This window comes from Aphelocoma coerulescens, chromosome 15 (genome assembly GCF_041296385.1).
Source record: "Aphelocoma coerulescens isolate FSJ_1873_10779 chromosome 15, UR_Acoe_1.0, whole genome shotgun sequence".
In the NCBI taxonomy this organism is placed as follows: domain Eukaryota; kingdom Metazoa; phylum Chordata; class Aves; order Passeriformes; family Corvidae; genus Aphelocoma; species Aphelocoma coerulescens.
Window position 1 is genome coordinate 12,047,626 of NC_091029.1, and position 279,417 is coordinate 12,327,042.

Here is a 279,417-nt window from a genome sequence, read left to right on the forward strand (position 1 = left end):
TTAAGCATCCAGTTGTTATTGTCTCCTAGCAACACTTACTGGGAAAATTCTTTAAGAGAAAAAAACAAAAGGAGAACTCCTAAAACTCCAGCAGCTGGTCACCTAAACCAGGTGCGCCTCCAGCTCCTCTTGCCTTGTGCCAGCTCAAGACCATGGAAGGACCCCAGATGAATCCCCTGTCCTGTATGGAGAATCATGCTATGAGAAGCCAGTATCCATAAAGGATACAGAGGAGTCCTGCAACTTTATTAGAATAAAGGGAGAGAGTCCACTGGGGCATATGCCTGGGGGGTTTTCTCTCGAGGTTTTGGAGGACGCAGCCTCCTTTTATCCTAAACTCCTGGCTGCACGTTGCCCTCTTTCTTTCCCTGTTGGCTGAAGTACTAGGAAGGTACAACCTTCCCCAACTGCCTGTTACCCCCCCCCCCTTCCCCCTTGAAACTGTCATTTTCCCCCAAAGTTCAGAAACTCAGAGTTGTGTGGACCCATTTGTCTATTTCAGGAGTCAAACCTAACCCTAACCCAGCTCTGGGTTCTGTAACAAACCTGCAGCTTGAAGTTGATAGAGACATTTAGACCCATTTCAAAGACATTAACGCTCATACCTTGGGCGTTTGAATTGTTTGTAAAGACATTAGCACACATCCTTCCTACCACCTTCACTGCTTCCCTTGTCACCTGGTGGTCAGCTCTGTGTCTTCTGTGTTCCCATTTTCCTCCTTTTAATAATACATCCTGGTTGTACTGATGATCCTCAACCCTTTCAGGTGCAGAGACACACTCATAGTCTGTTTCCACAATGTTGTGGTGTAGGAATGGTATTCCTCAATTTAGTGCCCCCAGTGAAACACTCCAAATTATGCACCACCCTGCGGGTGGCTGGAGAGGAGAATTGGAGGCACAAAAGGTAAAAATCATGGGCTGAGATGAGAATAATTTACTGGAAACAACAATGAAGTAAGAAACAGAACAGTAACAGAAACAGTATTAATAACAGAGTGTACAAGATGGAAGCAATTCACATGAGTGCTTACCATGTGGACGATGTTACCCTGATCACAGGCTTCACGTTACACCACCAGAAGGGACCTCTTCCTCCGCCCTGTGCATGATGTGAGGTGGTACAGAATGACCCCAGGTCCTGGCCATGCCCCTCCTGGTTACTGCAAAAGCTAACCCTATCATGGCTGGAACTAGGACATGCAGCAATGTGCTCTCCATGTGTTTCAGAGAATAAATAAATAAAACATAATTCCTGAGCCAGAGGCCTCATTTCAACCCACAAATCCCCAGAGAGGTGAGAGGCATGTCACCACTTCCCAGAAGCTCCTTTGAGTTTCCCAAAGTTGCCATCTCCACCTAAGAAAGTCTGAATTATATCTGAGCTTGACCCAAAAAATCTCTGTAGATCCTGGCTGCCAGAGCAGACTGTCCTGCCCTGACTGGCATGTCCAGCAGCAGGAGATTTGGAGCAGTGATGGCATTCAAACGGTCCAAAAAGGAACTGACTTTATGGATATGAAAAATGGGATTTAAAAATAGCCTTCTGATTTTCTTCTGAATGGGCAACAGATGCTATTGAGTCAGACTTTCCTTGAAGATACAGGGACCTGTGTCTCTGCTATTTTTTGTGGCTCTGTCACCTGGCTCCTGTGGAGTCAGGTTGCTTGTTTACTCTTCCAGTGAATTTTGTTCATTTTGGGTAAATAGGCTGGAGGGAAATGAGGGCAAGGTTTGATATTGGGTTCATGTCAACATCTGCAGTTTGCTGTGGCTTGTGCATGAGAACAGGCCTTTTCAGAGGCAGCCTCTGGAGCAGCAGAGGCTCTGTCAGGCAGGCAGACAGGTCTGAGGCATCACCACTGGATTGTGAACCAAGGTCTCTTCTTCCTGTAACTTCTCACCATGTGTGACACTGGTTGTCCACTGCTTGCATTTGAGTCAGCCAAGCAGGGCAGGGCTGAGACTGGATGGTTCAGAGGGCTGCTCTGCACTGTGGATTTTGCATTAAAAGGTCAGGATTTGGGTGCTGGTGAACCTGGCTGCCCTGCACTGTGGATTTTGCATTAAAAGGTCAGGATTTGGGTGCTGGTGAACCTGGCTGCCCTTCAGTAATGGGAAATCACAGAATTACAGAATGGTTCGGGTTGGAAGGGACTTTTAAAGGTCATCTAGTCCACACTGCTGCCATCAGCAGGGACATCTTCCACTAGACCAGGTTGCTCCAAGTCCCGTCCAACCTGGCCTTTGGCACTTCCAGGGATGGGGCAGACACAGCTTATCTGGGCAACCTGTGCCAGGGCCTCTGTCTATTTCCACTGAGTTATCACCTGGGATCAGGTAGAGGTAAAGGGCTGGATTTGCACTGCCAAGGAGCTCATACAGAGTGAATTTAAGGTTGAACATAACCTTCTCCAAAGCACTCCAGGGAGTGAGAAGGTGGATTCTCCAGGACAGCAAAGCAAGCTGTCAGTTGGGGCAGTTTCTCCAGGGTCATCTTTCCAGATTTAAAGTGGTCAGTGGAATACGGGCTGGTGTTTATCTTTTGCGAGATAAACAGGGAACAAGGTTCTTATAAGTTGTCCTGGCACCCTATCAGGCTGCCCCTTCTCTTTGAGGCTTTAGCAGCAGAAAGAGAACATGTCCACACACAATGAGATGTTCTGCTTTAGGTCCCATGTGTGTCCCGGGCTTTGGGGTTCAGAGGGCATTGCAGGCCTTTGGCAGCCTCCCTGAGAGCTCAGAAACCGGCAGATCTGAAGGTGGCAACATGGGATCATGAAAATTGCCAGACTGCACCGTGCAGTGTCCTGCATGCAAGGGTCACACACCACATACCAGGAAGCAGCTGAGTACTGTGTGAGTCACCCTGGTGTTCGATCACATCCCGAGATGACATCCCTAGGGATGACTGGGTCAGAGAGCTCTGCTGATGACCAGTCACCTGGGTTATATCTGGAGCACACTTTGCTATTAACCTGGCAGGCTAATATAATCAGATAGAACAGGCCAGCTCTGACCTCTTGCATCCCACCCTGGAGTGGTTCAGGTGGTGGGTGGGCCCAGCTGGCCAGCTCCTGTCGTGGTGGAGCAGAGCAGGGACAGCCATTGCCATCCACAGCTGTCAGAGGTGTAAAGGGCTGGAAACTTTCCCAGGGAACCTGGGTCTGACCTGGTGGACTGTGGTAGTGCCCAGGGGTCACCATAGTAGCTGGGAGGAGTGTGCAGGCACGGAGAGGCTGGTGGTGTGGAGCTTCAGCTTGAGAAGTGAGAGAAGGAAGAAGGATGCTAAAGAAAAGCAGAGGAACACAGGGGAGAGCAGGGGACTTTGGAGGGAAGGAAGAATTTGGCCATGTCTGGAGAGAGGTGTCCAAGAAGCTGGAGAGGTCCTGGGCAAGTGGCAGGCTGAGGGATGGTGGATTGGGACTCCTTGGTTTCTGACTTTCGGTGGGGGAAGACACGCAGACAATCAATGTGATTGATAAAGCGAGCTTCGTTTATTAGCAATACAGAGGCACTTATATAATGTGAAAGTACAAGCTTATCAGTTCTTTAATTAAACTTACGAAAGCGCATTCTTACTTCTACATAATTGGGTTAGATAAAAGACTACATTTGGCAAGCTTCTATTATTTATGTTTTGACTTGAGAGATCAAAGATCTTCCTCCCTTCTCATGGTCAGCACATCTTTATCAGAACAGCACTGTACCTCCTAAAAACTCCCTTTTGGTTCTCAGGCCTGTTTCTCACGCAGGCATTTTCTCATTGAGGCTTTTTCTCATGCGGGCTTTTGCTTGTACAGTTCTGTTATTGATTTGTACCCTTTATCAATAATCCATGTCCCTGATCCTCTAACCATTCTCCAACACTTGGTCCCTATGGCTACTGTACCTGTGAGGTGGATGAAGTGGGGGAGATGCACCATCTGCACGACCCTGGGCTGCACTTCCAAGTGGAAGAGGGACCTGGTGGCCACCTGGTCAGCCTTGCTCAGGTGCCTGTTTCAGGTGTATCTGTAGATACTGGTCCTTGCTGACTTCTGCCCAAAGCTAAGGCCTGTGATGGAGCACTGAAGGTCACCTTCACCAGGGAGGTGGCTCTGCAGGTGGGAGGGATGATTGGCTTCTGGAAGGGGCTCCTGCTTGGACTGACAGCTCTTACCAGGTGAGGTACCTCAGAAAGTGTTAGGTTATCTCTGGAAGATGTACTTCCGTAAGATTGTGCAACACACATATGGCCAGTTTGGGTCTGAACGGGGTGTTTTGCACTGGGTGCTGCTTGCAGGGGTGTGCTGGGATTTACAGGGAAGCACTACACAGCTTGGCATGGAGGATCAGAGCCTTGCAAGCATCACTGTCATCAGTGAAAAAATCATTGACTGGCACTTCCTATACCCTGGGACCTGAAACAAGCACTGGCCATGCCTGAGGCTCACAGTCTCTTTCATACAGATCTCCGTGTGCAGGCATATGTAAGAGACAGTCCGAAGATCCCTCATCTGCCTCACGATCATCACCAAGGACAGAGACTGAGCACAGCAGTCCTGGCCTTGGCTGAGGTGGGATGTCTGCCAAGTGTTGCCTGCAGGTGTGCCCGCTGGGAACTGGTACGCATTCCTGAGGACACCTGTCCTGTACACCTGTTCTGTACCTGTTTTCCCAAAGCAACAGGCCCCATAACAATGGCTGTAGATTTCCCCACCTCTTGGCCAGTTGCCCCTTGCTTCTGAAAAGGGCTATAAATGGACTTTCTGAAATAACTGAGATGAGATCTCCCCACGGAAAGAAGACGGATCTACTGGCAGAAGACCACGAGGACTTTGTCTCATCCGTTGGTAGCTACTCCCCCCTCTTTCTTCCTCTCTACCCTTTTACTTTGTTTTCTTTATCTCTCTCTCTCTCCCCTCTATCGCATTACTGTGTTGTGGGCATTTAATAAAGGTGCACTGTTTCGATTAAGACTGAAATCCCTTGTGTCCTTTTGCACTCTGCGATCTATAAATGAACCATCAGGACCCTCGCTTGTATTAGTGGATCGTGACATTAAACTGGCATCACGGACAGGATCTGGCAGACAGAAGGGGTTGCAAGGTTGTGTGTAGTCTGTAATAGGGGAAGGACGTTTCACTCCAGCCACACCTAGCCTGACACCCCGAAAAGGGTGAGCGGTGTCTAGAACGCAAGGGGGGTGACTCGAATTTCCCGCAAACTGCACACGCCTAGGTGAAAAGCATCCCATACTCAGCTGAGGGCTCTGTCTTCAGATTTTTCACAAAAAGATCTCTTAGTGTAAAAGGGGGAACTGTTTTGGTGTGTGTGTGAATTTGGACTGCTTGGTGTAGTGAAGAGACAACCATAAATAACTGAAGGAGGACCTCCCAAGCAGATTTGGTCTCTTCACCCACCCAGGGAAGCGAAGGGAGACATGGAGAAGCTGTTTGTGTCGCAGTGTGTAATTAACTTTTACCTCCCTGTGGTGGTTTGGATCCCTTCATAAAATGACTGAAAACCGTAGTGCAAAAGTTAAAGCTGCATTTTATGCTCTGCTAGCAAAACATAATGCCCGGCCCTCTCCGGGAGGGGAAGAATGGGCTCAAAATAACTGGTTTAATTTGGAGAGTGTGACTGATAGAATATGTTCATTACAACATGAGACAAAATTTAAATTTGACCAAAATAAAGCCATAATCTGCTCTGTTTTAGGAGCATGCCTTACAGCAGCTATAGATCACCACTTTAAACGATGCAGTGAAGAGAAAGCAATCATAGCTTCCCTTCAAAACCTAGTGGAGATTTTACAGAAACAATTAGATGAAGAAAGGAATGAAAATCATTTGCTGTGGGCTGCTTTAAAAGAGGAATATTTTAAGAATTCAAAGAATGCTGACCCACCAAAAGAGACAGAGGAAAAGAAAACTCCTCACATTAACCAAATATACCCCCAGAAAGAACTAGTGCTAGTGAAAAATTGTGGGGAAAACTGCTGCTCTCGTATGAGACCTCTAATTAAAACAGAATATAATTATATCAATGATGAAAATTTTGAACTGCACCACTAAACAAATACCATACACTGCTACTGAATTGGCTAAGTTAAAAAAGGAGTACAGGTGGCTCCCCCACGAATCTGAGATGGAATATGTTTTCCAAGTGTCCCTCACTGGAGGAGACCAAATTCTGTTAACTGAACAGGAGGCCAGTGGATATTGGGGACGTGGAGTTTTCTTAACAACAGGAAACAAACATGGCACATGGTCTCTGACTCAGCGTGCAGCTTTCTGGGCTGGGGGACTCAATCCTTTAGAAAGGGGAGACCCTTTCGCTATAGTTGGTACCCCTGATCAACTTCTAGAAAGCATCCACAAAGCCGCGGGTCTGCAAATGATCCATGAAAGGAAATTAACTCCTGGATATGAATCCCCGATGCAATTGCCTGTGAAGCCTGAACTGATGACCCCTTTAATTCGAGGCCTTCCAGAATCACTCAAACCTACAGCAATTGTCCTTCAAAAAACCATAGTAGCTGTAGGTCCTGTAGAGAGGCTGGATAGATTCCTTGGAAACCCGAGCGACCAAACTGCATCTACCGATCCTGGGTTTACTCCATATTCAACCCCCTCTCAGCCGCCAGGTTCACAATCAAATTCACCTGCTGGTGATTGCAAAGTTTGGACATGGAGTGAGGTTGCAGAAGATCTGATTAATTACAGTAGGAAATATGGACTTATAAAAATCCCAGAGGAAAAATCAGAAAAAACAAAAGGTGTCAGGTACATTAGGGCTCCTCATAGTGAAAAACCAGAGAATGTAAAACAGATCCCTAACCGTCAGCATTGGTGGTTATTAGGTATCAAAAAGGGGGTGCCCAGAAATGTGATGGATGGCTTGCCCCTTGATAAATTGAGTAAGGGAGTGTCTAACTGGCACTGCCGAAAACCCATTCTACCAACTCTGTCAGTTCAACCCAGTGCACCCCTCCTCCCTCAGAATCTGGGCAGTGAGCCAAAGCAACCTCTCCCTCAAAGTCCGTGCAGTGAGCCAAAGAACTTCTTCCTCAAAACCAGGGAAACTAGACCCTCTGTCTCTTGTCAGTGGGCAAAGAAACGGAGCATAGGTATACCTGAGAATGCTCACTAAAAATAAAACAGGAGCTATAATGATCACAGCTATTACAAGTCCTAAATGGGCACCTGTAACTTTTCTGATTGACACTGGGGCACAAATTTCTGCGCTGACAAAGAAAGATGCGCAGAGGTGTGGAATTGTTCCAACAAAGAACCCATATGGTGTTTTAAATGCCTTGGGAATGACAGAATCTATGAATGTGGCCTTAGTCAAGCTCACTTTGCCTGGAGAAGAAAATCAACTCTCTATTAATATGGTGATTGGAGATATTCCAACCAATTTATTAGGGATGAATGCCCTCGTTGGGAGGCGGTGGGAGGACTCAGAGGGTCTTCTGTGGTCTTTTGGCACACCACGTTTTAACGTCAGACTGCTCCAAGCCGCACCCTCCCTACCATTCAGCAAAGTAACTGATGTGAAACAATTACCCCCCCCCCCCCCCCCCGGGTGCCAAAGAGGCTATCAAGCCAGTGATACAGGAGCTACAAGAACAAGGAACTTAATACCCATTCTCCTTTCAATTCTCCAGTGTGGCCAGTGCGAAAGCCTAATGGGAAGTGGAGGCTGACAATAGATTTTCCCAGGCTAAATGCCAACACAGACCCTCTTACAGCAGCAGTCCCAAATCTGGCAGAATTAATAACATTGATTCAAGAAAAGGCTCATTCAATCATGCCACCTATAGATGTCAAAGATGTTTTTTATGATACCTTTACAGCCAGAAGATATGGACAGTTTTGCTTTCACATGGGAAGGACAGCAACACACTTTCACTAGGCTTCCCCAAGGGTACAAACATTGTCCTACCCTGGCTCATCACACTTTAGCCCAAAAGTTAGAAAAAATACCCAAAGTGACAATGTGGCTGTTTATCAATACATTGATGATATCCTTGTGGGAGGAGATGAAATAGAAGAAGTGAGAGATACGCAACAGAAAATAATCTCCCACTTAGAAAGCCTTGATTTGAAAATTCCCCCAGAAGAAATCCAAAACCCTTCACATGAAGTGAGGTATTTGGGAATTTGGTGGAAAGGAGGTATGACATGTATCCCACCTGATACCCTAACCTCTTTAGATCAGATTAAAATGCCTGAATCCAAAAAAGATCTACCTGTTGTAGGAGAAGTACCACTAGTGCTAAAAACCCCTCTGAATAAATATGCATGGGTAGCCTCTGATGCCCTCGGGAGAGAGCATCGGATACATACACGCTGCATAATTCCATCATTCCAATTTTCTGCCTTTTGGTGGCAGACTCTGTTGTGTTTACTTTTCACAGAAGAACTCCAAGGGACCTGAAGAAGACCACATAAACCATGATAAGACTAGTGATACTTTTCTGCATCCTACCACAACACCAGGGCCAAAAACCAGCTGAGTGGTAGTGGTCTGAAGCTACCATTAGGTACACTAGTGCTCTAGGATCCTATCCCAGAGATCATTGCCCGAACCTAGAGACTATACTACTGCACAACTCTGAGGTATACCGCCCAAGTGAATGGGGATGCAACTTGAAGGATCAGACTAGAATCCTAAAAGGAACAATTGGTGAAAAAATTAAGGTAGGATGCAGAAAAGTAGATGGATCTCTTTACGAGAAAGCTTCCACCATTGCAATCGCCGGAAATTTTCCCTATCATTGTGTTAGGACTGAACCATGATGGAGCTGTTCTCTATCCTTTCGAGCATAGAGAATGGGCCCGTCAAATTGGTAAGAAGTGGCAAACTGTTAATTTGGAAACTTGTATTGTCTGGGAACAACAAGGGTTTATCTGTGAAAGTAATGCAATTGGAGCTCAAGACATTTGTTTAGACATAGAACAAAATATCTGTCATTTTGAAATTCACCCTAACAAGATTCCTGAAACAGTGCTTGTGTATATAGGCAATGGATGTGCATGCTTAAGAACTGCTTGTGATAAGGTATTGATAGAAAATTTAGTAGTAGATACTAAAAATCATTCAAATTTTTGTGTTTGTAACTTTACTAAAATCATAGGATGTGATTTTTCCTATTTAGCCCCACTTACTTCTTACCACCTTTTACAGTCCAATTACACACTGATCCACCAATTATTGCCTACCCCCATTGGGATGTACCTTACTTTGGTAAAGCAATTGTTGCTTCACCAAGAGTTATTTGAAATTTTGGAAAAGATCAAGAAAAACGGACAGAAAACCTTGGTAACTGTTCATCATGATGTGAAAGAAATACATTGTGTTCTAGAAAGAGTAAAGAAAGATGCTGAACAGGGGTGATGGGATACTCTTTTTGGGTGGTCACCTACTGCTACAGGTGTCCTGAACAAATTGTGTCATCCCATCATTGTTCTCTTGATTTTAGTTTTGATTGGTTTTGTTTTATCAGCAATCTTATACATCATGAATTGGAGAATGTTGAAACGGTTAACACAATTGACATCTATAATAGATGTGCACAATTTGGACAATATCCCATCCACTGTGGACACACCTAAGGTTATTGACACGAGATGAACTACACGAGTATTAAAATAAGATGTGATAAGAAATTAGAAAAAATTACTTATTCCTTCTTTTGTTTCCTTCTTTTTTCTTTTCTTTTTCTTCCTTTCTTATTTTTTCTACCCTTTTCCGAGATATGCTACCAACATTGACGAGTCCTGAAGACTTCACAACAACACTATGAAATCGTGCTGATGGAGCTCTCCTGACGACAATCGTGAGTCACGGGGTGGTGTAAGAGACGGTCCGAAGATCCCTCATCTGCCTCACGATCATCGCCAAGGACAGAGACTGAGCACAGGAGTCCTGGCCTGGCTGAGGTGGGGTGTCTGCCAAGTGTTGCCTGCAGGTGTGCCCGCTGGGAACTGGTACGCATTCCTGAGAACACCTGTCCTGTACACCTGTTCTGTACCTGTTTTCCCAAAGCAACGGGCCCCATAACAATGGCTGTAGATTTCCCCACCTCTTGGCCAGTTGCCCCTCGCTTCTGAAAAGAACTATAAAGGGACTTTCTAAAATAACTGAGATGAGATCTCCCCACGGAAAGATCTATTGGCAGAAGACCACGAGGACTTTGTCTCATCCGTTGGTAGCTACTCCCCCCTCTTTCTTCCTCTCTACCCTTTTACTTTGTTTTCTTTATCTCTCTCTCTCTCCCCTCTATCGCATTACTGTGTTGTGGGCACTTAATAAAGGTACACTGTTTTGATTAAGACTGAAATCCCTTATGTCCTTTTGCACTCTGCAATCTATAAACGAACTATCACAACCCTCGCTTGTATTAGTGGATCGTGACAACATATCACCCACTCGGGCCAATGCCACTAGAGGGAAGGCATTGGTTCATCCCTGCACCCCCTGGACAGGAGAGGCACTGGGGTGGCCACGCAGAGCAGTTCCTGGAGCTCCAAGCTGTGTTTCACCCACTGATTTTTAGGTTATATTTCACAATTGGAAGTTCCAGATGAGAAAGTTTCTGTTTCCCAAGAGAGAAAATGTTGTTGGCTGCTCACTTTTTTTTGAGTAAAGCCTGGGTTGATCTGCCTGAGCCTGGGTGTAGCAGCAGGGAGGAAAGTGACCACAGGCAGCTGAAATGTTTAGCGAGAACAAATTAGGGATACAAGCAAATGGAATTCGCCTTCTCAGGAACTTAAAAACTGGTGCAATATGTGCTGAGTTAGTGCAGTGAAAACAATGAGACTCATCTGGAGGAAGAAGAATTGCTGTGAGTAACAGGTTCTTAAGGCACATCTGACCCTTCTTGTGACAGCCAGAATCGATCCTGGTTTCCCTGCTCTGTGTGTGACAGTGCCTTGCCAGAACCAGCAAAAACCTGACCTGCTGGAGACAGGAGGAGAAGTCTGAGAACATGAGCAGCATCCCCAGCATCAAGTCTGGTTCTGACCCTGTTCCTTGCTCCTGCGGAATGGAATCAGGCTGGCATAGGCGCTGAGCCTGCCTGGCCCACCGTCAGGGTCTGTCCCTCTCCTAGGATTGAGGGCAGCTCCTGCCACCTGATGTGGTGCTGCTGTGACAATGTGTAGCGCTGGATCCCCATCCACAGGGCTGGCTGTGACCCATGCACTGCAGCCCTGCCTTCCCTCAGCCCCACAGTGCTCCTTCCTCAGGCACCTCAGCCTCAGGTGAGACTTCCCCTCCGTGCTCCTTGAGGAGCATCTGTCAGAAGTGTGTGAGAGCCAGTCACCAGCTCCTCAGTCTGTGTCTGGAACAACAGGAAGACATCGTCCTTTATGCCTCATATTTTTGAGAAGAAGCCATTCTCCAGCAATCTTCACCCAGCCTTCCTGAACCCATTAGCCTCACAAGTCCCCTCGGGTGCCACAGTATACTCCTGCATGTGCTGTGACTTCCACATCCTCCCCCGTGACCCTGCAGCTCCAGCAGCCCTGCTCACCAGGCTGTCAGTGAGGACCAGGGCATGACCTGACCTGATGATTCCTTGTCTTCTCACACCTCCCTGGTACACACACAGCCACAGCCACTTGGCTCCTTCCCTCCTGCCATGATGATTTTTTGCCTTTTCTACCCCTTTTATATACCTTTTTACAGCTTTTTGTATTCTTAGTGTTTTTTAGCCTACATTCTTAGACTTATTTTGTTAAGCTAGGAGACTAAACATCTTAGAAGCCTGGTAGTTAGGGATCAGAAAACCCCAGACACCAAGGTCCTCTCCAGAATACATTTTGTAAACTAAGATAGAACCATCCAGGGGAAGGTTCCTTGGGGAGGGGGGCTCACTTGAGCCTCTCATTGGGGAATCTTTGATAGATATGCTAATTAGTAAGACCTATAATGATATACCCGGTCTATTGTGCGTGTGCATTGCGTATGCATTTAGGTGCATTTGTCCTGGGTTACATTGTAAGATGTGCCCACAAGCATATATTCTATCACCATCTTCATGAGCTGTTAAAACCAGGTGGGGCAGTGCTCTCTGCCTCCTCCCTCAAGATTATGTCCTGTTAATGGCCCATCAGTGCCTTGTCCCATGACTCATTATCCCATTGGGAGATGCTCCACCCAGAGGGAGAAACCAAGCATCCCATCCTGGATATAAACTGCGATTTTTGAAGACCACAGGCAGCTTTCCCCACTGGATTTCCAGAGGACAAGAGCTACATTCCTACCACTGGACCTTCTGAGGAAGACCAGATCTTTCTACACAGGATCACCGCTTCAACAGAACCACATCCATTCACTTCAGGAGGACTGCAGCCACCAACTTATCGGACTGCTACAGGGTCAGGTTGTATCTGACGCTGTCAGTTTAAATCAGTTTTTTCCCCTGCCTTGTTTTGTATATCTCTGTGTGTGTGCGTGTATCTCATCTCTCTGTGTGTATATATCTATATGTGTGTGTATATATCTATATCTGTAAAGAACTGTTATTCCAGTTTCCCATATCTTTGCCTGAAAGCCCCTTGATTTCAAAATTATAATAGTTTGGAGGGAAGGGGGGGTTGCATCTTCCATTCCAAGGGAGGCTCCTGCCTTCCTTAGCAGGCACCTGTCTTTCAAAGCAAGACAGCATTCCATCTGGACATGGTGCACCTAAGGATGCTTAAAATAAATACTGAGGTAAAACCCCTTTTTCACTTCTAACCATATTTGATTCTTGATTTTAAGACCAGGAAAAGGCATCACCTGCACTCCTGGCCAGCATCCTTCTCCAGGGAACAACCCCAACACTCCCCCTCCCCCCCTCCAGCCAAATCTTCACACACCTCCCTCAGCCCACCCTGCACTTACATGTTGATATACTGCACAGAAAGCAGCTGGAGGTGATTTTGCAGTGCTGCAGGGTCAGGCTGTTCTCCATTTGCCTGCCATTGTAGTGCAGTGTTCCCGTTTAGGGGGCCTGGGAGGAGCCCAGTGCCTGGAGCTCCTGCATGGAGACACCAGCACTGCAGACATTCTGCTCCACAAAGTCCTGATGAAAACACAAAACTGGCTGGGGCTGTCAGCCGTGGGCTGCTGCTGTGCCGTGGCATCTGTCCCAGCCATCCCAGAAAATCCAAGGCTCTGCCTCTGTCACTTCCCAAGAAACTGAAAGTGCCAGGTGACATCAGGGCTGATCTTCTGTCAAAGTGCCTTCATGTCCCAGCTGAGCACTCCTTCTCCTGTCCATGGCCCTGCCTGCACCTGCTGTCTCCCCATGGCTGCTCAATTCACACAGCCTCTCTCCCTTATTACCTTCCCTTTCTGCTTCTCCCCCACCCAACTCCTCTTCCAGAACTTTCTTCCCAGGGGAAGGCAGGGCAGGGCTGTGCAGGCAAGGGCAGAGTTTTTTTCCAAGGTGTACTAGTTTGAAAACAAACCAGTGGGAGATCACAAGTCAGAATTATAATTTAAAAGGAAAATTAAAATAAATGCAATAGTACAAGAACACTGACAGAGTCAGGATACAACCTGACACCATATTAGTCAGGGTGGTGATAGCAGCCCAGATGAAGTGGTTCTGTTAAAGCAGTGATCCTGTAGAAGGGTCTGGTCTTCACCTGAAGGTCCAGTGGTAGCTCTTGTCCTGTGGGAATCCAGTCGGTAGGGCTGAGCATGGTGTTCCGAACCCCAGATTATATCTAGGTGGGAATGCTTGGCTCCTCCCCCTGGGTGGAGCATCTCATAATGGGATGATGTAATTCTATGAGTCATGCAGTGAGCTTTGATGGCCCATTAGCAGAAAAATATCTCTCTGGAGGGAGTTATCAAGGATGTGTCATGGAAGAGACAAAGAACACTGCCCCTCCTGGTTTAAACAGATGGTGATAGAATACATACTTTTGGTTACATCTTACATTGTAACCTAAGACACAAGGAAACAGTGAAGCAGAGGCTTCAATCCATCCTGGAAAGCACATCTGGGGATGCCAGAGGCTCCACGACTGGGTTATGGGGTCACCCCGGCACCTGTCCTTCACCTTGTTCCCTCATCTCCCTGGCCTCCCAGCGTGTGCCTGGGCTGGGCAGTCTCTGCCTGCCCCCGACTGCGTGGGACACTCCCTGTCCCTGCTGCAGTGGCACAGTGTGGTGTTAATTTTGGGGTGGTGGGAGGTGAAGGGCTGCAGGCTGTCATCTCCTTGAGACCTGCAGAGAAGGCAGAGAACTGAGGGTTTGCAGCACAATAGGCAGCTGCCTGGCACTGCTGGCCCACTTAGGGCAGACCCGCAAGCTGGGCCCCACAGCACCCGTTGCCACCACCAGCACCGTGGCTGAGCACCCCGCCAAGCACCATGGGGGTGACTGGGTCAGCTCAGGAGCTGGGCAGGACCTACTGCGGCAGGACCTACTGGTGACATTTCAGTGACCAACACTGCAGTGCAGGCAGTGCTCAGTGTGGGAGTGATGTCAGGGTGATGGAGCCAGTGCCAGGAGCCCAAGAAACGACGATGATGGTGGCACACACTACCCAGCAGCTCTGTAAGGTTACTGGGGAAGGAAGGACCCCCAGCTATCCATCCCTCTGTGTTCCTGCCCAGTCATGTCACTGCAGGCAGAGCTGCATCTTCCCCTTTTCCTGGGGCAGCACAGCCCCACAATGCTGCTCGTCTCGTAGTCCCATCCCTGGAGTGATGTGCTCGGACCCGTAAGGTGCAGTGAAACAACCCCAAATTTTGTCCACTTGTGGTGCCAGCTAAGCATAGAATTACAGTCTGGTTTGGGTTGGAAGGGATTTTTAAAGGTCATCTAGTCCACCCTGCTGCCATGGGCAGGGACACCTTCCACTATCCCAGGCTGCTCCAATCCCCGTCCAACCTGGCCTTGGACCCTGCCAGGGATCCAGGGGCAGCCACAGCTGCTCTGGGAACCCTGTGCCCGGGCCTCCCCACCCTCACAGGGAAGAATTTCTTTCCAATATCCAATTTAAATCTACCCTCCTTCATCTTAAAGCATGGCCACCCACAGCTTGTGACAGAGCTTGCTGTCAGGATAATGCCCTGCAAAGCCCTTTACTGTCTCTTTCCAAGGCTCAATCCTTGTTGTTTGCTTGCCAGCTGCATAGGAGCAGTTTTTCACACCACAGGTCAAAAATCTTGCATGCCAGGTAGGGAAATGGAGGTGATGGGTCTGCTAGGGGTTCCCCTTGCCAGCAATACCACATGGGGTGAGCTCTGCACCATGCCCCAGGCAGGCAAAGCACCACATGCTCCTTCTCAGCTGCCTGCAGACACTGGACATGAGATCATTTCTCCTGCCTTAAAATTGAGGCAGCTCCATGAGGACCCACAGTCCATTTCCCAAGGTTGTGGAGGCACGTGGCTCCCTGGAGCTTCTATGCTGGAATACTTTATCCTTGGGTAGTTATTTTTTAACAGCAGTAAGAACTGCAGATGACCAGTCCAGTTAAGCCTCTCATCCCATTTGGAGCAGGGAACTGAAGCTGAATATTTAGGAGTAGTCATCTGCCTGGAAAGACTCAGGGGGTTGTATATTTGGGGTGTAAAAGAGCAGCGACCTGAGATAAACTATCCGGGGGAGAAAAAACCTTCCTCTGTACCCAGGGTGGTCTCAAAAGTCATCGACTGAAAATAAAGAACAGATTTGGGGCATGCGATAGGAAAAGGTGCAGAGAGATGCTGACACTGCCAGATGGCATGATGGGGAGGGAAAGAGTTTTCTGGGGAGAAGAGAAACGTGCCAGGCGGGAGGAAGCGGAGGGTGGCGCTGATCCTTGTCTTCAAGGGGAGAGCAGAGACGCAGACCCTTGTCTTCAAGGGGAGAGCAGAGACGTGAATCCAGAAGGAAAATGTAAAGCGAGTGACCTGGGAAGGGCCGGGCTGGGGTATTTCAGGCGGGCAGGAATAGTCCCCGCAGCGGCAGCCCCGTGGGGCCAAGCAGAACCAACTGTCCCGGAATGCCCGGGGCCAGCGCGGACCCCGCGCCACGCGTGTACTGGGAGCGGGCAGGGCCGGCATGGACCTCCCGCTCCGCACCCGCGGCGGGGGCGTGTCCCACGCCCCGCCCCGCCCCGGGACCGGCCGCGCTCCGCCCACCGCGCCGGCACCGCCGCTGCTGCCCAGGTAAGCGCGGGGGGCAGCGGGGACCCTTCCCGGGGAGGATATGAAAGTAGGAAAGCTCCCAGTGCAAGGCCGCTGTCCAGGACGGCACCGCACCTCCGGCCGGGGGGAGCGGTCGGTGGGGGCCGCCGCTGCCCCCAGGAGCGGGGGCACCGGGGGTATCGGGAGTACCGGGGCACGCGGCGGGCCCGGGGGCTCCTCTGCAGCCGGAGCTGCCGGCGGGGCCGGGGTCGGAGCCAGGGGCAGGTGGTGCGAGAGCGCCGCGTGTCTCCGCATCTCTCCTGAGATGCAGCAAATGTCCAGGAAATCAAGGCGGCATAAAAGTGGGTCGCGGGGAAAAGTCGGGTTTGTCCTGAACGAGGTTTAGGTCCCTGTGTCATGTCCCCCAGCGTGTTCTCCAAGTTTTTTTGTCCCTGTTTCGGTGGACCATGATTTCACCTCGACAGGGATGAATGTCTTTAAGCTGAAGAAAGGTAGGTAAGATTAGATACTAGGAAGAAATTTTCCACTGTGAGGGTGGTGAGGCAATGGGAGAGGTTGCCCAGAGAAGCTGTGGCTGCTCCATCCCTGGAAGCATCCAAGGCCAGGCTGGACAGGGCTTGGAGCAACCTGGGATAGTGGAAGGTGTCCCTGCCCATGGCAGGGGGGTGGAAAGAGATGAGCTTTAAGGTCCCTTCCAGTCCAAGCCACTCCATGATCCTTGTGTGTTCCTTCCAACTCATGACATTCTATGGTTCTATGAACTGCATGGTCTCCTTTGAGAGGGAACCTCTGAATGTGATGGATGGAGCTGGACTGTGGTGTTGTACTGTAGCTGTTAGTCTTGGAAAACATTGCCGGGATAAATTTCTTTTGCCCTGCTCCAGCTCTTGTGGGGAACGCAGATTGCTTTTGTGCAATGGGGACCTAGCAGTGGCAGCACGGCAGGAGCTTGGCAAATGTGAAGCAAATGTGTTGTGAAATGATTTGATTTTTGCATTGAGCACTCTGCATCCAGGGAGAATTTCCAACATATATTATTTTTATTGGCAAATCCTTTATGATCTGAACCAAATCCCATGATTAATGATTTTCAGTCCAGCTCACAGAGGTGTGTGGAGGGGTGGCAGTGGCAATGCTGCCGAATGAGCCTTTAACCTGGAGCCGGTAAATTGCTGAAGCAGCAGCCGGGAAAACAATCCTGTCTGATTGTGCTCTGACATGGCGTTCCCGCTGCACTTCTTCGGGAGCCAGCGGGGTACATTAAACGGCAGTTTTGTAGCTCTCTGTGCTGCCGCTGACACAAACTCCTGGTGACAAAGTGAAGTGCACTAGGGCACGTCACTCCCTGCCTGCATCCCTCCCTGCCCGCGCTGAGACGGGGCCGTGCAGCCCACCGCTGGGGCCGTGAGCTGCTCTCGCCGTTTTGCAGCGTGACTTTTGCTTCTGTTTCTTGGGACCATTTGAAAGGAAATCACCTGGCAAAGCCAAACCCGCTGCTTTCTCCAGGTGGGTGTAAAGCAAATCTTGGACCCCACCAGGAGGTGGCTGAAGAGGTAAGACTTTGGCAGGGAGGGCTATACTGAGGGGGCTGGGGGCTCCTGGGCAGGCAAGGTGGAGGACAGAACAGGAGGGGAAGGAGGGGTCCAGTGCAGCTCTGAGGGTGTCAGAGTCACTGTGTGTCAGCAGCTGGGGGATCCTGAAGCGGAAGCCAGGCAGCAGGATAGGGATGGTTATGGAAATGGCAAGAAAGTGGGAGTGGGAGGGTTGGGTGGAGGGAAGGGATAGCTGGCTGGAGAGCTATCAAGGGGGAAGAACGGGATGAAGAGCTAGAGAGGTTAAGAGGAGGTTGGGGTGCCAGGGAGACAAAATGGGGTTCCTGTGTGCCAGCCCCCTTGCTTTTGGCTCATCTGCTCCATGGGCAGGGGGTGGGCAGCAGTGCATTGCATGTCTGCACAAACAGTGTGACCATGTCCTGTGTGCAGCATCCTTGAGGTGGAGGGACAAGAAGCAGTGACATGAACACAGGAGTGGTCCCCCAGTTGGGAACCCCATTCTGGAAGGCTGATCTGCTGGTCTGGTCTGGGAACCACAGCTAGGGGTTGTGGGACTCTCTTTTCATCTGTTGTAGTGTGATTCATCACAAAAATGTTAACTTCAGGATGCAGACTGTCTGTTTTCATCCTCATATTATTTTAAATATACAAGTTCTCCCTGCCATAAAAACATCATCCCATGCCACACTCTCTTCTGTGTGACTTGATTCTCTCCCCACTGTCTCCTTTCCTCTTAGCGGGAGAGCCGTGTGCCCCTTCCCGGGGTCAGAGCAGGGCTGCTTCGGGTGGTGTTGATAACACAGAGTACACAGCATGGTCCATGGGGTGGGGGTAGAGCCTTGGGCTCCCCAGTGCTCCAGTCATGCCTGGGCTGTGTTCAGAGTCCTGTGTCCAGTGGAGAGAGCTGCTTTTTTTGGCAGCAGAGTCTGGCTTGCCCTGGAGACAGGGCAGTTTGATTTTGCTGAGCCAGACCTTGCTGGGAACTGGAAAACCTAAGCAGGGGTGGTCCTCATTGAGATCATGGGCTGTGGCACCCAAGGTGGTGCAACAGGTGGAGGATGGACCCCAGGGTGGGCAGAGAGGGGAGCTGCAGGAGGGGAGCAGCAGGACTTTGTGCCAGTGGCTGCTATGGTTTTTGGGGGAACTGATCTCTGCAGGGTGGTGAGGATGGCAGGAAGGTGCCTGTGGATTGTGGGGCACTGATAGTGTGGCTGTGCTCGGACAACAGCTGGAGCCCAAATACTGTTTCACCACCACTCTGCACCATGAGGAGTATGGTGTGTCCACTGTGAGGTCTATGCTGGCTCCTGGTCTCACAGGCTTTGTGGAGACAGAATGGGATTCCTCCACACCAGTGGAGACTGGCTGATTTTGGGGAGGGAAGGAGGTGTGCTGTGGGAGAGTGCTGGTGCACCTCTGGGTTGAAGCCTGGTCCCTGGCAGGATCACTAGGGCCAGGAGGATACTGGAGCAGAGGCAGGCATGCTGCTTGGTGAACTGCAGGACTCTTGGGATCCACCTTATATATTTTTATTAATGCCCTCTGCCCACAAAACAGCTGAAACTGGCTGAGGAGTTGGAGGTGAAAAGCATCACTGGTGGCTGGAGTTGCACTACTGAGCAGAGATGGAGGAGAAGTGGGCATGAGACGGTGCATGGTGGCAGTAAGAGTGAAACAAGAGTTGACCATCAGGGTATGATGGAGAAAGACAGTCTGGGTGTACTTATCAAGGACAGGGGGATGCGGAGTCACCACTCTAAAGTCTTTCTAATATTGGCACAGGCGTGGGGGAACCACGTGTGGTGGGGGAACCACCAGTGGTAGCCCACTGCTTAGTTCTGACAATCACTGTGGGAGTCAAACTAGAGCAGATCCCCAGAAAAGTGAGAGAAATGGGCAGCCCTTGTAAGAGCACACCTCGACTGTGAGTCTGGTGTGTGGGGGCTGGTGATGTGGCAGGGTGTGTGGTGGGTCAGGGTGGGTATGTGTCTGGCTGGGATAGAGCCACAGAGAGTGATGGTGGGGCTGAGAGATGGGGTCCACTGCTGGGTGCCATTGTGTGTGGTGAGGATGTAGGTGGGAAAGAATGCTCTGGGTCCTGGTGATGTTCAGGACCAGGTGGACCAGAATCCTTGTGTCCAGGGACCAGAGCCTGGGCTGCCCTGTGGGACAGATTATGCTTTGTGGGATGGGCTGGAGAGGCTGTGGTGGGGTCTGTGCTGCATTTTGTGTATTGGGTGTGACCAAAACAGGTCTGCTGCTGAGACTGCTCCATGGCTCCCGCTGGCCTTGTGTTAAAGAAAATATTTTGCATGTACGGAGAATTGGCAGTGCTGGAGTAGATAGGGTATGGTTTGGGATCAGGGCTTGTTTTTTCCCACAGCAGGGACCAGAATCAGAGCCAGCCCTTCCCTGCAAGCATGGATGGTGACAAGAAAGTTTTCCAGATGTTGAGCTCAGTCCTTAAACAGAGCAGAAAAGAAATTACTTGACATGGACCCTTTAGAGACATCCATGAAGGATGTCTCAAGAAGAAAGTGCTGAGCTCTTCAAATGGCTGTAACATCGTTCTGAGTCCAAGAATTATCTTCAGGAACTGATAAAGCTTCTGAAGGAAAAAGTTCTTGGGGCAGAAATAGGCAAATGTTTGCAGACAACAGAACTCAGATTTAATAAAAAGAAAATTTTATTGTACACAGGGGCACTTAAAAACCAGCAGCTCCTGTTGAGTGTGGAGCTGTTGGACATCGCCTTAGAAGACCTATGCTACAAGTGACTGAAAGCTAGAAAAACAAAGCTGCTGGGGGAAGAGAGGTGGAGAGATCACAGACACAGCTGGACTCCTGCCCCTGCCACAGCAGGGAGTCCCTGGCCAGAAAGAGCCCCAAGGAACCTGGCAAGGGGAGATGCTCAGAGCTGTAGAGGAAGGCAAAAGCCCCCTGGCACTTGTGCCAATCTCCCTGGGAGACCCTTCCTGACCCCAAACTGGCAATGAGCTGTTCCCTGAGCATGTGAGCAACACCTGTGCCCGACCCCTGGGGCTGCCATGGCTGCTGCACAGCTGCCCAACCCCTTTCCTTCCTCTACTGGAGGCACCTCAGGGGTTCTTAGCATGGCAAAAATACTCCAGAAGTGGAGTATCCTGGGAGCAAAAATTTCCAGTCCTACCAGGAGACCATCAATGCTCCAAAGTGTTGAGGAAGTGAAATCTTTCAACATCTCTTGTTCCCATTTTTAATAGGTGCTGCATCTGGCAAATGTGGTGTGGGTGAGGAGGTCTGAGATGATCTCCAGACACCAGGAATGGATTTTCTTGTTCTTTGTAGACCACTGAATCTTTCCCACTGGTACCCATCTGAAAAGGTCTGGTACCCTTGAGTACCCCCAGATGTTAGTGGGTCCTGTCATGAATAGTGTTGGGTCCATGCTCCCTGCATTAAAAGCTGCTGAGGGGTGTCATGTCTCTTTGGTTGGCCCTTTGATCCCACTGTCTTTGGGAAACAGCCACCCCAGGGCCCACACTACCCGCCTCTCCATTGTGGTTTTCATTAGTTCTCCAATACTGCGGAGTTCTCCCTTGACCTTGGGGAAGTTCTCCTCCTCATCCTGACAGAATGTCTTTGGGACATATCTCTTGCTTACCTCTGCTTTGAGATCCTGGTGTGTGTTCGAGAAGAGACCTTCCTCATCCTCACTTGTGTGGACCTTGGCTTTCCATGGACCCATAGCCCTTCTCCTTCAGACTGGTGATGTCAATGAAGAGATGGAAGTAATCTCATTGGGAACAGAGCAGGTCCCAGACGTCCCACTTGTTCACTGAATTCCACTGGTTCTTCAAAAACTTCCTCAAAGGTCTTCTAGGTGCTCTGCCAGGTTGCTGCCCAGCTTTCCTCTAGATCCTGATGCAGAGCACTGAAAAGGAAGCAGAGAGCTCACCTGTATGGAGAAGACAAAAGTCCCTGGAGTCTGGTTTGCTGGACTCATGGCAGAGATCACTCAGGTGTTTCCAGCTGTGGGAGGGAGCCAGTCCAAGTAGTAGTGCCTGGAAATCAAGAGAGGAGAAAGTCTGGCTGAGCACATGATCCTGATCTCCCTGGGAGAATGGAGGTTGGATGCTGATGGTGGCAGGATGGGAGCATCCATTGTTGTCTGGATTCCTTGGAATGATGGTCATGTTCCTGAGCCTTGGGAACCTGAACTGTGTCCCCAGCTGACCTAGGGCTCACTTGGGTCTGTCCCAAGAGGAGGACAGGGCAGCAGAGGAGATGCAGCTCTGAGAGGACCAGGGCTGTGCAAAGCCTGGAGGATCTGGGGTTGTAAGACCCAGAGATAGAGATGTTTCTTATTCTGGTAGCCACATCCAGGATCCTCAGGAGCTGGCAGCTGCTCTGGCATCTTTGTCTCCTCCATGCTTCAGCCCCAGGGCAGGGTCCCTTCTCTGGGAGCATGTGGCGAGTTGGCAACGAGTCCCTGCCTTCTCTGGCCTCACACCTATGAGCCCCTGGTGCCAGGAGATCATATCAGTCATCTTCTTGATGACACTGGGAGCTCCCACATCACCGAGGAGAGGAAATTTGGGTCCAGGGCTTGAGAGAAGTGGTTCAATGGGATGGGGAGGGGACAGAGCTGCCTTGAGAGGTGGAGAAACCCCCCTCTAGTCTGTCCAGGGGACCAGGTGTGGGGACTTGTGCTGGGCAAGTGGGAAGGGAATGAGAAGCAGTCCTCTTGCCTCTTCTTCCTCTGGTGGCACCCAGGGCTGGTGTGATCAGGGAATGGGGGTCAGGGTGATGTCCACAAAAAGGTGAGTGTGCAGCCAGAAGCTCAGTGAGGGGGTCTGGAGGAGCCTGGAAAGGCCACAGGGGCAGCTGGTGTCCATGTGCACCAGAGCCCCCTCACATAGCAGATGAATCACGGCTGAGGGGACTCCATCAACAGTGGCACAAGTGTGTCTGTGCTCAGTGCTCCACAGAGGTCTCCAGCTGGAGCTAGCTCGGCCTGCAAACTGACATCTGGGGGAGATGTCCGTGTCACAGGGCATGGCTTGGTTCTCATATCCATGCCAGATTTCCAGGCAGGCAGTGCAGGATTATTTACAGCAACAGGACAGATGCTGACAGATGCCGCAGCTGGATGGGAGGGACCTGGGTGCCAGGTGAGATGATACTGGGGCGATAAACAAAACTGATGCTCAGGGGGAAAACATTATTTATACCTACAATGTACTAATACACTTTTATAGTTACATAGTTGCCACATTAGTTCTTGGAAAGGATTTTGGAGTCACAGCAGAGCACTTGATTAAAACAGGAGCCTGGGGCACTGCAGAGAGCAGAAGCACAGTGCTAATAATAGCTCTGCCAGCATTGCACTGCTCAGAAGCGATGCAGGCTCTGGATCCTGCTCTGAGCCCAGCAGGAAGTGTGGGCTGGAGTGTCCCTGTCTTCCTGCCCTGCTCCTGCCTGCTTGTGGCCATGTCAGGGCAGTGGACACTGGGCTGAGCCAGGTGGGCTGTCTGGTCTGATATCCCTAACCTGCACTATAGCTTGACATTGCCATATTTTACATTTTTTGCTGCTGTGCAGGGGAAGTGCCCAGGGTCAGTAGAACTAAACTTTTTCCCACGTTTCTCCTGTTGGATCATTTTCCCAGTTTCTCCTGTTTGAGAGCAGGCTGGTGTCCCTGGTTGTATGCTTGGGCAGTGCTCTCTGTGGATGATGGAGTTCTGCAGACAGCCTGGTGTAGGGCCAGGGCCAGTTCCACATTCACACTAGGGTTTTTAGGGGTGGGACTAGTATGTTCCTCAGCACCACAACAATTGCCTTGTATTTTGGTAGCCCATTCCTTCTTGCCCTCTCTGAGCAGATGCTGAAGGTTCCTGTTCAGCTGTGTGCCACAGAGTGTTGTTTTGTTCAGGGAACAGATGATGAAGTGGTTTACTGAGCATGGACACCTTCTTCAGGTCAGGCCATTGCCCTTCAGGACCTAGAAAGGTTGACAGGTGATCCTGGGTTCAGCTACATTGTGCTGTATAAGAGCTTATTTCCTTCTCCTAAAGCTTATGGCTTTGGCCATGAATCCTGCAGGATCCAGCTCTGGATCGATACCTCTGGGTGCCACTAGCAGTGACATGGCTCTATTGTGTCCCCTGAGTTGGTCTGGCAGGGCAGGCTGGTGCCTTTCTGCAACCAGCTGGGTCTCAGGTGACTCTGAGGCATCTCCATGTGCTTGCTGGGACTGAGGCTGGGAGCAGCCAGATGGCTTCTCCTCTGATGGCATCAGCTGAAATCTTACCAAGAACCATTTTCGTTTTGCCTGGTGAACTCTAGGAGTGGAGAAGGGACACCTCTAATAGCAAACACTTCCCTCTGACCTGCTTTGGGAGGTGCGGATGTCTCAGTGCATTGGAAAGGCTGGAGGGACCATCAGTGGAGAAATTAGATGCGAAGTGGGCTTGAGGGGATGGCTGCAGATTGCCATCTTTAAGGTCCAAACCAAGCAAAGGTATCTCAGATGAATGGCTGACGTTCTGACATTCAGGAACTCTGACATCCCCCCAAGGCCTTGTTAAAACCAGCCAGACCAGCTAGAAACCAGTCCCACATCAGTATCTCTGGGAGGGTTGGAGAAGTTGGAGTGATTCTCTGGTGAGGCATACTTGGGAGCCACCTTTCTGCCATCCAACCCACCACCTGTCCAAGGGTCCCTGCTGTGCTCCCCCATATGTGCAGCATTCCAAGGGAATGCTGTGATGGTGCCAGAGCATTGCTTGCCTGGAGCATGATCCTGTCTTGCCTCCACAATGTCTATCCACTTCTGCTGCAGGAAATCCACTGCAAGGAGCTGATCTGGGTTAGTGGGGACTTGGTTTGCTCCTGAGGCAACAGTGACAGTATTTTATTATATGCACTAAATTTTTGTCCTGTATCACAGATACATCAGTGATTCAAGACTCAGTTTGCCTGGTACAAAGCCATTTTCCCTTTCTCTCTGGTGGTTCTGGCAAAGGGCCCTACAGCAGCTACTGCATGTGACGTCCCCACTCCATTTTCCCCCACTGCTCCCAAATCTTCCTCTGCATTTATACACCTTCTTACATGGCATTTTTGTTTTTTGCATTTGCTCTTGCATAAACATTGTCATGCTACTTTCATGGGATGCTCTTGGAAAAAGAGCTCTTGGCTCTGCTTTCTGCATTTAATAATCCCTCTGCAGAGTATCAAGTAGCACATGCCTACTTTGCACCATGGTCAAGGCACCGGGCTTGTGTTCCTCTATAGCTTGGATTGCTTATTCAGTGTGATCCAGGCTTTGCTTCTGCAACACAGCTGGGGCATGGCCGAGGTGATGCTATGCATGGAAGGGGAGTTTGAAGGTGTATTTTGGATATAGCTGAAAACAGAGGGATATATCCTGGTATTTTGAGTTGATATTTTAAGCTAAGGAGGGAAGGTGCTTCTTATCCCTTTCCTGGAACGTCTCTAATTTCTTCTCACTGTAAAGATCTTGAGGCATTTTCTAAGCTACAGAAAAGCCTACTTTGTCTGTCTTAAAATATCATTTGGAAATTGCTTTTAACTTCCTGCCCAGATCAGAGGGCTTTTTGAAAGATATATGGCAAAACCATAGTAAATTAGTTCAATTCAGGTAGGAATGAGTAAAATGGATGAAATATACGATTTTATTGCCAGTGTGTTGGATGACTTTTTGCTGTTTTCAGTCATGGAATAGAATTGGAAAAGTTTATCTGAATTCTTAGTCTGTACCAAATCTGAGAGCACCCCAAGTCAAAGCTAATAAGTGAAACACAACCTGACCTTAAAAACTTAAAAAAAAACCAAAACAAAAACTTAATAGTGTAAAAACAGGAGGTTGAGGCAAAATGGTCTGATATCAAAAACCCTTTCTCTAAATAATTAATTGTTCCTGAGCCAATAGCATTTCTGCAGGAATGAGCATAACTGGTATAGGGGAACTTGTAGGACTGTGCAATAAAGCAGACTTCTTTTTTTCCATCTTCTAATAACAACATAAAAACCCCAACTGAAATGTATTTATGGTTCAGTCATTGTATTTGGGCTGTGACCTGTGTGCTTAGAGCTTTAATTCCCAAAGGCAGGGCTTTGGGAAGATATTAAAATCTGGCCACAAACGATATGAGGGTTTTTGCAATTAACTTTGATGATTGAATTTATAAACTTCATAACTGAATTTAGCACTGTCTCTCACCACGGTGACCCCAGCAGCACGCTGTCTCCATGTCCCTCGGATCACTGGGGTGCCCACAGTGTGTGCCTGCAGTGCTGCTGGCAGCTGTGGGCACAAGCGGCAGCGCTATCACGGGTTTGCTTCCCCTCCTTGCAGCTCCCGCCTTCCGGCCGTACCAGCTCTCACGGAGCTTTTCTACCCAACGCAGGTGGGGATCGACGCCGGAGCCGGGACACGCGAGCTGGCCCCGTACCATGCGAGGATGTGCCTGTGCCCTCCCTGACCTGCCCACCCCCGCCTTCGCTGCCTGTCCCGCCCGGCGCCATGGGAGGATGCTTCTCCAAGCCCAAACCAGGTGACTGCCCTCCGACGCCGGGCCCCCATCCCACTGTTCCCGTGGGAGAAGTAGGTCAGCAGTGGACGCTGGCTGGGGGAATGTTAATGCTTGGCTCCTGCATGGAGGATTACTGGGCTCTTAATCCCCCCAAATTCCTCAGTGCTCTCACTCCCAGGCAGGGAGCTGTGGGGGGTTGCAGCAGTGCCAGGGGAGTGGTAGGGGGGTGGGAGGGGAATGGGAGGGGAGCTCAGCGTGCGCCATGAGGGACGCAGCTCTGCCGGGTCCCATGTCCTTGTTCGTCACCACCCTCCTGCTTCTACCTTTCTGCCGGATCTGGAACAGAGTTGCCTGCCTCGTGCCCCAGTGTAGGTTTGGGTGACAGCTGTGCCAGCACAGACACGTGGGGCTCCAGCACCCTCCTTCTGCCACAGCTTTGTCACTCACTTGCCAGCCCTTATTTTTTTTCCCTGTGGGAAGGGAATGGCTTGGGAAGGCACAGGCCAGGTCCTGGGGCTGCTGTGCTGTTGGGATTTTATTTTCTTGGTGAAGCTTGTCCATCTGTGCTGCTTTCGGTGGGGAAAGCAGCTGTAGACACCCGGACATCAAGGATTCTCCCCTTGCTGACACATTCCTTCAATGGCTGGGCTGGATGGGCTCCCTGCTCTGTATGGTTTTGGGGAAGGTTGGGTGATGTGGGAGGGGAGGGGCAGGGGCTGTGGTGCCACCTGTCCAGGCAAACTGTCTGGTTGATGGGGGTCTGGTGTGGAAGCGTCAGTGTTCAGCCTTGTCCTGAGCAGGCTGGGCATGAGCAGGCACTGCGTGATCACCCACACTCATCACCCCTGGCAGCACCTGCATGACCCCAGCACAGGACCCCAGGGAGTGATGGCTGGTCCTGTCAGTGTTCCCAAAGCTGCCATGGAGGAGAGGTCCCAGCTTCCATCCTGCAGCTTCTTTTGGCCACCTCAGAGGGAGCTTAGGATGACCTTGTCCTTGTTACTTGTGCCCCAGGGCAAGTGGAATCAGGTAATGGTGCTGATCTATCAGACTAGTCAGCATCCCTGTGTAGCCTTTGTGGGTGGAAAGATGTCTTTTGGGGACCTTTTCTTGGCAATTTGTCTTCACTGCCTGAGGCAGGAGGAATTTTGGGCTGAAGGACTCAACAGGTCAGAAGGGCTAAAGAAGTTGTGACTCACTGAACATCCATGGAGTGAGATCCTTGCCTTTATGCAAGGCACAGTGAGAAAATAAAGGTGGTTTTCTGCCCTTGACCTGTACTGTGATTATGTTATGGGTCATCACCAAGGTAATACGGCACTGCACACTTTGACCTGTAAGTTTTCTCTGTGAAAGCCCTATTTATATGTTTCCTTGAAATGCTTGAAGAATAAAAACACATCCAGGAATAAATGCCTTTCTTGACTAAACTTGTGACAAACACTGCTATCGGCTCCACTTTATTTTGTATCCCATCAGCAAAACTGTGTAATCTTGGAGCAGCGTTGGAACACCAGTGCTCTGTGGGCATCCGTCCTGACGTGCAGATTTTTGTGAAGAGCTGTATTTGCATAGCAGGGCCAAATGCCTGAAAATGCCACCCTGCAATGCACCTCCATCTCTCAGCTCTGGTTTGGATTAGTGTCTTCAAAGGCTTCACACAAGCCTTCTGCAGCCTCTGAGTAGCTTAGCACTGACTGTGGGGCTTCATCCCAGACTTACAAAACCTGCAAATGCACGGAGGTAAACAGAGGCATTTGAGGATACTGATTGTTCTAGCAAAGGGTTTCACTGACGTTTCATATGGAAATTGTACAGTCTTAGAGCTGAGTACTGGACTTTAGTATTTGTAGGAATTCACCTATTCCCTGTCCAAATAAGAAGCAGGGACAGAATAGAGCTATTTGCTCCATCAGTGCTGTTTCCACATAAAGGGAATATTTCGGATGCCAGCCTGAAGTGAAGAGAATTGATTCAGACACTTTTTCAAGGTCCTTAGCTGCTCCATCGCCTTCATTCCAATAGAGACCTTCAGTTGCCCAGAGCACCCTCAAGATAACCTTGGCACTGCGCACATATCACCTTTTGATGGGCGGATGAGTGATACAAGAGCTCTGGGGAGTGGAGTCCTGGATCCCTAAATAGCTGTGCTGACTGTACTGCTGGCAAGCCCTGAGGTCTCGCTACTGCTGCCGCACCCATCCCTGATTGGATATTTCAGTGTTTAATTAAGAGCTCATGTTCAAACAGTGAAGTAATCTGCTGTTATCTCCAGTGCTGCAGTCCTGTGATGCCGGATCCTCTTCTGAAGGCCCAGTTCTCAACCTCTGCATCATTTTCTCCTTGGGTTTGTCTTGGGTGTGTGATGCATCAGGGATGAGCTGCCAGCTGGCAGCCTGTGTGGTATCCCAGCACTCACTCCCACAGTGAAGCCAGGTCAGGATACTGGGTGACAGGAACCATTGTGTGCCCACTCTGTGTGAGCTGTGGTAACTCTGTCTCTGCGCCGAGTATGGGAGAGTGGCTTCAAAACCTATAATTGTGATTCTTCTTCTTCTTCTTCTGCTGGGCTCAGTGTTTGATGGTGGGGCAGAGCAGTTGTTTCCCAGTGCATGGGGTGTCTGGGCATGGGCTTTGCCTTTGCACAGAGGATGCATTTAGCAGGGACTGTGCTCCCTTCCCAGGGATGCTGCATGCTGGAGGGTGCTGGAGGGGGTGCCATTGGCTGTGTGACCTGAGCTTGGCTCTGAGCTTGGGGACCCGGCCTTGGGGTCCTACCTCCTGGTTTTGGACTGTAGCATTTGCTGACAGAGCATCTGGAGAGGGAGAGCAGAGCCAGGCACATTTGACATGGTGGTTTTGTCATTGGCTCTGTCATTTTTAATAGAATGGTAGAATCACAGAATGGTTTGGGCTGGAAGGGACTGTAAAGACCAAGTAGTTTCAACCCCATGCCATGGGCAGGGACACCTTCCACTAGATCAGGTTGCTCCAAGCCCTGTCCAGCCTGGCCTTGGAAGGAGGGGAGAAGTGGTCCACAGAAATGGTTTGGAGTCTCTTTGAGACCACCTGATGTTACTATCATTGGGGCTTGTAGTTGAGGCACACTGGGTGAGCCCAGGGGATACCTAGAGAGTGCAGTTCTGGCAGGGAACAGTGAACCCCAAACATATCCCATGGTTGTGGATTTACTCTGTGCTGGCTTTGGGAAAATAAACTCTGCTGGGGTAAACTGAGATTTCTGGCTGTGCCTGCTGGTCCCCCCAGCATCATCCCTTGATGCATTTCTGGTTCCCACTGCTCCCAAAACTGTTGGCACCATACAGCCTGCACCGGACTGTTACCTGTCCTCAGTGCTCCTCTGCCCTGTGCCTGCAGCCCCAAAGCAGCACACCTTGAGGCATCGCAGGGTTTTGGGGCTGGGGAAGGCAGACACACTGCTCTCCCCTTGCCAGCTCAGCTCCTCTATGCCCTATGGCCAGGCATCTTCATCTTATCCAGACTTCCTTTGGCTCAAGTCAGCCCTTGGCTCATGTCAATTCTCTCTTCCCATATTAACTCAGTATTTTCCTGGTTTCTATTATTTTATCTGGGATCTGGAGATACAATGGCCCGATATCCATAATTTAAATTTAGCCTCCAGAAGAGCTCTGAGCCATACTGGGAACCAATCCTGTGATAAAGAAGTCTTGGGGCATCTAATTGCCTTAATTTTTTAAAAATAATGCCTGTGACCCTGCACTGCAGCCCAGCCACCTGCCAGCACCCTGCTCTGGGATTTATGTCAACAGTTCCAACCTCATGTCTCAAGTACCTCTCCAAGAGCAAGCAGAGGCTTTAAATTGTCCCACAAGGCTGTGAATAGTGATGGAGAAGGAATAAATTTACAGGAGATGTAATGAGATATTAAGGACTGACCGCTTATGTGAATGACATTAAGGCAAAGCACAAGAACATCATAACCACAATAGGAAAACAACACCTGAGCCAAGTGTGATAAATGGGGTTGGGACATGGTTCCTGAGTGCATGTGAAGGATCCCAGCAGTGCTTGACCTAAAGGCTGAAAACCTGGGAGAAAAAAATTGTGTCAAAATTTATAGTCTTGTCAAGAGTCTGTATTTTAAATGATTCTGTGACTTTGAGGAGCTGACTCAGGATTTTTGGGTCGTGAGAGCTTGCAGTGCTGAGGTGTACATGGATGTATGATATGAGCACTTGTTAATGCTCAGCTGGTTCCTCTGCTTTTTTTCTATATCGTTATAAAATATTTCCAGCTCTGGCCTTCTGGTTCTTCATTTATGTATGTGTGTATCTATAGAGATATCTTAAATATGTGCATGACTCACACAAACACATACACACACGTGTATAAGGGATGTTGGTGGCACAGGACAAACAGGCACATCTCTGTTTCTTTCTCTCATTTATACCTATGCACATGTACCTCTCTATTTATATTTTTATCTATATCATCTATACCTATACCTTTATACCCATATTTATATATCAATATCCATATTTATATCCATGTCTCTACCTATATTCCTGAGAGGTTGTCTAGATTTGTAGTCACATGCCTAAAACTTTCCAAACAGTTTGCTTTAAGGCCCAGACCCTCTTCTAGCAGTTATAGGATATGACTGTCAAAGAGCTGGAACATGCTGGCCCCAGCCCCTTTGTAACCAATCGGATCTCAGAATTAAACTTGGGTTTATAAATATTTCATTTAACTATGATTTTCCCTGATGGCAACTGAACCAGTTTGCTGGATCAGCTCAGGTGCTACTTAGCCCTGGATTCCTGGAGGGATCATCCCTCGGGAATGCAGGTTTCTGGCCAGAGGGACATCCCATGTGGGGCTGAGAGGCATGAGAAGGAGGAGGAGATGGGGGTAAAAAGGCTTGCTGAGAGGCAGGCAGGATGTGCCCCTCACAGAGGCAAGTGGTGAAATGTGGGGCCTGAAATAGAACGGGGAAGATTTTATAACTCTTTTCTTTTCCTCTGGACATTTGTCCAGCAGTGTTGGTGGGTGTTGAGTGGGGATGGCTGAGTGCCAGAGACCTGCTGCTTCCTGCATATGTTTTTCTGACTGAGGAAGAAGGGAAAAGCTCAGAGTTACATCTCCCTCTTCATCCCTGCAGGTTCATATGCCCGTGAATCAGTGTGCACTCCATGTGCTCACCTGACCCAAATGTGCTCTGGAAAACAAAGTCCTGGGGCATCAGCCAAGTGAGAGATGGGAGCTGTTCCCTTCAGGGTGAATTCACTGATATCCATATCCCCCTCACCATTAGGGCTCAGAGACACTGGCTTTGCCCAACCTTTGTCTTATCCTGCAACATGGTCTGGTTCTGCAGTCTGGCTGCAAGGATGCACAGCCACATTTTCTGCAGATTGGCTGCGAAATCATATGACATCAGCCTCCTGTTTCTTGGGCCAAAAGTATTTTAGTGGGAGTAGCATAAATGGGTATTCATTATATTTCCTAACTCTGTCCTGAAAAATCCATGTCTGTTTCTCCCAATGCCCTAAGAAAGTAGTGCTGATGGAGAGCAGCTTCTTCACTGAGTGTCTGCAGCAGCTGGGATGCTTCTCTACAGCTCTAGGAACAGATTTGCTCCTAGCAATGTGGGTTTTTTTAATGCATAGTGCTGGCCCTATTCATTTGCCTTAACTCCTACAGCTGCTAGAGTACAGCAGAAGGTGACGTTTTCTGTTGGTTCAATGTGCATGCACAGAAAATCACTTTCCTGGATCTGTCTGTCACTGCCCCTGGTGAATCCTGCCCGGGTGAGCACAGGGATTTGGCACTTTGGCAAAAAGCCACACATCCCTTGCCTTGCTGAGCTGGCACTAACAGCAGAAACTTTCAGGACTTCTGAGACAGATGCCTGCCTCCAGGGCCTGGGTGGCCATGGCCACTTGCTTTTCTCCTTTCCAAAATGAATGACCTTCTCCCTGACTTGTTCTTCCATCATTCTCTCAATATTCTTGCAATAAAAGGTGTGGGACAATAGATGAGGCTGGGAAGACTCAGCATCCTTGTCATTCACAAGCCTCGCTGAAGGGCTTGTTTTTACCCTTCCTCTGCCTTTCCTTAATCTCTTTAGTTTGTGAACTTTAACTTTTATCTTCTGCACAGATTTTCCTGTTCATGATGGGGAAAGCTCAATGATTTCCCATGTACTCGAGACACTTCACCAGTCTCTGGCACTTTCCCCTGGCTCTCTATATAACTCCCTGGCATTTATTATTAATATTAATGGCTCTAACTTTATTAAGTCCCTAGGAGATAAAGTGATGTGTTCCACTTTGTGATGTGAGAGCTCATCAGTGGCTTCTGATGCTGCTGTGCCCAGCTTGCCCAGCCTGGGCCATGGAGTGGAGGGTGGGGATGCAGCTGGGTGGGTCAGTGGGGAGGGTGGGTAAGCGCTGCCCTTCAGGGCGCTCGGATAAACATAGAATGACAGAATTATTTGGGTTGGAGAAGGCCTTAAAGCTCATTCAGTTCCACCCCCTGATGTGGGCAGGGACACCTTCCACTATCCCAGGTTGTTTCAAGCCCTGCCTAACCTGGCCTTGGACACTTCCAGGGATGGGGCAGACACAGCTTCTCTGGGCAGCCTGTGCCAGGGCCTCCCCACCCTCACAGTAACTTTGCATGTCCTCACCCAGGTGGCCGAGGAGAGCGCCTCTGCTCCCCACTGGCCCTGCTCCCATGTGTCCCTCAGTCCTCTGGTCCCCACGACAGGGATGATTTATTGTCAGACCTGTTCACTGGTGTACACATGAGAAAAATGGACCATCCTTGCTTCTCTCTTCAACCTATTGTTGAAGAGTCACTCTACACTCAAAACTTCATGTGGAAATAATTTTGGATGTTTCTAGTTCCTTGTTAATTGGTTTCCATCTAATGAAGCAGCTTTATGCACCATGCAGTGTTGGCTTTCTCTTTCAGTTAACATTACCTACAAACAATTAAAGGGGTTTTTGAAGTCTGTCTGAGCCCCAGAGACCTTGGCATGTCTCATATGGAGCTGCCTGAAGCTGTTTTCCGCTAAGCAGGACAAGAACTGTAGCTGTGAGGTTGTTTTGCACCAATGACTCATGTCCACTTTCAACAATATGTACTTTACGAATGCAAAGTGCCTGATGCAGAAAGAACAGAGAAATAATGGACTCAGGCAATCAAGCCAAGCTTGATGTTAAATGTTTTAACTTCCAAGTCAAGCCAACAAAAAATATCTCTTTTGATGTCTGTTTCCAAGTTCAGGGAAGGAAGGAGAGATAGAACAGTGAACAGCAGCAAAACCTCTGGCTTCATTTTAACAAAGATTTTGGTTCATTCCTGCAGTTGAAGTCAAAATTGAAGTTGTGATACCTGAGAAGGAGAGAAGCAAGGAGGAGATGTCACCCAACGGGAAAGCCAGCCCTCTGATCTACAAAGTCAATGGGACTGCCCGGCACTACCATCTTGAGGAGCATCCAATTGCCAGCAACCCCTACCACAACCCAAAGGACGTGGTAGAAGCATCTGTGTGCCATGTGAAGGACCTGGAAAATGGACAGTAAGTGCCCAAACTTTTTGCAGATAAAACCTGAGAGACCTTTTAACCCAATCTGAATGCCGTCTTGTTATTTAGAGTTGTTGGAGATGATAATTTAACTTAGTAAACTTCTTTTTATCTTAAAAAATTACATCATGGACAAGTGGCAACTCTTTTTTTACCAGAAGGTCTGCTGTTCCCTGCATGATCTGCACTGGGACTTGTCTCAGAAAGAGGTGATGTTCTGTAACAGAATTTCTCAGGAGGCTCCACTCAACTTGCGTTAACCAACCTAGACATTTTCTTATAAATTTATAGCCTTAGTGGTTTTACAAAACAACAGGAGAAGCGCATGGGCGGAGTTGATGAGGCAGGTCGCACTCCATCCTGTCTGCAGTGCCTGACTCTTCCAGCTGAGCTCACCAATTTGCTCTTTCACTAAGGATGCAGCTTTTCAGATCTTTTGCAAATGAGAACACACTTCAGCTGGGCACATTCAGTGCCCTGATTTAATTTTCTGAAGTCTAAAGAGTGCCTGTCCCAGTCAATGTGCTTTAGAGGCTGGTGCCTCTTTTCTGGGGTAGAAGTACAGGTTCCATTGACATTTCGGGCGGGCTCCATCTCTATGTAAAAGAAAATAGTTTGGAATAGCTTTTGTTCCAGTGAAGGAGCAATGTAAGGTATGTGGGACAGAACAGGAGTCTGGCAGCTGTTTCCTTTAAATTGAAGTATTACCTGTGATAGTATCCAAGAACAATCCATGTGCTATGGGCTACTTTGTGCTAAACTTAAGGGGCTTCATGGGCCATAAATTCATTTTATTAGGTAAGTTCATCCAGGAATATACTGGGGTTTTTTTCATTGCAATGGGAATTTATGTATTAGACCATTCTACAAAGGGATGCACTGGACTCCGTCGGATTAAATCTTCACGTGATGTGGAGCAGTTGAGGTTGCTTGGCTTATATCCTGGTTCCAACCAGGACAGGGTTAATTTTTGCAGTAGCCAGGAGGTGCATGGCCAGAACTGGGAGGTTGTTCTGTACAACATCATCTCATTGCCACGGGTGGGGGAAGGGAGTCTCTTGTGGGGAGAAGTGGTTCCCTCTGGTCGAGTAGCTGTGGGGGACAGAATGTGGGGCACAGTACAGTGGGGTAATGCTGGTTCCAAGCCACAGGGAGTGGGGTGGTGAGCTGTGAGCTCTGAGCTCTGGGTGAGCATTTTGGCATGTGACTCGTTCTCTCTTTTGTACACTTGTGTTATTAATATTGTTGCTGTTACTGTTGGTTTTCTTATCTCATTGCTGTTTCCAGTAAATTGTTACCTCAGCCTGTGATCTTTGCCTTTTGTGCCTCCAGTTCTCCTCCAGCCACCCACAGGTGGGGTGGGGAGGGAGAGTGAGCAGCAGCATGGTTTTAGTGGGAGCGCTAAAATGGGGAATTCCATTCCTAAACCACAGCAGCTGTATTTGACACCCAATATGGAACGGGTAGGGTTGAGGTAACAACAGATCTGGCCAGAGAGGGTTGGAAACAAATTTGATCTAAGCATTTGTTGTATTAGGTACAGAGCAACTGGCCACAACATTGCTTGGTCTGTTCATGTGGGTGTGGTACCTCACCCTGTCTGTATTTTCATGTATACTCTCTGTGCCCATCACAGTGCTCCTTTTGAGAGCAGGGAGAGGGGTCAGGATCGTTCTGTGGTGCACTGTGACATATCGGTTTATGACATTATAACACTGAGGACAATCAGGGCCATTTGGGATGTGTATTCAGTGCTGATCTCCTGCCTTGTCTTGGGGTGCTGCCTCTGGGAGTCCATTAAGAATCATACCCAGTCTGTGGGGAGAACAGGGGAGGATGATTTTCCCCAGCTTTTCACCCCCTTTTCCTCCTTCAGGCCTGTTACAACAGCTTTTCAGGATTTTGAATTTCCCCTGCGTGTCAAGGAAAGCATGTTCTTGTTACTAAGTCTTCCAGGTCTCCTCAGTGTCGTCCACACCATGTTTAGAGTTACAAAAGAGATTTTTAGGAAGGTCATTCAGATGTCTGAACCAGGGCTGGATAGTCGTGAGTGGCATGGAATGTGGCAGAAAATGGGAGAGCTTTTGAAGGACTGTTCTGCTCCAGTGGATTGGAAGTTCGCCCCATAGCAACTACAGGATCCTGATAAAGTGGGGGAATATTTGAAAGACAAATGCTGTGGCAATTCCAGAGAGGTGCAAAGTTATGCAATGTGTTGGGCCCTGGCTACTATTTATCAGACAGTGCTCCATACTAGACAGCACCCTCAGGGAGACGAGGAGGAAAGCAGAGCAACAGGCACCATGGGTACTCCAACTGCAGCTGAACCAGAGGAACAGCCCATGCCAGGAGCACTTACCCCTCTATGGAAGAAGACATCCAAGGCAAAAATCAGCTCTCTTAGTGAGGGATGAAGAGGAAGCAGGGCCCTCACAACAGGAGGAAGAGGCAGGGCCAGAGACAATCTCCTGGTCCCTATCCCCATGTGAGTTGTGAGATATCCAAAAACACTTCAGCTGCCAGTCAGGAGAGCCCCATGTGATCTAGCTGCTCCAGTGCTGGGATATCATGGCCCACAGTATGGAACTAGATGGTAGCAAAACCAAGGAACTGGGATCCCTGCCCTGGGATGTGGGCGCTGACAAGGGGATTGGGAAGAGGACAGAAACTCTCACCTCTGGAGGTGGCTCCTGTCAAGTGTGAGGGAAAGGTATTCTCTCAAGGATGTCAGATTCCAATGAATGTGGCCAAAAAAATAGCAGCTTTGTCCCCACCAGCCAACAAGAAGGAGACACAGGCTTTCCTAGGAGTTGTGGGTTTTTGGAAGATTCATATTCCAGAGTACAGTCAGATTGTCAGCCCTCTCTATCATGTGACATGGGAGAAGAATGATTTAAAATGGGGTCTTGAAGAACAAGAAGCTTTGCAACAAATTAAACAGGAGATTGTTGATGCAGTAGTCCTTGGGCCAGTCAGGATGGGACAGGGTAAGAAAAATGTGCTCTACACCACAGCCAGGAAGAATGATCCTTCTGGAGCCTCTGGCAGAAGGTACCTGGGGAGACTTGAGGGCAATCCCTGGGGTTCTGGAGTCAGGTATGCAGAGGATCTGAGGCCTGTTACGCCCCGAATGAAAAAGAGATACTGGCAGCTTGTTAAGGGGTTTGATCTGCTTCAGAAGTGATTGGCACTGAAGCACAGCTCCTTCTGGCACCCCAACTATCAGTGCTGGGCTGGGTGCTCAAAGGGAAAGTTCCTGCCATACATCATGCCACTGATGTTACCTGGAGTAAGTGGATTGGTCTGATCACACAGCGGGCTCGGACAGGAAACCCCCGTTGCCCTGGGATCTTGGAAATCATCAGGAACTGGCCCTAAGGTGAAAATTTCAGACTGCCGTCAGAAGAGGACGAGGAGAAGGTGACATGTGCTGAGGAGGCCCCACCCATATAATCAGCTACCTGAAAATGAAAAGCAATGTGCTCCTTTCACTGACAGTTCCTGCCTTATTGCAGGGATACATTGAAAATGGAAAGCTGCCGTATGGGGCCCTACATAGCGAGTGGCAGAAGGTATTGAGGGACAAGTTGGATTGAGTCAGGTTGCAGAGTTGAAAGCTGTCCAGCTGGCCTTGGATATTGCTGAATGAGAGGAAATGGCCAACTCTCTACCTCTACACTGACTTGTGGATGGTGGCAGATGCTCTGTGGGGGTGGCTGGAGTGATGGAAGAAGACCAACTAGCAGCACAGAGAGAAACCCATCTGGGTTGCTGAACTGTGGCAAGACATCGCTGCCTGGGCAGAGGAGTTGGCTGTCAAAGCCTGTGGATGCATATGTCCATAAGAGTCAGGCACTGAAGAGTGTTGCAACAATGGACAGGTGGATTGAGCTGCCAAGATTAAAGTGTCTCAGGTAGGTATGGACTAGCATCATAAGGGTGAATTATTTCTATCTCAGCGGGCCCATAATACCTCAGGCCATCAAGGAAGAGATGCAACATGGCCTCATGATTGAGGGGTGGACTTAACCATGGACACTGTATCCTGGGTAATCCACATTTGTGAAAAGTGCATTGTGATCAAGAAGGCCAGGTGGGTAAAGCTCCTGTGGTCTGGGGGGTTGTGGTCTAAATATAAGTATGGGGAGGCCTGGCAGATTGACTGCACCACACTGCTTCAAACCTGCTGCCAAGGCAAGCGTTATGTCCTGACAATGGTAGAAGGCATGACTGGATGGCTGAAGATGTACCCCATGCCTTACACCACTGCCTGGAACACCATTCTAGGCCTTGAGAAACAAGTCCTGTGGCAACACGGCAGCACTGAAAGAATTGAGTCAGACAATGGAACTCATTTTAAAATGAGTTAAATGAGTTAACCATAAAAAGGTTCGGAGGAGCTGGGTTTATAAACACTGAACAAGGTATTGAGTGGGTGTACCATATTCCTTGTCATGCACCAGCCCCTGGGAAAGTGGAATGGTGCAATGCACTGTTAAAAACGACGTTGAAATCAGTGGGTGGTGGGACCTTTAGACACTGGGATCTATATTTAGTGAAAGCCACATTGTCCGTTAATGCCAGAGGCTCCACCAATTGAGCTGGCCCTGCCCAATCAAAACCTCCGTGTACTGTAGAAGGGGATAAGGCCCCCATGGTGCATGTGAAGAATGTGTTAAGGAAGTCGGTTTGGATCCATTCTGCCTCAAGAAAAGACAAAATCCCATCTGTGGGATTGTTTTTGCTCAAGGATGTGAGTGCATTTGGTAGGTGATGCAGAGGGACAGAGAAATACAACATATCCCTCAAGGAGATTTGACATGTGGAGGTGTGGGTCACCTACTGCCACCTGTGCAGGTGAGCAGTGGCATCAGGGCTGGAGAGGAGCAGGGCAGAGCACAGGCAGCAACCAGAATTGCCTTGAAGGTAGAGTGAAGCAAAAGGGGGAGACTGTCTTGGGAAATACTGGTTGCACAGGGAGGGTTCTGTTCCAGGGTCAAGATGCAGCCTCACCTGGTCTGTAGAAGATGGGGTAGAATGATAGGGTCTTTAAGGTCCTTTCCCATATAAACCACCCTGTGATTCTGTGAACTAGATTGACTGGGGAGCAGGGAGTATGATAGATGAAAAGATTTGGAGAGCTCTTCTGGCTGCAGAGAAGGTGAGGAGGAGCTGGCTGCAGCCTGTGAGAACATAATATGGCTGCAGGTGGCCACAGCAGGGAACTCCTCAGCTAAAGCCAGGGCTAGGAACTGGCATCGGTCTGGGAGCCAGTCCCATGTGCATCAGCTGCTGCAACATGCTACGAGTGTGATGGCAGACATGCCAACACCAGACATTTTAGGTTGAGAATAGCTGTTTTCCAGCAGGCTGAGTCCAGGTCAAGATAGGAGTGCTGTGACAGGGTCCCACAGCTCATGTAAGCAATGGGCCAAGCCAGAGGAGTCCCCTCGTGCTGGTACCCAGAGGGATTTTCCAAGATGATTCTCCCAAGGAGCGTGCTGGGCAGGGGTGTGTGTGGGCATGGCAGCAGTGCAGGGTTCTGGCATGAGGCTTCAGGCACCACTGCCTTGCATTAGTGGAGTCTGCAAGCACAGGGTGTGCTTTCTGCCCAACCTTTCTGTCTTTCTGCTACCAGCATGGCCTCAGCAGAACTGAGATCCAGAAAGATACTGGAGGGATAACCTGGTGCAAGTGTACGCAGCCAGCCTCCCAGCAGGCTAACTGGAGGGACAGTAAACAGCCCCCAGTGCTCCCACAACTCTCGAGCAAAGGTCCTTTGCAGGCCAGAGCTGAGATTTAGCTGGTGCTTCCCAAGTGGGGAGTGGGGTGGGACAACTGGACAAATTCCCAACTGAGTAAACAGCTTAGCAGGGTGCAGGGCAGTGTAAATCAGTCTCTGGATCACTCTGGAGTGAGTGCAGGATGGGAGCCTTGCAGGTGGCTGTGTGCTGGCTGGAAGACACCAGGTCTTGTTTTTGACTCTCTCAGCTCACACAGCTCCTTGGGTAAGCTGTAAATTCTTTAACTTATCTTATCATATCTTCCCAGGCAGTTATGGTTGCCATTGAACAGGTTTTATCAGCTGAGGAATGCAGCAGGACTTGTACTGCTCTGTTCCCCTTGTGTGGAGGGAAGAGCTCTAAGTGCTGAGTGTCCTACTCGGGGAGGGAGCAGAGCTGCATCTCTGAGGAGCAAGGTGGCCGAACTACTGGGGCAAAGGGCAGGCATGGTGAACTCTACTAGTTTTCACCCAAGGTGGAAAGGAAATTGGGAAATTAGAGCATTTGTCACTGGACAGTTGATGCAGGTGAAGCACTTGCCCGAAGTCTGGCTTGAGGTGAGTTTGAGGTTGTAACAGGAGTGCTGGTGGGCTGAGCCCCATTCTCATCTCCATGGCTTCGAAGCAGAGTGAGGCAAGTGTCAGTGTAGCCTGGGGGCAAGTAACGGGATAGAGTTGGGATGTTATCTGAGAAAGAATGAGCATGCAAAGTCTGTCCCATTCTTCTGAGACCCTGAAACCTGGTGTGCATGAATAGCATTCCGGAATCACACATGGCCATTGACTTCCTTGAGCAAGTTTGCTTGAGGGGTTTGCTGTGGCCGTGGTGATGTGCTTGGCACCACAAAGGCAATGTGCTGGGATAGCTGTAGAGATGGTCCTCTTCATACAATGGGAGCAACTAGAATTTCCAGATAAACATCAAGCTGTGTAGGGATAGGTTTTCTGGCTCCAGGGAACAGCAGCTCTGTGCTCCCTGTGCAGCTCCATGCAAAATGAGGGCTCTCTCCTCAACTCTCACTTTCCTCCATGGTTAGCTGGAAGACTGCTCTGGGGAAGTTCTGCTGGTAGTTGCATTGGAAAGAGGTTCAGTGTCTCAGGCAAGACCATGGATTGCACAGGGTATGTCAGGGCTGATCGTTGGAAAGGGAGCACCCGAGAGGTGAGAAGAGACAGGATATGCTGAGAGGAAGGTCTGGTCGACCTGGTGGAGGTACTGTGAGAGGGCAGAGAGTAAACGCATGCTCAGTGCAGAGCAATATCAGTGTCACTCAGCAATGCTCTGTAAAGCTGTGGAAATGCCTTTGGCCAAGGTCTGGGCAGGTGGAGGAGTGGAGGCCTCAGTGCTGCAGCCTTCTGCACCCCAATCTCCAGCCTGCAGAGAGGATCAATGAGCAGCCTCCTGGGAATGATGGATGGATGAAAGACTCATGTTCCAGTGGATAGTGCCACTGACAGGTGTAACACGGCTACCCACATGAGCCCAGTCTGTACACAGTCGGCAGGGCATGGGAACTCCAGCAAATATAAGCACGTGTTGAAGCTGCAATGCAGAGCCTGTGCCCAGCCAGCCTGCAGCAGGCAGAGCCAGAGTCACTGGGCACCGAGGAGGAGGCACAATATCCCTACATGCTTGGGAGATGCTGTGGGCAAATTCACCTGCATGCAACCAGTGCAGAGGTGTGAACTGCTCAGTTTATCCCTGCTGGGACAGAGGGCTATGGAGCACCCTTTGGACAACCCAAGGGTGGTAGAAAGGATTTTACAAAATGCTACTTTTCAGTGCTAGTGGCATCATCAATCACTCATTCAGCAGATGGGTGTGCTCAGTAGCTCTTTCTGGCTTGCGAACAAGGTGCATGATCAGCAATGAGATACTTTTGGCCAGGATGGGGCTGAATCTCAGCCTGGCTTAGCTGGTCAAGGAGGCATGTGTGGCCCAGTGAGCCTAAAACCTGCCAAGCTCAGTGTTGTAAACAATTCTTGCTGCGCTAATCACACTTTGATCCAAGGTGCCACACCATGGAATCATTGAATCAGAATGGTTTGGGTTGGAAGGGACTATTAAAGGCCATCTGGTCCAACCCTCTGCCATGGGCAGGGACACCTTCCACTACACAAGATTGCTCAGAAGCCCATCTGTAGAATCATAGAATATTCTGAGCTGGAAGGGACTCACAAGGATCATCCAGTCCAACTCCTAGCCCTGCGCAAGACACCCCAACAATCCCACTTTGTGCCTGGGAGCATTATCCTAACACTCCTGGAGCTCTGGCAGCCTCAGGGCCGTGCCCATTCCCTGGGGAGCCTGGGCAGTGCCCAGCACCCTCTGGGGGAAGAACCTTTCCCTGATATCCAGCCTGAGCCTCCCCTGGCATGACAGTTCATGACGTTCCCTTGGTAACTGCTCTGTACTTCCATTTACCATCAATGGGTTTGTCTGAGGCATCAGTGAACCAGAGATCCTTAACTTCAGAGTATGACATAACTGCAGGAACATCAAGTGTAGCACTAGGCTTATGTAGCTGTTGCAAAGCCAGCATATCTGGGATCATGGCTATCTGTAATTTTGCAGGTTTTGGCCCTTCAGTTATATTCATCTGACCTGTGACTCCTGAGACATGTGCACACCATTTGTGCACTGTTGGTCTCTGTGCAATTCCACCTCGTGGAGCACAGCCCTTCTTAGTACTGGCTGGCAGGTCAGTACTGGCTAGTCTTTGGATTAGCACAGATTGGTGCTGTTGAATTTTTTCTACTTGTTTAAAAGCTCAGGTCAGAGATAATAATCCCTTTTCCCAGTCAGTGTATCTCTTCTCAATATCTTTTAATACTGCAGAACTGAACCCTAATGGTTGTATAGGTCTGTGTGGGCCTTTCTGGAACATGTTACAGTAAGTCCTATGTTCAGCAAAACCCATTCAGCTATTATAGGATCATCGGAATGAACTGCCCCAAGTGATTAATAGATTTTTAACTCCTCTATTAGCATTTGTAAAGCCTTTTGTGACTACCAAGCCACTCTCCCAAGTCTGGCTTTTGCTCATTAATACATACAGTGGCCTTGCTCTGTAGAAAATCCAGGAATATGACTTCTCCAGCATCCTGAAATGGAACCATGAAGAATACATCTTTTACATCTAGAACTGCCATCCATTCATGTGTAGCTGCTTGCAGGGTGGCACTGAGACTGGCAATATTTGGGATGAGTCGTCCCATGTTGGCATTCAGCCACTGATAATCAATCATTAAGCGCCAGCTCATGTCTGGTTTCCTCACTGGCCAAACAGGAGAATTATATGGGATATGCGTCCTAAATATAATACCCCTTTGTCCTAAGTTTTAATAGATTAAATTTCTATTTTTTTCTAGAAAATCTATTATGTGGAGTTTTTGTGGGTCTGGATGAGCAAACATTCCTGTTGAGCAATTGCAATTTTAAGGATATCATAACCTAAAATGTTTTCTTCATGATCTGTGATTGCAAATGTGTGTGAGGTCATTCATTTTTCCCGCAGGTAACCATAAATGGACTTTGACAGTGTAACATGTAATACTTTGTCCTTTGAATCCTGTTAGAGGGACTCTCTTTCTTTTAAAACTTAAATTTATTTTTTCAGCATCTGTGGGGGTGATTGGAGATATTTGGGCTCCTGTAGTAATTATAAAATTCAAATGTTGTTTTTTCTAGGTCATACTGGTAAGTAGATATGGGGCCCATCTTTATCAGACCATTGATAGGTCATAATGCGCTGGGTGAGAAGGCCCAAAGTTCACCCAGAGCTTAGTATTTTTTTCCTTTTGTTTTTCTTTTAACTCAAAAGGGTGGTGTGGGGGGGCGTTTCCTGTGGAGGCTTTCTGTTACTTGTGTTCCCCCCATCCTCTGCCACTTTGACTAAGTCTGCTATCCTGCATTGGACTGTCCCCCAAGGGCATCACAGGGAACTCCTAAGGTCACTGCCATCCTCTACAGCTCCTTTTGCTCTTCCTGGAAGTGTTCAGTGTTTTGATCTTCTGTTTCTCTTGAGTGGGGTATGTTTAAAAGTCCTCACCCAGCATTCTGGAGGTATCTGCATTTAAGTTTTTAAGCTCCTCTCAATAGCCTGAGTTTGCTCTCCAGAATGGTTTTCCCAGCCAATTTTCCTTCTCTGGTTTCCAAACCATGCAAGAATTTTGCCCACTTATATATGGGGATAATTGCCTGGGGATCTTGTAAAGCTTCGTTATGCATTACATCTCTTCTAATTCCATCTCATCACCCCACTAAATAAGTTTTTATCATTGCAGGGGTTCCTCTCAATAGAAGTCTTAATATATTAGGACCCACCTCTGCGGAGGTTGGGATGTTTCCATTTTCACATCAAAGATGCCTTTGTAACAGCAGCAGAGATTTCATTAGGTGACCGTATGGGTATGGAAGCTGGTTCTCCTCTTTCCATAACTTTCATTCCTCCTGCCCAATATGCAGCCCCGCTGGTTATTGAATGGGTTTGATTGGCAGGCTCAGGTCCCAGATTTAATAAGACTCCTGGCCCCCAGTATCCCTTTGCTTGAGTTCCATTCAGTAATATTCTAGCTTCCCCAGAGAGACTCACTCTCCACAAATACTCGGTTTCTGACTCCCCTGGTTTTCTTCCATATTTTTTCCTGTAGATTTGCCAGTTGCAGGGGGTCCCAGGGCGTAGTTCTGTCTGTGTTCCTCCTCTGACCATCTTGGGGTTGTCTGGACACTGGTCTTAATTTTATGTCTCATTTTTAAATCTGGAACCTCTTTCTCTCTAGGAGGTGGAGGTTCAGTTGTTTCATCCGAGTTCCATTCTCCCTCATCAGCATTTTCATCAAGGCTTTCCCAAAAATCACCATCCCAATCTTCAGGCGATACTATTTTCACATTTTTTCAACACTGGGGGCTTTTTATAATGTCAGTTTTAATTTTTCTTCCAAGGCTTTTGTCTTTTCCTTGAATTCTTTTAACTGTTGCTTAAATTGGTAATTTTGACACTGTAAAGACAGTTGTACATGTTTTCTGTCTTTTATCTTATTTCATCTCTCAGATAATTAGTTTCTTTTATAATTTGTTCTCTGCATTGCCATACAGCATTTAAGCATAATCCGAGTACATGACAAGATACCTCTTCCTTTTTTATCTTCCTGTGATCCCCATTTTTTATTTAATTTCTCTTGTATCCTTTCCCACTCATACCAGTTGTTCACTGACCAAAGATTATCAGTGTCAATGCGTGTCCTCTGCCGCTGTAAATACTCTGTTAAGCCTTTTGTCTCTTTCTCAAAATTATTTGCCATCCTGCTGACGACGTCAATTTGTCACGGGTGGAGTGGGAGCTTCAGACAAAGTTTGTGAGAGAAGCTGTTGTTGAGTTAGGAGGTGCAGAAAGGACCCCCTGGCTTTCTAAACTCCTTCTCCAAGAGGAGCCTGGGTGTGGCTAGGGTCCTGCAGGGATAAGGATGGCAAAACAGATATATTTGTATAAAAATGAATGCTTTATTATGGTAAATGATTAGACAGAAAGATCTTAATCAGAATTATTCACTATACAGAATAAAAGCTAAAACTAATAGTAAAGTAGAGTATATTCAAGTAATTATATTAAAGCTAGAAAAACACCACAACTATGAAATAGAGATTGATGTCACTCACCCAGACCAACGACCACGGGAAAATCTCCTTTGCTCAGTCTTGAGGAGTGACCTTGAAGGGCATCCCCACACCAGGGAGGAAACTCCACGCACACTCCTAGAAGGGATATGTTAGAAGAACCTGCTGTTTGTAAGTGGGACAGGACTTTTAGAGTAAAAAGTCATTGTCAGTCAGATATCTGCAGGCCAGCTGTGCCAGCTTAGCATTTTTACATAAGGATACTTTACCATATCTGCCCCATCTTCCTCTTTCTAGCAGAATGTTTAACTTTGGGGTTGATGAGTTGACTGGATTTAGCATAATTCAAGACCAAAAGCAGCGTGACACCCCATCTCAGTTTACCACTGACAGCTTTGCAAAACTGGGTATTGTTTGAGTTGTCTTACCCCATTCAGGCAGAGCATCCTGCTACAATGCCGCTCTCATTGTAAAACTTATTTCTTACATGTAATCTAAACTGATCCTCTTTTAGTTTAAGACCATTCCCCCTTGTTCTGTGAGCAACTGGGAGATTTCAAAGAGAACCTGAACCCCTTCATAGGAATGGCTTGAGGTTTGCTGGCTCCTCTGCAGAGCAGAGCTGAATTCAGCAGAGCAGGGGCCAGGAACCTGGTGCCGGTGGAAGGTCACTGTGTGAGCTCCATTCTGCAAAAACAGCTGAGGAAAACATCAAGAAGGTCACACACAGGTGTCTGCTGTCCTGAGGGATTTATCAGGAAAAGTGACTCTGGGACATGGCCAGGACCAGAGTAAAAACCCCTGAGGTGTGGGAGGCAGAGCCCAAGGTTCAGAGTCACCTCTCCTGGTTTTCAGCTCTGGGAGATGTTGTGTTTTGTTTGAAAGACTGAACACAAGCCCAGCAGGGGCCTGCTGAGCTGCTGGGGCCAGGAGGGGAGCTGATGTCGCAGTAAAACCAGTTTGGTTTCTTGCTCCCACTACTAGCTTCCCCAGCAGCTGGGGAGGTGCTTTGAGCCACCTCTTGGCACAATGATGGATAAATTAGATGCTGCCACTCAATGGCCCGGCTTGGATGTGCCCCAGGCTGGGACAGCAGAGCCACCTCCAAAGCTGGCTTAGTGACAAGGAATGACCCACACTTGTAGTCACCTGAAGCCAGTAGTGAGCAAGTTGAAGGAGGAAGGGAGCCTGGTGGGACTAGGGCTGGATTGTAGGTTGGAGTGAAGGCATCTGCTGTGAGGTGGATTCCCTGCCATCTGTTTCCATATTCCTCCTCCCCAGGATGCGGGAAGTGGACCTGGGCTGCGGGAAGGCTCTGCTCATCAAGGAGAGTGGCGAGTTCCACGCCGTGGGACATAAGTGTCCCCACTATGGGGCTCCGCTGGTCAAAGGTCAGTCTGCATCATGTCCTGGAGAGAACCAAGGGCATGATAGGGCAAAGGACAGCCCCCTGACTATGGTGCCAAGCATGGAGCAGTGCTGTACTGCACACTCAGCATCACCTGGGCATCTTCTAGCTGGGGAAGGCATGGGCAGCAAGCTGGAGTTGCACAAAACTCCCCAGAGCACTTTGCCAGCTCTGGTTTTCAGCCATCACTGCTGATCACTTCTTCTTCAGAAGATCACTTCTTCTTTCAGAAGGCTGGAGCTTCTTCTCATGGAGGGAAAGAGGATTCTCTTTGGGCTGATGGAATCCTTTCAGTAGCAAAAAGAATGTTGCTCATGTTATTGACTGAAGTGGGATGAGGTGCAGTGGTTTCCCATCTTGGCACCTAAAAGTATGCATTCTGGCACTTTCTCAGCACAGGCTTCAGGCAGGTCTCTGCCCTGAGCCTAAACAATGGCAGTAGGCAGTGCTGGCCTGGCTGTGTATTGATGGGCCACCAAAACTGGGGTTAGGAGGGCACTTTGCTGAAGGTGGTTATACTGGGAAAGACAGGGAAGCATCCTTCTGAGTGTCCACTGGGCACTGCTGGCACTGCTGTACCATGTTCTCTGCAGGGATTTTGTCCAAAGGAAGAGTCCGCTGTCCCTGGCATGGAGCTTGCTTCAATATCAGCACAGGTGACATTGAGGACTTTCCCAGCTTGGATAGTTTGCCCAGGTTCCAGGTGAGATCCTTGTCCTTGCAGCAGCAGAGGAAACCACAGAATCATGGGATGGTCTGGGTTGGAAGGGACCTTAAAGCCCATCTCATTTGGTGCCCTGCCATGGGCAGGGACACCTTCCAGTAGATCAGGTTGCTTTAAGCCCACTCCAACCTGGCCTGGACCTCTGCCAGGGTCTCCCCACCCTCACAGGAAGAATTTCTTCCCAATAGCCCTGCCCTCTGGCAATGGGAAGCCATTCCCCCTTGTCCTGTCACTACAGGCCCTTGTCCAAAGTCATTCTCCTGCTCTCTTGGAGCCCTCTAAGGCACTGGAAGTGGCTCTGAGGTCTCCCTGGAGCCTTCTCTTCCCCTGGCTGAACAATCGCAGTCCTCCTCAGGGCTGCTCTCGATTCCTTCATCCCCCAGTCTGGACTGATAGGGTGAATTATTCCTTATCAGGATATCACCCTGGTGCAGCACCTTGCATTTGGCCTCGTTGAACCTCAAGAAGTTCCCATTGGGCCACTTCTCCAGCCTGCCCACATTCCTCTGCACGGATCCCTTCCCTCTAGAGCATCAGCCACACCACTCAGCTTAGTGTCACTCACAAGATGACTCTTTTTATTGGGATAAGCAACATTGTATGGCATGGACCAAACATTTTCCAAGGATGTGCTGGTGTGACAAGTGGACAGCAGCTCCTCATCCAGCTCCTTCCTCCCTGCAGCTCCTCCACCCGCAGGCATCAGACACCTCCTGAGAACCTGGGAGTGTCCAGTCTGGGAGGTGTCTGGAGCAGGAGTGAGGTGGGAATGAGAAACCATACGTAAGCCTGGGATAGAAATCAGGTTGTACACTGAGCGTTGGTGCATGGTTGATATGAGGCAGGAGATCCCACAGCCTCAAGCTAGGATGAGCCCTGCATGTAGGAGCTGCTCCTACAAGTGACCTGGTGCCACCCCCCCTCATTCCTTAGCTGTTGCCCAGAGGAGGCCTTGCTGCCCTGCAAACCAGCACTGTTCTGTCACCCTCAGGTGAAGATTGAGAAGGAGAAGGTATATATCCGAGCAAGCAAGCAGGTAAGGGGCCACTGACATCAAAAAATCAAGGCAAATGCTTTCAGTTTTTGCTGTATGTTCATGGGGGTGGGGGGAAATGCTTGTCTTTGATCCTGCGGCCTGGGCAGAGGGATCTGTGAGTATCCAGTTTATATAGAGGTACAAGTGGAGCAGGGCAGAGGTGTTGTGTCCCCCTCCCACACAGCCTCCCTACAGCTGCTGGACACCTGTCCTGGGCTCTTCATACTTTCAGGTCTTACAGGTGTTTGTCCTGCACTTGTCCTATGTTTCCTTAGGTGTAGAGCAACTTTTTAGTTTGGCCCATGGAAAGAGGCCTCTTCCACCAGCCTTTTCACCTTGTCTGAATGAGACATGGTGATGACAGAGGCCACCTGTGCTCCCTCTTAAGCCCACACCTCAGCTCCTCTTGGAGAGGAAACTGACGCGGGGGTAGAAAGGGCTCTTATGCCCTGATGGGTTGCAGAATGAAGCCCATTCAGGCCACTGCCATCTTTCTTTCCAGGAAAAGCCTTCTTTTGATGCATGGTTGTATGTGTGCATGTGCAAATCCAGTGGCTCAGAGCCCCAGTGGGCCCTTGTAGCACTTGGGTTAAATCCAGAAACGTCACCTGAATGGCAGCACTTCAACTTCAGCTGATCTGGGGATGTGATTAGGGGAAACTGAGTCTATTTGCTCTACCAGGAACAGATTTTGGCCTGTAATGCCCAAAAACAGGGATTCTGTGCAGCAGGGCTACACTGGCACAGCTCCATGGCTGTGCTCTGGTGGATTGGACAAGTCCATCAACTTTGGTTATCAGATGTACAAGCTCTGCTCAGGTTCAGGATAAAATTCCTGACAGAGCTTCTTCATTCTTGTCTCACCTTTGGTGCAGAATTGCACAAGGACACACCTGCTTTTTCTATTGCCCCCCCACCACCCCACCTCTGAGTAACTGGATGGCTTTGCAGAAGATGATGGATTTATTTTTCTTTTATACCTTGTAAGGGGTAGTGCACTGGACATTGGAATGGTATTTGGATGAGCAGGGGTTTGGAGTCCTTGTTCAGTACAAGGGTGTGGTTGCTCCTTTCCTATCCAAACTGGCTTATGGCACTACTGCAGTTGTCCCCATCCCTGCCTGGCTGCCCAGGGTAATGTTGAGTAAAGGCAATTACTTTTCTTCTTGGTGATGACACAGGCTCTTCAGACACAGAGGAGGACAAAGATGATGGCAAAGTGCATCTCCTTGAGCAACTACAACCTGAGCAGCACCAACGTGCTGATCATTGGTGCAGGTAAGGGTGGCACGTGCTGGGACCACCATGTGTGTCCCCTCCCAGGCAGGGATGCAGGGAGGGGGTGTCTGTGTGCCCTGCACCCTCTGCCACCTGTCCTGTGTTCCTCCCTGTGAAAAGGGTCAGACCAGAGGGTCTTCCTGAACCTTTTTGTCTTACATGCTGATGATCCAAAGGTGCCCTGTGGTCCAGTCTGTGGAGCTTTGTAGTTCCCTGCTGCCATGCTTTGGAGAGAACCTTGAACCCTCTTCCTGCTACTCCCTTCCCAGTTACATCAGCAACCCCTGATTTCCATGGATGATGAGTGCAAAGTCTTTTCAAGTCCCTGTGATGTTGATACACCTTTTTCTCTTGGACCTTGCACATCACCATCTCATCCCATTGCAGCTCCAGAGTTCTTACCTCATGGTGCTTCTCTGAAGATAACTTCTTCCACCTTCCCAGGAAATACCAGATGCCTGCCAAAAATAACAAAGCTGCCAAGCCCCTCCCCTCCCCTCCCCTCCCCTCCCCTCCCCTCCCCTCCCCTCCCCTCCCCTCCCCTCCCCTCCCTTCCCCTCCCCTTCTTGTCCCAGCTGCATTGTGTATTGACAGTTTCTGAAATGGGTTAGATGCCAAGGCTGGGCTGTGTTGCGGTGAAATGGAGGGTGGGAGGAGGACAGGAGCCTGGACTGTGCCTGGGACTGGGAGGAAACATCTGCTCCTGGCACATGGGTTGTTCTTACTTGAGTCCCAAGGTCACCAGATCCAAGTTGTGGAAATCAGGATCATCTAAGTTGAGTCTCATCGTCTGAGTAGAGGGGAAAACCAGCCTGACTGGATTTTCCCGTGCTGCTGGCTGACATTTTTCCCTTCCTTGTGCCCTTGCTGTTTGTTGACTGAATGCCAGGGTGGGACATGCTGCTCCCTGAGGTCAGCTGAAATGTCCTGGTGTGGGTCAGGTCTGGACAGTCATCACAATCCTCAGCAAGGTCACTCCACAGACAACATTAGCCACTGCTGAAGAAACTTTCTCAGGCATTACCAGATAAATTTACAGGTCTGTTAAAGACCAAAGTCTATTCTGGTGGACACCAAAGGAGATTTCAAAGCTGGAATTGTGAGGAAGAAGTGTTGGGGAAAGACTGCCCATCCAGCCCTATGGCAGGAACTGCGATCCAGCCATGCCCAGCAGAGCTGAGAGCAATTGACTGCAGCCCCTTGCTCATGTGAGGGTCATCCTAACATCAGCACAGCATCAGCTCTGGCTCGGGATGCTCCTGGCAGCATGTACAAGATGTCTCTTCTTCCACTGTCCCCCAGCTACATCATTGGGAGCGTCTTGTTGATGGACCAAACCATGATATGGTCCAGGTCCATCTTCTCTCAGTGGTGTTACAGAATCTGTGGCCCTAAAAACACTTATCATGGAGTGAGGCTTCCTTGGCTGAGAAGAGACTCCAGACTTCTCATCTGAGCTCTCCAGTCTCACCAGTTCAGCCAGGGAAAAAGGGGCGTGCCAGCCAGGCTGCCTGGCTGCAGCAGGACAGCATGTCCCAAGGCAGCTTTTTGTTCGATTTAGCCTTTTTTTTCCTGTGATTGAAACATGCGAACAAAAAACCCTTAAAGAAATAGCATGGAAAATGCTCTGCAGTGAGTCACACAACCAACACCTTGGCCATGGAAGAGGGAGGACTCCCTGTTCTCTGTGCTTGGCCATAAATTCACCAGGAGCTGGGTGTGCAGACCCTTCCCTGACTAGAGAAGTCCAAGGGTGCCCTGGAGTTTGTGAGAGGTGTGTAGGCATTAGCAGCACTCTTCAGGTGTGCTCTTTGTGGGTTTGTGACAGTTTAAGGACAGACAAAAGGATTGGTGTCACAGTCCATAGACAGAGCATCCCTTCTCCTGCCTTATGCATCTGCTCCAACCGGCTTCCCATGTGAGCTGTTTGAGTTAGGAAAGTGTCTTGATTTGAAAGACAGGTGTCTGCTAAGGAAGGCAGGAGCCTCCCTTGGAATGGCAGATGCGACCCTCTTTCCCTCCGAGTTATAATTTTGAAATCAAGGGGCTTTTAGGCAAAGATGTGGGAAATAACAGTTCTTTACTATTATATATCTATATGTGTATAACCAGTCAAACAAACAACAATAACTCTGGCAGTAACAGCAAACAATCACAAACCCAGTCCCAGCCTTCTCGGCTGTCGGGCCCTTTCCCCTCGGGTGCAGTTCCGCTCGCAGCCGGCAGGGGCGCTGGCGGCTCCCGGTGAGCAGGGCAGGTGCGATGGTTCCCCCGCGGCTGCAGGGGGCGCTCCGGAGCGAGCTCGGGGAGCACGTGGCTGCTCTGGTGCCCTGGGATCCCGGGGAAGGGATGGAACAAAGGCTTCACAAACCCCTGGGCAGCCGATCCCGATGTCCGGCCGGACCCTCAGGAACAGCAGGCTGGAACGGCAGGGATGAGCACAAATCCCAGGTGGCAGATGAGATGTATCCAAACGGGGAACTCCCCGGAGGTCTGGGCAGGCAGGGCGAGCAGGGCTACAGAGTAGCGAAGGCTCGAAGCAACGGTGGGGGCAGGATGGCCACGGCCCGGCTCCGAGCGTGGCAGAGAAGGCGGGCTTGGGATCTCGGGGTTTCTCTGGCAGAAGGAAAAGCAGCCGAAGAAAGCAGCCTCTCTCTCTGTCCAAATGCCCGGGGACCGACTGTCCGCACACTCAGGTGAAACAAAAGAGTAGCCAGATGCACCCCACCCCCATAGCCACCTCTTTTGTTTTTCTTAAATATCCAGCAATTTGTCCCCCTAGCAACAGTATAGGGAAAATTCCTTTAACAGAAAAAAAAAAAACAAACAAACCAGGAGAGCTCCTAAAACCCCAACAGAAAGGCTGTGAAGTGGGGCCAGGGCTGGTGGAGATGGTGATTTTGGTGTCGGCCCCAGTGGGTTTAGCAGTGAAGGGCACAAACCTCCCAAGGCCACATACACATGGCTGTTGCTGGTCTCCTTCTCCCTTAGGCGCAGCTGGGCTGGTCTGTGCAGAGACCTTGCGCCAGGAAGGTTTCTCTGACCGGATTGTGATGTGCACCATGGACAGACACTTGCCCTATGATAGACCAAAGCTCAGTAAGGTTTGTATCACTCTGGGTATGCCACATTCCTCCCCAGTTTTAAAATTTTCTCTAGGACCTTTCCCTGCTATTATTCATTGCTGCAGCAAGGTTCTGTTTCCTTAGTCATCCTGTCTCTCTTTCCCTTGATTTTTCTTCCCTCTTTGTGACTGAAATATGAAATATAAAAAGGACTTGTTCAAACTCTGAATTAAGAGTACTCCGGTGGAAAAACAAGGGCATTCTTCCTTGTCTGGGTGGGGAGGCTCTGGCACAGGGTGCCCAGAAATGCTGTGTCTGTCCCTGGATCCCTGGCATTGTCCAAGGCCAGGTTGGATGGGGCTTGGAGCAACCTGGGATAGTGGAAGATGTCCCAGCAAATTGGAATGAGATAAGCCTTTAGTCCCTTCCAACCCAAACCATTCCATGATTCATATGATGATTCTTCACAGACCTAATGGTAGCTGTCTTAGCCAGCTTGTACCAGGATGGATCTTCTTAATGTGTTTCTGGATCAAAATCTTTAAAGCAATGAAATGGGGCATGTAAAAAATGGTGTTGTCTACCAGATTTTTTATTAGTGCCTGTTTCTTGCTGCCCAGGGATGCTCTGTGCCGTAATTATGATGATTCTCAGCTGTCATCACAACTTGATAACTTGATGTTTGTGCAAAGGTCACTTTTTCTGACACACATCCCATTTTGCATTCCAGTTTATAGACACAGGATGATCTTTAATCAGATTTTTTGCTGCTGATTCCTGAACCTTTCTTGATGTCAGACAGCAGCTCAAGTTGGACAGCAGCATTTGACCTTGGAGCTTGGAGATAACATAAGGTGAACTATGTGTTCATCCTCATGTCAGGAATGCTTATCCATGGGGACTGGTACTCTACAGTCACAGTATCTAATTCTACTTCCAGCACCCAAGAAAGGGATTTTCAAAGACAGGCAAACATGCACATGGCTGTTTGGAAGCATTCAGGCCATTTCTGTGCTTCTGCAAGCCCTGCCTGGGGAGAGGCGCAGCTGCCTGGTACCTGCATCCAAGCATCACAGGGGTTGTGCTGGGGAGCTTGGAGAATCTGAGAGTCCCTGTCCCAGCCAGACAGCTCTTCCAAACACTTATCCCCATGTATGAGTCTTAGACTGGCTCTTCTCTCTGTTAAATACTAAGAACATTTCATATGCCAGAGTTGTTGTACATGGTTTGTTAAATCCTCCACTAAACACCTGTGACTGTAGTTGCTTTTGGAAGGTGCACAAAGCCCATGGAAGGGAAGGCAAAATTTTTGGGAAGATGGTAGGAAAAAAAATGGAATTTTTCTTTATCCTATTGTGAGTTGGACTAAATCTGTACAAGCCACTGGAGAAGGAGTGCTAACTCTGTAAGCAGCAGAGCTCTTGCTCCCTGAAACTGCAGCACTGCCCTTCCTCTGCCCTGCTGAATGCCTGTTATCAGTTTGTCCCCAGGTTCCGATGGACTGTTTCTCTTTGTCCCCTTTGGACCGTGACTTACTCCCTGTGTGTTGCCATGTCTCTGTTACTGTCCCCAGAGCACCAAGCAGCAGCAAAAGCCATGGTGGTTGTGCACTGCTCTGCTCTGCCCTCCCTGCACACTGGCACAGAGGGATCAGGTGTTTCTCTCTGTAAATGTGGAGTATTTAAAGAATTTGCAGTAAAACCTGTATGACCCTGCCCCTGCCTCGAGTCCTGTGACACCAGTCTCTCCTGAGCAAAGCATTGTCTGAATTTGGAGTAAGCAAGTGTCCTGTAGGGCTCATTCCAGCCCCTGACTGGGCGACCTCCAGGGAGAAGGATCTTGCACATCCATTCCCATGGGCGAATGGAAAAACCCTTGATTCCTGCATCACCTGTCACTCCTGGGTCAAGCCCAAACATCATTCCTGTGTGGCATGAGTAGATGCTGCTGCTGAGCACTGTGCTGATTTGTTGCAGGGCTTGACCATGGCATCCATGCCTGTTCCTGCTATGCTGCAGGCAGGGAGGGATGCGCTGCAGCAGGGAGCAGCCTGCATACCCAACAGGTCACTTGATGCTCAGCTTGTCCTCAGCCTGAGTCTGAGCTTGTGTCCACAGAGTCAGTAGGACAGATGAGTTCAGGCTCAACCCTGTTTGTAAAGAAGATGGACATCTCACCCCAGTGACCAGGGAAGGCTGGGAAAAGCAAGAACCTTTATCTTGCAGCTGAAGATGTGCAGATATGAGGCCCACCCTCTTGCTTCAGCATTCAATGGAACTTGTGCAGCATAACTTGGGTGCTTTTGAAAGTATATCCTTGTTCTTACTGCTCTTCTAGCTTCCATTTGCCCTGGTAACTGGCTGTTTTCCAAATAATCATAGAATGGTTTGAGTTGGAAGGGACTTCTAAAGGTCATCCCTAAAGTGCCACCCCCCACCCTCACCGTGGGCAGGGACTCCTTTTACTAGACCAAGTTGATCCAGTCCAGCACTTCCAGGGATGGGGCAGCCCCAGCTTTCCTGTGCAAACTGTTCCAGGGCCTTACCACCCGTGTTGTAAAATGAGGCTTTTCTCTCGCTCCTGTGAACCTGTCTGTGCTGGGAGGGGCTGCAGTTATGGCTGCTTTGCTGACACTCAGAAGCACTTGCTGTGGTCCTGCCTCAGCCCCTCAGCACCAGCCCCATGCTGAACCGGCAGAGAAGGCACCAGAGCCCAGACCAGCCTCTTGTTCAGGCAACTCCTACCTGAAGAGGCTTTCATTCCAGCCCTGTAGAGCCATTCCATACAACAAGTGCTGACTTGTGCTGGTAGCAGTCATTTCTCCACTCACCTGTTCAACCCATAGCAGCTGACAGAAAAAGATCAGAAAAATGTGACTTTTTTTGCAGTCAATGGATTCCCACCCTGAGCAGATTGCCCTGCGCCCCAAGGAGTTCTTCTGCACCTACGACATTGAAGTCCTGACTGAAATGCAGGTAAGGAGAATCCTGTGTGTGCCTGAAGGAAGGTGCCGGTATGCAAAGGCTTTATTTAGGGAATGTGGCCGCTGTCTCTGTTCTTGGCTCACTGGATGCCACTGTGTGAATGTTGTGTCTCCCCCAGCCTCCCACTTTGTGCCCCACAGTTCAGGTTGCCTGTGATTGCTCAAAACACAGCTAATGCAATTCTCCTGTGGCAGGAAGGACACCCTGGACGTGACCATGTTGTGGCCATCTGTGGTGACCATCATTTGTTATCTGCCATTCCTCATGTGGATCTGGGGAACCAGGCACCATCTGATAAGGATAATCAGCCTTCAAACAGTGCAGACAAGGATGGCTTTAATATTTCTCCCCATTATTTTATTTATATTGGGAGAGTGTCAAGGATTTGTGAAAAGGCAACTTGAAATATTTAAGGTGTGGGTTGGCCAAGCTGTGGACAGGGGGAACCAAAACTAACAGACTAACTAAAACCAGCTAGATAACTGACTAAAACTAACAGGGAGGACTAAAACCTGACAGACAAGTTGATTGGGCTGGGAGCTCAGTGAAAATCTGGGATTTCTTCCCTTAACATTATTTAGGAATGATTCTAGGTGGTGGCCGTGGATGTCAAGAGCAAGATAGCTGTGTTCAAGGATGGGTTTAAGATGGAATACAACAAGCTGCTGATAGCAACGGGAAACACGTAAGCTATGGACAACATCTTAAGGATCAAGAGAAACTGTTTTACCTGAGAATATGAGGAGCTTGTGCCTGGGGATAAGGGATGAAATGTGGCAGGTGAATTTGAACACTGAACTTGTTTGAGTATGGAAAAGTCAAGGAACACAAAAGATACTGAAATGTCTGTATGTCTCTACATCTATATATCATCATCTATCTAATTCATATATATCTACATCATATATTATAGAATCACAGGATGGTTTGTGTTGGAAGGGATCTTAAAATTCATCCAGACCCACCCCTGCTGTGGACAGGGAACACTTTCCACTAGAACAAGTTGCTCCAAGCCCCAACTAACCTGGCCTTGGACACTTCCAGGGATGATACCAGGACCTTGAACATATTTTGTTTAACAAAAGCTCCAAAGTGGAAGTATCCTAATTTTTTTTACAGGGCATTTTTGCCACATTACTCGTCCTTTAACTCCTTGATAACCCTCAAACCTGACAACCAGATAATTCATCCCTCTGAATTTCCATATTTCATTTTCTGCCGACCTTTAAGATCTTTCTCAGCAACTAAGGCTTAACACTTTGCTGTTGCAGCCTTAATTAGGGGTTGCTGTTGCCCCATTCCAACAGACCCTTTGGGAGCCTTGGCCCCAGGATAGGAATTTTCAGGACAGAACCTGGTCCAGCCACAGGGAAAGGTGGTATTGATGTGCTGGGATGCCGAGTATCACCCCAGACTGCTGTTGTCGCTTGTGCCCTGGAAGTAGTGGGTCACTTCGTTTTCAATCAGAGGTTTGTCAAAATTGGCAGTCTAAGCCTAAAATGAGGCATCCCGGCTCTCCTTCCTTGTGTTCCTTAATCAAGTCATAAAATGAAGTAGGGCAAATGCAGCCCCTGCATGATTTATCATCTGGGGAAGGGATGCTGTAGAATAGCCAAAGCAGGGACTCACACTGGAAACCAAAGCGCCACCAGTCATAGCCAGTGCCACAAGGTGTGAATGGCTGGTACTAGGGTGTACAGCACCACAGCCAAAATGCCATGTGCACCAGCCACCCAGTTAGGTTCAAAAGGGGATTAAGCCTTTGGCAATAATTTCAAAATCCTCATGCACAAGCTCCAGGTACACTGGGCAGATGTTTTTTAGGGTACTTAAATTATTTAGGATCTTCTGTCAGATGTGAGTCAGGTATGCAGGGGCCAGATATTTAAAAATATATGGGCTCCAGTAAGTGCCTGGGGAGGGCACAGGTAAGCTCTACAGCATCAGCAGTGTGCCCATGGGAATGGAGACTGGAGCCTGCATCTGCAGAGCCTTATCAAACTTTCAATATCTTGCTCCAAAGCACTGCTGGAGGACAGAGTGAGTTTTCTGTGTTCCATTAAGCTTCTGAAAATTTTATGATGTGCCAGCATTTGAGCATAGGCTTGTAAAGCAATGCCTGTCCTGTGCAGGTTGCCCCAGGAAGGAGCTCCCCTGGACCCAGGGGTCCAGGGTGGCTGCTCAGCATCCCCTACTCCACCACTGGCCAGCAGCATTTGGGTTTTTCCATGTTATGTCTCCAGCCTGGAGAAAGGTGAAAAAAGGAAAGCTGGGAATGCTCTTGGAGCCCCGGCAGGGGTATCTGCAGTCCTGACTGGGGGCTGAAGCCACATGGAGTTGAGAAAAGCAGCTGTATCACCCTCAGCGTTTTTCAGGCCCAAAACTCTCAGCTGCAAAGGCAAGGAGATGGAAAATGTTTTCAACATCCGGACACCTGAAGATGCCAATCGTGTGGTGAAGCTGGCCACGAGCAAGAATGTGGTGATTGTGGGAGCATCCTTCCTGGGTGAGTGCTTGCCTGGCCTGTGTCCCTGTCCTAGCCCTCCACCTCTGCCTGCAGATGGGTGAAGTCCCTTTCCCAGTTTGTCACTGCCCAGTTAGAGGTAATACCCCCACGAAAAAACCCCATAGATAGAAAATGTCTTGGTGGAGGTTCCCATGCAATTCCCAGCACCAAAATTCTACCATTGTGATAGGAGAAAACAGCTACTCCCAAGAGCTGTTTTCACACCACAGCTGAGGTGGTCTCAGCCATAGGAGGAAGGTTTCCCTTGGCTGAGGTCCCTTATTCCATATTCTTCCCAGGGCACTTTGGGGTTTCATGGCCAGTTCCTCCCTTTGGTCTTTAAAACCTACATCTAAGAACACCTGAACTGGTGGGATCCCTGGTGTGACCAGGTCTGGTGGCTCCCCAGTTGTCCCAGGAGTGCAGCTCCAGCCTCCCCAGTCAGAGTGGGTGAGGCTGCTCCTCAGCTGCAGCCAGGGACATAGGGCAGTGCTGGGTGGGTTAACGTGGCTGCTTGGACCTGTTTCTCTTCCCCAGGGATGGAGGTGGCCGCCTACCTCGCAGAGAGGGCCCACTCGGTGTCCCTGGTGGAGCTGGAGCATGTCCCCTTCAAGAAGTTCTTTGGGGAGAGGGTTGGCCGTGCTGTCATGAAGGTGACCTTGCTTTCCCATCTGGGGGGGCTGGTAACAGAGCAGGTTCTGCTTGTTTCACTTATTGCACTAATTAATTTACTTCACATTTATTGACAAAGCTGTGATGGCAGCGGTCAGTGAGAATGGGTTGTGTCTTCCCTATCATGGTCCACATGCTATGGAGCACCTTTTTCTAGAGCCGTGTTGGGGATGGGGGGATGCTGACCCTCTTAGCAGTGCAGATCGAGGCAAGCCTGCAGGGTGGGCAAGGCAGTGCTGGGGGCAGCAGGACATCAGGACCAGGGGTGGTTCAGGGTCCTGATGTCTCCTACTCTGTCCCTTGTCCTCCCTCCAGATGTTCGAGAACAACAGGGTGAAGTTCTACATGCAGACAGAGGTGTCGGAGCTGCGGGAGCAGGAGGGGAAGGTAAGGGGTGGGCAGGGGCTCCCTAGGGGAACTGCTGTGGCATCCCCCAGAGCTGCCATTCCCTTCTCTGGTGGGGTTTTGCTCTCCTCTATTTCCTATCCCCTGAAATTCATGTTCCTGGATTTAGGCCCCGTGAGCAAATGTGCACCAGTATGATGTGTGGGGTGGCTCCATTGCTCCCACTCACCTCCTGCTCCTTTTCTAAGGAATTATGATCAATTTGCATTTCACAAACGAGGCAAACTGCCAGCTCAGCTTCCTGCTGCTACAGAGGGATTTTGTCCCTAAAATAACTCTGATGTGCCCCCCGCCCCTGTGTCTCCTGCAGCTGAAGGAGGTTGTGCTGAAGAGCGGGAAGGTCCTGCGTGCTGACGTCTGTGTCGTGGGTGTTGGTAAGGGTTTTGTGGGTGCACAGCCAGGGCGAGAGGGCTCTGCTTGGCAGAAGAAGCTGGAGGGGACATGGTAGCAGGAGGTCCCCGGGGCTGGGTGGCCAGGGGTACTGGCAGTGGTCTGCCAGCCCTGCTGGACACATGAGTCTGCATATCTAAAAGGGGCATTTCTGGAGCCCCCACCACAAAATGCAACTGAAACTATATTTTGGAAGTAATAATGGGCTTGTGTTTTCCAGAAAACAAAAACATTTAAAGCAGTTTCATCCTCTCAAGTTGTTTTATATTAAAGCCTCCCCAAACAGAATTTTTTTAATGTGGTTTTTTTTTCTTTTTAATTGCTGCTGACAACAACCAAAAAATGTATCTCATACTATAACATAAAAGAAAATACCCCATAGAATATGATATTTTTCTCCTTTACACTTGGGGGGGGGAATTCCCTTTCCTTCCCTCTTTTCAAAATGCAGCAGAATTAGTTTAATTCTGGTTTTGTTGTTTTTATTGGCTATTCTGATTTGTGAAAAGGCTAGAGGTAAAAAAATGATGAAAAAAGGAGAAGAAAGGTGAAGGAAATGTACAGACTGGGGGGAGTCTGAGGAGCCCTGGCTGGAAACTCAAAGGTTCCCTTCTAAATATAATTTTTTTCAAAATATATATAAAGGAGAATTAAATTGAAAATTATCTCCAAGCACTAGAAAAGGAAAAGGGCGGTGGGCAGGTTACACTGGTGGCTTGGGCAGGACAGGGATCCTGGGGGGGCCAGAGGCTGATGCAGTGGGGGCTCTGTAGGATACCTGGCCCTGCTCCACACTCCCAGAGCAGCTGCTGCCTGTCCCTGGGGGCAGCCCCATTGTCCTGCTAGCTTTGGGGTCATCCCCCAGGGCTTTGCAACACTAGATACTGCAGCAGCAGCCTTTGGCTTCTCCCCCAGGCGCAGTCCCAGCAACAGGCTTCCTCAAGCAGAGTGGCATCAACATTGACTCCAAGGGCTTCATCGTGGTCAACAAGGTGAGCCCAGGGGCAGCCTCCACAGGAGGGAGAGCAGGAGGAGCAGGGGCAGCTCTTCTGATGGATGACCTTCCCTAGGGTTCCAAACTGCTGCCAGGGGCTTTTCATGGCCTTTTATCTGCCAAGATTGGCAGAATTGGAATTTTGGAATTCTTTGGGTTGGCCTGTGCAGGGCCAGGAACTGGACTTGATGACCCTTGCGGGTTCCCTTCCATCTCAGGATATTCAGTGAGATGCTAAGATTCTGGGAGCGTCACCAGGAGTGCCTGCGACCCCCCTCTGCAAGTGGGGGTGTGCAAACCTGAGACCTGGATGCTCTGGCTTGGGTCTGGCTCTGAGCAGTCCTGGAGTGCTGTGGATATTTAGAGGGAAAAAAATGAGAAAGATCCATCTTTTCAAGGATCCTAAAGGATCTCATCCTTTCTCCCTACCACCAGTGACTGTGATGGGAGCAGTGTTGGAGCTGGTGGGAGTTGGTGCAATGGGCAAAGGAGCGTGGTGGGAGGTAGGGCTCAGTGCCATGCACTCGGTGCTTATGCTCATGCCTGCAATAAGCTGCGCTCTATCTGCAAACACCAACAAATCTCAGACTTCTGAGAGGGGCTCCAGGACACCAGTCCATATCTCTTTTTACTCTATAACCCACTGGCCAAGGGATACTGTAGGTCCCTGCCTGTGTGTTCTCATTTGGAAGTGAAGAAGGCTGAATGAATCTCCCCTGGGGGTCCCACAGCCAGGCAGAGGTTTTCCCTGTGTTCTGGGGGATTGTGGCAGCACTGGACCACTCCAGCTCTGGAGTTTCTGTTCATGTAGAGTGCAAACCCCACTAATACCACCTCTGTTCCTCCCTGCAGATGATGCAGACCAACATCCCAGGGGTCTTTGCTGCTGGAGATGCTGTCACGTTTCCACTGGCCTTGAGGAATAACAAGAAGGTGAATGTCCCTCACTGGCAGATGGCCCACATGCATGGTAGGTACTTTGCAGAAAAAAGCCTTTTCCAGATTCTCAGGAAATTTCCAAACCCTCCAGGGCAAGAATGAGACAACTGCCAACAGAGAGACTTGTATTGAACATTTTGAAGTGTGTATATCTTATGCTGCCTGTTGTGCCTTCATCTGTCAGCATTCTTGCCAAGCTTTGCCTAACAATGCCTCATCACCAGCAGAGAGGAGCCCAGGGGCAGGCTTTCCCATATTCCCTCTGCTCCCTGGTATTGTGCTGTCATTTGATATTGGTTAAAATATCAGGTACTCATGAAAATCATAATGAAGGGTTCATGAGTTGAGATAAGGATTAGGAGAAAACACTCTAAGGGCAAAACAGGTTCAAACCTAAAGGTATAAAGTAAATTTATTATTAACAGAGTCAGAGGAGGATAATGAGGAATAAAAGAAGCCTTTAAAATACCTTTCCTGCCCCCAAGCCCCTCCCTCCTTCCCACCAACAGTGCAAGGAGACAGGGTGTGACGGTTTTGGTCAGTTCTTCACTCGAAACCTTTCTTCAGTTCACTTAGGGAAAGGAGTCTCTTTTTCCTGCTGTGCTGTGGGGTCCTCCCCATGGGAGACAGTTGTCTGTGAACTTCTCCAGCGTGGTTCTAATTTCATGAGTATCAGTCCCGCTCAACCTGCTGTAATGTGAGTCCCTCCCATTGGCAAAGCAGTCTTCCCAAAACTGCAGGCGTGGGTCATTAGTCCATGGGGTGTAGTCTTCTAAAGATAAGCTGCTCTAGTCTGGAAGCAAGAGTCCTCTTTATCTCTGGAAGCAAGGGCCCTCTTTCTTCGTTCAGGTCTTCCACTGGATTACAGTTTTTGTAGCATCCACCTGCTCCGGCGTGAGCACCTTTTCCCACAGTCTGGGAGTGGTTCTCTGCATCCCCCCATGGACTTCATGAATTACAGGGAGACAATTTGTTTATTATAGTCCTCACCACAGCTTGCAGAGAAATCTCAACTCTGACATTTAGAGCACCTCCTCTCCCTCTTTCTTTCCATTGACCTTGGTGTCACTATATTGTTTTTCTCCACATGTCCTCACTTCCTCCTCTTTCTCCAACTAGGAGGAAAAAATTTGCTGCTCATAAATACCACTGCCAACAAATTCCAGTTCAAAGATTTTTGCAAGATTTCGCAGCGCTGAGAAGTTGATCTCATCTAAGTTCTGTATCGGGGAATCACTCGCCATGTTTTCGTCACTGGCCACATGGTCCCCGCCACCACTGCGTGGGTAGTTGTGGCTGCCATGGCACTGGCGCCATTCAGCGCCGCTCTTCATGCGGGGTGCTGAAAAGGAGAAGCCGCTGCTGCCACCCCTGCCCTTCTGCTCGCAGCACAGCTGGCCAAGCAGGCAAAGTTCACTGCGGGCCGTGGCTGTGGCCACATGGCCCCGGCCACACGGAATGGTCCCAGCAGTGGCGCTTCGCCACCCCTTGGAAAAAAAACACTGCACGCGGTTTTGATTTCCTTCTTAAATATGTCATCACAGAGGTGTTACCAACTTCTCTAAGCAGCACGTCCATCTTCAGATCCATCAGAGATGGGCTCTGCTGGACACAGTGGAAGTTTCTAGCAGTTTCTCACAGAAACCACCTTTGTGGCTTCCCTCCCCACCCCCCACCAAAAAATCAGGCTGTGTTAAACCAACACACATTGCTGTGGGAGCCTGCTCTTCTTCTTGCCCCGGGACACTTAGGAGCTCACATCCTAATGCCAGCCTGGGCTGAGGTTCCCAGCTGGGCTTCCCACACTGCCAGGCTGGCCCAGGAGTGTTCAGCAGAGCTCTGATCCTTCTCCCATCTCATCAGTCTGAAACCCTTGGTGTGATGGGCTGCCCTCATGGCCACAGTCCCACAGGGAGGTTTCCTGTGCCCTGGGTGAGAGGTTTTGGAACCACAGCTCCAAATTCAGCCTTTGGACGCATCCTCCACGTCCAGACATGTTTCTGCAGCAGGGACCATACCCCAGCAGTCTCCATGCCCTCCAAGGATTTGTCCATTCCATCCCCATCTTGGATAGGAGCTCAGCACACCCTCAACCCTGTCACTGTTGCACAAGCTGGGGGGAAAGAGTCTCATGGGTACGTGGCTCACAACAGTGGAGGTGACAAGTAGGAGCTGCACCATGGGAAGGAGTCTGAGCCCATCCTTGCATGCTCCCTGCTTTGTATTTGTTGCTGTGTGGGTTTTCTCATAAGCAGTTCTTGGTTTCCCTGTACTCTGTGACTGTGGATGTTGATGCTGGGACCTGAGGGCAGAGCATGGAGCTTGACCTGGTGTGGCAATTCCCCTGTCCCTGTGCTCTCTTGCAGGCCGCATCACTGCGCTGAACATGCTGGCCCACGGCACAGAGATCAGCACTGTCCCGTACCTGTGGACAGCTATGTTCGGGAAGAGCATCCGATATGCAGGTAAGAGGCTCCCTGGGGCTGCTGAGAGTTTGTGCTGGTTGCAGGTGTCCTGGGATAGAGGAGCCAGGGTCACCTCCCTCGCTGTGAACCCTCCACAGGGCTGCTTCCCTGCCTGGCTTCTGAGGGAGTTCAATGTCTCCTCTGAAACCCGTCTGCCATGAAGTGCACGTCTCTAAACATGATGGAGGATTGACTTAAATTAGATATTGGGAAGAAATTCTTCCCTGTGAGGGTGATGAGGCCCTGGCACAGGTTGCCCAGAGAAGCTGTGGCTGCTCCATCCCTGGAAGAGTTTCAGGCCAAGTTGGAGTGGGCTTGGAGCAACCTGGGATAGTGGAAGGTGTCCCTGCCCATGGTAGAGGGTGGAACAAGATGTTTTTCAAGGCCTCTTCCAACCCAAAACCCTCCTGTGATTCTGTGATTTTTGGTACCTGCATCTCCTGGTGCTGGTCTCTTGGTCACTGCAGGATGTTCTCCATCTAGTACTGGAATGAAATACCCTGTTTTAGAGCTCAATCCAGAGGAATTGCTGCTGAATCCACTTCTGCTTTGCTTTCCAGGCCATGGGGAAGGATTTGATGATGTTGTCATTCAGGGAGATTTAGATGAACTGAAGTTCGTGGCATTTTATACCAAGTAAGTGTTTCTCTTGTCCATGTTCCTACACAGGCATTCATCTGAGATTACTCTGCTAGGATGGAAGATAGTTCTGCCAGAGCTTTTGTCAGTCAGTTTTGTTCACCTCTGGACACTGACCTAGTGGGACACTTATAAAAGGCCCTGGAGAAGTGATGGTCTGATTGTACAACAAGTTAAACTTGTCTTTGGACCTGGTGTCTCTGCCAAATGTAAATCCTTTGTCCTCATAATCTCTGGGAGCAGATGGTGGCTTCTACTGGCAATTACTATCAAATATTTCCTTCCCATCTCATCACCATGTTAATGATTTGTGACCAGTGCTGGACACGGTGCTCCGGCATCACTGTTTCTGCTTCTGGTTTGACAAATTGAGCTCAAAAAGCTCTTCTGTCTATCACAAGCTGTGAAGGTTTGAAGGAACTCAGGAACTTTGTTACACCTATAGTGAAACCCAGCTCCCCCCAAAGTTGGGAGCCTACCTGGGAATGCATCCTTGAGATGTGTTGGCAGCTGGGATGTGTTGCCTCAGCTGTTCTGGAGCCATGCTGGCTGTTTAGACTGGAAATACATTAATTTATCCCAAAAATATTTGCTGCTGTTTATTCTTCTGTTGCCTTTGTCCATCCCAGTTTGAAATCAGTGGCCACAGAACATCCTCATGCTGGAACCAGAGGGGTTTCTCCAAGTGCTTTCTGATATTAAGGATGAGGAGAGGGAAGCCAGGGAAGCAAAGGGCTGCCCAGCTCAGCCATCAAACCACTTGGCAGAAGCATCCAGGCAGGGAACAGGAGGGAGCTCTGGACAGGAGCCAGCTCCGGCTCTGCAGACATCACTTCACTGCCCCTCTGTCCCCTCTCCAATGTACCCCATGCCTTCTCCCTCCCTGAGGGTGTCCCACTTGCCTGTGTCGTTCCAGAATGGAGCCTGGTGGTTGGAGGTGTGCATTGGGCTTGGAGAAGCATGGGGCTCATTGTATCACCCCAGGGATCCCTGATGCTCACCCTCCTCCCCCTGGTACCTGCACACCTTGGGTAAACACCTGCTGCAGGGATGGGGCTCCAGCTGGCACCCAGGGCCCTTTGCACATTGGATACAGCTCAGAGTGTGCTGGAACCTTGGCCAAAATTGCCTAAAGGGGTGGGTTTGTGCCAAAGCACCACCTGTGCTGGGGAGAGCTGCTGTGGGGATTCTGCAGCTGCTGTTCCCCTCCTGCAGCCTTTCCATATGAGAGCATTTTATCTCTTTATCCCAACCCTAATTAGAAAGGAAAGGTCAGGTTGCTTTAATTAAACATCTGAGGAGGCCGTTCAAAGGGAATGCCCTGAGCAAGGTGCATAATTCCTGGTCCCTGCCAGGGCCCCACAATCTGTGTGCTGTGGTGGCTGCAAGGGACAGGGGCTGCCAGGGAAACTGGGCTTGGCGGGCAGCACTGCGGGTTCCTGCTGAGTGCTGTGTTGTTCTGCCACCCAGGAGGGGCTCCCGGAGATGGCGTGTGGGTACCAGGACGGCATTCCATGCTGAGAGCCGGAGGTACTGGGAAGCACTGGCTGGGGGGGTCAGCCAGTGTGTCCCTCCCCTGCTGCTTGGCTCCCTGTCTGTGAGAGGCCACTGGAGCATTTCTTCCTCCTTCTTTTTTGGTGGTAGTTCTTCTAGTTGGTGCTAATGCTTTTGGACTGAGGACAGTCCCAAGCTGACCATTTCCTGCTTCCTTCTGCTATGCCCACCCTGTGGTTTGGACTCTTCTCCTCCCTGTCCTCCTTGATTGTTGCAGGAACCACTGGTGGTTCCCACTCCTATAGCCTGTCCTCAGCATTGGATTTCACAATAAGGCTTCTTTTGCCCCAGAGTTTGAAGAGGAAAGCTGTTTTGTCAGAGCTGTGTAGAGGTCAGTACCTGTGCTGGGAGGTGTAGGGGACAGCACTCTGCAGATGTCCCCGTGGGACACTGCCTTCACAACAGACTGATGTCATCCTGCCCCTAAGACCTTGGAGACCAGGGAATTGCTGTGGCTATCTTCTTCACAGTTCCCCACCTCTGTTACGTTGAACCCTGCAAAGGAAGGGAAGACCATGTAGACACATCCACTGTGCTTCCCTCTGTCCTCAGTCTTCACAAATACTTCCGATTGCTCCAAATCTCAGGTTCAGGAAGGGAATTCTTGCTGCCTTTGAAGACCTTTTGAAAAAGAGGGATTCCTCCTGGCTTCCCCTTCTGTCTGACGAAGTGTTCAAAAGCCACTGCTGATGCAGGATGCTCCAGCTCACCAGCACCCCATAAGTTATTTTGCAAAAGGAGCAGCTACCCCATGTCCTGCTGACAGAAATGTTTGGGCTGCATCTGCCTTCCTGGCTGGCCCCTTCAGGCACTGTCTGGGCTGGAGGCTGAGCCAGTGGGCAGCTGGTGGGAGTATATCTTTTGGTTCCCTTGCACACCTTGGTTATTCATTGCTTGGAACAGCACCATCTCCCCCTGGTTTTGATGGATAGGTCTCTCCAACCACTTTGTGTTTCCCAGCTGACAGCTGGCTCTGCTCAGGAAACTGCTCTCCTTTATTTGCTGTGAGCTTGTTTAGGAATGGGAGTTTTTTGAAACAGTCTGATGGAGCTGTCCCATGGCTTTATGGACAGATGAGAGAGATGACTTTAACTCCCATGGCTGCACATGGCTGTCCTCTGAAACACAGCTTTTGCTCTCTTCATCCTGGGAATTAGGCACACATCCCTCCCCACCCCAGCTGCTCTTTGCTCTGTTGATCACAGAGGTCTTTGGCAGTGGATATAAGAGCTGATCTTGGTTTAGTGGATGCTTCTACTCTTCAGTTTATTCAACAATATCACCAGAGTTTAATATCTTATGCACACATCTTCCCTGATCTCACAGGGTGCATTCAGTTATCTCTTCATGAGTCAGGCTTTGAAAGTTTATGCTTGGATTGACCTCGGCAAACCTCAGATGAGAAGGGCCCTTCTCATTTGCCTGTGACCTTTAGCCAAAGCTCCTCCAGCAGTTTTACATCCTCTTCCTTCTGCTTCATTTGTTTTCCACTCAACCTTTGATCCCAGCTGCACTGGGATCCTGCTAGGGGAACAGTCAGCCAACCTGGACATCCCATATACATGGGGACTTCCTTGCTGGGGCTGTGGGGCCCAGGGATTGGACACCCAACTGTCCCAGTGCCTGTGGAACAGCTCAGAGTGGGCCACTCTGCCCATTTGGAGGTGGGGATCAGGAAGGAGATGTGGAGCATCCCAACTGAGTGTTCCACAGGGAAATCCTGACCACCTGCCTCTCCACTCCCTCAGCACAGGACTGCAGTGCAGGGATCACAGCTGGGCATCCTTTGTGGTGTCCAGGTTTTTATCCACCATCAGATCTACATTTGGTGGTGTTTTCCCACAGATGCCAGGGTGCCAGAGCTGTCTCCATCACCTTGGCACCCTAGTGATGCTCACCACATCAGCACATGAACATCGGTGGGACCAGTGGGGCCAGCCTGCTGTGCCACTCTGTGCCCTCTCCCGATCCTTGTTCCAGCCACTAGCACAGTCCCTGTGGTGCTCATGCCTTGGGATCGGGCCTGGCTCTAGAGTGGGTGCTCCTCTTTGCCTCCCTCTTTTCTCCATCATGGTGGGTTTTGGGTGATGGAACTGTGGCCATCCAGGCTGCCCTAACTGCTCTGCTCTGCCTGGCCCTAGGAGTGACGAGGTGGTGGCTGTGGCCAGCATGAACTATGACCCAATTGTCTCCAAGGTGGCCGAGGTCCTGGCTGCTGGCAGGACAATCCGGAAGCGCGATGTGGAGTAAGTAGACAGGCAGTGGGAAGTGGCAGTGCCAGGGCACTGGCTAAGCAGAATGCTGGGCAGAGCTGAGCCTTTCCCACTGATCCCTCTCCATACCCTTCTTGCATCTCCCTTCCTGTTCTGCTTCCTCCATCCCCCCTGTGCTGCTTCCTTGCTGCCTCCTGGTCTGGCATCCCACACACATGGGGTTTATCTTAAACACCAGGACCCAAATCCTTGCACAGACAGGATGGGATGGGGATACTCCCTGCCTTCAGGCACTGGCACATCATCAGTGAAGCAATACCTGATGCTGGGGTGTGCCTGGGCACCTAGTCAGTCAAGGAGACCTGCAGAGAGGGACTGGGTGTGTAGTCTGTGCTCAACTCCCTATGCACAACCCAGCCCAGAGAGCTGGTGGTGCCAGGATGTCGGCCTGTGGTGTCTCAGCCTCCAGTTCCTTGGAGCAGAGCTCACAGGCAAAGGGCAGTTTTCTCCCTTTGCTTCATTCTTAAGGCCGTGCAGAGGAAAGAGCATAGATTAGTGCTGAGGGTGGGTGCTGGAAAGCAAATGCCAGGGAGGTGATAACAGCTGGGAAGAAGCCTTTCGAGTGGGAATCAGAACTGCTGAGGGAATGTGGGTCCCTGTCCCATGGGTGTTTCCACATCTGGAATAAAAGCAGATCTTTTCAAAAGCTCAGGGAGAGGAGCACTCCCAACCCCCAGGCAGCTCTGAGCCAGCTCAGACTCCCTGGGCACCCCTGGGATGGGGAGCATGTCGTGGGCCCACCCAGCTGAGACAGGTTTCATAAAATGACAGAATAGTTTGGGTTGGAAGGGACCTTAAAGCCCAACCAGTTCCACCCCCTGCCATGGTCAGGGACACCTTCCACTAGCCCAGGTTGCCCCAAGCCCTGTCCAGTCTTGCCTTGGACACTTCCAGGGATCCAGGGGCAGCCACAGATTCCCTGGGCACCCTGTGCCAGGGCCTCCCCACCCTCAAAGGGAAGAATTTCTTATGCCATTACCCCAGTACATCAGGAAATGGTTGCTGGTGTCCCACTTTGTGGCTGGGAGGGAGGTGGTATCTTGTGGGCATCTCAGCAGCGGGGAGGAGCTGCTGGCCCTGTGGTGGGGCTCGGGGACTGGAGGAAGCCAGATTAAACCTGAATGTCTTTTCTCTCTCTGTCTCCTGCTGCTTTCACAACCTTAGGCTGTTTGTCCGTCATGGCAAGTATGTTCATTTTGGGGTCCTGAGTGTGCTGGGTGTGAGGGGCTGGTAGGAGGGACAGCTGGCCTCCTGACTGGGCCATGTCCCTAATTCCCATGTGGGGACACTGGTTACATGGAGGGTGTCCTTGTTTTGCATCCCCCTCGCATGGGGGGTAATGCTGGGTGGTAGGGCTGGGACTGCCAGGAGCCACATCAGGCACAGATCCATGGGGAATGGGCAGCTGCCTGTTGGCTGGGACCTTGCTTGGCTGGGGGTTTGGTGGTTTTCCATGAATTTTCAGCTGAAGGGCTGCTTTTAAGTATAAATAAAATGTTTGAGGTTAGTTTTACATAGAAGTGAGGATCTGCAGATGACTTTTTGGACAGTTTAGTGACAGGTGAGTGAGGGCAGAGGAGGGAGCAGGGTGTTGGGATGAACACCAAGTACTGGACTAGCACTGAGGCACACCAAGAGCATTTCCCTGGGCATGTTGAGAAACCCCTCACAGTGCTGTGGTTTTTCTCTCTTTTAGAACTGGAGACATGTCCTGGCTAACAGGAAAAGGCTCCTAACGCCGCTGATGGCTGAGCCCTCCTGATGCTGCACTCGCCATGGGGAGATGGGATGGCATCTCCACGGTCTGGTGGGAACCCCATGGCTCAGCCATTTTCCTTTGAGACCTGGATGAACCCACGCCTGGCGTTGTGCACTGACCTTCCCAGGAGGATCTCCCACCGCTCCTCTGCCCCTGTGCCTGCTAGGCTGGGGCTCTGCTGTTGCAATTGCTGTGGAATGCTGGAAAAGCAGCCCCCAGAGCATGGGGTTTGGCACTGGTAGCAGGCACAGGTGCCATGTGGCTCCAGATGCTGCCATCGGGCTGAGGGTCCCCAGGCGGGTCTGCCCCATGCATGCCCCTCACCCCAGCAGCACGAGTGCCTTTCGTTGCTCCTGTGCTTTCATGCATGATGCTCCTTTCCAATTTCTCTTCACTCCCAGCGGAGCTCCAATGTGCATCCCTGCAGAGCCTGACATCTGCTCCCTCCCTGCATGGCTGCAGCGTTTGCCACAGCTCTCCCTGTGCCCACCCACCCCAGGGGGCATCTGAGCGGGCCAGGAGATGGGGTCACACTGGGTGATCTCTGTGCAGCTGGTGCTTGTGTTGTCCAGGCTGGTCCTGTGCAGGCCCCCAACAGAGGTGGGTCCCTGACCATGCTGAGGGCTCTGGAGCTCATTGGTCCCCATCCCAGCATCTCCTGTCCTGGAGCAGCCAAGAGGCATTCCCTTGTCTCTGGGGGTTCAGTTTGGGCTGGGGGACTGCCAGTTCTTGGTCTGTTCCTGGGGTAGCAGGGGTACCTGAAAGCTGTGATGGCTCAGCTGCAGCCCTGGGCTGGGTGGCCACCCTTCCAGCCAGCCTTGGGATATCTCTCCTCAATACTATCATGGGATCACTGATGCTGCTGAGGTGTTATTCGAGGAAAAGTAGCTGGAGGAACATTTCTGACTGTCCATCCTCTGTCACTTGTCTGGCATAGTGACAAGGCTGCATTTCTCAGCCCACCATGCCACTGCTCTGCTGTCCTGTTCCCTGCCCCATGCTGAAGAAGAGCTGTGTCTCCAGCTCAGGAGTGGACCTGGCCAGCCACAGCCCCCTGCCATCAGCCCAGCAGAGTGGGGGTTGAGGGTCCCCCTTGGAGAGACTCCAGTGCTTTGTTCTGGGGGTGACTCCTTCCCCAGCAGTCAGTGTTTTACCCTGAGTCCAAAACAAGAGGATTTATATTTTTAATTTGATTCACCCCCTATGAATTAAAGCAACACTATTCTTGGGATCTGAGTAATTTCTGATTCCTTCCAAGACCTTGGGTGGCCTATGCAGGTTGGCCAGGTTGTTCAAGCACCTCCTCTCTGGAGACTTCCCATCTGTGTCCAGCTCACCTGTATTTATTTCCACTCTTTCAGCTCTCACCTGGGTAGAAGTGCACCAGTGTCTATCACATCTCTGGTTTCACTGCAAAGCTTTTCCCAGGTGGAATGACCAGGAGGGACAGTAGGAGGATGCACACACTCCAGCACATAGTGATGAACAGGGACCACTGCGTGTCTACTGGATCCAAAAAATGATGGGAACTTCCAAGTCTCATCTCAGGTTCCAAAAGACAAATGTCAGTGTTTCTGTCCCTCTGAGGTCCTCCTCTGAGGGCAGGGGTGGCTGGGGCTGCTCAGCTCCCAGTGCCCCAGACAGGGCTCTTCCAGAGTGGCCTGGGGCCATGGGCACTACCCAGGTGGAGGCAGCTGCCTCAGCTCTTCCCACTACCCACAAAGATCTGGCTTTTTATCCCATGTCCTGCTGGTGAGATAGTTGGACTCGGCTTTGGCAGCTCCCCAGGAGACCCAGCTGGAGTGCCAGGGGACTCTGGGGCACCACAAGGTGATATTCCCTGGAGCTCTGTGTTTTCCCCAAGCTCTCTGACTCCATGCTGGGTGAGACTGGCAGCTCCCCCAGCACAACTTGGCTACACTGGGGACACACTGGCAGAGTGCTTTGTTTTTCAGGAAGATGCTTTTTGACCTCCTTTGCCTCTGATGGTGCCTCATCCAGTACTGGGCATGAGCTGCATAAAATGGGTATCGCCCCCATGTGCACAGGGCTGAAGACCATTCGGGGCCGAGGAAGGACTTTCTGCCCCAGTTTACAGCTGCAGTGGGGGTAACAAGTCCCATTCCCTGCTTTTTACAGAGGAATTGTTTTAACCAGGGCTGGTAATATCACCTGTGACACAAGAAATTCCAGTCACGACTAGCTTTCCTTGGGACATGTGCCAGGTCATGGGGTGGGGCTGCTGGCTCAGATGGGTATTGCTCCTCTGCACAGGTGTGGGGTGGTGTTAAACCTGGGACCCCTCATCCAGTGCCTTGGCAAATGCTTCTTGGTGGTGAATCTGTCCAGGCACATGCTCAAGGCTGGGTTGTGTTCTCTGTCATGTCTCCCAGGCACATCTTGCAACCTCTCGTGCCAGGAGAGAAAGTTTCCATCTCTTCTTAAGAAACTGCCTGTTCCCACGAGGAATGAGAGCCCAGCTGTGGCACATGCAGTGACCCGCAGCTGCAGTGCCCCATCTCAGTTATCTTCACCAGACTGCCCAGTTATCATCTTGGTTGCTCACCTTGCAGACTTGATGCCCCCAGATCCTGAGCTCTCCACCAGCTCCTGCTCCTCAGATTCTGGGCTGTGCCTGTCACCCTGCCCATGTCTCGCCTGTGTGCTGGCAGGACCTGGGGGACAGCTGGGGCTTTGCCTCTGCCCCACTCAGGTGAGACCCCACTTGGAGAACTGCACCTAGCTCCAGGGTCCCAGCACAGGAAGCACCTGGAGCTGCTGGAGCAAGTCCAGAGGAGGCCACAGAGATGCTCCAAGGGCTGGAGCCCCTCTGCTCTGGAGCCAGGCTGGGAGAGCTGGGGGTGCTCACCTGGAGAGGAGAAGGCTCCAGGGAGAGCTCAGAGCCCCTTCCAGGGCCTAAAGGGGCTCCAGGAGAGCTGGAGAGGGACTGGGGACAAGGGATGGAGGGACAGGACAAGGGCAGGTTAGGACATTGGGAAGAAGATGGGATATAGTGAAGAAATTCTTCCCTGGGAGGGTGGCGTGGCCCTGGCACAGGGTGCCCAGAGAAGCTGTGGCTGCCCCTGGATCCCTGGAAGTGTCCAAGGCCAGGTTGGACGGGGCTTGGAGCAACCTGGGCTAGTGGAAGGTGTCCCTGCCCATGGCAGGGGGTGAAATGAGCTTTAAGGTCCTTTCCAACCCAAACCACTCTGTGATTCTGTGATCCTACAACTTCAGCCAGTCAGGTGTTAGTCTAACCCTGCTTTCAGCCCGAGATAGTTTGGTTTTGGCAGCATATGGCAATGAGCTCTGCAATTTCATTTTAGCTTTATCAAGGAAAAGAATAATCTCTTTCTTTGGTTTCTTGTGTTCCTTGACAATTCCTGGCCCTTAAGGATCCCATTTATAGCACCTGCTCCCACTATTTGAGGCAGCTTCTCTGATGCACCTTATGGGGTGAGTTAGAGGCTGAAGATCATGAGGTGAGACCAGATCTGTTCTACTCAACGTCAGTGTGACTGACACTTACATACCATGTCCAGGGCAGGGAACGGAGCTGGGAAGGGGCTGGAGCCCCAGGAGTGGCTGAGGGAGCTGGGAAAGGGGCTCAGCCTGGAGCAAAGGAGGCTCAGGGGGGACCTTGTGGCTCTGCACAAGTCCCTGACAGGAGGGGGCAGCCGGGGGGGTCAGGCTCTGCTCGCAGGGAACAGGGACAGGAGGAGAGGGAACGGCCTCAGGCTGGGCCAGGGGAGGTTCCGGTTGGATATTAGGGAATATTTCTTCATTGAAAGGTTTGTCCAGCTCTTACACAGACTGCCCAGAGCAGTGGTGGAGTCCCTATCCCTGGAGGTGTTCAAGAAATGTGTAGATGTGGCATCTGGGGACATGGTTTAGTGGTGGCCCTAGCAGGTGCTGAGTTAATGATTTTACCTGATGATCTTAGAGGGTTTTTCCCACCTTAATAATTCTGATTTTAAACTTGAAGTTCCTGAAGGATCATCCCCTTTTCCTGTCATTCACCTCTGGCTCAACCACCCCCTCACACATCATACCTCACTGCCCTCCCCAGCACTCCTGAGCCTGGATGGGGCTTGGGGAACTCACAGTGATGGGTAAATGCTCCATGAGCCTAGAGGCCTTGAAGAAGCATTTCAGATGAAGAGCACCATCCTCTCATGAGGCATCCTCATCTGTCAGGGGTCTTTGAGCCGTATTTGTGTTGATAGAGCCGGCTGGGAGAGGGTGCAGTTGCTGCAAGTCACAGTGACAGGTATAACCTGCTGTCACCCCCTAAAGATGCTGCAGAGGGGAGATACTCTGACTTGTGACTTCCTTGCAACTCCTCCTTGTGATTCCTGCACAGGCTTGGTGTTCCAAGGTGGGAATTCTCCTTCCTCAGATCCCCTTTCCAGCTCAGCAATCCTGTCCCCAGGGAGCCAATAGCCGAGTGGCCCTGCGCATTAGCCTGGCCTGTCATCCCATTGATTCCCTTCTGGCTAATCCCAGCTGAGCTGGGCTGGGGCGAGCAGGGCTCGGCTGCCATCCATGGCTGTGCCCACCCCGCTGCCCCCCAGCCTGCGCCGGAGCCTGGTGGCCTTCAGTGGCTCCCTCTTCATCAACAACAAGACATGGGATAGCGGCACTGCCCACACCTATCAGCCAGGTATGGGCAGGGGGCTCTGCGGAGGGGGCTTGGGGACAGGGGCTGTCCATCACTGTGACCCTGCTCAGCACATCACCAAAGCACCTGGGTGCCTCTGAGCCAGGAGCACCCAAAGGGTCCCTGAATCCACCCACCAAGGAGGGGAGCAAAAATAACATTTGCTGCAATCAGCTGTTTGTGGGACCCAGGGGCTGTTGCTCCCCTCCACAAGCTATGAGGGGGGTCCCTCTGGGCAGGGGGACTCTGGAGCTGGTGAGAAGCCTGCCCATCCCTGCCCATCCTGCCTAGCTCATGAGGTGCTGTCCAGCCTGCCCCTCCAGGTGATGCTCTACTTCAATGTCTACTACTTCCCAGTCTGGTGCCTGGCTGAGGGGATTATGCTGCACCTGAAGGTACCATCCTATGGGGCACATGGCAGTGGGGGGAGCTGCTCCTGCCAAGTCTCCCTGGGCTTGGGTGGGGGACAAAGTAGGCAGGGGACAGAGGAGCCTCTTGAGAATTAATGGATCCCCAAAATGCCCTGACCCCCATGAGACAAGACTGCTCATTTCTGTCTGCCAGAGACGGAAATCATGAACTTTCCAGGCAGGAACAGTTAAACCAGGGGGGAAGAGTAGGCAGAGCTGGGCACCAGCATGCTGAGAGCTGGCAGAGCATGGGCAGCTGGGTATGGGGAGGAGGGCACAGGGAGCTGGGCATGGAGAGCAGGGAATGGTGCACAGGGAGAGGGAAACTGGACAGCTGGACTGGGACAAGGCTGTGCCCCCATTACAGTACCACCTGCTGCCTTGGCACTACCAGCTCCTGCTGGTCACAGCCTTCCTCATCCTCTCACTGGCTGAGGGCTCCCGCCTCTACCTGGGCTACCTGGGGAACCTCCAGGAGAAGGTAAGTACTGCCTGCCCTGGCCATGAAGCCCCCTGTGCTCAGTGAGGATCAGCCCAGCTGGGAGAGCTGGATGTCCCCTCACTTGGGACCCAAGTGCCCATCACTGTCCTTCCTCTGGAGTTCTGCCTGGAGCTGTCCTAGAAGAGAATCGTGGGTGCAGGCAGGATCTGGAGAGAGGGAATGAAGGGGACCCACTTGCCCTCCTGCTGTATCCCTCCCATGTAACCCTTCAGCACTGGGGGGATTTGACAGCATCTGGCCACAGCTCTGTGTGGCAGGGACATCCCCAGTCCCCAGGTGCCAAGGCCAGCAGTGGCTGATGCAGGGAGCTCCAGGAGCACAGGAGGGTCCCCCCAGCCCACCGCTACCTCCTTGCCCTATCTCAGCAGGTTCTGCTCCTGCAGGTGCCCGAGCTGGCTGGGTTCCTGCTCCTCTCCTTCCTGATCCAGCTGCCCCTTCTGCTCTTCCTGCTGACGGATAGCCAGGTCATCCACCTGCCGCTGGAGGTGCCCATGCACAGCTTGTTCCTAGCCTTCCTCCTCATCGAGATCGTGGCTGCCTTCCTGGCGCTGAGGACCATGACCAAGCAGCTGGCAGCACAGTTCTATCTGCGGCAGTTCCAGGAGGGTGGAAGGGGCCGGCTGGAGCTGGGGGGCACAGGGGGACAGGCAGCTGAGATGGGGTGATGCTGCAGGACCCCTCCACTCCACACAGCTGGTCCTGGCTGGGAGCATTAAACGGTGCTTGAACCCACAGACACTGTTTTTGAGCCTTGTGGAGCCTCCAGAGCAGCACGCAGGCACAGCTCAGCTGATCCCTGCCCTGCACCAGCCAACACACCCTGGGAAAAGTGGGAGTGACGGGTCAGCCCCGCTGAAACGTTCTGGCTCACCCCAGGGCTGTGCCTGTCCTCACTGAGCATCAGCCCTGGCAAGAGGCAGGAACCAGGGTGCAGGAACCACTGCACACCCCTAGGAAGTACCAGCCCAGGGCTGGAACCTTAAGCTCAGCTCCTGAGCTTCCCAGGGAGGTTCTGAGAATCCAGCTGGCCCACATGAAGCCGTCCCAGCTGGAAGCATGCAGGGTGCCACGAGGTGCAAGAGCAGCACTCCACAACCTTACAGTCCCTCCAGGGCTAGAGACAGAGCAGACCCTCCTCCTGCTTCCAGAACAGCTTTATTCCATTGCATGCCTGTTTTTCAAGGGGAATCAAGGCCCATGGCCATTGGAACATGGAGAATTGCAAAATGCTTTAAGCCTCTTGTGCCAAGCAGGACCAGCTGCTCTCCAGCATGCTCTGGTTTTGGGGCACCTCCGTGGGCAGCTCTGCTCCAGCACCGGCTGTCAGTGCTGCAAGCTGCCCCTGGGATGTCTTTGTGCCCCGGGAGCCAAGAACTGCTGCTGCTGCCTGTGCTTCTCCAGGAAAGGCAGACCCTAACTGCAGCAGTGCCCACCTGCGCCAGGACTGGCCCACCTCCACCGGCGCTGCAGCCATGCCCCCATCACATCTATCTGGAGGTGGCTCTGGAGGGAAGGGTGTTTGCGGTGGAGCATTCCTGATGTCCCTAAGCTGCGGCCTCAGGCTTACCTTTAGGGGGTTTTGCCTGCAGAATGAACAAGGACATCAGTATACAACAGGCATGGAGACAGCCCAGGTGGCCCTGGGCTACTCTGCTTGGTCTCATGCAACCAGCTTCACTGTCCAGGACCCCCACTGTAGTCTGGATTTGAGATCAGGCATTAGGAACATTTTCCCCCCCATAGGATGGTGCATCCTGGGGACAGTTCACCAGGAGATGGGGGACCTCAGTCCTCAGAGGCTCCAAAGACTTGGCCAGACAAAGCTGGAGATGACCTGAGGCAGGGCTGCCAGCTCTCCTGGTCTGTAGGGGCTTCCCTGTGACTCCCTGATTCACCAGGGCAGTGAATTTCCACAATAGAATCATGCTTGGCATATAAACCTGTCAATGAACCACAGAACGGGATGTGCTCTGAAGAGCTGGCCTCTCTCTGCACAGAGTCCCAACAGATTCCATTTGGAAGAGGTTGAATAAACATAGAGCTGGGTCAGTTTTCCATGTAAGGTCTCCATGGGGACCCATTGATGTCTTAACAGTAGCTGAGGTCATGGTGCAACTTTCCCTGACTCCCAGCACCAGCTGGATCCCTCTCTCAGTTCAGACCGGCAACCAAGCCCAAAAGTTGGAGACTCAGAGCTGCTCCACCAGGTTTTTCCCTGATCTTGGGAACTGAGTTTTAACCAAAGGGCAGAAAATAATTAAATCCAAAATGATTCACTTCAAAACCTCTTCTCTCCCATGTGGCCCTATCCTTACCTCCTCAAACTTCTCCTTCCAATAAAGGTCAGCCTTTGCATCCAGGTAGAGTAGAACCAGGTCACAGACCATTGTAGCCTGAAGATAAACAAAAGTTGAAGACAGGAAACTTCCCACAGGAATGCCTGGCCTTCCATCCTAGCTCCTACTGACTCCTGCAGCCAGCTATGGACATTTGCTGGGGCAGTGAGCCAGCCCTGCCTTCAGTCAGCTCCACTGGCTCCTCTCTGACCCAGCCTGGTCTCAGGAGCTGCAGAGAAGGTCAGACAGGATCCCCAGGCTGCAGTGGATGGACAGGGAGGGCTGTTCCAGCACCCTCACAGTCACATATGGACTGGGATGAACATGTCAGGGAGGAAAGGGGGGCAGGTGGGGGACCTCCCTGTTCCTCTGCTGGAAAGGAAGAGCCACAGGAGGGCTCTATAAGGGGCTGCCCCATCATAGTGACAGAACACTGGGTCTCTTCAGAGGTGGAGGAGAAGCAGAGAGCAGCTGCTCTCTCCTGCCAGCAGCACCCCAGTGATGCTCTGTCCCAGGATCCACACAAAAACCTGACCTCCATGAGATGTGACCCAGACAGCACTCAGGATCCCGATCCAGTGGTGTCATTACTAATGGTCACAGGGAAGCCTGAGCTGACACCCTACCAGACCATCTCCCCTCTGTGCTGGCTGGCACTAAGGAAGCCTTGTGCCCAGACAAGCAGGGAAACAACTGAGAAGTGGCAAATCCCAAGCCACAGATCAAAGGAAAAGAGGGTATCTGAGGTACTCACAGCACCAAAGAAGGCGATGCTGGTGCCGAAGCTCACGGCAGTAGGAACAATGCTGAACTTCCCAGCCTGGTGAGAAACAGGGGAGGGGTAAGAGAGCAGGTCAGAGGGGTGAGAAGGGTATGGGCTGAGCCTTGCAGGGCAGTGTGCTCAAAGTCAGAAGGATCCAGGGATATTTCCCCATGCCCACTTGTAGGAGCTACTGCTGTGCCGACACCAACCTCCTTTGGCTGTCAAAGAAGGGACTGAGGTGCCTGATGACTTGGAGGCAGCAGAGGTTACTGTGACCCACCTGTTCCTGCAGGCACAGCAGGAACCTCCCTCTTGCTGCAGCTGCCACCCATGGAACTACATCCAAGCAAACATGATCCCGATATCATGTGTTCCTCCCTGCACAAATAAGTCTGGTGGTTTCTCTTCCAGCTGTTCTCTCCTGCTCCACAGCTCCTGGACGTGCTCTCTGTGCCTAGAAGTGGTGCACCGTGTCCTGCACTCTGTGCCTCCCCTTCTTTAGGTGCAAAGGGCACTACTGAGCACAAAAGACCAGCTGTAGACATCTCTCAGTGTGGGAAGTGCTCTCAGCACAGGCTTCCTCTTTGGAAAGCTAAGCACTGAGTTTGTGAGTGATGCTGCACAGAGTAGCATCAACAATCATGGAAACATGGAATGGTTTGGGTTGGAAGGGACCTTAAAGCTCATCTCATGGGCAGGGACACCTCCCACTGTCCCAGGCTGCTCCAAGCCCCAATGTCCAACCTGGCCTTGGACACTGCCAGGGATCCAGGGGCAGCCACAGCTTCTCTGGGCACCCTGTGCCAGGGCCTGCCCACCCTCCCAGGGAACAATTCCTGCCCAATCTCCCATCCAGCCCTGCCCTGGGGCAGTGGGAAGCCATTCCCTGTGTCCTGTCCCTCCATGCCTTGTTCCAAGTCCCTCTCCAGCTCTGCTGGAGCCCCTGTAGGCACTGGGAGGGGCTCTGAGCTCTCCCTGGAGCCTTCTCCTCTCCAGGTGAGCACCCCCAGCTCTCCCAGCCTGGCTTCAGAGCAGAGGGGCTCCGGCCCCTGGAACATCTCCGTGGCCTCCTCTGGGCTCACTCTAGCAGCTCCAAATCCTTCTGGTGTTGGGGACACCAGAGCTGGAGGCAGCACTGCACCTGAGCAGAGCAGAGGGGCAGAATCTCCCCTTACCCCCTGCCCACACTGCTGGGGATGAGTCCAGGACACAGGGGGTTTCTGGGCTCTCAGTGCACATGGCATGTCCAGCTGGGGCATGTCCAGCCTTGATCATGTCACACCTTTTCCCCCTGAGGTTACTTTTAATCAAGAAGGGATTAATTGTCCCAGTTCAGTAGAGTTCAGGTTGATCTTTGTCAGGGTGCTCCCACCATAAGACCCTCAGAGAGAGAGGCCCACAGGCCCAAACCATCTCACCTTGCCTACAGAACACTTCACAGCCTCCATGTCAGACCCTCAGTGAGGAAAATCTCTCTCCTCAGGGCGTGAAACCAAAAGGTTTTTCCTCAAATGAGAGAGACTGTTTTCTTCTGCTCTGCTTAGAAAACTCTGGAAAGAGGTCAAGAGCTCACCCAGGTGGGGAGAAGTGGCAGTAGCAGAAAGCCACGGGGGTAGAGTGGGAGCAGCGGTGTGAGGAGTCAGCCCTGGGGCTGAGGCGCTCATGGTACCTGGCCGTGCACGGAGACTTCGAAGCGGATCCCGTAAAGCTTCAGCAAGTTTCGGTAGAGCTGCCGCTGAGAGCCCCAGTAGTAGGAGGCAGTTCTGTGGGAAACATTGGGCACGGCTCAGAAAGGCAGCTCTGTGCAGGCAGGGAGGGAAGGGGGTGCCACTGCCAAAGGACTGCTGGGCCTGTGGGTTCCTGGGTGTCCTCCTGGGAACTGGGCACACACGTGCTGCGATGACTCACTGGCACAAACATCAGGGCATCAGCATCCCCTCAGCACCCAGTCTGGGTCATTGGGAGCACGCAGCTCCACTGGGAGTTCAGGTGGGGACAGTCGCAGGTCCTTGCCCTCGGGCAGGTAATGCCCTGCTCAGCTCCAAACACAACAGAGCTACAAAGTGTGAGAACTGCCACACCATCCCCGTACTGACAGGCCCTGCCCTGAGTTACCATTCCCTATTGTCTTGGAATTACAGAATCATTGGAAAAGGCCTCTAAGATCATTAAGTCCAACCAATAAACCCAGCACTAAACCATGTCCCCAGGTGCCACATCTACACAGCTTTTAAATCCCTCCAGGGATAGGGACTCCACCATTACTCTGGGCAGCTGCACCAGGGTTGGACAAACCTTTCAGTGAAAAGATTTTCTCTAATATCCAATCTAAACACTCCCTTAGTGCAACTTGAGGCCATTCCCTCTCCTCCTGTCCCTGTTGCCTGCGAGCAGAGCCCAAACCCCCCGGCTGCCCCCTCCTGTCAGGGACTTGTGCAGAGCCACAAGGTCCCCCCTGAGCCTCCTTTGCTCCAGGCTGAGCCCCTTTCCCAGCTCCCTCAGCTGCTCCTGGGGCTCCAGCCCCTTCCCAGCTCCGTTCCCTGCCCTGGACACGCTCCAGCCCCTCCAGGCCTCTCTTGTCATGAGGGACCCAGATCTGCCCCAGCACTGGAGGTGTCCCAGCGGTGCCAGCACAGGAGACAGGCAGTGCCCTGACCCTGCTGCCACATCAGGGCTGGCACAAATCAGGTGGCCTTGGCCTCTTGCCCATCTGGGCACACCAGGGCTCATGTTCACCTTCTGGTCCTTTTCTGCCTGCAGCTTTCCAGCCACCCTGACCCAGCCTGGAGCATTCCACAGCGTTGTTCTGACTCCAAGACAGGACCTGGCACTTGACCTTGTTGAACCTCACACCACTGGCCTCGGCCCATGGATCCAGCCTGTCCAGATCCCTCTGCAGATCTTCCTGCCCTCCAGCAGATCCACACTCCCACCCAGCTCAGTGTAATTTGTGAACTGACTGAGGCAAACTCCCTGTCCTCCCTGCTCCTTTCAGAGCATCCATCAGAGCTGAAATCTCAAACAACTGCCATGTGATCCCAACAGGCCTGTGTTGCTACTGTCCCAGCATCCTCACCTGAAATTGTACCTTGTGTCCTGCAGGCTGAAGGAGTACTGTGGCTGGCACTGGGCAGCGGCATGGTCCAGGTCACAGTTCCACTCAATAAGAACTCTGATGCTTCCCCCCTGCAAAACATATTTTATTCCAGAAGCATGGGATCAGATTGGCTGAGTTATTAACTGTTCAGACATTCCCAGATCACATATTCCCTTAGCATTTCAGGTCAGTCCTCTGCCTCTTGCTCACATCCTTGGGGAATTTCGAGTCATCTTCCATACTCATATAAAAAACAAGTACCAGTAGTGCAAGGTCTCCAAAGTTCTCTCCAGCTGCCTCCACCATGTCACGGACACGGAACACAGGGCAGGAGGGGTTGAAGATTGGATCATATGTGCAGGTCTTGAAATAGCTGGGGTCAGTAGTTTGTAAAGCGTTGCACCTGAGACAGGAGAGAGGGGGGCAGGGGTGTAGGAGGTCATAGAGCCCAGCTGTAGGACTGAAAAGGGGACCCTCTCATTGGATTTGGCCCCCCAGTGCTCCTGCATTGGTGGGAGGACAGTCAATGCCTCGCCTAAAGTCTCAGATGGAGAGAGGGTGGAGAAAAACCAGCCCAGAGGAATCACACATGGGGTTATCCTCTATAGCAAGTGCCATGGCCTTCCCTTCTGCCTCTTTGTGCTCCTTTGTTTCTTCCCAGCACCCAGCTCTAGCCAGTGCTCCAGGGGTGACAGCAGGGACAGTTCATGCCACTACTCCTGCCATAGTACAGCAGCACAGTCAGTGTGCCTGGGGCCATGGGGCCAGTGCAGCCCTTTACTTGCCTTCTGTGAAACCACTTTGCAAACACTAAAAGACAAAAATATTAGTTTCACTCCCAGATGAGAGCTTGGGAATGGCTGGCCTTGTCCTGCTCCCCACAGTGCTCTACATGGGCAGATGGACATTAGTCCCTCTCTCTGAGGTGTCCCCATCCCACTGCTCTTAGAGTGGTACACTCAGCACAGCTGAAGTGACCTGTATTCACCTCAACACCTGCCCTGCCCTAACTGCCCCCTGCCCTAACTGCCCCAGCACCACCTGCCCTGGGTGCCACTGGCTCCACAAGCCTCAGCTCCTCAGACCCATGACAGGCTCAGTGCCAAGGCTGGACCAGGCTGCATGCTCAGCCCATCTGGGAAGTGCTGTACTTACTTGGAGAAGTTAAATTTGGTGAAGTGGACAGTATTTTTTATAAAAAGAGTGAAATTCTCCGTCTCAGCCAGAAGAAGTTTCCTAGAAAACAACAACCAATGAAGTCAAGTCTTGCACATTGGCCAAGGCCCCATTTCCTGAGCTCTGCAGTCTCTCCTGCAAACCCAGGATTTTGGCTACAATGGACAGGTGCAAGAAATGCTCTTGGGTGAAGTCCTCTGAGTTTAACTGAGCAGGAGGTCAATGTCAAAGGTCTCCCTGAGCCTGGCTGCCCCTTGGGCGAGTGTGGTCAGGCTCCTGGTGATGCCTTTTCCTGGTCTTAAAATCAGGAGTCACACACGGTTAGAAGGGGAAAAGGGATTTTACCTTGGTATTTATTTTAAGGATCCTTAGGTGTACACGTCCAGGTCATATACATCGAGATGTACCCCACCGAGTCTATCTCTGTCTTCGTCTTCTGTCTCCACACCTCTCTCTCCCCCCAACATTGGGTATAGCATTATAGGTTTTACTAATTAGCATATCTATCAAAGATTCCCCAATAAGAGGCTCAAGTGAGCCCCCTTCCCCAAGGAACTCTCCCCTGGATGGTTCTATCTTGGTTTACAGAATGTGTTCTGGAGAGGACCTTGGGGTCTGGGGCACACTGATCTCTGGCTACGAAGCTTCTAAAATGTTTTGTCTCTTAGCTTAACAAACAAGTCCAAGAATGTAGGCAAAAAAGCACTAGGAATACAGAAGTTGTAAAAAGGTATAACAGGGGTATAAAGGAAAGGGCAAAAATCTTCATGGCATCACTGGTAACACAGAGGGGAAGGAGCCAAAGCTCCCAACACCTGCTGTCTCCTCATGTGTGATTACCTGGGCAGGGTGCCATTCTCCACAGGGCACCAGCCATAGATCTCACAGGTGGAACAGGTGGCGTTGAACATCAAACATTTCCCAGTTTTTATCCCTAGAAGCGAGACAATATAAGACAGGCTGAGAGAGCTGGGGCTGACCACCTGGAGAAGACTTTGGGGAGAGCTCAGAGCCCCTTCCAGGGCCTACAGGGGCTCCAGCAGAGCTGGAGAGGGACTTGGGACAAGGCATGGAGGGACAGGACACAGGGAATGGCTTCCCACTGCCCCAGGGCAGGGCTGGATGGGATATTGGGAAGGAATTGTTCCCTGGGAGGGTGGGGAGGCCCTGGCACAGGGTGCCCAGAGCAGCTGTGGCTGCCCCTGGATCCCTGGCAGTGTCCAAGGCCAGGCTGGAGTGGGCTTGGAGCAACCCAGGATAGTGGAAGGTGTCCCTGCCCATGGCAGGGGGTGGAACAGGATGAGCTTTAAGTTCCTTTTCCAACTCAAACCATTCTAGGATTTTGTTTCTTTAGCAAAACACCCAGTACCATTGCCATGAACCACAGGGTTTCCCATGGGACAATCTGCATCTTCTGTGCATATCCCGTCGAGGACAGAGGGGCTCTGGGAGGGACAGAGAGAAGCGTGGTCACTATGCTGTGCAGCTACCTGAGGCCATGCTGTCACTCCCCCCCGCATTGCTGCGCTGCTGCTCCTGCTTCTCCAAGTGCTTCCCAAACAACTAGAGAAGAACAGTCACCAGCCTCTAGCCAGTCAGAAGAGAGGCATGTCCAAGGGCCAACCCTTCCTGCCTGTCTCCATGCTCTCCAGAACATCTGCATCCTGTTTCTCAGAGGCAGAGGAAGCCTCAGGAGCTACCTCAGACCTTTCAGATGGAACTGGCAATCAGCACAGAGGGGTTCACAAGGGCCTTAATGACTGAGCCCATTAAACACCTTGTAAAGTACCATAATGAACTCCCTGGGGGAGAGCTTAGTAGACCCTAAATCCAGCATAACGCAAGTTTTACAAGAGACAGGGAAAGCTTCACCCTTACTCTGGACCTATGTGATTGTCAGGAGCAGTAAAAGCTCTTATTCGAACACAGAGAGATTATGTAGTTGGGGAAATACCACTAACACCTCCCCCAGGCCATGACAGGAGTCAGCAACTCATCAGAAACCCACCTCCCCAAGCCCTGGGGGACACAGAGGCCCAAAGGCAGGTGGCGAATCCCCAGTTATGGAGTCAGAAGTCGGGGTCTGTCCAGGCCTTCCCTGGGCTGACCCAGGGCAGCCCCAGCCCCTCATTCAGGTGTAAACCCCACCAACGTGATCTGAGGAGTAGCATCTTTGGGCTGGGTGGGCTCTGCCTAGGGGTCTGGAGTCATTATCGGATGCAGGAGAACATCTCAGGATTGCACAGGGTGTTTAGGGAATGGGTTATTTAGGGGAGGAAGAGAAGGCATGGGAAGAAGGGAACTAGGTAGTCAGAAAAGGAACACAAACACTGGAACATACGGGGATAAAAGGATGCAAAGTTTTAAGTGCATGTACAGCTGCTGAAACGGCTCGGCTCATGTTTGGTGCTGCCTCTGGCCACAGACACACTTGTCCGCCAGCACCAAATACTCTGGACATCGAGAATATTAAGACAGCTCAAACTCCCTGCAGAGCAAGTAGCTGCCACTGCTAAATATTCAAAGTTTTCCAAATATGAATGTCATCTACAGCCCCAGTGCCAGGAAATGAGGAACTCCCAGAGATCAGCATGGGGTGTAGGCTGGGACAGGCACCCACATACATCCCAGCTCTGGAACAGAATGAAATCCTCAGCTCTGTGTGTCCTTGGCTTGCACACTGCAAACCCAGCATCTAGAGGTGCCCACGGCCGCCTGTAAGAACCCCGAAATGCCCTACAGCACTTGTCTTCCCCACTGTTAGGACTTTAGGAGTTCTCAACATTTTAAAGACGGATCATTCATGCCATTTTCCCCAACCCAGACCTGGTGTTTCTCCTCCTCTGCAGCATTTGGCCACAGCAGGAGCTGAAGGGACCATTAGGACAATTGGTGCTTGGCTTGGGTACAATGTGCCAGCAGTGGCTCAGCTTAAAGGACATTTGCTCCCATCTGCTGAGCTGGGTCCAGTCTGGGAGAGCTCAGCAGAGGAGCTGGCCTGACTCCAGCCTTAAAGGGAAGATTTCTCCCAGAGAACATATACCATTTAGTGTTGGCTGGCTGGAAAACCATCTAGACCTTGTGCTCCATTCCTCCTAAAAACAGGACACTAAGATGGACATTAGTCCTGCAGCATGGAGTTATCAAGGAAACATGACACAGGTATCCATGGAGTGTGTGTCAAAGCATCCCCTTGTTCAAGGGCAGCAGAAAGCCTGAAATGGTCATAAAAATGTCACCACACAAGGAATCCAGACCTGGTGAGACCCCATGTCCCCTGTCCTGACCACCACAAACAGTTCTGGTAGCATGTGGATACACACCTTGGCTCATGCGGGTGTCACAGAGCAAAGTGCAGATGAGCTGGGGAGAGCTATGAAGCAGTGAGAACGAGGGGAATCGGGTTTCGTGGTAATATAAATCCATTTTTCCCTTTTATCTGGTTTTCCACTGGGTTCCCCTGAGCAGCAGGACCACTACCTCCATCCACCACCCCTGTGAGGCTGGGCTGGGACAGCTCCATTCACTCACCTCGGGGCAGGTGCCTTGGGCTTGCTGGATTGTGGCAATGAAATTGGTCACCAGGAAGAGCACATTTTCTCCCTGGGAAGCAAGACGAAGGCATCAACGGGAAGCTTGACACCAGGGTGGGTCCAAGGGGACACCCTGTGACACCATGGGTGGAACAGGCAATAATGCCCTTGCCAGGGCTTTGGGAGGCCAGTGGTACCCGCGGCATCCCCTTGCCAAGGTGACTGACCACATGTGTGACCTCCCTGCCCCCGCCCGGGGCCCGGCCGTACCTGCGGGGGCCAGGTGAGATCCGCAGCGTCCCAGAGCCGCCGGCCCGCGGCCTCGGCGGCCGCCGCCCCCTTCACCTTGGTGACCATGGCGACACGCGGGGCCGCATCGCGCTCCTGGTACCCTTTCCGCAGCAGCAGCACCCACCTGCGGAGGGGCGGGGGGCTCTGAGGGACTCCAGGCCGGGCCCTAGAGCTGGGGGTGTGTCCCCACCCCAGCAGGGACCGGCCACCCCCGAGGGCAGGGTCCCTACCCCAGCAAGTAGCCAAGTGCGCTCAGCTGCAGCAGCCGGTGCAGCAGCCCCACCCGCCGGTTCCGCGTCAGCGAGAACTTGGCAGTCTTGTAGTCGAGCGGGGACCCGCAGGGTGGGCCTGGCATGACGGCACCGGGGGGCAAAAGCAGACACAGGGCGGGTAGCGGCACCAAGGGGTGTCGGCACTAAGGGGAAAGGCGCACACCGTGGGGATAGCAGCACCGGGAGGGAAAGGCAAGCACACTGGGAAAGGCGGACCGCGGAGGGAAGGGCGGGCACGGGGGGCTGGCGGCCCCGGGAGGGAAAGGAGGACCGGGGAGGGAAAAGCAGGTACGGGGAGATGACGGCCCCAAGGCCGTTGGCCGCGGTCACTGCACCCCCGGCACTACCGCGCTCCCCGCCACAGCCCAGCCCGCCCCGCCCCGCCCCGCCCCGCCCCGCCCCGCCCCGCCCCGCCCCGCCCCGCCCCGCCCCGCCCCGCCCCGCCCCGCCCCGCCCCGCCCCGCCCCGCCCCGCCCCGCCCCGCCCCGCCCCGCCCCGCCCCGCCCCGCCCCGCCCCGCCCCGCCCCGTTGCCATGGCGGCGGCCGCGGCAGGGGGAGCCTCGGGCCGGGCCGGGCCGGGGCCGAAGCCTCGACACTGCGGCGGGTGCGGGTCACAGCGGCTGCGGGGTCTTTCAGACAGCCCGGTGAGCCTCTGCCGCCCCGAGCCGCGGGCCCTCCCCACAACGAGAATCACAGAATGGTTTGGGTTAGAAGGGTTAGAAGGGACCTTAAAGTTCACCCAGTGCCACCCCTGCCATGGGCAGGGACACCTCCCACTGTCCCAGGCTGCTCCAAGCCCCAATGTCCAACCTGGCCTTGGACACTGCCAGGGATCCAGGGGCAGCCACAGCTTCTCTGGGCACCCTGTGCCAGGGCCTGCCCACCCTGCCAGGGAACAATTCCTTCCCAAGATCCCATCCAGCCCTGCTCTCTGGCACTGGGAAGCCATTCCCTGTGTCCTGTCCCTCCATGCCTTGTCCCAAGTCCCTCTCCAGCTCTGCTAGAGCCCCTGTAGGCACTGGGAGGGGCTCTGAGCTCTCCCTGGAGCCTTCTCCAGGTGAATACCCCCAGCCTGTGCTAAACCAGCACAGACCCCCTGACCAAGGGGTGGGAAATTTGTCTTTCCCACTAATGAAAATGATGTCACTCCTCTGGGTGTTGGAGCAGCCCAAGTTTTACATCAATGATACATCAAGGGCCCTTTCCAGCCTGCCTTGTTGGAGGTTTGAGGACCAACCACAGCCCAGGGTTCACCACATTGATGTGGTGATGTGATGTGATGTGATATGTGATGTGATGTGATGTGATGTGATATGTGATGTGATGTGATGTGATGTGATGTGATGTGATGTGATGTGATGTGATGTGATGTGATGTTGGCCAGCAGTGGGGATTTGCCAGCAGACTGCTTTGAAGTGCTCAGGTATTGGAATCATCTCCTTCCCTGGATGCAGGTGGGAGGATGGGATGTGTAAATGGGTCAGTACACCTCTTGCCCCTTGAGTTGAGATTTTTTCCTTTGTGTCATCTCCCCTGAATACTCCACATTTTTACATTAATATTTTTAGGAAGAAATTATAAACCTTCTGTATATTCATGTCAGATAGTCCCACCTGAAGCTGCTTTCAGCAGGCACAGCATCCTAGAAATGTGTAGTTTGGACCATAAAAGAGTACAGTCTTTCCTACTCATTTTTGATGATAAACCTTTTTGTTTTGTGAAGTTTATTTTGTCTGGAATAGGTCTCTGAGCTCCCTTCCAGTTAATTTTCCTGTCTCTGATATCCGTGGATGGAGTAAATAATTTGATTTTGTAGTATCTGTTGTATAATCACAAGGTCAGGGCCATGCTTCTGTTTAACTGTAAATATTTTTGAAACTAGAATTGCCTCTGACAGAGGAGGATACTTGGGGCAATGCAGGCTTAAATGTTGAATTCAGGATTCAGAGCACCTGTGAGTAAACTAAAGGGGCACTCACTCCAGGTGTAGTCACAGGCTGCAGGCAGAAGTGGTGCCCAGGGAGGTACATTGTACAGTGTTTTCCTCTACATCGTGAATAGTGACAGCAGAAGTGTTTTTCATCATTTTAATGGAAAGATAAATTAATCCTTTAAAAACATAATGAATTATGTTCAACTGTATCCAGTTTTTGCTTTCCTGGCAAAGGTTGAAATGATTTTTGAAGGGGAATCTTGTACTTATGTACACCCATGTCAGCCTGTGTTTGGGGACTCCCTTTGCTGGCCTTGTTGGTGTCAGCCTTTTTACTGCTCTTTTCTTTTGGCTCCTGACTTTGAGCAGCTGTTATTTAATTGCACATCTGTGCATTCACAACACTCCTGTGATGCCACCCAGTTACTGTTCCCTGGGCCTTCATCTGCACTGGTATCACCAGGCTCACTTGTGCTGGGCTCAAGCCCTCCATCCTTTCCTTGGACTCTCCACTTGTGCACAACATTTCTTCTGACATCAACACTCATTCCTAACCTTCCAACCTTTAGGTTTCTTTTTGCATGTTCCTGGCACAGGCTTCACCTTCTCCATCTACAGCTGTCCTTGAGCACCCCAGCCGTGTGTATCTCCAGGATGAATATTCACAGATCTCTCTACTCCTGGTCTCACCCTGCAGCTGTACTCCAAATCCCTCTGCTTCCAGCACTGCTTTGATGGGTACACACTCAGAAAGGCAGATACTGAATTTTTCTCTACCATGCCACATCCCATGCTGCGTACCAGATCCATGTTCTCCCTGGGTGGTGTCTTTCACGCAAAATTCAACATCCACTCCATCCACTGCTTTACAACCCTCAATCTTCACGCATCTCACCTGCTATAGCCTCCTCCTTGAACATCCTTCATGTCTTCAGTGGGCTTCTCTGGCTCACAGGAGAGAAAATAACCTTAATCCTCACCATTTCTGGCCACCAGGGACACCACAGCTATCCACCTGGCTCCTTCCCAGTTCCGTGCTGCTTCTTTTTCTTGTGTTTACCTTTGAAGGCTGCAGTGGCTGCTTGTCACCACCCCCGTCCTCCTCACCTCCTGTTCCTTTTACAGTCCAACAGTTCTCCTCAGCTGTCTGGTCTTCAGACCTGGGCACGGTTTCCTTTTCATTTGCACTGGTTGACACCCTCATTTTTTTCCTGGCCCATTGGAAACTCACAGAACACTTGCTGACCAAACCTATTCTGATTCCCAGCGGATCTGGGAGGGGTTCCAGGCCCGGGAGGCTGTGGGAGCTCCCTGGCTGCTTGGTCTCGGCTTTCAGGCTCCACCAGCTGGAGAACGATCGGGGCAGTCACAGCTACACTGTGAGCACCAGCCCCTGGCTTTGTCATGGTGATTGGATTTTCAGTCCCTCTTTGCTGTCTTGGCAACCTGAGGTCAAAGAACACAGATGCTTCACTGTGCAGACAGCTTCTGCTTTGGGCTTGTGGTAAATTAGGTAGAAAATGAAATTATATGCTGTAGTTTTAATTACCTAGAGGTAATACAGACAGTTGCAGAGAAGTACATGAACTAACCCAAGCTTCCTTTTAACTCTTGAACTCTTTGGTTTCATGTATTTTTTCTTAGGGGAGATTTTTGGAATGGCTATAGCCAAAAACATTGGATTAAACTTACAATCAGCTGGAACCATTTCCATAGCCAAGGGCAGCTGCCTTGGCCAAAGGCTTGGAGCTTGAATTGTTTTCACTCCTGTTCTTAAACTGTGAGAGCTCACATGAAGCTGATACGCTGTTGGCCTTGTGCCTGTCCAAGAGTCATCTATGACCCAGGGTCACACAGACCTTGGAACTAAGAGAGACAAATCATCCAGTATCTATGCACATATCACATATGTTTTCATTTCTCTGTTTCTGGTTTTTCCCTTTTTAGAATCAAAATTACTATAATCAATGTTTTGAATAGTTTAATTTCTGATTGATAAATCAATACAAATATTTGTTTTGTAGTCTGTATATTGTTTTTATTCTACTAAAATTTTACTCATCAAAATAAAAAACAGTTCTTCCAGCCTCTGAGGCTGAAAGGGACCACACGTAGCTGGTGAGTGCTGAGTTGGCAGTGCTGGGTTAATGGTCTTAGATGTCTTTTCCAACCTGAATGATTCTGTGATTCTATAAAGTTTATCTTCTTTATTTGAAAGTAGTTCTATGATTCACCTAGTGGGGTCTGTCCTATAAATGTACAAATAATTTTACAGTTACATCTCTAATAAATCAAGCCTGTGCTTTGGTCTCAGGACTGTCTGTCCAAACTATTTGCATGTGGTAAATATGGGCTGCAGTCTTTAAATCTGGGCTGTCTCTAAAAACATCAGAACCCTCCTGACACCCCCTCAATCTCCAGATGAAAACTTTGTGTATTGAACACAGAAGCTTTATGGGGCTTGATTTAAATCAGTGTAAATACTTATATTTTAAAATATATTTCACCATTTATTGCTTCTGTTGTGTCCTTTGCCCCTAGTCCTTCCTGTGCTCTCCAAAGAAGAGATGCAAATTAAAGTCCTATGAAACAATAAACCCCTGGCACAGGCTTCGCCTTCTCCATCATAAGTCTGTCCTTATTCACCAGCTGGAAAAGATCCACTTGCCCGTGTTTTGACACACACATAGATTTGTTTGTCACTGGAATCCGAGCTGCGTGGTTTTAGGCTCAATAAACCTATCAACAAACCATTTGGGAACCTAAACACACCAGGTGAGCCAGCAGTGTTATACCAGGCAATGTCACTGGGATAGGGCATCCCATTGTCCTGTGGGTTTGATGAGGTGGCTGAGGGACACGGAGCAAAAGCCTGCCCTGTGCCCAGGTGGGATCTGCCTTCCTGGAGGGCTGCTGGGAGAAGTGGGAGCAGGCAGCCAGACCTGGCCTCGAGGTTTGTGTGGGAAGTTGGAGGGATTTGCTGCTTCGGCAGCTGCTGCCAAAGGTTGTGAGGAATTAACATGTAGGGAGTTACTCTAAGAACTGTAGTTCTGTTATACTGAAATACCAGTTATTCCTGGTTTACCTGCTGACTTCCCCAGCTGGAATCACTGTTCCTCTTTCCTCAAACTCAGTTGTGTTCTCTCTCTGTTGGGAACCAATCTTGGAATAACTCAGCAGAAGACTTGTTGAATCCCTGTTCACAAGGGATTCAATGGTTCTAGTACTGAGGCTTTTTTTTGTGTCCAGTGCCAATTCCATATTGTTCCTTTTTGTTGTCTTTGCAAAAGTGCCAGATAGCAGTTGGATGCATCATGAAGGCGTTACAGCACACCAGCACTGCTGCCTCTTTCCAGGTCCTGTCCCCATCAGAGCACAGAGGTTACACAAATCCACATTGATTACCAATAATAGTATTTTCCCACAGTTCTTGAGTGGCCTTTGCTCAGTGGCCTTTTGAAGCCTTGACTGTCCTTGTCCCCCGTCACCTTTCAGAAGGATCTGCCAGCTTGTTTTGCTGCAGCGCTCTGGGACTGCTCCAGCTGCCTGTTTCTAGAAAATGAGCACTACTACTCCAGGGAAGCTCACTGCCTGATTCCATGTGGAACTTCTCTGGTGTAAGTTACACAGGTGATCCCAAAGTTCTAGCTGTAGCAGCTACTAACTTTGGAGGTAGGGCTGGGCAGTGGAGCCTCTAGCATGGCTCCAGCTGCTCCCCACTCACAGAAAAGGGGTTTTTTTTTGTGTTTTCCAAGTCTTTTTCTTCAGCATTTTTATCTCCTTTAGGATATCGAGTATGCTGCCATGCCCAGAGGTGCGTTGGCTCTTACCCAGCAAGTATTGGAGCCCCCAGTGCTGCCCTAGAATGCTTCCAGCCTAGCAAGAAAAGTGTGGGAGCATGAGAACTCACCCATCCTGGCTGCAGAGGAGCCACTTGCTGCAGCTCCTCCCTGCCAGCATCTGACAGACATTTCACAACCTCAGGCCGAGCTGTCACTGCCTCAGGAAGCATTTCTGGTCTGCCTAAATCTCCCTCATGGCAGTTTCAATCCACTGCTTCACTCCATGTCTCCTGTGCATGTGGGCAAGATTTATTCTCCTTTTATGGAATCTGTAAGGTAGGAAAAAACCTCTAAGATCATTGAGGCTGGTAGCTGCAGTTTTGTGTCTGTGTGGTGTGTTACACGGGGCATTGGCCGTTTCCTCCCTTGCCCCCAAAGCAGATGCAGCAGATGCATCTGGTGTTGCAATGAAGCCTCTGCCACAGGGACGGGGCCTGTTTGTGCCCTCGCTTGCACAGCCCCTTGGAAAGTGCTGAGACAAGGAAGAGCTGTGGCTGCAGGGACTGCTGAGACACAGCACAAACATTCCTGGAATGACCTGGGGATCTGTGTGCCTGACCGCCAGCACATCGTGCAGGGATGAGGAGACAACAAGACCACCTTGCTCTGTGCCATCTTTTAATGCCCTGCCATTCCCCGGCCGGTGGTAGGAGCAGGTATAGCACTGCTGGCATCCTGGAATGCTGCGTGCTGCTTACCTCATCCTTGGGCTGTGTCTGCAGGAGGAGGAGGGGAGCATGGCAGGATAATGAGAGGATTACTTACAGCCAGCGCTCCCCTCCCCCCCCCCCGCCCCGAGCCCTGCAGCTCATCTGTGCTGTTCTCAGAGCCGGGCGGGGGCGGGGAGTGAGGCAGGATAATTTAGGAACATGAGGTTGGGAAGTGATTTAATTAGGACATGGAGCTGCTCTCTCCTGGGTGCAACCCACCACCCTCTTCCAAGGCTTGGGGCCCCCCTTTTCCTCTCTGCAGCATGGGCTCAGCTATGCAAGCAGCTGCTTATTCCAGTTATTAAACTGTGCGCCTGTGACTCCTGCTCCCCTGTGCTTCCCCAAGCAGGAGCCCAGCAATCCCTGTGGGTTCCACAGCCCAGTGATCCCTGTAAGAGCTCCCCCAGCCCAGAGACCTCTGCAGCTCTCACAGCTCCCATCCCTGGGGCTGCATGGGCAGCAGCAGTAATCCTGTGCCCTGAAGCCTCCAAAATCATCACGGGCTCAGTCCTTGTGTCCATCCCTGAGCTCCACCTGGGGCTAAGGTCCACAGGCTCAGTTACTCACTGCCATTTAAACGCGGTGGGTGGCAGCCCCAGCACTGATTTTCTCTCTAGTACAAATCCCATGTTATTCCCCTCTGGATTTGCATTTCTCCTTGTCCTGCTGCACCTGCCTTATGGGAACTGTCACAACAAACCAGCACTGCCCTGCCAGCTGCTCTTCCAGTCCTCCCAGTCCAGCAGCATCACTGGAGAGGCTCAGCCAGCCCTTCCTGCTGCCTGCCCACTCCCACACTGTCTGTGGGGATTATCACCCAGGACTCAACGTTAACCCTCTTAGCCCAGCCCGGATGGAGCACGTGTGCCAGAGCTGCTCCTGCCCCATGGCCCGTAAAGCCCTTCCCAGTTCCTGGAGCCCCAGCACTTACCACTGCAGCACTGACCCACATACCTCCCTGCAGCTCTGGAAATAGATTGATTTCCTGCAGCCTGATTACACCATTGCCATGGCTCCCAGAAAATAGAGGACTTTATTTATATTTTTAAGCTAATTTGGAGAAGAATACTGCTCTGGAAAACAGGCATATGATCAGCCACAGGAAAGCAGCAAGCAGCTGCTCCTGGAGCTCCATGAAACAGGGTTCTGGGAGCTGCACATGGGAATGGTTTAGTTTTACATCTCTTTCAAATCGGGGGTATGGATGAGGCAGCCAGTGTTTTCTCTTACAATTACAGGCTGCCATCTTGAAGCCCTGCTGATGCTGTTTAGTTTGGATTTTTTTTTTCTCTCTGCTGATACAGTTTTCAAAAACAAATTCCTGTAGAAGGGCTGTCTGGGTGCCAGTGGCTGCTGCCATCTCCCTTTTTTTTTCTGTGTGCATTAATGAGTAGTCAATTAAAAATCAATTAATACATGTTCTGTGCAGAGCATGTTACTGCTGTAGGATGGTGTATGACACAGGAACAGATGAATTTTGTAATCCTATTTTAAAAAAAAACCCCACAAGTGTGCTCGAGAGGCCCCACTGGCCTCCCAGGCGCCCAGGAATTACATTTCAATCCTTTAATACCCTGCTGGCTGCATCCCTGGCACCCCCTGCTCTGCTGGGGAGGACCCTGTGCTTTGTGTGCCACAGCCTAACAGGGATTCTGTGCATTTTTAGAAATGAATGTTTTAAAATATATTAAATATCAACGATTACGAGGCTCATTCAATAACTCTTTGGTCTTTTGCAGCTTAAAAGGCTGATTGAGACCCCTGCTAGGAGAGCTGAGAGATGTGACTGCCATCAACTTTCCTCCACAGGGGAACATAAATGTCACCCTCAGCCCATCCCACTCTGATGGAAAGGCAGGAAAATGAGGACTTTCCTGCCCTTCCTCAGCCCTGCGCTGGGCTCCCTTCTCTTCCTGTGTCCCTGTGGATCTTTTTGCTTACCTTTGTCCTGCTGACAATGGATTTATTACCAAGATTAAAGCTGAGTCGCTAAGGAGGGTTCAGCCTCTGCCTCCCCAGGTGCCTGTTGAACACTTGCTTTTTAATGAAGAAGGACTCTTATCTCAGGAATGACATTTCTCTAGAAAACAGCAGTGTGGGGATGGGGGTATCCGTGGGTTATCCTTTAGTTCCCATTAATGGCACAAGTTCTCCCACCCTTTGGCTCATAACCTTGGGCAGCTTTAGTGACCTTGCCCTGGTGCTGCTCAGCACCATCCTCACTGCTCACAGTGGGGTTCAGTCCCATCTGGGTCAGTATCGGGGTATTTATGTACTGTAAGGCTCAAGTCCTAGCCTACCCCAGCCCTGTGGGGTCCTGGTTTCTGTGGGTCTGGCTGGAGCTTGTCCTTGTGACTGGAACGCTGGTAGCAGCAGGGTGGCAGTGGGCAGCACGACCCTCCCTTTCCCCACTTTCTGGGGGTGCTTTCCTGAGCATCGACTGGAGAGCAGCTTCCCACCTTGAGTCTTGGGGACACAGAGATCACAACGAGCCAGAGCCATTGCAGAAACAGTGTTTATGAGGATGACCAAATCAGCCCGTTGCTCACAAGCCACGACACAGAGGTGCCAAGCGGGGCCACAGCTCCGGTGGCGGCAGTGCAGGGACGAGGCAGGATACGGAGCAGTGCTGGCAGACAGAGGGGTTCACCAGAGCCAGCGTATCCTACTGGGGGTCCCAACAGCCTCTCTAGGGCCCCCCAGGGACTGGCCAGTGAGAAGTAATGGAACAGCTTGCCCACAGTCCCCAGCTCCTTGCAGCATGCAAAGGATGAGATGAAGCAGTGTCCATGCTGCAAGGCCTGTCAGGTTGGCAACCTCATGCTTGACTGACTTCCAAAACATGCTGAAACCCTCTTCCATTCCACTTTAGGCTGCCTGTGGGCAAAACAGCCAGGGGTGGCTGCAGCAGTGCTGCTGGGGAGCCCCCCATGACACCCTTGCAGCTGGGGTGACCCCAGAGCATGGGGATGATTGCTGGGGAGGGGGCAATACTGAAAAGCACCTGCTGAGCCTGTCCCAAGCCCCAGACAACCTGGAAGGGGCATCACACAGGGCTGAGCTCCCCGTGGTGGGGCAGGTGGTGCTGCTGGGGTGCAGGAGAAGTAGGGAGCTGGCTCCAGGCAGACCAGCCCAGGGATGCCACTGGGGACCTCCAGGGACAAGGCAACATACCTGGGGTCCTGAGCACCCATACCCCACTCAGGGCTGGGGCAGGAGCCTGGCCATAGCATTATCTTCCAGTAGGCATGGCCCCCAGCCCACCCTCAGACAGCCAATTCCAGCAGCTGGGAAGATGCAGCTGGGCTGCTGCTGTGCCAGCCTCCACTGGCTTTTTTGGGGTACCTGCCCAGCCACTCACTCTGGCCATAGTCCTTCTCCATGTCATGTGTCCAGCTGCCCCTCAGCCCCCTCAGCCCCAGCCTTTGAGGAGAGCAGCCCTGGGGATAGGGATGGCAGGGGTGCCTGTGGGGATGCATGATTGGCCCCTGCCTCCTTCCGAAGGGGACTGCAGGAGGCAGGGGGGCTGCAGTCAGGATGAGTCAGGATGCACAGCACTGGGCTGCCTGTCCCAGTCCCTGGGGAACCTCTGCATACCTGGCTGCACGGATGTGCTGGCAGACAAGAGATGTGCTGGACAGTGCCAGGGTGTGCTCTGGGAGAGGTGACCAGGACATGGCTCCTCATGAGCAGGGCAGGCACTGGGCTGAGACCCAGCTCCCGAGCGCAGGGGACGGGGAGGGAGGCAGCCAGCCCCTCCACATTCTGTCAGAAGCGTGTGGGGAAGGGTGATCATCCTCATCCTCTCCAGATGGAGCCCCACACCCAGGGCAGCCCCAGTGGCTCTGCTGTCGGAGGGACCAGGAGGAGGGGGGTGGGTCTCTGGCCTCACTGCGGAAGGGGATTCCGATGCTCCCATCTCCAGGTGCCCCCGTTCCCAGAGGTGTCATCTCTTGCAGTCATCGATGTCGGTGTCTGGCAGCCCAGTGGCAGGCTGGGAGCTGGGCTGCACTGCCTGCACCCTCTCCTCCAGGCTGCCGCCCGGGAACACCACATAGCGGGTGCTGACACGCTGGGGCTGCGACTCCCGCAGGTTCTCCTTGCTGTGCCAGATGCCGTAGCCGAAGTAGACGATCAGGCCTGCAGGACAGGGGACAGGGACAGCAGAGGCTCCAGCACAGCCTGGCTGCTGGCACCATCATGGCTGGTATCACAGCGGAATGTGGCACGGATGCGGCTGGCAACTTGGTGGAGCAACAAGCCAGACCACCATGGGGGCTTAACTGAGCTGCTTGCAGGAGGAAAAAGGTCCTGCAGCATGTTAAGAGCAAGGGGAGCACCCTCAGTCCCTGGAAAAGGGAAGGACTTCCTGAGGAGAAGGGGGTGATTCTGGCCCAGGGCTTGAAGGAGGATCTGAACTATAACAGGGACAAGCTGAAACACTCCGGGACACAGAGAGGCTCAGGAGATGCTGGGAGACCTCGGCTTGCATCTCCCAAGGGGAACCGGAGGCAGAAAGGGGCAGGATACACCTTATAGACCTGTGAGTGGAGAAGAGGAGCCGCCAAAGCAGCTGGAGGGTGCCAAGACAAGCCTTGTTCCCCCTCCATGGAGCAGCCATGGGAGCACTCACCTAAGAGGAGCCAGATGGCGAAGCGGAGCCACGTCATGTAACTGAGCTTCAGCATCAGGTAGATGTTGAGGATGATGCTCAGTGCTGGGGATAGGGGTACCAGGGGGATCTGCAGGAGAAAAGGAGCTGGCGGGGGTGAGACCTGCAGGACCACATTCCCCATCTTTAAAATGATAGGGACAAAAAGCAGCACTGGCAAATGTGTGGGACAAAGGGACTGTCACCTTGGGATTTCTAAAAATGGCACTTTTTTTTAAGGAAAAGGAACAATGGAGTCAGTAGCTGGGAGACAGGCTGGCAGGGTGGGCACAGGCATCATCATGAGGACCAAACAAGCTCCTGGCGGGATCCTGAGCCAACGTGGTCCTTGCTGGAGGAGCCAGGGCAGGGGCATGGCAGGGAAGTGGTGTCACCACTGGTGTTATGAAGCTGCACTGACTGCATCAGGGCTCAGGTGGGCTGAAAACAGGAGAGGGGGAGCACAGGAGGCATGGAAGTGGTTTGGAGGCAGAAAATGAGCTCCATCACATAGCTGAAGGGCAGCCAAAGTAAGGAGCTGGGGCAGGAGAGGAGCAGAGGAGTTGTGGGGATGCAGAGAAGGGAGCCCAAGGTGGACAGAAGCCATTTCCCCTATCCCATGGGATGGACACAGAACTGCTGGGGATGTCCCCTGCTGGGGACCAGTGGCCACACAGAGTAACAGGCAGAGGCACCAACATTCCCCACACTCAGTGTCCCCAAACACCCTCTACCTTCTTTCCTCCCTCCTCCTCTTTCAGCAGTTGTGGTGCTTTCAACAAAGTGCTGTGCCTGGGAGCCCTGCGGGCCCATCAGAGCTGCTCCCACCTCCCCTCACCCCTGCAGTGGATTCCCTGCCTGGGCCTTGGGCATACCTGGAAGGTCTGGGTGCTGTGCTGTTGCTCGTGGGCCCAGATGAGGAGGAGGCTGAGCAGGAAGCCCAGACTGAAGAGGACCAGTAGCAGGGAGTAGCTCCAGGTGGGCAGGTGGAGGTGGGTGTTGCCAAACACCAAGATGGAGCAGAGGCAGATGGCAGACACCATCAGGGTCACCACGGCCACCGTGACCACCTCACCCGGGTAAAAGTCGCTGAGGAACTCCAAGTAGGGCTCAAATGCTGCCTTCAGCTGCCCTGGCTCCCGCTGCTCTTTGCTCTTGTCCCTGTCCACCAGCTGCAGCTTGTCAGAGAAGGACTCATACTCCTTCAGCTCGCTGCAGGACGGGCCCTCATGGGGCTCAGGGTTGGGCCGGCCGCCGGCCACCGGCACGGGGACATCCCCCTTCTGCTGCTGGAAGCGCAGGACGATGATGCTTGCAGCCACGAAGGTGTAGGCCAGCAGTGTGCCGATGGACAGGAACTGCACCAGGGCCTCAAGGTCAAAGATGAGGGCCAGCAGGGCCATGAGCAGCCCGAAGACCACGATGCCGATGACGGGCACCTGCGTGCGGGGGTGCACTCGGGAGAAGACCTGAAAGAAGAGACCATCCTCGGCCATGGCGTAGACGATGCGTGGCAGGGAGAAGAGGTTGCTCAACAGAACTGTGTTCATTGCTGAGGGACGGGCAGAAGAAGGGAGACCCCATCAGACCCAAACCCAAACTGGGGGCTGTTCCCAGCCCCCAAGGCAGGGGGAGGCAGGCAGCTCCCTCCCGCTGCTGCCTGTACTCACCACAAATGGAGCCAGCAGCCACCAGAAACCCTGCCCAGGCGTAGCCCCTCCTGTAGAACGCATCAGCCAGGGCAGAGTCAGGGTCCAGTGTGTGCCAGGGCACCATCAGCGTCAGCACAACTGACACCAGGATGTAGGCGCCGGTGGCCAGCCCCAAGGAGAAAGCGATGGCCCTGGGGACAGCCCTCTGCGGGTTCCTGGCCTCTTCACTGGAGGCTGCGATGACGTCAAAGCCCACAAAGGCATAGAAACAGGTGGCTGTGCCAGCCATGATGCCCGACAGCCCATATGGGGCAAAGCCACCCTCCTGGGTGCTCCAGTTCTTGGGCTGTGCGAGGACAAAGCCCATAATGAGGATGAAGAGGATAACACCCATGCTGATGGCCGAGAAGACGTGGTTGAGCCAGGAGGACACTTTGGCCCCAAAGGAGATGAAGGCGGTGGCTACCAGCAGGATGGCGGCTGCCAGGAAGTCTGGATAGCGGGCCAGGAACGGCACCTGCCAGGCACCCACATGGGTCTCGGTGAAGTTCTTGATCTTGTGGTTAAAGATGGAGTCCAGATAGCCACTCCAGGCCCTGGCCACTGCGGCCCCCCCAATCATGTACTCCAGCAGCACGTTCCAGCCAATGAGGAAAGCCCAGATTTCACCCACGGACACGTAGGTGAACATGTAGGCAGAGCCTGTCTTGGGCACGCGGGCTCCAAATTCGGCGTAGCAGAGAGCAGCGAGGAGAGAGGCAAAGCCGGCGATAATGAAGGAAACAATGACGGCAGGGCCAGCAATCTCCTTGGCCACAGTGCCTGTGAGGACGTACAGCCCAGAGCCCACCATGCCCCCAATGCCCAGCAGCGTCAAGTCAATGGTGGAAAGGCATCTGTTGAAGGATGTCTCCATCATGTCATCCTCCAGGGTCTTCACCCGGTTGAGTTTCTGGCAGAAGCGGGTCAGGTCGGTGGAGCGGGGCAGCCATCTCGCCATCCTGGAGGCAGTGGGCCCTGCCCTCAGCAGAGTGAAGGGTCCTTGGCAGCAAGACCCTGCCTGGAGACCTGGTAGAGGGGCAGGAAGGGGTGAGCATTCCCTTTGCAGTGAGGTATCAGGTGCTGGCAACAGGGTGGAAAAACCACCAGGACACATTCCAGGTGTCCTTGGCTCCTCAGCCAGCATGGAGCCAGCACAGAGCGTGTCCTCCTCCAGGGGTGGCACAGGACAGGGACATGTGCCTGTGTGCCAGGTAAACCACAGCGCTCCCAGGGCAGCATCTCCGTGTTAAAGCCCAAACCAATCTGCTCTGGCCCTGATGAACGTTTCCTTGCTGCTTCCTCTCCACCTTATCCATCATCTACCTGAACTTCACCCTGCTGTGCTGGGACCCCCCCCAGGGGCATGCAGCATCTCCCTGCTCCCAGGATCCTGCTGCTTCCCCAGGGAAAGCTCAGGCATGATGCAGAGGCTGCAGCAGAAGCAGCTCCTGCGAGGACATGGGAGTCCCCAGCTAGACCAAGAAACAGCCAATGCTAGGGACCAGCCACGGTGGCAGCTGCCACCGTGACAGTGGGAGGGCACAGTGCTGGGGACCTTCAGATGCCGCTTCCTAGCTGCTCCATGGGGTGATTGGTGAATTTGGGGACACTCTCCCCTCCCAGCTGCCCTCTTTCCTGTGCCAGAAACCCCACACCTACATAAACAACGTGTCCTGCTTGGAGGGCTGGTGCAGCCCCGCTCCAGGGTCCACCTCTCAGAGGCCAAAAGGTCCTGGAAAGGCCACTGGGAGATGATGGAATGACAGGGCCAATGATGGCCCATGACGACAAGGGGCACAATCCGTGCTGGCTGAGAGCCCCATCCCAGCACACCCGGGTCCCCGCGACTGGAGGGGTTGGCAGTACTGGGGTCCCCAATCCTAACACACGCAACAGGCGCAGCTGGGAGGATGCGGAGCTCGGTGCCCGCTAGACACGGAGCATCCCCGGAGTTCGGGGGGCGACCGAGGGTGGGGACCCCTGTACCGAGGAGGGTGTGTGGGGGTTTCGGATTCATCCTGGGCGGGGAGAGGCGATAGTTTCGCTCCTGCTCAGCCCCGGCACGATGCCGGTTCCGGGCGGCGCCCAGCCCCGGCCCCGATCCCGGCCGCGCTCCCCCGAGACACTCCCCACAGTGCCGGTCTCAGGCCGGCTCCCGGTCCCAGGGGTTGTCGCTCACCTGCGAGGGTGGCCGAGGGCCCCGCACCGACCCGGGCCTCACCCGCTCTGCTCCGCGCCGCCGCCGCCGCCGCCCGGCTCCGCCTTCTCGGGCTCGGCGGAAGGGCGGGGGCCGGGCGGGGGCCGGGCCCCATCCCCAGGGGTGTCTACCCGGGACGGGGAGCAGAGGTTGGGGGGTACCCGGGCTGCACCCCTAGCCCCAGGGAGGAGCAGACACGTGGGGGATACCCACGGCCCCAGAATGGGCATCCCCCCGGGAGTGTGTGCGCAGCTGGAGCTGCACGGAAACGGGATACGGGGTGGTCATGGAGATGTTCCAAAGGCTGGAGCCCTGGGCTGCCCTAGAGCCAGCCTGGGAGAGCTGGGGGTGTTCACATGGAGAGAAGAAGGATCCAGGGAGACCTCAGAGCCCCTTCCCATGCCTAAAGGGGTTCCAAGAGAAGGGAGAGGGACTTGGGACAAGGGATGGAGGGACAGGACACACGGAATGGCTTCCCACTGCCAGAGGGCAGGGCTGGATGGGATCTTGGGAAGGAATTGTTCCCTGGCAGGGTGGGCAGGCCCTGGCACAGGGTGCCCAGAGCAGCTGGGGCTGCCCCTGGATCCCTGGCAGTGTCCCAGGCCAGGTTGGACAGTGGGGCTTGGAGCGACCTGGGACAGTGGAAGGTGTTCCTGCTCATGAGCTTCTAATCCAAGGCCCTTCTAACCCAAACGACTCTGTGATTCTATGAAGGAGCAGTTATCCCAAATCTCATCCACTGGATGCAGTTCTGGATGGAGCAAAGGGCTGAGACCCTGCTCCTCTGCCTCTACTCATTCTGCTCTGGAGCTGCTGTCTGAAGGACAGGCATCTCTGTGCTCAGGTGTTGTCATGGAGAAACTGAGGTGTGGGGAAAGCTGCTGGAGGGGGGGCTCCTGAACAGGCCCCTCCAGCTCACAGTCCTCCTGCGTGGCCAGGGCCTGGGCAAGAGCACAAAACTTGAGTAAAAGCCTATGGTGCTTCCACCTGGCTCTGCAGGGCAGTGAAGCAGAATCACCTCTGTCCATCCCTAAGTCAAAAGGTGTTTCTTTTCCAGAAGTGCTTCACCTCCTCTTGAACCAACACAAACTTTCTGCTTCTCCTGCCCCCTGGGGCAGGAGTTTCCCAAGCAGTCACCTGTCCCACCCAAACCTGCCTGTTACAGGTACCCTGCAATGCTCCTGCTCCTGTGAGAGTGGAGTCCCCCTCCATGCCACTCATAGTTTTATCTCCACCCTGCCCCCTGTTGCGCCCTTTGTCAAAGATAAAGGAGTTCAGCTCAGCTGGAAGATGTTCCAGATCCCTGGTGTCCCTGGGGCCTTTGCAGAGCTTGTTCCATCCCTACCGTGCCTTTGTCAAGGTGAAGGGATTTGCATATATGCTTCATGGCAGCAACATGTTTTTCATTTTCTTCTCTGATCCCCCTCTCATGACTCATCTAATTTTCTGATGGCACCGAGCACTTAAGCTGACATTTTCATGGACCCACCAGTCATTACCCCAAATGTCACCCTTAAGTTGCACCCACAACTCAGAGCCCACTGTGCAACACTTGAGGGCTCCCACCTGAACACATTCACCTTTATCCACACTGAATCGACCTCCTTATGTGGAGGGGACCTCGCTCTCCTCCTCAACAGCCCAAAATATAGGAAAAGGAAGGAGAAAACAGGACTTGTCCCTTCCTGCCACCCATCACTCGCCTTTCACCAGCTCCTGGGTGAACATGGGGCTGGCATGGAACCATAGCTCTCACGTCAGTCACCTTGCACCTGAACAGGGAACTTGATCCTTGGGTTGCATCCCCTCTCCATGTCACTTCTGGCACATATGGAGCTCTGGGCAGTCCAGCTCTTTCAGTCCAGCTCTGTGGATGGCTGAAGCCAAACACATGTTCCTGGGACACTGGTTCAGAGTTTGGGGGCTGCACAGGTCACTGAACCAAGGAGCTGAGACAGCCAAAGCCCAGCAGAATTTCTAGCCCCTGCTCTCACCAGGTCTGCCCCATGTTACCGCCAGTACCACAGCTGCAGTGGCTGGGGCAAGGCTGTGGGATGGTGGCACCCTCTGCTGACACAATGACACTTGCTTGGAAAAAATAGCAGTATCCTCCATGTTGTACTGTCCAGTTTTTGGGGGCTGAGCAAGTGCTCCTCTGGTGAAATCCTGCTGACCTGATCGCAAACCATCCCAGGGGCTTTGCTCCCTTAGGGTAACCTTTCCCACCAGCTACCCACATCTGACCCCCTGCAGCTCTCTCTTGGCCTTTCTGAAACGCAAAAAAGACAACAGGCATGGAAAACTTCAGCTTGGATCTGATCAGCTGCCTGGCAGAGCCATCTGCAAACAGATGGTGGAAGCAGGAAGCCCAAGAGCTGCTGTTGTCATGGCAGTGCCAGAACAGCCCCCATGATCCCCGGCACCAGCTCTCCTTGGACACACAGCAGCAATTCTGGATCACGCAGGGCTCTGCACCAAGGTGGGCTCCATTCCTCGCCCCACAGGGCAGCGCAGTGAGGCTGAACCACCGGCAGTAACCTCAATCCCAGTTCCTCCAGCCACACCCTCACTCTGCTGCTGCTCCAGCCATTCCAGAGCTCTTGTGCAGAGGAAAGGGGAGCTTCTGGGAGGCAGTGTGACCCCCAACATCTGGTCATCCTTTCCTGCCACAGAACCCATTGTTCACCCCTGCCTTCCTCATCCTCACCTCAGGAAGCAATTTCCTTGCCAATAGCTCTGGTCGTCACAAACCCCAACACAGGTGCTGACTTCACCCAGTCTGCACCAGTGACTACCCTGTGTCCTCCCAGGAGAATGAAGGTGTCTCCAGAGGGGAATGTTGCTCCCCTTGCCCATCACCATTTGTCAGCAGTGTAGCACAGAGCTCCCATGTGAGGGTCCAGGGGCAACACAGTTCCAGGAGGTCTGTGGGGACACTGCAGTGGTGCAGGTCCCACACCAGCCCGCCTTCCAGACAGGGATTTTCATCCAGGAGGTGAAGACCCCACACAAGCAGTAGGTCTTGTCTCCAGCTGCTGAACCTCAACAGTGCCACCCTCATGGGGAGGGAACACCCACACATGATGGAAACAGGAGGAGGCCTCAGCCCTGAATTTCCAAAAGCCTCATTGGTCCTTGTAGCTCTGATCTTGTTTGTCTCCTCCAGGACCAGCTCTCTGCACCATAAGGCCACCCACAAGTTCTTCCAACACCCTGAAAGGTGTCAGAAACACTCCAAGTTCCTCCCCAGCTTCCATCTAATGCACCACAAGCCCCACACTCAGCAACTGAGGACAGGACAAACACAACCACTGGCATTCAGAAAGCTGCAGCCTCAGAAGGGAGAGCAGAGTGTTTTATTTCTCTTAATTTGGAAACTGGTTTAAAAAAACAAAACAAAAGCTCTGCTTTCTGAGTCAGTGGGAACACTGAAAACACCAGTCCAGTAACTCTGGGCTGAGCTCTGAAATCCTCCTTTAATACAGACAATGCTGGCAAGCATACAGATAAACTAATACAGCTAATGCTGGTACCAGCCTGGAGGAGACTCTGGGAAGGGTCTGCCTAAGAGGTTGTTTCTGCCTCAACTACACACAGAAATATCCTTGGAATTTTTGCCCCCCCACCCCCAGTTATGTAATCTAAACACAAGGTCACCCTCACACAGCAGAGCTCAGTGTGCTGCCTCAGTGCTCAGCCCAGCCTTGGCTCAGTGACGGCTTCAGCACAGCTGCAGGACATTCCTGGCAGGTGACCACGCTCCATCAGCTCCCAGCTGAGCCAGAGAGCCATCCCCAGGCTCCCAAGCACCCCCTGGCTGCACTGCGCTCTGCCTGCCCCAGCTCTAATCTAAGTGCCTCAGCAATTTCTTCTACTCCTGTAGCTTCTTCCTGACACAAAAAAAAGCAAATGCATGGACAGTCTGTTGTTTAGAGGAAAGTCTGAGGAAAAACTCTGGGAAGCGAACAGCAGATTTGCTCTTTCAGGAAAAAGTCTTCTCAGCCTCAGCTTCCTTCTGCTGCAGCTTCCGAATCAGCTCCAGCAAATTCATCTGTAGAGTCAGCTCCTGTAAAGGGAGAGAGACATTTGTGCAAGGAGATGATCCCATTTCCTGCTGCAGGAATGACTGGCCTGTACCACCTCCTCAAGAGCTTCTTGCTCTTAGGGAATTAAAAAAAAAAAAATCAACCAGGCAACTAAAAACCAAAGGCTTCATTGTGTTGAAGTGTTTCTCTAAAACACAGAGCAGTAGTATCTTAGCAGACCTGCTGCAAACTGTGGCTGTCTTAGGAATCCCAGCGCTTGAGGATTCCTTAAGGATCCAGAGACGCTCTTTCTTGACCATAATAAACGTGGTAGGGGCTATGAGGGCTGGCCAGTTCTGCAGGCTGAGGAGGGGCAGCAGCCCCAGAGGAGGTTCTCCAGGCCCCTCCCCACATCCTCCATAGCATCTCCAACTCTCCGACCCCTTCCCAGCACAGAAAGGCAGGAAGAGGAGGGATTGCTTTGGGAACCCTCTAAGTGGGATCCAAGGCAGGTGCAACACATGGCTGTGCTGGTGCATCAAATTCCCTGCAGGCATTTCATTCCTCATTCCTGGAAAACTCCCTTTTCCAGGACCACAACCAAGTGGAGACACCAACATCAGCTCATGGTTGCTTTGCCATCTGCTCGTTCTTTAGTTATGTTTAGCTCAGAGACAACATGGTGGAGCCACTAATTTGCAAGTGTAGGTCTGTGACTCAGCCCTGCAGACATAGAGCTATGGAAATAAAAATCTGTTTCTGTAAAAATATATCCCCTGCACAAGGAGGCATTTCATACAGACTGGGGGAAAACACATCAGCTGATAGGAACTGCATGAACAGATTCCAGCAGGGATTTCTTGGTGGCACTCACAGGCACAAGCCAAGATCCGGGTCAGGCTTGGCACCTGTCCTGAAGGCAAACATACACAAACCCAGCAAACAGGAACCCTGGTAAGGGTTATTACTTACAAAAACAACATAAAGGGCAGGGCAGGAGGGAGAGAAGGGGCTCTCCGCATTATACAGCCGGAATAGCAGCACTGAAAAAATGAGAGGCTTGTTCAAGGCTCCACAACTGGGAATCGTGTGGGTGGGTGTTAGAAAATGCCTGTTTAACTTCATTTAAGCCGCCTTTTCTCAGCAGTAGGTCTTTATCAAAGTGACATTTAATCAGCTGAAAAAACAGAGTTAAGAACAGCCTGTCTCTGTGTTCCCTGCAAACTTGTATGGCTTTGGAACAGGACTCGGGAATTTTCAGTTTTTTCATTCCTGTGGTGGCATAAGGACAACGTGGACAAACCCAGGTGACTCCTCAGATGTTTTGAGAGCAAATGCACTGGGGAAACTAGGAACAATTCTTTAATCACAACCTGAGATCATCAGCTCCAGCAAGTCACATGCAAGAATGAACAAGGTGCCTAATAAACAGTCTTGAAGGCAGTTTTTACAGCTAAGCTGAATACAAAAGCAATAAATTAATTATTTTAGTGCTTTTCAGACCCATTTGAGAGTCACAAGACTGCAGGCTCTTGGCACAGTGTTTCTTCCCTCCACAATGGAAAAAAATACTGCAGGAAGTTGGGAATGCTGCCAAGTGGTACCTGGGTTATGAACTGAGTACAAGGTCTGTCCAGTGCACACCACCCACCAGCTGGGAGGCAAAGGACGGATTGTTCTGTCTGACACAGCCATCCCCAATTTATCTACAGTGATATTTTTAAAAATATTAAAGATACTAACCCAAGAGTACTGTCAAACAATCATGGAATGGTTTGGGTTGGAAGGGATTTTTAAAGGTCATCCATTCCCACCCCTGCCATGGCAGGCCTTGGACACTGCCAGGGATCCAGGGGCAGCCACAGCTTCTCTGGGCAACCTGTACCAGGGCCTCAGCACCCTCACAGGGAACAATTCCTTCCCAGTATCCTGGTATCCCATCTATCCCTGCCCTCTAGCAGTGGGAAGCCATTCCCTTGTCCTGTCACTCCAAGCTCTTGTCAAAACACCTCGCCTGCTGTGCCCAAACACCAACCTGAGGGTTGGTGGTAATGTAGAAGCCAGACACCCCAGCCTTCTCCAGGGTGCTCTGCTGGTCGATTACTTTTTGGTCCAATTCCAAGACTATCTTCTCATCCATCATTCGCTGTTCCTCTCGGATCTGTTGCTCCATGGCCTGGAAAACAGAACAGCCAATGTGAAAGTGAAATACCTGCCTTCTTCCTGGTTTTTTCTCATCTCTACAACTTTTACTGGAACCCAAGAGCAACCAGGCTCTGAATCTCTCCTGATGAGTCCAAGGATAGCAGTGGGCAACCAGCACAGCCCCAGGTCTTAACACCTCCACCTGCAAAGCTATCACTCAAGAAAATGCAGGGAAGTCATGGGAACAGCCTGCTCTCCAAGTGTTTGGAGGCCAGAAAAGACCATGAAGAACTGATCAGTGTCTGAATCACTTTCTCAGATGAGTTACCACCTGAGCTATGGCTGTGCTCGGCCCAAGAACTACGTGCCCCTCTCAGGTGAGGCTGAAGGAAGCCTTGGAGGAATAACACAGGCCACTGAAGCTCATCAAGATGCCTCCCTGGACACTAATATGGAACTGCAGCTGTAAACCCCACACAGATCCTATTTATTTGTGAAAGGATCTGAATGCTGGGGCTCTATTTTTGACAGACTGAGAACATTATGAAAGAAGGACCTTGCCAGAATAGCCTCAACCAGGAGGACATGGCCACTCCTGCCTCACCAACATCTGCCCAACCTTCAGCAGATAAGTCTCTGTGCTGCCTCCAGAGAAGAAATGGAGCCCAGCAAACTTATGGGTGCCAAAGGCACGCTGGAAATCAAGAGCGGGAGCAGAGAGCAGGATTGCAGGGCACAAGCAGAGTACAGCTGAAGTAAAGAGCTCCATGTGTGCAGAGGTGATACACCCCCACCAGGCTGCACTGAGCAGCAGACTTCCTCTGCAAGCCACAGGGAACACCAGGAATCATCAAATCCCATCAAAACACAATGACAGGCTCATTTTTCTAGGGTGGGCAGCAGAGTGAGGGGGTAGATTCTGCCCCTCTGCTCAGGTGTGACCCCACCTGCAGAGCTGGCTCCAGCTCTGGCAGCCCAGCACAGGAAGGACATGAAGCTGCTGGAGCCAGTCCAGAGGAGGTCACAGAGATGCTCCAAGGGCTGAAGCCCCTGTGCGACCTTAGAACCCCTTCCAGTGCTTAAAGGGGCTCCAAGAGAGCAAGAAAGGGACTTGGGACAAGGGATAGAGTGACAGGACAAGCAGGAATGCCTTCAAATGGAGAGGGCAGGATTAGATTAGATGTTAAGAGGGAATTCGTCCCTGTGAGGATGGTGACACACTGACAAAGATTGTCCAGAGAAGCTGAGGCTGTCCCATCCCTGGGAGTGTCTAAGGCCAGGCTGGATGAGGCTTGGAGCAACCTGGGATAGTGGCAGGTGTCCCCACCTATGGCAGGGTGTGGGACTGGATGAATTTTAAGGTCCCTTCCAACCCAAACCATTCCATGATTCTCTGCTTCTCCTGCAAGAAATAAGAAACAAATAAACCATTAGAGAGCATCCAAAGGAGGGCGATGAACATGGTGAAGGGCTTTGAGGGGAAGCCATATGAGGAACATATGAGGAACAGCTGAGGACAGCTGGTCTGTTCAGCTGGAGAAAACGAGACTGAGGGGAGACTTACTGAAATTACAACTTCCTTGGAAGGGGAAAGGAAGGGCAGACATTGATCTGTTCTCTGTGGTGACCAGTGACAGGACCCATGGGAATGGCTCAAAGTTGTGTCAGGGAAGGTTAGGCTGGAGATCAGGGAAAGGTCCTTCCCCCAGAGGATGCTGGGCACTGTCCAGGCTCCCCAGGGAATGGGCACGGCCCCGAGGCTGCCAGAGCTCCAGGAGCGTTTGGACAGCACTGCCAGGGATGCCCAGGGTTGGGTTGTTGGGGTGTCTGCACAGGGCCGGGAGCTGGGCTGGATGATGCTTGTAGGTTTCTTCCAACTCAGCTTATTCTGTGATTCTCTGGAAAGCCACAAGTTTCAGTGTTTCATTCGGGCAAAGCTGTCCCTTTGTAACAGAGAACACAGGCACATGTTCAGCTGGAAACATCCATGTGGTTAAACTATCCCCACTGCACAGAAAGGCAGAAGTCACAAACCCCAGGATTCCCTACAGCAGTGGCTGGTGGTTAAAAAGCCCTTGGGGGGAGCTGAAGGCCTCCACCCTGCCACAATTCCTGGTGAAAATTCAGAATTTGTGTGACAGATCTCTTGGCCATGAACAGTCTGGGCAAGGGCTGAGGTCTGTCTGCAGCAAGGGTATCCACGGCTCTCTGCAAAATGTGTGACCTAACAAAGAGCAGTTATCACTCACATGGGGCAGGAGCTACCTCCTGGAACCTCTCCTGGATGTAGAGCCCACAATTAGCATGTCACAGTGAGAAACCTTCACAGAACCACCTGCAATTAAGGAGGATGCAGAACTTGGATCCACTAGAAGGTGACCATACAAAAGCTGCTCCAGAGAAAACATTCAGGGCAGGATCTTATGGCAATAAGTGGGAAGAAAGTCAACTCCAGCCCCAAGAGAAGGCAAGGCAGAGGGATGACTGCTCCTTCACCACAGGATGCTGAGGAATGAACCTACACAAGCTCTGTCCTCACACTTTGTTCAGTCCGGGGGTTCATGCTCTTTGTGGGAGATATAACAGATTAAAATCCCCATTCCGCAGATTTGCCTTCCTCCCACCCACCTCAGTGTGCCATTGTCTCCTTCACTTACTGTGCTGGAGGAATGACTTTCTTTGGGCTTGAAAAAACCCCCCAAATTGAAGTGCCTCACATTGTTTAGTGTCGGCATCTAATTCCAGGTTAGAGAAAAGTGCTGTATCTTGGACAGATCTGAGGCTTAAACACAGGTTTTGCTTCAGCCCTGGTGGTCATGGACCCTGTATGATGGGCTAAGCTTTTCTAAATGCCATGGGTTCCACAGAGAAGCCAAACATCCAAAACCTACACCTTGTATTACCTGTCCTGGGAGCCCAATCCCAAGCTGTCTTGAGGGAGCTGGTCATGGAAACCTTTAACCACAGAGTGCAGCTCCAATTAGACACATATCAGATATAACTGAGATGATCAATCTGTTCCCAAAGTGCTCTATGGCAGAATTGTCAGAGGATAAAGAAGGGAAAAAGTGACTCTATTAACACCTGGGAGAGGAAAACAGAAGAAAGGCAGAGGGCAGGTAGGAGGAAGTGGGAGGAAGTTGCACAGCATATAAGACAAAGAGAAGTGAGACATATTTGAGCAATTTAATGAAATACTGGAAGCATTTAAGAGAGGCAGTAGATATTACTGCTGCAAGTCTAAATTACTCAGAGACAAAAGTAACAGGGACAGGTACCAGAGGTCCTGGCTTTAGTCACCTTGACGGACATGAGGAATGTGGAAACACCAAAGGATCCAACAGTGAGCTTGTGATCACGTGGTGCTTGTCATGAGCCAAGGCAGGAAACAGTTCTCGTTAGCCTAATGTGGACCAAAGTAACTTCCCCCCACATTTCAACTCCACTGATTATGTTATTCTGCTACTTGCCATTTTCTTACATTACAGAACAGCCTCTATCTATCACCAACAGGTGACAGAAAAGTCCTTTGGGACTGAATCTTCTCGAAACGCCTTGGGATGCTCTCAGAAACGATTACTATAATTATGAAACTCGAGGTGTTTCCTCCTTATCAGTGCTACTCAGTAAAATGTGACTCTTTTGAGTATTGTCTGCTTTCGACTTGTTACAATATTATGGCAGATCTCAGGTGCCTTCTGCACGTTTTCTATCACTTGCTTCCTATCCTATACAGGCTTCAGCCCACCATAATGATGGATCATTAAAGTACTGTGGACAGCATTGCCTTTAGAGAAGGCTCCTGAGCTTCCAAAATTCACAGATCACACCTGGGGTGGCAAGAGCCTGGGCCCCTACCTCGGGGGGACAAAAAGTAGAGCAGGAGGAGAAGGCCTCAAGATTGGGGTGGGGAACCTAGGTCTGTGCTAGCAAGGCCAGCCAGGACAGCTGGTGTCTCCTGAGGCTGCAGGGCAGGAATAGCCAAACCCTTCAGAGATGCTGCAATGCTCCTGCAGCAATGGGGCTGTGAGAGCCCTGGGAAGAGACACAGCTCTGCACCCGACCCTCCCCCTCACCTCCATCTCGCGCTGCTGGGCTGCACGGAGCAGTGGGAGGTTGTGGGGCCTGCAGCACTGCTGGGCCTCCTTGTGCCGGTGGAACAGCTCCTGCTTCAGCCCTGCCATGGGCACGGGGGGCGCTCAGGAGGGCACGCTACTGCCAGGTGCTCCCAGTGCCATCAGTTCCACCCCTCCCTCCCCCCAGTGCCCTTCCCACAGCTCCCTTGTGCCCTCACAACCCACCCCCAGGGCCCCCCAAACCTGCCTTTTCAGTGCCACCCCCAAAGCCCCCCAATCTGCCCCTCTCAGCGTCATCCCCAGCCCCCCAGTGTCCCCACGGCAGACCCCCAGTGCCCTCTAGTGTCACTCCCAGTGTCCTCCACTGTCTCACAATCTGCCCCCTCAATGTCACCTCCCACCCCCTCACTGTCCCCCCCAGTCCCCACACAACTCACCCCCCTCGTCCCCCAGTGCCACCCCCAAGCCCCCACTGCCCCCCCAACCTGTCTCCCTGGTGTCCCCCCACCGCCCCCACAACGCCCCACCCTCAGTACCCCCCGAATCTCCTCCCCACCACAGAGATACCCCAGGCCCGTCTCCCCCCGCAGCGTCCCCATCACTTCCCTGCAGTGCTACCCCCATCTCTCCTGAGCTGTCCACTCCCTGTGTCCCCCCAGTGCTCCAGAACGGCCACTCTTGTGCCCCTCGCCCCAGTGCTCCCCTCTCCGGTCCCCCCAGTGGCCTGGGACTATCCCCCCGGTGCCTCCGGTACCGCGGTGCTCGCTGTGCAGCTGCCGCCGCTGGCTGTACAGGTTCTTCTCGGTGAGGTGCTGGATCTCCAGCAGTCCCTGCACGATCTCGAACACGGTCCCGTCCAGCAGCGCTAGCGCCAGCTCGGACAACGTCGTGTACGAGAGGCGCTGTTGGCAGGCGCTGCGGGCACACACCGACCGGGTCAGCGCCGGCATCGGCAGCGGTCTGTGGCCCCCCTCGGGCTCCACTCACCTGGGCAGCGCCTTGACAAGCGCCTGGAGCTCGGCCAGCAGCCGGTAATGCCGCTCCTGCTGCCGGGACAGCACCTGCTGCTGCTGCTCGGCCGCCTCGAACCCGCCGGGCCGCGCCATGACTCCCGCGCCGCTCCCTCACCGCCCTCCTCCGATCTGCGCCTGCGCAGGGCCGCGGGCGGTGTCACCCGCCTGCCGGAACTCGCGCACGCGCGGGCCCGCCCCACGCCCCCGAGCCCCTTCACCGCCCCGCCCCGCCCCCGAACCGCGCAGGCCTCGCCCCTCCAGCCTTCGCCACCCCGCCCCCAGGAGCTGCCAATCCCGGCCCAGACCCCTCCCCGTGACCCCGCCCGTTCCCCGCCCCGCTGCCGCGCCCCCTCGCTGACCCCGCCCCTTTCCCGCCGCGTCCCGGCGCTCCCGCTCGCCGTTCCCGCACATCCCCGGTCCCTGCCGCTCCCGGCAGCGCGGCGGCAGCACCGGCCACCGCCCCCGCCTGCCCCGCGACCCCTACGCCCGTTCCCCCGAGCCCCGGCCGGAGATTTCCAGGCGGTTCCACCCCAGCCCATCCCATGGGATGCACGGGCAGGAATCTCGGAGTGTCCCGCTGCTCCGGCTTGGAAGCAGCTACAGATGTTTTAAATTACTTTATCAGAAGCGTTTCAGACGTAATTTGTCCTCTGTGGAGTGGATGAGTCAAAAGTGGGTGACAGGATAACTTCAACCACGGCCAAAAATGTGGTGCGTCACCGGCACTGGTGGGATTGCACTGTCTGAAGTAATTCCAGCCTGTGAAGTGGTGAACATTGCCTATGAACACTGCTCCAGAGTCATGCTGGGCAATGTTTGTGGGTGCCCTGGGAAGGACGAGGCCGCACGGCTGCCCAGATCCCTTCCAACTCCTGAATACACATTGTTGTGTGCTGAGATGGTCATGGGTGCTTCCCGTGGGTGCTGGGGTGTGGCTGATGAGAACTGGAGCAGGATGAGCTGTGCAGTCATGGCAGCAGAGCACAGGAAAAGGTTCCTGTCTTGCATTAGGAAAGATTCATTGAAATGGGTTAAAAATACCTTTAAAATACTGGATATAATAGGACTTCAAAGCCTACAGAAGCTGCGCTGCTGCTTGAGGGGACAGGAAATGGCCATGTGAGAGAACACAGAGTATCTCCAGCAAAATGGGGTATCCTGAAAACATCCCTCAATAGATATTACTTTTTCCCCCCCCAGTTTAATGCCTCAAATTTCCATTAAAGGATCCCCAAATCCCAAGTGCTGGAGAGGCTTTGAGTGGGCTGACTGCAGATCTCCCTACCTCTGGGCTGCTTAGACCTTATTTCCCTGTCGTGTCCATCTGTCCAGCCTGTCCCCTGCCCGTCCTTCCCCCAGCCTGGTAGCAACACCTCCATGGAACGATTTTCTCAGGAACCACCACGAGGTTTTGCTGTGCTGGAGCAGCCAGAGGCTGAGTGCTGCAGCCTCTGCTGAGCTGCTGGGTAATGGGAAAAGAGGATCCTTTAATGCAGAGCTATGAGCTTTCCTGCCCAGCTCCGGCTGAGGCAATAACCTGGATCAGGATGAAAGCATCCCCAACACTTTGCCATGCTCCTCCATGAAGATTTGATGGCAGCTTTTGCTAAATATCCCCCTCTGTGTGCCACCTGCTGTCACAGATTTTTGCTGTCCCAGGGAATTCCCCCAGCAGCACAATCCAAAATCCCATACCTACCTGCCATTCACACCTTTGATAAGCTCTGTTGGCAACCAGTGACACTCAGGTATGGTTGCCAAGGCTTCACCTGAAACACGACCAGACCAGCTGCCTCCCCTGACATGGCTGCCTGCACTGGTGAGGACATAAATGCCACCTGCCTTGTCCTCTCCAAGTGTCACAGCCTCATGGGCATGGCACAGTGCAGTCCCTGCCTTGACTTCGCTGCTCTCATGGCTCCACTGGGCTTCTGCTCCCTTCCCAAGGCTGTTTTGAGGGGCTTTCAAGCCTGGGGGTGTCTGCTGTGGGAACCCTGCGCAGCAGCAGGCTGGAGGGAGGAGGCCATGCAGGAGGCTCTGGCAGTGCACGGCCACGGCTGCAGACAGTGGCCGTGGGGTACCCGTGCATCCCTGTGGGTGGAAAGGGGGGCAGCCGGACAGCTGAGAGGCTCAGCCCAGGGAAGAGGAGGGCACATGCCCAGGGACACTCTCCAGCGGCGCCGGCAAAGGAGCAAGCACGATCTGGTGCCTGTGCACGCCTGTGAAGGTGGAGGGAGGGGGCAGCCAGGGCCTCTGCTCTGCCACGGACATTCCTCTCCCTTCCTTTGTGCTGCAGGAAATCTGCACTTCCTCCCTCCCCAATGCTCCTCCCGGCTCAATCGCTACCAGATGTGAGTCCCATGCACTTCTCATTAGCCCGGCAGCTCTGGGTGCTGCCTCTGCAGCCTGCAGGGCTGGCGATGCCAAACCTGGGATTTTGGGGGTCCTGGGGCAGGAATCTGAGCTGGTGTGTGCTCCATGAGGTACCTGGCTGTGCTTTGCACTGGGATCTTTGCTGGGCCAGGATGCTGGTGGGGATGCAGGGTGAGCTCCCTGTGGGGATAGAGCTGGGACAGGGTGCTCTGCTGGGACCTGCATGAGTGCCATAGGGACAGAGGGACACGGGGTTTGGGTTGGAGGAAGGAGCTCAGTGAGCTGGATTGCATATGGGTCACCTGTTGGGGACAATCTGCAGCCCTAGGCTGGGTCTGGGAGTGTAGGGGAGGTGGGGGGGGTGGCACACATGGGGACTGGGGCTGCAGTGTATGGTGACCTGGGGTGTCCCATGCTCTGTATGTCCAGGCAGGGAGCACATCAGGATATGTTGGGATGTGCAGGAGGCTCCTGGGGGGTGGGTTCTGGTTAAGGTGGGGTAGTCCCTGACCAGCTAACAGTGTTTGCAGTGGTGCCACAAGCAGCTCAGGTGACACAGCATGGATGGAGGAAGTACAGGTCCTTCCTGAGCTCCCCAGAACATGCCAGCAGCCAGGATGAAACAACAGCAGCTGGACCCAGGGGCCTGAGAGCAGAAACAATCCTGCAGTTGGGTTGTGATGCCCAGGAAGAGCCTTAACTGAGCCTGGATTGAACTATGGAGGGACAGACAGCTGAGAAAGCTCCTCTGTCCTTCCTCACCCTGACACCCCCACCATGGAGTGAGAGAGAGGCTGGGGAAGAGCTCAATGGGACTCTTCCTGCTGGGCACGATGAGGCTATATTTGGGTGCGTATGGCCATGGGACCTCTGCACTGGGAGAGTGGGATGTTCCTTACCTTGGCACAGAGGAATCTGTGGCTGATCTTGTCCTGCTGCTGCTTCTTGAGACCCCAAACTAACTGCAGGGCTTTCCTCATGCTGCTGGTGCAGAGGAGGCTGGGAAGAAGCAGGGGGACAAGAAATACAGCGGGAGTGGGGTGTCTGTGGAGCATGGTGCATGGGGGCATATTGCCATGGGGAATAGTCCTGCAGAGAACCCTGAGCACACACCCTCTGCAGGAGGTACCTGTCCAAGCCTGGAGTCCCTGGGAGAGCTGCCACATCACCATGGCTCTGAGTCACCACTTCAGAGCCCCCCCAACCTTTGGTGAGTGTGGTGTCACCAGGCAGCCAGCTGTCACTGGAAGAGGCCAATGCACCACCAGTTCTGCACCAAACATGGCTTTACTGCCTTTACTGTGGAGTCAGGGACAGGTCAGCATCATCTGGTTCTTGAGCATCCCAGCAGTGGCTCTGCTCTCCATGGCATTGGTGTGGACTGAGATGGCCAGAGCCGGTGACTGGATGGCAGCTCAGCCCAAGCCATGGTGCTCGCAGTTAGTCCCTGGCTGGCACTTGAACCAGGACTGGAGCCAGGGTGCTCCTGGAGCAGCAACACCCCTGCAGGGCCAGGTCTGGGAGGGTCCTCTCCTCAAGGCTGGATCTGTCTCTCAGCCAGCTTGGCTTGGATGTTTTCCTCAAGTCTCCTCCAACTCCTCTTAGGACCCTTCTGCACCAGCCCTCTGGAGCAGGGGCTTCAGCAGCAGGCCTCTGACTGCACCCTGCACTGGCTGAGTGGTCACCCACCACAGTGGCTTTGCCACCTGTCCCCAGCCTTGCCCCCTCCTTTTTCACACTTTAACCTTGTGTGGGCCCTCACCTCATCCCCCAGGCGAGGGGAGGGCATTGCTGGGACTGCCAGAGCATCAGCCTCAGGCTCACCGGATTTATTCCAATTTAAACACTGCAGAGTAAAAGTGTTTCCCCTGCTCTGGCCTCTGGAACTGAATATCTGAACGGGAATTTCACCCCTGAGCTGCAGCTAAAATAAGACCTGGATCAAGGTGGTCACTGGCTCTTGGTGGTGCCGGATGAAGCCTCCACGCTCCCTTCCCAGTTGGCTGCTGGTGTAGCCAGGAGACCAAGGGCTACTGAGCTGGAAGGGCAGTGGACATCATTGGGAACATGTTGGAAAACATGTCCAGGCTTTGGTTGTCTGGGCCAAGTTCCATGGGGACACACAGGAGATGCTGCACCCATGTGTCCTGACTGCACGTCATACCTGGGATAGGACATGGAAGCTCAGCCAGGGCAAATTCATGTGGGTTGTGGCTCAGCAGCCCAGGAGCATCTCATGTCTTTGCCACCTGCAGAGAGAAGGGTGTCAGGTCTGTTTGAGGTGCGGTGGCAGGTCTATATCACCCCATGGACAACACCCTGCCTGGGGAGCCTGGACAAGAGGCAGGAGCTGCTTCCCCTGGACCTGCTGCAGAGGCTCCCGGCTGGCTGGTGCAAGTGCTCCCAGGTCACTGCACAGGGCTTCATAACCAAGAATGAGCTGGGATGAGACAGAAATGTGTGGGCTTGGCTGGGAGTTGTGCGCAGGGGCCACAGGCAGCAAGGAGTGAGTGCAAAGGGTGTACGGGATGCAAGCGATACAGCAGGCTGCAGGGGACACAAAGTTGGCAGCGGGATATAAGGGATTCAATGAGCTGAAAAGGATGCAAGGGATGTAAGGGATATAAAGGATGCAGGAAGGGCTGCAGCAGACTATAAAGAATGTGTGTGCAAGGAGGCTGCAAAGGATTCAGAGAGTGCAACGGGGTGTAAGGGTTGCAATGGGATGTAAAGGATCCATGGGATGCAAGAGATTAAAAGATATGACTGTATGCAGGGGTTGCAGCAGCCTGGAGCCAGCCCCTTCTATCCCTTGGCTGGGGCTGCCCAGGTGGCATCCATGCCCCTCTGTGCCAGCAGCCTGACTTTGGGCAGGGACAAGGACCCCAGCTCGTGGGTCCTGGGGTCCCCCTTGCTGTGCCCATGCAGTCACCAACTGAGCAGGGGACAGCTGCAGGCTGCACTCCCTTCCCCTCAGGATATTTTCGGGGTCTCCAAGCCCCTCAGGGAGACCAAACCCCCGCCCCAATGAGGCGGCTGCGGCTCCTCTGCTGCAAACAAGGGGCCCATTCAGCCCCGCGTCCCGACCCCCGCTCCACATCCTGCGCAGTTCCTCCGGGGGAGCGTGGCCAGCCTCCGGCAGCAGCCAGGGCCGATCATGTGGCTCCTAATGAAATCCAGATCCGGGCAGAGCGATGACATTGCGCAGTGATTTGTGCTTCCACACAGACTAAACACAGGCGGGCGAGATGCGGCTGGGAGCACAGGCTGCGGATGAATCAGGTACCCGGAGCCTCTGCCTGACTTCCGCCTCGTTATTCCTCTTCTCCTGCTCAAAATACTTGGATAGAGTGCCCTCGTGCTTTCCCTGCAAAAATAGGGATTTTTCCCAAATGATGCTTGCAGAGGCTGAAATAAAGGCTCAGGCTCTTGGGTCTGCCCAGCGATGGCTCCGCGTGTTAGAAGTCCTTTTGCTCTGTGCAGCTCGTTGCGGCCAGGGGTTTATTGGTGTCCTGGATCACATGGAAGCACTTCCACTATTCCGTGGGGTGAGGGAGAGTCTTAAAATGGAGCCAAGGTGGGTTTGCTGGTTCTGCAGTCGGGGAGGTGCTGCATGCCCACCTGATGCCTGCGAGCGGGGGTCTGGCTGCAGCCCCTACCCTGCGCAGTGCTCAGGGCACTGCCCTGTGCCCCACTAAAGGCACGTTCATGTGCACCTCATCCTTCAGGCTGGAGGGCTGGGGGCTGCAGAGGCACCCCTGGAGGTCTCGATAAGCTGAAGGTGCATCCCCAGTTTGAAGCCCACGCAACGCATCGCAGCGCAGGACAGGGCAGAGGAGGTGACCGTGGCTTTGTCCAGCCCTGAGTGCCCATCAGTGGGGAAAAATGGCTTTAAAAGGGCGCCAGGTCCTGCTTGCAGAGCCTGGAGCTGCTGCTGGGATGGTGCTGGGAGGTGAAGTTCCTGCCAGACATGCTGTTGCCCTGTTTCCCTGCAAGTCCGTGCTGGAGCCCCCTGAAGCCCAGATCCTCAGGAAGTACCCAGCACAGCACTTGCTGGATTCAGTGTCACAAAACTGTGGGCACGGTGTTGGGAGGTGCCTGGGTGGCACTGCCATGAGGCCAGCAGGGATGGGGCTGGCACCTGGATGCTGTGGGCAGGCTCAGCCTGACCTTGATGTCCTCACCTTCGGTTCCTGGAGCTTAGAAAGATAGGTAGGTACATAAGTGTTTGTGTTTGTATATATATTACTGTATACATAAAACTATAGAAGTTTATATATCTATGTTATATATTTGTAAGTATATGTACCATGTACTGTGGGAGTATATAGGAGAGTGTAGTTGTCTATATATGAAAAGAAATATAGAAATAGAAAAACATTTACTCCTGGAGTGTACAGGAGTGCATACAAATATATATATATATAAAATATACACTCCTCTACATTCCAGGAATAAATTTTATATATATATACAATGTATATTGACATATAAAAATATATATAATATATACACACACATATTTTTGTGTGGGTGCATATACTCCTGGAGTATATATTTTTATCAGTATCCTGTGTCTTGTGGCATCTTGGGCACTGGGTGCAGAGACAAACCACCCTCTACCCCCCTGCTCCATTTCCTCATGAGGGAAAGGCTGCAAATACCCATCCAGAGGCTTCACCATCCCAAGGGAAAGCTGTGGGTGCTGTATCAAGGTGTCCATGCCATGACAGGGCTGGTGGTGCAGGGTCCCAGAGCCATCACCCATACTCACAGGGACCCCTGGGGCACAGCTTTCTCCTTCCTGCTGGGGGGTGATGCTGGAGCTGCCATCCCGCAGGAGCACAGTGCCCATCCTTGGCTCTGCAGGTTCAGTGCTACCTGCATGGAGTGGAGCTGGTGGGCACAGGGAGAGCACACAAGCAGCAGCTGATGGCCTGCAAAAGGCTTCTATTTCTTGCCACTCAAACACCACCAGAGCCTTCCTCAAACACCAGCTATCCTCAAGAGATGCTGATGAGGTCACCGATGGCTGTGGTGAGGAATGGTAACTGATTCTGGTGGCGTTGCAGTGGCTGCACCTCTTTGGGGTCCCAGCTGGGGTGATCCACGCAGCCTGGCAGCGGGGAGCCCAGTGCCAGCTGGATGGTGGCTGCACGAGGACATCACCCATATGGCGTGGGGACATCCTGGTGTCCCCAGCCTGGCCATCCCTGGAGCCAAGCGTCCTTGGGGAAGGCAGTCAGGACCCTGCATACACTTTGTGAGGCAAAGAAGGAAATGGCCATTTCCCCAAATGTAACGTAGCCACAGGAAATGTCAGCTGAATATATATTTATATCCCTGTAATCCTGATACAGCTGCCCAAACCCCTTCACAATCCCCCCATCCAGCACGAAATTCCCTCTGACACTGCCGTTCCCCTTCCCAGCAAATGCTGAGAGAGAAATTTCCTATATAGTTTTGAGAGCCCTGAGTTGTCTTCTGCATTTCATTCTCATTGGAGTTTCCCTTCCAAGTTTATTTTTGGTAGGCCCTGAAATAGGAAATGAATTGTTGGCAGCAGGCTGGCTTTTATTGCTACTTGCTGGCCAAGCCAAAAAAATGCACCGTTGTCCAACCCAACAGCTCTTTCTTTGCTTTGGGAAATCAGGGGGAAATGGGAGGAAGATCAATGTTGCAGTGTTGGCGGAGGAGAGGATGAGCCATAAGTGTCACTGTGCTCCACTGATCCCACGGATGAGGTGCTGGTAGAGCAGAGGGATGGTGGTTCCATCACAGCCACTCCTACAACTTCTCCTCAGCCATGGCCACCACGTTGTCACCAAAAGCCCTACCTGTCTATCGGGGAAGGTGGATCTTGCTCTGTCTCAGAGGAGTAGAACACCTGATTTCTCCACATTATGACTGGGTTCAGCTGTTTTTTTCCCTGAGGTCGAAGTTTTCTGCCTGGCCAAAACAGCCCCAGAAAGCAGCTCAGAACAGCAAGTATGTATAATTTCCTGATGGAATGCACAGCTACAGGGAAATTGTTTGATAGTTTTCAGCCTCTGCTGGTTTGTGGACCCCTGAACAAGACCTCCTCACTAGTGTCTATCACATTGGGTATCTCAGTCAGAGATATCCAACGTGCAGCGGTGGGAAGAAAGCCTGCAGAATGCCTGGAAAAGAGATTCATCAGCCCCTCGTGATACTGAGATGTGGCAATGCCTCATCCATGTCCTTCACAGCTGATGGCATCACAGGACATTACTGGAAGATTCTGAGGTGTCTGAGCTGGAAGGACCCTGTTGAAAAGACCCTGGAAGCAACAGAGAACCTCCGGCTGAACATCAGCTTTTTGATGTTTTTCCCAGATAAGGCAAAGCCCATAGTGGGAGCTGCTGGGAAGGGCACAGGTAGACACCTGAAGGAAGTGTCCAGATGTGGTCTCCTAGTTCAAGAGGGATGTGAAGAAACTGGAGAGGCCTGGACAAGGGATATCAACACATTCATGGAGCTGGCACACATCACACCAGGAGGAGGGGGCACGGCTGGGCTGGGGGAAGGGTTCTGAGAACAGCCAATGACTAAGGTCACAGAATCACAGAATACCCTGAGCTGGAAGGGACCCACAAGGACCGTTCAGTCCAACTCCTGGCCCTGCACAGACCCCCAGACAACCCAACCCTGGGCATCCCTGGCAGCGCTGTCCAAACGCTCCTGGAGCTCTGGCAGCCTCGGGGCCGTGCCCATTCCCTGGGGAGCCTGGGCAGTGCCCAGCAGCCTCTGAGGGAAGAACCTTTCCCTGTTACTCAGCTTAAATCTCCCCTGGCACAGCTTTATGATGAAGTTGAACCCTTGTTGGTGGTGCTGGAGGATGCAATGGGGTAAAAGAGTCACCAGCTGAAGCTTGGAAGATTAAGGTTGAATCTTGGAATAAAATTCCTTCCTAGGAGAGTGACCCTGGAACAGTCAAAGGGAGCTGGGGCATCTCCACCCTTGGAGAATCCCAAGACTTAGCCTGACATTGTCATGGCCACCCTGATGTGATGGTTGGGCTGGAGCCTCTGGTGACCTGCCTGCCTGTCCGTGACAGGGATTTTTGCTCCATAGGCTCCTCACAGGCTCTCCTCTGGCTCGTTGGGATTGTGATTGGAGCCCATGGATGGGCTTATGCCTGGGTGATCCTCTGCTGTCCCAGGGTAGCCTGGAGACCAAGGGAGAGCTTACAGTGCCCTACTTTCCTGAGGAATCAGCCCCAGTTTTGCTGCCTGCATGAGCAAGAAAGTGCCCCAAGAGGAGGCTGGGGCAATTCACAAATTCACCTTGCTGGATCACCATCATGAGCATCATGGGTGGCTCCCCTGAGTGCCCTTCAGCACTGACACAAAGAGATGTGTATAAGGACCATGTGATGTCTGCGACAAACCTTTCCTCTTAAATTGTGTTTAGTTTTGCACTTTCATTGCCTGGATTCAACTCCTTTCCTTCTCTTTCCTAACCTATGAGTAGTTATTAATCTGAGTGTCTTGGAAGCCTCTTCAGTTCATTGAACAATGGCCTCTGTGGTGGAGAGAGAGGGGTTTGGATGCTATCCCAGGTCTCATAGATTCAGTGTCCCCATTTTTCTATTGATTTTCTCTGTTTTGTATCTGGTGACACTGAGCTGATTCATCCACTCCTTTTTCTGCACTGTGTGATGCCCCAGGACTAGTTTCAGCCATTGTCCTTCACCATCCCAAATAAAACCTGAAGGAAAGAGGAGGGAGAGTGAAGGAACTCTGAAAGGTGACCAGAAGCCTATGAAACAACACTGTGATGTCATTCTTCAGCTTTGTGTTATGTGATAATGCTTCTCCAGCCAGTGTCAGGCAGTGTGCTGGCTCCAGCCCCACAATGCTGAGCCATGCCCAGGTGTGGGCCGGAGCCCCATCCCCTCCTGAGTGCTGTGCTGGGCTGGTTGCAGTCCTGGTTCCACGTGGTCTCATCCCATTCTGGTGTTCAAGAGCTGCCTCAATCACCTCTGAGATTGCTGTGGTTGACCTTTTGGCCTGGTGGTCTTCTGGGCCATCACTCCCACTTGGGCACAGCTCAGGATGGCTCAGTGGTGGGCACCAATGCTCCCAGCTCCCCTGGAAGCAGACAGCCCCAATTCTAATGGCAGGGAGAGTCCTGCTTAGGAATCTTGGGCAGAAGCTGTGTGGGAGAAGCCTCAGCTTCTGGGCTGCCCCTGGGCTTGTCCCAGCCTTGCTCCCTCTGGCAGCATCGTGCCTGGCGCTGTGTGGAGACCCCAAATGCTGCCAGGGTTGGCAGCCCCTGGGCAGGGGGTTAGAAAGCTGGGCTCAGAGCCCTGCACCCCCATGCCCCCCCACATTTGTGTCCCAGCACTCCGAGCACCCAGGGGTGGGCTCTCTTTGCTCAGTGGCCAGAACTCTCTTGAACCTCAGGGTCTGACCCAGGCTACAGTGAGGAGTGTCTGGGAGTGGGACCGGTCAGCCATTGGGACAATGCTGGAGGCTGGGGGAAGAGGAGCTCAGGGCTCATCTCTGATGCCAGGTGAGCACATGTAGCAGCAGCCCCAGTGGGGACCTGCTTCCCACCCTGTCTGCTGCTTGTTACCACCTGCCTGTACTGCTGCAAGGTCATCCATCTCCCCACTGCATCCCACTCAGGACCAGGCAGTGCCCAAGCAAGGCATGTTGCCTGCCCACGGGAAGGCTGGGGCAGGGAGAGATGGCACCCAGCTATCGAAGAAATACATTTTTATTAGGAAAGCGCTCTGCAGAGGTGCCAGGCTCTCTCATACCAAACTAATCCCTCCAACTCCACTGGATGGGATGCAGGAGCCCTAAGGGCGTCCAGCTCCATCCATAAATAGTGCTTCCTCCTGGCCAGGAGCAGCGCCGGGGCGGAGGGAGGGTGGCATCGGTCGAAACCAGCTCGACCCCACTCCGGCATGCACCGGCAGTGGAGAGCTGTGCCTGGAGGGCGCCGGGGCGGGGGGCTGCTGCCAGCGAGGGATGTGGGGCACATCTCTGGCACTGCCCTGGGCACTGAGCAGCAGCTCCCTTCCTCTCCCGTGCTCCGCGACCCCGACAGACCGGAGTGGGGCGCGGGAAGCGAGCGGCTCGGTTACTGCAGAATATACCGTGGGCACGTCTAGTACAACAAGCGCTGCTTATGCGGTCGATAATACTGCTACAAAAAAAGGGGGGGCGGGGGGGGGGAGGGGAATACGCCACACACGGAGCCCCCGGGATGGCGGCCGGGCTGGCTCCGTGCGGTCCCGCCCTGCGCGGGGAGGGAAGGCGAACTGAGACCCGGGCAGGGAGCAGGAGCAGGGCACAGATAGAGGGACCGGGTCCTAAGGGCAGGGAGGACTAAGGCAAAAAGGGGGCTGAGTGAGATGGAGGGGGATAAGGGGAGGCTCAAGGCTCTTCCAGTGCCCCCAGCCCAGTCCAGGCTCCCACGTTCGCTGGTTGTACTGGCAAATGTCCTTCTTCCCGGGGTGCGGCCGGTGCGGGGCCGATGCCGGGTTCCAGGTCACTGCACTGCCTGAGCAGGCACAGCAGCTGCCCTGGGAGGCTCCAGGCTCGCTTCCCGGCTCTTCTTCCTGGGAGGCTTCTTAATGGGGGTTTTCTTGGCTGCCTGCTCAGTGGGGAGAGCCTGATCCTGGCCGCTGCCGGCACTTGGCTTCTCCACCCACTTGGGCTCCCCGGCTGCCGTCTCGGCCGCCCCAGGGATCAGTTTTTGCAGATGGGGAGAGGTGGGCAGCAAGGGTTTGCTGGTCTTCTGGCCGCCGGCGGCCGCCGAGCGCTTGGCTTTCTGTGGAGGGGTGGGCTTCTCCCGCTGGGCACTGACCCCGTTCGCCCGGATGCCTCCGTCCCCCTTGTTGAGGCTCTGAGTCTTTTCCTTCAGCTGGGCGGCCAGCTCGGAGGCCAGCTGGGGATGCAGCGGCTCGGAGCGGGGTTTGCTGGTGCCGGGGCTGCGAGGAGCATCCCTGGTGTCCCCGGCCCGCCGTTCCGGCTGGAAGGCACCCATCTTTCGGAAGGCGTTCTGCACCGCCCCGTTGATGCTCTCCATCGGCTCCGAGCCGGCTTTGCTTCTCTGCTTGGGTTTGGAGGGTGACTGGGGCTCCCCAGCGAGGCTGGATTTGCCCTCGGGGACGCCGGTTTCCTTCGGTTGCTTCTGCGCTTTCTCTTTGCCCCGGGCGCCGCCCTTCTCCTCCGCTCTGCCCTGCACACTGGCCGACGTCTCGCTAGGGCTCCTCTTCCTCTTGGCCAAGCCCTGGCCTTGCTCGGGGCTGCTGGACCGGGCGGCCGCTTGCTCTGGGGACTGGCTGGGTGCTGGCAGCGAATTGGACTGGCCAGAGCTGTACCTGCCGTGGATCCAGGAGACTTTGGGCTTCGTGGCCGGGTCTGGAGGACGGGGCTTGGTCCTTTCCGGGGATGGCGGCTTCCCGGGGCTGCGGGGCTCCGCAGTGGCATCCTCCTCCTCCTTGGACTGCTTGGAGAGGCGGGCGACCCGGGCGTAGAGCGCGGCGCCGGCCGAGCCCGAGCCGCAGGAGGAGCGTTCGCTGTCCGAGGACTTGAGCAGGGGGGTCTCACTGCTGTCGGCCGGGAAGGCTCTGACAGAGCCCGTCTCCTTCAGGAACGTGTATTCGCCCGCTTCCTCCCCGCTGATCGGGGCCAGCAGCTTGTCCCCGGGGCTGGCAGGTGTCCCTCTGTCCCTGCTGTCACCCATGCTCTCTGCGGAAAGAGAGCACAGCGGTGTCAGGTGGGATGTGCCTGAGGAGGGGAAGGACTGAGATGCTCCCGCAGGACAGTGTCCTCCCAGTTAAGCTCCCAGTCAGGGATCTCCTGGGTCTTAACGCTGGAGCAGCAAATGCTGGAGGAGGGAGCTCTGAAACTGTGTGGGAGGCAAGACTGGAACCTGCACTCCTTCCTGGGGCACGAGGAACCAGGGTGACACGGTCCCCACCACACAAGAGTGATTCTCCATCGAGCAGGCCCCTGGTGATGTCCCTGAAGTCCCCTGGGGATGCACCCTATTCCCTGCTCACCTTCATGGGGGACGCAGTACACGGGCCCCTCGTCTGTGGTGTCAAAGGAGGAGAAGGAGCCGCGGGATGACCAGGATGGGGAAGGCTGCTCCACCACAGAGGGTGGCTCGATAAAGCTGCAGTTCAGGGTGTTTTCCAGGTCATGGTGGGCCACTGTGAGGGCAAGGAACTGTTGTCAGTGCCTGTTCTGCTGAACCCCCAAGTCCCTGCTGCCAGCCAGGAGGGTGGGATGCTGCACAGCTCCCTGCTGCCCAACTTCCTGCTGGGTGTCAGGGACAGGGACAGCATACAAGGCATGGCGACACCTCTTGCTGCACAGTCCCACCAGATTCCTCAGCCAAGTGGCCACAGAAGCCATCAACCAGCAGTGGTGGTGACCAGCATCCCCCATGCTTGGGCTGTGGGCAGCAGAGCCTCTTCAAGCCTCACACTTCCATCTATCCCCCTTTTCAGCTGCCCAAATTGAGGATGGACGTGGTGGAAGGACGAGTCATCCAAACCCTGGGTCCCATGAGGACTTGGTGAGTGTCCTGGTGGTCACCCATGAGCTGTGCAGCTGGGCACAGCCACCTTGCAAAGAGGGTTCTGGCACTGTGACTGTCCCCTTCTTAGGGAGAAAATTAGCTGCTGGCTTTAATCCACTCATTCCCACTTCAGCATCACTGACTGCATTTTCCTTTTCCATGTGCATTTGCACATGGATGCAGAAGGATGATCAAAGGAAGCCTGCAGCAGGGGGATGTACATTTTCCCAATTCTGCCACTTTTCAATCCCTTTGCCAGCTTCTTCCCTCCTGAAGCTGAGTAGGAGTATCCCTCCCTTCATCCCCTTAGCACTGCCCCTCTGCCAAGGGGCCACCCACAGAGAAGCCAAGTGGAAGAGAGAAACCACCAGAGGAAAAACCTGCTGTGTTAATAAAATGAAATAGAGAAGATGAGCAGTTAAGAGTTGTCTGGGCTGGAGTCACCTTTTTTCTCAGCTTGATAATTTTAAGGCTTTTTGCTGGATAAGCTCATGTCCCAACACATCCTGAGGGGCTTTCCCAGGTGCCCACAGCTTCAGCATCATCCTTGGATACCCACAGAACTGAGGCAGCACCCAGCTGTGAGGATGGACCGATCCTCCCGGAGAGCCATGCAGCAGTAGATGCACTTGTCCCCATCCCCTTCCACTGGCTTTTGTCCTCTGGGACAGTGACAAGCTGCCTTCAAGGCCAGGCAGAGCCTTGCTTTGGATAAAGGGCTGCAAAAGGGTGGTCCCAGGGCATGCTCAGGCACTGCCCAGGCTCCCCAGGGAATGGTCATGGCCCCAAGGCTGCCAGACCTCCAGGAGTATTTGGACAATGCTCTCAGGCCCAGGGTGGGATTGTTGGGGTGCCTGGGCAGGGCCAGGAGCTGGACTGATGATCCCTGTGGGTCCCTTACAGCTCAGGATATTCTGTGATTCTATGAAAACCCCATGCACAGAGAGAGTCCCAGCTGTACATGGATATTTCCAGGTATTTTTAACCTTTGACTGAACATCCCAACTGCATCCCAACCCCAACTGCATCCCAGTCATGCTGCAATTGCCTGGCTGGACTGTTTGATTCTTGAAGCACATCCCTGTTTTACAATAAAATAACTTCTAGTGTTATTGGGGTGCCCACTGGAATTTTATCCATCATTAGGGAATCTGGCTTCAGACATGTAGGGCCGTTAAAATGACAGCAGTGCTCACCCCTACATAGTTTGGCTTCCTGGAGTAAGGAAAAAAAACCCAAGCAGAGATATTTAAAGAGCAAATGGCCTAGAGAGGGGGAAGCGGCAGTTCCAACATGGCTTTCCTAGTAATAAAAACCAAAAAGAGAAAATTAAAAGCAGCCGTCTGGAAGCAGATGAAGGGAGATGCTTCCTGAGAGGAGGCGTGACGAGCGGCTGGGACTCACAGCCACGAGGTGACTCTGGGACTCCAGTGAGACCCAGGACACAGCCAAAGTATAAAATGAGGATATGTAGTGTACCTGGAAGCTTCGGGAGGCTTGGGGGCTCCAGCATGGTCACCAGGGATTTTTCTTCCCTGGCTGTTGGAGCTGAGAGAAACTTGGATGCTTCCCACATATCCCTACCTGTCACTGCTCCCCAAAATCTCCCAGAGCCACAGCATCAGGATGACAACCCCAGCCCTGCTTGCACAGTTAGTCTCAAGACCGTGATGAAGCAGAGAAGAGCAGCAGAAGAACCAAGAGAGAGGGATCCCAGAGTCCTCCTGGCCACCCCTTCCCACTCATCCCAAGCTCCCCATGATCAGGATCACGCTTGGGGCTGGTTGAGCTTTGCTGCTTGGAGAGGAGATGCAGTGGGGTGCGGGGCTCAGGTTAGCCCTGGCATCTTCAGGGTGACGTGACCAAGACCCATGCTGGTACCACTGACACCTGAGGAGCAAATCCCACACACAGGGGTACCCAAACGCTGGCCTTACGGCCGCTGGTGTGAGCCCAGGGTGTGGCCCTGCAGGCTGCCAGCTCAGGTGCGATCCCCAGTGAGATGTGGATCCAAAGCTGCTGCCAAGGCTGAGGAGCAGCTTTTGAGGGAGGAACCTGGGGATCCAGGCACTTGATGAGCTTTTGTGGGGCTTCAAGACCTGCTGTCCCACCTGGGAAGGTCCTACCATGTGTAGGCTTGCACTCACCAGGGTTTGAGCCCAGAAGAGAAAACCCACCTGGTGCCAGCAAACCCATGGCCAGAATGTGGGCAGCTCCAGAGCGCCCACTGCCCAGGCATCAGCCAGCACCAGTTTCACTGTCACATCCCCACAAGGTCCTGAGCACCTCCAGCACTGACTTGACCCTTGGGTTGGGGCACTTCAGCAACTCCTGCTGGGGCAGGATGAATGCTGGGAACAAGTGGCCTCTACCAGTGGATACTGGCTACTGTGGCTTCCACAGCCCCAAGTGTGGTCATGATGTGGCACCCTGGTCACCGGGCATCAGGGATGCAGCTGCCACAGGCACCCCAACAGGTCCCTGTCACCCTGGGGTCCCCAGACCCAGTGGGGGCTGGAGGCACTGCCAGACCAGGTGTCAGTGGGACTGGGAGCTGCTGGAACCCATATGGACTCCACTGTGCTGGATAACACAAGGCGAGCCCTGACCAAAGCCTTTCCTTCTGGTGAGATGACAACCCTCAGCCCCACAGCAGACTCCAGGAACAGCCCCAGCCCTGCTGGGACCGAGACCATCCTGAGCACCCTCAGCCTTTCCTGGGGCGGCTGCTGCCCTGTGTACACAGAGCAGCTGGGCTGGTGCCAGCTGCCTGCAGGCAGCCCCCCTGCCCTCATCGCACACAGGCACCCTCTGTCCTCTCCAAGCCCTTCCTGGCCCCTTCCACAAACACAGCCTCTATGATCCTCTGTTATTCTTGCAGCAGGAATGTTTCTTGGGCCCTGGCACACCCTGCTCTAGGCAGGGCTTTGCTGTGCCCCACGTGGCAAGGGGTTATCCCCCCCAGCTTGGATGCTGAAGGTTGTGTGTGGTGTGCAGGGATGGGGGTCACCTCTACGTCCTGCTTGGGATGAGGGATTTAACCTCATGCTGAGCTACTGTGTGCCAGGATGTGGCTGCTCTGGGGGTTCCACCAGCACAGCATGCCCAGGGAGGTGCTGGGCTCAGGAGGAGGGGCTGGGGCTGAATCGCACCCCAGCACTGGGTGGGGATTGCTGCCTTCACACCAATTTTAGTCCATGGGGTTGCAGCAGAACCCCAGCTTCCCATGCTGGGAAGAGGTGCAAGGACAGTCCAGAGAGTGCAGGGGACAGCATTCCCCAGCTGCTGGGATACAGGGGGTCCCCAATAGCCCTGACAGTGTCATGTCAGGGGCTTTGCCAGGTATGAGCAGCTCCCTACAAGCCAGTTCTGTCCCGGGCAGAGCGGGAAGCTCAACCCAAATCTCTGCCCCTCCATCCTCAACTCTGCTGCACATGGCAGGAGGGTGGGCATCCCTCCAGATGCTCTGGCTCCAGGCAAAGCTGGGCAGGGTTACCTCAGGATCAAAAGCACTAGCAAGGCATCTTGCTGAGTGACAGGCATCATTCCTTTCCAGGGGAACCTCAGGAGAGTAAACCCAAAACTACTCAGCAGATCTCCAGAACCAGGCACAACCTTTGCATCCTAACAAAGCAAAATGTGCTTGGAGATCCAGAAGCTGCAGACAGAAAGGGCTGAGCCCCTGCGAGCCAGGCAGCTCATACCAACCATTGAAATGCTCCCAGGGATCCGTGTGTCCCTGTCACTGCCTTGCCATGCTCATCTCCCTGCTTTGGGGCTGCAAAGGATGCTGTGAGCCACACATGCTGCCCTGACAGGAGTAAAACCTGGCTCTCTGCACCCTCCCCACACCGCAGCACCTTACCCATGACCTTGGGTAGCTTCTGGCGGCGCAGGGGGATGCGCGGGAGCTTCATCCCGATCCGACTGAACCGCCCACACAAACGTCTCGGAGGCTTCTTGGCTGCTGCTGGGTCCTGGCTGGAGCTGCAGAGAAGGTAACAGCACTGTCAGAGGCACTGTTCCCCTCCTGTGGTGGGGACAGCCTTCGTGGGCAACAGAGACAGGCAGTAGCTCAGGGGGATGCTGCAAGTGCTAAGGGGTTTTGGAGTGATAATGGGGTGGATCAAAAGCAGGGATGTGCCCAGGCTGAAGGCATTGGGGACCCACAGAGGCTGCTGTCAGCCCTGGGCACCAGCTTGCGCACACCAGGATGTAGAGCAGTACCAGGGGATGGTGGCAAGGCCAGATCCAACCACGGCCATTGGCAGTGCAGCCACAAAATACCTGCAATGCCTGGTAAAGACTCCAAACCTTTAAAAAAAATAAAAATCATCCCAACCCAAAGCCAAACATATGGCTTCTCTTTATTTGCTCTCTGGTTTTGAAGCCTCCTGGGGCTGCGTTTTCAAGCAATTCTCTGCAGCCACAGGAGTGAGTGGCTTTGTGTGCTGACTCAAGGAAACCTGTGCCGCCATGCCCACCACCCCCTGCAAGGGACTGCCCCGGGACAGCACCATGGGTCACCCATCAGTCTGGGGACGCTGTGGTCTGAGCACTCTGGGAGAGAGGAAACTCTCTGGAGCCATTCCCCCTCTCCTTGTGCTATTCCTCACCTGCTGGGTTTGTGCTTTATCTGCAAGATAATTGCCTGCAGCCCCCAGGCTCTCCAAGCCAGCTGTGCCGGGCTGGGATTGAGCTCACAGGGTGGCAAGGGGAGGCTTCTGGAAAATTCCTGTGCAGTGGCTGGCAGCACAAGGGGGTTTTCTCTGCAGCTGGAGGAGCTCCAACAGCCCTCTCATCTCTTGCTGAGCAGCACAAACCTTTCCCCCTGCCTTGGGTCTGTCCCCACTCCTATTCTCATGGTAGGATGTTAACCTGGTGCTGCCAAAACACTGCCAGCATCCTGACCTTGCTGCAGGAACCCACCCTCCCAGCCCTGATCATCCATTCCCATGTGGGACAGTCAGCAACCCCTCCATCCCCCAGGCCTCATCCCTTGGCTCAGGGGTTTGTTCTGAAGGTCTTGGCTATGTCTCGATGCCCTTGCTGTATTTCAGGGCTCCCTCTGCAGATCAGCTCCAGACCCTAGAGAGTGGAGGGGACTTGGCAGGTCTCCATGAAATGATGACCCACAGGAGAGAAACGAAGTCAGGGAAAGCAAGAAGGGGTTCCCCAGGAAGGGCTCACCCTGAGCACCTCCATTAGCCCTGATGATGCAGCACGACTGCTCAGACCCAGGTACCCACATGGTGCCACGTGGGCAGCACAGTTCTGCCTCAGTTTCCCTGCAGCACTGCTGTCCCAGCATGGTCTCTGCATCTCCCTGTCAATCCCAGACCCCATTGGTCTTCCACACTCCCAGCCTGGTGAGATCCCTCCTGGTCCCGGCACTCACCCGCTGGCTTCGTCCTTCTTGCGGCAGACGCAGCAGCAGCAGAGCAGGGAGAGCAGAAGGATGAGCAGCAGCGCCAGGAGGGCCCCTGCCCCGATCACCCCCATCCTCTGGTTGGCCTCTGCAAGGCATACCCGCGACTCAGCCCGGGGCCAGCCCGGTGGCAGAGCCCAGCCCCCAGTCCCTGGCACTCACCCATGTGGCAGGCACCTGTCAGGGGGTCGCAGGCACCGTCGTGGCAGCTGCAGACACTGGCACAGTTGGCTCCGTAGTGTCCGGGAGGGCAAGTCAGGTTACAGCTGGAGGGAAGGGCTGGATGAGAATGGTGCATCCCCCACCCCAGGCACAGCAGTGGGGGCCACTTGGCTGCCACCTCCTCCCAAACCCTCCATGCTTCAGGGAGCACTTCTCCAGCTTGCACCAACACAGCTCCTCCACATCCTGAGGGAACCTTAATCTGCAGGGATCAGGAGCCCATCACCCACACAGTGGCTTCGCCCATTGCTCAGAAGATTCGGCCCAGCTGGATCTCAGACTCTCTTGCTGCTCTCTGTATGGGACTTCACCATTAGACACAGTAATTAGGAAAGGTCATTAACCCAGCAGTCACATCTAAAGACACCCTGATGTCACAGGGATTCCAACTCAGCTCAGTGGTGATGTGGCCATGGCACCCCAAGCCCCAACCCCCACCAAGCCAGGCAGAACCACAGTGGCCACAAGCTGGGAAGGTGCCCAAATTGACTTTTTTTCTTTTTTTTTTTTTTTTTTTTTTTTTTTTTTTGCCTCCAAGAAGGAAAAACAACACAGCAGCCCTAAGACCCTCCCAGTTTGGTTACGTCTGGTGTCAAATCTCCACTCCTGGTAAAATGACTTCCTGATGGTGTCACAGAGATGATAGGGACACGAATAAATGGGCACCAATCCACGTGTCTCAAGGGCTTGAGCACAGAAAACATGTGCCAGGCACGTGCCAAAGCACCTGGGCCTTTTCTTGTCAGCGGGTCCAACCCAACCTGCCTCCCCAGCCACGGGCCAGGCACCACAGAGCAGGACCCAGATGGAGCTGGGAGATGTTGGCAGCACTACTGGGTGCCAAACCCTCCGCCAGCTGCACCCCAGCTGGAATGGCTGCAGATGGAAGGAGCCAGTGGGCCCCAGCCCAAACCCACTCCCCTGGGGACACAGCTGCCCCCAGCCCTTGGCGCTGTGCCCCGAGGCAGCTCAGCCCATTTCACACTCCAACAACTTGCAAAGTGCCACTTTGGCCAAGCCTCCTGCCTGCTGTGTGCCTGGTTCGTGCCTGTCATGTGCCAGTCATGTGCCCATCATGTGCCTGCCAGGATGGACGATGAGCTTCTGTGTCTGCTCTGCTGCACCGGGCAGCTAATGCAGCAGAACAGGAGCAGGGATAGTCCCCCAGCAAGGCAAAACCTCTCAATGCAATACTTGGCCCCACATTTCTGCCCCAGGCTGAGATTTTGGGAGCAGAGGAGGGTGAATTTTTCCAGCAGAGTCCTGACACTTCTGGGAAAGATAAAGCCCTTTGTGCACACATGAATATTCTAGCAGCTGCTCCATTAGCCTCCTCCTGACACAGAGCTGAGAGGACATGCTGCATGGCAAGGACATTGCTTCTGCCTTCATTGCAGAAATCCCCTTTTTAGCAAAATTATACCCTGCTGACAAAAACACTGGTTTGGATATAGTCACAGGGATCTGCCAGTCCCGAGCCTGCCCAGCTGCACCACCTGGCACAGCTCAGTTCAAGGTTATGGCACCAAGACTGCATCCCAAGCATCCCCCATCCCCACCTTCCCAGTGCTGTGCCAGGGTCTCAGAACAGGTTAATCCACACTCTGCCCTCTGGCACTGTGCCGAAAGCATCACTACACCCCCCTGGGGAGCATCCAGACCCTCTCACCTCTGCCTTTGCTATCAAAGGTGGCTGTGATGCCCAGGCTGGGCATCCTGAACTGGTGCCAGTGCCCAGCAACTGTTCCAGCACCACAAAGTGGTTGGCAAAGCCCCCCCAAAAAAATCCCCAAAACGAAAATGCTCCCTGTTTTTATGCCCTGAGTGAAATGCCAGCGTGGGCAGGATGCCAGCTCCAAATCCCTGTCCTTGCTGTCACCCTCAATTAATTGCTGGGAAAACCTGAGCACCACCCAGCAGGACCTGGGGGAGCTGTCTGCGTGTCCAAGCCAGGCGGAAAACACTTTCCTCATCTTTTCAAACAACATTTCAGTCCCATGCTGGGAAACACTACCCAGGGATGTGAGCAGACCCTCGATGGCCCTTGTGCGCCTGGACTGGGGGGAGGGGGACGCCTGGAAAAGACCCCAGCCAGAGGCAGAGCTTTAAGCAGGAGACCCCCGGATGCCATGCCTGTGAGGCTGTTTGTTATTCTGAGATGTGGTTTTCTCTCTGTTTTTGGATAGAAATTCCGCCCTGGACTTAAAAACTCCCAACAAACCACCATTTTGTTGATTTGTTTTTGCCGAACAGGCATTTTCTAAAGCACAACACCCCTTGCTGCTCTGTGAGCTTGTCCTTCCCCCTCTGTTCACCAAATCATCCCAACTATTGCCTATGAGTGCTTCCACTGCAGGAAACCTCTCAGCTGGGAACAGCATAGAACACAAGGGGGCAGGAGCTGCCTGAGCATCACCTGTGCCCCAAGGTGCCCCAGGTGTGCTCAGTAGTGCCTCACTTACTATGTGCCATGGGAGCCAGGGTGGCAGAGGCACTGCCCAGTCTCGAAGTGGCACTGGCCGTTGACGCAGTCGCTGCAGACGAAGGCGCAGTTCTCCCCATATGTCCCGTTCCGGCACTTGGTTTCACACCTGGGAGGGATGAGGGCAAGCGGCTGGAGCACCCATGGCACTTGGGGACCTCCAGCATCCCTCCACATGCATGGAGACGGGGCTGTATATCACCGTGGTAGCTTGTGGTTTCTGAAGCCAGGAGAGGGGTATAGGCATGGACTGAGCCCACTGACATGGCCATGGAACTGGAGGGAGCCTGTGAGACCCCGACCCTATGCCCCTTGGACCCTGGGTGCTTGCAGTGGGTCTCAGCACTCAAGCTGGGATGCTCTCCTGCAAACTCTAGTGCCCAGGATTGGTTCCAGGGCTGCAGAACCCTTCAGTGACCCTGTTCCCTGGGAGAATCAGGGAAGCCAGGCACTGCTCTCTCAGAACCCAACGCTGCACCCAGCCACACTCACCGGTCTCCGATCCAGCCTGGGTTGCAGTGGGAACATTTTCCATTGATGTGATTGCAGGTGTGGCCATCCTTGCAGGGGGGACAGAGCTTCTCGCAGCCCTCTCCGTAGAAGCCAGGCGAGCAGGGCTGGTCACACTTGGTGCCGTTCCAGCCCGCCTCACACGTCAGGCAGCGCCCATCGGCCACGGTGCATGGCTGCAGGCTCTTGCACTGCCCACACCTAAAACGGCCGAGGGGAACCCATCACCCAGAAGACCCCAAATCCTCCTGCTGCCACCTCCCACCAGTGCCAGATCAGACCCAGTAGGGCTGGCCACTCACCGCCTCCTGCAGCCTTGGCCATATAAGCCGGCCGGGCACGGCTCGCGGCAGTACTTGCCCCGGTAGCCTGGCTCGCAGGTGCAGGTCCCATCCACCTGGTTGCACTTGCCCTTGTAGCACTGGCAGTAGCGGTCGCAGCGGGGCCCAAAGGTCCTCTCCCGGCACTGGCAGCGCCCTGTGAACTGCTCGCAGGGCGAGTTGTTGCAGGAGCACTGGTTGTTGCAGCCACGTCCCCACCAGCCGGGCTGGCACAGGCAGTTGCCTGTCTGCTGGTCACACTGAGAGTTGTGGCTGCAATAGCAGGAACTGGAGCACTGTGGGCCCCACCAGTTGGGCTCACAGGTGCATTTGCCCGTCTTCTGGTCACACTTGCCATGCTTGCAGAGGCAGATGTTCTCGCACTTGGGGCCCCAGCGGTTGAGGTTGCAGGTGCACTGGCCTGTCACATCCTCGCACTGCCCGTTGGGGTGGCAGCTGCACATTTCCTTGCAGTCGGGACCCCAGAACTGCCGGGGACACTCTGTGGGGAGAGCCATCAGCCTCAGCACTGCCCAGGGGGACAACCCCACCACCAGGCACCAGTGGAGACCCCCAGTCCCAACAGCACCTCTTGACCACAGTCCTCTTTCTCCTCCCCCTAGTGCATTGGATCTAAGAGGAGACCTCAGCAAAGGGACAATGCCCTGGGAACAGAGCCAGGGGACAGGCAAGGGCAGAGCAAGAGCATTCACAGCTCCATCCTTGATGATCTGCTCTGGAAAGTTACCCCAGGATAAGCCAGGTCCACCCCAGTGAACCCCCTGAGGACACAAAGGCACCTGCCAGTACTCACTGGTGTCGCAGTTGGCACCGAAGTAGCCGTGGCGGCAGCGGCACTCGCCGGGCCTGACGCACACCTCGTTCTCCTTGCAGGTGAAGTTCCCCTCGCACACGGCTGGACAGATGGACAGACAGCAGGCATGAGCACCAGTGCTTGCTCCCTAAAGCCCTCCAGACCCCTCCAGAGCAGAAAAAGGGCTGTGCAGTGACCCTCTGAGTCCTGCTGAGCTGTGGCACTGTGACCATCCTGGCGAGCAGCTGCCTGGGCTGGATGGGACCCTTGCCAGAAAAATGCCACCAGCCTCCTGTCACCCAGCTCAGCTCCATCTCTGCCACCCAGATAGGATGCCACCCATCCTGGCCACCAGCCTCCTGCCACCCAGCCAAGCCCTGTCCCTGCCAGTGGCTGCACCCAATGGTGTTGTCCCTTGCCCAGCTCCGCATTGCCAGAGGGGAGGAGGGGACAGGGGGTGGAGGGGTTGTAGGCACTGCCATCCCAGCACTGCCTCTGCCATGTGGCCACCAGCCCCTAAAGGCCACCAGCCCCTCTCCTGCTGAGGGGACCTCAGGCTGAGGCTGATGCCTGGAGCCAGGCAAGTGCACGATGTGGGACAGGCAGCAGGGACAGGCAGCACCGTGGTGCAGGCAGAGCTCACAGATCCCGCACGGCCCTGGACAAGCTCCCTTAGGCACTGGGAGAGGGACAGACAACCACCCATCCCAGCCACCTTACCTGGGAGTTGTTAGACCTACGGTGATGGATATTATAGAAACCCCTAAAATAGACAGATTACACAGGTTAGGAGCAGTGAGTCTAAAGGTTAGAGCAGGTCAGGGGGGCAGGAGATGGGGACAGCTCGCTGTGGGACCATCCTCCCCCCACTGTCCTGGCAGATCCTGTCCTTCTCCCTTCCAAAGGGGCCACATCCTGTTCCCAACGCATGCAGCGAGCGGTTACAAGGCTCATGCACAGTGGGTTAGTTGGTTATGGGGGCTTTGGTCCCAGCTGCAAAGTGCCACCTCCAGCTCTCCCGGGGTATGGTGAGCCCTGTGGCCAGCCAAGACTGTGGGGGAGCTCCAAAGCAGCTGCCTTCATTGTGGTGGCAGTGCAGGGAATGATGCTCCCAGGGTTTCATGCTGAGCATCCATGCTGGGCTCACTGCAGCCCCCAGTAAAGAGCTGTGAACCTTGTACAGACTGAGTCCAAGCTCAATGGTCTTTGTCAGCTCCAGCAGCCTCTCCCCAGTGGGGCCACGATAGACACGTGCCTGGTCTGGGCAGCTTCAGCTTCACCGGTGGCTCTGGCTCAGCTACCCACACTGCTGAAGCATCTGTGGGGAATCTCAGTCCCATCCCTGCAGCTGCACCTTCACCCTGGGGGACACTTCACTGTCCCTTGGAACCCTGAGTAGCACCCCCAAGTTCTCAGACCCAGAGCTGGCTGGTAAGGAGAGAAAGCCCCACAGGTCTGTGACCCCTGACACTGGGGCTGAGCACCCATTCCATCCGCACGGTGCTGGCTTGGAGCACTGCAGGGAGGCAGGACTCTGGCTGCAGGTTCTCAGGACAGGGGGACCCAGCCACGGGACACATCAGGGTGGCCCCTGACAGTGGTGGTGAGGCCAGGAGGGCTCAGTGAAGGATGGGCACCGCCCAATGAAGCAAAATGCTGGTGTTTACCTATTAAACACTCGTTCCCTTGTTGCCTCCATCCCAGGCAGCACACGAGCACCGAGGAGCTGCAGGGATAAAAAAAGCATCACAAATAGTTACAACTCTCAGAAAGTCCTGGTCCTTTTCAAAAACCCACCAGGACCACTGAAGTCCTGATGGTGAGAAGTCCTGCTGGGGGCTTCTACACCTCCAAAGGGGAAGGAGAGCTCTTGACTCCTCCTCCAGCATAGAGTGAGTTAATGGATCTGCTGGGGGATCCCATGGATGCCCCACCAGCCACTAAGGTGATGCCTGGAGTAAGAACAGGACCAGTTCCTCCCAATAAGGAGTGATGAAAAAGCAAAAGTCATGTTTGCAACCTCTACAATAAAAAAATCCAAAGACTGACCACAAAAGCTGGGAAAAAAGGGAAAGTTCTAAATGTCCCAGGGGAAAACTTGACTTGAATCCCAGGCTTGGTGCCTGGTGGCCTGGGGATGGCACCCCAAAGGCAGGTTGGAACCACCTGGCTGGAGTAGCTGGAACACAGCCAGCTCCCAGGGAATGTCCCTATGTACAAACAGGGGGATGCCAATGCAAGCAGCTGGAATGTGTCCCCGAGCTCTTGAGAGTCCTGGAGTGCCACTACCTCCAGGGAGTACCAGGCACAGGATCATCAGGCAGGATGTTTTTGGCACAAGCTTGACCAGGATGGGGGCTCAGACCCACTCAGAAGCTCAGCCAGGGATGCTCAACTCTCTGCTGGGAAGGGACACGTGGTGACACCTCACCCACACTTTGTCAAAGAATCCCCCTAAGCAAATGTCTGGGGGCTCATGATGCTGCAATTGGGTGTGGGGAGTACACTCCCCATGACCGCACAGAAATCCCTGTTTGTAGACCCCTGCTCATCCCTGGAGCCACCCACTCATCCTCAGGGTGACCCACACTGCCTGGTCTCACAGAGAGAGCGATGCTGGAGGGTCACAAACAGCACAGGCAGATGCTGCAGTCAAGGAAAACTTCACCCGGGCTGGTCCGGCGGCGCAGCCTGGAATGCATTTGGCTTTTTCTTTTTTTTTTTTTCCTCTTTTCCTCTTTATATGTAACAAATGCAGAAGAGGAGGAGACAGCGAGGAAGTATTCGCTCAAAACCCAGCGCAGTCACAGGACCACGTCTGGCTGCCAGACCGCCTCGTCCTGGGGCCGGGGAGGGAGCTGCCAGCAGCCCCTTGGCCAAAGCGGGGTCCTGGGGCCGCAGCTCCCGCCCCGGCCCCTTGGCGGGCAGCACCCGCATGGCCCAGCCAGGAGCACCGTGTCCCCCTTTTCGTGGCGGACAGTGAAAAGTTGGAAAGGAGGCAGAAAAGAACCACAAAAATGATTCAAGGCCTGGAAAAAATGCCTTGCAGCCGGAGCCCAAAATAGCTCCATCTATGCAGCCTGTGGAAGCAGCCGCAAGATGCTGCGATGGCAGCGGCACAAACGCCCCCCACGGGGACCCCAGGGCTCAATGCGGGGCTCTGCTCCCGCCAAGCATGCGAAGGGATGCATGGGGTTAATGGCAAAGGGGGGCCAACCACCAAATCACCTACCCGAGGACTGGGTGGGCTGGAGTCAAGGTCCTTTTCTGCAAGAAGCTTCAGGCTGGGCCCCCAAAAAGCTTTGCCAGCTGTGCTGGAATACTCAGGCACAGGTGGGGAAGGGTCCATGGTGCTCTTGCCCTCCCACAGCATGGCCAAAGCCTCACTGTTCAACCTGGGGTTGCTTTCACCACTCTACCCTTTAGAAATTCAGTTTGGTGGCTTTTAGAATGAAACGATCACAGGTTAGCAAGAGAAAACCCTTCCACCTGGGAAACCTGCCTCTAACAGCCCAGCCTGGCCACCAAAAAGGGCGTTATGGGGAATGTGCCAAAAAGTATCCTTTGTGATGAAAGCCCTGAGCTGATGGAGGGGAGCTGGGAGTTACTGGAACATGGTGGCAGGAGGTAAAATCTTCTGCCATGAGCTAGAGGAGGTGAGTGGCACCACGACCACCCCCAGCTGGGACCCAGCCCACCTCGTCACAGGATTTGTGCTTATCGTTCCCTGATAGCTAATCTCTCCTTCCCTGTGGCTGCTGATGGCCTCCCACACCCTGCTCAGCCCCCACCTCATTTATCAGAAGCTTTGACAGCAAATAAACTTGGTCCTGTGGCAAGGAGAGGTAGCCAGGATGCCGCACTGGGAAACCATTGCTCCCAAAGGACTGGTCCCACAGCACAGCCAACCCACGGAGGGTCAGTGCTGGCTGCAGGCCACCAGTGCTCATCAGGGTGTGGGACTAAAAGGTGTTTTATGGCCTCAGCTCCTTGACAAAGGGCTTGCTCCATGTGCCCCCTGACCAGTGGAAAGGGAAAACTGGGAGATGTGTTTAAAAGCTTGCTCCCAACCCACACAGATATGGCACTGCAGACATCCACAATGCAAATACTTTCTTTCCTTCAAAGCACTACAAATGCTGGGAAAAAAAGAACGAAAAGCTGCCTCTGAGCTGTGGCAAGGGCTTGAGACCTCAGCTGATGTGGAGGAAAAGGAGTGGGATGTGGGCAGAGCTGGAGCTGCCACCTGCAGGGACGAGTCCTCCATGCCCAGCCTTGCCCCCAGCCCATGGCCATGTCCTGCTCATGCTGAGCATCACTGGGATCTCAGCTAATGATCCCAGGCTTTTCACAGAGCTAAAATATTTTTCTTGTGGATTAGTATCCTACACTCTCCCTGAAATCACTTTACCAATAGATTTAAGGCAGGAGGGGTGGGTCTTCACCCTGACCAGCACAGCCTGCCCTGAACAACGAGGAGCAGGCTCACATCCCTGGAAGCAGGAGCAAGAGTCCGGAGCTCAGCTGGGAGCTACCTGTGGTCCCATGTGAGACCATCTGGCTCAACCCAGTGGATGGAGCTGTAGAGGACCCCAGCATACCCCTGGTGCTCAGAGAACCACTGGCACCTTCTCCATCCCCAGTGCTCCTCCATCCCTGCCCCGCTGCTCCTTCCAGGCATCACCCCAGTGCTAATCCTTCTCTGTGTCACCCATCACTTGGTGCCACCCAGCTGGCACACAGTGCTCTTGGGACTACTGGGTCCCAGGCACTGGCACTCCCCATCTGATGCCAGCTGCAGCTCCCTGACCCCAGCCTCAGGGTGCAGACAGATGGACAGACATCCCCAGGGCAGGCGGGCATAGGATCACGGGCATAAATAGAAACCCTTCAGGCAGAGAAAAAATAAAAGACGAAAGATTGGAAAAGAGAGTGTTAGCAAGAGAGCAGGACAGGACAAAGCAGTGCCCAGGCTATCACAACTGGTACCTTTGGTCATGCCAATGGGCAACCAGTTGTCAAAGTGCTTCAAATTTAAGGACAAGTTGAATTTAGGACACGAAACCTGAAAGAGCCCCAAATAGGACGTTTTCTTCTGCCCTAAATTATTCCTTGAATTGCTACTCGGGAGCCAGGTCTCCTGAGGCTTCTGAAACCTGTGATGGTATCTCCACAGGATGTCTGGATGGGCTTCACAGAGCCAAGGGTCCACAACCAGCAGCTCCACCAGCCTTGGGTGGAGGACATTGGGACCTCCTCCCAAAGCCACCTCCAACCCCACTGCCTGTGGCCCCAGGCACAGGGCAGGACCTGCAGCACCAGGGCCTTGGGGCCACTGGGGTGGGTTTGGACGGTGACATATGGGGTGTCCTCTGTGTCCATTGTACACAATAATGATGGCGGTGGGTGCCAAGTGGGTGGGTGGGGAGGGAAGAAGGGTTTGCAGAAGGGTGAGGGATAGAAAATTATGCAAACATCATCTGAGCTTCCCTGCCCCACCACCCCCAGGTCCCAGGCTGCCTTCAGGTCCCATTCCTGCTGGAGGATAGACTCCACCAACCTGTCCCACTCAAGAGCCAGTGCCTCTTGCATACCCCATGGCACCCATGGCTGGCACAGTGAGCGAGTCTGAGCCCAGTGGTGCTGGTGCAGCATCTCCCCCACTTTCATCCACTGGGGATGAGGGAGTCCTTCTGCAAGGGGGAGCACCCAGGCACCCTATATCCTGCATGTGGGGCAGGATACAAGGAACAGGGTGGGGACACTGCTCAAGTTCCCTCTGTCGTCCCATGATGTAGTGGCAGCTTTGCTGTGCAGGTCATGGGCAGCCAAGGAGGGATGGCTCCCTGTCGAGGAACAGCACGGGTGGGAGCTGCGGCCACTCTGGCTTGTGAAATGCCTCCTTAGGAAACTCCGGCTGTAATTTGAGGAGGGGGCACCAGCGCCCTGTGGCCCTGCTGAATGGAGCCATTATGCGGCCCCTCTCGCTTGCAGCACATGTTTTCCTTGTGGACTCGTCTGACCTCACGGGCAAGATGTAAAGGTGCATTTATGGCCTGGGCCCCCCATCAAGCACAGGGGATCCAGCTCTCCCAGGCGGGAGGCAGCGGCTGTGGGCTCTCTCCCCCTTTGCTGGGGCCAGCCTGGCTCAGGAGCCTGGGCAGCACTGAGCCTGAGCACCGCAGAGAAGCTCGGCTGAGGTGATGCTCTGCAAAGGGACCTGTGGGACACGGAGAGCACTGGGAGCGGGGACAAATCAGTGCCACCTCCTGAGACCCTGCCCCCAGCCAGGCAGGCAGGATGTGACCGCCGGGACAGCTAGACAGTGCCAGCACTCACAATCTGAAGCCAAACACGAGGGTCCTGGGGCTGCCAACTCCACAATCCCCAGCAGCCTGGGGCAGCTCCACCATGATACCCAGAGCATCCTGTATCCCACCAGCCCAGGCTCAGCAGTTCGACCGGCCCCCGGGGGGAAGCAGGACCGGCCCCCACAGTGCAACCCGATTCCTAGAGACACCCAGGACCGGCTCCCCAGCGCAGATCCTGCCCCAGGGATGCAGGATTGCCCTCCGTCCCTCTCACGACTCCATCCCCAGAGACATCCAAACCCAGCTCACTACAGCAGAAACGGCTCCGGGCATCCAGGACTGGCTCCGGAGGCATCCAGGACCGATTTCCCGCAGCCCCCCGGGGATCAGGACCAGCCCCCCACGTCTCCGGCCCCGCTCGGGCTCAGTTCCTCACGCTCTCCCCGCCGCCGGCTCCCCCCGCCTCAGTCGCGCACAGGACGGACTTTGTCTTGGAAGGCGCCCAGAGCCGCGGCTGCCCGGGATGGGGGATGGACCGGCGAGCCCGTCCCGTCCCGTCCCGTCCCGTCCCGTCCCGTCCCGTCCCGTCCCGTCCCGTCCCGTGGCCCCGGCCCCGCACGGCGCTGGGGGTCCCGTCCCGCCCCGCACACCTGCCTCCCCGCTCCTACCCGCCGGCCCTGCAGACGTTCCTGCCGCGGGGGCTCAGCTCCTGCGCGGCTCCGCGGCTCAGCACCGGCAGCAGCAGCAGCAGCGGCAGAAGCGCGGCCCCGGCCCGAGCGCGGCGGGGCGGCCGCAGCCCTCGGGCCGCCATCAGCGGCGGAGCGACGGGGCTCGGCCGGACCCGGCACAGCCCATCCAGGGCCGGGCGCTGTCCCCCCGCCCCGGCTTCTCCGCTCGCGGTCCCCGCCCGCCCCGGACCCCGCCGGTCCCCGCTGCCGCTCGGCGGGCGGAAGCCGCGCTGCGATCGCTTCGCCGCCGCCTCCCCCGCGCCCCTCTCGGCGGCGGCGGGAGGGGCTCCGCCGCCAGCCAGGAAATTCCGCATTGGTTCCCCTGACGGCGGGCCAGGCTCCGGGGGCCGCTGCCGCCGCCGCCCCGGCCCCGGGCAGCGCCGCCCCGACGGACCCGAGAGGCTCCACCGGGTGGGCAGCGCCGCCGAACTCGGGGAGGGTCCCCGAGGGGGAATGGGAGGATGCGGAGTCCTGGCTTCCAGCGCAGCCCGGGGGTCCAGTAGCTCCCGGGAGTCCTGGGACTCCTGGGAGTCCAGTGGCTCCGGGGTGTGGATGGCCTGCGATCCGGTAGCACCGGGGATCGGCTGTCACGGTGGTTTGGAAGCTCCAGAGCCCGGGGAGTCCCCAGCAGTCCGATGTCCCCCGGGGTCTGGCTGTCCCGGGATCCAGCAGCTCCAGGGGTTCGACAGCTGTGGGTGTCCAAGAGCTCCGGGTTTTGACTGACCCGGGGGTCTGGCTGTCGCAGGTTCTGGCTGTATCTGGGATCTGGCAGCCCCAGATGCACAGCAGCCCTGGGATCTGTCTGACCTGTGGTTCCAGTAGCTCCAGGGGTCCCACAGTCCTGGATGCCCAAGGACGCGAGGGTCAGTCTGTCCTGGAGTATGGCAGCCCTGAGGAGCCCGAAAGCCCCAGTATCCACCTGACCCGGGGATCCAGCAGCTTCAGGTGCTCAACAGCCCCAGGATCTGGCTTCCCCAAAGGTCTGGTAGCCCCAGTGTCCAGCTGTTCTGCAGGTCCAGGAGGTGATCTGGCATCTCCATGTGCCTGGCAGCCTGGACCAGCCTATTGGGAGCCATGCAGGGACCTGTGGGAGCCAAGTGGTGCCTGCAGCAGAGGAGCCAAGGACCCTGTACAGGGACAGAAAGGCTTAAGAGCAGCTGCTGGTTAACCTGCTGTAAGGACACAGCTGGGAATCAGGGGGACACCCTGGGCACCCAAACAAGTCCCACACCTCTAGCATGGTGGGGCAGCCCTGTCAATAAACCTCCTCAGCCTGACAATGCAGCAGCGCTGAATGGGCCAGGGCTTCCTTGGCCACCACCCTGTGCCAGCTGGATTTTCAGCTTAATGGTCACTGCAAGAGATGCCTCAAGCTTCTTTGAGGTCCCAGGACACCTGATAACAGTATGGGGGAAGCGTGGATGGGGACACCCCAGCCATCTCCCTTAAGGAAGTGCAAATCCAGCTGAACAGCTGCATGTATCCCTGAGGAACACTGATGGCTTGCACAGAGCTGGGGAAGGTGTATGGACAGTGCATCTCCCAAAGAGCTGCCTCTGAGGGCCACATATCTCCAGGGATCTCCTGTGGATGTGGAGCCTCCATCCCAGTAGGCATGAGTTGGGGACCATCCTTCTGGAGAGGATCAGGGGGTTCTGAGCACCTTGGGATCTGTGCACCAAGCAGAGAATAAATGCATTTGATGGGTTCTCTCCATCTTCAGTATTTGCAGTACCGATGTGCATGAAGGCTTCTCTCCTGCTCAGACAGGTGACTTGCAATGGAAAGTCCCTGGTGGTCTTACCAGTGGGAATGTGACCATTGGGTAGCACCCCCTCTCCTCCCCCTTTTTTCCCGGCACATTCCATGTGTTTGGCAGCAGCACCAAGAAGTAGCATCCCTTGCCCATCTCCCCCTGCCTCCACATCCCTGTCCCCCCTGCCCCATCCTGCTCACAGGCGCAGGAATGTGAAGACCATAGGGGCACAAATTGCTCCCTTGGGATGACTCACCTCAGGCTGAGGTCAGCATCCTTTCTGCTGGGGAAAGTGGAATGGGGAGGGTCAGCTCCAAAGTTAGGCAGAAATCTGGGTTTGGTGGTGGTGCCTCCCCTGGCAGCTGTGCCCACCTCGAGCTATAGCCTCACTCAGGCTGTTTCCATAGCTAGGATTCCCTTCCTATCCTGCTCTCTTCATCCCCCTGCGTTGTGCTGAGCAGCCCTTGTCCTCTGCTGTCCCGGTCACAATGAGCCAGGGCAGGATCACACTGCCTCACCTTCACTATGCTGGTGCTTTGTGTGAGGATGTGAAAGTTTTTGGATGGTTTTTTTGGCTTCCATAAACTTAACTTCTCTTTCTCTTGGCCAGCAGGCAGCGCATCGCGACTGCTCCGTTTCTACCAGTGTAACCCAGGCAGAGCAGGGACTGGGCTGTAGCCAGGGAGATAAGCTCGTCCCTCAGAAGATGCTGCCAGCTGGCATAAGAGGCTGGAGATGCTGAGGATGCTGTGGGGAAGAGGCGGAGGGAGGTTTCACAGTGCTCTGGGCTGGCTGGTGCTGCCAGGGCCTGGAGCATTGCACAGCCCACAGGTAGCACCCACCACTCCCTCCTCTCCCACTGGCCCCAGCCAGGCTGTTGTCCATGCAGAGCTTGGCCCATGCTTTCCATCACACCACTATTTGCAGTTCCCATTTCAGACCCTGCCAGGTGCCTGTCTCCTCTCTTTCTGTGTTTTGGAAAACACTACAGAAGACAGAAACCCTAGCACTGCAGTATTTCTGAACACAAAACTAAGTAAAAAGATGCTGTTTTGTCAATGGTTCAAAAATCCCCATGGCTGCTTCAGTGGGCAGGACTGCACAGTGGGGCACGGGGAGCCCTACAATATGATGTACTTGTCACCATCCTGACTGTGCCCAGGCTGTCAGGATGGTTGCTGCAAGGATATGGCTCTTTCCCCTTCCAGCTCCCCCCCGCTGCAGCAGCAGCCTCGCAAGCAGGAAGGCTGCAGCACAGGGTCCTACAGACAGCGCCATTCTGTGCCTTCTCTTCCTTCAGGACAAGCAGAAAACAGCAGCAAAAGCTAAGACTGAGCAGGGTGGGGAAAACCTGGGACATGGGAGGGTTGGTTGGGACAGAAATAAAAGAGGCAGTTGCTGTTTTCTTGCTGAGCATGGATACAGCTATGCCAGGGGAGGGTTAGGTTGGATATCAGGGAAAGGTCCTTCCCCCAGAGGGTGCTGGGCACTGCCCAGGCTCCCCAGGGAATGGGCACGGCCCCGAGGCTGCCAGAGCTCCAGGAGCGTTTGGCCAGCGCTGCCAGGGATGCCCAGGGTGGGGTTGTTGGGGTGTCTGTGCAGGGCCAGGAGCTGGGCTGGATGATCCCTGTGGGTCCCTCCCAGCTGAGGACATTCTGCGAAAGGTTGTGGGGAACCAGGGATCTGGGGGTTTCAAGGGCATCCTGTGCCTTGGGTGTTCAGGAGGCAGCACCTGCAGCCCTGCACAGCCCCTGCAAACAGCTGCACACAACACCACCGACCCTGCGAAGCTGTCCTTCTTTCCTAGAAAGAGGGCTGGGGAAAGGATTAACTGCAAAACAGAGGGTCAAGAGAGGCTTCTCCTGCCCTACTGCACAGATGTCCGGGGGTCTTTGCAGAAGCTCACAATGGGTAACAGCTGCTCCTGCATCAGCCAGCCCTGGATGCAGCTGCAGCAGCAGAGCTCAGGCCCTGGGGCAGCAGGGTACTCTGTGCCACTGTCACAGCATCCTGCACGGGCTGGAGAGGCAGCCCAGGGCCTAGAGCATCTCCCATCTTCCCTTAAGTTCCAGGAGCCCAGCTGCTGCCTGCACCAGTGCTGTTCTGGTCCCATGCTCCAGCAAGGCTCCCTGCTCCCCTCCAGCTTTTTTTAAGGCAGAAGAGTCTCAGCTAGAGAAAAGGCAGGAGGTGAACAGCTCTGGAAAGCCGAAACATCACCCCTTTGGTGTGGGTGGCTCACCAAGTAGAAGGACTGACCCAGGAGAAAAGGACACTGCAACAGCTCCAGGCAGGGAATCCCAGAGATGCCTGTGGTCCTGCAGAGCCCAGGAAAAAGTGCCCCTAATTTGAGGTGTGAAAGCCTGCAGGGTGCATGTCCCCCAAAAGCAAGTCTGAAGGTGGGGAGAGGCTCTCCCATGCTACCACTCCCTCCTCTGCAGGTAGGGGGATGCCCCAGGGCTCCCAGCTCCCCCCAAACCCATCACAGGCAGCTCCACAGCTTCTCCAGTCCCTGTCCCAAGAAGTTTGGCCTGACTCCTTTCCCCAAGCCCTGGCTTAGGCCAAAGCGTGCAGCATTAACCCCCCTTTGAGACCACGGCAGTGCCTGAGGACATGTGGCTGCCCAATAACAGAGAGAGAGAGAGACAGGAGCAGGAACAGTTGAGATTTAATAATTTCCATTCTCTGCAAATCCAGTGTACAGCAGAGACAAGCTGTGGTCCAGCTCCTGGTGCTCCCACTGCCCCTGGTCCATCATTAGAGCCAGGGACTGTGGGCAGGGCAGGAATGGTACAGGGATGGGCCCAGCCCGCTCCCCTCACCCCTCCTGCTCCATCGGATGTGTGCCTGAGGATGGACAACCCCAGGCAGCTTATCCCAGCGGGATGGGGGAGAGCCTGGACCTGCCCAGCTCTGGTCAGTGCAAAGCCAGTCAGCAGGCAGGTAGTGGCTGCCTGGGACAGGAAACAGGGGCTGATCCCACCCCTTCAAAGGTCGGGTTGAGGCAAAGCTCCAACCCTGGCAGAGGCTGGAGGAGCTTCTGGCTGAGGCCAGCTTGTCCCCAAGTCACCCAGCCCACCTGGACCTGAGCCCATGGGCACAAGGCAAGTGGATAAATCACGCTGTGCAATCCTGCCAGGGAAAAAAACCCCAGGACAGTGTTCATCAAGGCATGGGGCGGGCTGGCAGGAGAGCCCCAGCATGTCCCCCGGGACAGCTCGAGAAGCTGTGGGATGGTAGAGGGACATGCGTGGGGCAGTGCCAGCTGGGGTGAACCCAGAGGCCACTGGAAGATGTGAGTGGTTCAACAGCAACAAGGACACTTCTCTCCCAGGGCAAAGGGGGCTGGGGGAGCTGCAGCAGAACTGGGATGGGGAATGGTGACAGTGGTTCAGGCTGAAGGCACAGGAGCCCCGGGGCTGGGGCTGAGGTCAGTGGCTGAAGAGGTTTCCTGTGAGGAGACGCCTCTTGACCTCTTTCCAGAGCAGGTCCCGCTCGCGGTTCGCCCGCTGCATGAAGCCCCTGTTCTCCTGGGCCCGGCGGGACAGGTAAGGCAGCACCTCGTTCACCGGCCCGTAGGGCACGTACTTGTAGACGGGGAAGCCAGCCTGGCCTGCAGGGAGAGAGGCTGCGGGTCAGGGAAGTGCCGAGAGAGCAAAAAAATGTGGAAAGATGAAAAAAGAAGGTAAAAATGGAGGAAGAAAGTGAAAAAATGGGATAAGGGAAATAGGAGGAAGATACATGAAAAGGGGAAAAAAGGGGGGAAGGGGGAAGAAGGGACAGGAAGGGGGAGGAAGGGACAGGAAGGGGGAGGAAAAAGGAGGAGAAGAAGGGGATAAAAGAGGGAAGAAAAAGGGGTGAGGGAAAAAGGGGTGAGGAAAAAAGGGGTGAAGAAAAAAAGGGGGGTGAAGAAAAAAAGGGGGGTGAAGAAAAAAAGGGGGGTGAAGAAAAAAAGGGGGGGTGAAGAAAAAAAGGGGGGCGAAGAAAAAAAGGGGGGCGAAAGAGAAAAAAGCCACCCGCCCTTCCCTGCCTGCTCTCCCATGCCCCTGAGGCTGTGCCGATGGAGCGGGTGTGGATGTGCAGGAGGCTGTGGCTGGGCACGGGGAGGGGGATCCAGCGGTGGAGCCTGGTCGGGGGAGCAGCCATGCATCTCTCCCAGCTCAGCACCGGGAGCTTGGGAAAGGGCCAGAGGGAGCGGGCCAAGGTCACCAGGAGCCCTGGGAATGTCAGCAGCCGGGGCTGGGCCAGCTCAAGGAGCGTTCAACCAGAAACATCAAGTTAACACATTTTTCCAGCATGACCGGAGGAGGCTGCAGACGGGCGGCCAAGCCCTGCTTCCGAGAGAAATCCAGGACAGAGCAGCATCTGCGCTGGACAACTGCCCAGTTTGCCTCCTGCTGCTCTGCTGGCCTTGGGACTCTGCTCTGGACACTGGTGTGGGCAGGGGGATCAGTCCCTGACTTGGGCTGGGTACCTGGACCCTTGTGTGTCCCTCTGTTCAGGCCCCTGGCAGTGCTGTTTTGCTGCCTGGGCTGGTGCCTGAGGACAAGGTCACACAAGAGGCTGGTGCCATCCTGTTAGCAGAGAGCTCAGGACTTGGTGTGCACCTCCCATGGAGCCAAGGGACACCCCCAGGCCAAGGAGGTACAAGAGAGGGTTTCTGTCTGCCAGGACCAGTCTCTGCCCCACCCTGGGGCACCCTGATCTCTGCTCAGACTCCAAAGTGGGAACGTCTCTGCCCAGCCACTATGGGCTCATGGAACTCCAGGAGAGAGATGTGACTCTTCACTTATATCCTCATCTTCATCTTCCCCAAACCCCACACAGGGGTCACAGCACTCCCCATAGCAAGGCACTGTGCTCAGCCAGTCCTGCTCTATGACAGGCCTTCCTCCCTTCCCTAGACCCCACAGCAGCTGTTCAGGGGTCCCGGTGGGGCTGGAGCACCTCTGCCAAGCCCCCCCACTCCCATCACTCACCCAGGGGGAAGGTGATCTGGTCACACATGCCCAGCAGCTGCCCGAAGCACACCTTCTTGTCCGAGGGATGGATCCCCAGCTCCATCATCCTGCAAAACAAGCCTCAGCATAGGGAGAGAGCAGACACAGCAGAGTTCACCAGGGCAGTGTGTCCCACCAGAGGACTGGAGATCATCTCCAAATAGGACAGCATGGCACTGACCATGTCCCAGATGGATGCTGGGATGTAGAGCTTGAAGGATTTGTTTTTACAACAGCCTCTGGGTTGGGGATGGGACAAGTTCTGCAGCCACTGGGGCCACCATGCTGTACCCCAGCTCCAAGCCCCATCTAAAGCCCTGAGCACCAGGTGGGAGCCAGGATCCCCCCAGGTAAGCTCAGGGGGGACCTGACAAACCACAGCACATCTCCCTGCAGCTCTGCTGGGCCCCCACATTCCTCAAGCCCCTTGTCCCTGCCTCACCACGGTGCCTGCCCAGCACCCACCTGCGCAGGGTGAACTTCACTGTGTCCTCATTGTGAGATGCCACCATCACGCTGGCTTTCCGGCTATGCTTAATCTCCTCCAGGACATAGTCCAGGCACCTGTAAGGCAAGATGGGCCTCTGGTGAGGCCTCTTCCCACTGGGGCAGCAGGGAGCAGTGTGGCTGGGGTTGTCCCCTACCTGTGGTACATCTCGTTAGTCTTCTCATAGTTTGGGTTGATGGGATCCTCATAGCCCATCTGAGCCGCCCTCTCCCTCTCCTGCTCCATGTAGGCACCACGCACCAGCTTGGTGCCAAAGTGCCAGCCCTCCCGGCGCGACAGCTCCACGTCCCCTGTCACGTTGTTGTAAGCCTCCTGTGACCAGGTGGAAGAGATGGCACTAGGTCATTGCTCCAGTGCCACCCCTGACTGTGCCTCAGCAGCTGTGCCATTGCACTGCCACGGCTTCAGGAGCTGAGGTCTCCAGCCATCTGCACCAGCAGGCACTGGGAGATGCCTGCCTCACCTTCAGGTAGCACTGGTAGGTGTTGTAGATGATGGGCTGGCTCCTGTTGAAGCGGCGCTGCATCTCCACGGTGAGGCGGCTGATGGCTGGCTGGAAGTAGCTCTGCTCCGCGTCCACCATCAGCCTCACACCCTTCTCCATGGCTCTCTGGGGGGTGAATGACCCACAGGCTGGGTTCATAGGGCTGCCTGCTCCATGTGTCCCCCTCTGTGGCTCCCTCAGCCCCAGGGCCCCCTCACCTTAGCGAGGACATCCATGCGTTGCAGCACCCGCTTCATCTGCAGCTCCTCCTCCTCGCTGAAGCGTGACAGCAGAGGCTCCAGCTGCCCAGTCTGAAACAAGAACAGCTTTGTGGCACCCTGCCTGCACCCAGCTCTGCCCATGGGGGACACAAATGCCCCTGGAGGGAGCCCATCCCCAGGACTGCTGCCCCACCCCAGCCCCCCAGCTCCCACCAGCCAGCATGGCGTGACAGGGTGCCCACTCACCCTGCCAGCCAGGTGGTTGTGCACTGTGGTCACAGTGTGGCTGAGCTCTGCAGCCACCAGCACTGCAGCCATCAGCATTTACTAGGAAGAGCATGAGACCCTCACCCTGCTTCCACAAACACTCTGTGGGACCACTTTGGGGGTGGCAAAGGTGGGTACCCACCTTCCTATTGGGGATGAGCAGAGGCCTGGAGAGCTTGGTGCGGCTGTCGAACAGGCTGTTCCAGTCCAGCAGGTCCACAGTGCTGGGAGCAGAGAGCCAGGTCCTTGCTGGTGTCTTGCAAAGGCAGGGGGCTCTCTATCAGCTCCCAACCCCCACCAGCAAGGAGGATACATGACACGTGCCACCCTGACCTGTCTTGCCACCTCCACCCAAACTTCCCCTGTGCTCCATTGCTGTGCTGAGGCAGTGCTGGCTTTTGGAGACCTCCCACTGCTGCTGGCCCAGGGACAGGAACAAAGTCCCACAGTGTCCCCACCCTGCAGCACCCCCAGCTCCCAGGCAGCTTACCCGCTTGTGCCCACGTTCTTGCCCGTGAACCACTGCTGGCTCTCTGCCTTGCTCACAATGCCGAGGTTGGCCAGTGACTCCTGCCACCGAAAGGAGTGTCAGGGGCTACAGGGGTTTGTCTGCTTGAGGTGTCACAGCTCAGGGCTGCTCTGGCACCTCTGTGTCCATGGCCACCTCCAGCAGTGTGTCCCTGCAGCACAGCCTCCTCCCACAGGCATCACCTGCCTCACCTGCAGCTTCTCCACCTCCAGCTTTGTGTCCAGCACTGCCCACCTGGCCTGGCCCTGCTCTGCGGCCATTTGGTGGAAGAACCTCCGCCACTTCACCAGCACCTCTGAGAACCGCACCTGTGGGGACAGAGCTCCAGGTGAGACACCCAGGTTGGAGCCTCCTGTCCTGCCAGGGCTTTGCAAGATCACTCACACCCAGCCCGAGGCAGATGCTGACCCCAGAGAAGGGCACCTTGGCCAAACCAAGCAATACAGACCTCACACACCCCCCTTCATGTTGGGACCTTTAAACTTCTAAGCTCTTGATGTCTCCCCAAAAGTTGAGGCAGGGTCTCCAGGGGTCTTGGGCTCACAGGGGAGTCGGCTGTTGGTTCCCACTCCTCTCTGCCATTACTAGAGATGCCACCTGGCACCTGACCCAGCAGAAGCATCATCTGTGGCCCTGGCTCTGCCCCACCACACCCAGTCACAGCTCTGGCACTCACCAGGAACTGGGGTCTGGCCAGCGCTGTCAGCTTGATGGCAGAGAAGCCGTCCTCTGAGCTGCCACCTGGATGGAGCCACAAGGACAGAGTCAGCCTAACAGTCAGCCCTTGGGCAGGAGGGATACAGTGGTGGTGGGACTGAGGGATCCTGGCAGTCCCCAGCACAGTGGGGCTGTCCAGGACACATGGAGCACTCACTTGAGGCATCAATGCAGTGGAGAAAAGTCTCCATGTGCTGGTCACACTTGGCCTCATCAGCATAGAAATAGGTGTGGGCACCGGTGACTCCACCATGGTGATCCCCAAATCCCTGACGGGCTCGGTAATGCTTCTCCCTTTGTTCTGCTCCTGGGGTGGAAAAGGATGGAGATGGGCCATGCCCCACCAAGCTCCTATGGCCTCCCCAGGAGCTTTCAGTGTGGGTGAAGGGGAGAGAGGCTCCAGCTTGGACCTCAGAAGAGCCCCCAGCGCTGACAAGGGCCCTGCTTGCTCTGGGCCTGAGCAGAGGCTGAGTCTTTGCTGAGGGGCAGGACTGGGCCAGGAACCACATTGTTCTTCATTCAGCTCATTTTTTGAGGCTGTGGTACCTGGGTCCTTCCCCCACAACACCAGGCCTGCAGTGCCTGGACCTCCAGGCTATCTCCTGTCACTCACCTCCCATCTCCTTCTCGGCTGCAGAGGTGCGGGAGCTAAGAAGAGAAACAGGGAAGATAAGGGCCAGGTCAGCAACCCCCTGCAACCCTACACTGATGGACAGGGAAGCTCTGAGGCTCCTGTGCTGCCATCCTGGTGCTGGACCCTGCTGTTCCCTTGACATCCCATTGCTGATGGGATCCAACTGGCAGGTCAGATGGCTAAACCCACCTGTGGAAGGGTACAGGGCTTCATCATCCATCCAGAGAAGACTTGGGAGCCCTGAGGCAGCACAGTGAGGATGGCCTGTCCCAGGGTTCAGAGCTGCCGTCCAACAGCCCACCCCATGGCAAGGACAAGGTCAGTCCTGTGGGCTGGCATGCTCCATCTCCAACCTGCTCACGGTCCTTGCTGGGGTGACACCAAGCCTCAACCCACTGCCTCCTCATCTTCATGGCACCAGCAGCCAGACCATGAAGCACGGAGCTTCTCCAGACCCCGAGCACATCAAGCCGAGGGTGCCCTACTACTCCACACTCCTCTGTGCCTTGGCTTCAGCCAACAACTCACAAACAACGTCTCATTTTCAACTCCAGCTGACCTCAGATGTCATTTTAAGCCCAAACTCTCTGCCACGGAGATAACAGGGCTCTGACAGCCTGGGGGATGCTGGCCAAGTCACAAGATCCTTTCTGAGCTTGAGTAGCTAAGCCTTCTTGCTGGCACCCTAAACCCAGCCACAGACCCAGGGTCTCACCTGGAACAGGGCCAGCCCCTGGAGAGCAGCTCTGGGTGGCAGCAGAGCCATCTCCTCCAGGAGGTCTCTGCCTTGGCATCACTGTCCCCAAAGTGGCTGTGCCCAATGGGGAAGAAGCACAGTGCGAGGGAAGCAGCAAAGCCACCCATCTGGAGCCAGCAGGCCTGGACAAGAGAGCAGAGAGGCACGTGGCACGGTCCCAGGACATGTTCTCCCACATGGAAACCCTGTGACAGGGATTAGGGGCTGCTGGAAGCATAAACAACCAGAAACAAGCTGTTCCCTCTGGCCCCCTGGAGCCAGGAACAGCCCCACATTGCTCAAAGTGCCACAAAGCCTGGGGTGAGCCAGGGCAGGAGCAGCTGGAGCTCATGGGGGGCAGCAGGCACCATGTCTAGCAGGCTCTGCTCCCTGATTTTACTCGCCTGAGGACAGGGAAAGCAGCTTTCTGTCCCTGAATACAGAGGGTGGAGGAAAGGAAGGAGATCATACACTCAGAAACGGTATTTGTCAGCAAAGCCCTTGCTAGGTGGAAGCTCCTTTTGAAGCAGGCGGCGTGGCATAGGGGACAGCTTCAGCTGAACACTGCTGTGATGTGAGGACACACAGAGACATGGGTCCTGCAGGCAGGGGACAGCTCTGAGCCCAAGGCACACCTTGGGCACAAGATCCGAGGCGCTGGGGACAAGTGGCTGGAATGAAGGCACACAGCTCAATTAGCAAACGGCACCCTTGGAGTTGGAGTGTTTTATGTTCCTGAAGACAAACACACCCTTCCCAGCAGCATTCCTGCTGCATGACTGCACCAGGCATTCCTTCACCCTCTAGGGGGGGTATTCAAAGCAGTGCCATGGTGCTTTGTTCTTCTGCATCAAGCAAAATAAAGGAAGCTCCTTCCAGCTGAAGAAATAACTTAGTCCTGGATATCAGCTGCTCACTTTGCAATATTAATCTTGGCCAGCAAAGCCATTCCCTCACCCACCAAGTGCCACTGAACCAGGCTTATACCTGACCATCCCTTCTGTAAACCCACAGCAAGTCTCTCAGAGCAGGTCCCATCTCCAGGTGCTGTCCAGATGCTCCTGGCAGGCTGTATCCAGAAAGGAACAACCTCAAGGTTAAGCTCAGGGCCTGGGAGCTCACACTCGCCTAAAGCAGGTTGTGACGATTTGCTGGATGGCTGGGAAGGGTAATCCGGCTGACATAGCAGATGGAGCTTTCAGGAAGTTTTACATCAGGCTAAGCAAACCAGTTCAGGAGGAGCACAAAGGTGCCACTACCAGAAATAATCCCTTTGGCCCTGGAGGTTACCTGGAGGATGCCAGCAGCACAGCATGTTTGCTTTGCTCAGCAGCAAATGGGTCTGGCAAAGGGGCTGAGGGACCAGGGAGAAGCTGTCCTTGAATTACCACATCCATGGAAAAGACTCATGGTTACATGAAGTCCATTTTGGAGCTATCGGTGCTTAAAATCCAACGGGTAGGAATAAAGCAAAGCTCTTGGCAGAACAGACCTTCAACCTGCTCCATGCAGGAGTTGTCAGCACACACCAGCCCAGGACCACTACAGGACTGCCCTGGAGAGCTTCAAGCTAAATAGAAGCTGCCCTATGATCCTAGGGACGTGCTGACAGAGTACTGGGCAGGGGGGGCAGCAGCACTGGGAGCAGGAGGAGAAGGGGAGGTGGCAGCTCTGAGAGCAGGATTGGCCAGGCTGGACAGTGATCCCACACTGGGGCAGGTGACAGATATCCACACAAGGAATTTCTAGAGGAAGCCAAGTCCACACTCTGCATGGCAGAGCCTGAAAAGCATCTGACAATGCTTGGGGCAGGATTGTCCCTCCCCTGTGTCAGCACAACCCCAACCCACCTGCAGTCTTGGGGTGGGCCAGCAATGGCCCCAAGGCTGCCAGGAGGCTACAACCACCTCCACTGTGGGGGAGCTCTCTGTTTCACCCCACGGGTACAAGAAGCCCCTGCCCAGTGCTGCCTCTCCACCCCCCACCCAGGGCTGTACCCACCCCGAAGCCCCCAGCCCTCTGCTGCCTGCAGGACACTTATTTTCCAGCCGTGTCACCATGACCTGGCAGCAGCCTTCAGCACGTGGCTGAGACCTCCTGGGACAAGCTGGCAGAGTCCTGGACGCCAGCCTGAGCAGGGCAGGCAGGGGCCTGCGGCAGGCAGGATAAGCCAGTTCTTGCCCACATTGCATTGTTGTTCCCAGCCTGAAAGGCTGTGGAAAAGGTGCCACAGCCCATTGCTGGGGCAAAAAGGGCATTTCCCTGCCATTATCTCTGGCTTGCTCCAGAAGAACAACAGGAGATGACACCAAGATGCCACAACACCCACTGACTGCTGTGGTTTGTTCCTCTGCTTCCTGGCAGCACAATCCCAAAGCATTCACCAAAGGGAGGGGGACAGCTCCAGAGTCCAGCAGCCATGAACCCAGGACTGCCCACCCCTCTCAACCATGTGCAGCCCAACTGAGCACCAGCCCTGGCAGAAGCACTGAGAATTTGGGATTTTGCCCCAAACAGAGCCAAGGAGGACACAGAGTGATGGCTGGCAAGGGACACGGTTCAACATAACCCTTCCAGTGCCACCCCGGGCTTTGTCCTTGTTCATAGAATTATAGAACAGCCTGAGGTGGAAGGGACCCATGAGGACATGAAGTCCCACTCCTAGCCCTGCAAAGGACAACAATCCACCCTGTGCTTGATTGTCCAAACACTCCTTGAGCTCTGGCAGCCTTGGGACCGTGATCTTTCCCTGGCGAGCCTGTTCAGTGCCCAACCATCCTCTGGGTGAAGACCCTTTTCCTGATATCCAGGCAAATCCCACTGGGGCTTGGGCAGGGATGCATTGGGAACTCTCTTGGAAGTGAATGGCCCACACAGCACAGGCAGAACTCACCTAGCAAGGAGTACCACACGTGCAAATCGCAAATCTATAGCAGGGGGGGAGCAGCACAGCCCAGCCAGCTCACAAACCACTGCAGGCACCCATCAGCAGGAGGGATACAGGTGCAGGTGGAGCCTGTCTGAAAGTCTTCTATGGTCGCCCACAGGAAAGCCCTTGGCCCAGCACAGCCAGGCATGGAGGGCAGCAGTGCCAGCCTGGCAGCACCGGTGCTGCCGGCTCAGCCCCATGGGAATGCCGAATACTGTGCCCGGACCAGGGCTGTGTGTCCAGGGGAGAAACACCTGCCTACACACCTTCAAAACAGCCACACCCCTGCCAGGCATCAGCGGGGTGTTTTGAAGCTTTTCTAGAAAAAACCGAAAGTTTGCAGCCCACTCTGGGACGGCTCAGCCTGCGTCCCCCCGCACAGCTCCCGTGCCCGCGCTGCCCCCACCAGTGCCTGCTCCCATCACGGACGCACAGACCCTTCACTCCCGCGGATGTCTGGCAGCGGCAGCAGCAGCGAGGGGCAGTGGCACCCGCCATGGCACATGGGGGTGCCCGATAAGCAGTGCCCGGGTGTGGACCAGAGATAAGGCTCCCAGCGGCAGCACCTACATCACCACCCTGGCTCACATCCCACTCGCGAACCACCCTAAAAAAGCCATTTCCACTGTGTTTTTAACACCACGTGACAAGCATGTGACACCCAGACGGTGTCCCCAGCTGCCCACAGGGACTGCCGCGTGCAGCCTTGCCCGGGGGACGCCGCATCCCCAGCCCGTGTCCTCCGGAAGGGCCACCCTTGTCGTGGGTGGGGGGATACCGCCCACCCCCGTGACCGTGGGGCGCCGGCCAGCGGCCCATCGATCCGGAGAGCGGAGCTGCCCGGAACTGGAGCCTGAATAATGGAAAGTTACCGGCAGCTTTGGGCTGGTGCCAGCTCTTGGCAGAGGGCGGGAGGCAGTGAAAGCTGCCCGGGACTGGGGAACAGTGCGGGAACGGGGGGCACCACCCCAGCTTGAGACGGGTGGAAATGGTGAAGGGTGGAAGTCGTGGAATCATGGAATTGCTAAGATTGGAAAAGAGCTCCAAGATCATTGAGCCCACCAAAATGTGGGGGGCAGCATCCCAGTGTTTGTAAGGTGGGGGATGGAGGCGGCAGGAATGGGGGGCAGCATCCCAATGGGGGGGGGAAGGGGGACTTCAGGTGTGACAGCAACGCACTGTGTGCAGAGGGGTGGGGGGGACACACAGCACCCCGGGAGGGTTAGGGAAAATAGGACGTGGCTGGCAGCACCTCAGAGGGAAGGGGGGTCAGCATCCCACAGGAGATGGAGGATAGAGGCGGGAACCCCCTCAGGGTGTGCAGGAGGGTTCCGGGTGTACAGCACTGCCGGGGAGGGGTTGCACTCCCGTGTGTGCAAGGGAATAAATGGGGACAGAGGCGGTGCAGCAGACAGGGGTGCAGCACCCGGTATGTGCAGAGGGGCGGGGGGGGGGGGGCGATACAGCCCAGTGGGGGCCCAGCACCCCCGTGTACAGGACACAGCCCCCGCCGTGTGCGGGGCACTGCCACTCCGTGTTCTGGGCACTGCCATCCCCTGCCGTGTTCTGGGCACTGCCATCCCCGTGTTCTGGGCTCTGCCACCCCCGTGATCTGGGCTCTGCCATCCCCTGCCATGTTCTGGGCTCTGCCATCTCCGTGTTCTGGGCTCTGCCATCCCCTGCCGTGTTCTGGGCTCTGCCATCCCCTGCCGTGTTCTGGGCTCTGCCACCCCCGTGTTCTGGGCACTGCCATCCCCTGCCATGTTCTGGGCTCTGCCATCTCCGTGTTCTGGGCACTGCCATCCCCTGCCATGTTCTGGGCTCTGCCATCTCCGTGTTCTGGGCTCTGCCATCCCCTGCCGTGTTCTGGGCTCTGCCACCCCCGTGTTCTGGGCACTGCCATCCCCTGCCATGTTCTGGGCTCTGCCATCCCCGTGTTCTGGGCTCTGCCACCCCCGTGTTCTGGGCTCTGCCATCTCCGTGTTCCGGGCTCTGCCATCCCCTGCCATGTTCTGGGCTCTGCCATCCCCGTGTTCTGGGCACTGCCATCTCCGTGTTCTGGGCACTGCCATCCCCTGCCGTGTTCTGGGCACTGCCATCCCCGTGTTCTGGGCACTGCCATCCCCTGCCGTGTTCTGGGCACTGCCATCCCCGTGTTCTGGGCTCTGCCATCCCCGTGTTCTGGGCTCTGCCATCCCCTGCCGTGTTCTGGGCACTGCCATCTCCCTGTTCTGGGCTCTGCCATCCCCGTGTTCTGGGCACTGCCATCCCCTGCCATGTTCTGGGCTCTGCCATCCCCGTGTTCTGGGCTCTGCCACCCCCGTGTTCTGGGCTCTGCCATCTCCGTGTTCTGGGCACTGCCATCCCCTGCCGTGTTCTGGGCACTGCCATCCCCTGCCGTGTTCTGGGCACTGCCATCTCCGTGTTCTGGGCACTGCCATCCCCGTGTTCTGGGCACTGCCATCCCCTGCCGTGTTCTGGGCACTGCCATCCCCGTGTTCTGGGCTCTGCCATCCCCTGCCGTGTTCTGGGCTCTGCCATCCCCGTGTTCTGGGCTCTGCCACCCCCGTGTTCTGGGCTCTGCCATCTCCGTGTTCTGGGCACTGCCATCCCCGTGTTCTGGGCACTGCCATCCCCTGCCGTGTTCTGGGCACTGCCATCCCCGTGTTCTGGGCTCTGCCATCCCCTGCCGTGTTCTGGGCTCTGCCACCCCCGTGTTCTGGGCTCTGCCATCTCCGTGTTCTGGGCACTGCCATCCCCTGCCGTGTTCTGGGCACTGCCATCCCCGTGTTCTGGGCTCTGCCATCCCCTGCCGTGTTCTGGGCTCTGCCACCCCCGTGTTCTGGGCTCTGCCACCCCCGTGTTCTGGGCTCTGCCATCTCCGTGTTCTGGGCACTGCCATCCCCGTGTTCTGGGCTCTGCCATCTCCGTGTTCTGGGCACTGCCATCCCCTGCCGTGTTCTGGGCTCTGCCATCCCCTGCCGTGCGCGGACCATGGGCGGCAGCATGGGGGGGGGGGGGGGCGAGGCCGTGACGCAAGCGGTCCCGCAGCCAATGGGAGCGGGGGGCTGGGCGGGCGCAGCCAATGGCAGCGCGGCCAGGGGCCGCCCCCGGCCCGCCCGCAGCGCCGCGGTCCCGCACTCACCGCCCGTCGCCCAGGTCCTCCTCCACGCTGTAATCCAGCACGGCGCCCACGCCGAAGGCCTGGTTCCGCCGCAGCAGCGGCTTGATGGCCTCCTGGTCCTCCCCGGCCACGAACTGCCCGTAGAACGTCATCTTCATCAGCCGCTCGAACAGCGTCTGCCCCAGCACCCGCTGGCACAACTGCAGCAGCTGCGGGACAGCGGCGGCTCAGCACCCGTCCCGCACCGGCATCCCCGGAGGAAAAGTCCCCACGACCTAGGACTGGCATCCCCCAAAACGGGCACACCCCGGGCCGGGACCGAGAGCTCCCCAACACGCTCACCCCCAGTCCGAGACTTCCCCCGGAAGGGGAATGACACGTCCCGAAATGGGCACCCCCAGGGTGAGAGCCCCCCGAGCCTAGGGCCGGCACCGCCCGGAGTGACAGTATCCCTGGCACGCACCAACATCCTGCAAAACAGGCACTCCCCCGTGACGAAAGATTCCCCCATTTGGAGCAGTTACCCCTGTAGCGACAGAACCCCCATCCCGCACCGACACGTCCGGAAGGGGCACTCCCCATCCCGGGACTCGCAGTCCCAAAATGGGACTCCCCGGAGCAAGAAGCCTCTCCAGAAGGGGAACGACACCTGCCGGAGCGGGCCGCCCCTGAGCGAAAGCCCCGCCGGCCCAGAGCCGGTAACCCCCCAAGCGGGGGCAAGCCCCGCCCCGGAGAATCCCCCCAAGTTGGACCCCTTCCTCCACCCACCTCCCGGTTGTGCTGCACCAGCGGCTCCACGGCGCACAGCCCCAGCACCACCAGCCCCCGCAGCAGCTCCGCGCTGCTTTTGCTGCGAAACGCCTCGCGCGCGTCCCCGAAATCCACGGCGGGCGGCGGCGGGCTCCGCTCCGCGCCCCGCGGGGGAGGGGGCGGCCCCGGCCGGGGTCCCGTGCCCGCCGCCGCCGGGGAGGACCCGCGGGGGGCGGCGGCGGGCGCGGAGCGCGGGCGGCTCGGAGGATCGCACCGGCGAACGGCGGCGCGGAGCACCCGGGCGGCGCTCGGGAGAGCCATGGGCACGGCGGGGCCGCCGCCCGTCGCCGCCTTAAGTACGGCCCGCGCGGGACCGCCCCCGGGCCTCCAGCTCCGCTGCCCCGCTCCGCCCCGCCTTTGGCTCCGCTCTGCTGCCACCGGAACCGGTACCGCGCTCCGGCACTGCCCCGGCACCGGGACGGGGACCGGGACCGGGACTGCGACTGATTCTGGGATCGGCACGGCAGCGGGACTGGGAATGGGACTGGCACTGGCACCGAGACAGGCATCAGCACCGCCACGGGGATGGGAACTGGGACTGATTCCAGGACAGGCACCGACACGAGGACAGGGACCGGCAGCGGGACTGGGAACGGGTCCCGGCACTGGAACCGAAAACGGAAGCGGCACCAGGACTCGGACCTGGACAGGGACCGGGACCAGCACCGGCACCGAGACTGGCACTGGGACCGGAACTACGGTCGGGACCGGGACTGCGACCAAGACCGACACTGGGATAGGGACCGGGTCGGGGATACGAACCGGGACTGGCACCGTCACCGAGGCCAGCTCCAGGACTGGAGCCACCCTGCCCAGTGCCCCCCGCTCCCGCAGCCCCCTGGCCGCTGCCTTCCCCATTCCTATCTCCTTGACGCAGCCGGTCCCGGGGACACCTCCCTCCCCGGAAGCCCCAGGAAGGGCCTGGAGGGGCAGGTGCGGCTCGAGGGGAGCCCTGGGTGGGGCCTGAAGGGAACTCTCTTCCTTGGAGTAGTGGTGGGAGCAGGGCAAAAAGAGCCTTATGCCTTTGGAGGAGCCCTTGGGAAAATGATGAAGGTCCCAAGGGAACTTTGAAGTGGTCCCTGAAGGGGACCTGTGGGGAGCACCAGGGCCAACCCTGCAGAGCCAAGGGGCTACTGACTGCTCAGGGCAGCCCCAGAGAGGGCCCAAGGATGCCTCAAAGGGTTCTTGTTCCCTCGTAGCCATCCTTGGGGCAGGCTGTGGTATATCCAGCCTATGGAGCTGGAAAAACTTGGGGAGGGGATCCCAGACCTGCGGGACCTATCATGGGAGAGATGTTTCAAGCTCCTGCACTTGCTTCTCCTGATGTGTGCATGAACAGTTTGGGGGTTTCAGCTGGATCCTTGCTCATTTGGTCGGGGTCCATGGGTACTTGGGGTGCTTGAGGCAGCAGACTTGGCTCCCTCGTCATGGGCTGGGGCTGTTTGCCTTCGCCTGCTTCGTCTGGGGCTGGCAGGACCTCGGGATCTTCCCAGGCGGGACGAGTGCCTGTCCTGCTCCTAGCAGGGGTTTGCCTGAGCTATTCCTCCCCGGCGCACCCAGTGCTGAGCTCCAGAGATCGCCGAGCACCTCCCTGACACCCCGCGGCCAGAAACGCTCACGAGTCTTGGCCTGGGAGATCAGGTACTTCCCTTCCTTTTCGCAGGATTGTTTCACAGCAGCATCACAGCCGCATCCTTTCTCTGTGCCCGTGCCCCTTCTCTGTGCCCTCATCCCTTCTCTGTGCCCACATCCTCTCTCTGTGACCATGTTCCTTCTCCATGCCCATCTCTCCAGTCCTGTTTCCATGATGACGCCGGGCTGATGCAGAGCTGTCCAAATTCAGTTCCTCAGTGACATCTTGTGCTGGGAATGCTCAGCGCAGGCAGGAGATGGGAAAATTAGTTCCTGCAATTGTTTTTTCCTGCCCTCCCTAACACTGACATTGCTGTAACCAACAGTGAAACCACGGGGATTCCCTGAGCTCATTTGTAAGGTTTTCTTTGGGAACATCCTGTCCTTCCACAGAGACAGCTGGAGACAGGGGCATTGCCTCTGACAGAGCTGGGTACAAAGCTCTGGAAAAGCATCCACTTCCTTCAAAACATTCCCTGTGCTGTGCTAACTCTTTTGTGCCATTTAGAGATAATAATAATTCACCTGAAGCTCCTTGCCGTGATGAGACTGCACATACGAATTCTTGGGCTGCAGTTCAAACCTTGTTTCTCATCCAGTTGTCACAGAGAAAATTCCCTTCAAAGGCTCTAAATGGCACCAGTCACCCCTGGGAAACACTCGCCTGGTCCTAGCAGGGAAAGTTTCCAAGCGCTGCCTGCTGTGCCAGCAGAGCTGCAGCCCTGCAGCATCCGGCTGGGACTGAGAGCTTGTGGTGCAAAACCAGGTCTGAGTTTCTGAAGAAACTTTATTCTCAGACCCAAACTCAGAGATGAAATGTAAAAAAGCCACTTTTTGGTGGAAGTGAAATCTGATGGGGCTTCTCTCAGGATGGTTGTACCTGAAGCAGAGGAAATCCCTGAGCTGGCAGCCCTGCCAGTGGTGGGGAGACTGACAAGGGATGCTCCAGGCTGCTGTGGGGATTGTGCCAAGCCCTCCTGGGTCACCGTGGCCTTGCAGAGCACTGACACCCCAGCTCCCAATCCCCTTTGGCTGTGACATAATGCCCTCGAGGCTGCTGTCCCTGTCCCCAGCATGCCCAGGCAGGTGCTGCTGGCACAGAGGGGCTGATCCCTGCTCACAGTGGCTCAGTCCAGCCCATGGCTAGAACACACACCACGGACACAACCATACTGCTGTATCCCACACAGGGAACATGGCCCAGGCCGGATAACACACATCCAAGTGCTTCCATGGGCACTTTTGGCCGCACCAGCGATGGGAATAAATCCAGGAGAAGCTGTTATGGATGGCTTGAGAAGCTGTAGAATGTGAAGAAACATTTGAATGTGAGACAAATAGGCGAGGAGGGAATTTGGCACAGGAGGAGATGCAGTTTAGAAGGGGAGGACACGCCATGCATATTTCATGGGCCAGCCCTCAGCAGAGGCCTCATGGCAAGGAGTAACAGCAACTGCTTCCAGCATCTGGGAAGGAGAGCTGTGGGATGATTGCTCCTCCTGCCTCATGGCAGAAGTGGGCAGGGGCACAGGACCTGGAAGCTGCTGGCTGTGCTCCCCCAGTGTGGGATCAGCCTTCCTCACCCTCCTCTTCCTCCAACCCAGTGCCAGGCTAGGGGCAATTCTGCCCCATCCTTGGAGCTGGGGCTCTGTCCTCACTGTCCCACAGCACTGTGAGCCCTCCAGGCCTGCTGCCCCAGCACTCCGTGCTTCATCATTGCTCCTCTGAGGTTTCCTTGGAGAGTGCTGACTCAGGTCCTCCTCTGTCAGGTGTTTCTCACTGACCATATGCCTGACTCGTGCCCAGCACCTGCGCTACCTAATCACTCCCACTGCAGGCCAGCATGCAGGAGGGACACCTACACCCAGTGTGTGGGGGTGGATGCTCAGCTGCATCTGGCTCTGCCACAGGTGCCCCTTGGAGCAGCAGGTGCAGGGGTGGCAGGAGCTGGGCGGGTCAGAGTCTGATGTGGATCCACTGGCAAAACCCAGGAGAAGGTGGACAGCGCTTCCCAAATGGCAGCCATGTGTGGGTTCTAATCCTGTAGAGGGTTATTTTTCTTCACAAGAGGCTTCTTCTCCCTCTGTGCAACTCATCAGGGAGAGCTCCAGATCCACTACTGCCCACTCTGAGGGGATAATCCCCTTTGGGGATTAGCCAGCCTTAGGATGGGGTGTGTTTGGATAATGAGTTGGTACTCTCTGACCCCCCCAAGCACCCTGTCAGCCTCAGTGTCACCCTCCTGGGGGTGACTCTAACTTGTACCACAGTATGGACCACACTCCGGCAGCAGGATGGAGGAAGCTGGAGTGATGGAGGAAGCAGGATGGATGAAGTTCCCCAGCCTTCCCTCTCACAGCTGGGCAACCAGGGAACTGCATCCTTCGCCTTGCACCTGGTGCTGCTGAGGACCCAGGAGGTTCAGCTGCTCCAGCAGGATTAGGGGTGATCCCCATCCAGGTGTGGCACAAGCAGGTGAGGCTGCAGACCTCCGTGTCTTGCCTCTGTGAGACCATAGTAGGAGTTTTGGGAACTTGCTGGTTATCTGGGGAGTCACAGGGTGGGAGCTCCAGCTCCTGGGGTGTTCCTTTGGGTTGGGGGCCCTGGGGAGAGCAGCTGAGAGCTGCCACAGACCCTGCAGTGGAAAGAGATGCTGGGTGGCTCCTCTTGCAGCTGATCTCCTGGCTAGCCCAGACCTTGCTCTCCCAGCACGGTTGGGATTTTGAAAGCTGGGCTGTGTTGTGATCCCTGGCATTTTCCACTTGCATCCCAGTGATTTTTGGTGAATCACTTTCAGCCTAAGAAATAAATGTCCTCTTTCCTCTGTCTTTTTATCCTTGGAGATATCTTGATTCTGCCTGCGAGTCCCTGGGTGCAGCTCAGAAGCCATGAGAAAAGACCCAGGTGAATTATTTTCTCCATAAAGGTCAATGCTATTAAAAAAATAAGTTGCCTCTGAAGGGGAACCTAGGAAATATCCAAGGCAGGGACAGACACATCAGACTTACCACATCAGCTAACTTTTTTTTTGCAGAGAGTCCTCCTCTTTTTCTGTCCACTGGCAGAAGGGAGTCGTGTAGGATGTCCACAAGCATGCTTGGGGGAAAAGGAACGTCAGTGAAGGCCTTAAACAATTTTGCTGCTCTTGCAGCTGAGAAAGGATCATGCTGGAAGGTTTCTGTGGAAGTGAGGCCTGGGGAATGGACATGAAAAGCCTTTTTTCCTGGCTGACTCCCTTGGTGAGTGAGTTGTTTACAGAGCCTGGATGCCAGAGTGCCTGGAAGGGAGCCAGCTCTATTTTAGCGCTTTGTAAATGATTTAAACACCTCGTGCTGGGGGAACATTCCCAGGAAAGGGGCTGCTTGGCTCTTCTTCCTGGGCAGACCAGGGCTATGCAGGAGATGGTGGGAGGCAGAGGGAGCCAGCCCTGGCAGGGACAGCAGGAGCGTGTGGTGGGGATGGCTGTGCCCCTCCTGTCCCCCAAGAGCTGCTGCTGAGACCTGAACCAGCTGCTCCCAGTCCAGCTAGCCAGAGGCATCCTCCCAAATCCCTCCCAGATGATGCTCCTAAGGAGCCCCTCTTATTCCTTTTTGCAGCCCTTGCCTGTCAGGAGCATCCCCTGGGAAGGCCAATGGGGCCAAAGGTCCCATGTGCCCTGTGGGACCCCAGTGAGGTGGGGACATGGGGCAGAGCTCCCTGAAGCACCTGGGGGCAACCACACATCATGGGGCTGGGGACAAGCTCCAGAGACTGGAGCAGGGCAACTCCCACCCTCCTTACCCTTGAGGACCTGGCTGCTCCTTATTGATTAACGTGGTGGCTCATTTCTCTAAAAATAGGCTCTTAATTACTGAGCCTCTGGAAGCAGAGTTGTCTCACAGCAAAACCTGATTGATTTGAGGGCAGCTCCAGCTCCAGCTCAGGCCCTGTGGCCACAGAGCCTGGATGGCCCCTGCCAGAGACAGCTCCTGGCCACAGGAGGTTTCAGGCTGGTTCAGGTTGGTTCCCAGCTCACAGCAGCTGATGGATATTTGTTTTTTCCAAGTGTCACTTAGTTTTGCTTCTTAGCTTTCTGTGTGCTTAATTGTGAGCAGGTGGCACTGAGGGACACTTGGACTTCTCTTCCAGTGGAACAAAATGGAAGGAAAAATGTTCCTTTTTGCCTTGTGCTCCTGAACTGTCTGTAGAGAAGGGAAAAAGCCTTCCTTCCTTCCTTCCTTCCTTCCTTCCTTCCTTCCTTCCTTCCTTCCTTCCTTCCTTCCTTCCTTCCTTCCTTCCTTCCTTCCTTCCTTCCTTCCTTCCTTCCTTCCTTCCTTCCTTCCTTCCTTCCGAATTCCTTCCTTCCTTCCTTCCTTCCGAATTCCTTCCGAATTCCTTCCTTCCTTCCTTCCTTCCGAATTCCTTCCTTCTGAATTCCTTCCTTCCTTCCGAATTCCTTCCGAATTCCTTCCTTCCTTCCTTCCGAATTCCTTCCTTCCGAATTCCTTCCTTCCGAATTCCTTCCTTCCTTCCTTCCTTCCTTCCTTCCTTCCTTCCTTCCTTCCTTCCTTCCTTCCTTCCTTCCTTCCTTCCTTCCTTCCGAATTCCTTCCGAATTCCTTCCGAATTCCTTCCGAATTCCTTCCTTCCTTTTCATGTTGTTTTCCCACCTTCTTCCTTTACAAGGACAAATATTTCGTGGGAACTTTCATGCTTTTCCCTTATTCTCCTGTCCCATAGAAGCTGTGCAAATCCCAAAAAGGCTGAAAAGAGAAAAATATAGAAAATAGATTTATTTCCTGGGGTTCTTTCATGTCTCTCAGTTTGGGTTCTTGTGTCAGGAGTGTCTTGTCATGGCCTGGAGATGGAGAGGGGGTACTCGAGAGCCCTGTGGTCCCCACCCTCCCTCCCGCCAGCACCACAACCTCTGTGCAGCTGAGCACAGCCCGACAGGGGGAATACAGTGCCTTCTGAGACAAATTAAGGAGAAAAAGAGAAGAGTGGCTGCAGTTGCTGGCTGCCAGCACTGGCCCTGTCTCCCTCCCTGGCCAGCGTGGAGGCCATCTGTCACCTGACAGATAAGCTGGACTCTGCTCTCCATCTCCATCTGCTCCCGTCCAGGCTCCATATCTGCTGTGTCTCCCTCCTCCTCCACCTCCCCTGTGGGCTCTGTCCTGTGATCCCAGCCAGTCCCTGCCCCGCAGCTGGGATGGGCACCACAGGGCCAGGGGATGCTCAGAGAGCCCTGAACTCCACATCCAAACCCACGGGTCCTCGCTCACTGCGCGGGCTGCAGATCCTTGCTGACCTACTCAGAGGTCTTTTTCACCCTTTATATTTTATTTTTTTTCAAAGCTGAATATTTTACTCTGGTGGTTGTGTGGCTTCATTTTGCTCATTCAAAGTTTCTTCCAGTTGAAGTTTTATGGGTAATTTTTTATTTGCCCAAGGAAGTATCAAAGGGAGCATCCCTCCTCAGAGGGATTCAAGCCATGGCATCCACAGGGGAGGCTCACCTTGCTGAGCCCCATTGCTGCTGTCCCACAGCCATGACAGCCACCCCAAGACAGGGGAGAGCACAGGACAGAGCCCCTCCAGAGCTCTGGAGGATGCTCCACCAGGGACAGCCAGGGGACACTGGGCCTGGGACAGCAGTGCTGGCAGCTGTCATCAGAACTCACACCTTGATTCTATGAGAACTCAAATAATTTTTCAATGCCACTAGCCAAATTTCCGTAGATTTTCCTGGGGACAGGAGAAGGCAACACTCCAAGTCCCTGTTCCTCAAGCTGGCAACGTGACAGCTTTCCACTGGAATGAAAGGGGTTTTTTTTATTAATGCAGGCCAAAGTAGTTTTCTCTCATTAGAGCTCCTGATACAGCTGGAAAAATGAGCTCTCTCTCCAAAGCCTCATCTGCCGGTGAAGGGCAGCATCCCCCCAGCAGATCTCGGGCTGTATGGCTGCCCCAGCTTCTTGCACTGGGACTTGGAAAGAAAAATAAAACTCTGGGATGGAAAATTTCAAGCCTAAAGGATAAAGTTGGAGTGAATCCAGGTGGGACTTGGCAGAGAGACCCAGCAAAGGTTGTTCCTTGTGCTGACATTTTTGCTCTGTGCTTTGGAGAGCCTCTGCAGCTCTGCTTCAGCCAGGTCAGGTTCTGCCAGTGTAAGAGGTGATGTTAACACCACCACATGTGACGTTCTCTGGGTTTTCCCAAGTTTTTTTTTGTCTCTGGAGCTGTGGATATTCCAGAAGCAGACACTGCAGTGGTCTTGCATCCTGTGGGGATGGCTGTCCATCCGCCCACCCCACTCCCAGAGGTGGCTCAGTGGCTTTGATCCTCTGGCTGCTTGTGCACAGCAGACGCTGCACATCTGTGGTAGCACCAGAACAACCCTGACATAGCCCAGATAAATCACCTGATGGAAATGAGGAGCTGGGATCTTGTTACAAGCTCTGGTTACTAGAAACCAAAGGCAAAGAGCTACTCTGTGTCTGTGCATTGCTGGCTGGCTCTGGGATGCACATGAGGCTGCTTGTAACAAGGGACATACTGGAGACTGCTGTGACTCCATCTCCCCCCCGTGAATTCTTCCACTCACGTCTTGCCAGAGGATGCCAACCCATCCCTGCAAGGTTTGAGGAGCTCTGCAGGAGAACCTTCATGGGCTTTGCTGAGTCCTGGGCTCCTCTGCACCAGGAGGGACCCCACAGCACTCCATGGGGACCCCATGAGCCACTGAGAAAGTCCCCAGGTGCTGAGGCCAAAGGCCTCCAAATTCACCTGTGGAGAAACAAGGAGATTAGATCTGAGTCATTCCAAGGGTTTAAACCTTTTTTGTGTTACTAAAAGGATGTCTTTATGCTTTGGGTATTTTTTTTCCAATAAAGAGAAAGGTAGCAAATTCAAGGTAAAATAAAAGCAAGATGAAGATGAGAGATGAACCTGTAAGCTCCGCTGTAAGTTTGGAGAAGTCATCACCAAATTTGATGTGTGGTTGCTGTCCTCTCCTTCCCTCCAGGGAGCACTGTGGCATCTCCTTTCCCCTGGATTTTGGAGAGAATGCATTTGTGTTTCTTACCCAGAAACAGGAATAAAGCTCCATCAACCTGCCTGTGCAGGTGTCTTGTTCCCTGCTTTGCTGACTGTGTTTCTTCAAGAGGATGACAAGAGGCCAAAGACACACCAAAGACACTTCCTGACCTGTGCACAGTCAGGAAGGGGCTGCTCATCCCTGGGGAGATGGATGTGCCTTTGTCCCAGAGCAGAGGTGCTTAAAGCACCATGATGCAGACGTGATCCTCAGTAGATGCTCCTGCCCCTCCTTGGGTCACATCACCCACCTGAGACAGCAACTCAGCTGGGACGTGATTTTGGGTGGAGCATGTGGTGGTGGCAGCGGTTCCTGGCTGGCCTGTGCTGAGGGGACAGCAGGGAGCAGCCAGGAGGGTGAACTGGGGCTGGCTGTGGGTTGGGTGTGCTGGTGGAGTTGTTGGAGACAGTTCAGTGGAGGCTCCCAGGGCTGGAGCCCCTCTGCTCTGGAGCCAGGCTGGGAGAGCTGGGGGTGCTCACCTGGAGAGGAGAAGGCTCCAGGGAGAGCTCAGAGCCCCTTCCAGGGCCTGGAGGGGCTCCAGGAGAGCTGGAGAGGGACTGGGGACAAGGGCTGGAGGGACAGGACACAGGGAATGGCTTCCCAGTGCCAGAGGGCAGGCATGGATGGGATATTGGGAAGGAATTGTTCCCTGGGAGGGTGGGCAGGCCCTGGCACAGGGTGCCCAGAGAAGCTGTGGCTGCCCCTGGATCCCTGGCAGTGCCCAAGGGGCTTGGAGCAGCCTGGGGCAGTGGAAGGTGTCCCTGCCCATGGCAGAGGCGGCATTGGATGAGCACTGCAGGTCCCTGGAGCACTCCGGGTTCCGTGACGGGAGCGGGGAGGACGCGGAGGGGCCGAGGCCGTGGCACCTCTCGGCCGCTGGGTGGCGCTGCGGCCCCGCGCCCGGAGCGGCCGGGGCCGATCCCGGTGGCACCGCGGGAACACCGCGGGCTCCGGCTGCCCCCGGGCACCGGGGCCTCGTCCTGCTGTCCCCGCTCCTTTCCCCTGGATGTCTCTATCCCCACCCTAGGGTCTGGCCCGCTCTGGAAGCGGCTGCTCCCGTGAATTTATCCCGCCTCAGCCCCTCAGGCTCCTCCAGCCTCTGCCCTGCTGTCCTCCCACCCCTCCCTCAGCACAGCTCTGGGGGCCCTCCAGTTCTCCTGAAAGCTCTAGTTATCCGGCTGGTCTCTAGCCGAGATGTCCTGCTGTCCGTCCTCCAGCCTGAGCCTGGGCTCTTCAGGCAGCAGCTGAGCAGTGGGCAGGGGTGTTCAGCTCTCCCATAGTGTGGGTCCTTGTCAGGGGACTGGACAAGATCCCCGAGGAACCCCAAGGTGAGTGTCCCAGGTGGGTGGCAGTGAGGCTGCCCTTGAATGGCTGTATCTATTCCCTCTCTGCCTGCCCCCACCAGGGCTCCTGCAGGGTGCTGGGAGGGCCAGGTGGGCTGGGGACATCTGGGTTTGTCCTCCATTCATATGCTGTGGGACATGGCAGCTCTCTGAATGAGCCCTCCTCCCCTGCACGTTGTCATGCAGCCCCAGCAGTGCCAAGTGCCCGTGTGGGATGGTGGGGGGTGCTGGGGAGCAGAGGTGAGCACACGCAGGGCTGTGCAGAGTGTGTGTGTGTGTTTGTGCACCCTGGCGGTGCATGCCAGGGGGATTTGGGCGGAGGAGGGTGTTTATTGGGGCACACACGTGTCCAGAGGGTGGGAGGAGGAAGGAGGGTGTGCATGGAGCAGTGCCCAGCAAGACCAAGGTGGGTCCATCAGCCCAGTCCCTGCTCTGCCCCAGGGGTGCCTGGCTGGTGCAGGGCTCCCCCAAAAGGCTCCTTTTCAGGCTGTCCCCCATACACCTCATCCTGGCCCAAATGGCAACAGAGTTTTATTGCTGCTCCTGGGAGCTGCTGTGGAGAGATCCTGGGAGGAGCTCCCAGCCCATCCATCACACACTGACTTGGCATTTATGAAGAACCCGAATAACAAATTCTCCCTGGGACATGCGTGGGTGTCGGTGTCAAGGACGGGCTCAGCAAAATTCCCACAACTCCTGCCTGTGCCTGCTCCCTCCTGGCACCCACAGGACCACCATTGTCTGACCCAAGGGCTGCCCTTTCGCAGACTCCGGAGTCCCCTTGGCCACACTGCAATGTGCCCATCTGCCAGCCTGGCCCACATCACAGCTGGACAGGGGTGGGTACAGTCATGGCTGAGTGTCTCACCAGGACAGGCACAGCTCCCACAGCCTGGCTCTCTGGTGCCAGGGATTACTGGGGTACCAGTTTGGTTTTACAGACAGATGTGGTGGCATCTGGAGTGTTGCACCCTGTTGTGCTTCCCAGTACAAGACAGATGCTGGTTATTGGACTGAGTCCAGGGAAGAGCTGGGGGAATGGCTAAACCACTCATGACAGAAGCAGTGCTCTCCACCCTTGGAGATATCCTAAAGCCTGTGGACTATAGCCCAGAGAATCCAGCTTTAGGTGACCCTGCCTGAGCAGGGATGGCACTGGACCATCTCCAGAGGTTCCCCAACCTCAGAGTGCTGTGAGTCAGTCATGAGAGTGTCGAGCCCTGGAACAATGTCCAAAGGCCAGAGGACAAAGAGAAATAAGAATCCAGTTTTGTTTTCTTTTGGAAGCATCTACAGTTGCAGAGAATGGACAGCAATTAAGGGAAAAGCTGGGTGGTGGTGTAAGATGTAAGGGAACTGAAGTCCCAGACCTCCTTTAGCTGTCCAGCATCACCGGAGAACACCAAAGGGAAATGTGGCATGTTCCCAAATAAAACAGCAATTCAGGCCCAGTCTCATATTTCTCCACCTGTAAACGGATCATGGTAACAAAAAAAGATGATAAACAATATACAGTTTGTCCAAAATTTGGCAATTCTTTCCATAAAGGGTGCTAGGATTCTGATGAAACCTGGTTTTATCATGACATTTTGCTCTGTGAGAAAGCTCTTCTTGGCTGTAGCCAACACTGTGTGTTGCTCAGCAGAGCACAGACGGCCTGACAACAATTTGGCTGCTAAACTTCTAAAAATAAAAGTCATCCTTTTTTCTTTCTTTTTTTTCCCTCCCCAAAGAAACGTTGCAGCATCACACCTTCCCCCCAGTACAAACTGTCAAACCTCTTCAGGCTGAGGGGCTGTGCATGACACTGAACTCCAAGATTGTGTCATTTTAGTTTTCTGCACTATTTTATTCTCAAAATGGGGTATTTTCTCTGCTCTTGGCAGAAAAAAAGGAGGAAAGCAGAGGTCATAGGGTGGGTTCAAACACTTTTTGTTGTTTGGGGCTGCCCAGAGAGGAGCATTTGTGGGGCTCTTCTGAAACCGTCTGCTCTGATGAGGAGGTGGGGCTGGAGCTCAACCCCTGCTCTCTAGGGTGGGGGTGGTTCCTGGTGGTCTGTGCTGAACTGGTTTGAACTGGGAGCTCCATCCTGCAGCATCACCCCTCATGGCAGCAGGGCAGCTGCCTGAGGCTCTCCTCGTGCTGCCCCAGGGCTGAGTGACAGAGCTGACACTGCTGCTGGTCATTGCTTAACAGCCAGGAGACTTCAGAGTGGGGCTGCAGTGCATGAACCAGAATTAAATAACAATAATAACAATAATTGATTATTTTTATCTGAATATGTACCCATAGATATCTATATCTATTTAACAGGGCTTTGCTCAAAGCCATGCACCTCCCATCACCTGAAATGTCCAGTTAAGAGGAATTGCTTTAACTTGCAGATGTTTTGAAGAAGCTTCTACTGTCCTTCCCAAGGGAAACTTGGCACCACTGAGTGTCTGTCAGGGGTTGGAGGTCCCTGGTGTCTTGGGAGTCCACAGAGGTGTCACCCTTGCCTTTGGACATGTCCACTGGTCATGCTGTAGGAAAACAAAAGGCATCCAGACCACGATAACAGACCTGCCACCCCCCTTGCCCCTGCTCTCAGTCCCCCAGCTTTGCTTGGAGCACCTATTGCTCTCAGTTTTACCCTTCTCCCATGTTTTCACTCAGATTGGACTTCCCTGCCTGTTCCTAGGAGTGCACCAGAGGCTTTGCCTAATGGATCACATCCATTGTTTCTTCCTCCACTAGACCAAATACCCTGGCGAGGAGGGAAATTAGATCACCTTGACATCATTTGTTCCTGGTAGAGTTGTGTTGGCTGGTTTTTATCCTTTATTTTTATCACATTATTGGTACTTACAAATGGATTGTTCAATAATTTGTTCTAAAAATTTTTCAAGGAACTGAAGCCAGCTTGGCTGATCTGTAACTCCCCAAACCCCTAATTTCCTTTATTTATGTATTTCTATTTTTCACAGAAGAAGTCCTTTTTCTGCACTTCCCCAGGATCCCCTAAGCCTTCAAAATTTGTCACAATCTTCTGCTAATTGTTCAGAGGTTGCTTACATTTTCCAGGGTGACTTCTCTTGACCCCTGACTAGTCAATGCACCGAGCTTCTCTCGCTAATGGTGATAGCTCCGGGCACTGGTTACAGGCTTGCACTGTGCAGCCACGGTGAGGAAGTCACTGTTTGTGCCTCTGTGTCATCCCTTTGGTTCTTTCCATCACAAGACACGAATGCTGACTCTTTTTTTCTTTTCATTGCACTTCCAGTATATTTTGGAACTTGTTTCCTTTCCTTTTATGCCCCTCACCGACTGTAACTCTCTCTGCTCCTTACCCTTTCTCGTTCTGCCCCCATGTGCTTGAGCTTTCCCTTTATACTCATCCTTATACTCTCATTCCCATTTTTATAGGACTCCTTTTTGATTTTCAGGACACTAAAGTGCTCCTGATGCAGCAATATTGGCCTTTTACTGTTGTCCTGTGGTTCCTCTGCAGCAGGAAGTTTAGCAGCTGTGCACCTCATATACTCTCTTTTAGTAACTTCTTCCAGTCCAGTATTTCTGATTTTTTCCTTGGGATGTTGCTGGTGGAAAAGAATCCCCCCGAGTTTGTTCTGTTCATGGTTGTGCAGCCACCTGTCATTTTTTGGATTATCTCTTTTAATTTCAAAACCGATGAACCGCTTTTGGTGATGGCTCTGCCCCACAGGACCCAACTGGTCCTTGCATACTGGTCAGAGGACCACCCCAGAACAGCACTTTGGAATAAAAAAGTGTCCAGAGAACTTTACAAATGATCTTTGGGTGGGCTGTGTCCTCCTGCATTTCTTTGTGTGATGGAATGTCAAAATGGGATGGTTTAGACATAAATAATTGCTGTTTATTCAGCCAAATGTTGCTGAATGGAGCCTTAACTTGAGAATAATTGCAGATAAAACGAAGCTATATTTTTGATGAATAAATTGTTCTTCTTTCAAATGTGCTCAATTTAAGGTTTAGTGCCATGATAAATCTTCACTAACTTCTCTTCCTGAGAGAAGCAGCAGCAGGGAGGGAATGCGTCCAGCCCAATGCAGGACAGATGGTCCAAGCAGTGATCCCGCAGGGAAGTGGAGCCTCCTCCCTCTGAGGGAGTGATGGGGACCTGCCAGGTCTGAGCCTGAATGTGTAATGGGGAGTGGGAGGGCAGGAGGGGTGGGTTAAAGAGTGGTCATCACCACAGGAAATTTGCCCAAAATGCCACACTTGTTCTCTAGCCAGTCAGTCTGTCCACTCATCCCTTTATCCATCCATCCATCCATCCATCCATCCATCCATCCATCCATCCATCCATCCAACATCCATCCATCCATCCATCCATCCATCCATCCATCCATCCATCCATCCATCCATCTATCATCCATCCATCCATCCATCCATCCATCCATCCATCCATCCATCCATCATCCATGAACTGGGTTTGCATGGCTAGGTTTTGGTAGCAGGGAGGCTCCAAGGTTGGCTGCTGTGAGAAGCTGCTCGAAGCCTCTCCCATGTCCAGCAGAGCCAATTCCAGCTGGCTCCAGGATGCACCCGCCACTGGCCAAAGCCGAGTCCAGTGGTGACTTGTGACCCTGTGGGTGACCACATGGGAGCAGCCTGTTGCTGAAGGACTGACCCTGTGGAGGGACACACGCTGGAGCAGGAGGAGCAGTGGTGCAGAGAATGTGTGGTAGGGATCAAAACCCTGCCCCCCTGCACTGCTGGGGGGAAACAGGTATAGAAATTAGGAGTGAAGTTGAGCCCAGGAAGAAAGGAGGGGTGGTGGAAGGTTCAAGATTTGGGTTTATTTCTTATTGTCCTACTCTGATTTGATTTGCAATAAATCGTATTTTCCTCAGTCAAGCCTGTTTTGCCTGTGATGGTAATGGATGGGTGATCTCTGCCTGCCCTTATCTTAACCCAGAAGCCTTTTGTTATATTTCCTGTCCTCTGTCCAGCTGAGGAGAGCAGTGATGTAGCGGCTTTGGTGGGCACCTGGTGTCCAGCCAGAGCCAACCCACAACAATCTGCTGCCTGTAACGGTGGGAGGTAGGAAAAGGGACTGTGTGTCCTGCAAAACCCTTGGAGCCAAGGAGGCAGGGGTGCACAGTCCAAAGCACATCTGAAGGGGCTGTGGAAGCCTGGAGAGGCCACAGCTGCAGCCCTGTGCAGCAGCCAAGGGAAAGTCAGCAGGATGCTGGGATGGGGACAAGAACTCAGCCATGGGCTGGGAGGTGGAAGGAATCCAGAAACTGTGGGCAGAAGCACCAGAAGACAATTTCCCAAAATGTGAAACCATGTTCTGTGTCATTTTGTGCAAATTTTTCTGCAAGTTTGTGGCCTCTGCAATCAATACTTAATGAATACCACGGGAAACATGATTGCAGTAGCCCTCTGGCTACAAAAACGTCATCACCAGGCCTGCCATATCCTTGGGGCAGTGGGGACCGTTCTGCTGGGAAGGTTCTCCCAGCACAGCCTTTTTCACTCCATGTCCTTGTTGGTTCTGCCCATCATCTGTGACCACTGGATCAGCACTGGGGAGCAATAGCCAGTTCCCATGGTGACCATGCCAGCCCAGAGGGATGCTGGAAGGGACTGCCCTGCTGGGAGAGGTGGCAATGCCCATCATTGTGAGCTGTCCTTCTGTCCTGCCCCTCACATATCTCTGCAAGGTCTGAGAGAAGAGCAGGCTCTGCCCTTTGCTTGGCACACCTGTCTAGGGGCATCTGCTGCTGGTGCCACCAGGCAGGGCAGAGCTGGCCCCTGACTCAGTGGGCTGCAAGGGCTGCCCAGTCCTGCCCGGGGAAGAGCAGTGGCTCAGAGGGCCACACGTCACATGTGTGACCTCAAAAGGGAAACACTAAGCTGCTCTGCTTTGGGAGAAGCTTAGCCCTTAAAGCTGATTTCAACAGCTTTTGCCTAAAGTTTTAAGACCCGTCACTAATCAGCAGCTGGTTTATGGCTGTTGTAAAAGATCAGAAAAAAATAAAGAAATCTCCCGAACTTGGGGGAGCGCTTCCCAGCGCCCGCATCCATCATGGCCGTGCCGACATTTACGAGCGTGGGGAGCCATAAATCCATGTGGGGCTGACATCGGCCTGGGACTCAGAGCTGAAGGGGAAGTGTTGTGTCTGAATCTGTGTCCTGCCTTGGGAGAAACTTCATTAATGCTTTGCACAGGGGAGACAGACACATCCAAGCCCTGGGACATTCATCCCCAGATTTTGCAGGCTGTCCTGCCCGCTCCTGCCACAGCCTGGCACTCCTGGTGTATGGTTTTATGCTCCCGAGCCTCCTTGGGGTAGGAGATCTGGGTGTTTTGTTGGGAGGGGGAACAGGAGGTGGCACATTTTGATGTGATTTTGGTTACTCTCCTGGAGCAGTTCTGGTGCAAGCTACCACTCTCCTCAGATATAAAACTGAATGGAAGAATTTGGCCCAGGGGGGTCCTTGGTGCATAACTGCTGGTTCACTGGACAGAGCTGCTCTGCCTCAGGTTCTGGGATGCTCTGGGCCATGGGGAAAATCGCCTTCAAGGGATGGCCGTCATCTGAGGTGTCTCTTTTTAGACTACAAGCATTTCTGCGGGTAGCAGGTGCAGACACTGCTGCCACAGGAACCTGATGGGGAAGGCTCTCGGCCCTGCACTGCAGGCTTGTGGTAAAATTCAGCCCAAGAGGAGGGTGTTGTGGGCAGCACAAGTGTCCTGGCTCCTGTCTTTGGGCACAGCTTGGACCTCCTGGGGCAGTGGGAGCTGCAGCTGGGAGTGGAGGAGCTGGAGAGATCTCATCCAGCCCCTAGTGCTGGGGCTAGACATGTCTGTGGGTCTGCTCAGCCTGGTGCAAACCTGAGCTGAGCCTGTTGGCAGCAGAGACCAGAGTCAGCCACCTCCCCTGGTGCTGGCAGCTGTTCCAGAGCACTCTGTGTGTGCACAAACCTTGTGCACGGTGGTTGCCACCTGCCCTGGCCAAGCCTCCTCTCCTCTTGAGTGCAGCACCTCGGTCCTTTCCCTGTCAGCCACGGAGCAGGAGCGAGCATGGGGCAGATGAAGTGATGGGAAGTCAAGGGAATGCTCCATCCCCAGCCTGGTGAGGACAGGCTGAATGAGGTGCCTGTGGAAGCCAGTGATGTGTGGCAAGGATGCCTTGGCCACCATCAAAGCGATGTGCTCACTCAGCCACCAGCTCCAGCAGCCCTGCCTCCAGGGCAGGACCTCACTCCATTGCCTTGGAAAATATTTTCTTTGCAAACCTAAGGAAACTACGTGTGTGTGTGTGTGTGAAGGGGAGAGGCCTGAGGTGTCCCCAGCCACCGCCTTGCTCCGCTTACAAATAAATTGACATCTTGTAGGAGAGCTGTCCAGAATACTTAGTAATTATAGCTCACCCTGAATTGCAAACGAATGTGGGCTCATCAGCTCTCTTACAAATCACTGCAAAGGCCTTACAGATTACGCCTTTCTTCCCCCCCATTAAAGGGCTGCATTTGTGCTGTAAACAGTAAAAATAGCGAGTGTTGTTATTAATGAGGATGTGCTGCAACTGCTGACTCTGAGGCACAGCTCGTCTCCATATGGCCATTACAGTTGAAGGACAAACCCAATATTTTATGTTTCTCACAGTTATTGTTCATCAAATGTTTATGAAAATGCATAATGACTGCGTATGATGAGCGCGCTTTTCAATAACGGGAGTGAGATGTGTGAATTTCCAATCCAAATAAGTAAGACCATTAAATTAATAGCTTAATTACATGATAAATCTCAAAACATTTTCTAGAATGCATTTTGTTTTTATTTAACCTAGTAACATGTTTAGCTGCAACTCTTTCTGGGATTCGTGTAATAAGCCTACAGCAGTGGTAATGCTTCCCCGAGTCTCAGTTTGTATTTTTATTGCTGTTCTGGAGGGTGCCGAGGGTGGGGTCCTGCTGCTGTGTGGTCCCACGGCACACACCAGGCTGGGGGTGTGTGATCACAGACAGCCTCCGAGAGGGCTCTGGATTCCTGCTCCCAGAAATGCTGAATGCATTATGGTGCTGATCTCTATCCAGCAGGACCTGCATGGGTTTATTCTCCCACTCACACAATCTGAGGTGCTCCCTGCCAGCTCAGGGCCCTGCACAGGCTGTGCAAGTGAGATTCACTAGTGCATCTTTCATGCAAGCAATTGCTGTTAATTACCTTCCCTTCCTCACTGCAGCTGTCCAACTTTGTGCCAAGTCCCTGTGGTGCCATTCCCAGCTCTGAGCCAGTGACTGGATCCTCTGGCTGAGGATGGCATCTCCACTTTGTCAGGGCTGTTCATGAAGTGGGATATGAAGAGAGCTGCAGGAAGGGCAGAGTGGCTGGAAAAGCTGCCTTGGCCTGGGCGGTGAGGGGCAGGTGCCCCAGTGAGCTACTTGCTGAGAAGGAGCCCTTGCTTTGGGAGAATGGTGCTGGTGAGAGACAGGAATTTGGGTGAGAGCAGCACACAGAAAAGAGCCCGTGGTACAAACAGTCACTAGGATGAGTCAGACCAGAAATAAAAGATGTGCATGAACAGCTTAATTAAGGATCTATTTGATTTGGTGTCACTGACAATCTCCTCCCAAGGAGCTGTCAGGGAGCATTGGGTCTCTGCCCCACTGTGCTTTGAGGTCAATGGAGAGGGGGGCTGAGAGATGCTGGGAGCTAAATCCTGAAGGTTTGAGGTGTGTGGGAGCTGCTGGGGCTGTGATCCTTCCTCCACATCTCCTTCCCTTGGCCCTGCCCATGTCCTCATCCCCTTGAAGCCACGTGTCCCTGTGCACCTCCAGTTCCTCCTGCACATCCCTCGTGGTGCCTGCTCACCCAAAAAAACAGTGCTCACACCATGGCCCAAGAAAACTCTCCGGGAATGGTCTTGTAGCAGTTTTGGGAACAGCCAGTGGTGTCCCATCACTGTCCTCTCATGGATGGGCTCCGGGCTTGGCCTGTGCACATCACTTTAGAAAGTTGGGGCAATTTCTCTCCCAATCCATGAGAAAAACTAGGAATTGGGGTATTTTCTATTCCTTTTCTGGCTGAACTATCAATGGAAATGTCCCTGCATGCAGTTAATGTGTCAGGCAGGGAGATTTGAGGCTTGTGCTAATTAGCAGATCTGCTGAGTACTCTCAGCTATGGGTATGTCAGTAACAACCAATGCCCCACAACAGCAGCAGGGCCTTGCAGCAGCTTCTGAGAGGCATCATGCAATTAGCTGAAACTTCTGTAAACTATAAATATATAATTAGAGTCTGTCTAACGAGTTAAAGTGGTGGAGGGGTATGTGTGTGCACAGTTCCTGGGTACAAACTCCTCCCTGGCTGAGAGCAGCACATTCCAGCAGTGTTGCAGCGTTTATGTCCCACTTAATATTCCGCTTGCAAAAAGGTGTTTTATTAAATGACAATTTGAAACTTAATTGTATTAATTTTCCATTGATTGCGTATCTAATTCTAAATGAACTCACTGGCAACTGACTTCCCTGCTGCACATTGAATTAATCTCAACAGTTGATATAGTTGCAAACACAATGTGGAAGGAGTCACAGGCTTGTCACCTGCCTGTCACCCACTCCTGCAGGTGCTAAATACTCACCCTTTGCACCCAAAGAACAGGGCCAAGGCTTTTGCTCTGCAGGAGAGGGTGCTCTTGGGGGTTTCCATCCAGTCAGGGCTCTTGGCCTGACCTTGGATCTTGGCTCTTGGTCCTCTGCTTGTTGAGATCCTGTTGGAGGCTCATGAGTCATGCCAGTCATGCCAGGCTGGTCACAAATAGTCACCCCCATGATTGCTCCAGGGATGGCCAAGCCCCTAAAGGAGCAAGATTACTCTGCTCTTGCTTGGAAGCAAGAAATGCTGCTGGCCGGGACCTTCTTTGTATCCCTGGATTTCTCTTCTGTGCTTTACCATGGGGCTGTAGCTCTCTGTCCATGGCCATCACTAGCCTCGAGCCCTTCCAGGCCCTGCTGCCCTGGTGATACCCCCATGTGTCCAAGCACTGGGGTGCACAGTGCCTGTACAGCTGGGTGCACAATCCAGGGGTGCACAGAAGGGGGGGATGGACTGTGAAGACCCAATGAAGGGATCACAGCTGCTCTGCCATCAGCCAGAGCCGCTGCTGCCCCCCTTGGTGGGTCCTTCTGTGCCATTTGCCCTAGGGTTGACCTTGTCACCAGGAGCTGTGCTGGATCAGTGGCCCTGCCTGGTGAACTGGACTCTCTGGGGTAAGATCCATGATATGGGAGGATCCATGACACAGCTGAAATTCCCTCCTGCAAGCACAAGAATGAGCCCAGATGTTTCTCCAAACAGGCTTTGAGGTGTGGGAGGTGCTGTGCAGTCTCTGCCCCTAAATACTCTCATGTCCCCGATGGTGGATCCAGAAGATGAGTGGAAGAACATCCCCAACAGCTTCTTCATCCCTATTCCATCCAGGGGCTACTCCAGATACTCCTGTGACTGGAGAAAGGAGATGCTCCCAAGAAGAACCATTTGCAGGTGCCAAGCAAGGACCTTGCTTTGTCCATGAACATCACCATGGGCTGTTCTCAGTGCTCTGCTGCCCTGGACCCTCCCCAGCTCCAAATCTGTGTCCTCCTTATGAAAATGGAGGGTGCGTCTCACTTAGGGACACTTGAGCTCTGGTTCCCACTCCCACAGAAGCTTCTCCATCCACGCCAGCTATGAGAAGAGGCATGGGCAGGTCCCCAGTCCCAGTTTCCTGGATGGGTAGAGTGGTGGTGGGAGCCTGCAGGGAAGATGTGAGCTGTCTAGTGGCCAGAATGGGGGTGGTGGCCCTTCCCTTCAAAGGGACATGGGACACCATTGGTTGGGGGACTGTGGGATAACAGCCTGTGTGGAGAGCAGGTGTTGGGGTGGCTCAGCCTGCTCTCAGGCTGAAACCATCCAATGTCAGTCAAACCAGGGCCACCCACTGGGTGGATTTCCCCACCCAGGACAGTGGATCGGAAGGCGGACCAGAAGAGATCTAGGTTACCTCCTCGTGGGTGGCTCCCAATCCTAAATTACCTCCCCCTGTTCCAGAAAGTTCTCCCTCTGTAGTTATTGATTGGTTCTCTGTTATGACTCCTGCCTTCCTGTTTTCCCCATTTGTTCTGAAAAATTGTATCCTCCCCTCTGCCTGTACCCCATTGGTTGTTTTCTCTTTTCCCGCCTTGCTCCACCCCCCCATAAAGGGGTGAGCCCGCTTCTTCTCGTGGGTTTTTTCTGGTCCCTGGACCCTCCTGCAAATAAAGCTGTTGGAACCCACACCAGAAGCCCCTCCCGCCTTCTTTGCTTTCCAGGCTAACACGAGCCTGATCCATGCCCGACGTGCTTGCTCTGAGGAGGAGCCAGCGCACGCACCCATCCCACGCCGATTCCACTGAGCCGTCCAGCGAGGACACTGTGGAGGCCAACGCTGCGTCCCCTCTGCCCAAGGGCACGCCGAGGCTTGTGATTACAAGCCCCCAGTTGCGTTAAGCAGGCACATAGAGGGGTCCCTGGGGTGCAGGGGTGGGTACTCTCGGCCCTATCGACTGGAATGGCCACAGGAGCTGGGCAGCGTCCTTGCCCCAAGCAATGTGTCCATGCTCCTGCTGCACCCAAGCTCAGCATCTCTGCGGAACACAGTGATCGCCACTTTTATAGGCACTACAGCAGCCATTGCTTTATTCGAATGGAGGCTTCTTACGGTTTAGGATCATTAAATACAGATGCAACTTGTGTTCCTGAAGCCATAATGCCCCTTCCTGTTACTGCCTCACAATTAACTGGGCTATAAAGCTTTCAAACATATTGCAGGCACTAATTCAACTGGATGGTGAAGAAACACGGTTTTATTGGGCAATTACAGTGCTTGGAACATGTTCCAGTCTGCACGGTACCTTCCCAATAGGAACAGGGGCTGCCAGGCCATGTCACTGAGAAAGGTCCAAAGGTGTCATCCAAATGGCCGTGTCTCCAGGCTGTAGGGATGGTTTTATTTACCTCTTAATAAAAAGCTCTCCAGGAGTGATGAGAGCTCCACGATCTGTGCAAGTTGGGCTGGATCATCCCGTCTGCACCTCTGCTCTGCTGCTGCCCAGCCACTCCCACCTCGCTGCTCCTGCTGCTGCAGCTAATCTGCTCATCCTGCTGCTCACAGTTCAGCTTCAGCTTCCTGGGCTATGCCCTCTACACTCAGCCCACACCCGGTGTTTTGGTCTCTGGAGAGCTGGGTGGAGAATCCCTCCATTCTCCTGCTCCTGCCGTGCTCTGGGGGTGCTCAGGTTTCTGGGCAGAAGGAGCAGTAGGGACACAGCAGCTCTCTGGGTCTTGGTCTCCTGCTCTCTCTCCTGTTTTCTCTCCTGTTCCTTCAGCAGGGTCCTGCCCTGGCTCCAGGGTTCACTGGGAAGGGGTGAAAAAAGGTGCTGAGCTGGGTGGTCCTGGGCTGCCAGGGGAGTAGGAGAGTTTGGGAAGCTGTGAGGGGCCCTGGAACCATTGCTCCGATGGCTCCCAGGTAGGAGAGGATCCTTATCTCCTAACGCACCTGCAGACTGCCCCAGGGACAGATCCTCAATGCCTTTGCTCCTGACATGGGAGACACATGAATGACATGACATGGCATGATGTGACATGCACCAGACGTGGGCATGTGGGTGGGCAGGACATGAGGGCAGGCATGAGTTTCTCCAACTACACTGAGTGCAGGGCTCTCTCTGGGGAATGTCCTCCCACCCAAGTGTCCCCTCTCATCCTGCAGGCCCTTGGAAAAGCGAATCTAAACACTGTGAGCAAAATGCCACATGGGATGGGACTGGGCAGGTACAAGAGAGGCAAAGGCAGGTGACTGTGTCCTTTCAGCCCATTCAGCCTGCCCTGCTCTGGGGCTGTGCTGAAGCCACGCGGCTTTGTTGATGATTTGCATCTGCTGGAGCTGTCAGAGAGTGTCAGCTGGGAGCTGATGGGGCAGCTGGGGCCCAGGTGACAGTATAGAGGGGGCTGGCTTCTCTTGCTGTGCTGTCACAGCTGCTGGTTCCAGTTGCATCCAAAGAAGCATCAGGGAAAAGTTGCTTTTTGGTTCTTTGCAAGGTCAAGCAAGACACTGTGAATTTCCCAGGAAATTCCCTGGCTGGCAGAAATGGTACAAAGCCAAATGGACAGACCTGGGTGTGAGCACCCACTGTGCTCCAATGGAGACTTTCCTGGAAGAGGCACAACACTGAGAATTCCCAGTGCCTTTCAAGGATGAAGCCCTCAGTCTGGGGCAGGAGGCTAAACCCCCCAGGCACTGACTGATCCCCTTGTGGCCCCCCTGCCTTGGCAATGATCTTGCTCTTGCTTGGCAAGAGCCTTTTACTGTCTCTTCTCTAGAGTTGTTTTTTCTGTGGTGTCCAAATCCCCATGGAACATAAATCCACTCCCACCCTAGTGCTGGCTGTGCCCTGAGCTGGCAGTGGCTGCCTTTTGCTGCTGGTGGCCGTGGGTGATGCAGGCAACCTTGTTGGGAGCAGTGAGGGGACAATCTGTCTGGAGAGTGATTTTCTCCTCTCTTACCAGAAAAGGGGTCATTTCCTCAGTGTGGAGAAGGGAGCAGACACTCCTCACTCCCGACAGCCTGTGCTGGTGCCAGCTCAGCCCTCCCCGTGTCCTCAGGTGGGAGCAGAGGCTTTTGTACATCTACAGCCATCCAGTCCCTGAGCTCCTGGGACTGTGTGGGAGCAGGACGCAGACAGCAGCTGGGCAATTCTTCCCTGCCACAGGGTCAAGGATGCTCTGTGCCACAGAACAGCTTGGGTAAGGAATGGGATGGAGCCTGTTCAGAATCTCCTTGGTAAAGCTGTGCCAAAGTTAGCAGATACTTGAACGTTCCCAGGGTGCAGCTGTGGCGCCCTTGTCTCCATCCTCTTGGATGGCCATTCCCACCACCGTGCTTTGCCATCCTGCACAAAACGATGTCTCCTACAAGGATGGCTCAAGGGAAGGAGTGAAAGAGCTGCTCCCATGTCACCTATAGTGACCTCTGATTACTGGCAGTGACCTCTGCCAGTGAGGGCCCAGGGAATAATTGCAGCCAGGTGTCCCTCATGCACAAAGAAGTGCTTCAGCCTGTTTGCAGTGTGGAAGCCATGGTGACTTGAGGTGGGGATGCTCAGCAGGCTTCAAAGGGAAAATGTTCTCTGCTGAGGAAGGGAAAAGCACCATGGGTGAGTCTGAGCTGGGGAGGTTTTCCTGGTCATCCCCGAAGCTCACTCACAGCAACAACACAGGTGGCACAGCCAGGAGCAGCCGGAGGGCTGGGAACAAATGCTGGTGCCAGCAGGGCTCTGTGACACTTCTGAGCCCAAAGGCAAGCAGGAACATAGGAGTGGGACTTTGACTTGGGAATTTCTTTGGAGATAATGATCACTTTCAAGAAAGAAATTGGAGTCAGATACTCCCTCTTGAAACTGATACATGGCCCAGACTGGGAGTAAGAGCAGACTATATACATATTATATTCATATTCCTTTTTATTTTTTCCCCCATTTTGGAAACGGAGAAGATTTGTTAAGTCTTGAAGGAAAATGTGCTATAATAGCAGATTTTTGTATCCCTGTTTATCCTTAATATGACTGCTGCTTTCATGGTATTACCTTCAAGAAATGACTTCTCATTTTTACTTTTCTCTCTGGAGAGGAATGTCATATCCCTCACAAATGGGCAAACTAATTAGAGAAGTAATTCAGCAGTTCCCTGATAGGTCAGATACGGGAAATAAGTATAGAGGTTAGTGCATTATTATGACAGTGGTTTTTGCCCCTTTAGTGAGTTGTCATGAAAACGTGTTGTATTAAGAGAAGACTAATTTTATCCTCCAGTGGTGGAGTAGAGGGGCTGTAGCCACACAGGGAGTCCTGACCCAGCCTGCACAGCTGGGAGCCTCCCAGAGCCTCCCCTGCAGCCCTGGAGAACACCACTGCAAGGGCTCTATGGGTGGGCAGCAAAGCCTGCCTGAGAAGAGACGTGGAATCCTGGAATTATACAATCCTTAAGTTTGGAAAAGCCCTTTAAGATCAACCATTGAGTCCAACCATTAACCTAGCGCCACTGTGTTCACCACTGACCCACGTCCCCAGGTGCCACTTCTATATGTCTTGTAAATCCGTCCTGGGATGGGCATTCCACCACTGCCCTGGGCACCTGTGCCAGTGCCTGACCATCCTTTCAGTGGAGAAATTTTTCCAATATCCAGTCTAACACAGTCTTATCCCTGGCCCAGCCTGAGGCCGTTCCCTCTCCTCCTGTCCCTGTTCCCTGGGAGCAGAGCCCGACCCCCCTGGCTGCCCCCTCCTGTCAGGGACTTGTGCAGAGCCACAAGGTCCCCCCTGAGCCTCCTTTGCTCCAGGCTGAGCCCCTTTCCCAGCTCCCTCAGCCGCTCCTGGGGCTCCAGCCCCTTCCCAGCTCTTGCCTTCTCTGGATACATGAGCAACATGAACAACACGAGCAACGCAGATGAGCAAGTGGATATTCCCTTCCCCCAAACTTTTGCAAAGGGTGCAGCTGATACACAGAGAAGGAAAAGCAAAGCCCCTCTTCACCGGCCATGACCCTACCTGAGATCTCTTCAAACATCTGCTGGCTTTAGGCACATCCCAGGCAAGGCTCCACCAAACAGCAACTCTGGACACTGTCTCCCACAGATCTGCATCCTGAAGGATGCACTGGCACCTCGTTACTTGCCTATAAATTCTCTTTCCTTGAATGTGCCTGCCTGGGAGTGGGCTGAGAAGGCTCATGGAGCTGGTGTGGTGTTCAGAAGCTCATTAGTGGTTTTGTGCTGCCTGTGATCCTCCAGTTGAAAGCCCAGTGTTGGTCAGTCCCCACACACCCCTTAGCCCAAGGGGCAGGAGCCGGAGCAGCTTCCTATGACAGCATCCTGTGGGTGGGAAGGCAAGAAGTCCCTCCATGGCAGCCCCGGAGCTGGAGCCTGGTGGGGCCAGCAAAGGACACCCGTGTTGTAGCTATTTACTGCTTGCAAATGAGCCACAGCCTTGGAAATGTTCACAGGAACGACTCCAAGTAACAAATTCATTCGAGAAAGCCACAATCTGCTCATGGCTAATTCGAGAACAGAAAGAGAGGAGGGCTGGGGCATATGATGAATTATTCACAGGGTGCCGAGGGGGTGCAGGAGGCCTGTGGTATAGTGGGGTGATGCATCCACAGCTTGGGCTTTGCAGCTTCAGGTGGGGTGTAGCTTGAACTGCCCCCAGGTCTGGAAACAAATTCCTGTCCTTGTTCTTGAAACAGGGAGAAGCAAGTGAAAAACTGGGCTGGCAAAGGAAAGTTGGGGCCGTGAGGTGCCTGTGTGTGTGCACACAAATGACTGCAGTCAGCAGGGGGGTCACACCTGGGGGAGAATGGACAATCGGGAGCTCCTGAACTGGGAAAAAACCCTGCCCCCAGCCCAAGAGTGGCTGAGCAACCACCTGGGAGAGCAGGTTGTACAGCAGATGGGTGTGCCATGGTCTCAACAGGTCTTGGTAGTGCTGGTGGTGCGTCTGTGACCTGCCTGGCCAGGATAACTGGGGACATGGAATTGTCTACATGCAGCTCCAGAACTACATGAGCGATGAGGAGCAGAGTGAGAAAGGGGGACAGTGCAGGGGGCACAAGTGGGACTGACAGTTGACAGGGATGCTGGAGGTTGAGGTGAAGCTGGGCTGGAGGCAAGGAAGGAGTGGGAGGAATGTGTAGGGGAGGTGGAGGGGCCAAGGTTTTTGACCTGTTCAGTAAACCTGGCTCTGGGAGCCATAGCCACAAGCAGCAGACTGTTCACATGGACACTTCATTTTTCATGGGATTGGACACAACAATGGTCCAGACTGCCCCACTAAAGGGTCAGCCACAGGGCTAGAGGCTTCTGGATCATCATGGTCCTGCCTGGCTGGGAAACTGTCCTAGAGCTGGGGTTGTCAGCTGCTTCCCAGTGGTCCTGAAAGGCTCAGGATCTCCTCAAACTGGAAATCAGCAGGAGCAAATATAACCTTGGGCACAGAGCAGATTGGGAAGTTAGACATCACCAGTATCTGTCTGGCCAGTGCTGCTGGGGGGCTTAGTGCTAGAAGAGGAAAATGAGATCAGCCAGCACTAAGAACAAACATTTTTGGACAGAAGTGACAAGAAAAACAAATCCTTAAGCTAAAGATAGTCCAGGTGAAGCAATAAAGTGTCGTTTTCTCATTTAAGAAGTTTTTGAAGAATCTGCATGTTTCCTGTGGATGAGATGGAATGGGAAAGAGGGTGATCATTCTCCAGCTCTGTGCTTTGAGCACCCCCCTCCTACAAATGCCATCTCTGTCCTCCAGCCCCTGTGCACTGGATTTGGCTCTTCCCTTTCCTTCTGAAGGGCAGTGCCAGTTGGGGGCAGTTTCCTTGCTGCAGGGCTCAGGAACGGGAGCCCCCATTAACCTGCCCCGTGCCTGTGGGAGGAGACGCTGGCCCTGCCTGACCCTGCTGTTTGTCATGGCTTTGTCATTTAATTTGAATTTATTGATTTGTTTATCACAGTCCGGGAACAATCACTGCGATGATTTGGATCCAAAGCTTGGGAGGTGCTGCTGACCTGCTCCTCCTGTTCCTCCTGGCCAGCCTGGAGCAAACCTCAGAGCCCCAGAGCCTGTGGGTGGCTGTGAGGAGACTGGGGACTGCCACCCACATGACCCTCACTGCCAGGCTGTGTCTCTGGGAGGGATTGGGTGACAGTGTCCTCCGCAGGCATGTGAGGAAGGCAGCCAAGCGGTGACTAATTAATAAGTGACACTTGCAGGCAGAGCTCTGATGTCTAAAAGCACTTTTGTATCTCAGCAGCATTTTCTGAGTGATGGAGGGAGCAGTGAGGAGCATTAGGGTAGGAAGTGCTCCATGAAATAGACCTTCCCAGGATAGGAGCAGTCCTGTTGTGGGGATGGACGTCTCCCATCAGAGAGCAGAAGGTGCTCACATGAGCTCGGGACACTCTGGGAAGGTGGGAGACGTGGTCCTGCTGCAGAGCTGAAGGGACCTCCTGCTGTAGGTTTTCTGTGCGGGTGGAGAGGCCCTGGCACAGGGTGTCCAGAGAAGCTGTGGCTGCCCCTGGATCCCTGGAAGTGTCCCAGGCCAGGTTGGACACTGGGGCTTGGAGCAACCTGGGACAGTGGGGGGTATCCCTGCCCATGGCAGGGGAGTAGCCCTTTAAAGGCCCCTTCCTACCCCAAATGCTGGAGCTGCTGGGCTTGGCTGTGAGCAGCAGTGCAGAAGGATCTGCCAGGGGCTCATCCCTTGTGCCACATGGCTTTGTCATCATTTGCTTCCAAGTCTCTGCTCTCCAAACCTCCAGCTGGATGGAGCCTGTGACCCAAAATCCAACCTGAGCCTGGTCCCAGCAGCAGGCTGGGTGTGTCCATGGCACTCAGAACCCTTCTTGCCCTGGTCACTTTGTAGATGCTGTACATGAGGGGTCAATGCCTTGGACGCTGGTCACCACACTCCTCAGAGCATGGTCCTGCTGGATCCCTTCACCTCCGGGATGAAGGGGACATGGCCAGATGCTGCAGGAGAAGGTGCAGCGCCAGGGCTTGCATGTGAGGGATAATTCTGGTTTCTGAGAGCTGGAGACTGGCTTCCTCCCAAGGTACCTGGCAGAGTCTCTGCCAGACTCGCTGCTGTGCTCAGCAGCACGTGAATAATCTTGTTGCCAGTGTAGATGAACAAGACCTGCTTCTGTCTCGCTAAATTCCGAGACTAAAGTGTCTTCAGGTACTGGAAGGCCCACAGGCACCTTCTGCAAGAAGATGTTGCCTCTCCCCATGGGAGCTGCTGCTTTCCAGATTCACTGGGTGTCCTTGGATTTTGAGGCAGGGAGAACAGATACTGCGAGTCACTCTTTTCTAGATAATTTATCACATCATTGGGCCCCTCTAGCCTGTGCCTTCTCCAAAAAGAACTCACAGGCTGTCTGACCTCTCTTCATGGCTGAGCTACTCCAGGCCCCAGGCTCTGCCTGACATGCTCCAGGAGTTCAGCTCTGACACTTTCTTCTAGTGGCTCCATTTTCCTGGTTTAAACCACATCAGCAGCACAAACTGAGATTTCAACCATCTGCATTTGCTCTCAGACCATGGAGGGGCATCACACGCAGATTCCTTCATGGCAGGTGTCCTTGGACTCCTGATTTCTGGGTAGGGTTGTCTCAAGACCATGCACTCCTTCCACCCCATCAGTGCACCATCATGCTGTTTGCATGGCTGGAACATTCCCAGGGAAGCTCGAGCTCCTTGGCCAGGACAGGACACCTGGACAGGCTGCTGCTTGTGGGCAGCACCAGGTTTGTCCCAGGGTGATGCTGCTGGGAGGAGCAGACAGGTTTGCTGAGCAAAACCAAGACTTGACTACAGGCAAGGCTCCAGTGTGGATGCTGCTGGAGGTGCTGCTCCAAGGGAGGTGGGGACCAGCCTCCCCCCCTTGCTGGGAAAGCTGGGCCCATGGAGAGCTGGGACACCTGAGGCACATCAGCGCTGCTCCTGAAGGAGGCTGCAGCAGAGGGATTTTGCTGAATGCTCACTATTTGCTGTGGGAGATAAGGCTACTGGGAGCTAAAAACACAGAAAGTTCTCTGATAGCTGAGCTATTTGCTTTCTGCAAATATTTGGTGAGTGCATTTGACTCCCTGCAAACAGGGACCACCCGTGTACTCTGTCCATAATGGAGAGATTGTTTTCCAGGTTGTCAGGGGAATTCTGGTTGTCATCTCTGTCTGGAGCTGTTTTCAGTCTTGAGCTCATGGCCTCAGCTCACATCTGTTTTGGTCTTGACCCAGCAGATGGGAAGTTCCAGTCACAAGAAAAGGAAGCTTCCTGTACCCTCCTGGGCAGGAGCTGGGATGCAGCAATTCCTGATGGCCTATTCTAGTGGTCTGTCTGGTGACAGGGACACCCATTACTGTCCCTTTGCTGTGATGTAAGCCCAGGGTGGTCCAGAAGGCAGTCCAGGGCAGGGCACGACATGCAGAGCATGTGGACACAGGGGTTTGTGTGCCATTATGAGACCCCTTAGGTCTATTCTAGTCCTTGCTCAATCTTTGCTCAAATGACTCTTCTCCAGCATCATCCTGGCTGTGAGGAGAGCTGCTTCCAGAGCTACACATCCTGCTGCCCCTCACCTCTCCGGCTGCTTCCCCTGCCCTCCTGTTAGTCCAGCTGCTGTCTCATGTGATGGCCTTCAGGACAGAGAGCTGGGCTGGTCCCAGAGGCCCTGTTGCTCTCAGGCTCTTCCGACCTCTCCCTCTGCTTCTGACCTGATGGATCCCTGACCCAGCCTCTCAGCCTGGGATGCAGCCTGGCTCCAGAGGGGGTTTCTCACGGATGCCACATCCAGAGATGGCAGCACTAAGCTTTGCTCTCCTATGACAAATCCATCTAATTGATTGAGGTTTGTGCTGACAGCCGGGGTGCAGCAGGCTCTGGAGGCACGGCCCCACCTGCAGATGCTCTGAGTGCAGGGGCAGCGCCTCCCTCGGGAGAGTTTGGGGTGACAAGTCCTCTGCTCAGCTGCCACTGCCCTCAGCAAGTGCCCGAGGAAGCTGCCCATCTGCTTGCTGGTAGACTTGCCTGAGGGCATCTGCACAAGATGCCTTATTTTCTTGGAGGAAAATGCAATTCTGAGTGGGACTTTGGCCTCTAAGCTGTGGTGAACAGTCATTTCTTTAAGGGATACGGGTGTTTCCCCGAGGAGTTTGTCCTGGAGGAGTGGTGAGGCTTTGCTAGGCAAGGATCCTTGTAAGCAAAGTGCTCCAAGCAGGGGAGTTGAAACAAGTGACACACAAGTTCAAGTGAGGATCCTTGTGGCTTCCTGGTCTCCAGCAAGTCACAGCCCAGTGCATTTCACCCACTCAGGCCTCCTACAGAGTCGTGTCACTCGCTCTCAGTTCAAGCATCCCCAGGACAGCATCCCTCTCCAGGAGAGGTGGAGACCTGGGGAAGCTCCTGCTTCCCTTTCTCACTTACTGGGATATTTCCCCACTAGTTAAAGCTCCTTCCAGCATGAAGTATCTCCTCCACAGGAAGGTGTTTGTGTGGGATGACTGAGCCAGCCCGCAGACTTTCTATTTGTCAAGACAGACATGTGGAGCTCTTTCGAGTCCCTCATTTCCCATCTCTCTCACCCCTGGATGCCGTGGCTCTGCACAACCAGGCTGGGCTCAGCACACACAAAGGTGACATTACTGCCGTCCTCCCTCTGTCCCCAGTCCACACACTCACAACGATCTGCAGAGCCCCCATGTCCAGCCCTTTAGGACTCCTTGATGAAGCCCTGGGCTGTAACATAACATGTGGGACAGGGTTCAGTCTCCCAGGAGACCCCAGCTTGTTCCCAGCCCTGCTGAGAGCTCCATGGGATTTATCAATCTCTCCATGGTTTGTGTCAGCCACAGATTTTCTATGAATGAGTTTTTAATATGTCTGTTTGAATCACTGATGAAAATATTGACTACTCTGAGCTCTTGCTCCAAAACAGTATGAGAAACACAGATTTAATGACAGCTCCCCATCAGGGGTTGCTGCCTGGGCTCTCCCCCGATTCCCAGTCTCACGTGTGTCTCCCAGATGCAGCTGAGTGCTCGTTTCTAATCAGCTGCACAGCTCCGAGTCAGGCACATTCCACAGGCTGGAGCACATCACATCTGTTCAGCCACTTGCAGCAGCCACACATGGAATCTCCTCTGTGAGTGAAATGAAGGCTGACAAGACCTCTTTTCCATAAAAAAATTGATCAGCATAAATCTTCCAACTTCCTTTCAGCTGCTTCCTGGATCCCTTTCCTTTGTCTTTGCCTGTGCCTGGTGCTCAGAAGGAGTCTCACCCACCCTGCCATCTCCTTTGAGATGCTCCAGCTTCCCCAGTGGCCCAAGATGCAGTGGGAAGGCTCCTGCACAGCCTCTCCAGGTCTGCCTGTGTCACTCATCCCACTCAGTGCTGTTTAACACCTGCCTTGATCTTAAAAATGCTGGTGAGTTTTCAGCATCCTCTTGTGATACAGACACCAAGGCAGCCCAGAAACACCTATTGCATTTCTGCCCTATCAAGGTTTGGCCATCTCTTATAAACAAATCCTCAACAGTAGTTTTTTTTGTTGTTGTTCATGGAGATTTCAGTTGCTTCCTTACTTCATTCCCTAAGTCATGCATTTTTAACTGATGAATGTAGCTTCTCATATAAATTTTCTGTACTTCATAACTTCTAATTCAAAATCAATGGTTATCTATTTCCCCCCTACACTCCATTTTGTTATATATTGCTTTTTTTTCTTGATTTCTAATATCTGCCTCCACTTCATCACTGAGGAGGACGGGCATCTGACCAAATTTTACTTGATTATGGAATTATGGCTCTTGCCCTCAAAGAAAATTTCCCTGTTTTCACTCCTATTTTTCTGTCAGTGTTGTGTCCTTTCCAATTAGTTTTGCTCTCAATTCACCTCCCTGCTGGGGATGTTCTCCTGTCACACCAGGTGAGTCACTTCTGGTGGTGGGTCCCTCTGTCTGCCATGGCACTGGGGAGGAGTGTGACTCTATCTGCTTCTCCAGAGTCCCTTCTAGCTCCGATTCCAGTAATTCTACAAATACAGTAATTACAGGAGTCCTTGAGCCACTTTCACTCTGGTAATTATTTTCCCTCCCACCTTCCAGCTCAACAGTTAACCACTCCAGAGGTGCCAAAGCCAGCCTGTACCCAGCCTTGTGTGTGTTTTTGCCTGCTTCTCACAGGACTGGTTCTATCAGGGTGGCCAAACAAAAGGCCCCTTGGGACTGATTTGAAGAGACTGAACCCCCCCCAAAAGGCAGGGACACCCTGTCCTGGTGCATGGGGGAGGTGCTGTCCACCTCCATCACCTGAGCACTTCTGGGGCCCTTTCAGTGAGAGCCCCAGCTCCTGGAGAGCTGCAACCTGAAAAGAGAACAGGGCAAATTGAAATTAATAATTTATGAGTGACAGTAACAATTTCCACCATTCGAGGAAGCAAAGAAAATTGCTCCATAAACATTTTTCTTTTCAATTTCCTACCAGTTACTTGAAATTTGATTTCCATCTAGTTTGTTTCATCAAACCTCCCCAAAGTGATTTAAAAGGCGTCGCTGGCAATTACCCAGCTGCAGAAGGAAAGAAATGGCAGTGGGGCAGCTCCAGTACACCAGCCCAAAAGGAACAGGGAGGAGGAGGGCTGGGGTCACTGGCAGAGAAACAATCAGCCACCACCAGAAATCTCTTGTCAGTAGTCTGGCCAGCACAGCCTCGGCCACACTCAGCTGCACAACACAGCCTTGGGGTGGCAGGGACAGCACGGTTCATTCCTGGGGACAGTGGAGAGGCTCAGGGACTGTGGGCAGCAGCAGGGGACCCTCTGACTGCACCAGCCTGCACATCCACACTGCTGGAATCTCAGCACTCCTGAACTCCTCCTTTCCAACCCTGGTGGGGCTGGGGTTGGTTTCCAGCGCGTGCTCCTGTTCTGCCTTCGCTGGAGTGAGGGGCCCTCTGGGCTTGGCATGTCTTGGCCAAGGGATCCCTCCTGCAGAGTGCTGAGGGCAGCTGGAGCTGCCCTGTCTTGGTCACTTCTGACACTTTGTGACACTGACTTGGCTGTCCCACCTGTTTTCTACTTTGGGCTCTGCTTCTGTCCCTCTCCCAGGGATATTCTGCACCTTTTCCCAGTAGTAGAGGCCAATCTCTTCTGCAGGACCAGTTATCTCTGTTGATAAAGCAGGAGCAGTTCCCACCCCTTTCTTTCACAGTTATTCTCCCACATGGCTGATCAGGCCTCCAAGCACCACCCTGAGCTGTTCATGCCTGCTATGGTCCTGGCACTGGGACCAAAACTGCTGTGAGTGTGTCAACAAGAGCAATCACTCCTGGCTTGGATTTGTTCCAAGAGCTGGATCTCTTCAAGTGGCTCCCAGACTGGGGAGCTGCTGGTGGGGCTGGGCTGGCTCACCCTCACTCATCCCAGCAGCAGGGATATTTACCTGGAGATCAAAGACAGGGATTCCTTTGCAGCTGGAGTTCCCCAAGGTGCTTAGGTAAGAGGCCACTGGAGCCCTTTGGCTGGGTCTCCACATCAGCCGTCATCATTGCCACTGATTTAAATAACACACACTGAGTGTAGGGAAATGACATCTGGAAGCGAGGGATTCAAGGGGCTGGAAGGCCAGTGATGAGTAAACATCCACAGCTTGCAGTGAATCACTGCACATCCTTGAACATCCCTGGGCACAGGGGCACTGATGCCAGGAGTCAAGGAAGGTGAGGAGATGAAGCTGCTCACCCTAAAGCCTCACCAAAATTTCCCTGTCCTTCTGATAATTGAGGAAGACAAGTGTTGAGTGGGCAGCAGCCCCCAATGGGCATCATTCAAGCCCGGAAGTGTTTACAGTGTCACCTCTTTGAGCATAATGGGGAATTACATGAATAGGCTGGCTGAGTTTTTTAAGTAATAGCTTTGTTAAAAGCAGTTGGGATCAGGCACTGCTCGTCAGTGCTGTGGCTGCCTCGTGGCCATGGCACTCATGGGTTTGCTACCCTGTGACTTTCTAGCCAAGTAACACAATTTTTTCCCTTCTGAAGTAAATAGCAATAAACAAGTACAGAAATTAAGAGCAATTCCCAGCACCTGCTGTGTAGGAACTCTCTGAGTGTCTAAAGCCTTCGTGCAGAGCATGGGCAGCACTGATATCCCCACTCTGGCAGTGAGCTGTTCTCAAGATCTTTTGCATTTAAATAAAGACCCAGGGTGGTGATTCCTGCTCTGAGTGTGAATTCATTATCCCGAGGGATGGGTACAGGAAGGTGGGAGGGAATCTGTGACTTAGCTGAGGAGAGAGGCAGCAGGGGCTGCACACGTGGTGCAGTGCCCGTGTTGTCCCCCTGCCCCAGGGGAGAGCTCAGCGCACGTCTGAGGCAATACCACATCCACAAAGGGCAGGTGTTGCCCCTGGAGAAGGGGATGCTCAGTGGGATGTGTAGGACTCATGCCTGGGGGTCAAATGGGACCTGATTTTGCAGGGAGCAGACCCTCTTGGCTGGGCAGCCAGACCCAGTGATAGGTAAACTTCTCTTTAGGATATTCTCTCCCTCCAGTTTTCACTATGACACCCAGTGTCCTACCCCAGGTCAGAGAACACAATGCAACACCAGTGTCACATCCCCTCACCATAAGTGCTAAAGAGGTTTCCATGGAGATCCTATTTTTAGCATTTCACCCAGCTGCAGAGCTCTGAGGACTCATAAGCATGCTCCAGAAGCTAATTAGAAGTTTCTTGCAAAGTTTGACTAAAATTGGTCAGCTTGTCACGGAGATCCGGGTTAGGAGGCATCACTCAGATTTGGATTTGCCCTTTGAATAGTAGTTTTTGGAGCAGGTTCATTTATCTTAAGTAAAAAAGCTTTTCACATCTTCCATGGGGCAGCCTAGGCCAAGGCAGGAGAGCAACAGTAGTTAAGTACAGCTGCTAAAGAGGTTTCTAGTCAAGGGTTAGAAGTGCATCTTTTGGTGGCAATTTTAAGTGTAGAGGTCACAGATGTGAAAATCTGATTTACTTTTTATATCTTTTTTGTTGAAAGAATGGGAGCTGCAGGCACAGAGCTGAGTTCCTTTCCCATGACAGCCCAAGACACAGCACAGCCTGGTTCTGATCAGTGACTCTCACCCCTCTGTGTTCCCTCTCGCTGTGTGGCCAGGAAGGTGGATGGGGTGGGAGAGAGAGACCAGAAGGGAACGAGGTGTCGGGAACGGCAGAGCTTTGCTGCAGAGGTGAGGAATGGGCCCAAGTTTGGGTCTCTTGGCCATGGTTGGTTTGGTTGGTGAAGACCATGGTCTGTGGATTAAGGAGCTCTCAGCTTGGTGCTGACCCATGGCAGGTGTAGGAGGGTCAGTCTAGGATGGATATCACCCACTCTTGGGAACAGGCACTGCAGAACTGTCACCCATCCTGCAGCTGCATGTCCAGGGGGACCCCTCAGTGCCGGTGTCACTGTGTCCCGTGAGGGCACTGCCCAGCTCCCCCCAGCAGCCCTGGGGATGGTGGCCATCCCTTCCTGTCATCACCAGCCGGGCCACTCCCTTGGCCCACCCAGACCAGCATGTGCTCTGACCCAGCCATTCTGCCTTGTGTTTGGTCTGTGCCATTGTCCTGTCTGCAAGGCCATGCCAGCTGCGCCTGGGGGATGTCCCCCACCCCTTGTTGACAGGGTGAGGATGCCATCTCTGCTCTCTGCCCTCTCAGCCCCACAGGTGTGGTGCAAGCTGAGGGTGGTGAAAGTGGTGGAGATTGTGTAGAGCGCTGCTCTGCTGCCTCCATCCTTCAACATAAGACCACTTGAGGTGAAGCATAACCTGATGTCAGCACAGACATGGTCTAATCCCAGGAAGCCTCCCCAAGTCCCTCCATCCTGCCCCACACCAGCCATGGCCACCACAAAAAGGAGTTTGTGGGACCGAAGCGATGCCTTGGGCTATGAATGCTCACTCAAAGCCAGAGAAGCCCTGACAATTTGCTGCATTTTTCCAGAACTTGATGGCAGACAACAGCCTTTCTGGCAGATATTTAATACAAATCCAGTGGCCACATGTGGGACCTCTCTTTGTTCCTTGGAGGCTGTGGGTTGGAGTTCAAAGTCTTCCTCCCACCCACCCACCACACCTGATCCCGGCAGAGCCTCTACCTTTGCCAGCTCTCACCAGCCTGTGTTTGGCTTGCTGCTCTGCTGTTTCAGAGAAGCCAGAGCCTTGAAAAATTCATGTGGCATGCTAGGAGGAAAAAACCCCAAACTTTATTTAGGTTTTCATGACACAGAAGCCCTCTATTAGGCCTTGTAAACTTTTTCTGACATTACCACTTCATGAAAACTTTGATTTCAGCTGTTGCCTAAATCTTTAATCTCCCTCTACCTGCTAGGTCTGTCTCCTTTTCTTACTTAAAAAAACCTTTTGGATTTTTCTTCAACAGCATCTTTCAAATGTCAGCAGTTACCAGACTAACACGGAATGCAAAGGCCTTGGCAAACAGTCTTTTAAAGAGCTGGGGCATATAAATTCAAAGGTATGATATAATCTAGGAGGAATCCATCAGCTAGGGGAGCCTCTTGCATGAAGTGTATTGAGAACTAAGCACAATATGAACAGAAGGAAAATTGCTTTTTCCCTTTTGAATTTTTATTCACTTAGCAGCAATATTTACTACTAGTAGGCAGAACCCATTTTTCATTTTCTTGGGAGATGTGAGAATTCCAGTGCCACTCATCTTGTCACCAGATTAAATCTGTCGACTTGCTGCCAGGTCACTGTGATATTAATGATACACTTGTAATCCCTTTCTTTTGGGAGGCCTGTGGATGGAGAAGTAAGACACTTGACCATTGTTCACATGTTGTAATAAAAGGAAAAATAGCACTTCTGAAATCCTGGGAAATTGCAGCTCCCTCTGTCATTGATTCCCTTTGTGTTCACGGAGCCGGGCTGCAACCAGCTCTGGCAGCGCTACGTGCGGCGCCTCGCCGTCACCAGCCTCATTTGGTAATTAGTCAGCAGCCTCATTTGGTAATTAGTCAGCAGACGGGAGCCCGGTGCTCTCTGCACGTGGCAGGCGCTCCCGCATCTCCGCAGCCCGGGAGCAGCCCGGGCGGGCGCGGTGCCAGCCAGGGCGGTGTCACCTCCTCCTTGTGCTTGCTGTGGGGATGAGCAGCCCCTACGTCCCTTCCGGAGGGACAAATGAAGCACACAATGAAAGAAAAGCCCCAGTACCAGGTACAGAACACATCCTCTGCTGCTGTGACCTTGTTGGCGAGGACTTTGCTGTGGTTGGAGAGGGGTCTGGGACCTGGGGTGGCAACAGGGGGGGGCTGAAGTCTTCAGTGTTCCTCATGAGCCAGCTGGGTGACAGGGGTGACAGCACACCCATCTCTGGAGGTGTTCAAGGCCAGGCTGGATGTGGGTCTGAGATACCTGGTCTAGTGGAAGGTGTCCCTCCCATGGCAGGGGACTGGAATGAGATGAGATTTAGGGTCCCTTCCAACCCAAACCATTCCATGATTCTGTGATTACTCAGGGGCAGGTGTCTTGCAACAGGAGAAGTGTTACTCTCTTTAGAGTGGGGATTCCTCAGTATTTCAGGTAGAAAAATCCTCTCCCTCAAAGCTCCTGGAGATACTTGCTGAGGTCCAGCTGCAGCTGGGCAGGAGAAAGCTGGGACATCCTTACCAGGCTTTGGAAGAACAACTCGTTTCTCAGGCCAGTTATGGATAAACACAACCCCAACAAACCTGAGCCCTTTCCAAATGCTGCACACAGCTCAGATCTTTCCTGCTCCCTTTCCCTAAAGCTTTGGGTTATCCAAAACTTGGATGTGCGGGGGTGTTTAGGAAATGGGGCTGCTATGGAAAAGGCTGAACTCCCAGTGATGGATTTGGCTTTGAACTTCCCTGGTGAGGGAATCTCTGGGCTCTGTCTGTTATTAGTCCTGAGGAGAAGTGTCCTCCATGCTGACCTGACTGACCAGGCTCGTGGCAGTGCCTTGCACCCTGTCACCTCCTGACTGCCCCCCAGTAGGGCGACAGCAGCCCCACAGTGAAGTGGCCTTGGAGCCCTGCTGGAGCATCTGCCCCACGCAGCAACCGCATGCCCAGGGCAGGATGGAGGGACTCAGGGAGGCTTCCTGGGATTAGACCATGCTGTGCCCTTCCCACTCACTGTCTCCTAATTAGCATTCCTTTGGCACGCTTAATTAGCACATTCCTGCCTTTAAGTTATGGGCTGCTTTCCTATATTTACACTCTCCTAAAACACCAAGGGAGAGGTCTATAAATTACATCTCATGAAAAACATTAATTGTGTGAACTCCTCTTAGCATTTATAATGCTCAGCTTGCTCCCCCTTCCTGGAACCTGCACCTGGAACCTGCGAACACACACAAACGGCGGATTTACACACGTGCTGCCTCTGCTCCCACGTGGGACTGTTCCCTCCTGCACACACCTGCACACACCTGCACACACCTGCACACACCTGTGCACAGGTATCCATCACCCCCAAGCCAGGGCTGCCCAGACCAGCCCTGCGCACACGGAGCAGCACCTTGTGGTCGGTGAGGTGAGGTGAGGTGTTTGTCCAACATCTCCTGACTGCACTGGTGGGGTGGGAGGCTGCAGTGGGGTTCAGCTGCCCGGGAAGCTCCCAGCACAGCACTGGTGTGTGCAGAGTGCCCGGTTTATTGAGCACGAGGGCCTTATCTCAGCCAGCCAGGACACACTGTGTTTTGCAGCCACTGTTTTACAGGAGAGAATTTCCTTCTGAAGGGAAGTACTGGCAAATTTGCCAGCCCTCCTGAGAGCCTGGCAGCATGGAAGGTGAGCACCAACCTGTCACCAGGGCCTTGGCACAGGCAAAACGGAGTTTGAACGTTGTGGCACCATGATCCTGCATCCTTGGGACTTGGCTGAGACTCCTTCAGAAGTACAAAGGAAGAGGAGCATCCCAGCAAGGAAGCTCAGTGCAGAGGTGCCAGCTGTCCCGGAGCCCTGCTCAGGAAGAGCCATGCTCCTCTGCACGCAGGATTGGACTACAGCTTCCAGGCCAATATTCCTACCCTCTGTATTTGCCTAATCTTTCAGATAGTCCAACTGAGCCTCCTGCTCTCCAGGCTGAGAAAGAAAAATGGCAGAAGAATGCTTGCAGTTTGGGAGTAACAGTATGCAGAGATCAGAAAATCAACAAATACAAAAGGAAAAATGTTTGAGGATTGATCTCAATTAGAGAGGAATCCTAGAAAATAGGTGCAGGAAGTGACAAGCATGAGTCCACGTTTGGGTTTGTTTTCTTGGTGCTGCAGTGAGTTTTGTGTGCCTGGGTCTTTTGAGCTCCTCTGCAAAGCCCAGCCCAGCAGAAGCCTCCACCAGCCACAGCAACAGAGGTGCTGCTGAGCTTGTTGGGTTTGAGTATTCCTGGATCATGGGATGTACAGCGTCAGGTCACCCCTGAGCAGAGTTTATCTGAACTCCAGTGGTGAGTTCCTGCTTTCTCCAGCTTGTTCTTGGGGTGACCTACTGCTGGCCATCCAGTACCTCGAGGAAGCCTCCAAGAAAGGTGGAGAGAGACTGATTACAAGGATCTGGAGTGACAGAACAAGGCTGAATGGATTCAGACTGAAAGAGAGGAGGGTGAGATTAGAAATTACCATCTGGATTGCTTTGATGTCCATGAGGAGCCAGGGTTTCTGTTTTAGCTTTTATTTGAAGGACAGCAGCTTCTATTCAGCCAAATACTTGGACATGGTGCAGCTGCAAAGTCAAGGAGAGAAACTCTGTCCTGACAGGGGCAGTGCCAGGCAGTTACACCAGCTCACCTCGCTGGTTTTGCTGTTCTGATCATGTTCTGCTGCTGCTGCCTACAGAATTTATCAGCAGCACAGTCATCTCCCAAGTCCCACCTGCGGGGATTCTGCTGGATCTGCTGCCCATATGAGATCTTTTCCTTCCCCATCAGTCTTTCAAACCATACCAAATTTCAGCCAAGTCAAGGTCCACAGCTTTCCCTGAGCAAGGGAAGAGGAGATGTTTACTGATGAGATTTTCCAGTGGATCAGGTGGGCTGGATGTTTCTGTGGCCTGCAGGGGCTGAATGGCCAAAAGGCTCAGGATGGCAGAAATGTCTGCAGTTGTTTGAGAGCCTGGTCAAAGAACCAGGTCCTGTAGGCAATAGAGCATCTGAGGCACCTGCATCCTGCCCTGGGTCTGGGAGGTGAGCAAATCTCACTTCTCAGCCGCTGTGTCTCTTTGCAGGCTGTCAGTGGTTACCCCTGGGACCCTGCTAGGACACAAGGGCTGAGCCACTGCTGGTGTGCTGCCCCACTGTCCTTGCCAGGGCTCACCTTTCTCTCTGCTCTGGAACTCTGCTGGGTGGGTCACACCTCACACGGGTCCCTGGCTGCAGAGGAGAAAAGGTTTATGTACATAGAAGTTTATCTATCTATCTATCTATCTATCTATCTATCTATCTATCTATCTATCCATGTATAGCTAGATACCTGCATATATATTCATATATAAATATGCATATCCCTGCATCCAGGGAACGGGTATGCAGGGCTCTGGGTGACACCTTCCAGGTGCTGCACTAGCCTCTGTGTCACCCGAGAGCCAAGCAAAGCAAAGCAGAGTTTAGTTTGTTGACTCATTTCAGGAAGAGCTGATCACTGAATCGCAGACTGGTTTGAGTTGGAAGGGACCTTAAAGCCCATCCATCCCACCCCTGCCATGGGCAGGGACACCTTCCACTGCCCCAGGTTGCTCCAAGCCCCAATGTCCAGCCTGGTCTTGGGCACTGCCAGGGATCCAGGGGCAGCCACAGCTTCTCTGGGCACCCTGTGCCAGGGCCTCCTCCCACTCCCAGGGGAGAATTTCTTCCTAAGATCTCATCTAAACCTGCCTTTTGCTTGTTTAAAGCTCCCTCAGGAAAAATGTGTCCTTGCTGCCCCCAGACAGCTCCCTTCCTGGAGCCTGGCAGGGACCTTTCCTGGCTGAGGCACCCAAGCTCAGCAGAGAGGATTGGAAAAGGGGTGTCTGTGGCCCAGGGAGGACAAGGTCTGATTGGTGTAATGGGACCCCCTTTTAAAGCATATCTTGATGTTTCTGACTTGTTTTTAAGTCTGAAGCCCTCACATCCCTCTCTGCAGCCCCCACATTCCATTCTCCTTCACAGTGCCTGTGTCCCCTTCGGCCTGACCCGAGTGCCCAGTGCCATTCGGACCCTCTGTGCTCAGCGGGAGGAGATGGGGCATGGTGGGCCTGAGCTCTGCCTGCCTTCTCCTTCATCCTGTTGCTTTGGGCTCTTCTACATCCCTCTAGCCATGCCCAGCCCTTTTGCCCACTCTCCTTCCTCCTGTTTTGGTCTCTCGTCTTTCCCTCTTTCACCCTCCCTTCCCATCCTTCCTCTCCCCAGTCCGTGCTCTGGTTTGCTCCTAGCCAGTGAGGTTGTTTTGGGGGTAGAAACAACCTTGCCAAGAGCAGCATGTTGTTCTCCCCTGGACAGCAATTCCTTATTTGGCAGCCTGGCAGATCCCAGTTAATACAACCAGAAATAAAAATGTGCCTATTTATTAGCAGAGAACTGGTTAAATCCTTGGTGGGTGGAAGTCAATAGAGCATCACTTGCTTCCAAGGGGCTCCCCTCGTTTACACCCACTGAGCTCAGGCCAGACATTTACATGTACAGTGTACAGACATGATAAAATGGAATAAAAACAAAATACTAAACTTGATCCCATCTTAAAGCTTTATGTGAACGATAAATGTGTTTGAAATAAATCAGGTTCCTCTCATGGGCCCTGTAAGTCAGACCCCTTGGCTTCCGGAGGTGCAAAGCCAATTGCTCAACCCTCCTGCTTCTTCCTGTGGAGGGTTGATGCTCTGTGGAGGGTTGATGCTCCCTGGAGGTGTCCTCTGTTCAGAGTATGGGCTACAAGTGCTTGCCTTGAGTGGAGAGTCAAGCGCTCCAAAGGTGGGGGATGCTGGAATTAGGACTGCACAGGTAGTAAGAACTCACTTTTCCTGGTGCTTCTGAGTTATGAAATACCCTCTACCCACTGGCATGGCTGGTTTTCCATATCTCACTCATTTTTTGTGGCTTCCTATTTCTTTTCAAGGTTTGATTTATGGGAAATTCCTTTAGATGTTGACTGAGACACTAAATAAGGGAAAAAAATAAAACAACAAAGGGCAAACTGCCTTTCCCTTACAGATGATCTACCACTGTGTTAAATTTCAGGTTCATACTTGGGGCATCTGACATTACCATTGTTCAAAGAGATCTGAAAGACAGCAGCTAAATTATTCCCAATCTTGTCTCCTAGGCTGCTTAAAACGTGGTTGTGTTGCTCTAAAAAATACATATACCCCAAGGCAGAGAGTGTGGGTTGAAATGAGAGGTCGAGGGGACAGGTGCAGTTAAAAGTAACTAAAAGCAGAGTTACAGAGGCAGCCGTGGCTCGTGCCTTCAGTGAAGTCTGCAATGCCAGATGTTTTGGAGCTTGCAGAGCAGAGCACCTGTTTTCTCTGCTGCTTTAAAGGCTTTTCCTTGAGTCCTTCCATGGTTGCAGCGTGCTCGGTTCTGGGTCACCCTTGGTGTCTGAGCACCCTTTCTCAGCAAAAAAGCAGCTTCTTGGCTCAGGGTTGCTGCATTTTGTGAGAGTTTGTGTTGGTTTCTGCTTAGTGATATTTGAGTGACCTTCAAACACAGGGCAGCAAAATCCTTCCTGACACACCATAAAAAATCATAGGGATGAAGTCACTGCTCGTGAGGGGGATTGTGCTGGTCCCTTGTGCCACTGTTTAATTCCTCCTGCTCTTCAGCACCTGCTGCTGCTTGGACTTCAGATGGCTCTGGAGAAAGTGTCTGGCTTGTGCATTCACCAGCCTGTGGTGCAGAGTGTGCCCAGGCAGCTCCAGCACCCCTGGGACAGCTCTGGGCTGTGCCCAGGAGCTCTGGGCTGCACTCTGGGCCTGTTTCCTTTAGTAAAAGGAACTCTTTTGGGAGATTTCTGGTCTTGCCTGAGCCTCTGGGACCTGAGCCAGGGAGGGGCAGGTGTGCTCTGGACCCCAGCTGCACCAGCAGACAGAGATGTGTCCCACAACCGTGGTGCACCATAAGAGGGGACAGAAATGCAGCTCATGCACCTCCACCTCCCCCCCTCATGTCTGAGTTTTTAATGGTCCAGGCTACACTTGGAAGGGGACAAAATGGGCATTCTAGAACTGGGAAACTGGCAAGGCTGTTTATCCCAAACGTCTGCCATTGATGTTCACTAAGATAAAAAAAATAAAGGAGTGAAAAAATGCTGCAAACTCACATGGCGAGCCAAATCCTGGGATTTATTGCTGCCTCCTGAGGGATTAGAGTAGCAGGAAGGAGCTCAGCCTGTGTTTTCTCTCTGATGGGTGATTGCAATGGATACTGTCTCTCCTTAGCCTTCCCGACAAGAAATTTGGCTTTGCTTCATGCTCCTGAGCTGTGGGATAAATTGTTGGGGTGATCCTATAGACCTTGAGCAGCTTAAGTTACTGTAAGGTTTTGCTGCATTCCGAAGTGCCTGGTGAAGTGGGAAGCAGCCCTCCCATGACCACACATGACCCCACTCCTGTATCACTTTGTCTGGGGCTCTTTGCTGTCCCTGTGCTCCCCAGTGCCTGTCACACCTGCCCCTGCCACGGTGATGTTTGCTGCATGGTACCTGTGTGCCATGGAGTGTCCTTGGAGTGCTCCATCCTGGTCCTTCTGGCACATTTGTGGGTTTCATGGGTCCTTCTCAAAGGGACAGGCTTTGTTCCTGCCCCTCCATGACTCCAGGCACGGGCCAACCTGCTGCCTCCAGGGGAGCCACCAACACGTGGATCCTAGCTCCTTGTGATGTTGCAACTGCTCTCCCCTTTGGGGTCTGCAAAGCACCAGGCAGACACAAAGCTCCAAATGGATCCAGGTGTTATCATCATATCAATATCCCATTATCATAATGAAGCCCACTAAAGGAAGGAGGTGGCTGCACATGGAATGAAGCCTGCCAGACACAGCCCATTCTGTTATTCCCAGTTCTGATGGGATCATGGAGCTCATGGCAAAGCATTTCTGCTCCTTCAGAGTTGTTGACACACACTTGTGGTCCCCCATGTGTGTAAATTCATTTATTTGCTGGCATACCTGCATCCACCCAGTGAAGACAATAAAGGGCAAAGCATGACTCAAGGACTGAGCTGGATAATCCCCATGGCAGACCTGGCAGTGATATGTACACTGGATTCTTAGAAGTTCTTTATTCTGCCACCTGTCATTCACCAGCAGTGTGTTTCATAGGCAGCTTTCCCCAGAGATTCTCTTTGTCTCTTTTTGCCCTGTTCCTGCCAGCCCATGGCGTCACTCCTGCCTCTTCCAGGGAATGTTGTCCTTCCTGCATCCCTGCGTAGCCTCCACTCTCCTGCTAAACCAGCCCCGTGTCTCTGTTCCCTCCCTGGCCCCATTTCAGTTTATTTGTGCTGCACGACCACTCAAGGTGGGACATCAGGTGCCAAGGAAATCCCTGCCAGGCTTCAGGGCTGGGATTGGATGTGTTCCTAAGAAGCAGCCAAGGACCATCCATGTCTGGCAGATAGACCCAGGGATGTAGCTGATGCCCAAACCCCCAGCTGGGCAGAGACAATGTGCCCAAAAGCTCGTGAATTTGGGTGCTATGGGAGCTGTCTGAGAGCAGCCTGTGGTCCTTGTGCATCTGCCATGGGAGAGGGCCTGGGAGAGCCTGAGACAAAGGGACACGGTGGCCATGGATGTTTGTCCACACACAGGCTGGTCTGAGAGGGGGAAGGAGATCCCAAGATGAAATACAGACGGGAGGTTTAGATTAGTTATAGGGAAAAATTTTCTTCCGAGAAAGGATGGTCAGGCATTGGAACAGGCTGCCCAGGGCAGTGCTGGAGTCACCATCCCTGGAAATGTTGAAAGGACATTTGGATGTGGCACCTCAGGACACAGTTTTGTGATGAACATGGTGGTGCTGGGTTGAGTTGTACTTTTCAACCATAATGATTCTATGTTTTGGTGATTTTATCTCTGTGACTGCCCCAAACAAAGCTGGTGGTACCAAGAGACTGAAATATCTTGGAAAAACACTCCTACCATTTTTTTTGGCTCAGCACAACCTTCTCAGCCTGTCTTGGGAAAAAGCAACCAGGGAGATTGGACCTGGATATTTCCAAACATCCTCCCTCTCTGTCCCTTCAGATGCAGGGGACAAACACCAGAGAGCCTCAAAACATGGAACAGGGAACAAGGACTCAGAGTATGAAAAACACATCATTCCAAAGGAACTCAGTGAGGGGACTGAAATGTACCTCTGGGAATGCAGAGGTGGTGGGCCTGCCATGAGAGGAGATGGAAAAGAGCCATCAGAGGCAGTAGTCAATGGCTAGGGAAGGGTAGCTGCCTGGGCAGGGCTGGTGAGGGCACAACCAGTATGAACCAGTACAAGGGCTGTGGTTCCAGGCAAAGCCCCATAGTGGCATGGCCCAGGGTTATGCAGTGATAGAACAAGGGGCAGTGGCTTCAAACTGAGAGAGGGGAGGTTTAGTTTAGAGATTTGGAGAAATTCTTCCCTGGGAGGGTGGGCAGGCCCTGGCACAGGGTGCCCAGAGCAGCTGTGGCTGCCCCTGGATCCCTGGCAGTGTCCAAGGCCAGGCTGGACACTGGGGCTTGGAGCAGCCTGGGACAGTGGGAGGTGTCCCTGCCCATGGCAGGGGTGGCACTGGATTTAAGGTCCCTTTCAAACCAAGCTGTTTTATGACCCTATGATTCTATGACCTCGTTACTTGGAATTTAGTAGGAATTTGGTGAAGGCTGAGCATCCCTGGGAGCCCAGATAATGTGATGCAGTTTTGGCTCAGTCCCAGCTGGCGGGATCTGGAAGAGGCAGAGTGTCAAGGTAAAGCAGCACTTGGACTTAGAGAGGTGGCATCAAAAGGCACTTCAAAGGCACCCCCAGGACCCTGGGGTTTGTGACAGTGCATGGACAGGGACATGGGGCACGCAGTGCTGAGCCTGAGGTGTTAGAAATCAGAGATCAGGCCTTTCTCTTTAAAGCTGGTACCCACCAAGTGCTCAGTAAACAAATCCAGCCTGGAGAGGGAAGGAGCCAAGCTCAGATCTTGAATCATGGTCCAGGGGGAACTGGAGTGATTTTGTAAAAGTTCTGTCAATGCATTTTAACAAATCAGTACATCCTGTTTGGCCTGGCTTTCCTCAAGTAGGTCACTGGTTAATCTGATGCAGGCAATGAGCCACTTTCTTTCTATTTGTTCTTTGATTTTGCTTTTCTAGCAGGTATGGCTTCACAACCAGCATGATGAAAGAGTATTTATTGCTGGCACCTGAAAGCATCATGCTCCAATAGGTGTCTGCATTTAATTTCAAACACATCAGGATGTCTCTAATTCCCCGGCCAAGGGAAGTTGGGTGTTGTGAACTTTGGAATAATGTTTTATTAGTTCTCTAGTGGGGCTGTAGTGAAGCTGAATTTTAAAAGTTAAGGTAAAATGTCTGCTTGCCCAATTAGAATCATCTCAGAATGGTAGAAACACCAGTTTTATGTGTGCAAATGAAGTTATCGCAATTAAAAGTTATGCAAGAAGGAAAATTCTCTAAAGTCTCCAAAAGACCAAAGATAATATCATTTATAGACTCTGGGAATGAGGGCTGTTAAAGGCAGAGACTTGGGGAATATTTGCTGCAATAAATTAAAAGAAGCAGGAAGGCAACTTAGTCAAAAGGGGTTTTTTTGGTACTTTGCACAAAGCATCACAGAGTTTTCCTTTGGGAGCACAAGGCAACAAGGAAGCCCTTGATGTTTTCGTGATCTGGGTTTGTCCCTGTGTGCTCTGAGATAGAGCAGTCTGAATATTTGTGATCGATAAATCAGCTGGGAAATGATTAATGTTATTTGATTTCAAAATTATTGCCTTGTCCCTTTAATAGGCAGTTGAGAGCTTTTTTGGAGCTGTTATTTCAGGCTGCCTTCAGGTGTGGGGAAGAGATTGCTGCCTCTGATTCACATCTGCAGGTTCCTCCAGCAAACATCAATGCTATAAACTTTTATTTGCAATGAAAGTTTAGATTATGGAACATTCTGAGGATGAATTCACTAATTACTTCATATCTGAAATAAAATGTGAGAGCAAAAGGGTGTCTGCAAATTTCAGGTACAGGGGGAGATGCTGTTTGGGACCGGGATACAACCTGTGAGTACTGGACTGCTCAGGCAGCTCCCAGAGCAGGGAGCAACCACTGTGTTCATTCACTGCTGGAGGAGTCCAGAGGAGGCCACGGAGCTGCTCCAGGGCTGGAGCCCCTCTGCTCTGGAGCCAGGCTGGGAGAGCTGGGGGTGCTCACCTGGAGAGGAGAAGGCTCCAGGGAGAGCTCAGAGCCCATTCCAGGGCCTAAAGGGGTTCCAGCAGAGCTGGAGGGGGACTGGGGACAGGGCATGGAGGGACAGGACACAGGGAATGGCTTCCCAGTGCCAGAGGGCAGGGCTGGATGGGATATTGGGAAGGAATTGTTCCCTGGGAGGATGGGGAGGCCCTGGCACAGGGTGCCCAGAGAAGCTGGGGCTGCCCCTGGATCCCTGGCAGTGTCCAAGGCCAGGCTGGACATTGGGGCTTGGAGCAGCCTGGGACAGTGGGAGGTGTCCCTGCCCAGGGCAGGGAGATGGAGTGAGATGTGCTTTAAGGTCCCTTCCCACCCAGATCATTCCATGAATCTGTGAATATCCCTCCTGATCCCTACAACGAACTCAGTCCCCCAGGACCAGTTTTGGCACACAGAGAGTGATGTCACCACCCTCCATCCCCATCACTCCAATGGAGCATGGAAAGGACATGACATAGAAATCATGGATCTTGGACTTGTTTCAGTGCTCTTGGTTCTCCAACTTGTTCAGTAAAAATCGATGTAAAGCTGAAGAACCTCCCCGCCTCCCCCGCTTTGAGTACACACATCTGACAGGGATCCTATAAGCTTCTGTTACAGATGAAATGGAATACAGAAAACCAGGATGAAGAATAAATGAACCTATCTGTCCATCTCCCCTCCAAAGTGCATCACATTGACAGGTGCTCACCTAACAGCCCATTAACAAATCCCTGGTTAGGAGGATTTCTCTGACCGCCTATTCCAGGGCTCTGCTCTGCAGATTATAAGGACGTTTCTCCAACACCAAGTAGCTTTTAATCTTTGCTGGACTTCAGGCTCAAACCTTTTCTGAGCTTTCAGGTTTTTTTTGCACTTATTGCTGTATCAGGAGCAAACCCAGAAATTATGTACAATTAAGAGTATGCCAAGTGCTGAACCTATGAACAAATTCAAACCAGAGCATGCTTAGACACTTTTCCCTGCTCATTCTGCCTCAAGAAACAGCTGGCAGGAAAAAAAGGAAAGTTTGAAGGCAGTTTTTCTTGACAATTGCTTGCTCTGAAGCTCCTGAAGAGTTTCACATTTTTCAGACAAGTCAAGCAGAAGAGGCTAAGTGCACCCAGCTGTGGCACAGAAAATTGGGGGGTGCACAGCCCATGTAGAAAATAAACCCCACGAGCCAGAGGCTTTTAAGCGGAGGGCACATAAAGAAGGCAAAATCATAGGATTACTGGTGATTGATCTAGAGAGAAGAGTCAATCTTGCAATTTTGGGGGCTTGCTGAGTCTCTGATAAAAGACAGGGCTGCGACTGAGATCTGAGATGGAGGAAGCACAGGGAGAGAGGGAGTGAGAAATGATGTAGGGGAAAACCCAGCTGTAACTCTCGACAAAACAGTCACAATTTCCAAGTAAAAAGATCTCCATGATGGGAGAATTTGGTCACTGGAGGAAAAAAGGAGAGTCCAGATGCTGCCAGATGGGACTCACCCCGTGGAAGAAAACCTTCCTGAATTTCTGAATACAGTGATTATTTGGAGAAGTGCCTGCTGCCACCAGCGCCCGGTGACGATGGCTCACCTGAGCCTGTCACCACAGGGACAGGGGCTGGCTGGCTCCACCAGAGCTGTAGGTCCTGCAAAGCCGATGCTCAAACAAGGATGCCCTGGATCCAGCGGGTGTGGGAGATGGCCCAGCAGAGGTGGTGGGGGTGGGAGGAGAGCAGGGGGCTGCCCACCTTCTGCAGGGGCTCTGCCTGGAGCAGCACCGTGCTGTGACACTGGGCAGCCTCCCAGAGCACGTTCCTGTCTGCAGCACCAACCCGCCAGCTTCCCTGAACCTTTAGACAAGTGTAGGCTGCTTCTCTGGTGACAGTTTTTCACTTACACACTCCCAGGTAATGGATGATGAAGACAAATTGCCGTGTTATGTAATTTAAGGTGAATTTTGCCTGTCAGCACAGTTGAAATAAATGTGTTCATTTCCCCAAAATGGCCAATCTGTCACATTATCCCATGTCCTTGTTTCCCCCATCCAGTCTAATAGTGGAAATTGGAGATCTGATTGTTTTAAAAAGTGAATTTATCATATCCTTAATTTCCCTCTACTATGAGGAGGCATCTTTAACATTTGTTTGTCCAGTCCTAGCCAGTGCTTTCCCTTGGACGACCCCAGCACGGGCAGGGTGAGCAGCTGCTGCAGTGGGTTTGTGTGGAGCACCCCCAGGGCTGCTGGTGCTGGATCTCACTGAGCCAAGGCTCACCCCACTGTTTTCCTAAAAGCAAAGAGTCCCTGTGCTGGTTCCTGCTGCTGTTCCTCAATTTTACCCCAAAGCAATGGCATGGCTCTGGTCCTTTCCCATGCAGCCCTCCAGGAACAAGTGACCTGCCTGCGATTACACTGGCTGGTGTTAATTCTATAATTTAATTCTTTATCAGCTGAAACTTGTGTTGGTTTTCCTATTATTTTCTGTGACTGATTTCAGATGAGAGACCTACTTTATTCATGGGGCGCAGCAAAGTAAAACATCAGTGCTCTCCCCATCTCCTTCAGCTCCCTGTTGGCTCTGATGGAGTCAAAATTAATAAAGGCTGGGTATCTCCTTGTTAGCTCATGGGGTTCTAGGATACCTTGTCTGCTGTCATTAGTTTGGAAGTGCTTCCCAGTGAGAGGCTGTGTTTAACCTTCTACAGCAGTGAGGGAAACTCTCCCTGGCTCTTGTGGAGAGCCAGCACATCCTCAGGCTCCCCTCCACACAGCACATAAATATTTCTGCTCCTGTCTTCCCTGCCTCATTATTAGCAATTTTATCATCTCTGTCCAATAACAGTCCTGCTGACTTGTATTCTTTGATGAATCCTCTGTCTCCTTTCCCAGTGGGAAGTTGCCAGCTGTGGTTATCTGCATCCCAAATGCTGGAGCACTCCTGGCAGTGGTGTTTCCCCATCTGTATTCAAGCCCTGTGCCTGCTCCTGCCCCACTCTCTGGAGCTTGCTCCCAGAGTGCTTTGGTGGAGCAGGAGGCTGTAGATGGGCTGGAACCTCTCAGTCCTGCTCACTGTTTTGCTCATGGAATCATGGAATATCCTGAGCTGGAAGGGACCCACAGGGATCACCCAGCCCAGCTCCCAGCCCTGCCCAGACACCCCAACAACCCCACCCTGGGCATCCCTGGCAGCGCTGTCCAAACGCTCCTGGAGCTCTGGCAGCCTTGGGGCCGTGCCCATTCCCTGGAGAGCCTGGGCAGTGTCCAGCAGCCTCTGGGGGAAGAAATTTTCCTACCCTGGCACAGCTTCACACTCCGCAGCTCCTCCTGCACTGCTGTGGCCACCCATCCCCCTGGCTCCTGTTGCTGCTCAGTGTCATCCTGGCACTCCGGAAGGTTGTGCCAGCAGAAGCTGCAGCCAGAGCCCAGACTGCTGAGATAACATCCTGCCTGAGGGCCAGATCTGACCCTGGGTGCTCTGCACAGAGCAGGGGGTAGAGAAGCTTGATAAACTGGAATTCTCAGGAGCAGAGCTGAACCAAGCTGCTTTTGTCTCTGTCAAATGCCCTGGCTAAGGAGAGGCTGCTTGGCTCTGGGGATCCTGAGCAGCGGTGCATCCCTGTGTTTGTCACGGCCCCTCAGAGCCCCTGGGCACTGTTGGGTGCATTCACACAGGGTCTGCCTCTCCACAGGCTGGGAAGGCAGGGATACAGCTGCACATTCCCACTGTAGCCTTGCAGGATGAATGTCTGATGTACATGGACAGCCTGCTCTGGTGGAAGGTGTCCCTGCCCGTGCCTGGGGTGGAATGAGATGAGCTTTAAGGTGCCTTCCAACCCAAACCATTCCATGATTCCATGATTTTGTGAATGTGCTACAGGTGAAGGCTTTGGGTACTGCAGCGCTTCTCCCAGCAGCAGGGCAGAGGTCTCCTCTATCCAGGGCTTTGTCCATGTCAGGAAGGATAAAGTCACTGCAAAACAACATGCTAATTCCTCCCACAGTGCAAGCAAACAACAATTTTTTTGCTAAAATGGAAGTTTATTTAATGATAAATATTTAAATTTGTTTTATGGAGTAAACCAAATTTGGTCTGTCCCCTTCCAAGTACCTTGCAGCAGCACTGGTGCAGCTGGAATGAGGTCTGGGGGACTGCAGGCTGGGAGGTGGGCAGGGAACAGCATGGATCTCCTTGTGGACCAGGACAGTCCATACCACCCATCCCAGTGTTCCAAGCTGTGTATGAGCAGAGGGCCCTCACTGTGAGGAGGAGTGGGAATGGCTTTTTAGCCTCATCTGCTCTTCAGGAGGTGCTGTTACCAACGTGTGAGAAAACCTACAGTGAAAAATCAGGGGTTTTCTGTCTTTCAGCCCAGTCCCTTCCTTCCCATCCTGTGTATAGGGAGGCTGAGCCCTCTGTCTGCTCCTCTGCCTACTTCCACTCCATTGCTTTTATATCAGTTTCTGAGGTGAAGTTTTGTATCATAAAGTTCCTACAGTTGTCCTTCCTCTCACGCTAACCTGCACTCCAGATCCTGCTGTGCAGGTTTCCCTTTGCTGGGAATATTTCCTCCTGCCCTCCCTGCTCTGTGATAGGCTCAGAGACAGTGGGAACATGAGTTTTTTCCCTAGGAAACCTAAGCCCTCCTATTGGAACATGAGGGCTGGTGGGATGGCCGTGCTTGGGGCAAGGGAACAGGTAAAAGGCTTTTGATTCAGTGCATCTCTTCCCTCCAACAGCACCATTATTTCATAGAGCTTATTCCTTCCATTGAAACCTTCAAATAATTTCCCTTTATAATCAAACTTTTCTATCCCTAAATCAGTTTTATAACCACCTTATTATACCTTGAAACTCAAAATGAAAAATAACTGTTATAAATAATTGCGCTGTGCTGTGAATACTAAGCACACCCGTGGCTTCCAGAGGACGGGATAACAGGGACATCCTCTGCCACCCACCCAGGGAAGGGCTTGCTGGCTTAGCTTGTCTTCTTCAGTGCTCCAAGTGGGATGCAGAGAGAAGAGGGGAGGTGGAATTCAGTCTTTGCCAGGCTCTGGAGCTGCCCTGGAGTTAGCAGGAGACCCTGTGCCACTGCTGTGGGTCGTGTTGGTGAAAACGCAGCGATCCTGGCCTTCGCTCCACCTGGGAGCTGGGGCTGTGCACCCCTATTTGAGCTCAGCTGTCCCCAGAGTCTCCACCTCTAAAAGGGGTCAGCCCTGAGCTGAGAGCATCACTTGGTGCCTTCTCAGAGTCCCTGCACTGTCTCTGCCCAGAGGAAGGCTCCCGAGTGGGGCTGTGGCACTGCTGAGCTGCTGCCCATGCCCAGCTCATCAGTGCCTTCCCCTGTACCAGGGGCTGTGAAACCTCCAAAGCCTGAGGATCACAGAATCCAGACTGGTGTGGGTTGGAAGGGACCTTAAAACTCACCCAGTGCCACCCCTGCCATGGGCAGGGACACCTCCCACTGTCCCAGGCTGCTCCATGCCCCAATGTCCAGCCTGGCCTTGGGCACTGCCAGGGATCCAGGGGCAGCCACAGCTGCTCTGGGTCTTTGATCTCAGCCATTTATTCATCCATCTCAACCTGCACTAAGCTGACACAAGGTAGAAAAGTGTTTTTCCTCCCAGTCTCCCCTCTGGACATTGCAGGGATATGTCTGTCTCTCTCCAGAGTGGGATGAGCCTCCAGGAGAGCTCCAGCCATCTCCTCATTTTCAGGTGTGTGGCAAGGAGAAGGAATTTGTTGCTGGCTTGCAGCTTGTGTGATGGTTTTATTTAATAGATTCACAGAGACTAAAGCCAGAGAGATGCATTAGATCATCACACTTGATTTCCTGTAAATCACAGGCCATTACATTTCACCGGGTTCATCATGCAGTGCATCCAGTGACTTGGGTTTAAGTGAAACACATCTTTCAGGAAGATCTCTTCAGGCTACTTTCAGTGGTGGATAAATGTTTTCCTTCCAAAAAAGTGTCTAATTTATAATTCAAATGTTGCTGGCTTCAGCTCCCAGCTCTTGTTCTGCCTTTCGTATTGCAGTCACAGAGTCTTTATTGCAAGATATTTTCTCCCCCTGAAGGAGTTCAGATGCGATGATGAAGTCACCTCTCAGTCTTCTTTTTTAAAAGCTAACCAGCTTGAAGCCTTTAAATCTCTGCATGGAAGGTGTTCTTCCTGGCCCTTAAATCAACTTTGTAGCTTTTTTTCTGCACCTCTCTATTCTTCCAACTATTTTTTAAAATTTATTTAAGCAGACACTTACAGAAATACTGCAATTTGGAACGTGACGTTGAACTGGAGAGTGGGGAACAGACCAATCCCAGGCTCTAGAGAATTGTCCATGTGCCTGCTACCCAGACAAATAATTACAGAGCTGTAAATGAGGTGCAGGCAGCTCATGCTCCCTGGGCTCCTTCAGCAGCTCCTGGCTGCCAGGGGAGGGGCCGAGGGAGACCAAAGGAACAACATCCATGCTGGCATGAGGAATCCTCCTCTTTCCTCCTGGGCTCTGGCTAGGGGGATGGAGGAGATGCTGCCCTGGGAGTCTGCTGTGACCTCTCTGCTGGAAACTCCCCATGAGGAGCCAGCATATCCCTGTGATACCTGGACAAATATAGGTCTGGATTTTTATATTCTTTTACCAAAATACATTTTCATTTTCATTTTCCAGGCACATCAATAACTGTCCTTTCTGACCCAGGCATCAAAGGCCTGAATCTGCTGCTGGAAGAACTCCTGCATCTCCTGCTCTCCTCATGCTGTTGCTGAGGTCTGGGCTGTACTTGCAAGTCATGGACCGCCTCAGTGCCTCTGAGGGGTGCAGGTGAAGCACACAGGAAGGCACTACCCAGAACTGGTGGAAATCCTCACACAGCATCACTCCCACACTCCAAAGCTCTGTGTGGCTGCAGGTGTGATGAGTGAAGTCACACTCTGAAGGCTTCCCCTCCATCCCACAGGGGGATGCTCTTGGGGCCATTGCCCTCAGCCCAGCTCTCCTGGGGATCTCCTGACTGGCTGGCAATAACTGTCTTTTAACAAAAGGCTGAAATTCAGCCAAGGGACACTCGAATGCCCAGAGGCTGAGTGCTCCTCCGTGTCTGCTGATCCCAAGAGTTGGTCTGTTATCCACCACAGCTGAGGCAGGTACAACAATCACAGTTAATGAACATGACTTTTTAAATCTTGGGGAAAGAAGACAGAACAGGAATGGTGAACAGTGGCTGCAGCTATTAGCTCTGCTAGGAGCTGATAATTGAGATGTGTGAGACAAGATCATGTGTGCTTGGAGGGTCTCTCCTCTGCCAGCCAGGGACAAAGCACATCCTTTCCTGAGTTGTTGGTGAGCTCCCCCTTACACACTTTAGACAACTAAAGGAGCTTTGAGCCAGGCACAATAGCCAAATTCAAAGGCTGGAGAATCCTCTTTATATATCTCACATAATCTAAATAGTATCTGCATATGTAAAGCTGATTAATCTCAGTTAAATCCAATGCAACCAAAGGAAGCATTTAAATCAGTTATTTAAAAGAAGTCACTCAAAGGAGTAGTATTGAAACCCACCAAATGTCTGGATACAGAGAGTCCTAAACCCGAATTAAATCCCAGTATTTCTCTGTGTTTACCAAGATTAGCTCATGTCTTTTCTCAAGGAACACATGGTCTAAGCAAGTTGGTATTTAACAGGAGAAGATGTTAATACCTTCAATTACAACAGCATTTCATTATCCCATTAAATTCATTATGAGAATACATTAACTCTGATTCCTTGCCAGAATGCTGACAGCCTCCTATTGCTCTCAGTGCTGAGGAAATAATGTGGTGTGTGGCATTAAAACCCGGTGGTGTCATGACTCCTCTCTGTTCACCACTCTCTGCTTTAGCTCTCTGGCCACTGCTTACCCCAAAAAATTTAACTGTGTGGGCTCAAAGGAACCTGCGATTGATTTTTGTCACCCTTTACCTGGCTGGATGCTTTGGCCCACTCATGGCTGCAGGGCACCTTTGTGTGTGTGCACCATTGCCCCAATGGCTTCTGCCGCTGCTGTGGGAGAGTCCCAGAGCACCTGCAGTGCTCACCTCTGCTTTGGTCCACCCTCTCAAATGTCCCTTGAGATCACCAGGAATTTAAAGTTGATACTTTGCTTTACCCATGGACAAATCTCTGTTCTATGACTTTTCGGCATAACTGTTTTTGAGAAACTGAAACTTTAGAGAGGGTTTTAAAACAGAACGATCATCACTCATTGCAGACATTGTTTGGGCATTAGGAAGAAGTTCTTCACAGAAAGGCTGGGCAGGCATTGGAAAGGGCTGCCCAGGCAGGTGGTGGAGTCACCATCCCTCCAGGATGTGGCACTCAGTGCCATGGTCTGGTTGACTCAGGTTGGACTCCATGGTCTCAAAGGTCTTTGCCAGTCCAAGTAATTTTATGATTGTTTTTTTTATGTAACTCCTTGGGAGTGAGTCCTGTCCTGCTGTGTTTGTATTGGGCAGCATCACTGTCCCCCCTTGAGAGCACCTGTGACCAGCAGGGGAAGGTCACAGGTGGCTGAGGGGCTTTTGTCCCCCAAAGGAGGCAGCCCAGGTACCACAGGTCTGTGTGCCAGGTAAGGCATCCACAGCTCTGCTTAGATCAGGGCTGGGCCCACTTCTGCTCCATTCTGTACTCAGTGCCCGCTTTGAGATCCCATTATGACATCAAATGGCCTTGCTACACTTGTACACCTCCATCTCCCACACTCAGAACAAAAGCAACTGGAGTTATTATACCAGACTTACATGTGGAAGCAGATCATTTGTAAATAAACATTTCTGAAGGAGCTTATCAAGGAAAAAACACCCAGAAAAGCTTTGACCTTTATGCAGAAACATGAATTTAGATGTAAGGAAGGTGTTCAGAGATACATTCTCCAGTTCTAAATGTTATACTTAACATTTGAGGAATAAAGATGTTAGCATGCTTATGAAATTGGTTCATTTTAATAAGAGTAATTTCTAAGCTGCACAGAATATTCTTGAAAGGAAGGCTTTTTCTTTTTTTTCGTGAGCCTGAGTAAAAGTTATTTCACTTTTATTATATAGTTTACAGCTTCTGGTAAGGATCCCTGGGGTCATCCTTTCTGATCCGAAATAAAGCGCTTCTCTCTTCCTAAAGATGGGTTTTTCTACACCTGAACGACAAGGAAAGTCTTTTTCTCTTGCTATAGAGCTACTCCCGTGTTTGAGAGGCATCTTGCTTTTAAGAGGCCAGTAGTGCAATTGTTTCTTTCTGACCCAAAATTTCTTGTGGTATGCTTTGTCCTGTGTGTACTTTCACAATGTGCAATTAAAGACCCGGGTAACAAATTCTGCAGAAGGCACAACTCCAAGTGACAAAGCTCCATGGTCTGCTTTCAGACTATGGCACAGAGGCAGCAGATGCAGAGCTTCAGCCAGGAGGGATGGGAGCAGAGCTGAGCCCTTGGTGGGTGCAGGGGAGCACAGAGAGCTGTAGAGCCCAAAGGTGAGCTGGGTGTGCTGGGGCAGATCTGCAGCTTCACCCCTTGAAGAGCCTTGTCCCTGCCCTAGCCCCTGCCCTAGCCATGGCAGAGTCTCACTGTGTGACAGAGCCGAGCCCACATTTCCTCCAGATGTTTCCAGTAAGGTTTATTTTTATCCTAACCCCTCACAATTCAGGCAGGCAGCAGGTCCAGCCTGTCTGAGCCCTCATCAGCCCTGACCTGCCCACAGTCACTGATGCCCCATGGGGTCACAGCCAGTGGCTGTCACCTTCTCTGGCTGTGGCTCTGACTCCCGGTGCCCTCCTGGGGCTGAAGGGTCATTCAGCCCACCAGGAGCTGCTGCATCACCCCCCTCCTGCCAAGGGAGGAACAAAGGGGTGCTGGACCCTTAGCACTGTCCCCAAACTCTGCCAGGCTTGAAGTCTGGGCCAAGGATGGCCATGCAGGGTCAGGGGCACAAGGACCATTCCACATGCTGGCACTGGTGGATGGGGGAGCACCCCACTCCTGCTGCCAGGGTCCCCGAAAGCTGTGCTTTCCTGTGTCCTCATCTGTCACCCCAGTCCCCTCCAGCACCACCCCTTCCCTTTGAGTGCAGTTGCACTGGGTGTGCTGCTCACCACCGAACGTCCCAGCAGCCACAGGTGCATTTTAGGCTCTCAGCCCATTTCTGCACAGCCTGAGGAATCCCCTTCTCCTTCCCACCACTCCTGGCAGACTGAATCTGCTGCCAGCAGGTAACAGCACACCTGCAGATGTCACTTACAGCAATGTGAAGCCACAGCTGAGTTGAGACCAGCTGTGGGACCTCTTGGCTTTGTAGCCTTGGACATCCTTGACAGGGCACAGGGAATGGCTTCCCACTGCCCCAGGGCAGAGATGGATGGGATATTGGGAAGGAATTGTTCCCTGGGAGGGTGGGCAGGCCCTGGCACAGGGTGCCCAGAGAAGCTGTGGCTGCCCCTAGATCCCTGGCAGTGTCCAAGGCCAGGCTGGACATTGGGGCTTGGAGCAGCCTGGGACAGTGGAAGGTGTCCCTGCCCATGGCAGGGGCTGGGACTGGACAAACTTTAAGGTCCCTTCCAACCCAACCCATTCTGGGATTCCACAATTCTATGGTTCCTGAGCTCTGTCCTGCCCTGGTTGGTCATCTCCTCCTTGTTTTAATAACCTGCAGTTCATCCCTTTCGCTGTGCACCCCAGCTCTCTTCTTCCTGTGCCTCCAGGTGTTTGGGAGTGTGAGCCTGGCACGAGGTGTGTGCTGCCAGCAGAGATGTGCTGCTCCCGAGGGCCCTGCCTTGGCTACCCACGGCATCAGCAGCAGCCAGCACCATAATGAGCCCAGTGGCATGAAAGATTCCAGAGACAAGGGACAAGGGCAGGTTTCCCTGTTCATCTGGGACTTCCCTGCTGTATTCTCACCTCCTGGTTATTTGTTGGAGCATGCTGTGGGGCATTTGTCATAACTTCACAGCTCATTGCTGCCCTGCCTGCCAAGGTAATTGCTCCTTCAAGGTGTGACAACACTTCCATCTATTTCTCCCTGAAGGTCTCAATTCCCTGTGTGGTGCCACTGCTGGGTGGCCACCTGTCTTTCTGGGAGGATCTGGGTGGCTGCTTGGGGGTGGGCTGCAGAAGGTGGGTGACTGTGCTGACCCAAAAGCTGGGTTCAGTGAGCAGCCTGTGCAGAGACAGAGCTTCCCTCAGCTCTTGGGATAAGTGAGCAGGTGAATGGAAGGTGTATTTCCTCTTCTACCAAAACCCCCAAACGTAAGAGATGTGCCAGGCCTGTTTGCCTGGCAGTGAGGGTTGTGCTGTGGTAGGTTAGTCATGCTTGGTCAGCAGAGACCTGATGTGTCATGGGGTGCCCTAAACCCCTCAGCTCTCCAGGGAAAGCCCCACTGCATCCCCTGCCAGCGCTGAGGGGCTTAGGTAGGACTGGATCCTTCTTCCTGGATCTCCACTTCCCACACAGGCCTTCAGAGGAGTCCCAGAGGGCACTGCAGCAGCTGGGAGCAGGGTGAGGGCTATCCCTGATGCCCTTGCTGGTATCTAAGGTGAGGTGCACCTGGGGAGCAGAGCAACCATGGCTCTCTGCTGGTGGGACTGTGCAGCCTGATGAGCTGGAGTGCCCAGGGGTTGGGGGGCATACACCTGGAATGGGGCTGAGGGGGCTGATTGTGAGTCAGGAGGTGGAATGGCCGGTGAAGGGTTTATGTGACGGCACCAGCAGGATGGGCTGGGCTGTAGAAGGTGAGGTAGGAGGGAGTCGAGTGCTTGGAGCAGGGGCTGGGGGGCTGGGAAATGGGATGGAGGGGGCAGTAGGGCTGTGCAGAAGGGACCTGAGGTGAGAGGGCAGGTGTGGCCCTGACTAACCCTGTGGGTACTGCTCTCCACAGACCCTGTCCCTTCTGCCCATCCATCCCCTGGGCCATCTCTGCCCTGTAGAGCTCCCAGCCTGGGTCTGCAGGCACACCCAGCCCCTCTGCACCTCCCAAAGAAAGGTCTCTCACAGGTTCTGCCATGGCTTTTCTCCCTACAGCCCCTCCAGGCGCTGAGACTTGTTCACACCTGGGGCCACAGAGGCACTGGCTGTGCTGAGCCCAAAGCAGCTGCACCCCGAGGCTTTTGAGTGGGACCAGGAGGTGACAACACCTATGTCCTGCTGTGGGCCAGGTGTGTGGAAGCAGGCAAAAGGTGGGATTTATGCTGCACAACCAGTAGAGTAAATAAAAGCCTCTGACATTTTCTAATTGGGGTGCTGGGATCATCTCAGCATCTCTAAGATGCTTCTGCAGTTTTGTGTAAATGCCTCATCAAAGTGGTAATGTATTCTAATTATTAGCAGAGCCCTGGCTGCCTCATGAACCCATAATATTTTGTGGCATGTGACATTACAATGAAAATGTATGAATAACAATTTTTCATTTAAATTACCAGCTGTATGATCAAGTTTTTTGTAGTATTATGAGGTTTGGGATAAATACTCCATAAATATGTAAATAACTTGTGATGTTGTTGCATTAGGTAATTGCAGGAGGACACAGCTTGTGGTACAGATGAACCAAGAGTGGAGCACCCTGAGGTTCTGTTTCTTTTGGGCATGTGGCTGGGGCTCCCTGATTCTTGCATTTTATCCCTAGGGTCTGGGCTGCCACCCTTGGAGGACAGCTGAAACACCTTCTCAGCTGCTGCACCCTTTGCAGCCACTTTTCCCACCCAGCTGGGCATCTCTCTGTGCCACCTGGATGGCAGAGCTGTGCTGCCTGGTGTGGGAATCTTCCTGGGGATTCATCACAGACTGAGGGACACTGGGTCCACCCCTGCTGCTTTTGTGGGATGAAATCTTCTCAAGAAACTCTTCTTGCTCCTTCCCCAGTTCATCCTGGCCCTGGGGCTGACTGCCCTCACTCAGAGGACACCCACTGAGCCTAAAGGAAAGCTGTGAGCACAAATCCAAATATTTTTTTCACATCAGCTAAAAATCAAGCTATTTGCCCTGGGAAAAAAGAAAAGATTTATTTGGTTTAGCTTTTCCTTTATTTGTTTTCTTAAATGGCTTTCTAAACTTTATCCAGTTCAAAATCAGGCAGAACTGGTGAATTAGGGAGCAGGTATGCAGTTTCAAAAGCTCCTAATTCCCCCGTTTTTCCCATCTGGGTTTGATCCTGAAAGCCTCCCTGTCCATGCTGTGCCAGAGCCACTCTGGCCCTTCAAGCACGTGTGGTCGCAGGCAGGAATGCAGGTTCTGGGCCAGCGAGCCTGGATATCATCCACGTTTTCTGTGGCTCTGGCTGGCACTTCCATGGGGATAATGCAGCACCTGGGGCTGCTGAGGTGCAGGGGGGAGCTACAGACACAGGACTGGACATGCTGACCCCCAGTGGGTGCCTTCTGCCATCAGCTGAGTGAGGATCCTCTGCTCTTCACATCTTCACACGGCTCCTGAGCCATCTGCCATTTCTGTGGCCCATCCCCTCTTCTCCCTGGTTGGAGCACTCTGGACACACATGCAGGGCGCCCTGGGGCAAGATGCTCCAGTCTTTTCTTCTCCTTGCCTGGGGAACAGGAGCAATGCTCCAGGTCTGCTGGAGGGTGGGAAGCCTGGCCAGTGGTTCATGGGATGTCCTTCTCCACCGCCTGGAGAGGGAAACTGCACTTGTGTGGACCTGTGGGAGGAGGTGAAATGTGCTGTTCTAAGTCAATTTTTACAGTGGAAATACTGGAGAGGAACTTGAGAATTAAAACATGAAAGAGAACAAAGTGTGTCTGCACCAGGGAGAGGTGAAAACAGTAGCACTTTTATTATGAAAATGGTATTTCTGGAAGAAAAACAGCAGGAGTGCAATCTCCTGGAGCACTTGGGGTCAGCATGAGAGTGCTGAGAGAAGATTTCCCAGAGTAGTGATGGGCCAGAGGGGGAAAGGAGGGATTAAGAGACCCCCAGCAGCAGCAGCCTGCCCATCATCACCAGCATCGTGCTGCGTGCACTGCCCAGCCTCCAGGGCTGAGCCGGGCCTGGTGCTGCTCTGCCACGCCTGGGTGAGAGCATCTCCCTGGGGCAGGAGCTGCACAGGGTGCACCCAGAGCCCATGGGACTCAGCAGCTGCCAGAGCAGTGGTCAGGGAGCTCCTGCACCCCTGAGCAGAGCCAGTGGCTCACAGGGTGGTACCTGTGTGTGCACACATGTCCCGGGCAGCTGGAGGATGTTGCAGCACCGCCTGCGCTGCTGCAGGTCCAGCAGATGCTGTTGCGGTCACCTCATGCCCTTGCCGCTGTGGCCTCTGCTGCCTGCAGGACCTGGGGATACCCTGGGCCTGCTTCCCCACTCTGAACAAGGGTGCTGGGATGTTCCCTGGTCCCCTGGCAGGGGGTCCCTGGGGCATGACACCTCCCCACTCTTGTGCTGAATCCCTTCTGTTAGAGAGGCACTCGCTTTGGGACAGACACCCTCCCCTCTCATCCCCAGGCCCAGGGCACACTGGCCGGGGGGATGAGCTCCTGGCCCCGCAGAGGGGAAGGGGCTGCAGGACAGGAGCAGAATGGCCCTGTGCCCATGTGTGTCCAGCAGGCTGGCTGTTGTCAGGCTCTCCTTGGGGGGTGGGTGACAATAGGGACAGTGGCATGAGCTGTGCCAGGGAATTGCAATGCCCTCAGAGTCCGTGGCTGCCTGCAGAGGCTGAGGGGACAGCGGGATGGCTCCCCTCCGAGCTGACCAACAGGTCATTGTCACCTGCCACAAAAGCAGGTGTCACTGTGCTGGAGCAGAGCTGCTGAGCAGGTGTAGAGTGGGGGGTCCTGGGGGATGGAGGGGAAAGCTGGGGAGCCCTCACCTTTGCCAGCCCGTGCTCCCTGGGATGAACCACAAAATGAGGCACAGTGATCTGCTGGGGTCCTGGGACCAGCTGGGCCTGGGGGGCCCTGAGGGGACAGAGGGAACAGAGGGAACAGCAGCTGTGGCAGCGATGCTGTGCCTGTGTCAGGGCTGGTGGGGGCAGGTGCTGCACAGGGAGCACAACCAGCTCCCACCACTCCTGTCAAGTGAAGAGAGAAGGACTCAGCACTGATTAATTATTTAGATTAGAGCAATCCAAAGGGGATAAAATATGCCTGGAACATGGTGATTTGACAAGTGTGTCTGGGGGGGTGACAGTGCTGTCACCAACTGCCCTGTGTCTGGCTGGCCCATGGGGGATCTTCCTTGGGGCTGGGGAGGCTGAGGGGGGCCACAGCTCCTTCTTCTCACTGAGAGCAGCAAACAGAATAGGTTTTCCTTTTTCTCTGCCTGAGCTCTGTAAGCAGCTCAGAGTGTGACTGGAAAAGCAATGGAGCTGGGAGAGGGAATCCCACCATTGCACAGCCTCAAGAGAGGGAATATTTGATGAAGCTGAATCCTGTGAAGAGAAAGCAGAGGCTGTTACCATCACAGATACTTCAGCACAGATGCCACAGAAGAAAGAAGCTGGGCTTTGTAAAGAGCCTTTGTATTATTTCCTGCCTCTCCAGCTTCACTGAAGTGAAAATGAGGCATTTTTTTAAGAGCGAGGGGAAAAAAAAAGAAAAAGAAAGGCAGGGGAGCAACTTCTTCTCTCTGCTGGAAAGCCTGATGCTGTGCTTTAACTCTTCCCTGAGCTTGTCTGCCAAAGACCTGCTCCTTGTGGGCTCTCCGGGCTTCAGTGCAGAATGGATTTTCTTTAGCAGACCCTGGTGAGCCACTTCTCTTAGCAGATGTATCTGCTGGGCTGGCGGAGGGGAGCTCTGCTCAGCCTGGCTGGAATCAGCACCGAGTGGCTGCAGATGAAAGACGCCAAATGCCATCGATCACACAGTTCCTGCAGGGCCAGGGAAGAGCAGCTGGCGGTTCTTCAGCCTGACCCACGTGCTACCAGGTGGCCCCTTCCTCCCCTTCATTCGAGGCATTATTCTGACTCGTTTTCTCCAGCTATGGCTGGGTCCAAAACCTCTGCTGTGCCAAGAGCTCAGCTCCTCCTGGCATTGAGAGCTTTCTAAGTTTGAGCCAAGGCTTTTGTTCCCCTTCACAGACGAATGAAGAGCTCCATTCTCTCCTTTGTTTTACTTCTTCCAGAGCAGGAGCACTCTGGCTTCGTGCAGGGCAGGGAAGAGCAGGAGGAAGGGAGCAGCCCAGCTGTGTGACACATCACTGAGAAGGGGACGTGCATCCACACTCCTACCTCTGCTCCCAGGGAACTGCCTGAACAAAGGGCTCGTGATCTGCCCTGATACCCCTGGATAAGCTGCACCTGCACATTGACACCTGTGAAAAAATCCCCCAAATAGTGCTTCTTATGTGGGTTTTCTAGCAGGAACCACGGGAGGGACCAGATGCTCTTCCTTGATGTGGTGGGTGAGGAAGACCACTGAAATCCTGCTGGCACATCCTGGGTTCTTGGGGAAGCCTCCACATTCTGGGTCCAATCCGTTCTGGCTCATCTCCTGTGTGTTTAGGTTGTGATGCTTCCCATGGCAGGAGATGGCACATTCTCCCTCCTCTTGCAGGCTTGCCTGACCAGGCTGGGATGAGGATTTTCTCCTTTACCTCTGGTTGCTGGGTCACAGCCGCAGCTCTGGTATGGTGAGCAGGTGATGCACAACTGCCTAAATGGTTCCTCTCTGACGCACAAATAACTCAGGACGCTCCAGGCCAGAACTGCTACAATTCATAGGGCCATGAGATTAAAAGATGTTTGAGAAGAAAACCCTGAAGTCCCATAAACTTCATACATTTCTGTTTAATGTAGAATATGCTACAGTTTCTACATACATATTTCTCCATAGCTGCATACATATGGTACAAGGGGGAATGGCTTCACACTGACAGAGGAGAGATTTACTTTTGGTATTAGGAGGAAATTCTTCACTAGGAGAGTGGTTGAGCCCTGGCAGAGGTTGCCCAGAGAAGCCGTAGCTGCCCCATCCATGAAAGTGTCCAAGGCCAGGTGGGATGGGGCTTGGAGCAGCCTGGTTACTCCAAGGGCAGGTGTCCCTGCCCATGGCAGGGTGCTGGAAGATTCCTTCCAAACCAATCCATTCTATGATTCCATGACACCTGCACATGTTCTACACTTCCTCCTGAGGTCAAGCTGGCTGTCATGTGAGAGGAGCAAAAATGTGTGGCTGGACTTGTCCTCCCCATGTCAGCATTCAGGGAGTACTGAGAACAGTCTGCAGCAGACCATAGGGTGCAAATTGCTCATAAAACTCATGTTTAAACTTTCCAGACAGCAACCCCCTGGTCAGAGGGCAGGAGGGCCTGTGAACCTGCTGAGAAGGCTGTGCTGGATGAGTTGGCCATACCCATTTTTTTCCCCTCGGATTGTTATTTTCCATGTTTGTAGCTTTCAAAAGTTTCCCTGGAAACCTCCAAGGCCAGGTCTGATGGGCTCTGAGTAACCCGGTCTAGCTGAAGATATCCCTGCTCATTGCAAAGGAGGGTGGTACAAGTGGCCTTTAAAGATCCCTTCCAACCCAAAGTATTTTGATTTGACAAAGAGATCTTCAAATAAACCAGGGTGTGGAGCTCCCATTCCAGACACATCTGAATCTTAGGCCGTTTCCTGTTAATCTTCTAAACCATAAAAATAATAAACATGTAAATTAAACTGTCCTGAAGACATCTAGCAGAGTGCTAATGGGGGAACTGTCCTCCTTGCCAGCTTGCCAGTGACAGAGATGGACTGAAATTAACTGTTTTCAACCACCTTCCGGGCAGGGAGAGGGGACAAGGTCACTGGGACCTTTGGGAGCTCAGAGGAACGTGGTTCCTCCACTCCCTCAGTGCTTTTCTGTGGAGCAGAGCTCCTGCTGACCACTTAGACCAACACTCATCATGGAGGGACAGATGTGACTCTGTAAGCGATGCTGCAGGAGTCATTCACTAGGCACCTCCGCTTCCAGCTTCTGCTCATCTCTCTATCTCTGAATCTCTAGCTGGTGTAGGGCTGAAATTCGTTGAAAACTGTCCTGGTTTCAGCTGGGACCCTCCTGTTGTTTGATACCACCTCATGCCATTGCCAGGGGCGGAGAAAAGGACTCTCTTGGGCTCTTGAGAAGAAGGAAGTGGTGTCCGGTCAAAAAAACGTGTGGCAGGGGGAAGCCTTTGGCCCTTATTCATTATCTCAGGGTCTGTGGTGAGCATTTTGGCACGTCAATCACTCTCTCTTTTGTACACTTTTGTTGTAAATATTGTGGCTGTTACTGTTGGTTTTCTTATCTCATTGCTGTTTCCAGTAAATTGTTACCTCAGCCTGTGATCTTTGCCTTTTGTGCCTCCAATTCTCAGCTCCATTCCCCTGCAGAGGGAAGAGGGAGGGAAAATGGGAGAGGGCAGTGAGCGAGCAGCACATGGTTTGGAGTGTTTCAGTGGGAACACCGCATTGGAGAACACCAGTCCTAACCAAACCAGCCTTCTTTGGTGCCCAGTGTGGGACAGCGCCAGCTTGAGAAAACAACAGATCTGGCCAGAGGGGGTTGGAAACAAACTTGATCTAAGCATTTGTTGTATTAGGTACAGAGCAACTGGCCACAACATTGCTTGGTCTGTTCATGTGGGTGTGGTACCTCACCCTGTCTGTATTTTCATGTATACTCTCTGTGCCCATCACAGTGCTCCTTTTGAGAGCAGGGAGAGGGGTCAGGATCGTTCTGTGGTGCACTGTGACATATCGGTTTATGACACTGAGGACACTCAGAAGTGATTGGCACTGAAGCACAGCTCCTTCTGGCACCCCAACTATCAGTGCTGGGCTGGGTGCTCAAAGGGAAAGTTCCTGCCATACATCATGCCACTGATGTTACCTGGAGTAAGTGGATTGGTCTGATCACACAGCAGGCTCGGACAGGAAACCCCCGTTGCCCTGGGATCTTGGAAATCATCAGGAACTGGCCCTAAGGTGAAAATTTCAGACTGCCGTCAGAAGAGGACGAGGAGAAGGTGACATGTGCTGAGGAGGCCCCACCCATATAATCAGCTACCTGAAAATGAAAAGCAATGTGCTCCCTTCACTGACAGTTCCTGCCTTATTGCAGGGATACATTGAAAATGGAAAGCTGCCGTATGGGGCCCTACATAGCGAGTGGCAGAAGGTATTGAGGGACAAGTTGGATTGAGTCAGGTTGCAGAGGTGAAGAGGCTGGAACAGCCACCCCAGAGCACCCCCTACTCAGCTCTGTGTGGGTGAGAGAAGGGTTTTAGCAAAGTAATGGAATCACAGAATTATGGAATGTCCTGAGCTGGAAGGGACCCACAGGGATCACCCAGCCCAGCTCCCAGCGCTGCCCAGACACCCCAACAACCCCACCCTGGGCATCCCTGGCAGCGCTGGCCAAATGCTCCTGGAGCTCTGGCAGCCTCGGGGCCGTGCCCATTCCCTGGGGAGCCTGGGCAGTGCCCAGCAGCCTCTGGGGGAAGAACCTTTCCCTGCTCTCCAGCCTGAGCCTGCCCTGGCCCAGCTCCAGCTGTTCCCTGGCTGCTGTCCCTGCTCACAGAGCAGAGATCAGAGCTGCCCCTCGGGAGGAGCTGCAGCCCCTGGTGAGGTCTGAGCTCAATCTCCTCCAGCTGAACAAACCCAGTGCCCTCAACTGCTCCTCCTATGGCTTCACCTCAAGACCCTTCATCAAGGAATAACATGAATTGGAAGGGACCCACAAGGTTCTCAGGGTCTAAGTCCAGCTCCAGCAGAGCTGTGTGAAGACCTGTCTCCTTGGCTCCTCCGTATAACAGGATCTTCACTCATCCCTGCCCAGTGGACCTGGTGTTACTCCCACACACTTTGCTCTTTGTCACTTGGATCCCAAGACTATTTATTTGACTGCAATTTCACAGCCTATGAGCAAACTCAGCTGTAGAATTAACATCTCCAGCACCAAGCTGCTGCCTGTGTGGGAACAGAGAGCTACATTTATATGGAAGTTGACCCTGAGTAATGAATTGTGGGATGAAAATTAAATTAGAAAAAAAACCAGCTTTCACTGTTGTGCAAAAACTAGAGGAGCAGCAGCAATCATGAGCAGCCACATCAGCCCTTCCACGAGCATCCCAAGGTAACATCCCGTTCCCAGAGCTCACTGGCAGCCCGGGTGTTTGGTGTCAGTGAGACCTGAGCACTTGTCTGGGGTTAAGTACAGGCTGAAGAGCTGTGTGGAGTGGCACATGCAGCAGGGCAGCTCAGACCCTGCATCCTCATGTCACAGACCCTTCTGTGTGTTTATGGACATGGACAGGCTCCTGTTTCCTGTGCCTCTGCTCCATGCCAGGGCTGAGAAAACTGATCCCGTGGCAAGGATGCTTTTGGCCAGCCTTCAGAGACCCTGAGGCAGCGTGGAAGTCTTATCTGCAGAGGCAGATGGGGGTTTAAAATTGAACTGCAACATAAAATTCTGCTGTGAGCTGTCACCTCCGTGGTGTTTTATCATGACATCTCTCTGTCAAATGCATTGCTATTGTTTAGTATCAATCACATCAATGAATACAAGTTTTATATACATTTATGCAAAATTTCAATTTCTGCTTACATTACTTGGGTGTTAGAAATCACATTACTTACATTTTTCAACAGCAGCCTTGCTTCTTCCTGTAGCAGAACTATCAATAGTTTGATGTATTTTTATGTGGATCACTTTCTCAGTGAAAATACTTGGAAAGCTTTATTCCCATATTCTATCCACTTCAGTGTGGTGCAGTCATAAACTATTGTGGGGAGGATGAACTTGGCATGATCCTGCAGGGGGCAAGGACATGGCTATAATCAACTCCCACACAGCAAACTTCCTTAGGTCAGGGAGAGGAGAGCAACAATGGGTGGGAGAAAGGGTGAAAAAGGGGGAAGTGAGGGGCTGCTTCTGTTGAAGTTGTTGTTGTTTTTGTCGTTCTTCTCCTCGACCATTGTTACTATTTTCACTATTGGTTCTTTGCATTTTTTGTGCCCTGAAATTGTTCTGGGTGCTTATTCTGTGGACTCGGTGCAAGACAGACATCCAGATCCTCTGTGTCTGCCCGTGGTCCTCCTCCAAGTAAGGCCAAGGTTTCCCCATGCATGGATGGTCTGTCAAGAGAGTGAATTCTGCTGAGTGCCCCAGAGGCTGCTCTATGTCAAATACGCCTCATTGTCCTCCTGAAACAGCCTAGCTGTGCCCAGAGATCCAGGAGGGGGAGAGAAAAACATTTGGGATCCCCAGGAGCTGCAGTTCATGCCTATTCATCAGCAGGGCTCTTACCAGAATGGTGATCCGGGGTTTAGTCTGATTAGTGAGACATGCAGAGCCATTTGTTATCTGCTCCTCCAGTGATGCGGGCAGAGCACAGGCCATGTGAAATGTGCCAGGGCTGTGTAACGAGATGATAATTAGGCAATAATATGCAACCAGGGCTGTCAAAGGGTGAGACCAGAGCAAAACACGGCAGCTGCTGCCAGGAGGCAAGTCTGGGTAAGGGAGAAGGATTTTCTCTCTCAGCAGCCTTTATTTCATGGATTTCAGCAGGATGGTTAACAAAGAGCAAAGCCAGGCCATGTGTTCACACAATCAACAGCTCCACCTCACCCGCTGATCCCTGAAAGAGAAACATGAAGAGCATGAACTGCAAGCTATGGGGAAACCCAGGTAGACTTGGGGAAGGCAAAGCCCCTGCCTGTCCAGGGCTTCCTGCAGGCTGGGAGGCAGAGGAAGGATTGCTGCACCTGGGGCTGGGGGGCTGCAGCACTGGGAATTTGCTGCAACTGCTCCTCTTTTTCCTCAGACTGGGTCTTACGACCTGGCTACATCAAAGTGTGGGTTGTTCACACAGATCCAGCTGGCCCAGAAGTTGGACCTCTTCTCTTATTGCTTCATACTTGGCATTACTTGGCACCTTGCAAATTTTGTCTAACAGGCAAACTGCTCTCCTCTGAAAAATCTCCATCTCCATCTCATTTCCATCTCCATCACCTCAATCATCTCCATCTCCATCTCTCTCTCATCACCTTCCTTCCAGTGTTTAGAGCTGCCCTTTGCAAAATTCCCTCCATCACACTCTTATTTGATGAGAATTCCCTGCTTGTTTGGAGATCTGCTATTTCTGTCCAACACTTGGCATATTTACACATGGGCTTTACCAGCATTGGCTGGACCTGGTTTTAATCCAAATCTGTAAAGCCTGATTGTGCCTGAGCTCTCTATCCTATCAGCCACATGTGTGCTCTCCCCTGCAAATGAGAACAGATTTGTTGGGCAAGGGCTGTGTTCCATAATGTCGTGCTGACTGGCCTTGATAATATTCCTAGCCTTTAATTCTTTATTAATTCAATCCTGTATCAGCTTTGCTGCTTCTTGCCAAGGACTGATATTGCTGGAGAATGTTACCCTGCAAATTCAGCCTTGACACATTAATTTACACTAAGAAACCCTGTGTTTTTCTTCAGTCACCCAGTGACATATTGAATTTGACCCTTTTTTCCCTTTTTGTTAGCATCCAAGGGTATAACTGCTCTTATGTCCTTGCTGGGTTGAGTAACCAATGTTTCCTGAGAATTTATCTCCCTTGAATGATGGTCAATGCTTTCTCTTGATGCATGGACTGAGGATATGCTACTGGATCTCAGCTTTCCTCGAGGAATGTTAGGGACAATTGGCAACACACCGTGTGTGTGTTTGTGTTCAACTGTGGATGGTATTTTAAGCCATAAGAAGCTATCTCTCTCCTCATCTTGCCCTCTAGGCAGGAGTGTGCCCAGCTGGAGGGGTGGGACTGTGGCATTGCCTGCACTTCTCTGGGTCCAGCTTCTTCCCCCCTGCCCTGCCTGCATCCCTCCCCAAACTTCTGCCGTCGAGAAATGGTACGTCCTCTTTCCAGATTCCCCATCTTCCTATCACCACAGATTTTGTTATATTAGTGCAACAGGGATTTTTTCTTCCATTTTAATCTTCCTGGACATTTGTGCTGTCTCTGCAGCCTCTCTCCATATTACAACTTTCACACCGTTGGTTTCTTTTTTCCCTTTGCCCAGGTGGGACTGGGGGCCACCCAGGCTCTCCCGCTGGCAGTGCTGATCCTGGCGGTGAGCTGGGCTTAGCAATTGGAGCTGATCCTCCTGGCACTGTAATTACACTGTGAAGACACTTGAAAGTTTCTGTTGTTAAATATTTAATGCTGTAAGAGGAATAAGACCCTGAACGTGAATTTTCTGATGAATGTCTTGCTCACCCGTGGATGTGCTGAGAGCCTCCCCTCTTCCAGGCACAGTGACCATGAATATTCATCTCGTTCCCTCCAGGGCTTGCATCCTTTGTGAGGCTGCCAGGAGCTCCACGCTGGGAGCTCAGATAAGCAAGGAGACTATGGGGCACTTCAGTGGGACAGGGGGTGTGCTTAGAATGACTGTCACAGGGGGATGGTGTGACAGTCATTGAGGGCCCCTGTTTCAGGGGTGTCAGTGTGTGCCTGCCAGGGACACACCAGAGCCAGTCTGGCTTGTTCACCTGGAGCAGCAGATGGGCTGTGCAGGGGCAGCATGGGCCCAGTGGGTGCAGGGGGGTCCGTGCTCAGCCCACGCTGAGGGTACTGATCATTTACAGTGGTTGCTCAGTCCTAGGGTAGCATCACCTCCACCTGGTGTGGTACCACAGGTCCTTTGGGCTCTGCAGTGAGGGGAGAGGGGCATGAACAGGCAGGGTTGGGCAAACCCTTCCATCTCTTCTGGTGGGTTTCTTGGCAAAGAAAACAGTGACTTTGTTTAATGGCAGCTCCAAAGACTCTGAAATTGGTTTGCTTCAAATAGAAAGAGAACCCTTGGGCTGTGTTTACATGAGGAGCGGAACCTGGGGTTGGTGTGGAAGGACACTGCCTCAGGTGCTGGTGTGGTTCAATATGGCCAGGGAAATGCCACAGCTTTATGAATTGTATTTATAACACTGATTTTTGCCCTCTCTGGCATTACTCCTCCTTCATCCAGAGGACCACCTACAGGATGTTTCTGCTGTGAAGGAAATGAGGAAGAACTTTGTAGCCTGGCAGCAAATGGGACTGTGCCCAGCAACTGTGGGCACAGGGCTGTTCCCATGTCAGACTGGAGACTGGGCTCACCCTGCTCAACAAAGGGAGGAGAAATGAGGATGAGTCTCCTGGACGGTCCTCAAACAAACACACAAGCACTCGCACTTGCACCATGTCGCTGCCGCTACAGTGGAGAGGGGTCATTCCCAGCTGTGAAAACTGGGAGTGATGTCCCTCTTTGAAAGAGCCATTGCTGTGTTGGCAGCTATCTCTTGGGAGAGTCCAGTGGGACAAATATCCTCTGCTTCCTCTGTGATCAGCTGGATGGAGATGGAGAAAATGAGATGAATTTTTGAAATTACAAGTTTTGTCCACAGTAGGAATTCCCTGGTTCTCTGATCGTGAGATAAAAATCACCAGAAAACTTTCAGAAACCACTCAACTTGTGATTTTCTTGAGTTTTCTCTTTGCAGTGACAGCATTTCAAGGAAACTGTAGGTTTCCTTCTTCTGGTTACTTTTCTTGCAAAAATCTAAGTTTGTTTCACTGAGAAAAGGTTTTGATAGCACAGCCTGAATCACCTTTAATTTATCACAGACACCAGGTTGTCCCAGCTGGGATGGCAGCTTTGACAGCCAGCCCTTACTGATACAGGCAGCGCTGCTTTACCTGTGTGTGACTGGGCGAGTGCAGATTTGGGGATGAGAGCCACACTGTGCTGTCCAGCACAGCTGCACTGATCTCTAGGTAGGTTTGCTCTTTTCTGCTCATGATCACTGTGTTGAATCCTCCAACACTGACACCCAGACACGGGTACCTGGGGGCTAGAGGGTGGCTGGTTGGTCCTTCGGGTCAGCACTTGCACAGACAAAGGAACAGAAAAGGAAATAAAGGGATGTCTCTTCCTGCTATAACGCAGTTCTGTGCTCGCTGTACGAGCTCTGGCGTGCCCTCGATCAGAGAGAGTCCAGCTGCATTACTTCTGCGCGTCGCAGAAGCGACCTCGGCATCAGGATAGGCACTGGCTGGGCGCACTCGCTGGCTTCTTTGCAGAGGAGACACGACAGGAGCCGATGATACAGGCTCACGTTAGTTCAGAGATAAAGGAAGAGAGAGGGGGTTCTTCTGGTCTGGCTTCCAACAGGTTTATTGTCAGAAGTTTAGCAACCACAACACAGCAATGATCTTAATCCTAATAGCCCTGGGAGGCTTTTCCCTCAGTTTTATAGGGGGTTTGAAAACCGCGGGTAAAGGGGAAAACAACCAATGAGTTACAAGCAAGGGGGAGGACACAATTTAACAAGAACCAATGGGGGAAACCGAGAGGCGGGAGATACAACAAAGAACCAACGAACAAACGAGTAAGAGAGAATTTTCCCGAACAGGGAAAGGCAGTTTGGGATTGATTGGCATCTCGCTGCCCCAGCCCCGCAGAGGGCTGGGTCATAGCAGCACTGCTGGCCCAGCAGGAATGTGGAAAGCCTGTTGTCGCCCCATCTGTCATCTCCTTGGGAGGTGGCTGTGCCTGCAGCGGGGTGGTTTGTTCTGCATCAGCTGGAGGAGGTGCTGTGCCTTGGGGCTCCCCCTCCTCCCTTCCACTATCCTTTGGCTTTAGGAACGCTCCTGGTGTGGCTGTGTGACCTTCTGTGTCCTGTGGCCACCAGGTACTGTGACACCCCTCCTGCAGCCTTTGCAGGGAGGCCTCCCGGGGCCCAGCACAGGGTAGCAGCTGGACCCACCAGCCTGGAGGCACCTTCCTCCAGGCTCTCTTTGCACCAGTGGTCCAGAGTGGGGCATCCCCTGGCTCAGCTTACACCCAGGAAATCAGCTGCATTGGAAATGGACTGGGATGTGCCCCTGCTCTTTGAGGAGAGCCCTGCTTGGGGCTCCTCGCATCAGCACACAGCCTTCAGGTGAAGAGAACAGTTCCCTTCTCTGCTGACAGAGACTGCCAGAGCTGATGGATGAACAGACATAAAGAGCACCACTGACCTGGAAAAGACAGAGGAATTAAGGTTTCTGAGCAGGGAGAACCTCAGAGCCAGTAAGCAAAGGTCTGGCGGCCTTATAGGATGCAGTGTGGCAGTGACAGGCAGTCGGGGTTGTGTCTTCAGCAATTGCGTTTGTTTTCCTGTTCCTCAGCAGTCACAGCACGGCCCTGACTGGGGAATGTGTGTGAGTGCAGCACACACTCCAAACCAGCTTGTGGAGCTGCCCAGGGAGCAGAGAGCCTTGGGAGCCTGCTGTGGGTGCATGGAGGGGCTGCTTCCTGGGCAGCAGCTCCAGCTATGAGTAGGACAGGATTTCACCTGATGGTACGCAACTATTCCAGCAGCTTCTGGTTCCCAGGCCCTGGGTGACAAGTGTGTGACATGTCTGGCAGAGCTGGCAGGAGACCTTTTCACATGGGATGAAGGTGGAGAGGGGAGTTTCTGAGGCCGCTCTCCAGGAGTCCAGCCACCCCCTGCTTTCATAGAATCACAGAATCATAGAATATCCTGAGCTGGGAGGGACCCACTGGGATCATCCAGCCCAGCCCCTGGCCCTGCCCAGACACCCCAACAACCCCACCCTGGGCATCCCTGGCAGCGCTGGCCAAACGCTCCTGGAGCTCTGGCAGCCTCGGGGCCGTGCCCATTCCCTGGGGAGCCTCTGCCTTTGCTGGTGATGAATGGCACACACAGAGAGGGGAATCTCCTTGCACCAGCTTTGGGCAGACAGAGCTGTCTGGTTGATGGTGTAGCTCTGGATGTGGTGCTGGATGACTCCATCTGAGGGTGAATGCAGCAGAGATGACACTCTGACTCAAGGTTAGATTTGATTTATTATTCCCAGGACCCTTTAGCACAGCAAAGCTTTTTGAGTTCACAGCAACAAGCGCTCTTTGTTTTACTACCTTTATAAATCACTTGAGTGTGCAGAAATGTAGGAACAGAAAATGTTAGTGTGGAATAAACAATCGCTAACCAGTGAGGCAAAAGAATCAATATTCATAAGATAAAGCACCAGTGTAAAGTGAACGATGATAATAAAGAGGAAATGAAACAAATCAAGAGGTGAGACTCCCAAAATCTTACTGCCTAGACAAACTGTGCCTGAAGAGTTGCTGTGGACTGTGGATCTTACTGAAGGGCAATGGCCCCTGGACACAGCCAGGGCTCAGGATGGCTCCTTGGCTCAATCTAATGTGCAGAAGAGTGAACCTCAACTGCGTTTAACTGGCAGGGCTGGGATCATGCAGGAGAGAAAAAGGGCATGTGGTGGGAATGGGGTGAGGAAAATGAGAGGGGATTTCAGCTTGGGAAGACCCTCCTGGTGGCGCAGTGCAGGATGAGCCTGATGGTGACAGCAGTGTCATCTAAGGGGGAGAAAGGGAAGGGGTCTGCAGAGTTTTTCAGCAGAATGAGCAGCTCCCGTAATAGGTGGGAAAAGGGCAGAGACATTGCTGGTGCCTCTGTGCTTCAGGGACATTCAGCTGCAGGGACACTGGGAGGAGGAGGGCAATCCCTCTGCCTGTCCTGGGACAGGTTGCATGGACAGGCGTCCTAGGCCCTTTTGGAACTTGCTTCTGGAACCCACCTGCAGCTGAGGCACCTTCCTGCACTTTCTCCAGAGCCTGGGACTGGTCCTGGGCACCACAGGGCAGCAAGACACTGGTGAGCAGGGGACCTTTGGGAAGGGACTAAGCAAGAAATTCTCTGTGCACAAGGACTGTCTGGAGGGAAACCATGGCTGCCAGCTAGTGAGGTGGCTGGGAACCAGGCTTGGATAAATTTCGGCAGCATCATGCAAAGTCCAGCATGCTGAGGGCCAGGCGTGTGTGTCTGAAGCCAGCAGGTGCAGACTGACTGGAGTGGTGCAGGGCCAGCAGCCTCTGGGGTAGGAACATCTCCAGGTGGGACCAGGCCCCTCACTTGTGGTTGTTTCCTTGCAAGGGTAAAGCGTGAGACAGCAAGAGGAAGCTGTTGCTGAAGGAGCATCAAGTTTCATGGAAAATCGTCTCACAGGTCCCTCTGTGATGCCTGATTTTTGGGACCCTGTTGGCTGGAAACCCTTGGTGTGATCTGAGAACCTCCTGCTGCCCATGGGGCCTGAGAGTGAAGCCCATCTCACCCAAGACTACACCTGCAGTGCAGAGTCCCTCGCTGTCATGCCAGGCACTGCACGGGGGGCAGTGGGGACAGAGGGGAAGGAATCTCACCCTGTGCAGACACCGACAGTACCTCAGATGGGTCAAACCCCAAATCAGCCTCTGCTGCTCCCCACGCCTGTCCCACCCTGCCCTCCCCACCACTCCTGCAGTGCCCAGCCCCACGCAGGGTTTGTGCTCAGCCCCATGCAGGGTTTGGGCAGCCTCAGGCACATTCCAGAGCTTGTCTGTGACACCGGGGACAGACCTGCACTGCCACAGGAGGTGGCTCTGGTAAAGGTGGGTGGGTGTCCCAGTACCCTGGCAGAGGGGCAGGGAGGGAAGCAGTGACCCGACATCAGGGGCTGGGGCGGGGGACAAGAGAAGAGGTGACCTGTCCAGGAAGCCACACAGAGAGCTGGAAGGACAGTGGCCAAGAGAAATGGGCAGAGATTCTGAAGAGAGCAGCTGAGCTGCACAAACAAACATAGATAACTGACAAAGCATGTGCCAGATAAATCACTAGAAACCTCCTACCTGGCACACACGGAGATCTCTATAAACAACCTAACCCGGCAAACTCTTTTGAGGAAAAACTCAAAAACTTTGATCATTGTTGCCATGGTGATGCGATTGGGAATAAGTGTGGCAGAGTATTTTTTATTATCAGCCTTTGTCATAAACAAATAACTTGCAGTAGACTGCGAAAAAAGGGATAGAGCTGAGCTCAGGCCATCTAATCATCAGACCCAGAGGCTGTAACTAATAAATCAAGGAAATAGGAAGATTGTAAATTCCACCAGAGGTTACTTGGTTAAACCAAGTGCAGGCGTGGGAGACAGCTGGAGCTGGTGGGGAGTGAATTAACGCCAGCTCTGGTCACTGTCAGCACTCAGGCTCTGCATTATGGTGACAGGCAGCTCATCTCCCGGAGCCCTCCAGGAAATACAGCCGGCATACTAAGCATGGGATGGCTGCCTCGGGGAGCTGCTGCCAGTGGAGTTACCCTGGGGAGGTGGCTCCTCTGCCCTGGATGACATCAGCCAGGGGTTTGACTCCATCAGAAACATGAGCAGCCCCTGTCCTGCCAGAGGTCACAAATCGCTGCACTGACGAAGTTTGCTACTGCCCACACATGGCTGGAGCAGACTTAACCTCTCGTGTGTGTGCTGGCTTCGTGGTCCTTGTGCATCTCTGTGATCCCAGGCAATTAGAAAATTCCTGGATTCTTCCAGCTATGGACCCAAAACAGCCATTGCTCATGCGAAAACTGTACATCTGCTAAAGAAGCCTCACATTTATATTTCTGCTCCATACTGGATTATAAAGTAAGGAGATGAGCACAGAGCTTGCAACTCACCCCCTGTGAGGTTGGTACTCAATAGTGAGTGGCACTCGGTGCCCATGGATCCACTGTGGGGTTACCTGTGCTGGTTCCCTGTCAGGAGGTGACGGCTGTCACTGCTGGTGAACGGGACCCTTGGGATAAAGGTGCTAAGACCAGATAACAGGAGTGTGGTGAGGAGAAACCCACTCCATCCCAGGCTGTGGATGTTACCTGCCTGGCACGGGAGGGTACTGATGGGAGGGCGCTGTTCCATGTCCCTGGGGCCAGGGGCGAGGCAGCCCTGGGCTGCTCGGTACTCTCAAGAATGAGAGCAGACACAGAGAGGAAATAAAGGCCTGGCAAACCGGGCAATCCAGCAGATTTGTGGGAGCACTCTGTCTCCAGAGAGTGCCTGTGCCATGTGATTCTCTGTGTTTGTCTTGGAGACATGGTTTCTGTGGCCTCCATTTCTCAGATGTGCCAGTGTGCCAGTGTGGCAGCTGGACTGACAAGGAGGGGAGCTCACAGACAGAAGGGATGTTCTGCTCTGAGTCATCTCTACCCCAAGTGTAGCCATCTCCTGCAGCTCCGCTGCCTTTGACTTCTGGCATGGATGTAACAAAAAATACCCAGCAAAATTTATCTGTGAACATGAAACACTTCCTAGCCCGAATCCTGAGAGTCCCCTCTACTCTTCCAGCAAAGCCCTGTCCTGCAGTGCGAGGTCTGATCCCACAGGTCACCGGTGTCACACAGGTGGTGGCTCTGCACAACAGGCTGACACTGAATTTCCAACACAAAGCACCTACTGTGACCCATGTTCCTCTTTAATTCAAAACTCCCTTGGCTTTGAACAACCAGAGCTGTGGTGCTTCCATCCTGCCAAAGCATCTCATCAGCTCAGGTTTTATCCAGGGGAAACTGAGCCTCTCTAGCCTAATTAGTGGCTGTGAATGCAGCACTGCCCTGCCTGACTCTGCCTGGGGGTGCTGCAGTGGATGATGCTCAGAGAGCCTTCCCTCCTGTCTCACGCAGGTGCTCCCAGCACAATGCTCTGCCTCAAAGCCAAACTGCAGCTCTGCATCCTGTTGGTGTCATTCCACCGTAGCCTGGCATTTAATCCTGTCTGACAATTCCTGTTCCTTCACTGACACTCGTGGTCTGTGCAGTTCCCTCAGCTCTGTCCTGCATCTTTGGAGAAGAGGGAAATCTGGTGTGGTAATTTTTGAGTGTGAAGCACAGTCCCCCCCAGCACACACCCCTCCACACCTCACATCTCCTGCTCAGTCACCTCACCAGGAGTTCCTGTCCCTGCTCTTGCTGGGCTGGCACAGCCTGACATGGCTTTTGTGAAGGTTTGGCTGTTAATGAACAAGTGTCAGCATCTCCCGGTGTGCAGGAGGCCGTGTAAACACCATATGTGTGTGTGCTAGGGTTGCAGTCTCAGAAAGCCGGAAATGAGACACAAACTCTTTGTGTTGTCACCCCTCTGCTCTGCTCTGTGGAGGACTTAAAGTCCCTGCTCTTTACCAGGGGCAAGGGGGAAAGGAGGAGAGGTTACTTTTTAAGTGAGAATTAAACAAAAATCACAGAGAGGTGGCTGCAAGAGACATCATCGTTTGAGCAGCAGGAGAACTCAACTTTTCAGCTTGGAGCTGATTCTAAAAGTAATTATCTCCTGGGAGTTAATTGTCTGGAAGCTTGGGCTGAGGGCGGTTTGAAACTCCTGTGTTTGAAATTCCTGTGTATCTCAGCTCTAGTCCTGGGGCAAGTACAGGGAAAAAAAATGACACAAGTGTGTGTCACTCAGGGAAACATTTTGCCCACATAAGGAATCAGGAGTGAAAAATCCCAGAAAATTGCACCTGCTCAGCAGTGGTCACTCTCTTACCGAGTCCTTGTAACAGGGCAGCACTTCATTAGAATCAAGGCCTCATTTAGGTCGGAGAAGCCCTGTAAGGCCATTGAGCCCACCTGCTAATCCAACATCACTATGTTCACCACATTCTGTCCCAAGGCTGCCATCACTGAAATACAGAACAGGGCCATGAAATCTGCCAAGTTTGTGACTCCATCACTGAAGCAAGAGCCTCTGGCCACCAGGAAAGACACAGGTGACCGGGAAGAGCCACTGCTTTGAGAGCCCGTACCCTTGTCACCATGAGCAGATCCTGCAGCTGGGCCACCCAGGAGAGGTGGGGAACAGTGTGGGCATCACCAGAGCAAACCACAACGGCCTTGGAAAGCTCCCTTGATGTATGCTGTGTGTGGGCAGGCACACAGGTGCATTCTTGGCATCTCCTGTCATGGATTTAACCCCTGCTGGGCAATTCCCATGGTGCCCTCTCAGCTGTGTGAAATAAATCCTCCCTTCTTTGCCTAAAAAATCCTTACACAGACCAGGTCACACCCATCCATTGTGAGCTGAAGGTGCAAAGACCTGTTGCAAAGGGTAAATTTTCCTCGGTATCCAAACACCAAATCTCCCAACTCCCTCTGGTGCTTTCCAAAACAGCTTCCTCCTATTAGAGCTCTGAAGAGGGTTATCCATTTTTTAAATATTCTCTGTTATGGGAATGATTCTCTGCTGCTAGCAGTGGTTCTGGATAAGCAATGCAACTTTTGTACCATTGTTTCCTAGGTTGCCAACACATTTTCTAACCTCTAGAACATTCTATAACTTCCCCTTTTGGGAGTATCCACCTGTTTCAATAAAACTAAGTTAATCACTATAATATGAAATTACTGTACTGATAACCTCTGACTGAGTTGGTCAGAGCGTGCTGCTGGTAATGCCCAGGTCGTGGATGGGCCATCCACGTAAGAGTTGGACTTAGTGATCCTTGTGGGTCCCTTCCAACTCAGTACTCTGAGATTCTGTGATTCCCCTGCAGGAATCTTGCTGTTTATTGGAAGAAGAGCAGAACTGACAGCACTTCCCAAGGTGGAAAGGATCTCAGAAGCTGCAAGTTGGGAGAGGTTGCACGTCCAGGCCATGCCCCAGCTCACCCCTTCCCAGGGAGGGTGACCCCCAGCACGTGTTCTGGGTCGTAATTCATAATCCCAGGCTGGGCACCTCAGTCAGCCCCCCAAAATGCTTTGCTGGCCAAGTTTGCTCAGTTCCTGTGTCAGATCCCTTCTCCCTCTGAGGAGAAGAGAGCTTACTGCTGTGAGACAAATGCTAAAATTGCCCACTCTCAGCATCTACACCAAAATCATCCTGTGTTCATCTCTCTCTTCATCCCTCTGTTCTTTCCTGTTTTTCTTCCAACCATCACTGAGCCCTTTGGGAGGAAAGAAGGAACAAAACCCCATGACTTAAATGATAACATGTACATTCTGAATCCCATTGTGGACAGCAGTGAGCAACCAGCTGAACTCTTCAACGCGCTCTGAATGACTCATGAAAACCAGTCAAAAACCCTTTTAGGAAATGACCCAGTTAAAGAAATCAGAATCTACTCACAGATGATTTGCAAACCAATGAATGAGTCCATGGAACCTGTTTCTCAGGGCCTGACTCATCTTTCTAGTATCCTTTTTGCTTTTATTCCTTTGAGCAGTTAAAAAAATTTGTATGAAATTGCCACAGTACTTTATAGCTATTACTCACCAGCTCAGCATGATTAAATGCAACCTATAATACACATAAAGAGGGCCAATTTTCCAAAAAATGTCAGACTGGCTCAGGAGCTAAATTTCCCAGGAGCCTGAAATGTTGGAAATGCTGAGGACTGCAACACATCATTTGAGGCTCTGTGCCACCTTGGAGTGCTACTCCTCAGCTCTCTAGGCTGCCGAGGCAATCAGAGGGTTGCTTACACTGCCCAGCCCTCTTCAGGTTTTGTCAGCTACAAGGAAGAGTCTCTTTTAACCTAAAATTCTCTTTTAGGATGAAATCTTTAAATTCAGGTAACCTCAGTGGATAGACTCATCCTTTAGCTGGCTCCACTGATGAGAAAAGGACCCATCAGGTACCTGATGTGGAACTGCCCCAGGATAAGCTTATCCTGGACGAGGCTCCTACTTCCGAGGCAGGTGTGGCAGGACCTGTTTGGAGGCCGAAGTTACAGAATCACAGAATATCCTGAGCTGAAAGGGACCCACAGGGATCACCCAGCCCAGCTCCCGGCCCTGCCCAGACACCCCAACAACCCCACCCTGGGCATCCCCGGCAGCGCTGGCCAAACACTCCTGGAGCTCTGGCAGCCTCGGGGCCGTGCCCATTCCCTGGGGAGCCTGGGCAGTGCCCAGCAGCCTCTGGGGGAAGAACCTTTCCCTGCTCTCCAGCCTGAACCTGCCCTGGCCCAGCTCCAGCCATTCCCTGGCTGCTGTCCCTGGCCCAGGGAGCAGAGATCGGAGCTGCCCCTCCTCTTCCCCTCACAAGGAATTTGCAGCCTCTGGTGATGTCTGACCTCAGTCTTCTCCAGCTGGACAGTCCAGGTGCCCTCAGCTGCTCCTCATATGGTTCCCCTCAAGGCCCTTGGTCATTCTCATGTCCCTCCTTTGGACATTCCCTAATGGCTTCATGTCTTTCTCATATTGCAGAGCAGAGCAGGACAGTCACTCTCATGGGATCTTGTTTGTCCTCCCGAAACCAGGTGTTCTGGTTTGGGCTGCAGTGCAGTTGATTTTCTTCCCAGTGGCTGGAATGGGGCTGTGTTTTGGGTTTGTGCTGAACACAGGGTTGATCGTACAAAGATGTTTTTGTTGTTGCTGAGCTTACCCAGAGCCAAGGCCTCTTCTGCTTTTCCAGCCATGCTGGAGGGGAGCAGCCAGCAGGGAAGGCTTGAGCAGGGCTACACATAGGGGAGGTTGGGAAGGGACACAGCCAGGAGAGGTGACCCCGACTGACCACAGGGATACTCCAGACCATGTGGCACCATGCTCAGTATTAGAGTATGAGGAAGAAACAGGAAGGTGAGGACATTCAGAACATTTGTCTTTCCAAGTAACCATTGCACGCAATGAAATCCTGCTTTCCCAGAAGTGCCTGAGCACCTGCCCGCCTATGGGAAGCAGGGAATTTATTCCTTGTCTTGCTTTGTGTTTCTTGTGTGGATTTGGCTTTCCCTATTAAAATGTCTTTACCTCAAGCCAAGAGTTTTCTAACTTTTACCCTTCCAGTTTTCTGCCCCGTGGTACTGATGGGTTCCTGGGGCTCGATGGCTGGCTGGGGTTAAATCACGACACCAGGGAAGGGTCAGGAATTACACCTCTGGGAAGAGAAGGTGACTAGGGAGGGATGAACCTCTGTCACAGTCTCAGAAGAGCTCTGGAGCTGAACCAGTGGATCAAAGCCAATGAATTTGAGCCAGAGCTCAGGGCATGGGACAAGCACAGCTCTGCTGAACTGCTTCTTCCTGGGCAGATTCAGCTTCAGGCCTCCTGAAGGGCCAGCAGCTTTGAGGTTTTACCCCTGTATGTGCCAGGAGAGGCTGTAAGAGGTGTGATGGAGACAGAGAGAGCCCTTAAATCCTGTTTGTCACCCACCTGCCCCTCCTGCTGTGGGACATCAGGTTGCATCCAGACTGCTTCATTCCATGTGTCCAGCACAGGGAAATCCAGCCTTTCAGCCAGAGCAAATCTTTACCTGATTTGTAAAATAGAGCAAAATTAAAGATAAAATAAATCTGCCTCTGAGAAATTTCTCAGCAACACATTGTGCCAAAGGAAAGCAAACCAAGGAAAGAGCTGGGGAGGGAAAGGATTTCCGGTCCCCTTCAGGGCTGGATCTCAGGGAGCTTGAGCAGCCAGCAGGGAAGGCTCGAGCAGGGCTTCACCCTGGCCCTGCAAGCTGGGGGTGTTTGCAAAGAAGAGGTGAGTCAGCAGCTCCTGTTCCCTCAGCAAGAGTCATCCTGGCTTTTAATAGCTCCCTGTTAGCTCCGGGAGAAGGAGCAGCTGACCATGAAACAGCAGCAAGGACATCTGAGGTGGCCTAAAAATGTAACGTGTGAATGATATGTTTTTAAATAGAGTACACAAAGGGAAAGAGACAACTTGGGATAAATCCAGAGCTGAAAATCCACTTTGGGGGAGTGAGTGAATGCTAGGTGAAGACCGAATTATCACGTTGCTCTCAAGTGAGAGGGAAGGGTTGAGCTGTCAGACCTAGAGCCATTCCTGGGAAAGGAGTGAAAAATTTCCAAATGAAAGACACTTTGAGTGGGAAAGGCTCATGATTCTCTGTACCCACCAGGGTTTCAGCTGTGGAAACGTTCTGGGCTCTCAGCTGTCCACCTGTGTCAAACCCCAATACATTATAAGAAAAATCACAAATCCTTTCCAAAGTAGCTGTTGCATTTAGTACTTCTCCCCTCTCAGTATGGCAGCTGCCACAGCAAAGGAATAAGCCTAGCCTTAGATGATTTCTTTCTCAGAAATCCACACCTGGCATTTTTATTACTTTACCTCTTTGGTGGCCATAAACTAATTTCTTAATATTGTTTTCCTGAAAAGCCTCCATGCTCCGGGTTCAAGCTATAATTTGGAGATTACTGTAATTTCCACTCCCTTCCTTCCTTCCTTCCTTCCTTCCTTCCTTCCTTCCTTCCTTCCTTCCTTCCTTCCTTCCTTCCTTCCTTCCTTCCTTCCTTCCTTCCTTCCTTCCTTCCTTCCTTCCTTCCTTCCTTCCTTCCTTCCTTCCTTCCTTCCTTCCTTCCGAATTCCTTCCTTCCTTCCTTCCTTCCGAATTCCTTCCTTCCTTCCGAATTCCTTCCTTCCTTCCGAATTCCTTCCTTCCGAATTCCTTCCTTCCTTCCGAATTCCTTCCGAATTCCTTCCGAATTCCTTCCTTCCTTCCTTCCTTCCTTCCTTCCGAATTCCTTCCTTCCGAATTCCTTCCTTCCTTCCGAATTCCTTCCGAATTCCTTCCGAATTCCTTCCTTCCTTCCTTCCTTCCTTCCTTCCTTCCTTCCTTCCTTCCTTCCTTCCTTCCTTCCTTCCTTCCTTCCTTCCTTCCTTCCTTCCTTCCAAATTCCTTCCGAATTCCTTCCTTCCTTCCGAATTCCTTCCGAATTCCTTCCGAATTCCTTCCGAATTCCTTCCGAATTCCTTCCATCCTCTTCTGAAAAACAGACATTATACCCCTGCCTCAGCTCCTTCTCACCCTCCCATGTTCTTATGCCTCCCTCAAAGTGATGCAAACAGTTCAGAAGCAACTTCAGCTGAACCCGTGACTACTCTGGAGGTGTCTGAGTACCTTGTTTTGGTTCAGCCATCTCTAACTCATCCCTTCTCACACCTGGCCTGTCTCATCTCTCTGTACAACGTTTCCTTACACAGCTTGTTGCAATTATTTCTTTATTCTGAGCGTTGAAGGATGCGCTGAATGCTTCAGCCTCATCTATGTCATCTGTCACCTGCTGTCATGGTCCCGCCGGGCCAGGCTTTCCTTTGTCATCTCCAGCTTTGAAGGTATTTCTGGAGCTTTTTTCCCTGTGCCCTTTCTGCTCCTCGCCAGCCTGGCGTGTGCTGGGAGTGCTGTTCCTACGCCGGAGTGATTGTGCTGCCGCTCTCCACGCTCCACACTCACGTGTCCTCACTCCCATTCACTTCATTCCTAAGGCCTGAAGAGCTCCAAACAGCCGTGACGGCTTTTATTCTTGTCCCTTTCCTCTGCATGAGAATCGTTTGTTCTTAAAGGAAGATGTTTTGCACTGCGAACAAGGGACAGAGATCTGGGGAGATGCCACTGCTGTAGGACACCCCCGAGGAGACCCTGGGTGCGGGGGGGGGGGGGGTCTGTTCGAGCTTTCCCGTGAGGGGGGGTGGTAATTTGGGATCAGGCAAAATCTGAACTGCACCGTGGGCTCCTCTCTGATCCGCACTCTCTTCCATCCCTTTTGTTTTGATAATCTCACCTCTTGTCAGTGGCCATCTGGGAATGGATTTCCTGCCAGGGTAATTAACTCCTATGGCAGTATTCTCTCTTCCCACATCATTTTTTGGCTGTGTTTCAGGCTGGTACAGACACTGGTGGTAGATGCTGTTAAGGTGAATGTTCCGGTTTGGCCAAATTTAGAAATATATCCTCTGAGAGAAGGCACAGCTACCCCTTCCCCCCCAGGTTCGGGAAAAAATAAATTTTCCTCGAAGGAAAGTGAAGAAGATAAAACTATTTACTTACCAAACACACGGGAAAAGGAAAATAAGGCTAAATAATAAAATGTTTCACTGTGGAGGAAAAAAAACCTGGGAAAGTGTTAAGAGTCCTCCCTTTGGTCTCCTCGGCGCTGGGGCTTGGGCCAGGGCCAGGCCCTCTGTGCCCGGTGGAAAGTCCTCCCGATGTGCTCTGAGGTTGAAAAAAAAACAGTCCAGTATAAAAGGGAGAAAATCCGGAATTCCAGAGAAGGAAAAACAAAGTCCAGCTCTCAGTCTCTCTCTCTCCGGAGAACAAGAAGCTGAAACAACTGGTCAAAAGCTGACTGGAAAGCAGCAAGCCGGGTGCTTCCTCGCTCTCCTCCCGCAGCTGAAAAAAAAACCTGCTATCTCTGTGTGACCTTGAACAAGCTGCAAACTGCCCTGAAAAAGTTTTGCTCAGTTTTTTCCTTCCCCCTCTCAGGCTCAGTTTAGAGGCACAGAAAGGCACAAAAATTAATTTTGGGCATAGGCAGCGATATGGGATACACATCATAACGTCACCCCAAGACATTCCACCCCTTATCCCATATTGTTGGCTCAATGCCCAAACTAAGATATTCTAATTCTACACACACATTAATACATATATATATATACACAGCTATATACGAACAGTGACAGTGACAATCAGCAAGCAGGGGTATACAAGCATTTCACACAACAATCAGATCTCCCTGTGGTACACAATGTGTTGTTCCGTCTTTCTGCATTACCCACCATGTGCAACCAGGTCCCTGAGCAAAGACCACCCCACGGGTGGGTTTGTCTGCACTCGAGGCAGAATTTATCCACACAGGCTTTCCTAACAGACCTCTGACATGCACTACTGGGACCTTATCTCCATCTGTTGTATTCAGGGATTCAGATTGGGCTGGACCAGCTCTATTGGTGGAACCTCGGGTGTTAACTAACCAGGTGGCCTTTGCTAGATGCTGTTCCCAATTCTTGAAAGTTCCCCCACCTAGTGCCTTCAAAGTGGTTTTCAACAATCCATTGCACCGTTCCACTTTGCCTGCAGCTGGTGCATGGTATGGGATGTGGTACACCCACTCAATGCCATGTTCTCTAGCCCAGGTGTTAATAAGGCTGTTCTTAAAATGAGTCCCATTGTCAGATTCAATTCTCTCAGGGGTGCCATGCCTCCAAAGGACTTGCTTTTCGAGGCCCAGGATGGTGTTCCGGGCCGTAGCGTGAGGCACAGGGTAGGTCTCCAGCCATCCTGTGGTGGCTTCTACCATTGTGAGCACATGGCGCTTGCCTTGGCGGGTTTGAGGCAGTGTGATGTAATCAATCTGCCAGGCCTCCCCATACTTATATTTGGACCACCGCCCACCATACCACAGGGGCTTCACCCGCTTGGCCTGCTTGATCGCAGCGCATGTCTCACAGTCATGGATCACCTGGGAGATACTGTCCATGGTCAGATCCACCCCTCGGTCTCGTGCCCACTTATAGGTGGCATCTCTGCCCTGATGGCCTGAGGCATCATGGGCCCATCGAGCTAGGAACAACTCTCCCTTGTGTTTCCAGTCCAAGTCTACCTGTGACACTTCTATCTTTGCAGCCTGATCTACCTGCCTGTTGTTTTGGTGTTCTTCATTAGCCCTACTCTTGGGGACATGAGCATCTACATGGCGGACTTTCACAACCAGCTTTCTTACTCGGGCAGCAATGTTTTTCCACTCTTCAGCAGCCCAGATTGGTTTTCCCCTACGTTGCCAATTAGCTTTTTCCCACTTTTCTAACCATCCCCACAGAGCATTGGCTACCATCCATGAATCAGTGTAGAGGTAGAGCTTTGGCCACTTCTCCCTTTCAGCAATGTCCAGGGCTAGTTGAACAGCTTTGAGTTCAGCGAGTTGGCTTGATCCACCTTCTCCTTCAGTAGCTTTGGCAACCCGTCGTGTGGGACTCCATACGGCTGCTTTCCACTTTCGTTTCATCCCTACGATGCGACAAGAACCGTCGGTGAAAAGAGCGTAGCGTGTGTCTTCTGATGGCAGTTGGTTGTACGGTGGAGCTTCTTCAGCGCGTGTCACTTGTTCTTCTTCATCAGCGAGACCAAAGTTTTCACCTTCTGGCCAGTTTGTGATTATTTCCAAAATCCCAGGGCGATTCAATTTTCCGATACAGGCGCGCTGTGTGATGAGAGCAATCCATTTGCTCCATGTGGCATTGGTGGCGTGGTGGGTAGAGGGAACCTCTGCTTTGAACATCCACCCCAGCACTGGTAGTCGGGGTGCCAGGAGGAGTTGTGCCTCAGTGCCAATTACCTCTGAGGCAGCTTTGATTCCTTCATAGGCTGCCAAGATTTCCTTCTCTGTTGGAGTGTAGTTGGCTTCAGACCCTCTGTAGCTTCGGCTCCAAAATCCCAGTGGTCGACCTCGAGTCTCACCAGACACCTTCTGCCAAAGGCTCCAGGACAGGCCATTGTTCCCGGCTGCAGAGTAGAGCACGTTCTTCACTTCGGGTCCTGTCCTGACTGGGCCAAGGGCTACGGCGTGAGCGATTTCCTGCTTGATTTGGGCAAAAGCTTGTTGCTGTTCGGGGCCCCAATGGAAATCGTTCTTCTTGCGGGTAACCAGGTAGAGAGGGCTCACAATCTGGCTGTACTCAGGAATGTGCATCCTCCAAAAGCCTATGGCACCTAGGAAAGCTTGTGTTTCCTTCTTGTTGGTTGGTGGAGACATTGCAGTGATCTTATTGATGACCTCAGCGGGAATCTGACGCCGTCCATCTTGCCACTTCACTCCCAGGAACTGGATCTCTCGGGCAGGTCCCTTGACTTTGCTCTTCTTGATGGCGAAACCAGCTTCCAGGAGAATCCGGATAACTTTCTCTCCTTTATCAAACACTTCTGCTGCAGTGTTCCCCCACACAATGATGTCATCAATGTACTGCAAATGTTCTGGAGCCTCACCCTTTTCTAGTGCAATCTGGATTAGTCCATGGCAGATGGTGGGACTGTGCTTCCACCCCTGGGGCAGTCGGTTCCAGGTATACTGCACACCCCTCCAGGTGAAAGCAAACTGAGGCCTGCACTCTGCTGCCAGAGGAATGGAGAAAAATGCATTGGCAATGTCAATAGTAGCATACCACTTCGCTGCTTTGGACTCTAGCTCATACTGGAGCTCCAACATGTCCGGCACAGCAGCGCTCAGTGGTGGAGTCACTTCATTCAAGGCACGATAGTCCACAGTCAATCTCCATTCTCCTTCAGATTTGCGCACAGGCCAAATGGGACTATTGAAGGGTGAGTGGGTCTTGCTGACCACCCCTTGGCTCTCCAGCTCACGGATCATCTTGTGGATGGGAATCACAGCATCTCGAGTTGTCCGGTACTGTCGGCGATGCACTGTCGAGGTAGCAATTGGTACTTTTTGTTCTTCCACCTTCAGAAGGCCGACTGCAGACGGGTTTTCTGATAGCCCAGGCAAAGTGTTCAATTGCTTACTGCCCTCTGTCTCCACAGCAGCTATTCCAAAAGCCCACTTGAGTCCCTTTGGGTCTCTAAAATACCCGTTCCGGAGGAAGTCTATGCCCAAAATGCACGGGGCCTCTGGGCCAGTCACAATGAGATGCTTCTTCCACTCAGTTCCAGTCAGGCTCACCTCAGCTTCCACCAAGGTCAAATTTTGTGATCCACCCGTTACACCAGAAATAGAAACAGATTCTACCCCCACATGCTGCGATGGAATTATTGTACACTGCGCACCAGTGTCAACCAAGGCATCATATTTTTGTGGTTCTGATGTACCAGGCCAACGAATCCACACAGTCCAAAAAACGCGGTTTTCCCTGACCTCTACCTGGCTAGAGGCAGGGCCCCTCTATGCCTGGTTATCCTTCTTTCCCTGGGCCTGTATCTTAGAGGTTCCTTCATGGGAATTGGACATGCCATCGTCTTTTCCATCATTTCCAGCAGTTTGGCTACAGGCAACTGGAGCTACTTCCTTTTTGGTAGATCCTCCTTTCTGAGACTTGCGCTCCTTCAATTCACTCACTCGTGCTGCCAGAGCAGAAGTGGGTTGTCCACCCCACTTCCTCATGTTTTCCCCACTGTCACACAGGAAATTCCACAGCTCACTTCGTGGGATGTGCCTTCTCTCTGGGGAACGTCCGCGGAGAAGGCACTCTTTAATCTCCTGGTGATTCTTCTCCATCTTATCTTCCATTTTCTGCATACGTGTTTCCACAGCTGCGATTCTTGCATGTGTTGGGCCATGCACAGAGTCTGCATATGCTCGGAGCTTCACTGCCATATCCTTCACAGTCTCATTTGCACCGTAGTCCGGTTTCATTATTGCTAAAGCAGAAGCGTATTCTGGTGGCCCAAGGTGTATGAGTTTTCGCCACATGTATGGAATAACTCTGGCCCGGTCTGGACTCCTCAATCCTGGGTCATTTGCAAAGACAACCTCTACCACCCCTAGTTCTCTCAGGCGTTGGATCCCTTGCTCTATGGTCTTCCATGGGGTTTGCTGCATGTAGAGATCATCTCCACACATATATCTTTCAGCCACGCCTGTTAAAACTCGTCTCCAGACACTGGTAGAATCAGCCCCCCTTTTCATCGCTTGGTCGATCACTGGATCATGTGACAGGGATCCCAAATGCCTCGCTTCAGCACCGTCCAGCATCACATCATCACCTGCCGCATCCCAAATACGGACCATCCAACTTATTATGGATTCGTCGGACCGTCGGGTGTAATCCTTTCTTAGGCTGTGAAGGTCCTTTATGGACATGGACTCAGTAATGGTTTCTGTGCCTGAGTCAGATGGTGGTTTTGAGGTTCCTTCCCCTGCATCTTTTGAGGTCCCTTCCCCTCCATTATCCTCATCTTTCACTGGGCGATCAGTTTTGGTTATGTGCTTTTTCCTTGTAACAGGAGCCACTGTCAGTGGCTTAGACTCTCCATCTGGTTTGGGCTTGCTGTCTGGTTTATCTGCAGCCTGAGTGACTGGGGTATCTGCAGGCTTTGCTGATTTATCTTCCTGTCTCTCTACCATTACATGCTGCAGTGTGCGATAGGCATATGCCAAAGCCCAACATATTGCAAGGAGCTTGTTCTCATTGGAATTGTCATTATATTTCTCTTTCAGATATTTCGCCACCTCAGCTGGTTTCTGAACTTGTTCAGGGGGAAACTTGCAAACCATTGGGTCAGAGAATTTCTTCAAGATTTGGCCCATATCCTCCCATTCCCCACACCACTCAGGATGTTCCACCTCTGGGTCAGGTGTCTCAGCAGTCACCCTGGAAATCTGAGCTCTCATTCTAGACAAGCTGCGAGACATATGGAGGAAGCTTAGGAGATACAATACCACGAAGATGATGTCTTTAACATCCAGGGGAAACTGAACATTCTCAAAAGATAACTTATCAAATTTAAAGGGAAGGGAAACCTCGTCTCCTCCTCCTCTAACAATCTGGGTGCAATTACTAATAAATTCCCAAAACAGGCTACTGAAGCTAGGACTGGGGTTAGGACGGAGAAACCACTTATCATACACACTCCGAACAGCTGCCCGTACCTCTGTCAACTTCTTATAAATCATTATCACCGAGCACAGCAAGATAGAAATCCTGATTCGTCTCCCTGCTCTGTAAAATTTACATATCAGGGACAAGATTTGAGCAAGTTGTGGATAGGCAAACAACCCTAGGGACCAAAAAAAAACCAGTACCTCAATGAAGCCTAAGGACCAAAAAGACATGAGTACATCAAGCCAGAGAGACATTATGAACTCAACCACCATGGTGATTACTTTACCCCAACACAGAATAAGCAAATTCAACCCAAAATGTAATTAGCACCGTTTTTTCACTTTCCTTCGAGCCCCACGTTGGGCGCCACTAAATTTGTTCCGGTTTGGCCAAATTTAGAAATATATCCTCTGAGAGAAGGCACAGCTACCCCTTCCCCCCCAGGTTCGGGAAAAAATAAATTTTCCTCGAAGGAAAGTGAAGAAGATAAAACTATTTATTTACCAAACACACGGGAAAAGGAAAATAAGGCTAAATAATAAAATGTTTCACTGTGGAGGAAAAAAAACCTGGGAAAGTGTTAAGAGTCCTCCCTTTGGTCTCCTCGGCGCTGGGGCTTGGGCCAGGGCCAGGCCCTCTGTGCCCGGTGGAAAGTCCTCCCGATGTGCTCTGAGGTTGAAAAAAAAACAGTCCAGTATAAAAGGGAGAAAATCCGGAATTCCAGAGAAGGAAAAACAAAGTCCAGCTCTCAGTCTCTCTCTCTCCGGAGAACAAGAAGCTGAAACAACTGGTCAAAAGCTGACTGGAAAGCAGCAAGCCGGGTGCTTCCTCGCTCTCCTCCCGCAGCTGAAAAAAAAACCTGCTATCTCTGTGTGACCTTGAACAAGCTGCAAACTGCCCTGAAAAAGTTTTGCTCAGTTTTTTCCTTCCCCCTCTCAGGCTCAGTTTAGAGGCACAGAAAGGCACAAAAATTAATTTTGGGCATAGGCAGCGATATGGGATACACATCATAACGTCACCCCAAGACAGTGAAGAATGCCAGGCTGGCAGGACACGATGGCTCTGATGGCAGTGAAGCAGCACTGAGGGTCCTGTGGCCTCGTGTCTGTGTCAGTCACGCAGAGATCAGCGGTCTGCAGGCTCACAGGAAACACGGGTTGATCTCACCTGAATGGGGGATGAGCAGAGCAGCAGCTTCCTGGATCGCAGTTCAGGGTATTCGTACAGCACAATTTTATTTTTATATTATGTGTTTGACATGTCATGTCAGTCCATGACAAAACTTCTTTGGAAGGCACCAGGGTTGGCATCCCTGAAGTGATACTGAAAACATGCTAAAGGTGTGTGTGAAGGTCAGTTAAGATTGTGAGATCCAAGAGAAGAGCTGGAGACGTTTTGTGCCAGCTTCAAAGAAACATGGATAGTGAGGAACCATTAGAAATTTTGTTTCATGCCAAAATGCAGCTTAATAGAAGAGTAGGAGAGAGCTCCAGGAGAGCTGGGGACCTGCTGGGTACCTGCTGTCCTGGTGTGCCCCAATACCTGTCAAAAGCTGAGGTGTCTTAGCTGAGCTGCTCAGGTTAGATGTGGAGCCAGAGGTACAAGACCTTTAAAATAGGAGCATAAATACTCAAACCCATTTCTACCTTAAAAAGGGACTTCCTGGAGACTTCAGCTGGGTTCTCCTGACTTGGACTCAGGTCAGGCTTGGCATAGGAATGCTCTGAAATCATTTGGCTGCTTTGTGTCCTTAGACAGAAGTTATTTTTCCTGGGCCAAGTTTGAATCCAAAATCTGCTTGGCCAAGAACCTTTAATAGCTGGCAATCTTTCAGCTGCTCTGCCAAATGAGAGACACAGGAAATAGGTGCTGGTTTTCAGTGGCTGAAGATACAATACAAGGTTGCTTTTTGCTCACCTGGGTAAGCCCAGTGTGGAGGTCACCACGTTAATTTCTGACTCGCAGCAATTTAAGTGTTGGTAATTCAGCCCTCAGCGAACCAATTCAAATTTTATTCTCATCTTTAGAAGCCATCCAGCTCCTACTTTGAGACCCTGGTGATGTTTTTGGCACACTCCTGCCTGGCTACTTTGTGAAAACAGAAGAGATGTTTATAGAACAGCATCATTCATTCCTTTGGAGGCAGCTTCAGTGTCCTGAGTTGTCCCAAATAACTCCTTGTGAAGAAAAAGTGACATAAATTCAGTGCATCAAACTGACTCAGGACATGGATTTGGTTCTTCAAAGATGAAGTCCTGTTCTAGGGCTGGGATCTGGTGCAGTGTGGGAGATGTTGGCGGGGACGTACCTCTGGAGGGCCCTGGTCCAACATCTGCTGTGGCAGGACTGTCACCAGCACTAGGACAAGCCAGCTGCACCCTTCAACAGCCAACCGTGGAAAAGCTCCAAGGATGCAGCACTCCCACCTCTCTGTGACCTGTTCCCAGGCTGCACCTCCATCGAAGCACACATTTTGTTTCCTTGTGTGGAATTTGAATTTCTCAAGCTGTAACACATGGCTGTTGCCCCATTTCCTCATTGCCCCTTGTTGTGCTGCCTGTTCTGGCTGGGAAGTTTGGCTCTGTGATCTTCAGGACTTCCAGGAGCTGCAGGTTCCTCTCACATCTCCATGGATCCACCTTTTCCCCTGGTCAAACAAGCCTGGCTCCTTCAACCCTCTCCACGACTTGTGCCTCTGACCACCATGGCAGCTACAGTTGGACCTTCTCAGGTTTCTCTAAACTCCTTTAGGACAGAGGATCTGAGTTCTGAGGAGACTATGGAATCATACAACCACAGCACCTTTAAGGTTGGAAAAGTCCTCTGAGATCACTGATTCCAACCATTCCCCCAGCACTGCAAAAGCCACCACTAACCCATGTCCCCAAGTGCCACATCCACATGTTTTTTGAACACTTCCAAGGTAGCTTCCCTCAGCCCTCTGGCCATGCTCCTCCTAAGGTGCACCAGTCAGGGGTTTATCTTCTTTGCAATTAGAGCTCACTATTACCTTAATATTCAGCCTTGGGTCTGCTGTAACCCCTGAGTCCTCTCCAGCACTGGCACGCTCGATTTTGATGGAAAATGAAGGGATTTGTTGGACCTGATATGAAATATTAAGTCTCCATTCAAGGTGACATTTCATAAATTACATTCCAGCCAAATCAAGGAGCACTGAAATGTTTTTTCAGCAAAGGTGTTTACTCCTATCAGGAAACACAACTGGGTTGGCATTCTTGGAGTAAAAGCCAGGGAGACCGAGGACCACAGTGTGGCTGTGACTGTGGTTCCATAAATGCACAAAACCCTGGCAGCTGTGTTGGCTGGGTGTGCAGTGCAGGTGCTTTTACCTGGGCCCAGTGTCTCTAAAGCCCAAATGTGGCTCCATGTGATCCCTCGCAGGACACACACTCGTAGGAAGTTTGGTAATGGATTCAGGCCTAGCTAATGAATGAAAACAGAGGACATGTCCCTGTGCTCTCTGGGGTGTTTCTGTTCAGCTCTCCAGAATTTCCTGGGCTCTTGGCTGTTCTGGGCTGGTGTTGTCCCGGCTGGCTATGAGCGTGGATCCCATGGTGCCACAGGGACTCACAGTTACCCCAACATCCATTTGGCCCATTATTGCTCTTTTCTATTCCCACCAGACTGGTATTTTCATTTCTGAAAAAACGTAACTTGATAGTGTTGTCATTAAATCCATTCGGGAAATTAAATAAATAAATAAATAAAGGACAAAATAACACACAGACATGTTCTTCCCATCACCCTGCAATCCAGCTCTGAGAAATGCTCTGGGATGCATCTGTCTGCTGAGGGCTTCCCCTGAGTGCTCTTCTGCCTCACCTTTTCTCCTGCAGTGTCTCCCAGGCTGCCTGAATGTGAACATGAGAGTGGCTGTGGCTTTTGTGGCAACAGCTTTTGTGCCATTCTGGTCTCCCAGAAGTTCTGTTTTACTTCCCATGGGCAGAGGACCCTGTGTGCCTCTGCAGCTCCACGAGGGAGTCAGTCTGGCTCTGTTCTCTCCCACACACTGCAGCCCTTTCGCTGCTCTGGGCCACAGTGTGGGCAGGATGTGCTGCTTATGGGGCTGTTGGCCCTGTGCTGGTGCTGCTCCTGGTGCTCTCCTGCTTTGAAGTCCTTTGTCACACAGGTTCTCCTGCCCTCTCATTTTGAGTTCAATCTGGGCTTGAGGTAGGCAGTCACAGAGCTTTTAGAAGGGTTTTGTGAAGACTGTGAGCACTGGAGAGTGCTGAACACTCTCTGGTCTGATGGTCTGATAACTAATTAATCTGCAACAAAAACTGTGTCATACTTCAATTGGCCTGGGCTGATTCCAGGGTCACCCCACAGGGTCCTACGTGTGTGTGCCTTCCAAACTGAGGAGCCCTTTGCTCTCAGAAGTATCTTCACCTTTTACCTGGCCAGCTCAGTGCGCTCAGCTGCTCTAGTTTTAGTTTCCCAGCACTTCAAAATCGACCTGAGCTTTCCTATGGACACTTGCAATTTTCTTATCAACCTTTTGAAAGCACGGGGTGTGGACCTGAGCACAGCCTGTCCTTTTGCCTCAGCAGGGCTGGCTGTTCAGCCTGCAGGGTGCTTCTGCCAATGCTCATCAGGCCAAGCTGCAGGGCAGTCCCTGATCCTCAGCATTGGGAGATCTCTGGATCATCCCTGGAGCAACTGGCACAGTGAGAAACAGGGATCCTTGGGGCCTCTTCACCTTCCAATGCTGGCAGCTCTTCTAGAAGCTGACCTGCAATCAGAGTGCACCTGCCTGGAAAACCTGCAGCCCCCAGCACACATCCCACAGGCAGTGGGATGCAGCCTTTGCTCAACCTCACAGGGCATTGGGACCCCTCACATTCACCAAGTACCACACAAAAAGTCAAGCAAAGGCAATACAAGCAGAAGCTCATTTGTAATGGTGTTATCACAGCACTCACAGGCATCTTCAACACATCTGGTCACCCTGATACCTGTCCTTAAAGCCAGTGTCCTTGGAAGGGGAAAGAGTACCAGCCCACTTCTGGCAAAGAGCCCTGAACTGAGCAATGTGGGTGGAGGGACGTGGAGGAGATCTCAGGCACCCAGAACTTCAACAACCAAAAGAGCAAAGTGAGCAGATTAACTGAGTGCATCTGCTTGGTACGGAGCCATGTGGACTATTAACAATTGCTTTAAGCAATGAGGCCTAGGACAGGAGCCAAGTACACAAGCCAGCAGTGGGTTTGGTTATCCCAACTCAAACACTGAGTTGATGTCTGACACTCCTGGGCAGCTGGGTTATCCTGTTCCTGAGATCCAGCTCTGCCTCCTGAGCAGATGTTGCAGATTCCTCCCACCTGCAGGAGCCTGCACTGGGCAACTTTGTTGTGCAATTCTCCCAAGAAGAAGTGTTGTGTCCAGGTCTTGGTTCTCCGTCTCTCCTCACCCTTCAGCCAGGACATCATCAAAGACCGTTGGGGTGGAGCCACCTTAACATATTTGAGCAGGTCACTTGAGTCACCTGAGAGTGGCACCTGCAGCCCAGAGCTCTTTGATAAGCCCCTCCCAGTCCTCACTGCTGTCACTGCTGTCAGTGCATGGTGTGCCAGGAGCCACGGCTGCATCCCCGGAGCGGGGCTGGAGGAGCCAACCCAACACAATCCATGTTGGGTTGTCCATTCCAATGTGGTTTGCACAGGGCCTTGCTGCTCCAGCTGAGGTGGTCCCTTGTGTTGTAGCTGCTCCTGGGGATGGCAGATTCTGTGTGAGGAGTGAGAGTGTGCCTGAGGGAGGCCTCATCTCTCCTGAACCCCTTCAGCCAGGCATGTATTGCCAGGGGGGAAGCCTTGGATCAAACACCTTCAAACTCAGCTCTCTGTCCTGAGATCTGGGGCGTGGTGGTGGAAATGCCCATTGAATGAAACCTGGAAGGTTTTACAGACACTTTTGCATGTGACTGTCACACAGTGAAGGTACAGGGAGAGTCAGGGAGGCTGTAGAACAAGGTGGTCCTTGTGTCTCTGGTTTCTCAGATCTGGGATATTGGCTTTGTTCTATGGGGCCTCCTGGCTTTTTCCTTTCCTGGTGACCTTGATCAAAGGTCAGAAGCTTTTGTTTAGGGGAATACTTTGTTAAAACAGGACTTGGAGCTCTTTCCAAGCTCTGCTCAGGCAATGAGATGGTTTACAGTAAGGGCAGAAGAGCAGAGCAGACATCAGCACTATTTTCTGTCATTGCTGCCTGGGGTTGTGCCGTCAGCAGCACGGAGCCCTCTCCACGTGCTGTGTGTGACACCAGGGCTGGGGTGGCAGCTGCCACTCCAGTGCTGTGCTGGAACCCTTCAGACACAGCTGAAAGAGCTTCTCCAGTCCAGGTGAGTGGTGGCTGTGAGGGTGAGGATGGTACCTCCCAACTTGACATCAGGGGACAAGGAGAACTTTGATTAAGGAGCTGCAATTATCTCTAGTCCAGGTCATCCTGGGCCATCACAGCAGCCAGTGCAGTAAAATACAAGGTGCATGGCTGAGGCTGAGGGCTGGGAGGTGATGGAAGAGGCTGCAGGCTACAACCCAAGTGTAGAAAGGGCTGAGTAACCATACCAGGTTGAATCCCAACTCTGTTCAGGCTCTCCTCTACCAAAACCAGGGAGCAGAGTATGGAAATAATCCCTAAACACACACACCTTCTACACCAGGGACCGTGGCAGGGCATGGGGCAGAGGTGGGGTGTCCTCTCTCTGGCATCATCCACCTGGGCATAGCTGAGGGTGAGAGATGTCATGCTGGGCTTATCTCACTTAGCTTTAGACTCTTAATGCCTGCAAATGAGCTGGCTCTGGCAGGGCATGTTTCACTTGATATTAAAAGTCTCTTTTAGAATGAGAAACACATTTCTTTCTCTCTACCGACTACAAAGGAAGGCTGTGGCTCAGTTCTAGATGCTTATATTCAGTAGATGAATTCATCAAGTCTGAGGACAAAAAGGGTAGATAAACTATTTGCATAGCTGAGGATGCATAAAAGCTTGCTTACAGCAAGTGAATGGCTTTGATTCAGCAGGACATTGCTGAGACCTGGGACAAGGACAAGGATGTTCTCTGACAGGATTTCAAGTCCCATCCACTTTGTGTCCATCTGTTACTACCCCATCTCCAATGCCAAGGATTAACACAGCAGAATGATTTTTCAGTACTTTCAGAGAAGAAGATATATTTTAAGAAAAAAACAACCAGAACTGCACCTTCAGAGTTTCCTCTGGTACCTGGACAAAAATATCACCATCTGGAGATCTCCCCTCAGGGAGGAGGCCCTGAAAACTGCTGATCCCTCCTCTGGAGGGGCAATGGGTTTGGGATGACAGGAAATCTCAGTTCCAGCCCAGCAGTGTCAGTACAACTGCTTGAATTCAGGCTTGGTGAGGAAGTTCTGTGTGGGGTCAGGGGAAATCCCAAAGGCAAGGATTTGAGCACAGTGTAATGGGACACATGTTGTCAGGAAAGAGAGGGATGTGTGTATTATGTTAAATTCAACTGTGCTTGGTACAAGTCCAAGGATGCTCTTGGGGCTGTACCAAGCTTAGCTGACCATAAGCTGGGCTGAAAACAGCACAGCAAAGAAGAGAGAGCAGAGTGTCCCATGGAAGTGGTGGAAAGATCTTCTGAATATGAAAACTGAAATTGAGCAGATTGGAGCCCTCAGCTGCGACTCATGGGCTGCATAAATGCAGCTGAGAATGACCCCTTGGAACAATGAAATCAGAAAACTGTTGGTGGAGGATTGTGGAGTGGAGATATGAAGTGTTTGCCCAACTATTGGAAGAGAATGATGCTGGGAGGGAAATGGATCCTTGATGGACTGCAGGGCAGATGAAGTTACCGACGGCTTCAGCGAACTGAGGCAGCTGCTGTTCTTGCAAATTTCCTGTAAAGGGAAAATGGAATAAGTCCAGAGAACAAAGAAATAACAGCAACTTTACAAAGTAATTTGTTGAAAACGCAGGTTTGGAGATTCTGGAGAAGTGCACAGAGGAAATGTCTGATGGAATGGGTTTGGGAGAAGGTAAAGGAAATAACTGATGGACTTTTAGCCTGCAGGGGGTGTGAAGTGCATATGTGTGGATACTTTTGACTTATAAGCTAAAAAATGAATCTTTATTATCTGAGACCTGAGCTCAGGAACATGGCCTGAAATAACTCGCAGGACTGTAGAGCAAAAAGGATGGGGCAGGTTCTGGGAGGTCCTTGGAGGACCAGAAACTGCTCTTTGGGCTGGAGGTGACACAAATGACATGGTGTGGCTGGTGCATGGGGCTGAGCAGGTGTTCCTCCTGTGCAGGAGGCTGTGCCCCAATCTCTGGGAGCATTCCCAGCCACTGTGTGTATCGAGTCCTGCAGCTTCTGTAGCACAGTACAGCAGGAAAAATGCTGGGATATACTGGATTATTCCCATGTGGAAGTGGTACATTGGAATAACTCTTCTCTGTTAGCACCACATCACAACCTAAACAGGCTCAGTGACATCAGCACAAACTTGGGGACTAAACTCCCCAAAATATTGACTCGAAGGCCCCAGCACTGGGACAGACAGCAGATGCAAACTGGGAGAATTTGGAAAAGAAGTACAGAGTTCCTGCATCCTGTGCTGGGAGAAACAGCAAAGACTGGCGAGAAAAGGAATTTGCATTCAGGAATGAGGCTGGGTTTCTGAGGGGTTTCCCTGCCCAATGGCCCAACACAGGTGGAGCAGCTGCAGCTCCTTGTTCCCAGGTCCCAAATGAGTCTGACCAGCATGAAATAGTAACAGTGGAGAATTTACATATTTGCATATATCCTGTATGGATCCCCGCAGCAGCTGGGCTTAGACAGTCTCCCAGTAACTGTCCCTGGATCCCAGGTCTCCCTAGTTCCGGACACTGAGAAATAGGAGCTCCTGAGTTCCACCCCCCTGCTCCTGTTGCTCAGAACACTTCACACAGAAGGTTGTGTGGGGCACTGAGTTCTCATGCACTGCCTTCCATTCCCTGCCTTTTTTTCCTCCTCTAAACATCCCCAGATGCCTTGTGCAAATCTCCAAATGCCCTTCTGGAATCACATTGCCCTCAGGCAGGGACCCTTCTCAGCCTGGGAGTCTGTCTGGAGTGTTGCTTCCACCTGGACTGTGAGGCTGCTGGACCATGATGGACCAGGATGGACCATGAGGCTGCCAGCTGTGCTCGGCTGTGCCAGGGAAGAGCTGGGGCTGGGTGTTGTATTCACTCTCTGCGTTACTTGGGCTCCATCCCTGTTCCTTTGTGTTTGTGGAGATGAGCCAACAGGGACTGCAGAACTACAATTGCTGGGGAAAGGTGGCCTGGATCACGGCGTCTCTTAGAGAACAGCAACAATGAGGAGGACCTTGAAGAGTTATTGGATGGGAAAATAAGACAAGGAGAGAAGAAAAGGTTAAAAGCTGCAAATAATCAGTGCAGACAATATTAGCGAAAACATGTCAGCATAACTGCATTTCCCTTTGTTTCTCAGACAAAGGGCCTGGGATGTTGGAGCGCTTGGCAACAGCTTCTCTGAGGCTGGGCTAAAAGCACCTTGTTGATAGGAGTGGCTGAGAACTAAGGCAGAAATTGATTTTTCCTCAGGGGAAGGTTTGCAAGGAGGAGAAATTCAGAGAGAAGTCCAGACAAACATGTTTTGCTGAGCTCTGGCTGAGGACCATCTTCCCAAACTGGAATTATTCCAGCTCATGGGAACAATGACAAAGAGTCTCTCTGTTCACAGGGTTTCTGGGACTTTGCAAGTGCACTGAACATTGTCTGGCAAGTTGATGAAGATGTTCAAGAGGAGTGACACGAGTGTTTGTCCTCACTAGGGACAGATCTTTCTGTCTTTGACTGAAAATGCTTTGCAGTCAACATCCTTCCTTCCTAAGCATTAAATACATCCTCTTGAAAAATGGGCCGTTACTTTGACAATGGAAACAATATATTTAGGAGTTTGTCTGGAATAATATTTGTATCTGTTCTTTCACCATCCCATAAATAATTCTAACCAAAACTACTGCTGGGTTTTCAAACCAACCTGTCCTTTTTCTGGAATGCCTCCTGTTCCCTGCTCTGGGGTCATGTTAGGGAATGCCTTCACCCGGACAGCTGGCAGGGTCGGATGGAGCCCTTTGGAATGACACTCCTGGGTGATGCACAGCAGTACAGACACTGCTTTGTGTGTGCATCTGCCTTCAGAGCTCAGCATCTTTCTTGGAACCTAGGCAAGAACTTGTCAAGCTCTTGCTTCCCAGGAGCCTGCAGAGGTACTTGACCATAATCTTGAGGTACTTGACCACCGGTCAGTCCAGGTCTATGGAGCCAGGCTGGGAGAGCTGGGGGTGCTCACCTGGAGAGGAGAAGGCTCCAGGGAGAGCTCAGAGCCCCTTGCAGGGCCTAAAGGGGCTCCAGGAGAGCTGGAGAGGGACTGGGGACAAGGCATGGAGGGACAGGACACAGGGAATGGCTTCCCACTGCCAGAGGGCAGGGCTGGATGGGATCTTGGGAAGGAATTGTTCCCTGGGAGGGTGGGCAGGCCCTGGCACAGAGTGCCCAGAGCAGCTGGGGCTGCCCCTGGATCCCTGGCAGTGCCCAAGGCCAGGTTGGACCTTGGGGCTTGGAGCAGCCTGGGACAGTGGAAGGTGTTCCTGCCCAGGGCAGGGGTGGAATGAGATGGGCTTTAAACCCAGACCATTCTGTGACTCTGTGATTCTGGGGTAAATTGAAGCCCACATGAGTGAAAAGCTCTCACAAGAGGCAAGTTCTGCTGCTGCAGCAAAGGAAACAGACTCCAGCAGGACACGAATGTGACGATGAACAGCAAAAAACCTTCCAGAATTGCTCCAGTTCTTGTCCTTGCTGTCACAGGCTGCACTGGAAGTTTGGTTAGAAGGTCTCTGGTGTCTTGTGCTCCATAAGAAATGTCCAAGGGATTGAGAGTCTTCCCTGGACATCATCAGGGAGGAGATATCCCAAGGCTCATGGAATCTTGTTCCCATGCCAAAGTTCTTACTGCTGCCAGTGCTCCACAGGTGCCCAGACCCCAGTGCTGGAAGGGGCTCTCCCAGTTGGAACACATGCCATACTGCAAAGTGACTGCCTTGGCCAGTCTGAGTCCAGTGCCCTGTGACTGCTGTGATATTGGGTGGATGGAAACTCAGGGCTCCTGAGTTGAGTTTTATTGCCTTTTCTTTCAGTGTTCTGTGTTCCAGATAAGAGCTCTGAGGAGAAATTGAGGTCCAGGCTGTTATTTTTATAAACTATTAGCACTTTCTGTCCGTTAGCTATTCTGACATCTTCCAGCTCCCTTTCATGTCTCTCCCTGTGTTCCTTGCTGTCTTTGTCAGCTTTCCTTTCCTCACTAAAATGTTACCTGCAGCCCAAGGTTGAGGATGACCCCACACTTACTAATCTCTCTGACACATCCAAATTTATTCCCTCCCTCCTGGCCTCAGGACTTCCTCCTGTTGAAGCTGATGATGCCACAGGGGTTAAGAAACCAAACATCTTTAATGCAGACAAATAGGAAAAGGAATAGAACAGTGCAAAAAAAAAAAGCTGTCTTCAAACTGTGCCCTCAACTTTCAGCTACCTCAGGGTTTCATGGCTCATACCTTCCAAAGTGAGACATTTCACACTCCATGGAGATTGCAACACTTTAAATGAGACTTCCTAGGCTGGTAACCCCTGGTGCACTCAATACACCCAGATTCCAGCCCCTGGCATTTCCCTCCCCACCGCACAGCAGCCTCTCCCCTTCAAGCCTGCACAGGCAAGCACTGACTTCTGTCCCCATTTAAACCCCAGACTAAGAGCTGGAAACCCAGAACCTGCACTCCTGGGAGCAGTGTGGCCATAGGGCCCCTCAGTGACTTTAAAGCCATGTACTTGTGTGAGCTGAGAGCTAAAAATGCACACAGCTCCTTGCTGGGGTTTATGTTCCAATGCAAAGCTCATTTTGCTGTCTTCAATTAAAATTTTTATTATTTTTAGCATTGGAGGTTCATTAGGGTTTTTACTAACAAAGTTTTGACTGAAGTTAATAATTTGCACAAAATAAAACCAACTTTCATAAAAACTCTGCCCAAACCTGGGGAATCTTCCTGCAGCTCTTCCTCTCAGAAGCCAACACCTCTGCTTGGGATTTGCAGCAGCTGCGGGAGAACCCTCTGGTTGCACTGAAGGTCTCGTAGGAGGCAGGGAGTGCTCCTGCCAGCACCCTCATCATCCCTCTGCTCTTCCCTGTGCCTCAGTGCTCTGCTACTCAGGATATTCTCAGGTTTGCTCTTCCCTCCTGCCTCAGTGCCAGGCAAAAACTTCATCAGCCGGACACACAGTGTAATTCTCCCAAAAGCCATGAATTTCCTGTCTTGAGGACCAACAGGGATTGTGGACATTTCTGATCAGAGAAGCTGCAGCTGTTTCTTAATATCTGAATATTGTCCCATCCAAAAGTGCATCACAGGAGTGCTGGGGATTCTCCAGCCTTGGAGGAGCACGTTTGAATGTTGATTGCAGCATCTGCTGGTTGAGAAAGAACAAATGTATAAATCAGATCCTCCAGTAAGAGGGAGATGCTACAGAAATGCAAATATATTGAGAACCACTTGTCTTTCCCAGGCTCGGTGTCCCACTGTTTCAAAGACAGGATGGATTAGGCCCACTCCTGGAAACAGGAGTCATGTTCCTTTGGCTGGAGGAGTCCCCTCAGCCACAGCTGCAGAGGACAGAGCTGGAAGGGCTGCATGACCCCTCTCTCTGCTGTGCTGTGATTGATGGCTCAGTAAGACTCTGGAGTGAATTTTGTTTTGTGTGTTTAAGGATTGGTTACATAAAATACTTCTTTCATCCACAAATTTCTTCCTTTCAGTCTGAAGTGGTTTCTCCCCCTGAACTTTCAGTTCTGACCCCAAAAGTGTCCGTATGGCGAGTCCCAGGGCATGAAGGATTGGATTTTACAGTACATTTATCATGATCCAAAACCCTCAGGGAAGAGGGCTGTTTCCCTGTAAGCCCATCCTTCACTGTCCTGGTTGTCACTCACACTCCAAGGCACCACGGGGGACAGGCAGGACTTCTCTGCTTGTTTGGATAAGTGCTTCAAACACTTGTTAAACTCCTGGAGCTGCAACCCCCCCCTGGGCTGCTGGGGAAAGTGAGGGCTGACATCCATCCATGTATTAACAACCACACCGACACAGCCATGGGCAGACCTTTCTGTCACCTGTCATTGTGCTCAGTGGTGCCAGGAGGACACAGAGTTCACCGGGATCACCAGAGCCATTTCCAGTAGTCACTCCTCTCAACATGCAGGCAGCCTCGTGGGGCTCCTGGAGTTTGTGCTGAATCAGCACATAAAAACACCTCCTGCTCCTTCCTGGTGATTTGAATTCTGTGCATTTGTAGAAGGAGACTCTTCCAACACTTCATCTAAATCATTATTCATGCTCAGTTTACTGTTTGTCTGTATTTTTTAAAACACAACTGAAATTCATCATAAATGTCTCATGAGTAAACAAAGGTGTTAATCTATTTGCTAAGCACGGCTGCTGTTTGCTCTGCTGCAGAGAACACGACACAAACCCAGCCTTTCTCTGACACCAGTGTCAGGCGTGCCTAAAGAACGCCCTCCGTCTGCCTCTGGGGACCTGGAAAGATCAAGGACATGGGCTAGACTTCAGAAGCTGGACTTGATGACCTTGGAGGTCTTTTCCAACCTTAATGATTCTGTGATACAAAAAGAGCACGAGGTGAGGGCAGTTGAGTGATTTTGATGCTGGACATTGTTGTCACCAGAGCCCCAGGACACCCAGCTCTGGGTTGCCATGCCAGGGCACAGAGCTGTCCCCTCACAGGACAAGTACTGGGAAACACTTTTCCTCCAGCCAGTGCTGTCAGATGTCCTGCAGGACACCAGCTCTGGTGCGGTCCCAAGCAATGTGCTGTGATATGGGGACAAGGAAATCTCCTCCTTGGCCACCCAGGGCTTGGCTAGGGTTGTCCACGGGTAAGAACAGGGCCAGGCTCAGTGTGCAGAAATCAACTGCCTCAGGGCACCTGGCCTCCAGCCTGGCCTCAAATATCCTTCATGTGAGATGAGAGTGACCTGCTGCCCTCTCCTGCTGACACCTTCAGCTGGTCTTGTGCCCTTTCCAGTGGGCTACCCAGTGCCAGGGTGTCTGAGGAGAATGATCCTTGTTGGTCCTCAAGACAGGAAATTCATGGCTTTTGGGAGAATTACACTGTGTGTCCGGCTGATGAAGTTTTTGCCTGGCACTGAGGCAGGAGGGAAGAGTAAACCTGAGAATATCCTGAGTAGCTCCAGCAGAGCACTGAGGCACAGGGAAGAGCTGAGGGACGATGAGGGTGCTGGCAGGAGCACTCCCTGCCTCCTACGAGACCTTCAGCGCAACCAGAGGGTTCTCCCGCAGCTGCTGCAAATCCCAAGCAGAGGTGTTGGCTTCTGAGAGGAAGAGCTGCAGGAAGATTCCCCAGGTTTTGGACAGAGCCTTTATAAAAATGCATTTTATTGGTGTACCTTACAAACTTTTATTGAAGCTTTGTTAGTAAAAACCTTAATGAACATTAAATAGTGAAAATGAGAAAAATACGAATTGAAGACAGCAATACCAGCTCCACATCCTGGCAGACACTCCTGTCACCTAAGGCTGAGAGTGTCCCTGAGGGATCGCCTGGCCCCAGGCTGCCTGCAGCAGTGTCCCCTGCATGGCAGAGCAGCTCCTGTGCTGGCAGAGCAGTCCTGCAGATCATCTCTAGGACTCCTCCTCCCCCATCAGTCTCCAGCAGTCACAAACTGGCTCAGCCCTGTGGCAGGAGGTTTAGTAATGTCCTTTCCCAAATATGTTAGTGTTAACATTGCTAATTGGACGTTCTCATTATGCCTGTAAATTCCAGTCCCACCGGGGTTCTGCACTACAGATGTGCAAATCCAGCTTTACAATCCATTGGTCTGGCGTTTCTGGGTTGTGCTCAGCATGATTTAAGTGAAGAACAGTGGTGGCTGATGACTGCAAAGGCATCTAAGTGTGCTGGGGATTGAAGCTGAACAGCTCAGACACATCACTTTGAAAAGTGGCTTCTCTGGGAAGAAAAGAGCTTTTTGGAAGGAGTTTTGCTGAGTGAATATTAAGTCAATTTGGCCATAGTTCTTTGGGAGAGGGGATATCTGTTCCTCACGTTTGTGCCCAGATCCAATCAGCACAGACCAGCACGGCCATTTAATGGGCTCATGAGTGCTGCTGATTGAGCACTCCCTTCCCTGCTCATCTCCTAGGAATTGCTTGAAGAGCCCAGTCGTTCTGCCCTTGGCCAGTTGATGGATGAAGGCACCTCCTCATATTTGTTCTTGGATGCGAATCAGCCCCTGAGGTACGTTATTTTTGAATGGGAAAGTTTTTGGAACTTCTCTGTGTTGTCAGATGAAGCCAAGAAATGAGAAGCTGATGGAGGTGACAGAGGCAGAAGGAGCTGGAAGACTCGACAGGGCTCAGTTGTTACCTCTGTGCTGGCAGATGGAAGGGGTAGTGACACTCCAAGTGGGATCAGAGCACTCTGGATCTGCTTTTCACTAAAAAGTTTTTTCTTCATAAACATAAAAATCTTCAAAATATGTGAGTGCACACCACTGTGGTTGGAGATTTCTCACGTGCAGATGTTTGCTGTAAGCAAATTATCATCAACTATGAAAAAGGGGAAAAAGGAGAAAGGGGGATCACCAGGCTTTTTCCAGTCTGATTTTTGGATCAGCTCCAGAAAGCATGTCTACACTAAAATAAATTGATGCAAGATATGTTTGTGTGGCTATTGTGATACACCTGTAATTTCCCTCCTCCTGTTTATAAAAGCCTCAGAACATGACCATGGAATAAAACCAATAAACAGCAATTCCAGCCAGTTCCCTCATTTATGGGATGAATCTCACACTGTGAATAATGAACAGTGAATGGCTGAAGTAAATAGTTGACAATCAATCTGCCTGTCTGGGCTCGGCACACGTAATCAGACAAAGTGCAGCACAATCCAGCTGGATGCAAGGTCACTGTCTGGAAACAAAAAATGCAGGTTGCAATTACCTGGTGGGGGATTGCACCCTGGGGAGCACAGAGGGAGCAGGCCCATGCTGGAAAATGAGGAACTTCAGGGGTTAAGATGTCCATGATCCACGAGAGATAAACCGCACAGCAACGAATCTGAGGCACAGGTACACACAGCCAGGGGAGGTCAGGGCTGCTACCAGAAATTTAACGAAATGATAAAGATTCAAGATTCAAAGCCACAGCATTGCCACTTTCAAGGGATGAGCTCCTGGGAGACCTCAGGCAGTGCAAGAGGTTGGTTCTCATGTGGGAGCACAAGAGCAAACCTTGGTCTCTGATGTGCCAAGGAGCTCTGTGCCAGGTGGAAGGTGAATTTGATCTCTTGGGTGTTCCCAGGAAAATCCAGAAGACCTTTCCTTAAGAAACAGAAACCCACTGAAACCATCTGAATGCTCCTGAGAAGAAGCTTTTTCCTGTCTGGAAGCAAGATTTCCACATTTCAGGCAGAAAGAGGAGACAGAATGGATCAAGCTGGGGTCACGGGAGTGCCTTCCTTCAGCAGAGGTGGTGGTGCAGCCAGTCCACCTTTTTCCCACCTGGCCTCTCTGGTGATCCTGCAGGACTTGGAGCTGCTGAACACCTCAAAGGAGACACCATGGAGATCCAGGGCTCTGGGAACAAGCCCTGGAAGTGTCCTGGATGAAGCCAGAGAACCTGGTGTAGCCTTTCAGGGGCCTTTTTGTGTCTGGGTAGGTGGGACAGGAGCCATGGCAGGACACATTGCACTCCTGCCGCTGCATTCCCAGCAAATCCCAGAATTTCTCCCCACCATTTCACTGCCCCATCTCTGGGCCTGGAAAGCAGGGAGCTGGCTGGTGGGGCTGAGGCACAGAGGTTGGGCTGGGAGGGTGTGGGGCTGGTGACTGTGTGCCAGAAGGCTGATGAACATAAAGGAGTAGAGGAAAGGAAGGAGAGCTGGGATGGACTGGGATAGGAAAGGAGAAGAGGGAAATCACTGTCTTTGAGAAGGATAGAGGCAAGCAGGTAAGGAAGGCATGGTGAGCAGGATCATAGTTGTTGAAGAGTTGGGAATGGGCAGGACAGGGCACCTGGCAGATCCATTCATGGCCCAGTGCATCCAGAGGTTCTTTTGGACCAGGGAAAGGAGCGAAGGAAAAGGTCTGCAGAGAGAATGGCTGGGGACAATCCGTCATCAGACACCAGCCAGTGCTCCCAGGATCCCTCTGTGAAGATGCAGCCCGTCTGGGAAAGCAGAACACAGGGACAAGGATTTTACTGGAAATGTGGAATGTGGGTACTCACAGGTGTTTATAAAGTGAGTATTTGCAGAGCACTCAGCTTGGGATGTGCAGAGCCTTGAAGGAAAATGGAAAATCCAAATCCGAGCTGAATGTTCATTGCTCTTCAGGGAAGCCAGCAGAGCTGTCTCTGACACCCTGAGTCTGGGTGCTGATGATTTGTGGGTGTAACCTGTGGTCAGCAGTGCCACAGAGCCAGCCCTGGCTCTCAGAGTGTTCACACACCGCAGAGAATGAAGGGTTAAGCCCTGCAAGTCTCAGATCAAGCAGCATCTGCCTGGTATCGCCTTTCCTAGGAAAATTATGGATTCTTGGCAGCAAGCTAATAAACCAATCAGCAGTAATTAGCATCTTTTGAGGAATGAACTGTCGGGTGGCATTCCAGGAGTAGAACATCTTGCCTGAGTGAAGTAAAGTGTGAAGGAGCTCCGAGCGAGGCAGGGCTGTTCTGTGGGGCTCTCTCTGCAGCACTGTCCCCAAACCTGCAGCAGAGGAGGGGAGCCTGGACTGACATTCCGGGTTCACACAGCACTTCTGGAGCAAGCTGGCTGCTCTTCCTTCCTTTCCAGGGTTTTTTCCTGCAGTCTGCAGCCCTGCCTTGAACAAGGAGCATGCTCACGTGGACACATTGGGGCATGGGGCTGGCCCAGATTTTGATCTATTACTAAAATGGTGCTTTTTGCTTTGTGGCGTGCCTAAATTTTTAATAGAAACACTTCAATCAAAATGCAAAATCACCAGATCCAGATCTGCCATTGACACCCTCATTTTCCTGCTGTCATACTGAATTCTGCACTTTCTGTGCTCCCACATCCCAGTGAATGGAAGCTCCTCTCCAGCACCCACCAGGGAAACATCAGAGAAATGATGCTGTCCTACCTTCAGATTTGGGCCAAAAGATTTTCATAAGAATGAAACATTCTGGAGAAGTTTGAATGTTTTCCCTGTGAATAAAAAAATATCCTGAGAATTTGCAGCCCACAGAACCAACACACCATCCCTCATCCTCCCATCCTGCTGACTTGCCGTGGCCCTGCACATGCTGAGAGAGGGAAGACAGGACACCTTGGCAAGGTCTCTGCTCGCTGTGCACTGGCACTGCTCCCTTCCAGAGCCCCAAATCCGGCTGGAAATACAAGTCTCCTGTGGCTTATCTCTCTGCTCACCTGCTTCCCCCGTGCAGCCTCCGTGGTGGTGTCAGCAGAGTGGGGCTGGTCAGAGCTGTGATAAGTGGGTGAGAAGAGGCCCCTGAGGATGGTGATGGGAACCATCTGGCACATGTGTGGTGACATATTGCTGCCAGACCTGCACTTCCAGCTCCATTAGCCTCAATTAGAGTGGATTGGAATATTTAGCACAGGTTCAAGTGAAAGTGACTGGGAATGGCGTGCTGGGCTCATCAGTGGGGCTGCTGGGTTGGCTCATCAGGAGCCAATGAGAAATGCTGGATGAGCACAAATCCTGTGGCTGGGGAAGGAGGGTGATGCTGTCAGGGCACCCTTGGAGCTCATCATGCTGCTGTGTATGTTGTGCATCAGCCTCTCGAGGGTTTGGGGAGACCTTAGAGCCCCTTCCAGTTCCTAAAGGGGGCCCACAAGAGGCTGGAGAGGGACTTATTGCAAAGGCCTGCAGAGACAGGACAAGGGGTAGTGGGTTTAAGCTGAGGAGGGTAGGTTTAGATGGGATATTGGGAAGGAATTGTTTCCTGGGAGGGTGGGCAGGCGCTGGCACAGGGTGCCCAGAGCAGCTGTGGCTGCCCCTGGATCCCTGGCAGTGCCCAAGGCCAGATTGGACATTGGGGCTTGGAGCAGCCTGGGACAGTGGAAGGTGTTCCTGCCCATGTGTGTTGGTTTTGCAAGGCCTGGTTTTTGGTAGTGGGGGGGCCATGGAGGTGGCTTCTGTGAGAAGCTGCTGGAAGCTCCCACCATGTCCAGCAGAGGCAGTCCCTGATGGCTCTGAAGATGGACACGCTGCTGGCCAAGGCTGGGCCAATGGGAGAGGCTGGTAATGCCTCTGTGATAACAGATTTCAGAAGGAAATCACAACAAAGCAGGGCAAACTTTTTCTAGCCAGAGAAGAGGAAGAGCTGAGAACATGTGAGGGAAACAACGTGGAGACACCAAGGGAGTGAAGGAGGGGTAGGAGGTGCTCCAGGAGTCAGAGCCGAGATTCCTCTGCAGGCCGTGGAGAGACCATGGTGGAGCAGCTGTGCCCCTGCAGCCCCTGGGGATCCCTGGGGGATGCAGAGATCCACCCGCAGCCCCTGGGGATCCCTGGGGGATGCAGAGATCCACCCGCAGCCCCTGGGGATCCACAGGAGATGCAGAGATCCACCCGCAGCCCCTGGGGATCCCTGGGGGATGCAGAGATCCACCCGCAGCCCCTGGGGATCCACGGGGGATGCAGAGATCCACCCGCAGCCCCTGGGGATCCACAGGAGATGCAGAGATCCACCCGCAGCCCCTGGGGATCCCTGGGGGATGCAGAGATCCACCCGCAGCCCCTGGGGATCCCTGGGGGATGCAGAAATCCACCCGCAGCCCCTGGGGATCCCCTGGGGATGCAGAGATCCACCCGCAGCCCCTGGGGATCCCTGGGGGATGCAGAGATCCACCCATGGCCTGTGGGGATCCCCGGGGGATGCAGAGATCCACCCGCAGCCCCTGGGGGAGGTGCCCATGCCAGAGCCTGCAGGAGGCTGGGATCCAGGGGCAGACCCGATGCAGAGATGCCCTGCTTCCAGGCTGGAGCAGCCTGGCCTTGGGGCACTGCACCCCATGGAAGAGTGACCCACACCGCAGCAGTTTTGGGGGCTGTGTGCCCATGGGAGGGGCTCACGCTGCAGCAGGGGCACTGTGGCTGCTGCTCGTGGGAGTGGACCTACACTGGAGAAGTTCAGGAGAACTGTCTCCCGTGGGAGGGACCCCATGGCCTCACAGGGGAAGGACTCCTCTCCCTGAGCAGCAGAAGGAAATCTTGGGTGACGAACTGACCAAACCCCCGTGTCCTGTCTGCCTGCACTGTCGGTGGGAAGGAGGGAGGGGCTGGGGGAAGAAAAGGTGTTTTTAAGGGCTTATTTTAGTTCTCATTATCCTCCTCTGACTCTGTTAGTAACAAATTCACTTTCTACCTCTAAGCTGAGTCTTTTTTGCCATTGGAGGGTTTTCTCCCGGTCCTTATCTCAACTCATGAAGCCTTCCTTAAATTTTTCTCTCCTCTGCCAAGCTGTGGCAGGGGAGGGTGAGTGAGCGGCTTTCGTGGGTGCCTGGCGTTTGGCCAGCGTCAAACCATGACACCACGGCAGGGGTGGAATGGGATGGGCTTTAAGGTCCCTTCCCAGCCAAACCATCCCATGATTCTGTGGTGGTTCTATGAAATGCTGTGCTTGAGGCACACAGAGAGCTCAGGGAAGGCCACTGAGAGTTGGGGCTGAAGGAGGGTCCTGCCCAGCCTTGAGCCCTAAGCCCAGGAAATTGCAGTACTGCTGGAGACAACCAGGCCAGAATGGGCAAACTCTGACTTCTGCATGTTGGAGATAAATGCCAAATATTTCATCCCACCTTGCCCTCTCATGCAGGCAGCAAGCTCTGCTCTCCCTGGAGCCACATCCTGCCCCTGCCAGGAACTCACACATTTCCATCCTGCCCCTCTCCACAGCACTGGTGTGTGTGACCACAGCTCGGAGCCCTGCAAAGCTTCCCGGAGGAAATGTTACCCAGGGATGGGAGTGACACTGGTCCCACTGGCCAGGAAGATGGGACAACGCTGTGTCTTGCCAAGGACATACAGAGGAGTCTCCACCATAGGCCTCATCAAGGAAACTCTCATTAAGAACGTCCTCATGGAAACACCGACCTGCTGTGAGCCCTGCTTAATTCCCTGCTCTGTTTAATTGCCTCTGTGGGACACTGGGAGAAAAAGAAAAGCAAACATTAAAATACTCAGTTGGATGAAGATGACAGTTGCTACCTCTGCTGTGATTATGCAGAGAGAGAGAGATCAGAGCGTGGCCACAGGCTGTGTATATCCCTACCCCAGTGGAGAAGCGTGGCTACAGGCTTGTTCCTCTTCAAATCCAACTACAAAGTTCATTTCTTGAATTGTTTTCCCTCACTGCAGTATTTCTCTGAGCAAACGCAAACACGCGTGGACCTGTGGAGAAGGGCAGGAGTGAGGAGGCAGACATATACATAAAATTAGAACTAATCAAACTTTCCCTCTAAAAGCTAGAAAGAGAAAGAAAGTTATTGTGGTGTTATTTTCAAATGCTTCATGAGCATCTGGAGATGCAGGAGGTAGAAATCAAGTACTTGGAAAAACTACATTTCTTTCTTCCTTTCTTCCCTGGGAGGGTGGGCAGGCCCTGGCACAGGGTGCCCAGAGCAGCTGTGGCTGCCCCTGGATCCCTGGCAGTGCCCAAGGCCAGGCTGGACACTGGGGCTTGGAGAAGCCTGGGACAGTGGAAGGTGTCCCTGCCCATGGCAGGGGTGGGATGAAGCTTTAATGTCCCTTCCAACCCAGATCATTCTATGATTTAATGATTCAGTGATTCTAAATTTCTGATGAACCAAAGACTTGAGTCAAACCCTTCCCTGTGTGCAGCACCACACTTCTAGCTGAGATGAGCTGCTTCCTGGGAATTGCCTTTGTTTCTGCATCAAAACGCTCTGAGGGGATCCTCACACACCTCAGACATTGGCTCAGTCACAGGTTTAGCCCCCCAAAATTTCAAGGAGAAGTAGAGTAACTTTGGTGGTCTTCATGTCCCCAGGTGGGCCACCTTGGCTTGGGGAGTCCAGGAGGAGGTGGCAGGAACAGCGGAACAGGGCTGAGGTGGAGAAGCATTTGGAAACCTGCTGGTGTGTGACACAGCAGCCACCACGGTGTCCACACCTGGCAGTGAGCACACCTATGCAACACTGAGAAAAAATGGCCTCTCCTGAAGGGAAAATATCTTCTGAGCTCCCTGAAACCATTAATGGTGGTGCTGGGCTTCAGGGTGGTGGCTTGTGTGATCTCCATGTGCTGCCACTTTCTTTAATAGCAAAATGAGGAGTGGAACAATTATATTTGATACAGTTAGAACAGAAGGGAATTGGCTTTGATCTTTGCCAACCAAAATGATTCCATGATCAAATGTCTGTTCATGGTGTGCAGACTCTGCAGACAAACCTCTCACTGGGTTTGGATTAATGTGGTGCTGATGGAACATGAAGGTTACTGGTCAAAAATCACTTCTAGATCAGGAACTCAGAGACCAGCAAACACTTAAAATGTGGGCACTTAAACTATCCCAAGATGCTTTAATGAAGGAAGAGTGTCTGGAGCCCTGTTAAACCCGTGGAGACACTGGTGTCTCCAAAATCAGAACTATTTTTATGTTTTCCAGCCTTGGGCTTAAGGAACAGTTTTTAATCAATGCATTTATCAGCCATGGTCCTGGCTGGCTGGCACATGTCCTGGTGTGGCCATGGCCTGAGTGAGTGGCCGGCTCAGCCAGGGGCACAGCACCCTCACACCACCTCCTGCAGCCTCACGGACACAGCAGGGACCTGCAGCCCACCCAGGCTGCAAATGTGTGACCGTTCATCTTCTTGCTCTCAACTGACAGCCCCAAAAGCCCTGACACCATGTCTGAGTTTTATTCACTGAACCCATTACCAGAGGTCGTGGTTGTCAGTGCTGACAGAGGGAAACTGAGCACGTTGTGAAGATTCCTTGTTGTGCTTAAACCTGGAATAATGAAAGCATGAGGATGGTGGAAGAACAAATCAAATGCCCTGGGCCAGCAGCATTTGGTGTGCATGGAGGTGCTGCAGAGTTATCAGCCTGGAGAGAGGGATCCAAGGGATTTCCAGCCCTCTTGGGTGGCTGCCCTGAGACATTCTGTGCCTTTCCTACTCCTAGAGTGTGGAAAGCTGAGTGAATAATGGCTTGCTTGGATTTTTACTCTTTCAAAGAGATGAGCCTATCCTGATGAGTCCTTCACAGATTTTCTCTGCATGCAGACAGGCAAGCTGGATTTGCATAAAACAGGAAAAAACTCTGTTCCAGAATAAATATGCAAGACAAAGCCCTGAAAGTGGTTCACTCCTGTTCATAGATGTTTGATAGTCCGCACAAGAAGTTGGGTATCCAAACACTTATTTCTTTTTTAAAATGTCCTGGTATTTACAAAGCAGTTTAATTTGAGTGATTATTCCACAAAGCCTCTCTGTACATGCCTTGGTGGCTGTCTGTGACAATCCTGATTAAGAAGTGCAAGTTATGTAAGTAAAAAAAAAAAAGGTTAATTCAGCTGGCAACCGCAGACGTAGTGCACATGGTTAAATACTTTGAATGTTAACAACAAAAACACGCCTGAAGGGGTCTGGCACATTTACCAGCCATTCACCAGCTCACAGAAATGTGAATTACTAAAAGATTATTGTTGTAATTGCTAAATCAAACCTTGCTGGTTGTAAAAACACATTCTTCGCCCAGATGCTGCAGTGCTCACCAGACCTTACACTGTGCTCTAAAGCACTTGGCACTGCAATCACAAACCGGCAGATTTGGGCAAAGGCTCACCCAGGGAGGCTGCATGAAAGGTGCCAGGCCCCGAATTTTCAGTCATGGCACATTAACCATCCATGTGCAGCCCAGGGTTGGGATCCAGCTCCATGAGCCTCAGCAGGAGCTGTCAGGTTTGTTCTCCTCCATACAGGGAGAAACTGTACCCTCCTGGGCCCTCCATCCTACCAGGGCAGGTGCCCTGGTGAAGAGCTTTCAGATGAGTTTGAAGGTGATAATCAGCTTGAGTGATGCCTGGTTATCCCTCAGGAGACATTCAAGGCACAAGGTAAAATATTTGCTCGAGATGAAAAGGAGCTGTTCAGAGCTGGGTATGTGAGTCCACTCTGTGTGTGGCTGCAGGTGAGGTATGGAGGGAGAAGAGGCCAGGAGAAGAGCCATGAGGAACTTCAGATCCTCCAAAGATTCTCCAAAGATCCTCCAAAGATCCTCCAAAGATCTTCCAAAGGAAACACCGTGGGAGCCATCAACAGAGCAGAATGGAGCTGGCAGAGGGCAGACCTGGCACAAGGCTGTGCAGGAGAAGGAGGAAGAGCAGCGGTGGGAGAGGGAAGAGCATTTTGTCACTGTCTCCCAGGAACAGAAGAGGGCTCTGTGAAGCTGGTTAATCATGTGGCAGCTACAGAGCACAAACTTGGACAGCTCAGCCAGAGCAGAGCAGACTGTTGGAGCCTCATAAACTGACTGAGCCCAGAGCTGTGGTCTGGCAGGGAGGGGACAGGGCTGAACAAGGATGGTAACGCTGAAAGAGGAGAGCACAGCACTAGAGCCAGGGACAAAGAGGATTGAGCAGCTCTTTTGGTCAAGCCAGGACTGTGAATCACTAAGAGGCAAGGGAGAGCAAGCAGGCTGCCAAGGTGTGTCCCTGGTGTGGGACCCTGGAGACTGAGGAGGACAAAGAGGCACCTGAGCCCACAGCAGGCAGGTTGGCTCTTGGGGAGGAGCACAAGGGAGCACAGGGAGACCAAGCAGAGAGCTAGAGAAGAAAGGGCAGAAAGAATAAGAAAACACTGAAATCAAGAAATGTCAGTGACAGCAGGGGAAAATGTGCTTTCATCCTGCAATCTGCTATGGGGTAGCAGAGATCCTGCTCCTTCAAGCCTTGCTGCTTTCTGCTGCAGGGTAGGGCTGTGCTAGTGAGGAAACAGGGATGTATTCAGGATCTAACACCTTCTGTGCCCCACTGCACTGTCAAAAATGGGTAGAAGTGTCCCAGTGAGGCTGTTTGGGCAGTGGAACAGAAATGTATCATCTTCTCTTTCAGCTGTGGAAGGAGAGAACTGAGCAATGCCAAGGGGACATGGGTTCCCAGGAGCCCTGAATCCTGAGTGGCAGCCTGAAAAGCTGGATGGGAACTTGATCAATGTGTCCAGGCCCTGTAGACACACATGGGATGACCCCATTCATGGGAAAAGTAACTCCTCTCCTCACACCAAAGACACTGAGGGCGCAGGGAGTGTGCAGGGTGGTGGCAGATCCCTGGGATCCCAGGATGTGACAATGGCAGCACAGAATCCCATTCACAGGCACTGGTACCTCACACTCACAGCGTCCTGCCCGCTCAGTGTGTGCTCACAGCAGGGACCTGGCAGCACAGGAACACACCTTCAGCTGCCCAAACACCTCCCTGGGCTCAGCAGCTCTCACAGACCCTGGCTGCCAGAACTTCCCAGCAAGCTGAGCTGCATCTGGATCTTCAAACTGCCCTCTCAGGCTGCAGCCAAAGCAGCCTGTTTGCAGCAATCCCCCTCTGCTCAGTCTCAGGAACCACAGATCCAACAGGAGTGAAGAGGGACATGAGGGTTCTGACCATGCTCAGGGGATGGCTGATGGTTCCTGGAGTGCCTCGTGGAGAGAGGCTCTCCTGTACTCTTCAAAAAAGTTCCTTTCCTATGTGTTTTTTTCCATCTTCCCTTTTATTTATCACTTCATCCTCCTCCCAGGGTGCTCCAGCAGGACCACACAGCTCTGCATCCAACGCTGCCCTGACATTCCATCCATCCAGCACTGCTATTCCATCCAGCTCTGTGTTCTGCTGTGATAAATGGGGCAGGCAGGGAATTGATTTTCTCCCCCTGCCTGCAAGGCCTGAGAGCGCTGCTTTCACCAGGAGGCCTCCTCTCTGCCTCAATGCTCAGATTAACTTATTAGGAGTTAATTAATCAGGCCCATTGATTGACTGTCACATTGCTGATGGTTAGCCCTGCTCTCAGGTCGGGAGGTTGGATTGAAGTAGCTCCT

General features: G+C 52.7%; 7 protein-coding genes and 1 long non-coding RNA gene across 19 annotated transcripts; 3 read left to right on the plus strand and 5 right to left on the minus strand.

The window, feature by feature from the left end:
* Positions 1-26,212: 26,212 nt before the first annotated feature.
* Positions 26,213-72,397, plus strand: AIFM3 (AIF family member 3). 3 transcript variants are annotated; one of them, XM_069031089.1, is made up of 20 exons: positions 26,213-26,243; positions 33,579-33,792; positions 46,479-46,588; positions 47,199-47,308; positions 48,321-48,365; positions 49,547-49,643; positions 52,635-52,747; positions 55,597-55,683; positions 56,286-56,377; positions 58,068-58,198; positions 58,736-58,851; positions 59,186-59,257; positions 59,586-59,649; positions 60,581-60,657; positions 61,512-61,629; positions 63,965-64,063; positions 64,624-64,699; positions 68,398-68,502; positions 69,694-69,714; positions 70,226-72,397. In XM_069031089.1, exons 1-20 carry the CDS (start codon positions 26,213-26,215, stop codon positions 70,263-70,265), a joined length of 1,818 nt encoding a protein of 605 aa, XP_068887190.1. In that variant the 3' UTR covers positions 70,266-72,397. The 3 variants fall into 3 exon arrangements, with proteins under 3 accessions (XP_068887190.1, XP_068887188.1, XP_068887189.1); XM_069031087.1 differs by lacking the exon at positions 69,694-69,714 and having other exon boundaries at positions 26,213-26,264; XM_069031088.1 differs by lacking the exon at positions 69,694-69,714.
* Positions 72,398-74,833: 2,436 nt separating this feature from the next.
* On the plus strand, positions 74,834-76,525 carry LOC138119460 (transmembrane protein 17B-like). Its single transcript, XM_069031351.1, has 4 exons — positions 74,834-74,951; positions 75,240-75,343; positions 75,726-75,839; positions 76,244-76,525. Exons 1-4 carry the CDS (start codon positions 74,834-74,836, stop codon positions 76,523-76,525), a joined length of 618 nt encoding a protein of 205 aa, XP_068887452.1.
* Positions 76,526-77,023: 498 nt separating this feature from the next.
* Positions 77,024-87,490, minus strand: P2RX6 (purinergic receptor P2X 6). Of its 3 annotated transcripts, none has more exons than XM_069031093.1 (12): positions 87,287-87,490; positions 87,036-87,180; positions 86,764-86,835; positions 84,602-84,677; positions 84,073-84,166; positions 83,212-83,292; positions 82,318-82,459; positions 82,048-82,145; positions 80,629-80,722; positions 78,951-79,016; positions 78,176-78,253; positions 77,024-77,443 (listed from the first exon to the last, which is right to left on the minus strand). In XM_069031093.1, exons 1-12 carry the CDS (start codon positions 87,409-87,411, stop codon positions 77,405-77,407), a joined length of 1,110 nt encoding a protein of 369 aa, XP_068887194.1. In that variant the 5' UTR covers positions 87,412-87,490; the 3' UTR covers positions 77,024-77,404. The 3 variants fall into 3 exon arrangements, with proteins under 3 accessions (XP_068887194.1, XP_068887191.1, XP_068887192.1); XM_069031090.1 differs by having other exon boundaries at positions 82,036-82,145; XM_069031091.1 differs by lacking the exon at positions 77,024-77,443 and adding an exon at positions 77,867-78,088 and having other exon boundaries at positions 82,036-82,145.
* Positions 87,491-87,925: 435 nt separating this feature from the next.
* Positions 87,926-95,896, plus strand: LOC138119341 (uncharacterized). 2 transcript variants are annotated; one of them, XR_011155472.1, is made up of 4 exons: positions 87,926-87,972; positions 92,757-92,878; positions 93,048-93,379; positions 95,553-95,896. It is a non-coding gene; the product is annotated as an uncharacterized lncRNA (long non-coding RNA). The 2 variants fall into 2 exon arrangements; XR_011155473.1 differs by lacking the exon at positions 87,926-87,972 and adding an exon at positions 91,905-92,036.
* Positions 95,897-96,314: 418 nt separating this feature from the next.
* Positions 96,315-102,403, minus strand: SLC7A4 (solute carrier family 7 member 4). Of its 2 annotated transcripts, XM_069031028.1 has the most exons (5): positions 102,338-102,403; positions 100,135-101,184; positions 99,340-100,016; positions 98,447-98,555; positions 96,315-97,953 (listed from the first exon to the last, which is right to left on the minus strand). In XM_069031028.1, exons 2-5 carry the CDS (start codon positions 101,114-101,116, stop codon positions 97,760-97,762), a joined length of 1,962 nt encoding a protein of 653 aa, XP_068887129.1. In that variant the 5' UTR covers positions 101,117-101,184; positions 102,338-102,403; the 3' UTR covers positions 96,315-97,759. The 2 variants fall into 2 exon arrangements, with proteins under 2 accessions (XP_068887129.1, XP_068887130.1); XM_069031029.1 differs by lacking the exons at positions 96,315-97,953; positions 98,447-98,555 and adding an exon at positions 98,564-98,905.
* Positions 102,404-105,692: 3,289 nt separating this feature from the next.
* LOC138119140 (protein DGCR6) lies at positions 105,693-113,759 on the minus strand. Its single transcript, XM_069030709.1, has 5 exons — positions 113,589-113,759; positions 113,356-113,516; positions 112,602-112,702; positions 108,416-108,556; positions 105,693-106,421 (listed from the first exon to the last, which is right to left on the minus strand). The coding sequence occupies exons 1-5, from the start codon at positions 113,705-113,707 to the stop codon at positions 106,338-106,340; spliced, it is 606 nt and encodes a 201-aa protein (XP_068886810.1). The 5' UTR covers positions 113,708-113,759; the 3' UTR covers positions 105,693-106,337.
* A 10,295-nt stretch (positions 113,760-124,054) lies between these two features.
* SCARF2 (scavenger receptor class F member 2) lies at positions 124,055-144,699 on the minus strand. 3 transcript variants are annotated; one of them, XM_069031013.1, is made up of 12 exons: positions 144,311-144,323; positions 138,999-139,057; positions 138,052-138,094; positions 137,332-137,433; positions 136,500-137,019; positions 136,180-136,398; positions 135,668-135,796; positions 133,146-133,249; positions 132,954-133,071; positions 131,421-131,542; positions 127,032-127,184; positions 124,055-126,717 (listed from the first exon to the last, which is right to left on the minus strand). In XM_069031013.1, the coding sequence occupies exons 5-12, from the start codon at positions 136,979-136,981 to the stop codon at positions 125,513-125,515; spliced, it is 2,532 nt and encodes an 843-aa protein (XP_068887114.1). In that variant the 5' UTR covers positions 136,982-137,019; positions 137,332-137,433; positions 138,052-138,094; positions 138,999-139,057; positions 144,311-144,323; the 3' UTR covers positions 124,055-125,512. The 3 variants fall into 3 exon arrangements, with proteins under 3 accessions (XP_068887114.1, XP_068887113.1, XP_068887112.1); XM_069031012.1 differs by lacking the exon at positions 138,052-138,094 and having other exon boundaries at positions 144,311-144,699; XM_069031011.1 differs by lacking the exons at positions 135,668-135,796; positions 138,052-138,094 and having other exon boundaries at positions 144,311-144,475.
* Positions 144,700-148,774: 4,075 nt separating this feature from the next.
* PRODH (proline dehydrogenase 1) lies at positions 148,775-162,327 on the minus strand. 4 transcript variants are annotated; one of them, XM_069031203.1, is made up of 14 exons: positions 162,041-162,327; positions 161,294-161,481; positions 154,463-154,497; positions 154,007-154,156; positions 153,809-153,873; positions 153,324-153,440; positions 153,094-153,173; positions 152,746-152,827; positions 152,334-152,426; positions 152,095-152,241; positions 151,768-151,943; positions 151,589-151,687; positions 151,103-151,191; positions 148,775-149,736 (listed from the first exon to the last, which is right to left on the minus strand). In XM_069031203.1, exons 2-14 carry the CDS (start codon positions 161,428-161,430, stop codon positions 149,555-149,557), a joined length of 1,452 nt encoding a protein of 483 aa, XP_068887304.1. In that variant the 5' UTR covers positions 161,431-161,481; positions 162,041-162,327; the 3' UTR covers positions 148,775-149,554. The 4 variants fall into 4 exon arrangements, with proteins under 4 accessions (XP_068887304.1, XP_068887306.1, XP_068887307.1 ...); XM_069031205.1 differs by lacking the exons at positions 161,294-161,481; positions 162,041-162,327 and adding an exon at positions 155,199-157,160; XM_069031206.1 differs by lacking the exons at positions 161,294-161,481; positions 162,041-162,327 and adding an exon at positions 154,673-155,188.
* Between the last annotated feature and the right edge of the window lie 117,090 nt (positions 162,328-279,417).

Excerpts from the sequence above, each read along its gene's own strand:
- AIFM3 (XM_069031087.1), top strand. The coding sequence starts at position 26,213 with ATGGGAGGATGCTTCTCCAAGCCCAAACCAGGTGACTGCCCTCCGACG. Across the intron at positions 46,589-47,198 it reads TGGGGCTCCGCTGGTCAAAG|GGATTTTGTCCAAAGGAAGA; the intron begins GTCAGTCTGCAT and ends TGTTCTCTGCAG. Across the intron at positions 55,684-56,285 it reads AAGTCCTGACTGAAATGCAG|GTGGTGGCCGTGGATGTCAA; the intron begins GTAAGGAGAATC and ends GAATGATTCTAG.
- LOC138119460 (XM_069031351.1), top strand. The coding sequence starts at position 74,834 with ATGGCTGTGCCCACCCCGCTGCCCCCCAGCCTGCGCCGGAGCCTGGTG. Across the intron at positions 75,344-75,725 it reads GGATTATGCTGCACCTGAAG|TACCACCTGCTGCCTTGGCA; the intron begins GTACCATCCTAT and ends CCCCCATTACAG. Across the intron at positions 75,840-76,243 it reads TGGGGAACCTCCAGGAGAAG|GTGCCCGAGCTGGCTGGGTT; the intron begins GTAAGTACTGCC and ends CTGCTCCTGCAG.
- P2RX6 (XM_069031090.1), bottom strand. The coding sequence starts at position 87,411 with ATGCCAGGCCCACCCTGCGGGTCCCCGCTCGACTACAAGACTGCCAAG. Across the intron at positions 84,678-86,763 it reads CCCAAGGCACCTGCCCCGAG|AGCCCCTCTGTCCTCGACGG; the intron begins GTGAGTGAATGG and ends TGTCCCTCCCAG. Across the intron at positions 84,167-84,601 it reads CCCTGTGGTTCATGGCAATG|GGATAAAAACTGGGAAATGT; the intron begins GTACTGGGTGTT and ends TCTCGCTTCTAG.
- SLC7A4 (XM_069031028.1), bottom strand. The coding sequence starts at position 101,116 with ATGGCGAGATGGCTGCCCCGCTCCACCGACCTGACCCGCTTCTGCCAG. Across the intron at positions 100,017-100,134 it reads GGCTGCTGGCTCCATTTGTG|CAATGAACACAGTTCTGTTG; the intron begins GTGAGTACAGGC and ends CCCGTCCCTCAG. Across the intron at positions 97,954-98,446 it reads CGCCATCTGGCTCCTCTTAG|GCCTGATCGTCTACTTCGGC; the intron begins GTGAGTGCTCCC and ends CCTGTCCTGCAG.
- LOC138119140 (XM_069030709.1), bottom strand. The coding sequence starts at position 113,707 with ATGGCGCGGCCCGGCGGGTTCGAGGCGGCCGAGCAGCAGCAGCAGGTG. Across the intron at positions 113,517-113,588 it reads CTTGTCAAGGCGCTGCCCAG|CGCCTGCCAACAGCGCCTCT; the intron begins GTGAGTGGAGCC and ends GTGTGCCCGCAG. Across the intron at positions 112,703-113,355 it reads GCTGCACAGCGAGCACCGCG|GGCTGAAGCAGGAGCTGTTC; the intron begins GTACCGGAGGCA and ends TGCCCATGGCAG.
- SCARF2 (XM_069031012.1), bottom strand. The coding sequence starts at position 144,684 with ATGCGGAATTTCCTGGCTGGCGGCGGAGCCCCTCCCGCCGCCGCCGAG. Across the intron at positions 137,020-137,331 it reads CGGTGCCAACTGCGACACCA|AGTGTCCCCGGCAGTTCTGG; the intron begins GTGAGTACTGGC and ends CTCTCCCCACAG. Across the intron at positions 133,072-133,145 it reads GACAGGTGCCTGCCACATGG|AGGCCAACCAGAGGATGGGG; the intron begins GTGAGTGCCAGG and ends TATGCCTTGCAG.
- PRODH (XM_069031204.1), bottom strand. The coding sequence starts at position 154,703 with ATGGATGATGAAGCCCTGTACCCTTCCACAGGTGGGTTTAGCCATCTG. Across the intron at positions 154,157-154,462 it reads AGCCGAGAAGGAGATGGGAG|GAGCAGAACAAAGGGAGAAG; the intron begins GTGAGTGACAGG and ends TTTCCACCCCAG. Across the intron at positions 153,874-154,006 it reads CCACTGCATTGATGCCTCAA|GTGGCAGCTCAGAGGACGGC; the intron begins GTGAGTGCTCCA and ends GGCTCCATCCAG.